Here is a 288,358-nt window from a genome sequence, read left to right as displayed (position 1 = left end):
CTCAACCATGGCATCATCTACTTTAACTAAGTGTGTAGGATGTTCTAATGGCCCAGTACTAATTTGAAAAGTTACAGTTTTCACCTGTGGTTGTGTCCATTTCTTGTAAGTATTATCCCTCTTATTACCTTTCGTTCTACAACATTTCGAAAAATGACCTCTTCTCCCACAATCATTGCAAATAGATTTCAATGCGGGACAGTTTGGTGAATTAGCTAAATGACCGGAGTTGCCACATCTGTAACAAGAAAATTTGTTAGACATATTAAAATTTGGATTGAATCTGTTCGTCACATTGTCATTTTTTCCACCGTCTACTTTATCTTCTTTTTGAACTTGGCAAACTACTTCTTCCACTTTTGATTCCGTTTTCTTTTCCGGTTCAATCATCTTCTCTTTTTCGCCTTTCAGTTCATCTACACATTTGGTCATGTGTTCTACCTGTTTTGCTATTACGAGCACTTCCTCTAAGGGTGGTTCATCCTTTAGCCATAGTTCTTTTCGAATACTGTCATGAGAACACTTTAAAATAAACTGGTCTCTTATTCTTTCCTCTAATGTTTGTCCAAGTTTACACGAAGAGGCCAACTTTCTTAATGCTGATACGTAGTCTTCTACAGACTCATCCCTTTTTTGACCTCTTAGACCAAAATGGTATCTCTCCATTATTGTGCTCAACCTTGGGAGATAATGACGATCTAATTGTTCTATAGCTATTTCGTATTCGTTTAAGTTTCTCTGTTCCGCCGCGGTGAGTTCTGGCAAGTATTCTAATACATCTTGGCCTTCACCTCCTAAACAGTGTAACAATAAAGAATGTTTCCTTTCTGCACATAAGTTTGTGCCGCAAACCCTCGCATAATTTGCAAAAATTTTCTTCCATTTCTGCCATTTTACATTTGGCTCACCTGGGCTTATTAAAAAGAAAGCAGGTTGAGTTACATTTTGCATCTTCTTCCTCTTTTTCTTTTTTTATTATTCACTCTTTTTTTTTTAATATATATTCTATCTTTTCTTTTAGATTCTCTTTTATTTTGTGATTTCCCTTTAAAGAACTCTCATTGTAAAATATGTTGTAGTAATATAATGATGTGTTAACTTCTTTTCTCTTTGTTTCACCTTTTTACTAGTCTTTGTTTCAGCAATTATGAAGTCAGCCTTGTGAGATCACTCTTTTTGTTTGTTCCTGTTAACAATGCCACATTCTAATCTTGTTAAAGGAACATTTTTCCTTTTGGATTGAGAACACGATTAAACAACAATAGTACGTTCTGATCTTATTAAAAGAATGTTTTTGTTTCCTTCGTTCTTTTGATTTATGACGCGCTTGAACAGAGTTCGTTCGTTTTAGCTTGTGCGCGATTGATCATTGGAACGCACAGAGGCTTGAAACGCATAAACACTTCCTTTTGACGCTAGCGTGACGCGTCATTGAAACGCTCAAAGCTTTTCCTTGGAACGCACTGCCAACCGGATCGCGTAACAACACGCGAGCAGCACGAGCACCTCTAACGGCTTAAGCTTTTAGTCAAAGCGCGCTATTTGATTTCTCTTTTCTTTTAAAGTCCCCTTTTATTTTAATTAACCTCCCGCCTTGCTCCTCACCGCATCAAGGAGTTTTTTATCTTCTTTTTCCGTCGTCGGATCTGCCGCTGGGAAGGCTACGCTTCCTTTCAGTAATACAGCCGCTGGGGAGGAAATTCAAAGTGGAGACAGCTGTGTGTTGAGGCTTACGAGAGGTAGGATCGTCGCCAATAATAATGTAGTGTTTCTCAAAATGAAGTAGTCAAGAAACGGAGAGAGGTTCAGGAGTCCGGTTTATTAGCCTCATCCACAAACAGCTTCAGGTCGTAACTGACCTGGAATACTAAACACATTCTTATTCTAAGAACTGAGGAGCATTCTTATTCTAAGCAGGGTCCAGGAAAGTGTGATAAGAACCTAACAGGAGAGAGATGCATGGTAAATAACACAACATAACATCTAGACTCTCGAATTTGTATTTTTATTGTACCCTGTTTGTCTCAAAATTGTTGTAACATTGCTGTAAAGTGCTCTGATATCCCTCAGGTTTTGCCAGCAGTACATATAACTCCTCAATAAATCAAAAATGTAAGAAATTCAGTGCTCACAGTACATGCTGGCTTTACTATCTCTCAGCTTCAGACCTTTATCTCAATTTGTGGCAATTCCATTCTATCTTGCAATGAAGATGTTTGCTTTACCTGTCACAATTATATTTCCATCCAATATTAGCAATTGTGCGGGTGACCCTGCGTGTGTTAATGGAACACCGAGAACTCTTTCTATTGCAAGAGAATATTTGTCACAGAACAAGAACAATCAATCACAACTCATTGACGATGCCACATTAACCTAACAAAGAAACACACATATTCGAATTACGGACAGCACTGATCCACAAGCTGAAGCAGACTCTGCTCTGCAGTGGAAACCTCTGAATCGTTCGTCGATTATGCAAAACACTGCAATGTCATCCCAAAGCAGGTTGTGCAGAGTTACTTTTCAGCCCTCTCGAGGCCCCGCGCGCCGAGATTGGCATCAGACGTTTTTACACTGAAGTGTTGCAAAAGGCAAGAGCGCCCCATGCCCTGAGCAGCTCTCACTTCTCGTTGAAGCAAATAGAACTGATGCGAGAAGTCTGCAGGAGGACCACAGGAGATGCTATCTGCCCGGTTAATTGGAAACAACTGACGTAATTCCCGAAAGTAGCAAGTCACCTGTCGCATAGAAATCAGCGTTCCGTTGCCAACTTTACTTTGCCCCTCAGTTTTCAATGAATATCAGGGGTTATGACTGTTAAAAGTCAGTCGCACAAGTGGTCCATGTTTGTTCGCTTTGCTTCCACCTTCCCAACACATTAATCAAAGAAAAATGATGCCGCAACACGCACACGTATATGCAAGTCACTTTCTAAAATACTGGAACACCAGCGTGACATATTGTTATATTATTTATTCATATATTCTGTTGATTTGATATTTATTTACTTAAGGGGGTTTTAAACTGGGGGGGGTGGGATTTTTTTTGATCTCTTCTCTAATCACTCTTGATCTAAATCCCTGTTCAGGTCGACTGAATCTTTGTTGCCTGTCATTGAGTAAACAGGTGGTCCACTACTAGGTTAATCAAACCAATAATTGCACGACTCTGAAGAACCACTTACCACGGATCAATTTTAAAGTTTTATTGTAAAGCCAAAGTTAGTTGAAGGTACAAACATCTCAATATCAGATTCAAAAGGTACACTGGCATCAACAGGAACATGAATTCTCTGAAGGATCTTAAACGACAGAAAAATACCACCAATGCTAATTCAAGGATTAATAGATTTGCCAATATAGACACAAGCTGAAGCTTGCGAGACATTTACAGAATGAAAAAATATCAGGTTAGACTGTCCCTACACTGGACTAGGTGACATCCCTACTTAGCAGAATCTTCCTAAAAAGGTGTCAGCCGTGGTGACTCCCAAAGAAGATCACGCACTTCTCTTAGTCTTAGATGAAAACCTATGCATTGCAGTCATGCCCTCTCTGCCTACCCATCCGCTCTCTTAAGGTCCTCAAGCCATCTGCACTAACCCCACCCCAGGGTGCTGTCCCTAATACAAAATCACAGTCGAAATTTGGAACGCCCCTCTCAGACGCCCCTCACGTGGTTTCAGTTCTGGTTTCTTCCATGATGGCTCTCCTCTGGGCCTCTCGTTAGCGTTGACCTTGCTTCCCAGGCTCTTTCTCCAGCTCGCCGGTACCCCCCAGAACATTCCAATACACTCCTCCAGGCCTGTGCCTGGCTCCTCGGACAGAGCTCTATTCATCACCCCCTTGATTGGAACCCCCTCGCACCTGCAAACAGACACCCATGAATAGGGCCCCAAATTCCACTCTCTGGTTATCTATCTCCGGCCATAAGCTTTACAAAGGAATGACAATTTATGCTCTAACGAGACTCGATTCTAACTAACACGTGCAGATCAAAGAAGCCACTTTATCTTTCAGGCCTACTAAATTATCTTGCAAGCGGCCTGCACTCTATGAACCTTTATTTCTAAAACTAAAACAATTCTTGTTAATACACTTTGGTTATATAAAACACTTCTATAAAACACGAATATATAAAACACTCTTATAAAGCATGATTATTAACATGTGAGCATCAATTACTGAAAACTAGTAGATCCATGTTATGTGAAAAATGTAAATGCACCTTTTCGGTTTTCATACGTTTCCATGAGGCCTGCACATTTCTACGTTTTGCAGCCATACATTCTCTTCAGTAGCAGCTACATAACATGGATTCTAATTAGCACTTCTAACCAATTTGGTAATTACAAACGTTTCTACGTTAGTCTCACACTCTATATGATTCTCTATATTAACTAAACAACATTCAGATACATATGTGATTATATGATTTTACTTTAAATGCTTTTAGCTGAGTTCGTGCATCAAGGTTGTAAATATGGTGCACTTATACGTTTTCTCAGTTTTGCGCTCTCTCAGTTCCCCCTTTGATGACCTCTAGTGGTCATCACCAATAATACATCGATCTTGGCTCATCAAACAGAACTTATTGCAAGGTTTCCTCTCTTTATCGTTTCCAGAGCCCTCAGACTCCTGTACTGGTTATCTTGCATAGCAGCTAGTCTCTGTTCCTGTTCTCTCATGGATCTTTGCAACTTGTTTGCTCTGTACCATTGATACAGCCTCACTAATCCCCACAATATGAGTATGCAAATTATTATTATGAGGATGGGCTTTAAAATGTACCAAAAAAAACTCTTCCCTATGTTGGCAAACCAACCTCCAACTTTACCCATTCCATGACCCACTTTTTCCCACACGTTTATTTTTGTCAGATCTTCAATTTCTTGATGTATCTCAGTTATATTTTGTATACCTTTCTCAAGAGGTTTTGAATTGTCTGGAATGTAAGTGCAACATTCCTGGACCTTCAAAGCCTTACAGACTCCGCCCTCTTTGGCTAACAGAACGTCTAAAGCAAGACGGTTCTGAAGAACCATTGCCCTTATCGATTGCATCTCTCCTTCCACCAGCATTAATGATCTTGCAGTACTGGCAGATAATCTGTCTACAACTGTAGCCAGTCTCCTGATCTTGACATCATTAAGTATCAATCCTAAAAGAGGGAACATAGCGCCAAATACATCTCCAACTACCTCAGCATCGCCTACGTCTCTTCTCCCCCTTGCTGAAGCTTTTCCCTCTATGATCTCTACATCTTTGGCATGATATATTTTGGGGAAGACAATTGCCAAATAACATGAACCGTACCAGTTGTCAGGTAGTTTCACGTAGGCATTTCTTCCACATACAAAATATACATTAGGAATCACTTGCATTCCCTTTAAGAAATCCTTCGTGTAGTATTCTAATCGAAAAGCATGTTCACAACTGACTTCACCTACAAACACGTTCTCATAGTACGTTTTACTTCTGTGTAGGCATAACTTCCCTTTCTGTGTTCGATCTAAAGCTATTGGACCATTACTACCCTTCCTTTTGTGTGCCTTTTCCTCCTCAGTCCAATCTGATTTCCACTGTCCGGACATTTTCAGAATCTTTTGCCTCCTGTAACGGTCATCAACTTGCCCTATACATTTCTTCTCAATCTCTGACACTTTGCAAGTTAGATTGTTTCTACGTGCATATGAAGTATCTAGTGTATCCCAAGGAATGAAGAATTTCGCCAGTCTATCTTCCTTCTTGTAATAGTCCCATTTGTTCGTCTGCTTGTAGTTCGGGACTTCTGGTAACACTGAGTCATAATTTGAAAAGTAATATTCAAAACTATCTCGTCCGATAAATATGCTAAGCAATAAACTACATGTAAGACCATAAGTCAATGGAAGATGATGATATCTAATGCCTTCATCCACAGAAGCAGGCAATTGCATGCAGATATAGCAATCCTTGGCCTCCATGGCATCAATATATTCATATAACAGTTTGGCATGAGCGTTGGCTTTAAAGTTGTCCTGCGACTCGTCTACATGTAACCTACGAGCCTCTGCTGTCAGCAACACTTTCTCTTGAATTGCATTGTCCTCCTTTTTACCAGCAGCAGCAGGTTTCGATGTCACTACAGGCTTTGCATCTGTTGCTTTTGTTACACTCGCATGTCCCACTATATATGATACAGTAACTACTATAACTATAAGAAGAATCACTCCTGCTAATTGTGTGCCTACTATGCATTTTGCCTTGCGGTTCGGGTTACCGGCCTCCATGTTCTCAAATAGTATTTTCTTCTGAAAAGTCTCTTTTCGTTTATCTCTTCAATCAGTTCTCTTTGCTTACTCAGTCAGTTTCTTACTTGGAAGCTGATAAACCCCTTTTGCAAACATAGTCTCTTATTTTTCATCAACAGACAACCCTAGCCCTTCTCCGTCAACTAGATGAAACGTCCCTAAGTTTTCTCTTCTTCCACTAGGCGCTAGGTTATCTTCTCTCTCTGGCTTATTTACAAAGTCTTTAGGTATCTACGATGATTCGGGTTCCAGCGGCTCTAATAGCATATTCCAACAATTCTAAACGAAGGGTGGTTTCCTCTTGTTCTGGTACTGGATGACCCAAGGTCGGAAATTCCAATCTGTGCAGTACCAGGTCTTTAATCCTGCTCAAATACGGAGGGATGGGGAGAGTGAATGTTAGCAACCCTTCAGTCTCGACTCCAGGTGCCAACAGCCTCACTTCCACCGTTATGATTGGTTCCAGGCTGATCACCTTCACTTCCCTCACCCTCCCGGATCTCTGTCCCCAAGACATCTGCTGCCAGGTAGGTCCACTCAGGAGTAGCGTATCTTCTGCAGGGCACACGCACCCTCCTTGACCTTCTTAGACTCTCTGCTTCTGAGCCCAATGCACCTTCGTCCAAGTCTGAGTCTTCGGATATCGGAGCGAGGGTACTCTCTGAAGCTGTTCTTAGGCTTGGCCTTCTCCTTCTTTCCGGCCAGCTAGCCTCTCCACGCCTTTCCTTTCTGCTCCTTGTCCTTGCACTCGACTCTTGATCACTTACAGCTTGATCAGTGTCTGTTTCGTATTCACAGCTATTTTCTCCTTCTGTGGCAACGTCAGTTTCGCTGGTGTACTGTCCGTCTTCGGCTTGGTCAGACACACTCCCAGCTTCCTCTGGCACCCCCACAGCTTGGCTGGTCCCCTCTGTGGCTTCTCCGTTCACAACTGGATTCTCATCCGAGAGAGGAGCTGTTCCTTCCAGGGGTGCTGGAACTCTCCGAGTATGCGAGGCGTGTATCCAGTTGGGCAGACCTCCACACTTGACTGCAGTGTTTGTTACCAGTATGACCTGGTAGGGTCCACGCCAGCGCACGTCTAAGCAATTCTTCCTGACGTGTTTCTTCACCACGACCCAATCCCCAAGGCACCGGTCGTGGCACAAGTCTTGAGACGATGGAATTTCCGCAGCCTGCACCTGAAGAGACACAGAATGAATGGCGTCAGATAGTCCCTTGCAATAGTCCAGGATAAGATCATCTGTGATATTTAACAGTGCGGCAGTAGGAACTGATGGCAGTCTCATTGCCCTCCCCATTAGTACTTCGTGCGGGGAGAGTCCTGTCCTTCTGTCTGGTGTACTACGTATGCTCATCAGGACTAGTGGCAAGGCATCAGGCCAACTTAAGGATGTTGAAGAACAAACTTTAGCAATCCGGGATTTTATTGTGCCATTGATCTATTCCACAATTCCCGAAGCTTCTGGTCGATAGCTACAGTGCAACTTCTGGTCTATATCCAGAGCTGAGCAAAGCATTTTCACAATTTCGCTGTTGAAATGTGTTCCCCTATCTGATTCCAAAGAGGTCGGTACCCCGAAACGCGGTATCAACTCCCTAAGCAATAACTTTGCTACTGTGAGTGTGTCACACCTGCGTGTAGGGTAAGCTTCGACCCATCTAGAAAATATGCAAACAACCACCAAAACGTATTAAAGGCGATTGCATCTTGGCATTTCAATGAAATCCAACTGCATCCTATTGAAAGGGCCACCGGACCTTCCAATGTGACTCAGTGTAACTGGTGTTCTTTTCCCTATATTCAAATGCTGACAGGTGATGCATCGTTGGCACACTGCTTCTCGGCCACTCTAAACTTGGGGTTATACCAGGTTTGTCTGAATATCCGCAACATGGCTTCTCTACCTAGATGTGCTGGACTGTGTATTCTCCTTGCCATTGGACTAACTAATTCATTTGGCAGTACTGCTCTCCCATCTGCGGAAACCCAAAACCCCATTTCACTTTTCACACAACCTGCGGTTTCCCATGTCTGTCTCTCAATGTCAGGTGCTTTTTCTTGCATGCTTTTTAGCTCATCCCAGGTGTCTACAGTTTCCAACACCATAGTTAATTCTGTCCTTTCCTGTATCCCACTCACTTCCACCTCTGTGAAGGAATATCCCTGCTCTGCACAGTAGCGTGCAACTTCGTCTGCATACCTATTACCTTGTGACACAAAATCAGTGTTTTTTGTATGAGCTGTACATTTGACAACGGCAATTGCTGCCGGACCTTGTAATGCTTCCAACAATAAACGTACAAATTCCCCATTTCGGATAGGTGAGCCTGAAGAGGTCATGTAACCTCTTTGAGACCACAATTGCCCGTAGTCGTGAACTACCCCGAAACCATATTGGCTATCGGTGTAAATGGTGACTCGAATTTTGTGGCAATGCAATGATTTCGGCTACCTGAGCAGAGTGTACTCCTTCCAGGCAATCGGCTTCCACAACTCCAGTAATGGTGCAAACAGCATAAGCTGCTCTCAACTGACCAACATTGTCCCTTACACATGAGCCATCAACAAAGTAAATTTCATCGGGGTCAGTCAATGGCTCATCCTCGATGTCTGGTCTTGGTTTGGTGCATAGTTCAGTCACATCAAGGCAATCGTGATCTTCACATTCATCATCTTCTATATCATTTGGAAGTGGCATTAAAGTGGCAGGATTCAAAACAGAGCATCTCTTAAGGGTCACGTTCTCTGCAGCAAGAATGACTTGCTCATAGCGCGTGAGCCTACTATTCGTCAGATGCTGTGTCTTGGTCCTGGTCATTAACAGTTCAACAGAATGCGGTACATACACCACTATCTGATGTCCCATAACGATGTTTTCACACCTCTCAATGCTGACACCCGTTGCAGCAACGGATTTGAGACATCCGGGCAACGCTGCGGCTACTGGGTCTAATGTAGCCGAGAAGTATGCAACTGGTCTACGGGCATTTCCATGGATTTGGACCAAAACTGACAAGGCACACCCTTCTCTTTCACAGCAGTACAGTAAGAATGGCTTTTCGTAATCCGGCATTCCTAGAGCAGGGGCACGACATAAGTCCTCCCTCAACTGCAAGAATGCCATCAAACAATCTTTGTCCCATGGTACCGGATCACTCACCTCCTTGTGCGTCAGTTTTTGTAACGGTTTTGCTTTCAGTGAAAAGTTAGCTATCCACTGTCGGCAATAACCAACCATTCCTAAAAACATCCTGACTTCTCTCTGTGTCGTGGGCGGATTCATTTTCATGATCGCCTCTATCCTGTCTGGTGACACCTTCGATTTCCCTTTTTCAATTCGGTGACCCAAGTACTGCACTTCTGTCAGACAGTACTGTAACTTGCTCGGGGACACCTTGTGCCTGTTCTCAGCTAGGTGATTCAGTAAGGTGATGGTGTCTATTTTACAATCTTCCTCAGTTTCTGACGCAACAAGTAGGTCGTCTATGTACTGGACTAGAACCGAGTTCCGTGGCAGTACTAGACTTTCGAGATTTTTCTTCAGCAGCTGGTTAAAAATCGATGGGCTTTCTGTATACCCCTGTGGGATACGACACCATGTTAATACTCGATTTTCTATTTTAAAAGCGAAAAGAAATTGGCTCTCCTCATCTAAAGGGATCGAGAAGAAGGCTTGGCAAAGATCTATCACTGTGAACCACTCGGCTTGAAATGGTATCTGAAATAATATCACTGATGGATTCGGTACCACTGGACAACATGAAACAACTATGTTATTAATCTTTCGAAGGTCCTGCACTATTCTGAATTTCCCACTAGGTTTCTGCAAACCCATAATCGGGGAGTTACATGGACTACCCACGATTTCTTTCAGTATTCCCTGCTTAATCATGGATTCGATCCCGGGTTTTATTCCTGCAATCATCTCCGGGGTCAATTTGTATTGTGGCGTTCTTGGATATTCGACATTTGGTTTTACCATGATTTTCACTGGTTCTACTCCCTTGATCAGTCCTATCTCTTCCCCAGTGAAATCCCACACTTCAGATGATACCGCACCTCTTAAGTCCCATGGAAGCTCTTCCACCGTCAAGGTGGGATACAGCTCCACGCATACCTGTGAGTTTGCAACCTTAAAATCGGCATCATCATCGTTAGTCTGCACTTCCACTCCTTGAGGTGTGCAATATATAGTACAATTTAGTTTGCATAACAAGTCTCTTCCCAACAGACACACAGGGCTGGAGTCGCAGACCACAAACTGATGTTCATCTCTGTATTTCCCTATTTTCACTGATACTGGCTCAGTCAAAGAACTGGTAATTCTTCTGTTTGCGACTCCTACCACTTGAATGGTTTCCCCTGACATGGGCAAATCCGGGACTACCGCTGATCTTATAGTAGATCGAGTGGCTCCTGTGTCTACCAGGAAGGTTGTAGGACACCCTGCAACTTCAGCCTCTACATACGGTCCCCTTTGGTCCACTTCCAGAACTGCCCCAAGGGTACAGTCCTCCATATTACTCACACGCTGTCCAGTCAATGGATCAACGTAATAGCATTCCTCTCCTCCTACGAAAAGCGGCATTTGTCTATAGGTTTTTCCTCCTGTCGCTATTCTGGGTGGTTGAGGGAACTGGGCTCGAGGAGCTGGGGTCCCCCCTTTGACCACCTTTCCATTTTGCATCGCTGTCCCTTTTACCAGATTGCTCTGGTCTTCTTCCTCCGGTCCTAGTTCTCCAATCTCAATATTATAGGGACACTCGCGTTTCCAATGCCCCACCTCGTTACACTGGTGACATCTAGTCGTCTTTTTCAATGTCGCAATGTCTAACCTAGGTCTCGAATTAGAATTTTCCTCATTGCTTTTATTCTGGTTATTTTGTCTCCGACCCATGGTCCCTGTTCCCTGTTGCTGCTGTCCACCCTTTCCGGCTGTCTGCATCTGTACCAACACCAGTTTCTCCTTAAGCTTCTTTGCTTTGGAATCTATCTCATCACTACAATACCTTGCATATCTCAAAATTTCATCTAATGGTTTGTTTTGCCAACAAATCAAATGTTGCTGAATCATCAAGCAAATATCAGGTCTCAATCCCAAGACAAATTTCGATACGAACTGTCCTATGTCTTTTGGATCCATTACATCTAGTCCGCTGTATTGTTTGAACGCTTTCAGCAATCTTTCGTAATATTCATGAACTGTCTCTTTAGGTTCCTGCCTGGTCCGATCTATTTTGACCCAATCTATATCCTGCAATGGCACTTTCTCTTTCAGCCATGTCATTACCCTTTCGTACTTTTCCATAACTTTTGGAGATGGTCCGTTTGTATGAGTATCCCTCTCCGGTTCAGACGTGGGCCATTCGACACTAAACTTACATGCCGTCCACAAGTCCCCTGGTACTACGATGTCAAACAGGGTGTTCAGGTCAACCCACAGTACCTTAGAGATCTTTACGAACCTTTCTACCTGCTTGTACCACTCCACTGGATTCTCCCTCAGCTTAGGGAAAGAATTGGTAAATGCAGCTAGGTCTCCCCTACTCCAGGGTACGTGCACATAGCCCCCATTCGCGATTTCTCGCAAAGGGTATGCTTCCATCCTCTGTAGCCCTCCCTCTGGGGACATCCCAATGGTGCTCCTCCTGACGGTCCCCTTCTTGGACCATCTTTCTTCCCACTTATCCAGATCTCTCCATGTCCTTATCCCTGCTATCAGTTCTCTGATGTGTGTTTTTAATCCTATTGTTCTCCTCTCTTCAAGGTCCTGATCTGAATAATGCAACCTATGGTTCCCCTGTAGTGCCTTTGTTCTCGACAAGTCTACCATGTACTTGTCTGCTAATTCAGATAACTTCTCATGTACGGCTCTCGCCTTTCGTGTAATATCCTTTGCTATAAACAGTACCTCATCTTGCTCATACATGTCAATCCTCTCTAATGGCAAAGTACCATCTATTATTTCATCTAAATCCGATTTTAGACTGGTCACATCAAGTCTCCTAGCTTTTATGTCAGCTCTCAATACATCATTCCTACAGGGTCCATTGACCTCTCTCCCGTCCCAGCTCCGAGTCCTACGCCTAGGCTCAGGTGAGTTATGGGGAGTCTTCCCATGTTCCCATCTTTCTAGATCCCATGCCTTTCCGTCTTCTCTTGGCGTGTGGTTAAACAATGCTCTGTTTCCTACCGTCTCGTACTGTCTATTCTGCTTGACTTCCTTAGACACATGGTAGGGCCCTTCACCGTTACCCATGATTTCCCGGTTCCCTTGCTGTCTGGTGTCGCTCAGCACAAGATCCCTCACAACTCCCCATGTTCCCGCGATCCCGTTCCTGTCCGTGATCGCTGGACACATGGCGTGACACCTCGTGGCTCTCCATGCTCCCGCAACTCCAGTGTGGCCTACTGTCGCCAGGTGCATGGTGAGTGCACTTAAAGCTATCTCTATACTCCTGCGTTCTTCGGTCTCCCTCGCTGTGAATGGGGCGAAGCACCCCTCCACATCCTGTATTTCTATCTTCCTGTACTCGTCTGCTTCCACCACTGGTATGGCGGGTATCTCCTTTACCTTCCTGACTCTTCCCGTCCCACTCTGGACCGCTTTCGCCAGCCCCGCAGTGAGACAAGGTTCTGCTGTCTTGGCTTCCCCATTCGGCTTCCGCTCCTATCCTGCTATTCTGAATCTCTACGGCAGCATCCCATTCCTTCAAATACTCCCTTAACTCTTTAAAGGATTTCGGTCGTGGTCCCCTCAGATCCGTCAGTCCTCTCTGACCCTCTTGGTCTATTATGGGATCCCCTGCTTGGTTTAACGGAGTGCTCCAATCTCTTAGACCTGATAACTGCCTTTGGGAATTAATCTTGTTGTTCCTATTCTCCATTTCTGCTCTCCCCCTGTCTAACCGCACCTGTTCCTCCTCTTGTTCTTTCTCTGGGTTGTAAATCGATACTACGGGACCTATGGTAACAGGTACTTGGAGGGCGTCCGGCAGTTGGTAGGACTTAGCTCGCTCTGCTTCTGGCACCTTTTGTACCACAAACCTTCCGACCACTGTCTGTACTGGACTAGGTTGAGGTGTTTCCTCACCTTTGTTGGGTTCCCAATCTGTTATAGGGAGAGGTCTATATTCCCCTTTGCCAGCCCCATCCCCCTTCTGGAGCTCGGCGCCTTCCATCTCTCTATTGTACGGAGGGGGTCTATCCAGCAATAACCTATTTACCAGGCTGTCTTCTGTGTCACTCTCCTCGTCCTCCATTAGTGGTTTCTTTTCTCCTGTGACTTCTATTACTGGGTACAGTTTATCTACTTCAATTCTCTGTATTCTCCACCTTTTTGCTTCTTCATCCCATTTAGCATCCTGCACTGCTCTTACCGATCGTTTTACTCTTTCCTGACGCCTGTTCAAGCTCCGATCGTATGCCGCCCTAAACCATGCATTAAGGGCTTCAAACTGTGTTGGTCTGGGTAGAGGTCTCGTCGCGAGCATTACTGCTTTCAACTGGTTCAATGCTTCTAACTTAAACGTTCCGTATCTCGGGAACGCCAATTCCTCGTTCCCTTCTGTCCTTTTACTCCACTCAGAGATCCACAGTATAGTATGCAACCCAACATTCGTAGCCATGTAATGAGCTGGTGTACCCTCCGGCGGGGCCTCTTCCCCGTCTACCGATTCTCTATCGTCTCTCTTAAAAGCCGCTCTCAAGCGCCTAAAGCATTTCATGATCAATTCACAATTTTCCTACTTCGTTACGTTTGTTTACTTCCTGATGACAATCCACCAATCCTAGCGCGGTTCTTACTAGCTGACCTATCACAGCGCGGCTCTTGACAACCGGCCTATCCCAGCGCGGTCTTACACCAATCGGCCTATCACAGCGCGGCTCTCTCTGACGTCACTCGTCTCCCCTTCGCAGCAGTTCCCCTCCTTTCTCAGCTCGTCTCCCGGTCATGCATGCGTCCCATTCATACTCTGAAAAATGATTACTTCCGACCAAGCGATCACTTTTCTTGACTGTACGCCCACAGTCTAACTGTAATTGTCACCTCAACTGACAAAACGTCTTCCGTAAAACGTTCAGACGATCGCCTTAACTGATAGGTTACTTACACACAGTAAACGTCCGTCCAGCGTCCGTTACTCATACACTCACTCTTACATTCCCCCTATCATGGTCCTGCGGGCGATCAATGGTACCTCATGACCCCCTTCTCAACGGTTGACAATTACTCTGGATGTCCGAGACACCCGAACCACTTAAGCTCTTCTCTGAACTTAAGATTTTCACCAGGTTGCGCGCGCTCACAACCGTCTCACAATCACACTACAGGCATTCAACTCCGCTTGACATTACAACACAGGTACAACACAAAACACCGCAATCTGACAACGCATGACCCTTTATACTCACTCTCGACCGTCTCTGCTGCTTTTTCTCTCTCGCACCGTCAGCACCTTCTTCGGCAGGCGATTCTTCTGCTGGTCATCTCTCGATCTCTAGGGGCCTCTGGGTAATCTTAACCTAGTCTAGATCACCTTCCTCAAGAAGGCAACCATCCTCTATAGCTACCAACTGGGGGGGGGGGGGTGGGATTTTTTTTGATCTCTTCTCTAATCACTCTTGATCTAAATCCCTGTTCAGGTCGACTGAATCTTTGTTGCCTGCCATTGAGTAAACAGGTGGTCCACTACTAGGTTAATCAAACCAATAATTGCACGACTCTGAAGAACCACTTACCACGGATCAATTTTAAAGTTTTATTGTAAAGCCAAAGTTAGTTGAAGGTACAAACATCTCAATATCCGATTCAAAAGGTACACTGGCATCAACAGGAACATGAATTCTCTGAAGGATCTTAAACGACAGAAAAATACCACCAATGCTAATTCAAGGATTAATAGATTTGCCAATATAGACACAAGCTGAAGCTTGCGAGACATTTACAGAATGAAAAAATATCAGGTTAGACTGTCCCTACACTGGACTAGGTGACATCCCTACTTAGCAGAATCTTCCTAAAAAGGTGTCAGCCGTGGTGACTCCCAAAGAAGATCACGCACTTCTCTTAGTCTTGGATGAAAACCTATGCATTGCAGTCATGTCCTCTCTGCCTACCCATCCGCTCTCTTAAGGTCCTCAAGCCATCTGCACTAACCCCACCCCAGGGTGCTGTCCCTAATACAAAATCACAGTCGAAATTTGGAACGCCCCTCTGAGACGCCCCTCACGTGGTTTCAGTTCTGGTTTCTTCCATGATGGCTCTCCTCTGGGCCTCTCGTTAGCGCTGACCTTGCTTCCCAGGCTCTTTCTCCAGCTCGCCGGTACCCCCCAGAACATTCCAATACACTCCTCCAGGCCTGTGCCTGGCTCCTCGGACAGAGCTCTATTCATCACCCCCTTGATTGGAACCCCCTCGCACCTGCAAACAGACACCCATGAATAGGGCACCAAATTCCACTCTCTGGTTATCTATCTCCGGCCATAAGCTTTACAAAGGAATGACAATTTATGCTCTAACGAGACTCGATTCTAACTAACACGTGCAGATCAAAGAAGCCACTTTATCTTTCAGGCCTACTAAATTATCTTGCAAGCGGCCTGCACTCTATGAACCTTTATTTCTAAAACTAAAACAATTCTTGTTAATACACTTTGGTTATATAAAACACTTCTATAAAACACGAATATATAAAACACTCTTATAAAGCATGATTATTAACATGTGAGCATCAATTACTGAAAACTAGTAGATCCATGTTATGTGAAAAATGTAAATGCACCTTTTCGGTTTTCATACGTTTCCATGAGGCCTGCACATTTCTACGTTTTGCAGCCATACATTCTCTTCAGTAGCAGCTACACAACATGGATTCTAATTAGCACTTCTAACCAATTTGGTAATTACACACGTTTCTACGTTAGTCTCACACTCTATATGATTCTCTATATTAACTAAACAACATTCAGATACATATGTGATTATATGATTTTATTTTAAATGCTTTTAGCTGAGTTCGTGCATCAAGTTTGTAAATATGGTGCACTTATACGTTTTCTCAGTTTTGCGCTCTCTCAAAACCATGAAAACCTTGCACCACTTCAAGGCGTTATATTGGACTCATCCCAGTTCCTCGCCGGCATCTCAAGCAGGCGCATCCTTTAGCCGCAGCGTCGGCAGAAATAAAAACAATCCCCCGAGCGCCCCTCTTAGGGATGGAATCCGAGGGCCTCTTGACCTTGACAACAAGCATTGTGGGGGAGAGGTCGGCGGCAGTGAAGGTGCCTGCGAGAGGCTCATTTGGCGTCGCAAAAGTGAAAGCATGGGGGAGCGCGATAACAGACACTGCTGACGCCGCCGTACACGCTCACAGCTCATGCCAGCAGCAAACGCGCACTCACAAGGACAAATCTGACACTGAAAAAGCGCGCGTCCGACTCGTGTCCACATATTCAAGTAAGCAAATAGGTATACTAAAGTATACAAGAGGTCTCGAATGCTCGATCTAATAAGTGCTGGTCCGCAAAAATCAATCCGGGTGGGCTAGGCATGCGTACTCCGACTCAAATTAACCACTACATATAGATCTCTGATGTCCAGGGAAGATGATGTGTGGCCTAACGGTCAGAGCTAGTGGTTTTGAAGCTGGGTATCAAGTTCAGGTTTCGGTGTAGGCTCAACATGTGAGATACGTGGTAAATCTCTAATGGTCAGATGCATCAAAGGGTTTTGCCCATTCTGTGTCTATGGGAAAATGTGTATGACCCTCATACACGTGTATATTGGTAGTCTCTCTTCAGCGGTATATACTGTGTCCCCGCTTTTCTACACGTGCGTGCGTAATCATTGAGTCATTTTTTGTCTTGTGCACCCTCCACCAGGAGGTTTTGCCTTAGGTTTAAGGCAGTAGTGATCGTGGAAAGTGGGGGGTCTAGTGGTGGTGTTGTTATTAAAAAATCCGGACAGTAGTTCCGGGTGATGACAGGCAGAGTCAGCACATGCTGCCAGGACCGAGCAAGAAGGCACTAAGTAAGGCCTCTCTCGATCAGCCTAAATCCCCGAGGGAGAAATTTCCAGAACTAAATAAGGTGCAATGAAACCTTAAGTCACGAAGATTCAGGTCAATAACCCTTTATTCTTCTCACAGTTTTTCACTATTCACTCACCCCTATTGGTCCTGACGAAAGCCTATAGATCCTCTGACTACCAAAGGCTGAAACATGTTGACCTCTTTTTAAAAAATCTTACATAGTGCACTCGAATCCCTTATCAATTTGCAAAGTGCACCAGAAATTTTAATTGCAGTCCGAATCCAGACTTATTAAATTGTTTTTGTCTGGCTGTCCGGATTTTTTAATAACAACACCACCACTAGACCCCCCACTTTCCACGATCACTACTGCCTTAAACCTAAGGCAAAACCTCCTGGTGGAGGGTGCACAAGACAAAAAATGACTCAATGATTACGCACGCACGTGTAGAAAAGCAGGGACACAGTATATACCGCTGAAGAGAGACTACCAATATACACGTGTATGAGGGTCATATATGTTTGGGAGATACCAGTTCCTCGACTTGTGAACCCAAGGTTTAAGCAGGACAAGTGATCCTTTCCCCCTTCTGATTATGAAAGTTAACTACGGAGACTGAAAGGATTCTCACTCTGCCTCCCCCATCCCCATGATTATACATATGGGAAAATGTGTTCATGCATATGGCCCTAAATCTCCCCGTGCCTGCAAAAAATAAACGCGTCCTTCAGCAATGTAACTAACATTCAAGTGAAGAGCTCCAATACTGCCGAGTCTCCCTATTAAACTGCAAAATAAACGTTTCTTTGTTCAAAGTGAGCAAACCCTGTTTAATATTGAAGGGTCATTTAGCCATGTAGTACCTACTGTAACACTAGGTGGCAGCAAAGTTCAATTCTTTTTATCTTCAGGATAAACAAGATCGATGTATGTTTTTTCCGCCGATGCATTTTAAAACTCTACTTAAAATCCACTTTCCAGTGGTCACAGAGAGATGTCATCCCTGATTTAAGGCACTGCAGCATAGCAGGGCGGGCGCAAACATTTATTTTCCGAGAAACACCTCCACGTTGGCATTTGATGATTCCTAGGGAAATATCTTTATTAAGTAAGACAAAGAGTCGACGATATCACCACTGTAATGACAGTAGGGAATAAACCATACAATGCCTCTCCTAAAGTGAAATATCTTCCCTCGAACTCCCACATCACCCTCATGGAGGTCTTCAGGCCAATGTTACTGGAACAATTTTCAGAGGGGGGATGCTCTAGTTAATGTTAGTAAGTGTGTCACACAAAAACAAATATAGCAACCGTACTACGCCTATTCAGCAGGAGAGTTGTACGGGTGTGGTATGTAACCAGTGGTGCATTTTGGAGCATTGGTGAAGTAGCGCATTATCATTTATGCACAGCACATTTTCCATTGAAATGGCTCTAAATTAGTATAAAAATGTAAATAAGGTATGCAGTTCATAGTGAAAGAGGACTGAGGCAAATGATATATAGTTTTACCAGTAACACTGGTGTCTTTACGAATTTAGATATATAAAGAGGGGAAACCAGGAGCGATAAAGGTCCAGCATACGTGCTCTTTATTATAATCAAAATATAAATAAGCATCCATTGCTTGCATGCAGCAACACCCTGAAGCACCGTCCCAACCGTTCGTGACGACAACAGGATCTTTGCGCTACAGCGACGACCGCCTGTGACACCTGGCCTGCTCTTCTCGCTACAACTAGGAGCGTCCGCAAAGCTTCCTCACAGCTCCGTCCACCGTGAACGGGACTCTTGGTGCTGGACTAAGAAGGTAACTCTTCAGCAAGACTAATCTGGTCCCTGTATCTGACCCACGAGTGGTATCCTTACACCTTTGTACCTCTGTAATATCTGAAATTACATCATCTGCTGGAATGTCATGTTAGTTGCTAGGATGTGATTTGTACAGTTGAAGGTTCCAGATCAGTTACCAGCTGGTGATTGCTGTGGCTGTCTGGGGTCTCTGATATCTGTAACTAATTAAGTCTCTCGCCTCATTTTGATGAGTCTCAGAGGCTTTCTTCCACAAGCGGAACTTCACACCGCGCTCCATCATGGTTGGCCTGAACTTGTGACTTTCTCCCAGTCTCACACAACCAGATAACCGTGGTTGGTGCTTTGCGCTCACTGGCGCTGTTTCACACTTCAATTTTTTTAAATTCATAACCCCGGTTCTACTCATTGAAGTTTTATTGTTTTGGTCTTGTTTTATTTACTACATTTTGCTCTATTTTTCTAGACTGGTGTGGGGTGTGTTTATGGTGTGTTTTCACTGTGTTACTGTTTGAAGTGTTGCACAAATACTTTGCACATTGCCTCCGAGTTAAGCCTGACTACTTTGTGACAAGCTGCCTGAGGGTTGAGCACAGGTTAACTTAGGGTTTGCTTGTGACTTCACTTTGAGAAGAATTGTAGTTGCTGTTTTACCAGGGTTCACGCCCCAATCAACCAACAACTCCATCCATCCATCCATACATCCATCCATCCATCCATCCATCCATCTGTCTGTCTGTCTGTCTGTCTGTCTGTCTGTGTATTTCGTTCTGTTGACCCATTTATCCTTCTGTCTGCCTATCCATGGAGTGATCCAGTGTCACCATGTCTAAAAGATTCTACTCGAGCCCTGTCTCCATACCAGAGAGATTCTCTGGACATTGCTGACTTTAAACTCTCAGAAGGCAAGCTTACATTTGAAGCTCTGTGTCTCAAAATGGTAGCCAAACTCAACAAGTCCCTGGTTAATAATTCAGCAGACAATTTTTCCACTCTGTGTGCCCCTGGGAGGAGGATACATGCAAATTATCTGAAGTGGTTTAGAGAGATGCCCTTATACAAATATATATACAATACAAGTGGCCATCTAGACTATGTACCTCTTAACCCGGATCAAAACTTAAAATGGATATATTATAACTAAAAGGACTACAGATGATGAGAACAGGCTCCCGTCCCGTGTGTCTGAGACATCAGTCTGACATGGGTCAATTCTTCACACACGTTGAGAATACAAACATGTTCAAAAGTTTTTTATGGAGTATTTTTGGAAAATTTGAAGATTTCACAGATGTCCTGTTGTGCTCTACCAGATGTTGGCACTGCCACATATAAAGGAAGCCTTGGAGGCGAACTGATATGATCAAGTCTTAATACATTTAGAGCTAGTACACCAGCCTTACCCCGTCCCTGAGGAAATGGATGAGAGGCTTTAGCAGGTGTCTTGTTTTAGAGAAACCTATAAATGAAGCTTGAGGGTGTTCACTGACAAACCAGAAGATAGGGTAACTCTGGCAGCAATACTTTCAATCACGTTAGGCAGATGGTATAAGGGATGGCAGCTATACAGAACTGACTTTCAACTCTATCCTCCAACCCTTAAAATTGTCTTCTTCCACGTTCTACCAGACCGCGTTACACCTGTGGCAACTCGTCGGTATGTGTCTGATGATACCTAATTTAAAGTTGTGCCTGCTAGATTGTTGATTTTTAAAAATGCATGTACAATTTTTTACGAAAAATCTACTCAGCGGATTTTCTTTAACATGCTCATTAATTTCTAAACCTTTCTCGTCTCTGTTGGGGTTTATTAAACACACATTAAAAAGCCACACTATGACCTTTACATTCCAATCCAGCAAACCTGACCTGTGGTGTTCTACAATGGTTCCTCCTTCTTACATAATGTTTCCAGGCAAGACCACTATTCACTCTTCTCCCCCTCCAGCATTTCTCTGTTGATCACCACCCTTATGTCTATACGAATGAGATTTACCACTCACTGTCCACCAATTTACGGTCATTCACTGGCTCCTCCTGTTCATGCAGACCAGAGATGTAATAAGGTATTGCCAAAGGGGAAGTTGCCAAGGGCCACCACCTTCCAACTAACCCCTGGTAAAGTGATGCATACAGTGAAACAATGATTCAGCTCAACTTTCTTCATCTCAGCTATGTCTGCCTCAATTCTCCCTCCATATACCCACTCTGTGGCGCTAGAGGGCGCACAGCAAGATGGCTGCGCCTTAGTGCAGCTCCGCCCGGCTGATCATCAATCTGCCAAATATCTGCTAGAAACAGGGGCAGCCTGGCGTCAAACTTCATGGACTTGCAATAACTATCATTCCTGCATGAAAAGAAGGTACCTTTATAGATGAACAGCACCACTGCATTCGCCCTACTCCCGGTTGAGGCTGATATTGACGCAGAGGGAACAAAATGGCGGCGGCAGGAGCACTGCGGTGAGCTGGCCCATAATAACGACTCGGCTAGACACAGGAGAGGACTGCGCTTGTGGAGACCGCTGCTGGTCCATGTACCACTGGATGCAGACAGACGGGCGGCAAGAGACGAGGCGTGCAAAAAAGTTAAGTGAAGCACCCGGCGAGCAGCAGGCCTGTAACTTGTTGAAGCAAAAATCCTTAGGAGCTGAGACGCAGCGCGGTCGCTAGCAAGGGGCCGGGAGAGAGGCTGTGGACCATCGCACTGCAATCGGCATCTGGTGCTGGGGGCGGTAAGTGGAGCACGGTCTGGCCTGGGTCGGCAGCTGCGACGGCGGGTGTGGACCCGGGAGCTGGGCCGGGTTCTACGAGCCGCGGCCGGATGCAATACGCGGGCGCTGCTGGGGCCTGGCTGTGACAATGACTGGCGTTGCATGGAATCACCAGGCAACCAACCCTGGCATCACCCCGGTCTGGCCTAATATTTGAAGACTCAGGGCATTGAGGGGGAGGCCCTCCTGGGTGCCCCCACCCACCGCTTGTAACATTGTGGGCGGAGGACGCTTGGCAGTGTAGCATTGGAGAGAGAACTGCTGCTGTGGATCGAGTGGACCGCGGGGCCCTGCATCCTATCTGTCCCCCTAAGGGAGCTCCAGTGTACCCCCAATTGTGACTGTACAGCCTGGGCCTGGCTGTTGGACCCCTGAGTGAGCCCCCATATCCTACGCTTGTTGATTTAGTGCACCATTGGTCTGTGGAGTGCGGTGCAACAGTCCGTCCTGAGGGGCGCGCAAGGCACTTGCGACAGTATATGTCCACTGTGCCCTGTTGCAGACTGACTTGTAGCAGATTCCATGCAGTACACAGCCATAGGGGAGGTGGTCCCTTAAATGACATTAGTCAGTGGACATCCAGTGTTAAACAGCCCGGGCTATTACTTGGACACATAACGACAGAATCTTAGGCGCTGCAGGAACTGCACGCGAGATGCCAATCTTTGTTGCAGCGCACATAACCAGACTGAAGACATGCGCCTCACTCGACTGCTGGTGTCCACATACTGTATCTGCTTGGAGGGGATTGGAATTCTCACTTACATTGCTCCACGACCACAATGGGGAGGCCAGACAGAACTCAGCCTCGCCTCACATTCGAGGCGTGAAAAACTGCCAAGACGCAAAAGGCAGCATCCGACTCCGATGCTGACGCACAGGGGGAAGGCCCGTCCACAATAGAACTGACACTACTGGCCATGCAGCCATAGAAGGCAATATGTCTACCATAGACTTGACCATATGTCCTCCCAACTCGAGAAAGAAAACAAAAGAATGGGGGAGGTGGAACAGCGGGTTGCCACTGTGGAGGAGAGTTGAGTGAAGTGGCAGATTAAACTCTCAACATGAAGAAGGTGTTGGCACTTATCCAAGCAAAGAATGAGGATTTAGAGGCCCAGTCTCGCCAAAATAACATCAGGATCACGAGTCTGCCCGAGTCCCACAACCGTGGGAAAATGCAGACCTTCATTGAGACCCTCCTCAAAAACAGGTTTGGCCCAGAGAGCTTCTTTAACATGTTTATCATAGGGCCTGACTCATCGTTCTCTGGCAGCGAGACCAGCGCTGGGCACTCCTCCTCGCCCTATAATTGCCAGATTACTTAATTACAGGGACCGTGTTACTATTTTAAGGTTGGCCAGAGAAAAGGGAGACATTAACCATCAAGGAAACTCACTTTCCTTTTTTCCAGACTTTACTGTTGCGGTTCAGGCAGTGAGGCGAGAGTTTGGCAATGTAAAGAAATTCCTACAATCTGAGGGCATTCCCTATGCCATGCTGTACCCTGCCCGCCTACGTATGATCCAAGGGGGGGACTTTAAAATCTTCACCACACCAGCAGACGGCAATGGAGCATGGAAAAAAAATAAAAGCAGCGGAGGCGAGAGGCCCCGAATGATCCGGATGCGTAAGAACAATGACCAAGAGTGTAATGCTGAGACTTGGTTCTGATTGATGTGACATACAAAAGATGTGTCTAGATTTATAGCTCTGAGGAGACACGATTCACTGCCTCTGAAATGGTGTAGCAGGGCAGGTTCATACTGAACGGTTAATTTGGATGCAATCTATATTGCCCATACTGTTTCCTTTTCTAGGACAGATACCTAGACCTGATATGCCACCTCCTACTCTGTGGGAGGCAAGTAACTCTCTGGAAGCCCCACATGGGAGTACCCCACATGCTGCACCCAGTTAGAGTTGAATGTTGGGGAACGTTTAAACAGGGCAGGGTTGGCTTTGGCATGTTGGGGTTGCTGAAGTGGGTGGTGGGGACGAGGGAGGTGGTGAGGGGGAACTAGTTGGCACTAAGCTCTTACACTGACTTGGAACCCCGGTGTCTTAACGCTGCAACTAGGCATTGCAGACATATGTATATTGTTGCAGCGACATGGCATGGGGGTAATATCAAGTTCCTTACGTCGAATGTGCGAGGTTTAAACAGCCCCAAGAAAATCCACAAAGTGCTGGCCTACTTAGACAGGCTTGATGTTCAAGTAGCATTCCTACAAGAAATACATCATGCTCCACAGTCAGAGAAATGTAGGCGCATGCTGGGACCAGAATTGCTTCCTCATACTCCTCCTATTCCCGTGGGGTGTTGATCCTGATTAAGAAGGGTGTCCCTCTCACAGTCATCAGCTCAGAGACAGAGGATCAAGGCAGATTGGCCCTTGTGCATGGTAAGCTTGGAGTCATTGAGGTACTCTTGGTGAATATATATGGTCCAAATGTTGATGATCACCCTTTCTTTACAGATGTGTGGCGGCGCATCTCCCAGTTCCCTCCTGACGAGATCCTTTGGGGAGGTGACTTCAACACTTGCCTGGATATTGACAGATTGGGGAGCGGGGTCCCTCGACATAAACTAGAGGCAGATGTACTGGGGGCCTGTTGGAGGCTGGGAACGTATATGGTGTGTGGCGTATGTGACACCCTGAGGCTAGAGAAAGCACATTTATATCCACAGCACATGGCACATGGTCTCGCCTGGACTACTGGCTAGTATCAGAAACTGCATGCACATGGGTGACTAATGTTAGGCACCTGGCGAAGACGCTTTCAGATCACTCCCCGGTACTGCTCGAAATGTGTGTCCCCGACTGTGGTAGACCTCCATTCACCTGGCGACTGCAACAGGCTTCATTGACTGACCAGGTTTTCAGATACACAGTGGGGAAAGCGATCAGCCATTTTTTTAAGGAGAAAGAGTGCACGGTCGATATTACTGGTGTGCTGTGGGAAGCATTTAAGGTCACGATAAGGGAGGTGTATATAGGTGCTCAACTGTGGTTCTAAAAGATATACATCGTAGGATTAGCAAACTAGCGGCGGATATCTCCAATCTGGAGCACGAGTATGAGGGGAAGCCTGTCCCAGAAACGCTGGCTGCGATGCGACCTAGTGACAGAGCATAACAAAACCATAGACCAGGAGATGGCACATAGATCGCGCTGTAGCATGGCACGTTACTACGGGGAGGATGGAAGACCTAGTCGGTCTCTTGCGCAGAAATTGGCGGCACCCCAGAGTCAAGCACACATCACTGTATTGCAAGACAAGGAGGGCGAGGCACATTACGTCACACCAGAGATCAGTAATATAGTACTTGCCTTCTACTCCGATCTGTATGGGAAACAGGCGCATGCCCGAGAAGGGGAGAACTCGTATTTGGAAGATATCGCGCTGGGATGGCTGTCGGAAGGCCAGCGGGATTTTCTTACACAGCCATTTGACCCTGAGGACGTCAAACTCGCTGTATTGTCTCTCCCAACAGGTAAAGCTGTGGGTCTAGATGGACTCCCGAGCGAGTTCTATAAAGCATATATCGAGGACTTGGCCCCACAGCTGTTGGAGGTGTTCGCAGAGGCGTACGAGACTGGCACTCTCCCACCCACACTTAGAGAGGCACTAATCGTAATGCTCCTGAAGCCCGGTAAAGAAGCAGATGTATGTGACTCCTATAGGCTTCTTTCTATGATTAATATAGATGCCAAAATACTGGCAAAGATGATTGCCAGCAGGTTCCTAGCCTCGTGCTCCCGGATCAGTCAGAGTTTGTGCCCGTTAGATCGACTATGCACAACTTAGGGGGCGTGGCCAACAGCATGGCCGGTTAGGACGTGCCACAGCGGAGCTCCTGCCGAGCTGCCTCAGGATCCGACAAAATTCCTAATCTGTACCGTCCCCAAAACGACGGCTGGGATGCTGCAGGTGTCCTACACCAGCGGAGGGCAAGAAACGAGTAATATATTGGCGCTCAGAGCGGAAAAATCACTCCAAAATCATCCGCTCGTGCGCCCGACTGCATCAAGATGGCGGCCGCCGGCGCTCGAGCGAGCCGAGCGAAGTAAAGGCTGGATCTTGGCCCCACTGCTCGGACCTGCGGAAGGTGGGTGGCGATACTGTGAGCCTGTACACACCGGACTGGCGCTTGCATCAGCCTCCCATTCCCGGCGGAGAGAAGTCACCACGGAGAGACCTACACCAAGATGGTGCCCGGAGTAGTGAGGGATCGCCGGCGGCGCTGAGAGCCGCGATCCAGTCCCCCGACTTCCTGGCACAAGGAGATTGACTCCGGAGGTGGACCCGGTGGGGCGCTGCAGCAGTCTGGGGGCCGCGTTGTGAGCCGCCCTTTCACCGACGGCGGGAACACCCGAGGACTGGCCCCGCCCACGACATTGAGACCCGGCCTGCAGGACGGTGGGGAGCTGTCGAGTCGCACCGTGGTTTGGACCCCTGTGGAGGGGCAAGGTACGTGCAGAGGCACGGCAGGTGCCGTTTCGCCTGCGTTGACACTCCAGCCACTGTGAGGGAGACCGGCGGGGCCCCAGAACCCCCACAAACCACGTGAGATTCAGGCGGGCATCCCTCTGTGATTCCAGGGCAGAGGGGACTGTGATGGGGTGCGAGATGCGGCGCAGAGACATCAGGGGATAAACAACCCGGTGAATCCGATAGGGTACGGGGGCTTGTGGCCCTCCACCGGCCGAGCTGCCTAGGGACTGCGGCGGCGACCTCCGCTGGGCGAGACAGAGCCGAAATATACACGCTAAAAGGCGTGTAAATCCGCCGAATATCGGAGCACAGAGGGGATTACCGGCACAGCAATCATATAGAGGTGCGGAGTGACAGAGGCGCACCCACAGAACTAAAGCCCTGCCTCGCGCGCGGAGCGGACCGAGGAGACCCCTGTGCCGCTCAGTGACTCGGGCGGGGTAGCCGACGCCACGGTGTACAGCGGGGGACCACAGGAACCGAACCCGAGGAAGAGACGACAGGAGAGGTGGGGTGGGCGATCCCACTCGGCCATTCGAGGCGACAACCGGGCCGGCATTCTCGGAGACTTTGGACTAGGGAGGCCCTGAGAAGCAGGAGCTCGCCTTCAGATCGCGTCTGACGACCCAGTGGAGGGGGAAGGCCTGCATACGGAGCACTCAAGACGCGACGCCCCCGTGGATCATGGGGAAGAGGGATATCCCACCAAAAGGACCCAAACAGGGCCCAATGGACAACTTTGGCGCGCCACGCGAGGTGGTGGAAGGCCTTCCTGCGGCTCTGGGCCCACGCTCTGACACCGACCTCCTGATGGGGGCCATCCAGGCTTCACGTGCGGATATTCAGGAGTCGAGGGCGGCCCTGGAGGTCAAGATAGGCGAGGTGGGTTCGGAAGTGACGCTCCTCCGACAGGATTTCCGAAATTTGTCCGACAGGGTCACCTCCGCAGAGACACGGATGGGCGAGGCTGAAGATTCCATCTCGACCCTACGCAAGGACATGGCGGAAATCCAGGCCTCTCATCGCCAGCTTTTATGGAAAGTGGACGACGCCGAGAACCGGGCCCGGCGCAACAACCTACGCTTTGTCGGTTTTAGAGAAGGGATTGAGAAGACGGATATGGTATCCTTCCTGCATGCGTGGTTGCTGGAAACGTTCCCAACGATACAATTCTCGACGTGTTTCATAATAGAAAGGGCGCATAGGGCTCTCCTCGCGAAACCGCCTGAGGGAGCAAGGCCGCGTCCGGTGATTGCACGTTTTCTAAACTTTGCCGACAGAGACTTGATACTGAGAGAGGCGAGGAAGATGGGAGAGATCCTGCTGGAAAACTCACACATCATGGTATTCCCAGATTACAACCAGGAGGTACAAAAGCAGAGACGATCATTTGATGCGGTGAAGGCAAAATTAAGGGACTTAAAAATTGTATACATGCTACTGTTCCCAGCGCAACTCAAGGTGATATACAATGGCCAGACACTCTTTTTCGCACACCCGGAGGACGCCTGGCAATGGCTGGAGGAGCGGCCGATCCTAAACAGTAGAGAGATCGCCAGACTTGATGTATTGGACAGATCCCTTAAGGATGCATCCCGTTGGGAATTTCCGAAGGCCCAGAGGCTGAAATCCAGGAGATCCAAGAGGCAAACCCCAGCGACGCCGTATAGAGACAGAGGGGCTGGGATGGCTGGGAGGAGTCGCTCCTCCTCGGCGTGCCCGGAAGGTGAAGATGAGGAAGCTCTCGATAGCCGCACGTCCGGTGGGGAGGAGGAAGAGCAAGACAGACGATCTGATCACCCGCTGGTGCGTGAGATCCGTGTGTTGGAACAGGACCTGTCAGGGCAACACAGTGCGCCAGAATCTGAGACGCAGGACTCCAGCTCCTAATGGATAAGGGCCCATACGCACAGAACCAGTTGCGCTTCCTGGTGCATGGATGGGGGAATAGCAACACTGAAAGTTGATGGACTTGCAGAACTGGAGTGGCAGCCCGGTACAGGGAAGCACGCAAGTTGACACCTCCTTTTGTTTTGCTTTACTTGTTTGTAAGGTTTTTTGGTGTTTATTAGGGAGGGTTTGGTGGGTTGGCGACAGGCCTACTCCTTCGGAAAGCCATGTCCTGTTTTGGGACACATCTGGAAGGGGAGGGAGGTGGGGTGGGGATGAGGGGTTTCCAAGTTTGTTGGGGGAAGGGTTCGGGTGGGAAGGGATGGGGGTTGAAGAAGACTCAGGTAAAAGATCAGTTACACATGCTGCGCCTCCACATCACCTCCACTTTCAGAGGCTGGGACTCACATAGACACAGATTCCACCAATGGCAGGTACCGTAGACGCAGACAAGGGTAAAGGCAGGAGGTTGGATATCCTGACCTGGAACGTTAATGGATTGGGCTCTAAGGTCAAGAGGGGCCTACAGGAAACACACCTCAGGGTTACACAATGTGCCTTCATCGCCAGAGGTCAATTCAGGTTATTGGTGCATGCGGGGTACACTTCTGACTCCAGGGGAGCAGCAGTCATTGTCAATAAATCCCCACCCTTCTCCATTATCAGCACATGGCTTGACCCGCAGGGTACATACGCTGGAGTACAGGGTACGTGGAACAGACGCACATACACCCTGATCTCGATCTACGCTCCCCCAAAATTACAGGCACGCACGAACTCTGCTCTTGCGAACATACTCATAGACACAACAGACACTATTCAAGTGGTGGGGGGGATTTTAATGACGTTATGAACTTACACCTCGATAGGTCTGGCACCATGGTTGGGGAGGAGCACAGAACTGCGTTATACCACCAGATGACCACCTTAGGACTGACGGACGTATGGCGATGGCTCCACCCGGGACAGCGCACCTATTCGTACTACTCCGGGGCTCACAAGATGTTCTCGCGCCTTGATTATGTGTTTATGTCCCGGCAGTATGTGAGAATGGGAGATGCCGCAGATTACAGGGCCAGAGGGATATCTGACCATTCCCCATTGTATGTGAGAGTGGGACGTAGCAGGGGCAGAGACCTGGGGTCTTGGAGCCTTGCGGCCTGGGATCTCCAAAACACAACACTCCTGAAGGGCGTGAGGGCGGACATAAAGGTATATGTCGCGGACAATGAAGGTTCGGTGGACTCGAGTGTCACACTATGGGAAGCCCTAAAACCGGTCCTACGTGACAAAATCGGATCTCGATTGGGTGAGGAAAGGCGGAGACTTCAGGCCGAGGTAGCGGCCCTGGAACAGGCCATTCTTGGGCTGGAGGGAGAATACTTAACCCATAAAACTGGAAAAGCCCTGCGACGGCTGCTTGACGCTCAGAAACAGTATAGGGAACAGGTAACCAACGAGGCCAGGACCCAATCCTTAGCCACCCTCTATACGATGTGGGAGACAAGTCAGGGAAGCTCCTGGCATGGCTTAGCAAAAAAGAGCGAGCGGCGAGATGGATAGACAGTCTTGAAACGGCGGGAGGAACTATGGTCACCACAAATGAAGGGATAGCGGAGGCCTTTGCTACCCACTATGAATCCTTCTACGCAGCCCGGGACCTAGCCCCCCAGGCAGTGGCCCTGTAATACCTAGATGATACCACCCTACCGGTCCTCCCTGTAGAGGACGTGGAGGTCCTAGAAGCAGACATATCGTCTGATGACATTACGGAGGCCATCGCCAAGCTCCGACCGGGCAAAACACCAGGCCCAAACGGATTCCCAGCAGAGTTTTTTAAGCGTACAGCGGATTTACTGACCCGCCATCTTAAGGGCCTCTTTACTAGTATTTTCGAGGAAGGAGAGCTCCCACCGGATCTCGCTATGGCCACGATAATCGCACTATTCAAGGAGGGCAAACCCCGAGAGAATTGTGCCTCGTACCGGCCGATATCCCTCATCAATACGGAAGTGAAATTGCTGGCAACAATTTTGGCTACCCGCTTGCGGGCAGTCATCGAGGGCCTTGTCCACATGGACCAATCGGGCTTCTTGCCTGACCGAGCGACGAAACTGAATCTCAGGAGGGACCACAATTGGCTCCAGGAGGTGAGGGGGAGAAACGATCCACACTGGTTCCTCTCTTTGGACGCTGAAAAGGCGTTTGACGCGGTCCATTGGCCCTTTCTGTTTGCAGTGCTTCAGAGGTTTGGATTCGGGCCGAAGTTTATTCAATGGATCCGACTGTTATATACGGGCCCGAGGGCCAGAGTGAGAGTAAATGGGATACTCTCTTGTGAGTTCCCGATCCAGAGAGGCACTAGACAGGGATGTCCCCTGTCTCCTCTCCTCTTCACGCTCGTCATTGAGGTGCTTGCGGCTAGGATCAGACACAACGAAGACATTCAAGGTTTTACCACGGATGACAAGACACTGCACTCGGAGAAGGTCTCGCTATACGCGGACGATGTCTTGCTCTACATCACCGAACCGGAGATCACGGTGCCGGAGCTCTTCCGTGAACTAGAACGGTACGGCGAGATGGCGGGCCACAAAACAAATTGGCATAAATCAGTGCTCTATGACCCGGGGGGTCGCGGCCAGTGGGGGAGGCTGCCAGAGGAACTGATGACAACCGATGAGGGCTTCCAGTACCTTGGAATTCATATAACGGCAGATGCGACCCTCTCGTTCCACAGAAATCTGGAACGAATCATCACTAATGCAGTTGCGGACATGGGCCGCTGGAGGCAGCTCCCATTGACGCTTTTGGGCAGGGCGGCCATGTACAAAATGGTCATACTGCCGAAACTTCTGTACGCCCTACAAAATGAATATTACCCTCTACCAGTGGCGGTCTTCAACAGGATACACGCAGACCTGAGGTCCTTCCTTTGGCTGGGTAAACAGAATTAATAGTTGGCCCCTAGGGGACCTCTGGATTGAAGAGGAATTAATTCCCCAACTTAAAACGCGCCACAGGGCTTGTTTGCACACATATCACCTCAAGCCCCTGCTCCCTACCTTCACCACTGTGCAAACATGCCCGTAGCGCGTTTTAAAATGGGGGATTAAGTCCCCTTGCATACTGGTGTTCCCTGGGGGCCAACTAGCCCACCAGGAACCTCCAGTATGCGCCAGGGGCCTGCGTTGCAGAGAGGTGTAAAAAGGGGCGTGGCCTCATTACACCTCTCTGCAACGCAGCCCCCTGGCGCATTTCCAGAGTGTGGAACTAAATCCCCTTGAATACTGGGAGTACCTGGGGGCCAACTAGCCCACCAGGAACCTCCAGTATGCGCCAGGGGGCTGCGTTGCAGAGAAGTGTAAAAAGGGGCATGGCCTCATTACACCTCTCTGCAACGCAGCCCCCTGGCGCGTTTCCAGAGTGAGAACTAAATCCCCTTGAATACTGGGGGTCCCTGGGGCCAACTAGCCCACCAGGAACCTCCGGTATGCACCAGGGGGCTGCGTGGCAGAGAGGTGTAAAAAGGGGCATGGCCCCATTACACCTCTCTGCAACGCAGCACCCTGGCGCGTTTCCAGAGGGGAACTAAATCCCCTTGAATACTGGGGGTCCCTGGGGCCAACTAGCCCACCAGGAACCTCCAGTATGCGCCAGGGGGCTGTGTTGCAGAGAGGTGTGAAAAGGGGCGTGGCCTCATTACACCTCTCTGCAACGCAGCCCCCTGGCACATACTGGAGGTTCCTGGTGGGCTACTTGGCCCCCAGGGACCCCCAGTATTCAAGGGGAATTACTTCCCACTCTGCATACTTGCCAGGGGGCTCGTTTGCAGAGTGGTGCAGGGAGGGAGCATGGCCTCCTCCCCGATTTTTTTAAAGAAGGGGGCTGTGTAGCCCCCATTCTTTTTCTTTTTTGTGAGCCCTGGGGACCCCATCCCCCAGGGCCTGACCCCCAAATATTTCTTTTTTAATTTTTTTAACGGGATGGGGCCGCGTGGCCCCCCTCCCATGGCTAATTCCAGGCCCCAGAGACCCCATCCCCCAGGGCATAGCCACATTTTTTTTAAGGAGGGGTGCTGCAGCCCCCCTGCTCAGGCCACTTAAGGCCCCCATCCCCCAGGGCTGGCCTGCCTCCGTTTAAAAAAAAAAGTTTTTAATTATTTGGGGAGGGGGGCCACGTAGCCCCCCCTCCCGGGCCACTTCTGGTCCTGGGGACCCCATTCCCCTGGGCCTGGCCCTCTCCGTTGGGGACAGAGGGGGGATCCCCAAGCCCCCCACAGTCCCTGACGGCTCCCCGCATCCTGCTAAAACCGGCCTTTTTATTCTGCATGGGGAGCAGCTAACATGCTGCTCTCCAGGCAGAAAAGCAATCGGCTTTGGTTTTTGGAAGAGAGAGCAGGTTTCCTGCTCGCTCTTTCAAAATCCAAAGCAGTTTGCTATGGTAGGGCGGGAGCCGCGAGGCTCCTGCCCTACCATAGCACACTACAGTGTCCCGGGGGAGGACATCCCGGGACACTGCAGGAGCCGGCCCTGGGAGGTGGCGGTCCCCAGGGCCACCACAAGGTTCCAGGAGGGGGCCCCCCTCTCAACATTTGAAAAGACCCGAGGGTGTGGTCCCCAGGGCTGGGGGGGTCCGTCACGGACCCCCCAATTTAAATATGTAGTGCCCCGTGGAGGTTGCGGTCCTCGGGGCATGTGGGGGGCTTGAGCTCCCCACACAAGTTTTTAATTTTTTTTATTCTAAAAAGAAGCCAAGGGGGGTGGCGGTCCACAGGGCATGGGAGGCCTTAGAGGCCTCCCATCATTATACAGTTAAGCCCCGGGGGGTCCCAGGGCTGCGGGGGGCTGTGTGCCTCCGCTATAATACATACTTTGCCCCGGGGGTTGCGGTCCCGGGGGCAGTGTGAGGGGGGATTGGGCCCCCCATACTTCATTTATATATAGCCCCCAGGATTTGGCCCCACTGGGGGCTAAATAACGTTAAAGCGCGGGAGCCGTTCTTCGTTTTTTTGGGGGGATCAGCAGGGTACGCATACCCTATGCGCATCCCGCAATTAAAAAAAATAATAATAATTGGGGGGCCTTGGGGGTCCTTGTGGGTCCCCCTAAGCAGGCCTAGGGGGTCAGGGTGTTTCTACCCTGTCCCTTTTCTTGGTTTTCGCATTTCTTTTTCTGTTTTCTTGTGCCTCGGTTCCTTTTTCTCAGGATCTACTGAACGGATATACACCATTTAACAAAAAGCGTAATCTGCGAACCAAACTCTACCTCTTTGCCAAATTTAGTGTAATTCCTTTCAACAGTTCAGGATGTAGCCGTGTCTGAAGATCCCTATGGAAAATTGCATGGGGAAAACACGTTTTGGGACCCCCCTTATTTTTCGGCCCCTGCTTGATGAATCACCCCGAAACTTTCAGGATAGGAGCGGGGCGGAACGCCCCATCTTCTTGGAGAATTACGCGAAGATTCGTCAACCGGTGCCAAAGTTATTCAAAATATGATTCGGATTTGCTATGGAAACTAGGTCCTAACTATAACTACCTACTGGTGACCGAAACGCGTCGAGGAAAGCACTTGCTTTGCACTTTTGCATTAAATTTTCCACTGCCTTTATCTGATGGTGTGATGGCTTTTTACTTTTGAGCCTAATCTATTCAACTGAGAAGAGGTCTGCACCTGCTGGGTTACCCCTTCGAAAGCGGTCAGGAGTGCTGTTTGACATATATATGTATGTATATATATGTATGTATATATATATTCAATGAAAAAACCATAGGTTATAGACCATATATAGTTAGGAATTCGCATTTACAAAACCTTATTTTACTCGCATAAAACCATTGAAATTCCATATATAGTTAGTTGCGCTAACTATATATCGCGCACCCGCAATCCACTGCTGATGATGTCACATATTACATCATTCATGACATGGTCAGTGACATCACTGATGACATCACTGATGACATCTCAAATGACATCACTGATGACATCACTGATGACATCTCATTTGACATTACTGATCACATCACTGATGATATCATTCATGTGATAATACGATGAACCTCTTCAGACTCTAATATAACCTTAGATACAATCAGTGTAAACAGACACTCACAGACTGTCACTCATCCATGGAGTTACTCACACACCTAGTCAGTCATGCAAAGAATCAATCACACCTCCATTTCCTCAACTATACAGTTATACAAACTTTACTTATTCAAACATATACTAACACATATTTACTCTCTTATACAATCCCTGATACAAGTTCACAATGATCCATACAGCCACTCACACATTCACTGGCTCTTATGCACAGTTATTTATATATGTCAACTCTCACATGTACTGTGTTTTACATATGTACTTACTTTGACATGTAGCACTGAGATATCCATTCACTCACCAATACACTCATGCACACAGTCAACCGCCCATACAGCTGTTACCACATGCACTTTTGAAACCATACCTCTAGTGAATCAACTGCTCACACATCTATGCACAGAGTCATACACCTCCCAGCCACCCACACACACACTCAGTCTCCCATACAAATACTAAGGTAACCAATCAATAACCCATATAGTTACTCATATAGCTACTTATCAACACATGCAACAGTTTACAGAACAACAGACATAATGATGCACAAATTAAGACAGTTTAGTCACTAACCCATGCACTCAGTGAGACACATTTAATCACTCACTCATACAGTCAGTCATGCACCTACTAAATCCTTCATCCAGACACTTATACATCCACTCATTCTTCAATATGTAAGACATATTTTAACTTCACAGAAACATACAGTCACTGGATGTTGTCATCAGTGATGTCATTTGAGATGTCATCAGTGATGTCATCAGTGATGTCACTGACCATGTCATGAATGATGTAATATGTGACATCATCAGCAGTGGATTGCGGGTGCGCGATATATAGTTAGCGCAACTAACTATATATGGAATTTCAATGGTTTTATGCGAGTAAAATAAGGTTTTGTAAATGCGAATTCCTAACTATATATGGTCTATAACCTATGGTTTTTTCATTGAATTTCAATGGTTTTTTAAATGCAAATTTCTAACTATATATGGTCTATAACCTATGGTTTTTTCAGTGAATTTCATTGGTTTTTTAAAAGCTAACATCTGTAGCTGTAAAATGTATTATTCTTTAAATCCCAAAATATATTTAGATGTTTATTGATAATTTTTTTTTTAATATTTTTTTTCTTCGCTTCTAGTTCGCGAACCGGGAAGCTTTCCGTTAGCTCATCTTGATGCCGCGATCTAGTCCGCGAACCGGTCAACGTTACGTTAGCGGAACAGTGACGCGCCGCGGAAGCGCGACGTATCACGTTATCGCGTAATGCGTCTAATGACGCGCCGCGTTAGCGCTCCCGGAAGTGCTCCGGACCGCGAACCGGAAGCGATCTGGGACGCGGCGCGCGCCGCGTAACGTAAGCGGAACAGGTCATGTGACTTGTTTATCAAACTTCTCATTGGTTCATTTCACTTTTGGTTTCCAAATGATGTATGACTAGGTCATGTGACCTAAAAATAACACTTTTCATTGGCTCAGAACTTTTGTTTTCCCCAAATCAAGTAAACCCCTCCTTATTTCCTCACTCTGACTTTCATCTTGGTGAGAGAAAGACCATTTATCTGAAGATCCACAATGGCTTCCATTGTTGCTGCAGCTGGTGCACCCCCACCACCACCTCCACCTCCCCATAAGAAGAGAGGACCACCCAGTCAAATTATGACTAACAGAGAGGAGGAAGATGAGGAAGAAGAAGAAGAGGAGAGAGAGGGACAACAATTTGTTGATGAGTTGCCCCGGGTTTCTAAACGAAAAACCAGTTTCATCTGGCAGTTTTTCACCATCCCTCCTGGAACCAAGAAAGTGAATGCAAAATATGCCACCTGCCTCATCTGTGACCACAGATTGTCGAGAGGCACAGAAAAGAAGTACAGTATGGGGAACTATACAATGCACCGTCACATGAGCAGGTGGCATCCCTTGAACTACAGCCGGGCTGAGTTGAGGGATCTTGAAGACAATCCGACGGCAACTCCTGTGGCAAGATCTACATCCACATTGTCTTTGACGGGAAGAGAGGCACAAGAGACTGTGCCAAACATCCAACGTAACTTCCAGCACATGAAGGTGTCTTGTATTTACTGTGGTGCTATGCTGTCATATGGCAACATGAGTGTCAACCTCATGAACATTGCATATGAAAATCATAAGTGCCCTAATGCACCCAAAAAGTAATTTTCTTTTTTTTTGCTCCAGTTGAGCCGTTTTGAAAGCCTGTTTTTTGTTGTCTCCCCTCCTTAAAAAACACAAAAAAAACATAAAACAGTTCTAAAAATACAAAAAAATCAAAAAATGTTCAAAAAATTACAAAAAAAACATAAAACAACAAAAACAAAAAAAAACAGTTCTTTTCAGAACTACCTCCCCTTTCAAACAAAATTGCTAGAATGTTTATCACTCTGGCAAGCTCTATTTCTTTTGGTTCGCTTCAAGTTCGCTGACCGGTTCGCGAACTTTAAGCGAACTAAAAAAAATATTTTTTTAAAAAAAAAGAAGAGTTAGTATAAGGGAAGTAAACAGAGAATAATGTAAAAAGAAAGACAGCTAGAGAGAGTAAATGAGAGATACTGTCAATGACATCATCAGCAGTGCATTGCGGGTAAAAAGAGTGGAAAACATTTACCTTATAATTCTTGTTACCTTTTTTAAATATTTTTTCATACTTTCAATCTGTAAAACAAAGAACAAACATTTCAAAAAATATTAAAACATGTATTTAAAAATTAGAAAAGACAAGGGAAAAGGTTCAAAAACAAACAGTTTTTCAACAACTTTGACATTTACAGAAGTCTCTGCTTCTCTACGTTCCCTACACAATCCTAAAGATATATATTCGAAAGAAACTGTATCTTGATATTGCTGAACTGAGGCCTATTTTGAAACATGATGTTTTTCTTGCACTGCTAATGTCTCACAATAGTGATGCAATAGCAGCGCAAAAAAGATGTAAAGTCATAATAAAATTGTGTCTAACATTGTAAATGATTGTTTTAGGATGCAAATAAGATGTGTGCTTTCAAGAGCTTTCTTTGAGGTGAGGCCTCTTTTTTTTATAAAAAAAAAACACTACCCAGAAGTACAGCACTCTAAGCATTAAAATTGATATTTACAGAACTCACCTTACCCATATGTACCACACATTTCTAAATGTATATCATAAGGACAAAAAGCATAACATTAATTATACATGTTAAATGGTTTATTTTTGCTGTTCTCAGAATGTATCAAATTTCACTTAAATCAGTGACTTGAAGGTATTCATCATGTAACAGCGGGGAAAAAAAAACACAATCAAAATGACTGTGTTTAAAAAACCCATACAACCTAAGAAATCTGATTTCAAAACTTCTTAAAATTAACTTACTTTCAATGACGTCGAAGGATCTCCTATAAACAGCATCCACTCTGTTGTGCTTTAAATATTTTCAGCCCGCCACTTTCTGAAAGAAAACCTCCATCGATACGTGAAATATGTTACATAGAAAAAAAACTTCTCTCATTATATCACATGTTTCCACTAGGCCAAATCATGTTGCCGCGATTCGCAAATCTTGTAATTCTTCCAATCAAATCCCGACATTTTCTATTTTCGCAACTTTCAAAAATAAAATATTTGAGATTATTTTCACAATCCTGGACTACTAATATCTTACTCTTCTTTGTCAGTCATGTTCTCCTTTTCCTATGACACTGATACTGCTTACTATGAAGCAGACTTACTTGCATTAGGTTTATATAGTTGAATTTTTAATCGAGACAGCATTGCAGACTTACATTCCCTCTACTTAAAATTTTGGTTTTAAAAACACCAGGTAAGAATTTTTAAGGTCAAACGGCAATTTTTTTTTGAACGTTACAACAGAATCATTACAGAATGACCAGCCGTTTCCAGACTTTAAGTAAGCTGTATAATGTCCTGATGTTGTTGATGGACCATCGTGATAGATAATTGCTACAGTAACAAAAGTCCTCCCTGATATTGACAGCTGAGAAGCCACAAAATTTTTTATTAAAGTTGACAATTTTGTTCCATCAGGCCTACATCGTTGCATCATTAAAATGACATACTGGCCATATCTACGTATAAATAATGTTGACATCATATCACATTTACATTGGCTACACTCCATGTTGTGATCCGCTGCATTTACTAGCTTATTAAAGGAGACTGATTTACTGTCTGGCAAAGTTAAATATATAAATCTTTCTGAGTCTACACTAGTAGTACTTGATACCATACAGTTCTCGCAGTCATGCTGCCATTGATAAGAAAGCCCAAACAGGTGATCTACATCTACACCCTCAACTTGCAATATATCAAGCATATACATTAAAAACTCCTGACAATCTTGCTGATTATTTTCAGAGAAGTCTGTTTGACCTGAACATTCATCTAACAGATAACGAACTTCAGACACACTTTCTACTTTTGTTCGATCACTGCTACATTTCTCGAAAACAGAATTCAACAAACAGCATAAAATTTGTTCAGAATTCAACAGAATCTGTTCTTTTAAACTCTCTAGTGAAAAGAGAACATTAACCACTACATTTGCATAGCAGTTGACACCAGAACTGTTTTCAAATTGAAAACCGACAACATCTTCAACAGAATCCACTTTCTTTCTGCTAACAATTTTCGGTTCATTGACTTTTAGTCTTTTTGCAACAACCTCCCTACTATTACTGCTATTTCTACGTTTGCGGCCTACCACACGTTTCTCAAACAAAGGATATTGAGGCAAATGTGGCGCATACTCTCTTCTTAACCTATTGTATTCCTTAACACAATCTAGATCCGCACAAATGTTTGTGACATCACAGTCAATCAAGTACAATCCCGATAAAGTTCTAACTCGTGACAATGCCACATATGCCATACCCTCCTTGAACACAGAACTGCCAATATTCACCAATGCACAGTCTACACTTAAACCTTGCGATTTATGGATTGTCACCGCATATGCCAAGCAAACAGGAAACTGTTTACGGCGAACATATAAATCTTTAACAAGCAAAAACCTAGCAGAACAACGACCAATTTGCTGTACTTCCTCAATGCCATCAAATTTAATTTTTAAAAATTCTATTCCATCTCTATTTCTGTATTTCTCAAAATCAACAACATTACCCATTGATCCATTTACCAGACCTCTTTCTACATGTAAATTCCTTCTCAAAATAATTCGGCAATTTAAACACACATTCAAAGTCTTTTCAAAACCCGCTGTTTTAGATATAGTCTTCTCTAATGAATCCAATTTTGATTTCAAATTGTCTGACAAAATAATTGTTGATCCCATATGCTCTAATTTGTCGATAGCTTCAAGTTTCACAATCTCTTGCTTTTCTAAATTCAACATTTTGTTGTTGAAGATGGCACATTCTGCAAGAGTTGGCATGAGACATATCCCGGATTTCTTCTCAGTAATTTTCTGAAAAATATTCTCAGGCACAATATCTTGTTTGGGATACAAATTTGACAGTAACCGTGCATTTAAAGCTTCTTTCCCATGCTCGGTCACTTTTCCAATTCTAATATCTTGTAGAATATTCTTGTAATCTTCATCCTTTGCCTGACGCATATTTTGATGCAGTTCTGCATAATTGAAGTTTAACCATATATTGACGTTGCCAATGCTCCCTAGGCACTTCCTGGTATCTTCATGCGTGAGTATTTTGAACACAGGTTGACCTTTTACTGGTGTCAGCTGTAGAAGATCTCCGAAAACAATAATGTGTTTCCCACCAAATAAGACATCATATTCAGTTTTAAGTACTTCTTGCATTCTCAAATGCACAAAGGCAAGCATGACATTGGAAACCATGCTTACTTCGTCAATGATAAGTAGTTTCATTTTCCTCAAAACTCTTGAAACTTCACAGCAAGCATCTCCAGATAACTTGTTGTATTGTAATTTGTTGTCATGCTCCACCGGCAGCATCAATAGACGATGCAAAGTAATACCTTTAATATTATGTGCTGCCAGTCCAGTAGGAGCGGTGACAACACAAGACAGCGATGACTCAGTCCTTTCCTGCAAATAACAAGAGATTGCTTTAATGAGGAAACTTTTTCCAGTTCCCGCTTCTCCACTCACGTACAGTCGGACAGGCTTCAACGACGTACACGAGCACTCTTTCTTCTCATGACTTAATCCGTGCTCAATTTCCTTGGTAACTTCATCATATATTTTCCTCTGCTCAACGTTGAGTTGTTTTTCCAAGTCTTGTAAGTTAACTGAATCCTCCTGAGCATGTGCCATGGCTCTTTCTACTTCATTCATAGCAGTGGCAGCTTCATTTTCGATAATAGGTCCTCCAAGTGGATCTTGACTCAATGAAACAGAACTCTGACTGTCCTGAGAACTGTCTCTGGCAATCTCGGCTGCAATCGTTGCTTCCTGCTCAATTTCCAAAGTTAGCATTTCTTGATATTTAGAAAAAGCAGGACATTCTATGGACTCCTTGGCTGCATTGAAAGAGTCTTCGTAACAGAGGAAATCTCCAAGCAGTTCCTCTTCTGCACGCCAAGGCTTGAAAAGTTGCAAAAGTGCTAAATAGAAAAACTCCTTTTTTTCTGGAGATTCGCCACTTAATTTTCGATGGTTTACTAATTGGCATTTTCTTTGCTTGACCAGGCATCCCTCACTTCCAATTACAGCATACACTCCTTTCTCAATATCTTCTTTGATGTTCCTCTTGAATATATAATTTTGGAGAACCTCATATAGACAAATATTCTCAAGGTGACTGCTTCGATTTGGATAATATGTATCCAACATGTTGGTCTTCAAAATGTCGGTACTGTTTGGTTCCTTTTCTGCCAAATACTCAATTTCCCGAACAGGTTTTAGAACTCGATTTCGCGTTGCAGCAAGACCAAGACTCGCCCAAACGAGACTCCTGGATTTGGCATAGAGACTTGCTGAAGACAATCGATCAGAACATTCGTAAGCTCCGATTTCTCGATGCGACAACATCTTCAGACTGAAACTGTACAACTTCTTGCTGAGGCTCTTTTCATGGGAAATGTCCTCCCACATATCCTTCAGTTCGGTCTTTTCTTTTTTGGTGATGTAAGATGTCACATACCGAGCCACAGCCATACAGTTGTCAGCCACAAACTGTATATCCATGTTGGCATTCCACATGGACAAAATCACTGGGTTGTAGTCATTGATGTACTTGGACTCTTCGTTCCTTTTCAAATTGTATGTATTCTTGGGTGATTTCCTCGTCACATTATGTCGCAGCGAAGACATCAAACTGTTCACTCTTCCTTTAGAAATCACCGGTCGTGGAAAGTTGAAACGACATTTGGTGTAGAACTTGTCCTTGTTTCTGAATTTACGACGACAGTACTTTCCACAACGATGGCTTTGGAAACGTAGAACTTGTTCTCTTAGACTTTTCTTCTCCGTTGCGTTTGGAACAGCACACGTAGAATACTGTTCGATGAAATTCATCACTAAGTCATCCGGATCTGTTCCAAATTTAGGTGCATCCTTGATCCACAGCAACATATGTATATGAGGGGCACCTCTTGCTTGGTACTCCTTTCTCCAGAAGAAATCCAACACCTCTCCAAGAGGTGGATTCTTTTTATTTGTGATGAAAGACATCATAGCTTCAAATCTATGATTGAAGTACCTGCATACATTCACAGGATCCAAAGAACACAGTTCTCCAGGTGTCTTGAATTCAATGTTTTCAATATTTCCATTTGCCTCTCGTAGAAATTCAAGTAAGTCATCCCAGCCATACTCGGCACAGCTCAGAGTGAGGAACCATGTCGGAGTTCCTAAGTTCCTCAGCATACATTTTAAGTCACCATGACGACGGTACCAGTACTCATTAGTACCACGCTGACACGCCATGAGATTAATTAAGTGAGAATCCAAAATACTGTCTTGGACATTGACTTTATGCATAAAGTCACTTGCCGAGATGTTTCGCATCTGTATACCACTTTTTAAGATGTGGTTCACTGCATATGACAGTCCAGACAGATCGCTTTCAAACAGGAGATGAAACAAATAGGGAATGCATTGCCGAAACCTAGGATCTTCTGCATACAATCGTAAAGTCCGGTATTCAGACGCAGGAATTTCACGAGGTCGCTCATCATATCTTCCTCCTTGACCTGTGGGAAATAGCTGTGGGAAACACCGAGCTTCCAAACTTTCCTCCCAAACACTAATGGGACTCCCTTTGGCTTGTTTCATTTGAAACAACTCAATAGCATTCCCCATCACTTCCTTGGAATGCAAAGGATGAACACTATAATGTTCATATATTTCTTCACTTTTAGAGGCCTCTACTTTCTCAATTTGGCCAGCACACAAATCGCTATCCTCTTCATCACTTACTTCCTCTTCTGCAACATATACATTCTTATAGTACTTATTATTTTTCTTCAAATACACTGTTGCCTTTTTGACTTTCCTAACATCCACTAAATCTTGCCATATTTTCTTATTCTTTGTCGGAACCCCATTAACCAAGATAACCAGAGGTTCCTCTTCCACTTTTTCTATTCCAATTGTGTTAATGTTTTTGTTCAAATCTAGAGGCAAATAAACAACTCTTCCCTTTAATCCTCTCTGTAAATCTGCTGGAGGCAATTTCCTGTCTTTGGCTCCATTCTTACAATAGCCTGAAAGGGATGGATACTTTGAATCAAAATAGATTCATAAGTATTTAAATCCTTCAATTCAGAAGGAATCTCAACCAATTCCAGATTATTATGAACTGCCCTAGCAGGCATCTGGTTTTGGTTTAATTTATTACAACAATAAGTACACACACGTTGATCCGATCCCAAATCAAAATAATTTTCTACCATCAAGTATGTGGCTAAATCCTTCCATTCACTATTATTTTCCCTTTCACTTTTTGCATATAAATCCACTACCTTAGTCTGATTCTTATAATAAGTGCGTCGACAACATACACAAGTGAAATTAGGCCTCTCACTTGATTTCATCTGAAACGTGGCAATTTCCTTCTGAAAATTATCTGTACTGGAAACCTGTACATTATCTTCCACATTACCCTCTACTTCAGGGTCAATTTGAACATTCTCATCTTTACTACCAAAGTAACAAAACTCAATTTCTTCACAAAGATTCTTCACATCTATTTCAGAACCATGCAAAAGAGCAGCACATAACTGTTTAAGCATAATTGCTGGACTCTTAGCATAATACAACATTCTCACTAATTTTCTCACTTTATTATGATGCACTGCTAGCATCCTGAAATGATGAAAAACACTCTGGCATACTCTCCTGGAAAGACAAGCCAGTGAATGACCACGCAAACCTGTCATTTGTCTCACTCTGCAAGGATCTAAATCTTGCAACAACTTCATTTTCTGCTTCAAACTTTTCTTATTAAATGTCCGTATAAAATCACATAGCAAATTGATGGAAACCTGTCGCACACTGCAAATAGAACTACACTTCCAAATGTACACAGGACCCTTAGGACGTCTTCCTAAAACCTCATCACTTAGCGCCTCTTCTGTCTCTGTTGTCACAAGTAGTTCTTTTTCAACTGGACAACCATCCTTCACTTCATAAGCTCGACCACTGATGTCAACTGCATGCACCAAATCATTATCCTGAAAATAAGTCTCCTCATTAAAAAATGCCTCAGAACTTGAACTATGCATCCATTCTCCAGAAAAAACTTCACAAAAGTTAGTACGATTTACTACTCTCTTCCATCTACTTTTTGTTTTGAAATCAGAAATTACCTTGCTTAGTTTCCTAATTCTATTGATTACCAAAATAAACAACTTTCGCTTGATTTCAAAAGCATGATCAATAATTTTCTCTACATTTTTCTTCTTCCTATAAAATGCCGCTTTCTGTTGGCCTTTCTTTTTAATATTTTTCAATAAATTAACTAATATCCTATTACGGAACATTCGTTGTCGAATGTCCCTAAACTGTTGTTTCCTTCTACTATCATGCACAGAGTTATCTCTTCCTCTACCAGTAACATTTGTGATGGGTCTCTCCTTTCCATTTAAATTACTTCTCTTTTTGTTAAGAGACACATTTTTTTGAGCAAAATTTTTTTTACTACAAATATTTCTTAAGAATGATTTCGTGCTCTTACCCGGACCTTTCTTGGTGTTTTGACAAGTATTTGGGGAAGAGGACTGCTGCAATAAAACATCATCCTGCTGTCTTTGACGTTTTCTAGCCTTTCGTATTCGACTTCTGGAAGGCATTTTCCAAACTATGAAAGAATCTGCAGTTGAATCTGTGAAAAAATATAATATAAAATGTTATTAACCACTATTACCAAACAGTAAATAAATAACAGTCATCTAAAACTTAATGCTGTACTAATTATTTAACATAGCAAATATTTTCCACCAGCACTGCATCACAAAAATGACACTCAATGGTACAAAACAGGCATACAACACTCATAAATCACTCCCTAATATTTTAAATCATTAATTCAGGATGACGATAAGATGTAGCCTATCTAAAGGTTTGTTTAGGCCCAGATCTTTGGACTGGGGTGAATGTGTGTCATTGATCCACATTCAGTCCATCACCTGTTTTGTTTATTTGAGGTGAGGCCAACACATGGTTGCAGATAAGATTTTCACTGAAAAAAAACCAAGGTAAAAAAACATGTGAAGGCCTACCAATGAAGTAAATCATTAAATGAAAACCAATACATTTCTGGAAATATGCACTACTAGTGCTTCATAAGATGTTTTGGATCATATTTATAAGTTATTTGAGTATCTAGTATGCTATTTTACATTCTTCATGGTGCAAATTTATTGTAAATACGCTCCCACCTGCGGTTGGCAAATTTAGATTTTGATTATGGGAGTTAGATAGGCATGTTAATAATTTCCCAAAAATGGTATATAACCCCAAACAACCTTTGAAGCAAATGCTCTTAGCCATGTTATCCACCTCCCATTGGATAACATGGCTAAGAAATGCTTGCAAATGTGATAAAAAAAGGCCTGCAATGCATGAATAACGCAGAAAAATCAGCGATATTCATGCATTTTCCAACAAATGCTCTTAGCCATGTTATCCACTTCCTATTAAATAACATGGCTAAGAACTGCTCAGGGCACCATGAGGAACGCTTTCCATTTAAAAAGGGAAAAATAACATCAAAGACACTAAAATGCCTTCTAAATATGAACCCAAACAACCTATGAAGCAATGTGAAAAAAAACTGCCGCAATGCATGAATATAGCAGAAAAATCAGCGATATTCATGCATTTTCCAGCAAATGCTCTTAGCCATGTTATCCACTTCCAATTAAATAACATGGCTAAGAACTGCTCAGGGCCCCATGAGGAACGCTTTCCATTTAAAAAGGGAAAAATAACATCAAAGACACTAAAATACCTTCTAAATATGAACCCAAACAACCTATGAAGCAATGTGAAAAAAACGGCCACAATGCATGAATATAGCAGAAAAATCAGCGATATTCATGCATTTTCCAGCAAATGCTCTTAGCCATGTGATCCACTTCCTATTAAATAACATGGCTAAGAACTGCTCAGGGCCCCATGAGGAACGCTTTCCATTTAAAAAGGGAAAAATAACATCAAAGACACTAAAATGCCTTCTAAATATGAACCCAAACAACCTATGAAGCAATGTGAAAAAAAACGGCCACAATGCATGAATATAGCAGAAAAATCAGCGATATTCATGCATTTCCCAGCAAATGCTCTTAGCCATGTTATCCACTTCCTATTAAATAACATGGCTAAGAACTGCTCAGGGCCCCATGAGGAACGCTTTCCATTTAAAAAGGGAAAAATAACTTCAAAGACACTAAAATGCCTTCTAAATATGACCCCAAACAACCTATGAAGCTCTAACAGTACATATCCTGAAATTTAATTCATTTCAAAATTCGTTTTTAAACACAGCATATAAATCAATTGTATACCTGCATTCATGAAGAAATGACTAAAAATGTCCTTGAGACACATGAAAGTGTTTTCTGGAATGCCCTAGCACCATTTTTGGGACACTATTAACATGGCTAGGTAACTCCCATAATCAAAATCTAAATTTGCCAAGCACAAGTGGGAGCGTATTTACAAGACACTTGTCCCATGAGGAACACTTTACATTTTAAAAGGCGAACACAACATCTTAGACACTCAAATACCTTATAAATATGGCCCAAAACAACCTATGAAGCTCTAGCAGTACATATCTAGAAATGTAATTGATTTCTTAAATCGTTTTTAAAAGCAACATATCTGTTTCAGCTTACATAACAGACCATGAAATGGCCTCCATGTATTACAATATCTTGTGTAACTGCATGCCAGAATGTTACACCAAATATGCAATTATAATTTCTCTTTGAAACTAATTCTATTAGTATATCACTAGAGACAAAACCACATTTTAAAAACACAGCTTTCTTCATCATTTTCTCCTTAAATCATACTATTCTCTATCTAAATTAAATAAATCTTTTCTCACCTTAGCAAATATTTTTTGAGTTTTGAAAACAGTCTCAGAAATACACCAAATTGTCTTCAGCAGAAGAAAAAGGATGCACTCCAAAGGCTGCAGCTATTGAAAGCACAGAAATACAGATATTCTTTTCACATATCTCTCATATTAGCCAATCATACCTCTTCCCTCACTTTTTTCAAATCAAAACCCTTCCCCCCTCTGCCCTGTCTGCCTTGTTTCCATAGCAACCACCTCCTGGAAGACCTCTCATGTTTGCAAATTCACACAACAATGTTTCAATTGAACTCTGAACTCTCAGTGCACCTGCGTATCCAGTGCAATCTTTCATTAAATGTTTCTTCCTTGACCATTCAAATTACATCTTTCAAAGAACACATCCATGCACCCTAACTTTCTGTTTTCAGAAATGGAAATGCACCAATCACTGCTAATGAATCATTAGCATTGTAAATCCACAGTTTTTTTTCTTTAGAAACTCCTACTGTTTCAACTGCCCTTTCATTACCACACTTCATCTGACTGCAGAACAACCTTCTTCCACCATGTTTAACGTCTGGATTGTTGGACATAGTTACATCCACTGGGCTCAAAGGTATGCTGAGAGCAGAAATTTACACAACCTCAATTTACAAGATGTGGAAATTAAGTGGTTGGGCCAAAGAGGATTAAAATGTCACCAATTGATACCATTGGTGAAAACCTTTATGCATTTGCCAAAACCTGACCTGTTAATAGTGCACTGTGGAGGTAATGATTTGGGCACTTTGACAGGGGTAGGTCTGGAAATGCTTTTAAAGGACACCTTGGAGCAATTAATGGCACTTTTTCCTCAAACTGCCTTGGTATATTCCAATATATGCCAAAGACAGAAATGGAGGTGGTCCAACCAATTTTGTCCACAAATTGAGAAAGCGAGGAAGCATGTAAACAAATCTGTTTCAGCTTACATGAGAGACCATGGAATGGGCTCTCTGTACAACAATAACTTGCGTTACTACATGCAAGATATCTACAGAGGAGATGGAGTTCACTTCTCAGATGAGGGCAACAGAATTTTCATTCTGAATTTAAGACTCTGCATTGGTACCTACTTATAAGTACCTAAATGTACCATAAACCCAAAAGCTCTTCTCAGAGCTACCCTACATCTGATCACTCACAATTATTATTTTTCTCTAACTTTTTTCACTAATTTTCCACAAAATTCGCTCCCCGGAGCGCTACCCGGTTCGCTAACCGAAAGCTAACCTCGCGGAATTTTTTTAAAAAAAAATTTTTTTCCGCACATATAAGCCTCCTCAGCCACGCTCAGAAAACCTAGGGGGTCAAGATAAGTCTACCATGACCCCTTCTACCCATTCTAAACATTATTTGCCCTCCATCTTGTATCTTAATGCGAACGAAACACAAAATGGTGGACTCCCGTGACGCTTAAGGTTCGCTAACCGGGCAGCTTCCCGGAAAGCGGTCCTAAAAAAAGGCGGGAAAGTAATTTACAGAATAACGACTAGAAACACTCTCACCAAATATAGATTAGCTCATACTACATAACAATCCCTTCCATTCTCACAAATTTCATTGAAATTCCATTTAGCCATTTAGCCTGTAGACCTCTCCAAGTACCGTGAGGTAAATTACTTCACAAAACACATCTGAATTGTTGGAATTGACAACCAATGAAAATGTTACTTTCATTTTCTACTTTTATTACCTGACATTTGATTGGTTATATACCTGTATATATATAAAGGGAGAGAAGGAAACACAGCCATTTTGACTACTACTTCTTGTTGTACCTCCTATTTCAAAAGCTTCAAAAAACTTCAACTTCTTTGTGAAGGTAAGTTATAATTTAATATATTGTGCACTATGACTTAATATAGTAGACTTTTTCTGCTACATATACACTATCCCTCTGTAGTAGTAGTGTCTTGGTTAAATCACATACACTTTTTTTTAGTCCTATTTCCACTCTCATACTATACACTGCCAAAAGATAAATTCACTGATAAAAACTGCCTATCTAAAATTAATCCCAACAGTGCCCTATCTCTACTAATATATATTTTTTTAATCCAAATTTCAGGCAAAATGGAAGGCGAGCAGCAAGTTTCATTTTCGATTGAACTGAAGGAGAGCAGCCAAGACAAACTTGATGACTTTATGGATGACAGTAGAGACCACGAACTTCTACAATGTGTTGAAGCAGTAGACAACTTGCTTCAAAATGAAAAACAATTACACCCTATAATAAATTATGACATTTCTGACAATGAAATGTTAGAAAATTTAATAAAGTATGAAACACAATCATAATAAAAAAAATAAATAAATAAAGAAAACAAAAAAAAACAAGAAAAACAACAAACAATTAACATACAGTATTAGAAAAGTCTTTCATTCTTTTATCCATAAAGTTCGCTGCCCAGAAAGCTATCCGGTTCGCGAACTTGGCGCTTACCACGCAAAAAAAAATTTTTTTTTTTGGACCCTCCTAGGCCCTTTTAAAACCTCCACATAAAACCTAGGGGGTCAACGAGGATCTACTATGCCCCCTTATGGTAATTTCCCCCTTTGTTTTGGCCTCCTCTTGTCTCTCGATCCTACCGAGAGACAAGATGGCGGCCGCTCCGGACTGTTTAGAATGTTGACAGACACCGGAGGGCCAATCAGCTTCTCATCGCAAAGTTCCGTTACGCGAAAGGTTCGCTAACCGGATAGCTGCCCGGAGCGCTGTTACAGATATATATCTTGATTTAAACGTTAATTTCTCAAAATCCACTGAAGCACATATATTGAGACCTAGCAAAGGCACATCGGGCTAACAGTCCCTACAATTTTGCCAAGTTTCGTGAAAATCCATTCAGCCGTTCGGGCTAAAAGTGAGTCCAACCGCCCTATGGAAATTAACATGGGAAAAAGGCGTTTTGGGACCCCCCTTTTTTCTCGGCCCCCCCTCCACAAAACCCCCCCAAATTTTCAAGGTCTGCTCAGAAACAAAATGTGCCATTTTCCTGAAAATTTCAGCCAATTCCGTCCACGAACGCAAAAGTTATTAGGCATAGAATTTTCAGAAATCCCATAGGGAAAAAATCCTAACTATATATACCTACTGGCGACCGCCAGTAGGTAATATATATATATATATATATATATATATATATATATATATATATATATATATATATATATATATATATATATATATATATATATATATATATATATATTCACTGAAAAAACCATAGGTTATAGACCATATATAGTTAGGGATTTGCATTTACAAAACCTTATTTTACTCGCATAAAACCATTGAAATTCCATATATAGTTAGTTGCGCTAACTATATATCGCGCACCCACAATCCACTGCTGATGATGTCACATATTACATCATTCATGACATGGTCAGTGACATCACTGATGACATCACTGATGACAACATCCAGTGACTGTATGTTTCTGTAAAATGTAAATATGTCTTACATATTGAAGAATGAGTGGATGTGTAAGTGTCTGGATGAAGGATTTAGTAGGTGCATGACTGACTGTATGAGTGAGTGATTAAATGTGTCTCACTGAGTGCATGGGTTAGTGACTAAACTGTCTTAATTTGTGCATTATTATGTCTGTTGTTCTGTAAACTGCTCCATGTGTTGATAAGTAGCTATATGAGTAACTATATGGGATATTCATTGGTTGCCCAAGTATTTGTATGGGAGACTGAGTGTGTGTGTGGGTGACTGGGAGGTGTATGACTCTGTGCATAGATGTGTGAGCAGTTGATTCACTAGATGTATGGGTTGAAAAGTGCATGTGGAAACAGCTGTATGGGCGGTTGACTGTGTGCATGAGTGTATTGGTGAGTGAATGGATATCTCAGTGCTACATGTCAAAGTAAGTACATATGTAAAACACAGTACATGTGAGAGTTGACATATATAAATAACTGTGCATAAGAGCCAGTGAATGTGTGAGTGGCTGTATGGATCATTGTGAACTTGTATCAGGGATTGTATAAGAGAGTAAATATGTGTTAGTATATGTTTGAATAAGTAAAGTTTGTATAACTGTATAGTTGAGGAAATGGAGGTGTGATTGATTCTTTGCATGACTGACTAGGTGTGTGAGTAACTCCATGGATGAGTGACAGTCTGTGAGTGTCTGTTTACACTGATTGTATCTAAGATTATATTAGAATCTGAAGAGGTTCATCGTATTATCACATGAATGATATCATCAGTGATGTGATCAGTAATATCAAATGAGATGTCATCAGTGATGTCATTTGAGATGTCATCAGTGATGTCATCAGTGACGTCATTTGAGATGTCATCAGTGATGTCATCAGTGATGTCACTGACCATGTCATGAATGATGTAATATGTGACATCATCAGCAGTGGATTGCGGGTGCGCGATATATAGTTAGCGCAACTAACTATATATGGAATTTCAATGGTTTTATGCGAGTAAAATAAGGTTTTGTAAATGCAAATCCCTAACTATATATGGTCTATAACCTATGGTTTTTTCAGTGAATTTCAATGGTTTTTTAAATGCAAATTCCTAACTATATATGGTCTATAACCTATGGTTTTTTCTGTGAATTTCATTGGTTTTTTAAAAGCTAACATTTGTAGCTGTAAAATGTATTCTTCTTTAAATCCCAAAATATATTTAGATGTTTATTGATAATTTTTTTTTAAATATTTTTTTTCTTCGCTTTCGGTTCGCGAACCGGGAAGCTTTCCGTTAGCTCATCTTAATGCCGCGATCTAGTCCGCGAACCGGTCAACGTTACGTTAGCGGAACTGTGACGCGTCGCGGAAGCGCGACGTATCACGTTATCGCGTAATGCGTCTAATGACGCGCCGCGTTAGCGCTCCCGGAAGTGCTCCGGACCGCGAACCGGAAGCGATCCGGGACGCGGCGCGCGCCGCGTAACGTAAGCGGAACAGGTCATGTGACTTGTTTATCAAACTTTTCATTGGTTCATTTCACTTTTGGTTTCCAAATGATGTATGACTAGGTCATGTGACCTAAAAATAACACTTTTCATTGGCTCAGAACTTTTGCTTTCCCCAAATCATGTAAACCCCTCCTTATTTCCTCACTCTGACTTTCATCTTGGTGAGAGAAAGACCATTTATCTAGAATTGAACAATGGCTTCTGTACTTGCTGCAGCTGGTGGACCCCCACCACCACCTCAACCTCCTCATAAGAAGAGAGGACCACCTAGTCAATTTATCTCTAACAGAGAGGAGGAAGAGGAGGAAGAAGAAGAAGAAGAGGACAGAGAGGAACAACAATTTATCCAAGAGTTGCCCCGGGTTTCAAAGAGAAAAACAAGTTTCATCTGGCAGTTTTTCTCCATCCCTCCTGGATCAAAGAAGGTGAATGCTAAATATGCCACCTGCCTCATCTGTGATTACAGATTGTCGAGAGGCACAGAGAAGAAATACAGTATGGGGAACTATACGATGCATCGACACATGAGCAGGTGGCATCCCTTAAACTACAGCCGGGCTGAGTTAAGGGATCTACAAGACAATCCCCCGACAACTCCTGTGGCCAGATCTACCTCCACAATGTCTTTGTCGGGAAGAGAGGCACAAGAAACTGTGCCAAACATTCAACCCAATTTTCAACATATGAAATTAACTTGTATATACTGTGGTGCTATGCTGTCCTATGGCAACATGAGCGTCAACCTGATTAATATGGCGTTCGAAAATCATAAATGCCCTAATGCACCCAAGAAGTAATTTTTTTTTTGCTCCTGTTGAGCCGTTTTCAATGCCTGTTTTTTGTTGTTTCCCCTCCATAAAAAACACAAAAAAAACATAAAACAGTTCTAAAAATACAAAAAAATCAAAAAATGTTCAAAAAAAAAAAAAAAATAATAAAACAACCAAAACAAAAAAAAACAGTTCTTTTCAGAACTACCTCCCCTTTCAAACAAAATTGCTAGAATGTTTATCACTCTGGCAAGCTCTATTTCTTTTGGTTCGCTTCAAGTTCGCTGACCGGTTCGCGAACTGGAAGCGAACCAAAAAAAATATTTTTTTTAAAAAAAGAAGAGTTAGTATAAGGGAAGTAAACAGAGAATAATGTAAAAAGAAAGACAGCTATAGAGAGTAAATGAGAGATAGTGTCAGTGACATCATCAGCAGTGCATTGCGGGTAAAAAGAGTAGAAATATATTTACCTTATAATTCTTGTTACCTTTTTAAAATATTTTTTCATACTTTCAATCTGTAAAACAAAGAACAAACATTTCCAAAAATATTAAAACATGTATTTAAAAATTAGAAAAGACAAGGGAAAAGGTTCAAAAACAAACAGTTTTTCAACAACTTTGACATTTACAGAAGTCTCTGCTTCTCTACGTCCCCTACACAATCCTATAGATATATATTTTAAAGAAACTGTATCTTGATGTTGATGAACTGAGGCCTATTTTGGAACATGGTGTTTTTCTTGCACTGCTAATGTCTCACAATAGTGATGCAATAGCAGCGCAAAAAAGATGTAAAGCCATCATAAAATTGTGTCTAACATTTTAAATGATTGTTTTAGGATGCAAATAAGATGTGTGCTTTCAAGAGCTTTCTTTGAGGTGAGGCCTCTTTTCTTTTTTTAAAAAAAACACTACCCAGAAGTACAGCACTGTAAGCATTAAAATTGATATTTACAGAACTCAGCTTACCCATATGTACCTCACATTTCTAAATGTATATCATAAGGACAAAAAGCATAACATTAATTATACATGTTAAATGGTTTATTTTTGCTGTTCTCAGAATGTATCAAATTTCACTTAAATCAGTGACTTGAAGGTATTCATCATGTAACAGCGGGGAAAAAAAACCACAATCAAAATGACTGTGTTTAAAAAACCCATACAACCTAAGAAATCTGATTTCAAAACTCCTTAAAATTAACTTACTTTCAATGACGTCGAACGATCTCCTATAAACAGCATCCACTCTGTTCTGCTATAAATATTTTCAGCCCGCCACTTTCTGAAAGAAAACCTCCATCGATACGTAAAATATGTTACATAGAAAAAAAACTTCTCTCATTATATCACATGTTTCCACTAGGCCAAATCATGTTGCCGCGATTCGCAAGTCTTGTAATTCTTCCAATCAAATCCCGACATTTTCTATTTTCGCAACTTTGAAAAATAAAATATTTGAGATTATTTTCACAATCCTGGACTACTAATATCTTACTCTTCTTTGTCACTCATGTTCTCCTTTTCCTATGACACTGATACTGCTTACTATGAAGCAGACTTACTTGCATCAGGTTTATATAGTTGGATTTTTAATCTAGACAGCATTGCAGACTTACATTCCCTCTACTTAAAATTTTGGTTTTAAAAACACCAGGTAAGAATTTTTAAGGTCAAACGGCAATTTTTTTTTGAAAGTTACAACGGAATCATTACAGAATGACCAGCCGTTTCCAGACTTTAAGTAAGCTGTATAATGTCCTGATGTTGTTGATGGACCATCATGATAGATAATTGCTACAGTAACAAAAGTCCTCCCTGATATTGACAGCTGTGAAGCCACAAATTTTTTTATTAAAGTTGACAATTTTGATCCATCAGGCCTACAACGTTGGATCATTAAAATGACATACTGGCTATATCTACGTATAAATAATGTTGACATCATATCACATTTACATTGGCTACACTCCATGTTGTGATCCGCTGCATTTACTAGCTTATTAAAGGACACTGATTTACTGTCTGGCAAAGTTAAATATATAAATCTTTCTGAGTCTACACTAGTAGTACTTGATACCATACAGTTCTCGCAGTCATGCTGCCATTGATAAGAAAGCCCAAACAGGTGATCTACATCTACACCCTCATCTTGCAATACATCAAGCATATACATTAAAAACTCCTGACAATCTTGCTGATTATTTTCAGAGAAGTCTGTTTGACCTGAACATTCATCTAACAGATAACGAACTTCAGACACACTTTCTACTTTTGTTCGATCAGTGCTACATTTCTCTAACACAGAATTCAACAAGCAGCATAAACTTTGTTCTGAATTCAACACAATCTGCTCTTTTAAACTCTCTAGTGAAAAGAGAACATTAACAACTACATTTGCATAGCAGTTGACACCAGAAGTGTTTTCAAATTGAAAACCAACAACATCTTCAACAGAATCCACTTTCTTTCTGCTAACAACTTTCGGTTCATTGACTTTTAGTCTTTTTGCAACAACCTCCCTACTATTACTGATATTTCTACGTTTCTGGCCTACCACACGTTTCTCAAACAAAGGATATTGAGGCTAAGCGTGGGCGGAAAATCCGTTCCGCTCGCGGATTTTGCGGATTTTCGGGAAATCCGCAATCCGTGAGATTTGCGGATTTCCCGCAAAATCCGCAAATTCGCACGCAGCGGATTTTTTTGGCGGCGCGCGGCGTTGGTGATACAATTTTTGCGGCGCGCGGCGTTTATCATCGTTTGCCGAGTTGTTTTTTTCGATAGTTTGCGAGTGCTGCGCCATTTTGGATCTTGCTGTGTGATCCCGCGGGAATTGGCGAGCGCGATTACGTCATCGCGGCTTGCCAGCGATAGTTTGTCAACGCGAGTACGACGAGATCACGTCTCGCGGTACTTCGCAATTGCGAGATTTGAGATGCGGTGCGCGAAAATATAAATTTGCAATTCTGCACAAGAAATCCACCAGCAAGCAGCATAAACCTTCTAGAAATGATGATTTTTATGTGAATAACTCCTTAGTTTGACATTTGCCTGCACTTTTTTAGCGAGGAGTCCATTTTGGGGAGGGGGGCAGGGGGGTGGGAGGAAGGAAGTGCCCCATAGTCTTCAACTTCCTGTTCGTGTTCAGCAGGCTCCTCCCAGTGCTTTGTCCATCTCCTGGTCACTTTTCATTCGGATGTGGACCTGGAAGGATTACCTTTTGTGGATGCTGCTGGATCTTTGGATTTGAGGCCTTTTTGACTTTCTTTGGATCACTGTTGGATTAGAAATTTTACAAGTAAGTTTGTTTGGGGCATTACAGTTGCTGCAACTAAAATTTTGGGATTTTCGATTTTTGGGCTGTTTTGGGGCCTTTTCCCAGGGGTACTCAGTGGTGGGTGGACTGATTCTTTCTGTGGGTTGTCTTGAACTTAAACATCATGGAGGCCATAGATGAATTGGGATTGTGCTGATTTTTCTGTGTTTTTCGATTTTTTTTTTTTGTAAAATTTTGTGTTTTTCGATTTTTGACCTGTTGTTGGGGCCTTGACCAGGGGTATTTGAGTCTAGCATGGGCCTAGTCTTTCTGTGGGCTGTCTTGAATTTAAACATCATGGAGGCCATGGATGGAATGGGATTGTGCTGATTTTGCAGTGTTTTTCGATTTTTGGGGGTGTTCATGGGGAGGGACATGCCATGTGGCTGGTGGCCATTTTGAGTGCAGCTACAGGCACTGGCCATGTGCTGGCAGGCAAGTGGCCATTTTGAATGCAGGCTTTGTTGTTAGGCCTCCAACCATTTTGCCTACTTTTCAACCTTTATTTATGCCAGGGGTAGTGAGTCTTGCATGGGCCTAGTATTTCTGTGGGTTGTCTTGAATTTAAACATCATGGAGGCCATGGATTGAATGGGATTGTGATGATTTTGCAGTGTTTTTCGATTTTTGGGCCTGTACTTGTGGCCTTTTCACCAGGGGTATTTGAGTCTAGCATGGGCCTAGTCTTTCTGTGGGCTGTCTTGAATTTAAACATCATGGAGAGGCCATGGATGGAATGGGATTGTGCTGATTTTGCAGTGTTTTTCGATTTTTGGGCCTGTACTTGTGGCCTTTTCACCAGGGGTATTTGAGTCTAGCATGGGCCTAGTCTTTCTGTGGGCTGTCTTGAATTTAAACATCATGGAGGCCATGGATGGAATGGGATTGTGCTGATTTTGCAGTGTTTTTCGATTTTTGGGCCTGTACTTGTGGCCTTTTCACCAGGGGTATTTGAGTCTAGCATGGGCCTAGTCTTTCTGTGGGCTGTCTTGAATTTAAACATCATGGAGAGGCCATGGATGGAATGGGATTGTGCTGATTTTGCAGTGTTTTTCGATTTTTGGGCCTGTACTTGTGGCCTTTTCACCAGGGGTATTTGAGTCTAGCATGGGCCTAGTCTTTCTGTGGGCTGTCTTGAATTTAAACATCATGGAGGCCATGGATGGAATGGGATTGTGCTGATTTTGCAGTGTTTTTCGATTTTTGGGCCTGTACTTGTGGCCTTTTCACCAGGGGTATTTGAGTCTAGCATGGGCCTAGTCTTTCTGTGGGCTGTCTTGAATTTAAACATCATGGAGGCCATGGATGGAATGGGATTGTGCTGATTTTGCAGTGTTTTTCGATTTTTGGGGGTGTTCATGGGGAGGGACATGCCATGTGGCTGGTGGCCATTTTGAGTGCAGCTACAGGCACTGGCCATGTGCTGGCAGGCAAGTGGCCATTTTGAATGCAGGCTTTGTTGTTAGGCCTCCAACCATTTTGCCTACTTTTCAACCTTTATTTATGCCAGGGGTAGTGAGTCTTGCATGGGCCTAGTATTTCTGTGGGTTGTCTTGAATTTAAACATCATGGAGGCCATGGATTGAATGGGATTGTGATGATTTTGCAGTGTTTTTCGATTTTTGGGCCTGTACTTGTGGCCTTTTCACCAGGGGTATTTGAGTCTAGCATGGGCCTAGTCTTTCTGTGGGCTGTCTTGAATTTAAACATCATGGAGAGGCCATGGATGGAATGGGATTGTGCTGATTTTGCAGTGTTTTTCGATTTTTGGGCCTGTACTTGTGGCCTTTTCACCAGGGGTATTTGAGTCTAGCATGGGCCTAGTCTTTCTGTGGGCTGTCTTGAATTTAAACATCATGGAGGCCATGGATGGAATGGGATTGTGCTGATTTTGCAGTGTTTTTCGATTTTTGGGGGTGTTCATGGGGAGGGACATGCCATGTGGCTGGTGGCCATTTTGAGTGCAGCTACAGGCACTGGCCATGTGCTGGCAGGCAAGTGGCCATTTTGAATGCAGGCTTTGTTGTTAGGCCTCCAACCATTTTGCCTACTTTTCAACCTTTATTTATGCCAGGGGTAGTGAGTCTTGCATGGGCCTAGTATTTCTGTGGGTTGTCTTGAATTTAAACATCATGGAGGCCATGGATTGAATGGGATTGTGATGATTTTGCAGTGTTTTTCGATTTTTGGGCCTGTACTTGTGGCCTTTTCACCAGGGGTATTTGAGTCTAGCATGGGCCTAGTCTTTCTGTGGGCTGTCTTGAATTTAAACATCATGGAGAGGCCATGGATGGAATGGGATTGTGCTGATTTTGCAGTGTTTTTCGATTTTTGGGCCTGTACTTGTGGCCTTTTCACCAGGGGTATTTGAGTCTAGCATGGGCCTAGTCTTTCTGTGGGCTGTCTTGAATTTAAACATCATGGAGGCCATGGATGGAATGGGATTGTGCTGATTTTGCAGTGTTTTTCGATTTTTGGGGGTGTTCATGGGGAGGGACATGCCATGTGGCTGGTGGCCATTTTGAGTGCAGCTACAGGCACTGGCCATGTGCTGGCAGGCAAGTGGCCATTTTGAATGCAGGCTTTGTTGTTAGGCCTCCAACCATTTTGCCTACTTTTCAACCTTTATTTATGCCAGGGGTAGTGAGTCTTGCATGGGCCTAGTATTTCTGTGGGTTGTCTTGAATTTAAACATCATGGAGGCCATGGATTGAATGGGATTGTGATGATTTTGCAGTGTTTTTCGATTTTTGGGCCTGTACTTGTGGCCTTTTCACCAGGGGTATTTGAGTCTAGCATGGGCCTAGTCTTTCTGTGGGCTGTCTTGAATTTAAACATCATGGAGAGGCCATGGATGGAATGGGATTGTGCTGATTTTGCAGTGTTTTTCGATTTTTGGGCCTGTACGTGTGGCCTTTTCACCAGGGGTATTTGAGTCTAGCATGGGCCTAGTCTTTCTGTGGGCTGTCTTGAATTTAAACATCATGGAGAGGCCATGGATGGAATGGGATTGTGCTGATTTTGCAGTGTTTTTCGATTTTTGGGCCTGTACTTGTGGCCTTTTCACCAGGGGTATTTGAGTCTAGCATGGGCCTAGTCTTTCTGTGGGCTGTCTTGAATTTAAACATCATGGAGGCCATGGATGGAATGGGATTGTGCTGATTTTGCAGTGTTTTTCGATTTTTGGGCCTGTACTTGTGGCCTTTTCACCAGGGGTATTTGAGTCTAGCATGGGCCTAGTCTTTCTGTGGGCTGTCTTGAATTTAAACATCATGGAGGCCATGGATGGAATGGGATTGTGCTGATTTTGCAGTGTTTTTCGATTTTTGGGGGTGTTCATGGGGAGGGACATGCCATGTGGCTGGTGGCCATTTTGAGTGCAGCTACAGGCACTGGCCATGTGCTGGCAGGCAAGTGGCCATTTTGAATGCAGGCTTTGTTGTTAGGCCTCCAACCATTTTGCCTACTTTTCAACCTTTATTTATGCCAGGGGTAGTGAGTCTTGCATGGGCCTAGTATTTCTGTGGGTTGTCTTGAATTTAAACATCATGGAGGCCATGGATTGAATGGGATTGTGATGATTTTGCAGTGTTTTTCGATTTTTGGGCCTGTACTTGTGGCCTTTTCACCAGGGGTATTTGAGTCTAGCATGGGCCTAGTCTTTCTGTGGGCTGTCTTGAATTTAAACATCATGGAGAGGCCATGGATGGAATGGGATTGTGCTGATTTTGCAGTGTTTTTCGATTTTTGGGCCTGTACTTGTGGCCTTTTCACCAGGGGTATTTGAGTCTAGCATGGGCCTAGTCTTTCTGTGGGCTGTCTTGAATTTAAACATCATGGAGGCCATGGATGGAATGGCATTGTGCTGATTTTGCAGTGTTTTTCGATTTTTGGGGTTGTTCATGGGGAGGGACATGCCATGTGGCCGGTGGCCATTTTGAGTGCAGCTACAGGCACTGGCCATGTGCTGGCAGGCAAGTGGCCATTTTAAATGCAGGCTTTGTTGTTAGGCCTCCAACCATTTTGCCTACTTTTCAACCTTTATTTATGCCCAGGGGTAGTGAGTCTTGCATGGGCCTAGTCTTTCTGTGGGTTGTCTTGAATTTAAACATTATGGAGGGCATGGATGGATTGGGATTGTGCTGATTTTGCAGTGTTTTTCGATTTTTTTGTGCTCTATAACTGAACTGATGTTCCTCTGTCTTCCATTTTTTTTAGGTGCACAAGACTCAAGAGAACCACCAGTGCCAGGAAGAAGTCCTGCAGCGGTGTGTGTGTGCAGCATAACGTCACGCGACGTCACGTCTGGCCTCAGACAACTCTACAATTCGTGCAACTGCGGCCTGCTGTCTGACCTGCTCTGAAGAAGATGGCCCCAAAGAAAGTTCTCCGTAGCTCCTCTAGCAAGAAAGTTGCTAGTAAGGAGCAGAAGAAGCAAGTTACCAAGGAGGCTGGTGTGCCACCCGCCACTTTTTTTGGGAGCAAAAAAAAAAGTACGCCTGCAGCAGCAGGATCTGCTGGGGACCAAGCTGAGAGCAGCACCCCTGCTCCATTGGGTTCAGTGCCTCCACCACCACGCCAACTTAAGTCAAAGCCCTTGAGTGCTTCAGAGGCAGTCAGTGTACTTCTCCAATCACCATCGACCAGTGATGTTGGCTCATCGCAAGAAAGTAGCAGCAATGTCCCTGAATCAACACAGGTTGTTGTAACTCATCTGACAAGTGTTGAACAACCACAGCCGCAACAACACCATGTGCAAGTACACGCCCAAGTACATGTGGAAGGAGAGGCAGCAAAAGGAGATGCGCAAGCAAAGGTGCATGGAGGTTCACAAGTGCCCACAATAGTTGTTCCTCCCGAAGTAGGGGCACATTTGGAAATCGACATTGAAGCTGAGGTATCATTGGAAGCCACTCCTCCTGATGATCATTCATTGTCTTCCACATCCCTAGCAAGGAAAAGATCAAGGGGGGTGTCTACATCTTCTTCAAGCCCACCTCGTTCTGGTGCAAGTGATCTGTCTTGGGAACCACAACTGCGGTCTGACAGTGAGGCAGAGGCACACCATGATCTGACACCGGCACCTAAGCGTAAAAGGAAGGTCGTCCAAAAACTCAAACCTATGGAGTGTGATGAGGCTCAACAAGAAGTGACAGATACTGCTGGTGATGAAGCCTCTCACGATGACGACGAGCCAGTCATCACAAAGGTCACTGCAGCCCCACCGGGCATGCAGCAAAGAGACATTTTGACCCTATCCCGAGAAGCTGCTGAGCGTGATGATGATGTCGGCGAGGAGGCAATGGAAATGGAATCATTAGATTTGGAGTTAAGTAGTACACCAAAACCTACCGCTTCCATATTTCTTCGCAAGAAGGTACCCACCTCGTCCTCGACCTCAATTCGTGGTGGTGAAAGTGCAAAACGTACTGAAGTTCGGCAATCCACATCCTCCACTTCATCTGTCATTAGCAGCAGGACCACCACCACCAGTATCGCCGCCTCCTCCGGCCCCCGAAGACATTTCAAGTCTCCAGTTTGGGACTTCTTTAGTGTTTGCCCAAAAAAGGAAAACGTAGCCATTTGTAGCCTTTGTAAGCTTCGATTTAGTCGTGGTAAGCTTGGTTCTAACTATGGTACCGGAGGCCAGAGAGGTCATCTTGAGAGAAGGCACCCTGTCCAATGGTTTCCGCACCTAGAGGCGATCAAGAAAGCCGGAATTGCACGTAATGAAAACGTTGATTTGTCATCTGCTGATGACGAGGAGGTAGAAGAAGACGATTCAAACACTTCACTTACACCCAGTTCCCATGTCAGCAGCACACCCCATGGGAGCCACACTAAGAGTGTGGGAGAGAGTGAGACATCAATGCGGAAAAGTTCATCAGCGAGCGTAACTGGGTCGAAGAGATCATCATCATCCCGTAAATCATTGGTCCAGGGCAACATTAAAAAGATGTTGTTTACAGAAGCGCAATATGAACGCAACCACCCAATGACCCGTCTGTATAACACTAAGCTGGCTAAAATGCTAGCTCTGGACCTTCTCCCTTTTTCTTTTGTAGAAGGGGTTGGTTTTCTAGAATTAGTGACAGCGCTCTGCCCTAAATGGAAGGTTCCTAGCCGGTTCTATTTTGCCCGAGTTGCGGTTCCAGCACTACATGAAGATGTTCTGAAGGTGATTGGGGCAGCTTTGCAGAAGAGTGCTGTTCACACTATACATCTGACAACAGACATGTGGACCAGTGGCGCAGGCGCTGATTACATGTGCATCACTGCACACTGGGTCTCTTTTTCAGGGGCTAAAGCAAAGCTAAACTCAGGTGTTGACACTAACATTGTTTTTAAAGGTGCTCGGAAACATGCAACACTAGCCATGTTTGGTTTGGAGAAACGTCACACAGCAGAAAACATTTTGGATGTCTTTAACACAAAGGTCCTTAACTGTCTGTCCCCACTAAAACGCAAGGTTGGTTATGTTTCCACGGACAATGGCTCCAATATAGTTAAGGCCATGAGGGACGGTTACTATTTCAGAGTGCCGTGTTTGGCGCACTGTATAAACCTGGTTGTCCAAAAATTCTTGGGTAATAAAAGCAGTGCAGCGTACAGTGTATTGGAGAACTGCCGAAAAATTTGCAAGCATTTCAGGCATTCTTTTAAGGCCCGCAAGCAGCTGAGGAGCATGCTATATCAATGTCAAATGCCAGTGAAAGCACTCATCCAGGAGGTGGTAACACGTTGGAACTCAACCTTCTACATGCTTGAGCGTCTGTATGAGCAGTATACGCAACTCAATCAATATTTCTTGAAAGAGGGTATAGAGGAGCTGAGGATGGGTGGGCCGCAATGGAACATAGTTGAAAGCCTAACACGCATGCTTCGTCCTTTTGAGGTCTTCACGCGTGCAGTCAGCAAGGAGGACTCTAATTTGGGAAAAGCTATCCCATTGTTGTACATGCTGGAGGACCAACTGAAGGAGGTGTGTTCTGTGTTTCGAAAAGATGACAAAAAGAAAGACTCTTTGCTTCTGGCTGAGCAATTATTAGAGCTCCTACAAGGTGATGAACGTCTTCAAAAGATCCACTCAGAACAGCATTACATTTGTGCTACTATTCTGGATCCACGCTACAAAAAGGCGCTGGCAGGCAGAGCATTCTTTCCTTTTGGTGATGAAGATGTTACAAAGTACAAACGTTGGCTAGCCTTGTCAGCCAAGAAGTTTGAAACAGAACGGCTGGAAATTGAAGGAAATGGCAGTACATCAGCAGGCCATCCCCAGTCAAAACAATCCACTTCTGCACCTGTGGCTGTGGCACAAGTGACCTCTCAGCCGTTAAAGACACCGGCAACCGGATCATCTGCACGAAAGACAACAGAAACATTGGAGGCTGAAGAGGATTGGCTAGCTCTGCGTGGGTTTGGTTCTCAAAAGGTCAGAGGCACAGCAAGAGCTACGCAAAGTGGAGGAACCTTGGAGGAGGACCTTGAGTCGATGGTGAAGGACTATCTGAATGACTCCACAGAGGTCTATGTTAATTCTGACCCATTGGCGTATTGGCATGGGAAAAAAGAATTGTGGCCACAGCTCACCAACCTGGCTATAAACTACTTGTCTTGCCCACTCGCAAGTGTGTCTTCTGAACGGGTTTTCAGTGCAGCTGGTGGGATTGTAACTCCCAAACGGAGCCGCCTCTCGCCCAAAAATGTGGAGAGGTTAACAATGATCAAGATGAATCAGCACCTCATACCACCAGATATAAGAGTACGAGAGAGCGTGCCGGATGAAGAGGAGGTGGCCAGCACCATAGATGAGGGAATTTCTACTCTGTCAGGTGGCACTGACCTCACCCGGGCTGAATTCGCAGAGTATGATGACGAAGCCTTATTCTTATTCCTGGACCGTGATACCGACTTCGAGCCCTGAAAATGAGACAACGAATCAATAACTTTCTTTTTCATCCTTATTCACTTTTATTCCTGTGTGTCTGTCTTTCTTTGTTGTGCACAGTTAATATAATTCAAACTTTAATCAGATAATCACAAAGACAAGCCCATCAGCAGAACTGTCTTCACTTGTTTGCTAATTTATTTGAAGGTGCCGCAGTCTGCATTCCTCAGGTTCACAAGTTCAGAAGAACATGCTCCTCTATCCTCCTCCTCCAGACTCCTATTTCCATCAAAGCAGAGGGCTGGTTTACGCCCAATGAAGAAAGACTCAGCACTTGTGGGGGTGTTGTTCTACCTCTTTGCAGGTGAGTTGACGGGTCTGGGGCCATTGCTGGGAAGCACTAAAAGTGGTTTGTGCCAAATCCGAGGCGGAAATTTTTTTGTGTTTTTGATGACTTGCTTGCCTTTGAGGTGCTCTTAGGGGGGCTTCCTGGTGTTTGTGGGTGAGTTTCGTGGTCTGAGAGCATTGCTGGGACACTCTAATCTTGATTGCATTTGCTTTTCAGGAAATCCGTCGTGCCAACCCCGACTTATGGCCTAGCTACGCAGCGCGTTTGGACCGAAGGCCCAGAAATATTGCAAGTATGAGATTTTGCTTTTGGCCTGTTTGGGGGTGTTATGCTTCTTGGCGGGTGGGTTGCCGGGTCTTGGGGCATTCCTGGGAAGGTCTAATACCGGGTAGAAGTGGTTGGGACAAAATCCAGGCCGATTTTTTTTTGGGCTATTTCAGACATTTTGCTCTATGTAGCGTTTTCGGGGGCCTGTTTGGGGGGCTTCCTGGTGTTTGTGGGTGAGTTTCGTGGTCTGGGAGCACTGCTGGGACACTCTAATCTTGATTGCATTTGCTTTTCAGGAAATCCGTCGTGCCAACCCCGACTTATGGCCTAGCTACGCAGCGCGTTTGGACCGAAGGCCCAGAAATATTGCAAGTATGAGATTTTGCTTTTGGCCTGTTTGGGGGTGTTATGCTTCTTGGCGGGTGGGTTGCCGGGTCTTGGGGCATTCCTGGGAAGGTCTAATACCGGGTAGAAGTGGTTGGGACAAAATCCAGGCCGATTTTTTTTTGGGCTATTTCAGACATTTTGCTCTATGTAGCGTTTTCGGGGGCCTGTTTGGGGGGCTTCCTGGTGTTTGTGGGTGAGTTTCGTGGTCTGGGAGCACTGCTGGGACACTCTAATCTTGATTGCATTTGCTTTTCAGGAAATCCGTCGTGCCAACCCCGACTTATGGCCTAGCTACGCAGCGCGTTTGGACCGAAGGCCCAGAAATATTGCAAGTATGAGATTTTGCTTTTGGCCTGTTTGGGGGTGTTATGCTTCTTGGCGGGTGGGTTGCCGGGTCTTGGGGCATTCCTGGGAAGGTCTAATACCGGGTAGAAGTGGTTGGGACAAAATCCAGGCCGATTTTTTTTTGGGCTATTTCAGACATTTTGCTCTATGTAGCGTTTTCGGGGGCCTGTTTGGGGGGCTTCCTGGTGTTTGTGGGTGAGTTTCGTGGTCTGGGAGCACTGCTGGGACACTCTAATCTTGATTGCATTTGCTTTTCAGGAAATCCGTCGTGCCAACCCCGACTTATGGCCTAGCTACGCAGCGCGTTTGGACCGAAGGCCCAGAAATATTGCAAGTATGAGATTTTGCTTTTGGCCTGTTTGGGGGTGTTATGCTTCTTGGCGGGTGGGTTGCCGGGTCTTGGGGCATTCCTGGGAAGGTCTAATACCGGGTAGAAGTGGTTGGGACAAAATCCAGGCCGATTTTTTTTTGGGCTATTTCAGACATTTTGCTCTATGTAGCGTTTTCGGGGGCCTGTTTGGGGGGCTTCCTGGTGTTTGTGGGTGAGTTTCGTGGTCTGGGAGCACTGCTGGGACACTCTAATCTTGATTGCATTTGCTTTTCAGGAAATCCGTCGTGCCAACCCCGACTTATGGCCTAGCTACGCAGCGCGTTTGGACCGAAGGCCCAGAAATATTGCAAGTATGAGATTTTGCTTTTGGCCTGTTTGGGGGTGTTATGCTTCTTGGCGGGTGGGTTGCCGGGTCTTGGGGCATTCCTGGGAAGGTCTAATACCGGGTAGAAGTGGTTGGGACAAAATCCAGGCCGATTTTTTTTTGGGCTATTTCAGACATTTTGCTCTATGTAGCGTTTTCGGGGGCCTGTTTGGGGGGCTTCCTGGTGTTTGTGGGTGAGTTTCGTGGTCTGGGAGCACTGCTGGGACACTCTAATCTTGATTGCATTTGCTTTTCAGGAAATCCGTCGTGCCAACCCCGACTTATGGCCTAGCTACGCAGCGCGTTTGGACCGAAGGCCCAGAAATATTGCAAGTATGAGATTTTGCTTTTGGCCTGTTTGGGGGTGTTATGCTTCTTGGCGGGTGGGTTGCCGGGTCTTGGGGCATTCCTGGGAAGGTCTAATACCGGGTAGAAGTGGTTGGGACAAAATCCAGGCCGATTTTTTTTTGGGCTATTTCAGACATTTTGCTCTATGTAGCGTTTTCGGGGGCCTGTTTGGGGGGCTTCCTGGTGTTTGTGGGTGAGTTTTGTGGTCTGGGAGCACTGCTGGGACACTCTAATCTTGATTGCATTTGCTTTTCAGGAAATCCGTCGTGCCAACCCCGACTTATGGCCTAGCTACGCAGCGCGTTTGGACCGAAGGCCCAGAAATATTGCAAGTATGAGATTTTGCTTTTGGCCTGTTTGGGGGTGTTATGCTTCTTGGCGGGTGGGTTGCCGGGTCTTGGGGCATTCCTGGGAAGGTCTAATACCGGGTAGAAGTGGTTGGGACAAAATCCAGGCCGATTTTTTTTTGGGCTATTTCAGACATTTTGCTCTATGTAGCGTTTTCGGGGGCCTGTTTGGGGGGCTTCCTGGTGTTTGCGGGTGAGTTTCGTGGTGTGGGAGCACTGCTGGCTATATATACTTTACTTTGCAAGAGGTTTGAAGCAAATCCATGGTGGCTGAGGGGACTTAGGGCCTAGCTGCAGAGCGCGCGCGGAGTGATTTGGGAAATTTGTGAAAAAGTGACTAAGTCCCCATTTTTGTACTTTTGCTCTTTGGCTGTTTGGGGGTCTTCTACTCGTTTTCTCCTGGGTTGACGGCTCTGGGGCCATTGCTGGGAAGCTCTAATACCGGATAAAAATGTTTTGGACCAAATCCCAGGCGGAATTTTTTTTGTGTTTTTGATGACTTGCTTGCCTTTGAGGTGCTCTTAGGGGGGGTTCCGTCTGTTTGCGGGTGAGTTTCGTGATCTGGGAGCACTGCTGGGACACTCTAATCTTGATTGCATTTGCTTTTCAGGAAATCCGTCGTGCCAACCCCGACTTATGGCCTAGCTACGCAGCGCGTTTGGACCGAAGGCCCAGAAATATTGCAAGTATGAGATTTTGCTTTTGGCCTGTTTGGGGGTGTTACGCTTCTTGGCGGGTGGGTTGCCGGGTCTTGGGGCATTCCTGGGAAGGTCTAATACCGGGTAGAAGTGGTTGGGACAAAATCCGCGTGGAAAAGCCTTTAGTTTTGGCACTTTTTGTAACTTAGGGTTCGTTAGGGTTAGCCCTAGCAGCAGGATTGCATGTGTTTCGGGGTGTTCTAGATTTTTCAAACTGAGTTCTGGGGTCTTAGAGCACTCGTGAGAATGTGTAATTTTGGTTGCAAGTCATTTGAAGAAAATCCATGGTGGGAAAGGGGGGATTTGGCATAGTTAAAGAAAGCCTTTGCCACTATTCTTAACTTAGGGTTCGTTAGGGTTAGCAGTATTTCTATTGCATGTGTTTGAGTGGGGGGGATTTCGAGTCTTGGAGCGATGCTGGCTATGGCTACTTTTGCTTGGTTGCTTGCAAGTGGTTTGAATGCAATCCACGGTGGGTAATGGGTAATTAGGGTACTTCGGCCTAATTTTACTTTCAAAGTAAGTTTTGTCACCAGTTTTCTGCTAGGCCTCGTTTTTTGAGATTTGATTGGGGGTCTTCTACATTTTTGCGACTGGCTTTAGTAAGGGTCTGGGTGGGAGCACTGCTAGGAAGATCTAATTTTGTTCTAAAACACAGTTTACAGTACACCTAGCTTGAGGGGCAAGATCCGATACATTAATTTGCCCATACATCCTTCAAAAGGTGACTCAGAGTACGCACTTTCAAAAACATTGTACTGTCTACTAGGAAAAACAAATTGTGACTTTTTGCACTCCACAGCCTACATGCCTTATATTTATTTATCAGTGGTGTTGTAATATTATATCACTTCCTGTTTTTCGTTGAATAATTACAGGCCGGGTTTCAGTCTCTGCAATGGGGAAAAAAGGATGGAGTCAGGCTTCACAGTAGCGAGCCACAATTCAGCATCAGGCAGGCAGTGGACAGGGTGTCTTCTGGTGACCAACATCGATGGACGAAGCGTCGGCTGCAATGGAGGAGTGCCGCTAATAGGAGGATTTTTTTTCTGCGGGCAACTTACTTACCACTTCCAACAGGACCACTACAACCACATAGATACAGTATCCCTTGCCTTTTTCTCTGACTGTGACTGCATTTCTTGGCTCTCTCTCTGCTTCTACATTGATCCCTTAACACATCACTTAGTCCACTCCACTATCACATCTGCACCACACATAGTCATTTGTAAGTGCTCCTACGTAATTCGCAAGTCGCAGCACGCCCCAGGCCGTAGAGGACTGGGATGGCCCCAATGATGAAGCATGTCACCAAGGGGCAACCCTGGTGAGTGAGGGGACACCTAGAAAAAAAGCAATTTCTCCTTTTCTATCTACTATACCTTCTTCTTGTATGTTAGGACAGCACTTCACTGATGCCTGTCTTGTCTTCTGTTACAGGTATCCTTTCCCTGCTGACCCTACCTTTACCCATCCCACATTTTTTATTTTAGTTTGTTATTTTTCTCCCCCGCCTAATGCCTCGAACACCCTGTGTTTACACTTCTGGGTGTTGGTGACATTTGGAAGTGGAACCATATTTGCATCGACTGGATCACGGGGAGTAAACCGGACACCTTCCAGACCAACCCCATTGAGTGTTGTTGTGAATGGATTTATAGTGACCAGCAAGGCTCTCGGGTATCTGGCTACAGAGACCTTATGTTGAATATCGTTATCAATAATTCCACACAGGCCCTGTACTGTCGCATTCTTTCTTTCCACAGTTGTCGATGATATATTCTTACTCAGCTTGACAAAGAACCATTGCTAATGTGAAAGAACTTCAACCGAATTAGTAGTTATACTTTACCATTTGTTAGGCTACAATGTGGCACTGCTCTACTGTACTTCTGTCAAAAGCTATATTCTCAGTTGTACCGTTGAATTGCTCAGGAGGACAAACCAGATTTCATTTTCTTTTTTTTCATAGGCATGCAACTGCCACTGTGTCACAACAATAGTACCACCGCTATGAGGAAATTTTATCCGACCAAGATTGCCAACGTTATTCGGTGTTTCCCGTGGAGCCAGCCCTGGGTCTAGCCCTACTTTCAAACACAAATTACAGGTAAGATAAGCGTTTGGTGGTTTGGGGGTATAATGGAGTATTAGTACGAGAGACGAGAGACTGAAGGTAGTACTACTAAAGTCCTAGGACTCTTGGATTCACTTCACTGAGTCTGTGAGAGGCACTTAGTGTTGAAAACATTTGGGCATTTACACTTAAAGGAAGAAAATGGAACTAAACTTTCAGGAAAACAGTCAACGTTAAACCCCCACCCACCAGGCAAGCAGTAAAAAACAGGTATGCTCAGATAAAGTTTGAAAAAGTATATTTATATCCCTAACAAAATAATCTCCCGCAAGACCCTCCCTAACCCCAACGATTGTCCTTCAAAAGTCCCCAAAAACCCAACTCCCAATTCCCACCCCCCAAAAGTCTCTAAAAAAGGGGCAAGGGACACTATGGGTGGATGCTGTTCACTTTTTGGGCCAGGGCATCATGCTCCTCGCGGAGCAAGGCGAGCTCCTGCTGAAGGCGGGACACCATCAGGGTGGTGCGGCGCAGGCGTGCCTTCACTGCCTTGCAGGTGCAATGCCTGTGAGAGGCAGCTGTTGGCCTTGCTGCTCGGTGGTGGCGTTTGCCTTTGGCAGCCCGGCTCAGTCTGGGTGGACCACTGTGCTGGGTGGCAGCCCGTGGGGCCACGGAGGCCGATGCAGACGACGTTGTTGTAGTTGTCGACTGCACACTTTCCACGTCCTCCAGGGCCACCAGCCGCCGATATTCCGCAACAGTGGCCTCGATCCTCCGTTGCCGGGCCGCTCTAGCCAGCTCCTTCCTCCTTGTCCGTTTGGAAGGAGAACCTATATGAAGAAAGAAAGACATAGTCTGTAACCAATGCTCTTTTAGATTAACTCAATCATTCAGCAGAAATTTGTGTTGCAGTACAACTAGCAACTTGCAAGCGCATTACATAACTATTGAGGCCAGTATCTATCTAACCTCACACTTCTTCATCCTTGCTCTAACATTAGTGGGAGTTTAAGGAACAAAGTCTACGAGCACTGTGGACTTCCATTGGAGTCGACTATGAAAGTACACCAGTCTTATTCTTCTTCTTATCTCTTGTTTTGGAAAATTGGTACGTTATTTTCTGCAAGCCGGCATAATGCCAGCGCGGTAAACTTGCACCCGAGAAAAAGAGACGCACGCCATGAGGAGTGACCTAGACTTGCGTTGCCGTTGCGTTACTGTACCCGTCCAGTACATGCAGGTGGTGAATCTCTTACTTTTCTAGTACGGGTGGCACTGAGAATACTCTGTTACAACTCAAGGGCTACTGCTTAATTAATTTAACTTTCACCCTACAGTGGAAATGAGTACTAGAAATGGAAAATTGAAGAAGATAAATAATCTGATTATCTATCACTTCACATGGGATGTTTTTGCTTATATATGGGATGACTTTAGGTGCTTTGCTTTTTATTGAGTGACCAGTGATACATCCACACATGAATGACTGAGTACTACTAAACTTATTAAGAGAGGTAGGGAGTGGCCACCATAATAACCGGATCTATGCAGTGCTTGCAATACAAACTACTGCTACTATTTATGGTAGTATTTGGACAAAATTAAAAGTTCTTTTCCTTGCCTTTCCTACACTGGAACGGACGTGCGGGTGCAGTGTTAGTGTTACATGCTCTTCAAAGTTACACTTAGTTCATCCACTGACCGTCTACTCTCTCTAGATCATGGGTACTCACAAACTTTCTCTCAGGGGCTACATTTACAGTGTAGTTTGGGGCCGAGGGCCGCACTGGTGGGGGCGGAGTCAGAGGGGGCGGGGCTAAAGCAAAACGATAACTTGTGACCATGAGGTTGCACACAGGTCCCTGCAGCAGATGCCCTCATCCACTGAGCCACCAGACCCAGCATTTACATACATCTCTCTCCCTCCTGCTCTCCCTCCTGCCCTCCCTCCATCTCTCTCTCCCTCCTGCCCTCCCTCTCCCTCCCCCTCTGTCATCTCACTGTGTGTGTGTCTATCTGTGTCAGCCTTCAGCCCGGGTTGAGACCGCTTCCTCAACGCGCACACACAGACAACAACACCAAAGTACTTAACAGGTCTTTAAAAGACCATTAACATATTATTGAGGCTTTGTTTGTTTTAGCGCCCCTGCTTCTCCACCCTGGCAATCACTGCTTGCCCGGCCCCACAGAGCAGAGGCTTAGTTCTATTTCACCTCTTTGTGGCCTTGCATCTCCACTCTGCTCTGTGGGGGCCGGGGGAGCAGTGATTGTCAGAGTGGAGATGCAGGGGCGCTAACAGGTGAAATACAAAAAAGCCTCTGCTCTGTGGGGGCCGGGGGAGCAGTGATTGTCTGCAAGGTCAGCGCACCGCCAACGAAGGCTTGCCGGGCCACCACCGGCCCGCGGGCCGTACTAGGAGTACCCCTGCTCTAGATACACATATGCTATCTAAGAGTCAGATAGTAGCATGATCCAGGTATATGGACACATACAGTTTCTGTGTCACCCACCCAGGCTGTTGTCCTTCCACCCATCATTGCTTCATCATTCACCCAGCCATGCATCTCATATTCTTGCCTTCCCAGCTAGTCTTCAATCTCAATAAGTAAGGAATATATAAGAGCTTACCTCTGGCCGCCACCACCACCGTCTCAACTCTCACAGCTGCCGCCGCCGCCTCCTCCCCTGAAGCATCGCCCGGTTCGCCCTCCGCCTCGGTGTCGAGCACCACCACCTCCACACTGGCCCCGCCACCAGATGTTCCACCTACAAAGTACATTTAAGAATGTTAGAATAAAGCAGTCACTAGTATTTGGTCTAGGAATGAAGACATGTGAAAACAATGTAATTTGTGACTGTCGTTAAAGTTAAAAAAAAATGTCCCTTTTTCCAGGGAAGGTTGTCTTGCTGCACTTTTTGGCACAACTGATGAAGGCTGTTTTTTTAACACGCACCATTTTTCTCCACACAGACAGAAGATGGACTTCTAACAACAAGATCAAGTTGAAACCAGGTGAGAGCTCGGCTCGACCACAAGAAATGTCTTCAATTAATCGTCAGCACTAACCACTTTTCCATTATCAGTTAAACGTTTAGTTTTATTATGACTTCATTTTAATAAATGTGTTTACTTTTAATAAAGCTTTTAAACTTAAATACAATCTGTGTTTTTTGGTCCAGACTAGAGTGACTGAGCGAAAGGTTTTGCAATTTTTGCAAGCATGAGTCCAGATAGAACACTTCAAAAGACATTATGGACAATCCCAGAGGACTGCACTAAGTTGATAGAGCTATTGCTGACTAGAATCATGGGAGTTTCGCCAACCGTGCAATCTTAGTTAGCTACACAGACAGACTAATAAGAATAATCTAGTAATACCACAGGGAGTCATAGTAGAGGCAGGATAAGAATTTAGATACAGTCTACAAGAAGAGCAAAGACAATTTTGAAAAAAGTCAAATGAGGAACGCTAGGAAAAATAGGTACTAGTCTAAAATGAAAACTTACTGGGGCCAGCAGAGGAGCCCTCGCCTGCCCGATCCTGGCCCTGTTGATGAACAGCATCCGCCGCCTGCTGCTCCTGTGTCCTCCTCTCGCCCCTGGGGGGAGCTGACGTACAACATGAAAGAAAGAACAGAAAACATGGATGATTGTTGCTTGTCAATGTCAACCAAATCAAACATTTCAAAAGAACAATAACAAAATATTTCTGCGAAATTATATTGATTATGGTTACTTTTCATTTATATGCGGACCTGTGACTTCGAAAGTCACGTAACTCACTAAACAAAGTACTGAAACGTTCACCTAGGACTGGCAGGCAGCAGTCCGCAGGCAAGACGCAAAGTGACAGACAAACTCCATTGTGATTTCAGTCAGATCAGTGACAACACTAACAGTTGCCTGCTACATTACCAGTCATTTAAATAGTCAAACTATCAATCCACCGCCACTATTTTTCTTATTGTCAGGGTTACAAAGGAAGGGGCAGATTTAAGCCCTTGCGGCTCTTTTGCGCCGTTCTTGCGTGACTTTTGTGACGCAGCAGCTAAACAAAAAAGGGCGCCATGGTGCGGCGTATAATATTATAACAACGTGACGCATTTGGGAGATGCATCCCGTTATAAAGCCCTGCGCCATCAGGGGGCGTTCCGGCGCAAGGGAGGGCATTCCTGCGCTGGAACACATCCTAATAGTGGCTGAGGGAAATCTACAAAATATCAATCAGTCACCTTTAGGACAATGATGCGTCACACAAACCCTGCACCTGCTTGAAGCAGACGTACGGCTTGACCCAGCATTGGGGAGATAGGGTACCCCAGAGCATTGATGGAGCTGCGCCATCGTTGCGACGCAACTCCAGCAGTAAAGCTTCGGTGACGTTTTGGGCCCATGGGGCGCCGCATTGCAAATACGGCGCACCATGTTTGGTGGTGGTAGCGGGCCGCACAATTAATGGCGCATCCCTGCTACTTTGCAGGGATGCAACGGTAATTGCAATTCTGCCCCTTAGGGGCATACTTACTTACGCGTTCTGGCGCATCTCCAGAGATGCGCCAGATCAAATGCGTCACGCAAAACTACCCTTGCGACACGGCAGATGTGCCTCATTTACAATGCGGCGCGCCCTGGCGCAAGGGTAGGCACTTGCGTGACGCATCTCGTCACGTAAGAGCGGCGCATCGCTGGAGTCACGTCGCCAACGCAATGCAACTCCAGTAATGCTCAGGGCCACCCAATACTTTACATGCTGTGTCAGTCCTTTCGCCTGCTTCGAGCAGACATAAGGAATTGAATTGACGTAGCAGCGTCGCAGAAGTGCCTGCGTTAAATCTTGTAGATTTCACGCAGGCAATTTTGCGAGGCGCACAGCAGCTGGACCGCCCACCCTGCGTACTAGGAACGCACCCATTGTGGTGCAGGCCCATGGCTTTATAACGTGACGCATCTCCCTAGATGCGTCATGCTGTAAATGACTTGCAGGGATGCGGCACGTTTACGCCGCTGTTGCGTCACGCAAGGCAACGTAAACGTGGCGCAAGGGGCTTGTAAATGTAATCTGCCCCCTAGTGTCTAGCATTACGCAGTTCTGTTAAGTACACTCATACATAATAGTTACTCAGGCCAATGAGACCACGAAATAGAAAACAAATAAGCATAGTAGCAACCCCACTGAGAAGGAGAGCAGTGCACCTGAAATGCACAGAAGATTTTGAAATATAATTTAACTACAATGTAATCGTCATCAGCGGCATTATTGGCTTGCTCCATGTAAAAAACAAATATTTGCAATACAACAACACAGAGCAGGAGAAAACATCATAGTAGTGAGTGATTAAATGCCAATGGCTACTACTACTCACCAAGCCCGGGGATCTCCAAGCCGAGCTGGTCCAGCAGGTCGCGCTCGCGGTCCAGGAGGTCCGTCCAGCGATGGGTGACCTGGCTGTAGGTGCGCTGGACCCCGTAGAGGTGGGATATGGCCCAGCACACCTTCTCCCACCGCTTCCGGCGCTCCCGCATGTTGTAGCCGCCGGCCGCGATCCTGCCGCCTCCCGCGATGGTCCTGGGCAGGCGGCGCTGGACGAAGTAGACCAGCGCGCCCACTTCCTCCGGGCTGAATATCTCCCGGCGCGTCACCTGCTCCCCCCTCGATCTCACGCCTGCTGTCCTGCCACTGGGTCCAGCACTACTCCCCGCCGCCGCTGCGGCCCTCAAGTGCCTGGGCAGCTTCACGGCGCCTGGCTTGACCATGGTCTGGGCAGGTAAGGTAGGAAGAAGTAGAAAATTAAGAAAGAATAGGATAGGGAAGAAGAAAAGAAAAGAGTTTACAAAAGTAGTTTAAAAGTAAAGAAAAATAGCAGAAAAGACAAAAATATACAGCTAGGAAAAGAGAGGGATAGATAAGAAGCAAAATCGTAAAAAAAAAACTGAAAACAAGCAAAGGATGGGAAAGATATCAAGAGGATTAAACACCATGCCCAGACACAGGAAATGAATGAAAAACAAGATGGCCGGCGCCCGTTTCCGAGCGCGAAAGTCAGTTCGCGCGAGATTTTCCTCGCGATCTCGTGCAAACCTCTAGATTTCCCGCGCGATCTCGTGCGAACCTCTACTCGCAATGCGCTTACTGCGCGAGATTATACATAGCGGGCGGAAACGGAAATACGTCACGCAAACAAAATGGCCGCGCCCGTACTCGACCTTGGGGTAAATTCGCGTGTTGCGCTGCAAGCGGCTCGCGAATACTGCAAAAAAACTCGCGAAACAACAAGCCGCAAAAAAATAAAATGCTCATTCGCACGAATTGGCGGCTTCCGCGGTCGGTTTCGCACGACGCCGCGCCCCGCGAATAGCGCGAAAAAAACCGCAAAACGATTTCAGCAAAAGCAAAAGCAATGAGCAGGTGCAAAAGGTCAACCTCATGATTTGTAACGATTCTTTGTATTGCTTCCTGAGGGGGCCCTCCAGAATTCGGTTGCCTGCTTGCAACTATTGTGTGACCCTGCTCTGACCTTAACTGTATGCCACAAAGGTCCTGATTTACAGCTAAAGGAGCAGACAAGCAGGTGCCAGGCTGGAACTTTAAATTCTTTCAGTGACACATTAATTAGCCCCTAATTCATTATTGTCAGTTGGGGCAGGGCAGGTGTTGTAACTAATTTTGCAACTATGAAAGCACTTAGCAAGTGCAAAAGATCACTAATCAGGGCGCACTAAGGAAGCAGGTGCCAGCTAAAAAAATATTCTGTGACACATTAATCAGCCCCAAATTAATTCAGGTCACTTGAGGCAGGGAAGGTGTGCTTTGCTTTGCCGAAAATAATGTACACTGGACAACCAGAGGGTGTGGTGATGAAACAGAGGGTGGCATGGGTGGGCCAGAGGGTGGCATGAGTAGTCAGAGAGTGGCAGTGGTGACAGAGAGTGGCAGTGATGAAGAAGAGTGTCCCAAACAGGCTGGACATGTAGAAACAACAAGTTCGCAAAACTTGCGACCCGACAGGTAAGTTCGCAAATTGCGAAATTGTAAAAACCCTCGCGAACTGGCAGAAACACGGGCGAACACAAAAAAAAAAAAATCCGCAAATTCGCGGGAATTCGCGGATTTTGCGGATTGCGAATCCGCAAATCCGCAAAATTCGCGAACGCGAGATCCGCAAAATTCGCCCATGCTTAATTGAGGCAAATGTGGCGCATACTCTCTTCTTAACCTATTGTATTCCTTAACACAATCTAGATCCGCACAAATGTTTGTGACATCACAGTCAATCAAATACAATCCCGATAAAGTTCTAACTCGTGACAATGCCACATATGCCATACCCTCCTTGAACACAGAACTGCCAATATTCACCAATGCACAGTCTACACTTAAACCTTGCGATTTATGGATTGTCACCGCATATGCCAAGCAAACAGGAAACTGTTTACGGCGAACATATAAGTCTTTAACAAGCAAAAACCTAGCAGAACAACGACCAATTTGCTGTACTTCCTCAATGCCATCAAATTTAATTCTTAAAAATTCTATTCCATCTCTATTTTTGTATTTCTCAAAATCAACAACATTACCCATTGATCCATTTACCAGACCTCTTTCTACATGTAAATTCCTTCTCAAAATGATTCGGCAATTTAAACACACATTCAAAGTCTTTTCAAAACCCGCTGTCTTAGATATAGTCTTCTCTAATGAATCCAATTTTGATTTCAAATTGTCTGACAAAATAATTGTTGATCCCATATGCTCTAATTTGTCGATAGCTTCAAGTTTCACAATCTCTTGCTTTTCTAAATTCAACATTTTGTTGTTGAAGATGGCACATTCTGCAAGAGTTGGCATGAGACATATCCCGGATTTCTTCTCAGTAATTTTCTGAAAAATATTCTCAGGCACAATCTCTTGTTTGGGATATAAATTTGACAGTAATCGTGCATTTAAAGCTTCTTTCCCATGCTCGGTCACTTTTCCAATTCTAATATCTTGTAGAATATTCTTGTAATCTTCATCCTTTGCCTGACGCATATTTTGATGCAGTTCTGCATAATTGAAGTTTAACCATATATTGACGTTGCCAATGCTCCCTAGGCACTTCCTGGTATCTTCATGCGTGAGTATTTTGAACACAGGTTGACCTTTTACTGGTGTCAGCTGCAGAAGATCTCCGAAAACAATGATGTGTTTCCCACCAAATAAGACATCATATTCAGTTTTAAGTACTTCTTGCATTCTCAAATGCACAAAGGCAAGCATGACATTGGAAACCATGCTTACTTCGTCAATGATAAGTAGTTTCATTTTCCTCAAGACTCTTGAAACTTCACAGCAAGCATCTCCAGATAACTTGTTGTATTGTAATTTGTTGTCATGCTCCACCGGCAGCATCAGTAGACGATGCAAAGTAATACCTTTAATGTTATGTGCTGCCAGTCCAGTAGGAGCGGTGACAACACAAGACAGCGATGACTCAGTCCTTTCCTGCAAATAACAAGAGATTGCTTTAATGAGGAAACTTTTTCCAGTTCCCGCTTCTCCACTCACGTACAGTCGGACAGGCTTCAACGATGTACATGAGCACTTGTTCTTCTCATGACTTAATCCGTGCTCAATTTCCTTGGTAACTTCATCATATATTTTCCTCTGCTCAACGTTGAGTTGTTTTTCCAAGTCTTCTAAGTTAACTGAATCCTCCTGAGCATGTGCCATGGCTCTTTCTACTTCATTCATAGCAGTGGCAGCTTCATTTTCGATAATAGGTCCTCCAAGTGGATCTTGACTCAATGAAACAGAACTCTGACTGTCCTGAGAACTGTCTCTGGCAATCTCGGCTGCAATCGTTGCTTCCTGCTCAATTTCCAAAGTTAGCATTTCTTGATATTTAGAAAAAGCAGGACATTCTATGGACTCCTTGGCTGCATTGAAAGAGTCTTCGTAACAGAGGAAATCTCCAAGCAGTTCCTCTTCTGCACGCCAAGGCTTGAAAAGTTGCAAAAGTGCTAAATAGAAAAACTCCTTTTTTTCTGGAGATTCGCCACTCAATTTTCGATGGTTTACTAATTGGCATTTTCTTTGCTTGACCAGGCATCCCTCACTTCCAATTACAGCATACACTCCTTTCTCAATATCTTCTTTGATGTTCCTCTTGAATATATAATTTTGGAGAACCTCATATAGACAAATATTCTCAAGGTGACTGCTTCGATTTGGATAATATGTATCCAACATGTTGGTCTTCAAAATGTCGGTACTGTTTGGTTCCTTTTCTGCCAAATACTCAATTTCCCGGACAGGTTTTAGAACTCGATTTCGCGTTGCAGCAAGACCAAGACTCGCCCAAACGAGACTCCTGGATTTGGCATAGAGACTTGCTGAAGACAATCGATCAGAACATTCGTAAGCTCCGATTTCTCGATGCGACAACATCTTCAGACTGAAACTGTACAACTTCTTGCTGAGGCTCTTTTCATGGGAAATGTCCTCCCACATATCCTTCAGTTCGGTCTTTTCTTTTTTGGTGATGTAAGATGTCACATACCGAGCCACAGCCATACAGTTGTCAGCCACAAACTGTATATCCATGTTGGCATTCCACATGGACAAAATCACTGGGTTGTAGTCATTGATGTACTTGGACTCTTCATTCCTTTTCAAATTGTATGTATTCTTGGGTGATTTCCTCGTCACATTATGTCGCAGCGAAGACATCAAACTGTTCACTCTTCCTTTAGAAATCACCGGTCGTGGAAAGTTGAAACGACATTTGGTGTAGAACTTGTCCTTGTTTCTGAATTTACGACGACAGTACTTTCCACAACGATGGCTTTGGAAACGTAGAACTTGTTCTCTAAGACTTTTCTTCTCCGTTGCGTTTGGAACAGCACACGTAGAATACTGTTCGATGAAATTCATCACTAAGTCATCCGGATCTGTTCCAAATTTAGGTGCATCCTTGATCCACAGCAACATATGTATATGAGGGGCACCTCTTGCTTGGTACTCCTTTCTCCAGAAGAAATCCAACACCTCTCCAAGAGGTGGATTCTTTTTATTTGTGATGAAAGACATCATAGCTTCAAATCTATGATTGAAGTACCTGCATACATTCACTGGATCCAAAGAACACAGTTCTCCAGGTGTCTTGAATTCAATGTTTTCAATATTCCCATTTGCCTCTCGTAGAAATTCAAGTAAGTCTTCCCAGCCATACTCGGCACAGCTCAGAGTGAGGAACCATGTTGGAGTTCCTAAGTTCCTCAGCATACATTTTAAATCACCATGACGACGGTACCAGTACTCATTAGTACCACGCTGACACGCCATGAGATTAATTAAGTGAGAATCCAAAATACTGTCTTGGACATTGACTTTATGCATAAAGTCACTTGCCGAGATGTTTCGCATCTGTATACCACTTTTTAAGATGTGGTTCACTGCATATGACAGTCCAGACAGATCGCTTTCAAACAGGAGATGAAACAAATAGGGAATGCATTGCCGAAACCTAGGATCTTCTGCATACAATCGTAAAGTCCGGTATTCAGACGCAGGAATTTGATGAGGTCGCTCATCATATCTTCCTCCTTGACCTGTGGGAAATAGCTGTGGGAAACACCGAGCTTCCAAACTTTCCTCCCAAACACTAATGGGACTCCCTTTGGCTTGTTTCATTTGAAACAACTCAATAGCATTCCCCATGACTTCCTTGGAATGCAAAGGATGAACACTATAATGTTCATATATTTCTTCACTTTTAGAGGCCTCTACTTTCTCAATTTGGCCAGCACACAAATCGCTATCCTCTTCATCACTTACTTCCTCTTCTGCAACATATACATTCTTATAGTACTTATTATTTTTCTTCAAATACACTGTTGCCTTTTTGACTTTCCTAACATCCACTAAATCTTGCCATATTTTCTTATTCTTTGTCGGAACACCATTAACCAAGATAACCAGAGGTTCCTCTTCCACTTTTTCTATTCCAATTGTGTTAATGTTTTTCTTCAAATCTAGAGGCAAATAAACAACTCTTCCCTTTAATCCTCTCTGTAAATCTGCTGGAGGCAACTTCCCTGTCTTTGGCTCCATTCTTACAATAGCCTGAAAGGGATGGATACTTTGAATCAAAATAGATTCATAAGTATTTAAATCCTTCAATTCAGAAGGAATCTCAACCAATTCCAGATTATTATGAACTGCCCTAGCAGGCATCTGGTTTTGGTTTAATTTATTACAACAATAAGTACACACACGTTGATCCGATCCCAAATCAAAATAATTTTCTACCATCAAGTATGTGGCAAAATCCTTCCATTCACTATTATTTTCCCTTTCACTTTTTGCATATAAATCCACTACCTTAGTCTGATTCTTATAATAAGTGCGTCGACAACATACACAAGTGAAATTAGGCCTCTCACTTGATTTCATCTGAAACGTGGCAATTTCCTTCTGAAAATTATCTGTACTGGAAACCTGTACATTATCTTCCACATTACCCTCTACTTCAGGGCCAATTTGAACATTCTCATCTTTACTACCAAAGTAACAAAACTCAATTTCTTCACAAATATTCTTCACATCTATTTCAGAACCATGCAAAAGAGCAGCACATAATTGTTTAAGCATAATTGCTGGACTCTTAGCATAATACAACATTCTCACTAATTTTCTCACTTTATTATGATGCACTGCTAGCATCCTGAAATGATGAAAAACACTCTGGCATACTCTCCTGGAAAGACAAGCCAGTGAATGACCACGCAAACCTGTCATTTGTCTCACTCTGCAAGGATCTAAATCTTGCAACAACTTCATTTTCTGCTTCAAACTTTTCTTATTAAATGTCCGTATAAAATCACAAAGCAAATTGATGGAAACCTGTCGCACACTGCAAATAGAACTACACTTCCAAATGTACACAGGACCCTTAGGACATCTTCCTAAAACCTCATCACTTAGCGCCTCTTCTGTCTCTGTTGTCACAAGTTGTTCTTTTTCAACTGGACAACCATCCTTCACTTCATAAGCTCGACCACTGATGTCAACTGCATGCACCAAATCATTATCCTGAAAATAAGTCTCCTCATTAAAAAATGCCTCAGAACTTGAACTATGCATCCATTCTCCGGAAAAAACTTCACAAAAGTTAGTACGATTTACTACTCTCTTCCATCTACTTTTTGTTTTGAAATCAGAAATTACCTTGCTTAGTTTCCTAATTCTATTGATTACCAAAATAAACAACTTCCGCTTAATTTCAAAAGCATGATCAATAATTTTCTCTACATTTTTCTTCTTCTTATAAAATGCCGCTTTCTGTTGGCCTTTCTTTTTAATATTTTTCAACAAATTAACTAATATCCTATTACGGAACATTCGATTTCGAATGTCCCTAAACTGTTGTTTCCTTCTACTATCATGCACAGAGTTATCTCTTCCTCTACCAGTAACATTTGTGATGGGTCTCTCCTTTCCATTTAAATTACTTTTCTTTTTGTGAACTGAAACATTTTTTTGAGCAAAACTTTTTTTACTACAAATATTTCTTAAGAATGATTTCGTGCTCTTACCCGGACCTTTCTTGGTGTTTTGACAAGTATTTGGGGAAGAGGACTGCTGCAATAAAACATCATCCTGCTGTCTTTGACGTTTTCTAGCCTTTCGTATTCTACTTTTGGAAGGCATTTTCCAAACTATGAAAGAATCTGCAGTTGAATCTGTGGATAAATATAATATAAAATGTTATTAACCACAATTACCAAACAGTAAATAAATAACAGTCATCTAAAACTTAATGCCATACTAATTATTTAACATAGCAAATATTTTCCACCAGCACTGCATCACAAAAATGACACTCAATGGTACAAAACAAGCATACAACACTCATAAATCACTCCCTAATATTTTAAATCATTAATTCAGGATGACGATAAGATGTAGCCTATCTAAAGATTTGTTTAGGCCCTGATCTTTAGACTGGGGTAAATGTGTGTCATTGATCCACATTCAGTCCATCCCCTGTTTTGTTTATTTGAGGTGAGGCCAACACATGGTTGCAGATAAGATTTTCACTGAAAAAGACCAAGGTAAAAAAACATGTGAAGCCCTACCAATGAAGTAAATCATTAAATGAAAACCAATACATTTCTGCAAATATGCACTACTAGTGCTTCATAAGATGTTTTGGGTCATATTTATAAGGCATTTGAGTATCTAGTATGCTATTTTACGTTCTTCATGGTGCAAATTTATTGTAAATACGCTCCCACCTGCGGTTGGCAAATTTAGATTTTGATTATGGGAGTTAGATAGGCATGTTAATAATTTCCCAAAAATGGTGTATAACCCCAAACAACCTTTAAAGCAAATGCTCTTAGCCATGTTATCCACCTCCCATTGGATAACATGGCTAAGAAGTGCTTGCAAATGTGAAAAAAACCGGCCGCAATGCATGAATATGGCAGAAAAATCAGCGATATTCATGCATTTTCCAGCAAATGCTCTTAGCCATGTTATCCACTTCCTATTAAATAACATGGCTAAGAACTGCTCAGGGCCCCATGAGGAACGCTTTCCATTTAAAAAGGGAAAAATAACATCAAAGACACTAAAATGCCTTCTAAATATGAACCCAAACAACCTATGAAGCAATGTGAAAAAAAACGGCCGCAATGCATGAATATAGCAGAAAAATCAGCGATATTCATGCACTTTCCAGCAAATGCTCTTAGCCATGTTATCCACTTCCTATTAAATAACATGGCTAAGAACTGCTCAGGGCCCCATGAGGAACGCTTTCCATTTAAAAAGGGAAAAATAACATCAAAGACACTAAAATGCCTTCTAAATATGACCCCAAACAACCTATGAAGCAATGTGAAAAAAAACGGCCGCAATGCATGAATATAGCAGAAAAATCTGCGATATTCATGCATTTTCCAGCAAATGCTCTTAGCCATGTTATCCACTTCCTATTAAATAACATGGCTAAGAACTGCTCAGGGCCCCATGAGGAACGCTTTCCATTTAAAAAGGGAAAAATAACATCAAAGACTCTAAAATGCCTTCTAAATATGACCCCAAACAACCTATGAAGCAATGTGAAAAAAAACGGCCGCAATGCATGAATATAGCAGAAAAATCAGCGATATTCATGCATTTTCCAGCAAATGCTCTTAGCCATGTTATCCACTTCCTATTAAATAACATGGCTAAGAACTGCTCAGGGCCCCATGAGGAACGCTTTCCATTTAAAAAGGGAAAAATAACATCAAAGACACTAAAATGCCTTCTAAATATGACCCCAAACAACCTATGAAGCTCTAACAGTACATATCCTGAAATTTAATTCATTTCAAAATTCGTTTTTAAACACAGCATATAAATCAATTGTATACCTGCATTCATGAAGAAATGACTAAAAATGTCCTTGAGACACATGAAAGTGTTTTCTGGAATGCCCTAGCACCATTTTTGGGACACTATTAACATGGCTAGGTAACTCCCATAATCAAAATCTAAATTTGCCAAGCACAAGTGGGAGCGTATTTACAAGACACTTGCCCCATGAGGAACACTTTACATTTTAAGAGGTAAACATAACATCGCAGAAAAGTCAGCGATATTCATGCATTTTCCAGCAAATGCTCTTAGCCATGTTATCCACTTCCTATTAAATAACATGGCTAAGAACTGCTCAGGGCCCCATGAGGAACGCTTTCCATTTAAAAAGGGAAAAATAACATCAAAGACACTAAAATGCCTTCTAAATATGACCCCAAACAACCTATGAAGCTCTAACAGTACATATCCTGAAATTTAATTCATTTCAAAATTCGTTTTTAAACACAGCATATAAATCAATTGTATACCTGCATTCATGAAGAAATGACTAAAAATGTCCTTGAGACACATGAAAGTGTTTTCTGCAATTCCCTAGCACCATTTTTGGGACACTATTAACATGGCTAGGTAACTCCCATAATCAAAATCTGAATTTGCCAAGCACAAGTGGGAGCGTATTTACAAGACACTTGCCCCATGAGGAACACTTTACATTTTAAGAGGTAAACATAACATCACAGAAAAGTCAGCGATATTCATGCATTTTCCAGCAAATGCTCTTAGCCATGTTATCCACTTCCTATTAAATAACATGGCTAAGAACTGCTCAGGGCCCCATGAGGAACGCTTTCCATTTAAAAAGGGAAAAATAACATCAAAGACACTAAAATGCCTTCTAAATATGACCCCAAACAACCTATGAAGCTCTAACAGTACATATCCTGAAATTTAATTCATTTCAAAATTCGTTTTTAAACACAGCATATAAATCAATTGTATACCTGCATTCATGAAGAAATGACTAAAAATGTCCTTGAGACACATGAAAGTGTTTTCTGCAATTCCCTAGCACCATTTTTGGGACACTATTAACATGGCTAGGTAACTCCCATAATCAAAATCTGAATTTGCCAAGCACAAGTGGGAGCGTATTTACAAGACACTTGCCCCATGAGGAACACTTTACATTTTAAAAGGAAAACATAATATCTTAGACACTCAAATACCTTATAAATATGGCTCAAAACAACCTATGAAGCTCTAGCAGTACATATCCAGAAATGTAATTGATTTCTTAAATCGTTTTTAAAAGCAACATATCTGTTTCAGCTTACATAACAGACCATGGAATGGGCTCCATATATCACAATATCTTGTGTTACTGCATGCCAGAATGTTACACCAAATATGCAATTACAATTTCTCTATGAAACTAATTCTATTACTATATCACTAGAGACAAAACCACATTTTAAAAACACAGCTTTCTTCATCATTTTCTCCTTAAATCATACTATTCTCTATCTAAATTAAATAAATCTTTTCTCACCTTAGCAAATATTTTTTGAGTTTTGAAAACAGTCTCAGAAATACACCAAATTGTCTTCAGCAGAAGAAAAAGGATGCACTCCAAAGGCTGCAGCTATTGAAAGCACAGAAATACAGATATTCTTTTCACATATCTCTCATATTAGCCAATCATACCTCTTCCCTCACTTTTTTCAAATCAAAACCCTTCCCCCCTCTGCCCTATCTGCCTTGTTTCCATAGCAACCACCTCCTGGAAGACCTCTCATGTTTGCAAATTCACACAACAATGTTTCAATTGAACTGTGAACTCTCAGTGCACCTGCGTATCCAGTGCAATCTTTCATTAAATGTTTCTTCCTTGACCATTCAAATGACATGTTTCAAAGAACACATCCATGCACCCTAACTTTCTGTTTTCAGAAATGGAAATGCACCAATCACTGCTAATGAATCATTAGCATTGTAAATCCACAGTTTTTTTTCTTTAGAAACTCCTACTGTTTCAACTGCCCTTTCATTACCACACTTCATCTGACTGCAGAACAACCTTCTCCCACCATGTTTAAGGTCTGGATTGTTGGACATAGTTACATCCACTGGGCTCAAAGGTATGCTGAGAACAGAAATTTACCTAACCTCAATTTACAAGATGTGGAAATTAAGTGGTTGGGCCAAAGAGGATTAAAATGTCACCAATTGATACCATTGGTGAAAACCTTTATGCATTTGCCAAAACCTGACCTGTTAATAGTGCACTGTGGAGGTAATGATTTGGGCACTTTGACAGGGGTAGGTCTGGAAATGCTTTTAAAGGACACCTTTGAGCAATTAATGGCACTTTTTCCTCAAACTGCCTTGGTATACTCCAATATATGCCAAAGACAGAAATGGAAGTGGTCCAACCAATTTTGTCCACAAATTGAGAAAGCGAGGAAGCATGTAAACAAATCTGTTTCAGCTTTCATGAGAGACCATGGAATGGGCTCTCTGTACAACAATAACTTGCGTTACTACATGCAAGATATCTACAGAGGAGATGGAGTTCACTTCTCAGATGAGGGCAACAGAATTTTCATTCTGAATTTAAGACTGTGCATTGGTACCTACTTATAAGTACCTAAATGTACCATAAACCCAAAAGCTCTTCTCAGAGCTACCCTTCATCTGATCACTCACAATTATTATGTTTTTCTAATTTTTTTCATTATTTTTCCACAAAATTCGCTCCCCGGGGCGCTACCCGGTTCGCGAACCGAAAGCTAACCTCGCGGAATTTTTTAAAAAAATGTTTTTTTCCGCACATATAAGCCTCCTCAGCCACCCTCAGAAAACCTAGAGGGTCAAGATAAGTCTACCATGACCCCTTCTACCCATTCTAAACATTATTTGCCCTCCATCTTGTATCTTAATGCGCCCGAAACACAAAATGGTGGACTCCCGTGACGCTTAAGGTTCGCGAACCGGGCCGCTTCCCGGAAAGCGGTCCAAAAAAAAAGGTGGGAAAGTAATTTACAGAAAAACGACTAGAGACACTCTCACCAAATATAGATTAGCTCATACTACATAACAATCCCTTCCATTCTCACAAATTTCATTGAAATTTCATTTAGCCATTTAGCCTGTAGACCTCTCCAAGTACCATGAGGTAAATTACTTCACAAAACACATCTGAAGTGTTGGAATTGACAACCAATGAAAATGTTACTTACATTTTCTACTTTTATTACCTGACATTTGATTGGTTATATACCTGAATATATATAAAGGAAGAGAAGGAAACACAGCCATTTTGACTACTACTTGTTGTTGTATATATCATTTAGAATACCACTAATAACATCAACTTGTTTCTAAAGGTAAGTTGTTATTTTTAAAACTGAAGTATATTGTGCACTATAAGTAAATATGGTAAACTTTTTCAGATAGTTATATACTATCCCTCTGTAAGAGTTAGACATTGAGAAAGGCTTCTTTATTATAATTATGGACTGATTTAGGTTTCCGTGGTATAATTATGAATTTACTTAGGCTTCTTCACAGGCACTTTTTAATAGTACTACTTCACGCCTGAAACCATACAGTGCCCATAGATTACTTCTCTGTTATAAACTCACAAGTGCCTGTCTGAACTTAAACCCAACAGTGCCCTATCTCTACTGATATATTTATTTTTTATGCAAATTACAGCAATAAAATGGAAGGTGAGCAGAATGTTTCCTTCGAAATTGTTCTGGAGAACAACACAGAAAAAGTTAATGAGGACAATGATGACTCAGATTTCATGGATGAATCACGGGACCATGAATTAGTTCAATGTGTAGAATCTGTGGATCATTTACTTTATTATGATGACGGACAAATGTTGGAACTTATGTTCACTGAACAAGAACACATATCAGACAGTGAAATGCTAGACGTTGTATTAAATTTTGAAAAACAATCCGAAAAATAAAATTGTATGTAATATTAAAAAATTGTTTGAGTCTTTAATCATTTTTATATGTAATTCATAAACTAGTTAAATGTTAGAAATGTTATTAAATTTTGAAACACAATCACAATAATAAATAATTGCTTAAAAAAATAAAAAAATTAAAAAATAATCAACAAAGCCAACAAATAATTAACATACAGTATTAGAAAAGTCTTTCATTCTTTTATCCATAAAGTTCGCTGCCCAGAACGCTTTCTGGTTCGCGAACTTGGCGCTTACCACGCAAAAAAAATTTTTTTTTTTTTTTTTGGACCCTCCTAGGCCCTTTTAAAACCTCCACATAAAACCTAGGGGGTCAACGAGGATCTACTATGCCCCCTTATGGTAATTTCCCCCTTTGTTTTGGCCTCCTCTTGTCTCTCGATCCTACCGAGAGACAAGATGGCGGCCGCTCCGGACTGTTTAGAATGTTGACAGACACCAGAGGGCCAATCAGCTTCGCATCGCAAAGTTCCGATACGCGAAAGGTTCGCTAACCGGATCGCTGCCCGGAGCGCTGTTACAGATATATATCTTGATTTAAACGTTAATTTCTCAAAATCCACTGAAGCACATATATTGAGACCTAGCAAAGGCACATCGGGCTAACAGTCCCTACAATTTTGCCAAGTTTCGTGAAAATCCATTCAGCCGTTCGGGCTAAAAGTGAGTCCAACCGCCCTATGGAAAACTCAATGCAAAAAACGCGTTTTGGGACCCCCCTTTTTTCTCGGCCCCCCCTTGCCGAACACCCCCCAAATTTTCAGGGGCTGCTCAGAAACAAAATGTGCCATTTTCCTGAAAATTTCAGCCGATTCCGTCCACAAACGCCAAAGTTATTAGACATAGAATTTTCAGAAATCCCATAGGGAAAAAATCCTAACTATATATACCTACTGGCGACCGCCAGTAGGTAATATATATATATATATATATATATATATATATATATATATACATACCTATACCTATCTGACGAAGGTATAATCCGAAATGCATCATGCCATTACCGATTAAAGCTGCTGCCTGAAACAATCCTGCGTGTGTGCCCGGTTCTTCTTTTGTGAGGGACCATGGACTGTGTATTACGGTGCGTTGCCACTACGCACCTGGGCGCCCCATCTTACAAGTTGTGCTGCAGTACAAGTGGCAAACAAACTTGGTCTCTCTAACGGACTTGGAATACTGCAGCGCCGCCGCTCTCCGGCAACTGAATGCTCCATCTCAGGTTTTCCAGGGAGCTAGGAGGCGGCGAGATGACGGATTGTGGAGGGCAACAGAAATGCCTGGACGAGGATGTGAGTGGTAGGAGTGAGAGGACCTCCCACTTGGGGGATGGTACTTACCTTGTCCCGGATCTCCGCCATGAACACCTGAAGTTTTCAGCCCATCGTAGCAGAGCAGACATTCAAATCGGATTCCAGCAGCAACTATAAACTGGGAGGGCATCTGACGAAGGTATAATCCGAAATGCATCATGCCATTACCGATTAAAGCTGCTGCCTGAAACAATCCTGCGTGTGTGCCCGGTTCTTCTTTTGTGAGGGACCATGGACTGTGTATTACGGTGCGTTGCCACTACGCACCTGGGCGCCCCATCTTACAAGTTGTGCTGCAGTACAAGTGGCAAACAAACTTGGACTCTCTAACGGACTTGGAATACTGCAGCGCCGCCGCTCTCCGGCAACTGAATGCTCCATCTCAAGTTTTCCAGGGAGCTAGGAGGCGGCGAGATGACGGATTGTGGAGGGCAACAGAAATGCCTGGACGAGGATGTGAGTGGTAGGAGTGAGAGGACCTCCCACTTGGGGGAGGGTACTTACCTTGTCCCGGATCTCCGCCATGAACACCTGAAGTTTTCTGCCCATCGTAGCAGAGCAGACATTCAAATCGGATTCCAGCAGCAACTATAAACTGGGAGGGCATCTGACGAAGGTATAATCCGAAATGCATCATGCCATTACCGATTAAAGCTGCTGCCTGAAACAATCCTGCGTGTGTGCCCGGTTCTTCTTTTGTGAGGGACCATGGACTGTGTATTACGGTGCGTTGCCACTACGCACCTGGGCGCCCCATCTTACAAGTTGTGCTGCAGTACAAGTGGCAAACAAACTTGGTCTCTCTAACGGACTTGGAATACTGCAGCGCCGCCGCTCTCCGGCAACTGAATGCTCCATCTCAGGTTATCCAGGGAGCTAGGAGGCGGCGAGATGACGGATTGTGGAGGGCAACAGAAATGCCTGGACGAGGATGTGAGTGGTAGGAGTGAGAGGACCTCCCACTTGGGGGAGGGTACATACCTTGTCCCGGATCTCCGCCATGAACACCTGAAGTTTTCTGCCCATCGTAGCAGAGCAGAGAATCAAATCGGATTCCAGCAGCAACTATAAACTGGGAGGGCATCTGACGAAGGTATAATCTGAAATGCATCATGCCATTACCGATTAAAGCTGCTGCCTGAAACAATCCTGCGTGTGTGCCCGGTTCTTCTTTTGTGAGGGACCATGGACTGTGTATTACGGTGCGTTGCCACTACGCACCTGGGCGCCCCATCTTACAAGTTGTGCTGCAGTACAAGTGGCAAACAAACTTGGTCTCTCTAACGGACTTGGAATACTGCAGCGCCGCCGCTCTCCGGCAACTGAATGCTCCATCTCAGGTTTTCCAGGGAGCTAGGAGGCGGCGAGATGATGGATTGTGGAGGGCAACAGAAATGCCTGGACGAAGATGTGAGTGGTAGGAGTGAGAGGACCTCCCACTTGGGGGATGGTACTTACCTTGTCCCGGATCTCCGCCATGAACACCTGAAGTTTTCAGCCCATCGTAGCAGAGCAGACATTCAAATCGGATTCCAGCAGCAACTATAAACTGGGAGGGCATCTGACGAAGGTATAATCCGAAATGCATCATGCCATTACCGATTAAAGCTGCTGCCTGAAACAATCCTGCGTGTGTGCCCGGTTCTTCTTTTGTGAGGGACCATGGACTGTGTATTACGGTGCGTTGCCACTACGCACCTGGGCGCCCCATCTTACAAGTTGTGCTGCAGTACAAGTGGCAAACAAACTTGGACTCTCTAACGGACTTGGAATACTGCAGCGCCGCCGCTCTCCGGCAACTGAATGCTCCATCTCAGGTTTTCCAGGGAGCTAGGAGGCGGCGAGATGACGGATTGTGGAGGGCAACAGAAATGCCTGGACGAGGATGTGAGTGGTAGGAGTGAGAGGACCTCCCACTTGGGGGAGGGTACTTACCTTGTCCCGGATCTCCGCCATGAACACCTGAAGTTTTCTGCCCATCGTAGCAGAGCAGACATTCAAATCGGATTCCAGCAGCAACTATAAACTGGGAGGGCATCTGACGAAGGTATAATCCGAAATGCATCATGCCATTACCGATTAAAGCTGCTGCCTGAAACAATCCTGCGTGTGTGCCCGGTTCTTCTTTTGTGAGGGACCATGGACTGTGTATTACGGTGCGTTGCCACTACGCACCTGGGGGCCCCATCTTACAAGTTGTGCTGCAGTACAAGTGGCAAACAAACTTGGACTCTCTAACGGACTTGGAATACTGCAGCGCCGCCGCTCTCCGGCAACTGAATGCTCCATCTCAGGTTTTCCAGGGAGCTAGGAGGCGGCGAGATGACGGATTGTGGAGGGCAACAGAAATGCCTGGACGAGGATGTGAGTGGTAGGAGTGAGAGGACCTCCCACTTGGGGGAGGGTACATACCTTGTCCCGGATCTCCGCCATGAAAACCTGAAGTTTTCTGCCCATCGTAGCAGAGCAGACAATCAAATCGGATTCCAGCAGCAACTATAAACTGGGAGGGCATCTGACGAAGGTATAATCTGAAATGCATCATGCCATTACCGATTAAAGCTGCTGCCTGAAACAATCCTGCGTGTGTGCCCGGTTCTTCTTTTGTGAGGGACCATGGACTGTGAATTACGGTGCGTTGCCACTACGCACCTGGGCGCCCCATCTTACAAGTTGTGCTGCAGTACAAGTGGCAAACAAACTTGGACTCTCTAACGGACTTGGAATACTGCAGCGCCGCCGCTCTCCGGCAACTGAATGCTCCATCTCAGGTTTTCCAGGGAGCTAGGAGGTGGCAAGATTACGGATTGTGGAGGGCAACAGAAATGCCTGGACGAGGATGTGAGTGGTAGGAGTGAGAGGACCTCCCACTTGGGGGAGGGTACTTACCTTGTCCCAGATCTCCGCCATGAACACCTGAAGTTATCTGCCCATCGTTGCAGAGCAGACATTCAAATCGGATTCCAGCAGCAACTATAAACTGGGAGGGTATCTGACAAAGGTATAATCCGAAATGCATCATGCCATTGCCGATTAAAGCTGCTGCCTGAAACAATCCTGAGTGTGTGCCCGGTTCTTCTTTTGTGAGGGACCATGGACTGTGTATTACGGTGCGTTGCCACTACGCACCTGGGCGCCCCATCTTACAAGTTGTGCTGCAGTACAAGTGGCAAACAAACTTGGACTCTCTAACGGACTTGGAATACTGCAGCGCCGCCGCTCTCCGGCAACTGAATGCTCCATCTCAGGTTTTCCAGGGAGCTAGGAGGCGGCGAGATGACGGATTGTGGAGGGCAACAGAAATGCCTGGACGAGGATGTGAGTGGTAGGAGTGAGAGGACCTCCCACTTGGGGGAGAGTACTTACCTTGTCCCGGATCTCCGCCATGAACGCCTGAAGTTTTCTGCCCATCGTAGCAGAGCAGACATTCAATATATATATATATATATATATATATATATATATATATATATATATATATATATATATATATATATATATATATATATATATATATATATACACCCACTCTGTTAGACTTGTCAGCCTGAGGGCGGTCTTTCCATATAAATGTTATTCTTCTCCCTTTCTGTGTTGCTTTTTTTTGTTTGTTTGTTGTTTTTGTCCTCATATCACCATGGCATTCTGCAAGTCTTGGTCTGTTTTTGGTGCCCTTATTCGTCTCATGGTCCGTTGCATTCTCTTGCCCGAGCCTCCAAAGCTCTTCTCACCTCCAGGGAGGAATAATTTCCCAAGCTACCATGATCCATCATAGGACTATGGAAAGATGTGTTATATTCCGACACATCCCTACTTTGTACCACAGTGCTACCTTGCCCATTTTATAAAGTCCTGCCAAATTTCCCCGGACCTTCGTGGATACTATTCGATATCCATTTTGCTAGTCGACTTAACCATTTTTAATCATTCTGTAGAATATGGGGGCACAGGGTCTATCCAGTGTTTACATATCTCTTGTCTGGCCAGTAGCAATAGATAGAATATCCGACCCCTTTGCTTACTGTTTAATGTAATATGCATTATCTACCCCTAGGAGTACTAAAGCCTCTGTCAAGATTATGGGTTCCCTTAAAATGTATCTTATAGTAGTTTCTACAGCCTTCCAGTATTCTTTTATTGTGGGGCATGTAAAAAAGATATGTACATCATTGGCTTTTGGAAGATTGCATCTGTTACATCTGGGGACAGGCTGTAACACAAACTTAGCCACTCTTTGAGGAGTCCAATACAACCTATTTATTACAAAAACGTGATGTCTTTTAAGATTTGCAAGTGTAACTATTGAGTATAATAATTTTAATGAGTCCGTCCAAAGTAGTTGTAGATTTTCTTCCTGGAATGTGTCCCACCAGATTGCATGAGGAGTCTCCAGTTTCTTTTCCTCTGCTTACAGGACATGCATCAAACAAAAATCAGGTCGCAAAAATTGCGAATCGCAAAATATGACTGTTTCCGATTGCAATTCACTGTAATCTAGTGCATGAACCCACAATGTACGACAACACCAAAAATTGCAAAAATAAGGATTGGCAAATAATTCTGAGACATAATTTGTGAATCCTTATTTGCGATTCCATTATTAGAGAATCCCAATTAGAGATTCTCAAATAATGAATCGCAATCATATGCATGAAAAGTCGCAAATAGCGTTTTTACAGAAATTCGCTATTTAGCAAGTGCAGTTTAAGAAGGATCCCAACCAGGTGATAACCATGGGTGAAAATACCATACAACTGAAATTCAACTGAAACCTACTTAAACACACCCAGAATGCCTCAGAGCCATTCGCAATGGCAGCGCTTTACCTGATGGCGAGGAGGATGAGGCTCCAGGCAGCAACACACAGAAGGAAGAGAATACAGGAGCGCATCCTCAGAGTCCGCATTACATTGCTAGGACAAACAGATGTGAAAATATACGACAAGTATAGGCTGAATGGTGCCATGATCCTTGACTTAATTGAAGAACTGGATCCCATATTGCTGCGTCAGAATCATAGGACCAATGCAATATCCACTCATGTGCAGGTCCTATGTTGCCTGCACCTACTTGCGTCCGGCAGTTTCCAGGGGGTAGTAGCAGTAGCTGAAGGGGTGTCACAAAGCGCCCTTTCACGCTTCTTCAAATCATTCCTTCATGTCATGATGTCAAGGATCAATTACCACATTAGCTTCCCCACAACCACACATGAACTGAATAAGACCAAACAGGAATTCTATCAGCTAGCCCGCTTCCCACATGTATTAGGTTGCATTGATTGTACCCATGTAGCAATCTGTCCACCAGCAATTAATGAATATATATTTAGGAATCGGAAATGCTTTCATTCGCTAAACATACTGGTAGTCTGCAATGCAAAATATATCATTACTGACATTGTGCTCAATACCTGGGAAGCGCCCATGATTCCCACATATTTCGCCAGAGTGGCATACACACTCGTCTGCTCAGGGGTGAATCGGAGAGGGACATCTGCTTGGTAAACATGTGTAATGATCTCACACAGACATTGTACGTATGCCAATGCATTACTGTCACTAACCCTTTGCTTACTTCACTGTAGGTGACAGTACATATGCCGTGCATAACTACATCATCACGCCATACCTCAATCCAACAACCCCCAATGAGCAGTGGTACAATGCTGCGCACATCTCCACCTGGAACATCATTGAGCGCACCTTTGGGCTGTTAAAGAGCCACTTCAGATGCCTACACAAGACAGGAGGAGCATTACAGTACAAACCTGACCAATGCTGCAGGATTGTGGCTGCATGTACCATGTTACACAACATTGCCACAAGGAGAGGCATTCCCATTGAGGTGTCTGACAGCGAGTCTGACGACAACAACCAGGAAGGGGCACAACAATGTGCAGCACATGGGGCAAGCGCATCAGAAGGGCGCAGGAGATGTACAGAAATCACACGTAATTATTTCTGATGTGAGTAATGACAAGACAATACACAGCTGTTTTGACTTAACTATATTGTGCGCAAATTAAATTTCTTGTAGTGTTGAAGCACACATATCAGGTGCACATTAGCATATGGATAGCATTACTAACATATTATACAAAGACATACACATTTGACTTGAAAGTCAGTCACTGGTGATGTCCCTGGCAATAGTTACCTCACCATTGTTGAATGTCTCTGGACATGCCAGTCTGTCTCCTCCTCACACACACACCCTGACGCCTCTTGCTTGCTTTCTCTCCATCCCTCATGTAGGATACAGAGAGTGTTGTGCTGCAGCTTCCTCCTCTCACAGCAACTGAGCACTGAATGAAGCATGAGCTGGCTGACTTCCTGGTAGTGATGTCATCATTATGCATCAAAAAGCGACCTTGCTATTTGCAAATTCGCTATTAGCGTTTTTGCTATTAGTGATTTCGCAATTTTCTATATCACTATTAGGTTTTCTTTATTTGCGGGTGGATAAGGTAATATCGATTTTTTGCAAATCACTGATTTATCACAAATTTGTTCATGCATGAGAATTAGCGATTCCTTATTTGTGATTCCTTAAATTTCACAAATAAGGAATCGCAAATTTAGAGTTTGATGCATGTGCCTGTAACCTTCTGGAGGGTAACCTCAAAGTCTCATAACCCATCTGTCTCCTGGAAGGTTGTTGAAAACCATGACATGAGCTGGACATTTTAAATCTAGACAGTCTATTGCTAGTTGTTATGCTCAGCACCTCCCAAGGCAGCAATTCACCTGCTGATATCAGGTCGCCCCACTTGAACAGCCCTGCTTGCTTCAAAGGAAGAGTCAATCCATCCTTCAGACATTCCGGTGTCCCTGGGGAATCCCAAATTGGTGCGAATTCCGAATAGTACCCTATATTTAACATCTTCCTTACTGCACTCCAAAGAGTTATTGCAGCTTTTAGGACCTTCAACCTTACATTTTTTAAAGTACATTTGGTCACCAGACTTGTATAAAAAGGATGCTGTCCCAAACTCATTAGTCATTTCCCCTAATAAAACTCATCAAGTCGAAGAATCGGGCTCCCCAATAAGCATTCGAAGGTTTTTACATTGAAATACCATACACTATCGCTGGAGGTCTGGCAAGGCCAAACCGCCCTTCTGAAGACGACGCCTGAGCTTTTCCAGGCGAGCCGTACTCCACGGGAAGCCCAAATAAAACAAGTTATTTTTCCATGTATTTTGTTGATTATTTCCTTGGGGAATTTGAGTGGAATACAATTAAATAAATATGTCAGCTTAGGGAGAATAGACATTTTTACAAAATTAACCCTCCCATAGATAGTTAATGGAAGGTTCTTCCACCTGGACAATGACAGATCTGCCTCCTTGGCCACCCTCTTTAAATTTTGCAATAGAATCTCGGCAATTTCGTTGACTATGATAATCCCTAGATATTTTATCTCAGCACACACTCTACCTCCCCAACCCTCCAGTTTCCAACTCATCACCTCTGTCTTAGAGATATACACTGAATATCCAGATAACTCCCCGAATTCTTTTGTTAGCTGCTCCATGCTAGGTAGTGTTCAGGTCAGATATGAGCTGTAAATAATCAAGTCATCCGCATATAATGCTATTTTAATGCGAGAGGGGGGTGAGTAAATAGGGATTATTGGATCATCTATCCTCAAGAGATGCACCAGAGTATCAATGTAAATGTCGAACAGGAGGGGAGACAAAGGGCAACCCTTCCTCGTACCACTATAGATATTAAAATTCTTTGTCAGGGAGCCATTTAGAAGGATTTTAGCCGTAGCGCATTTATATCATTTTTTAAGAGCCATAATATAACTTGTGCCAAATCCCATTGAATCCAAAATAGCCCAGAGGAATGCCCAACTAACATGACCGAATACCTTGGTGGCGTCAATAGTGATTACTGTCAAGATGATCGAGCGCCCAATTGCTAAATCTATAGTCCAAATCACTGATAGTGTTAGTTCTTGAATTTGTCTTTTCGGAACATACCCCTTCGGATCTGTGTGTATCAGTTGAGGGGCCACCTTTGCCATTCTCCCTGCCAAAATGCGGTATAGATTTTATAATCTACATTAACAGGGAGATAGGCCGATATGAATCGGCTCTTCTCTGGTACTTTGCGGGTTTTAAAATCAATGGGCCCGATTCACAGAACTAACTTTAGACAAAATCCTAAACTTACTTACTTTTTGGTATTCATAGAAGGCACTTACTCATTTTGGTATTCATAGAAGGCACTTACTCATTTTGGTATTCACAGAAGTTAGGAGTCCTAACTTCCTTTTTTGAAATCTCACCCTGAGGGTTAATGAAACAATTTTGTGACCTCTTGGCCCTTGCCTTCCATGCTAACAATGCTCCAGCCTTTTCTCCACATTCGAATTGTTGTATGCATCCCGCTGCCTACCTCTCATAGCACTTTGCCTCTAAATTAATCTTGTAATGTAATCTTGCTTCCTCCAGCTGTTTCGTTATATTCGCAATATCCAGGATGGACCCTGTCATTTGCTGTGATTTGACCAGTAACATCCCCACTTTTTCCTCCGAGCTGCTTAATTCAGCTCTGCCGAGCTTGTTTAATGAGTGGCCTGGCTTCGTAAAACCCCTTGTGTATATACCTTGAAGGTATCCCAAATTACTTTGAAGGTATTCCAAATTACTCCAATGGAGGCTGAGTGGGCATTATCCAGGAAGAACTCCCTTATTCTTTTTTTCAGGAGGGTAGACACACTAGGTCTAATAAGATAGACCTTTTCAAAGTCCATCTCACGTTATGACTTGCTCTTAACCTCGTTAATGTTACACAGACCACAGCCTGATCTGAGATATGCCCTGGCAGTATATTAACCTCTTTTAATCTCCCGGCCCAAACTCTATTCACTAATAGGTAATCTAGCATCAAAAAATGGTTATATTTAATGCTGTGGAAGATGTATCCCTGCTTTTGCCCCCTTAAATATCTCCATGTGTTGACCAAGCCCAATTTCATATAACATATGTTTCAAAGCCTGTCTTGTCCTTGGTGCTTGGGCTTGGCCTACCCTCCTACTAGTATATCTAATGGGGTGAAAAGTTGGATCTAGTAGGGTGTTAAAATCGCCCCCAATAATTATGGGGGTAGTTATCCCTACAAGTGTCAGTTATAAATCTACAGTGTACTGGGGGTCGTCCACATTGGGGCCATATAAAGCCGCACAGACAAACTCTGTACCGGAACCCGTAAGAGTAGCTAAAACCCACCTCCCAGAGCTATCTGTTTTAGAGGAGATAAGCTCGACTCCCGATCCCCTCCTAATTAATATCGCCACCCTTTTACAGTATTCTGCTTTATCAGAGGCTGCCTAACTCTCGACCCATCCTAATTTTGTATAGAATTCTCTGCTTTCACTTGCAGTTAAATGGGTTTCTTGTAAGATGACTACCTGGGCTTTAGAATCATCTAAATATTTCATCATAAATCTCTGCCTGCTTTTTGGCCTAAGACAATTAACATTCCAAGTCAGAACTTGTAACATATTGTTATCTCCTCCCATCTCCCCATCTCTATAGTACATTTTTTCAGTGAAGGCCCAAGACCGCAAAGATATTAATACAAATACTGAGGACTTATTTGTTTTATTTTTTTTACCACTGCTCCCCAACCTGTGCCCTACCGCCCACCTCTGTCCACTCTCTCCCACCCATGGGAACCCTCCCTTGACTTTCAGGCATATACATGCCTATGAGACGAACAGAGAGGAGGAGAACTCTCCCTAAGCTATAACAATAACAGTGCTTTCCCTTCCCCCTCTCCCCCACCACTCATCCCTATGTTCCTGTGATTCTTTAACCTATAAGCTATAACCTATATCTTCATACCTTAATTCGGGCACTATACCCCACAAGATACTCCACTCTTCTTTATAATGTCAAATAAACTGTCCGCTTCTTTCACTATCTGGAAATTACGCATCTGGTTGTCCAACATGACACAAAGCATCGCCGGGAATTTCAATTGGGCGCTAGCTCCAAACTTACTTAACTCCTCCATCATTTTACCTAGCTCCCATTGTTGCTGATCTGTTGCACGACACACATCTAACCTGATAGAGAAAGTAAAGTTTTGAGCAGTGCATGGTCCATTCCTCAGAGCCAATGTCAAAATTGTTTCTTTGACCATATATGAGAGAAAGTTTACAAGAATTTTCCTTGGCTTCTGTCTCTGCATATTATGTTTGAAAGGGTCCCGATGAACTTGTTGTATCTCATAATCCAAGTTGATGTCTGGCCTATCTTTCAAGGTGGTCTCCTTTAACAATTTATTTATAAAAGCCTTAATGTTGGTCCCGTCTTCTGCTTCCAGAATATTTAAGACTCTCAAGTTGTTTCTCCTGGAATGGTTCTCGATTCTTTCCAAATCTTACCTGAGTCGTATGTTTTCCTTGACCAGTGCTCCCAGTCATCAGTATTTTTAGTGATGTCCTCCCTCATCAGCCCTACTTCTTTCTCTAATGCGCCTGTCCATGCCGCAACATCATTTTGTTTCTGTGCCAGAGTTGTGCAGGAGGCTTGTATGTCTGCTTGGTTAGCTTCCGATGTTTTAAACCTACTTCTGATCTCCTCTTTTAAATCCAGAAGAATAGAGGCCACCGGGTTTCAGGGTGCAGATTCAGTCCCCCTGTCTCCGCTACAGGATGGTTTTCATGTATAGGCTTTCCCTCACCATCGACCTCATCTCTTACTTCCAAAGAGCAAAACCTATTCTGATAAATGGAATGTTCCCCCAGCCGCTTCTCCACATCCACTAGACGCCTTAACACCCCTGTGACCTCCCGGGCTGTGTTAGCCTTCCCCATCTCGGTCCCTTAAAACATTTCTAAGGCCTGCCCTTGGAGCCTGTGCACATTTCTAAACTGTCAATTCAACCTGGCAAAATAAACCCATTGCCAGGCCTAAAAGGCGGGCCCTAAATAGCCCATAAGGCTATTTAGCCTTTAGTACAGTGTACTTAAAAAGTTGGGCATGTACTTTTAAAGTGTACATATTTTGGTAGTGAGAATCTCACAAATTCGTATTTTACTACTGTGAGCCCCACCTCTCCTAAGGATAACATTGGATTCATTTTTGTATGGGATCAGGTAGAAATATCGGGGCAGATTTATGTTGGGAATGCGCCACGTTTGCGTCACGCAACTGCGGTGTGAACGTGGCGCATCCCTACGACCCATTTACAACGTGATGCATCTAGGCAGATGCGTCACGTTGTAAAGTCCTGCGCCACTTGTGGGCGTTCCGGCGCAGGGTGGGCGTTCCGGGGCAGGTGCGCCTCGCAGAAGTGGCTGAGTGAAATCTATAAGATTTCACTCAATCACTTTCAGGCCAATGCTGCGTCCAAACCCTGCGCCTGCCTGAAGCAGGCTTAGGTCTTGACACAGCATTGTAAAGATGGGGCACCCCCGAGCCTTGCTGGAGCTGCGTCGCGCTTGCGACGCAACTCCAGCAATGCGGCACCTTTACGGCACAGATGCGTCACGCATCTGTGCCATTTTTCCCCCATGGTGCGCCGCATTGTAAATGCGGCGCACCATGGGTGGCGGAGCAGCGGCGCAAAATAACTGGCGCATCCCTGGGGATGCGCCAGTTATCATAAATCTGCCCCATCATGTCTGGTGTCTGAAGAATTTTACTTTAAAGACCTTTTTAACAGTAAAGTCAGATTTTAAGGCACAATTTTGAAAATGCCGCTTTTAGAAAGTTGTGATTTTCTTGTCATAACAATTTGATGCCTGCGGTCTGCTCCTGGGTCACATGACTAGGCCGTAGTGTATTCCTGCCAGACAGCCGCACAATAAAGGGACTGGGTGTTGCCACAATAGAGGGACTGAGTGTTGGCATGATGGGCTATTCTGGCTGAATAGGGGGGCAGAGCTGTCTACAGCCCCACTTGGACTTCAAGCAGCTGCCTCAGGCCACACGCAAAGATCTTCACACTAGCCCTTTCTGCTACCAGACATCCTGTGATCAGACCAGGGAGGGAAGACATTCCAGACACTACTGTGGTGGAAAACTCCAGAAGTTTCTTCTACTTCAAAGCTGGCACCAGGTATAAAATTAGAACCCTCAGACCCACCCTTTGGTTCATTTCTGACACTGCAGAGGACTCTCGGAGGACTGTCCTGCTGCCTATGGACTGCTGTGTACTCCAGAAGACTGCCCAGCGGTAGGAAGAGTACTGCCCCGCTGCCTGAAGCCTGCCTTGTGCTCTCAGAGGACTGTTATGCTGCTTAAGACCTGCTTTTCTGCATGAACTCAGGACTTCCAGAGGAACTCCAAGGGCTAGTTGGTTGGCCTCTTGATCAGAGCCTCAGGAACAGAAAAGCCTTTGACCATCTTTAAGCCGCACCTAGTCCCAGCATAAGTGAGTCTTGACCGCCCAAGTGGCGCCTCTCTCTTCGAAGTGATGCTTAAGGTGCCCAGATAGCCCAAATTTAAAATATAGGGCATAATCAATTTTCAGCCAAAAAGTGCCTTAAGACGAGACCTGTACCTACTTGCTCGCTGATCCTTCCAAGGTACACCGCTGGCCGGCCTGACTTCACAGTAGCTCATGCAGCATTCTTCTCAACAGCAGCAAATCCTGTTTATCAGCTCCTTGCAGAAGGGTTATCCCTCCTTGTGAAGCCTTCACCAACTACATCCTGCAGCTTTGTCCTACTGGAGATTTTCAATTTCCAAAAAAGAGACTACGTTTGAACGTAGAAATCTTCATGGCAACTTTGTCCAGCAGTTCCTCAACAACGACACCTCCTCCTTGGACACATTCTGCTGCCTTGCCTCACTGGGCTTTACCTTCTTAGACATTTTTCATCCCAATTTGTTCTAAGTCCAAAGATAAGCAAAGACCAGGCCCAGTCTACTTCTTGTATTTGAACCGCGTTCCTTTATTCGATTTTCTAAATTGCTGTGGGATTTTCCTTGTGTTGTGTTTTCACTTTATTACTGTTTCAATACTGCATAAATACATTACACATTTCCTCTAAGTTAGGCCTGACTGCTTGTGGGTCAAGCTACCAGAGGCTTAACCACAGCAATATTTAGTGACTTTCTGTGGTTCACCCTGACAAGCATTGTGGCTGTTGCTTAAAAAAGGCTTACACAACCAACAACCCAATTTCTCACATCCTGCCTCTCTGCTCCTTCCATCTACCTCTACTCTCTAACTCAACTCGCACTGTTTACCCAACTTCTCTGCTGTCATCTTATATCCCTCTATCTCACCTCAGTGTACACCACTCTCCTACATCGTCTTCCTTTGCCCTTTGCCTTACCTCTCATTCGCCATCTTTCTTAACTAGTCTGCCATCTACATTTTGCTGAATTCTCTATCTTTATTTCACCACTCTCTCCCTCATTGCTCTCTATCCCTCACATCTTTCACAATACCTAATCTCTTTCTACCCTACTATTATCTCGCTATCTAACCTCTCAATTTACCTTGCCACTCATTTCCTACCTCGATTCTCCATATGCGTTCTCTCGTTCTACTTCAGTTCCCTTTACCTCACCTCTCACACTATCTTCTTTCTCTCTACCTCTTTTTGTCTATCTCAATCTTTGTGGTTTATCATTAACTCATTTCTCTGTGTCGCTCTCTCTCATACATCTTTTCCTGCGCCTCCTTCTCTATTTCAATGTACTCCATCTACCTCAGTTCACTTTCTTAGCTCTCTTTATATTCTTTATACAAATAAAATGAATAATATGACATCTACTCACAACATTCTCTCTAACTCACCCTCTTTCTCACTCTACCTTTAAATCAACCTCACTTCTCTTTCTCTACATCATCGCTGTCTCTAGTCCAATTTTCGCTCCACACCTCAATTCTCTTTCTACATTTCACATGTCTCTCATTTGACCTCTCACTCTAGCTTACATAACTCTATGTTTCTCTCACTAACTCAAGTCTGTCTGCCTTTGAACCTCTACTTATTTCTGCATTTACCTCTATTTGGATCATATCTAATTCTACATCAACTCCCGCTTTAGTTAACCCTACTGTGTCCCCACTCCTCTCTCTCCATATTTGCTTCTCCCAATCTCCTGCTTCCTCTGCCCCAATCTAAATGCTACTCTAACTCTCTTCCTCAACCCACCTCTTACTCTTTCTTCCACTCTGTATCCATTCTTCTGGTTTCCTCTCTCTCTCTGTCTATCTCTCTCTTCACCTTACGCCTCTTCCCCATTTCACCCGTCGCTCAACTACATTTCCATCTCTACTTCCCACCCCCCACTGCTTCACCTCTCTTTCAGTGTTCTGTTTACCTTTCTTTCTTTCTTCTGGATTGCAAACCCTTCCATTTTTTTACTTTTTGTTTGGAGGTAACTGTCCAGCCAGAGAAGTGCACAAATGCAGGAGAAAAGGGTCAAGACATGAGACATCAGAGAAAGATACAAATCACCAGATTTCACAGAAGGAAAGTTGAAAACTCTGCAATTCTAATAATAACAGCAAAAAAAAAAAAATAATAATAATAACAACAATATTGCATTTGTACCTCGTTTTTATGTATCTTCAAAGTGCTTTATAAAGGCCGTGTGGGTGTCCTCAATTGTGATTAGTCTCATGGTACTCTGTATTACAAAATACAGCAGTGAGTATCCTTGTTCATATAAACATAAGGCTAAAAGTCCATTCTTTTTTTTCTCACATTTATAAAATCCTTCCGTCACGTTGAACGGATTATGCTTGGCCATTTTGTTGCACAGCAGGAACTAATCCAAGACTCTGCAGGGTGACTGAAATCTCTTACTGTTGTTAACCCTGCCCTGAGGCGCCAGTGCCAGCCGTGCCAGCGATCATAGTACCATACAGTACACTCTCAGACATGCTACACTTCAGTTGCAAATCCTAATATACAGTTAAGGCAGTGACATCATGTAAAACAAGCATTGGCTAAACCATACGGTTTTCCGATATATTTTATCAATGTTGTACACCAACGTTGCTGTTGTCTAGCGTGGCTAAAAGTTCGTCTGGCAAAGGAGAGTGGCCTGGACTGAAGTGTTGTAAAGTGGAGTATAGTGGAGTGTTATGAATTGTCATAGAGTGGCATGGAGTGGTGTACAGTAGAGTTGAGTGTCGTGGAGGGGAGTGGAGTGGAGTCTCATGGAGTAGTATACAGTGTTGTGGAGTGTCGAGGAGAGAATAGAGTTGAGTGGTGTAGAGTGGAGCACAGTGTCAGAGTTGAGTAGAGAGGAGTGGCATAGAGTGCCTCGGATGGAATGGCATAGAGGGTGTTGCATAAAGTGGAGTAGAGTGTTGTAGATTAGAGTGCTGTACAGCGCAGTAGCCCGTTATACAGTGGAGTGGCGTGGAGTGGAGTAGTGTGTCATAGAATAGAGTGGAGCAAAGTGGCAAGGACTGGCATGGAGGGAGTTGCATAGAGCATCATAGAGTGGAGTAGTGTTGTAGAATGGCATAGAGTGGAGTAGAGTGCTGTAGAGTGGAGGGGCATAGAGCACTGCCGGCTCCTCCGCTAAGGCAGAGGAGTGTCGCCCCACTGGACAAAAGGAAAAATAAAATGATATGTTAGTATCATTTTATTTTTCCAATAGCAGTCAGTGGTGGGGTGGGACTGACCAGAGCAGGGGGAGGAGTGGTTTGCACTCCCTAAGTGTTCATGACTGTTTCGCTGGCCTCTTGGGCAGGCGAAACAGTGTGTGCACTTTGCATGTTCCCCACCATGCTGCATTACACAGCCTGGTGAGTAAAAGGCACATGCTTCCTGTCCCGTCTGAGCACTGAATCACAATGCTTCAATGTGATGTTGTGATTGGCTCAGGGGAACCTGTGCGCCCGGATGTTCCTGCTGCGGGCTGGGGCTGGAGCCAGGAAAAAGGAAGCTGAAGAAGACTAGGATGAAGTAGATGTAGCGGCCGGCCATTCCAGGTAAGTCCTTTTCTTTTTTTTTTTCTTTTTATCCGGGACATGCCTCCCCCCCCTGCCCCCCCCCCCCCCACTCCCCAATCTGGCAGCAGCTGCTATGGCATAACATGGAGTACAGTGTCAGTGCAGCAGAGTTTAATGGAGTAGAGCATCATAGAGTGGAATATCGTGAAGTAGAGTACCGTAGAGTGTAGTGTAGTAGAGTGGCCTAGAGTGAAGCGGCATAAGGTACAGAGTAGATCGGCATAGAATACAGTGGCATAGAATGTGGTGATTTTGAGTAAAGTGGTGTGGCATAGAGTGCAGTGACGTAGAGTAGGCAAAGTACAATGGCAATGAATAGAGCAGTGCAGAGTAAATTGCAGTAGAATAGAGTGCACTGGCATAGAGTGGAGTGGCGAGGGGCAGAGTGGAGTAGAGTGGAGTACAGTGGCGTAGAGTGAAGTGGCATAGAGTGGAGTTGTGCAGGGTAGATACAAAATGTGAAGAGTAGAGTGTCAGAGAGTGCAATGGTGTAAAGTGCTGTGGCATAGTTTGCAGTGGCATAGAGTGTAGTGGTGTAGTGGGCACTAGAGTGGTGTAGCGTTGAGTGGTGCAAAGTGAAGTGCAGTGGCACAGAGTGCAGGGTCTTAGAGTGTTGCAGAGTAGAGTGGTGCAGAGTAGAGTGATGCAGGGTAGACTGGTGCAGAGAGCACTGATGTAGACTACAGTGGTACAAAGTAGATTGGCATTGAGTGCATTGGCGTAAAATGTATTGCTTTTTAAGAAAGTGGTGTAGAGTGCATTGGGATAGTTTGCAGTGGTATAGAGTGCAGTGTCCTGGAATGACGTGGTGTGGTGTGGTGTAGAGTGACATGATATGGTGTGGACTAGAGTGGCACAGAGTGCAATAGAGTGGGGTAGACTGCAGTGCCATATTAGATTGCTTCAGAGTCGAATGAAGTGGAGCAGAGTGCAGTGGTACAGATGAAAGTGTCATGGTGTGCAGTGGTGCAGAGTAGATTAGAGTGTCTTAGAGTGGATTGGCATAGAGTTCAGTGACTTAGAGTTCAGTGGCTTAGAGTGTCATAAAGTAGAGTGGTAGAGAGTGCAGTCTTGCAGAGTATGCTGTCGTAGAGTACAGTGATGTATAGTAGACTGGTGTGGAGTGCAGTGGTGCAGAGTGCAGTGGCACAGAGTAAAATGGCTTAGAGTGCAGTGGTGTAGAGTAGAGTGGCAGAGAGTGCAATGATGCAGAGTAGAATAGATTAGCATAGACTGCTGTGACACAGAGTAGAATAGAGTGGAGTAGAGTGCAGTGGCATAGAGTGATTTGGTGCAGAGTAGATTGGTGTAAAGTGCATTGGTTTTGAGTGAAGTGGTGCAGAGTACAGTGGCATAGAGCGCAGTGCTTCTGAGTAGGGTGGCATAGAGTAGAGTGGCATGGAGTGGTGTAGAGTGCAGTGGTGTATGGTTGAGCAGTGTGGGGTAGAGTGCATTGCATAGAGTAGAGTGGGGTGGTGTAGAGTAGAGAGGTGCGGAGTAGAGTGGTCGAGAAGAGAGTGCAGTGACGTAGATTGGATTGGAGTGGCATAGTGTGGAGTGAAGTGGTGCAGAGTAGAGTGCAGTAGTTCAGAGTAGAGTGGATTGGGGTAACGTGGAGTATGCATGGTATGGTAGCATACTGCCATTACAGACAACACATCTTCAATTGAAATCACCATCACACATACACTCACATGTAGTTTTACTGATAAAAGTATACAGTGCACAAACGATAATGTGTGCAAATGTCATTACCCATTGTATTGATTTGATCGTCAGCACAGTTCATTTACATACATTTACATTTTGTTGGGTGGTAGAAAAAAAATTACATCTGTACAGTCGTCCTAAAGCATACCCCCCACTAGCCAGAATGATTAGCACATAAATCCTCTCACTTTGAAGTCAGAGAAAGATAAATAAACACCAAGCTCCCATGAAGACACAGTCTGACACCTGACCTCTGCCTTTGAATGTAAAGCAAATGTAACAAGACAAGAGCAAGATTTAAAGGCCTGTTCACAGAAAGTGAGGTCATGAAAGAATACAGTAAACAAGTCTCGGTCAACGGGAGGAACAAACTCGAGATTGACATCCTACAGCAAATAATGCCAGCAAATAAAAAGCCAGAAAATGTGAGTTGCAAACCCCAAAGCCAATGGTAGGAAAGGGGCGGAATGCATTCCTTGGTCAACTTTCCGAATGTCCCCCAAGATGTCTTCAGCAAACCAGTAGGCTGGGATCAATGATGGGATCCTCCTGCAGAATATGAAGCGAGGCCCCTCAGTCTCCCATATCTCACAAATATTCATTAGCATTGGGCGAAAAGGGGAGCCCCTGAAGGGTTGTTGGCCCCCCTATGTGCCACAGTGGCTGCAGGTATTTGTGTTACGCCCATGAATTAAGGTTAATTTATCCAGGACAAGGAAATATCCGTTTTGCTTTCTTTTCATTAATAGTTCACCAGCTTCAAACACATGGCAGATATTCGGGACATCCAAATGGGATAAATTTACATACAGTGAATCTGAATGAGAATCATTTATATAGTCAGGGTTTTTTTCCTGAATCTCTGTCATGGGCCCAGCCCTCTAGGAGCAATTTTTGTTGTGCTGCCAACACGTTTTCTCCCTTTACCCCTTGTTGATTAGTCCATCAAGTAAATATGCTCGAGTAGGATGGAAGGCTGAGAATGGGCTACACTGTCAGTACCAGTGAGTGTTTGGTGTTGTATGGAAAAAGCTGCAACCTCTGGAAATGAGTAAGAAAGAGTTGAATCCTCTCTGAATTGATATAATTGTAGTTTTGCCTCACCTTTCTCCTTCTCTTTCTTTTTTTTATTTTTTTATTAGCATCATGAGTAACATCAAATACAAATAACTCCAAAGAGCTCAAAATAGTAGGGATATACAAAGGCATCAAACAAAGCATAAGAGATACAGCATCACTCCGAGCAGTATTGAAAATCAATGTATCAGTTAAAACATTAAGACATAATTGACCCCCAAATTTTTTCTACTTTTCGTTTTTTCCCCTGTCCCCTAGTTATCGCCAAAGAGCTTTCCATATTATAAATGTCTTTAACCAAGAGCCACCATTCCATAACCGTGGGAGGATGTTTTTGAATCCAAACCCTGGCAATAGCTAATCTGGCGCACGTCAAAAGTATATTCATCAGGTCCCGAAATATGTTGTTTTCCCCAGCGACCCCGATCATAATATCAAGTTGCGTGAGTACAATTGGCCTAGCCATTTTAGCCGAAATAACACTAACTACATCCTTCCAAAAAATAGATAAATCAGGGCATAAAAAAAACATATGAACAATATCTGCCCCTTTAAGTGCACATTTAGGACATTTTGTACGGTCACTCACATCATTATCACAAGCCCATTTTAGTATCCTGTCTGGAGAATAGTACAGTTGAAATAAGGTTCTAAACAGCTGTAGTTTCAGACTTGACGATTGAACTGCATTATTTAGACTATTCAGTGAGGAGGTTATCATATCAGGGGTCACATTCAACTCTAACTTTATACTCCACTTTTCTGCCACCTTACTGATATCATCCTTGTGTAAAGCAGAAAAAGTCCTATATCCATAACTGATTAATGCTTTGTCAGAGTCTCTATACATACAACTCCAGACTTCGGATTCGGCTATACTGTTAAGGCCTAATCTACGAGTAAAATAATCCTTGATCTGATTGTATTTAAACCAAGCCCCTTCTGGTAAATTATACGTTATCTTTAGCTTTTCAAAAGTAGAAAATCCAATGTGATCATACAAGTCTCCGAGATTACTTATGCCATGATCCGAGAACATAGTGTTAGCTGAATCATGAAACACTCCTGGCAGACCTGGGTTAAACCAGAGGGGCGTTTTGGCATGGAATAAAGATATATTGTTCCTATTAAGAATGGAGCGCCAAAGATTAACCGTGTCGCGCATCGTCTTAAACCGTACTCGTTTAAAGTAGTTAGGGTCATTAAGTCTATACAAAAACATAATAGCCTCCCCCCCTAATATGAATCTATGGAAATAAAGACATTTGTCAGGGACAAGCAAGCTGCGGAAACGAGCTAGAAAAGCAGACCAATAGTACAATTTAAAGTCTGGTAACCCAAGTCCACCATGATCATAGGGGAGTTTAAGCAGAGATAAAGCCCGTCGTGCTTTCTTATACCCCCATATGAAACTGCTGATGATACCCTCCAATCTACTAAAATATGTATTACACACTCTTTTTTTTAAGTTCAAATAAAATTTTTATTAGGGTAAACAAAATTGTCATTACAAAAAGTAATATGCAATACAACAGTAGCGATAGGAATAATAAGCTAGGATAACATCATTAAGTTACATCAAAATAAAAAGTGAAGGGGAAAAAGAGGAAAAGGGTAAACAAAAAATAGTAAATGAGGCTTGGGATGAAAGGTGTACACTCGATGAGGCTTTATACTTCAGGAGACAATGCAAATATAAGCGAGAAGCTAAGTATTAAAGAAAAAGAGGGAACAAAAGGCAATTCATGGGGGTTTCGAGACCTCTTGCTGCGATGGGGGAAGGTGAGATGAGCGTTTGGCGCAAACATCCAAGTAAAGGGTAACAGGAAGCCACAACGCATGTCTCTTCGGGGCCAGGGTGATGGGATAAATAAATGCAGTATCTAATCTATGATTAAAACATACATTGAACCACCAAGCTTTAAACGTAATACCCTCAGAATTCTTCCAGTTAACAGTAATCTGTTGAAACGCAACAGCTAATAGCAAATCAATAATATGAATATTCATTTCAACTTCAGACCAGGAAGAGGACAATGAACCGAGGAATATGTCAGTGATAGAGAAAGGGATAGAGGTGTGAAAGATAGAATTGATTTGATCCCATACTCTGATCCAGAATGCCTGCGTGAGAGGGCAGAGGAAAAGCATGTGAAAAAGCGTGGCATTGGGGGCGGAGCAAGACCAACAAAGGTCCGGGGTTGTAGGGAACCTTTTGTGAAGAAGAGAAGGCGTGTAAAGGAGTCGATTATAAAGAAAGAAAAGTGTTTGTGTAAGAGAAGCAGCTCTGGAAGACTTGCGGAGCTTAATCCAAATTTTATCCCATAAAGTAGTAGGCCAAGAGACTTCGAGTTCAGATTCCCATTGCGCCTCCACCGTAGTTTTAGGCCGGGGTAATGGAGGGTTGTGGAAGGTGTGGTAAATGGAAGACGCTGAGGGGTTTGAGCGCAATTGAGAGTGTAAAGAGGAAGCCAGTGAAGTAGAATTCGTAATTGGAGGAGAATGAGAGAGGGAATCGTATGCGGACATGACCGCAGTCTTGAGTAATATATATTTGTGGGCAAAAGAGGATGGGAGAGAGAAAGTTCGGCTTAGAATAGGGAACGGTGTGAAGATAGAACCAGTAAAAAGTTGGGAAACCCATATTAAACCACGTTGCCTCCAAGATTTCCAGTAGAAGGGTTTGAATTTGATAAGAATACTGCTGTTATACCAAATCGTAGAGGTGAGAAGGTCAGCGATAGAAGAGGGAGGAGGTGGGGTGATGGCTAAAAGTAGTTTTGCGGTGTATTTGTGGATTGGAGTGGATACAAATTGGGGTTTGCGAGAAAAGGAGAGATATTCGGCAAAGGAGAAGGGAGAAAGAGAAAGGTGCTCAAGGTTAGCCCAAAGGGGAAGAGGTTCGATATTCTATTCTATTGTTTTGGTAGAGCGCAAACAGCTGCCCCAGCAATGAGGCGTCCCGGCGCTAGGAACCACAGAAACCTGGCCTGAGCGGGAAAGGTGGGAGGAAATTAGGGGAGAGGGAATAGGTACGTTTTAATTGCTTTCCGGAACGCCGGTAGGCTTTCTATGGAGCGGATGTATTGTGGCAGACTGTTCCAAAGTTTAGCTCCAAGGAACCTAAAAGAGCGGCCGCCCATGCGGCAGAGTTTTATGCGTGGAACGCATAGGAGATTTTGGTTTGAGGATCTCAGGTTACGTGGCGGCACGTAGGGGGTGAGGAGTGGTCGAAGCAGTGGGGGGGTATCCAGTTTGATGATTTTGAAGGACATGATAAGGGCCTTGAACTTAATTCTGGAGTCGACGGGTAGCCAGTGTAATTTTTGTATGGTCGCTCTGGCTGAACATCTGCGGGGGAGGCCGACTAGAGTTCTAGCCGCAGAGTTTTGCACGCGTTGGAATCGTGCTACCTCACTTTTGTTGGCGCCAAGAAGGAGAACATTGGCGTAGTCAAGACGCGAAAGGATGGTAGCTTGAATGATAAGTTGGCGAGTCTTGGCATTGAAGAAGCCTAGTATGTGGCTAAGACTCCTCAGCAGGCCGATACAGGTGCCAGCAACTTTTTTGGTGTGGGCCTGAAAATTGAGTGAGGCATCCATCCAGACTCCTAGGTTTTTCACTAGGGGTTTGGGAGATGGGAAGGTGCCTAGGGAGGACGGCCACCAATGCTCATTCCAGAGGCTGGTGTTTTTGCCAAGGAGTAACACCTCTGTTTTGCCAGCATTAAGCTGTAGACAGTTATTTGTCATCCATTGAGCAACCGCGGAAAGGCCGTTTTTGAAACTGGAGGATGAAATGGAAGGGGCTTCTGTAAGTGCGATGGCCAGCTGAGTGTCGTCGGCGTACGACACTAATGTCAGGCCCCACTCTTTGGCCACTGCCGCCAAAGGCTTGACGTAAAGATTAAAGAGGGATGGGCTCAACGCAGAGCCCTGCGGAACTCCCTGTGCAATAGGGTGGGGTTTGGATAGAAAGGGGGGAGCAGAGACCCGAAAGGATCTGTCTTTGAGAAAAGATCGGAACCACTCCAAAGCATGGCCAGACACTCCAAATGTTTCCAAACGATTGAGGAGGATGTCATGAGATACCGTATCAAAGGCCGCGCTGAGGTCGAGAAGAATCAGCGCAGCACTTTGACCGGCATCTAAAATCGTTCGAAGGTGCTCTGTGGTGGCCAGAAGAGCAGACTCAGTACTATGGCCTGGTCTGAACCCATTTTGGGATGGGTCCAGGATGTTATTATTGACCAAGTGCTGAGATAGAGTGCTGTTCACATGTGCCTCAGCGAGCTTAGACAGCCATGGAAGCAGGGAGATTGGTCGAAAATTCTCCGGTTTCGATGGATCGAGGGTGGGTTTTTTGATGATGGGTGAAACCCACGCTTGTTTCCAGGCGGATGGTAGGCTCGCTGAGGTAAAGGAGAGGTTCAGCATAGAGGTAAGTGGGGGTAAAAAGAAGTTGAGAGATTCTACGAATTGAGCCGGGCGCATGGGGTCAGCCGGTGAACCAGATTTAACTTTTTGGCAAAGTTTAATGAGGTTATCATCGGAAATTTCCGGGATGTGAGTCAAGGTAGAATAGTTAGAAGAAGGAGAAAGGCTATTGGTAGGGCTCGGGGAATGCTGAGGAAAAGAAGTATATATTTTCTGTACCTTGTCGACAAAGAACCTAGCAAGATCTTCGCATTGTTGTGCGGAGGAGATATTAGGGAGGGGGGATTTGCCGCTCTGAAGTTCTTGAACAAGTTTAAAAACTTCCTTGGCAGGGGTGGGACTAGATTCAATTTTGTCAGCATAGAAGGTAGTTCGCGCAGCACGGATGGCTTTGTGGTACGTTTTTTGTTTTAGTAGATAGTTGGATTTATCTTCGTTGTTATAGTCCCTTCTCCAAAGGCGCTCCGCTCTTTTGCAGTCTTTGCGCATGCTTTTGAGGGTGTCATTATACCAAGGGTTGGATGGGGAGTTGCGTCCTATCGACCATTTTGCTGGAATGAGGGCATCTAGCCCTCCCGTGATCCAATCATGAAACGCGCTGTAGTTAGCGTTGATGTCAGAATTGGTGTCATGTTGGAATTCTCCAAGGGTGGTATGGAGGTTACTGTGGGACAGTTTATGCCATGGTCTTTTTAGACGACGGGTCGATGCTGTTTTGTGCCTGCTTTTATTGACTAGTATGGACAATTTTATGAGGTAGTGATCTGTCCATGCCATCGGAACGGGTATATCTGATGCAAGTTTCTCCATGTTTGTGAATACTGGGTCTAAAATGTGACCAGCTAGGTGCGTTGGAGTAAGAATAAGAGAGTTGAGTTGCAGTGCGGAAAGATCAGCAAGAAGATTTCTGATCGTAGTGTCGTTAAGCAGGTCAAAGTGCAGGTTGAGATCGCCTAGGATGGTAAAGTTTGAGTTTTTTGTTATGAGAGAGGTTGCTGTCTCAAGGAGAGCCTCAATAAATTTTGAAGCGGGGCCAGGTGGGCGATAGATGTAAAGGCCCGACACAGTGAAGTTCGCATTTATAGTGATTTTAAAGTGGGCGCTTTCACAGTCGGGCAGTTCTTCCTTGACGAAAGAGCAAGAGAACAACTTCTTATAGATTATGGCGATGCCACCTCCTCTTCCATCCCTATTGATGGTTGACATAAGGTAGTCGTCTGGAAGTGTAAGGTTGGGTATGGCAGAGGTGCCATCCCGTAGCCAGGTTTCACAGAGGAAGAGAATGTCAGGATTTTCGTCCAGAATGAGGGTATTGACCTCAAGGTGGTGTTTAGGTAGTGACCTAACGTTGAGATGGAGAAACGTAATGGGGTTGGTATTGACAGGTTCTAGTAGCTGTCGAATGGTGTAGGGGTTAGTGGTAGTAAAATCACAATTTTGACATTGGAGGCAAGTGAGACCAGGCGTACCTGTAATGTTTGTGCAGGACCGTCCGGGGTTCCAGGCAAGTAATTGCTCCCTGTTGTAATGAAGGGGTGTTGATGGAATAAGGCCAGGGGGACTGGCGAGAGGCGATGACTTGGCAATGACGGGCGCAGACAGGCTTGCCTTAGGCGCGCCTTCGGCGCGCAAACGGCGCGCCCGCTGCGCCCGTCCGCTGCGCGTACGGTGAAAGCACATGTTTATCAAGAGGCTGGAGTGGTGGTGGGCGTGGCCTCGAAGTGGGCGTGGTCACGCGGCTCGCCGGCGATGGCGGCGGCAAATGTTTGGAGGTTTGGGTCGGCAATCAGCCTTCAATCGGCTGTGCGCTATGCTCAGAGGACAGGTCCAGGGGTCCTAATGAGCGAGTCAGTGCTTAAAAAAACCAAGTAAATAAGTGACAATAAGTTTTTTTTTCAGCAGGAAAGGGTGCCTGCACACTGCAGTGATGTGACAGGGAAGGTGAGTGATTTTAAAAGCAGAGTGAAATTTTTCAGTTTTAAAACAAAGTTATGCTCAGTTTTCCTTGCTACTCCCGGCTGTGCCTCAGGAGGGTTCAAAAGTTATCTAAGGCGCTAGTAGTCAGTGCTGCTTTTATAACTTTGAAGAGGGGGGGCGTGGCCTCAAAGTGGGCTTGTCCCAGTCAGGGAGAGGGGAATGAGGTTGGCGGGAAAACGGCGATTTTGCCCTTACCAGTGCTCGTTTTTCAGCAGGAAAGGGTGCCTGCACACTGCAGTGATGTGACAGGGAAGGTGAGTGATTTTAAAAGCAGAGTGAAATTTTTCAGTTTTAAAACAAAGTTATGCTCAGTTTTCCTTGCTACTCCCGGCTGTGCCTCAGGAGGGTTCAAAAGTTATCTAAGGCGCTAGTAGTCAGTGCTGCTTTTATAACTTTGAAGAGGGGGGGCGTGGCCTCAAAGTGGGCTTGTCCCAGTCAGGGAGAGGGGAATGAGGTTGGCGGGAAAACGGCGATTTTGCCCTTACCAGTGCTCGTTTTTCAGCAGGAAAGGGTGCCTGCACACTGCAGTGATGTGACAGGGAAGGTGAGTGATTTTAAAAGCAGAGTGAAATTTTTCAGTTTTAAAACAAAGTTATGCTCAGTTTTCCTTGCTACTCCCGGCTGTGCCTCAGGAGGGTTCAAAAGTTATCCCTTTCAAAAGGATCTTTAAGCCAGATAGCGGCCTGTTTTAGAAGGAAGGCTTTATGATAAGCAGGAAAGTTTGGAAAATTAACCCCGCCTTCCACTTTGGGGAGGCGCAATCTTGATAAGGACATGCGCGGTTTTTTCCCCGACCATAAAAAGGAGGATAAGGTGGTGTTGATTTTGGCAAAAAATTTGGCAGGAATGGAAACGGGGATATTCGAAATGGTGTAAAGGACAATTGGGGAGAGCATCATCTTAATAGTCTCAAGTCGGCCCCACCAGGAAAGGTATAAGGGATGCCACCTGGAAGTGAGGTCGGATAACTTCTGAGTGCATTTAGTAAGACATAAGGAGATAGTATCCGAGACAGAAGGGGTAATATGTAAACCGAGGTATTTTATATGGGATGGGCTCCATTTGAAGTTAGAAGCCGCAAAATCAGGTTTAAAGGTAAATTTGGTGAGGGGTAGAATTTCGCATTTGTCGTTGTTCAATTTATAACCGGAAAGGTGAGAATATACATTAACTTCAGCAAGAAAAGCTGGGATGGAAACCGATGGGTTCGAAATGAAAAGTAAAATGTCATCAGCATAGGCAGCTAACTTGATTTGCGAATGGGATAGGGGGAAGCCGTGAATGTTTGGATTTTGACGTAATTTAGATAGGAAAGGTTCGAGAGCAAGGTTGAAAAGAAAGGGGGATAGGGGGCATCCCTGTCGTACTCCTCTGCCAAGGTTGAAAAAGGAGGAAATTAAACCATTAGCACAGACCGCTGCTCTAGGGTTTGCATAAAGAAAAGAGATGAGGGAAATAAAATTAGGGCCAAACCCAAACCATTTTAATGCGGAGAACAGGAATGACCACTCTACTCTATCAAACGCCTTCTCGGCGTCAAGAGCAATTGCGGCTAGGGAATTACTGAAGCGTGATGATTTAGATAATACATTAAAAAGGAGTCTAGTGTTGTCTGATATGAAGCGTCCTTTAACAAATCCAGATTGTTCAGGGCCTAGGAGTTCTGGGAGGAAGGAGTCCAATCTGATGGCTAAAGATTTGGCATATATCTTGTAGTCAATGTTGACCAATGATATCGGTCTGTAATTCTTACAGTGTTGAGTGTCTTTCCCCTCTTTTGGTATAATACAGATATAAGCGTCAGAAAAAGTGCCTGAAGAGGCTCCGTTAGTTTTAAAAGACTCCAGAAGGTGAAATAATTTGGGCAGCAGAAGGGTAGCAAAATGTTGATAAAATTCGACAGTGAAACCATCAGGACCTGGGGCTTTGTCTTTCTTAAGAGATTGAAGTGCTGTGTGTAATTCTCGAACGGTGAGGGGAGTTTCAAGGGAGGTGAGGTCAACGGGAAAGTTAGAGGGAGGTTGAATGCTTGTGAAGAAAGTGGAAAGAGAGTGCTCAGAAGGTTGCGTGCCAGAAGAGTAAAGTGTGGAGTAAAAACGGGAAAATTCCTCTAAAATATCCGCATCTTTGTGTTGCAGAACTAAATTAGCATCAAAAACAGATTCAATATTCAACTTATTTTGTTTAACCTTCAAATAGTTAGCGAGAACTTTCCCCGCCTTATTCTTCCCACCATAAAATTTCGAGCTGGATTTCAATAAGTACAATGATGCATCATCAGTAGACTGTTTGTTATAGTTCATTTTCGCATTAATAAGAGCTGTCAAACTTTCCTGTGTGTGGGAGGTATAAAAGGCATGTTCCAGAACTTTGATCTGAGATAAAAGATCAGTGGTGCGTTTACGGGCAAGACTACGCTTAGTAGCAACATGTCTGAGAATAAAGTCTCTGGCTGCAGCTTTATAAGCGTCCCATATAGTGTGGGTAGCTAAGGTAGGGGTGTCATTTATAACAAAAAATTCGGTGGTAAACTCAATAAAGGAGGCCGTAAATTTGGGGTCAAGAAGGAGGGTATTATTGAAACGCCACCGTTTGGAACCAGTGGATTTGGGTAATATGTCAATGTTAATCAGAACCGGGGCATGATCCGAAAACACAATGGGGCCTATTTCAGCTTGGGTGAGGGATTGGGATAAGTGGTGAGAGAGAAAAATATAATCAATACGTGACTGGGATTGGTGAACAGGGGAATAGAATGTAAATTCTTTGCTGGTTGGGTTGCAGAGTCGCCAGGCATCTATTAGTTTGTGCTGAGAAATGACATGTGTGAAGAGCTTATTGGATTTATTAGGGACAAAAAAAACTTTGGAGTTCCTGTCTAAGAAGGGATCGAACGGCAGGTTGCAATCACCTGCTAGAATAAAGTTGTCTTCAATGCATTGAGTAATGCGAGAGGCAAACGCATTCCAAAAAGTAGGGTTTCCACCTGTGGGGGCATAAACATTAAGCAAGGATAAAGGGACACCTTTAGAGGAAAGTTTGACATGTAACCATCTACCATCGGGATCAGATTCAGAATGCAATACAGAGTGAGAAAAGGACTTTCGAACTAGCAAAACAACACCATTTCTTTTGCCATCCCCGGGAGCTGAAAAAACCTTTCCCACCCAACCTCTTTGAAGCTTAGCAGCGTCAGTATCAGATAAATGGGTTTCTTGAAGAAAGGCTATATCTACATTCAGTTTAGCTAAATGGGAAAGGATTTTTTGTCTCTTGATAGGTGAGTTTAAACCTTTAACGTTCCAAGAAACAATGCGTACTGACATTAAGAGTAATTAGAGAGAGGGAGTGCAAATACGAAATGGAAGAGAGCCTCAGATAAATCGAGAGAGGAGGAGTATGAGAAAAAAGAAGAAGAAAGTCTGAAAAAGAGAAGGACAGATATAAGAGAATGGGAGAGGACAGTGGAGAAGAGGGGCGCTAGGAAATGAAAAGAAAATCGTGATGAGAGGAAAAGAGTCAGCTGAGCAGAAAAGAATATAAGGCAAGAAGAGAAGTAGGCCATAAATTTTGGAAAAAGAAGATAATTTGGAAAGAACCATGGAATGTTACACAAGAGTAAAGAGGGTGTGGCAGAGGGCTGCAGAATGAAACTATAAAAAGGGAAGAGATGTAGAGTAACAATAAGAGAATGGAGTATTAGGATCAAAAAGAAGAAGAAGAATGGTTTGTAAGAGAGCGATGTTAAAGGATGAAACAGTAGCCATGTAAAAATCAAGACAAGAACATGTAAAACAATAGGAAGCATGCTAACAATGGAAGAGGGAGAAAAAATAGGTCGATACTTACAAGGGATCTTGGGAAGTGGATACGTTCAGAGGACTGAACACAAGGGGAAAAATGGAGATGAGAGGAGGGGGGGAAGACCAACCAACGGTGGGTAGGTAGACAGGGCCACAAGACGTCCAACCGGAGAGACGTGACGGAACATAGGGAGGTGTTCTGCGAAAGGAAAACAATAATATTAGAACCAGGTGAACAACGTATTTCCAGGTGCATAAGGAAAAGGGAACAAGGAAAAGACAAGATTAAACATTTGAGTAACGGGAGCGAACCAACACAGGCAATGAACATGAAAGGTATGCGGTAGCTTAGGAACCTGTGGAAAAAAAAAGAACATCGTAATATATTAAGAACTAGGAACCATAAGTTGCAAGGTAATCCAAAAATTTCAACGATAAGTTGCAAGGTAATCCAAAAATTTCAATGACGAGAGTCAAGGTGGAAATGAAGAGGAAGGGCCAGAAAACTCCATGTCAGCTGTACCACAGGAATTCAGAAAACTTCGAAGTCGGAGAGGATCCTCAAAAGTCATAGTCTTGTTGTTATGTGTGACTTTGAATAAGCAGGGATGGAAAAGTCCATATCTGGCTCCAATGGAACGCAGTTCCGGTCTCATGTCGAGAAATGCTTTGCGGCGTGAAGCAGTAGCCTTGGCATAATCTTGGGCGAAGAATAAAGTGGAGTCCGACCATTTGATGTGAGGTATAGCTTTAGCCGCTAATAGAACCTTCAGCAAATCTGTGTATTCAAGAAAATACATAATAACACCTCTAGGCTTTGTCGTAGGAGAGATGGTGGAAGGCGCTCGACCTAGCCTATGTGCTCGTTGAATGTTAAGAGAAGTGCCTTCAGGAAGGTGCAGAAGTTTGGGCAAGAAGGATGTGAAGAAGGCAATGGCGTCGGTTCCCTCGCAACCTTCCTTCAGGCCGTAGAGGCGTAGGTTATTGCGCCTATTTCTGTTTTCAAGGTCCTCCACCTGCTTCTGGAGTGACGAGACTTGCGTTTCCATGTGGACAACTTTGGTGGTAGCTTCCTGGAAGGATGAGACAGATTTTTCCACCTTGGAGACCCTAGTATCCATTAGGGACCAATTGTCAGTCAGGGTTTGCAATTTGGAATTTGTCTCCTCCATGAATGGGCGCAATGCCCTTATTTCCTCGAGGAGTAATTCTATAGAAATAGCTGATGTTGGCTTTGGGGGAGAGGGCGGATTTTGTTTCAGTCTCTTGATGGTATTTTTCGACCCTGGTTGCGGGGGTGCATCCATGGTAAGAGATGGTTCACCAGTGGAGGACTCTGCAGAAGCGTCCAAATTAGCCAATGCAGTGAAAAGCTTTGAATTTTTGATGAAGTTCCGTTTAGGGTTTTTACCAGGGCCCTCCGCCATGAGAACACTTAAGATAAAGTTTCAGCAATAAAGTGCGGGCTGGTGAGCACTGCAATTGTTTGGGATGCACAACAGTCAATAGGAGGAGGAGCAAGCGCCAAATGCAACAGATATTCGAAGGAGTCAATGAATTATGGCTGTAAAACTGAGGAAAGTCAAGTTGCAGTAGAGGCGACTCACAGCTGGGGGAGCAGGGAGCCTAAAATGGCTGCCAAGCCAGTGCTAGTGAGAAGGCAAGACTCCGAGGAAAAATAAACGAAAAAACGGTTCCAAGAAAAAAGAATAAAGTCACCTGTGAGAGTTCTGGTGGTTTGTCCTTATTTCCCGTTGAATTGCGGCATTTTCGGTGAAGCGCTGATGTCAGGAGGCTGTCACAGTCGCAGACTCGCTCCTCAGACGAGCGCCGTCTGAAATGACAAAATGGCGGCCGCGGCTGAAGGAAAGCCGCGACCGAAGGAAAACGGGAGCTGCTGTGCGAGGCTGAGGGAGCCTGGAAGCGGTAGACAGGTTAGTAGGAAGACGGGGCGTTCCGACGTCGTTCGATGTGCATCATTTCCTTCTGGGAAGGGTAGAACCGCCACAAAACTCCGGTTTAGACGGAGCTCTACCCCGGGACCTCCATCCGCGTCGGGCGCTAAGCCACGCCCCCCTGTATTACACACTCTTAAAGGTATAGACCGAAAAAGGTATACAAATCTAGGCAAGATCTTCATTTTTATTAAATTAATTCGACCCAGAATCCCCAGCGGAAGTTTATGCCATTTCTTAAGGAGGATAGAAGTTTCTTTTAATAGGGGTTCGTAGTTAAGTGCTATTATTGATTCGGGATTAGAAGAGATTTTTACCCCGAGATATGTTGCCACATTACATACTAAGCAACAATCGGTGTACAGAGTTCCCCAAGGAGAGCTAAGAATTTAAGCTCAGCCAATACTCTCTCTCACTCAGTTAGACAAGGGGTGATGTGAGGGTCTAGAATGCATGATGTAGACCCATATTCCAGAATGTAGGGATACCTCACACAGGCTACCGGCAGGACTACAACTGTAGCCCCAGCCGATGGTCGTCCAGCGTCATCATCGGTATCCTGCTCCTTCGGCAGGCTGGCGGTGCAATGCCTGTCGGGCAGCGATGGACGCCGCACTTTAGTGGAGATCTTCTATTCTGGGCCAGCGGGTGTGTGAGTGTGAGGGGCCTAAGGGAGTGCAATCGTGAGCATGGTGGTGTAGTTAAAAAAAGTCAGTAAAGTCCTGTTGGTAATTATTTTAATAGTCAGGCTTACTGCTTTGTTTAAAAGTTACAGGGGTATTAAGGGGTGGTAAGCAATGAGACCAACCCTTACTCAACCCTTAAAGTGAAAAAAACGGTCTACATGTTTCACGCCCTAAGGGCGATTCATCAGGACCTCGGTGCTCATAAATTGCTCGGATCCTCTAAGTTAGGAGGACACCAATATACGACCTGTGAGAGTGTCGTACAGAAATGGTTCCACGCAGGGGACTTCCTGGGAACTGAAAGAGAATAAAAACAGACAACAAAACAGGCACAGATGATGGCACCATTAATCTAACTGTAGATACATCTTAATTGTGCCTATGAACATGCGTGCCCAGTGGGTGCCCCTGTCTTAGAAGTGACAGCATCAAGTGCTATTGTGAGAGAGAGAATTAGATTTCAATCAGTTAAGTGCGTGTGAGTGGTTCGCACTGTGTTATGCTGCTGTTCTGGTTCGCTATAACTTGCATGCCTAAAACATGCCGTTATCTCGGCTCCGCAGCATACATGGTGGATGTGGTCATCACGTGGCAAGAGCGGTGTCAATCATACACCTCAGGGTAATCAGGCGACGTGTGACTGCAATTTGCAAAAGTAGTGGTCTCAAATTTTAAGCCATAGACAGTAAAAGCGCCACACAGAACAAACCAAAAATCGTAGTTTGACATTCTGTAAAAATGTAACTTCGTACGCTGGTGAGATGATCGTATAAACCAGCGCGCATAGGGGGTGCATGTGTATCCGACTCCGATAACGAGGGAGGCGGGGAACCGAACGCAGCCACCCTTTACAGCCTTGTAGAGTGGGTGGAAAAATTATACAAAGCGGCGGTGCACTTACCCTTACTGTTTCCTCACGGAAGCCTCACGCGCTGTCCAGGTGGGGCCAGCAGCGATTGAGGAGGTCCTGAGGGGAAAGAAGAGGAGAGCAGCCAGCGGGAGATTAAGGGGAAAGTGAAGCCAACTGGGCTGCCGCGATCAGAGTTTGAGGAAGACTGCGTGTAATGGCAGTTCGCGAGCGGAGTTACGGCCCAACACCTTACCTCACAAGTCGCTGCAGGCAGGCTTCTCTGCACCTACCCCTCCCACTAGAAACCAGATATCTGGACAGCCGGCACGGTCGTCAGGCCATCTCCGGATTAAATCAGGGAAAGGCGCGCGCACTGCGAGGGTGTGTCCGTCAAGTTGCTAGGTGACGGCGCGCTAAGGTAAACAGAGAAGAGGGGTCTGCTTAAAGACAGCGCAGGCCGGGCATCGTAAGGCGGGCGCCATCTTAGAATGGAATAAGGTGTCTTAATAAGGCATACACAGGCATGTGAAAGTGGACAACGTGTCCAGAATCATGACTATCTGGCGAGTGTAGTCCAGGGCACCCCATCATTTAATCCCAACGTATCGCACTGCAATCGGTGTATCCATCTCTGTTCATGCTTGAAGAGTGCTTGTTGGTTGAGGTGTGGTAGTGACTCAATAACAGTCCATTGAATGCTCTCTGGGGGGTGCTTCTTATCCTTGCAATGGTCATACAGTTTGGTGTGTGATTTACGACACCGAATGTTGCTGTTATGCTCCATGATCCTTTGCTTGACGGGGCGCATGGTCATACCGATGTATAACAATGCACAAGGGCAGATCAAAACATAAATGCACCTGGAGCTATTGCAGTTCGTATGTTTGCTAAAGGTCCATGTGAAATTGTTATTAAGTACAATGGTCTTGCCCTGGATGGTCTGTGGGCATACGACGCAAGTACCACAACGATAATGACCAGTTACTGGAGGCAAGTCCCAAAGTGTATTGACAGCTTGAACGGAGGTTTTCTTGGGACGGGTATGGATAAGGGTGTCTTTAAGGTTTGCCGTCCTTTTGAAAGCAAAACGTGGACGTGGTAACTCCATCCCTGCGGAGTTGAGGATGCCCCAGTGAGTGTTGACGGTTTTTTTGATAAATGAGGAGTTTCTGGTAAATGAGGTAACACAGGTGATCTTGTCGTCTGGTACCTTGGGATGCACCTCAAGTAGGGCCTCTCTGTTGTTATTGAGGGCTCTTTTTGTAGAATCTTTCAAAAGGCGGGTGGGATACCCCCGGTCCAGGAGTTTGGTTTGTAGGGAACGTGCTTGTCGTTTGTAGTCATTGGTTGAACTACAATTTCTCCGGAGGCGGAGAAATTGACCGAATGGTAGATTGTCCCTCAGGGATCTCGTATGGTGGCTATTGTAAGGTAACAAACTGTTCCTGTCAGTCTCCTTTTTATAGAGGGTGGTGCTAATCGTGGTGGGTTCCAGTACTATGGTAAGGTCCAAATACGGGATGGATTCACTGGAGATAGTGCCCGTGAATTTGAGAAACTGGTCTTGTTGGTTTATCCAGGTGCAGAACGCCTCACAGGTCATCCGATCCCCCTTCCAAAAAACCAAAATATCGTCAATGTATCGACGCCAGCACGTGAGATTCTCACGGAACGGATTGTGTTCTGGGGGGTAGATGCATCTTTCCTCAAATGATGCCATGTAGATGCAGGCCAGGCTCGGCGCAAAGGTCGAGCCCATAGATGTCCCGCGAATCTGGTGGTACAAGTTCGACTCGTATTTGAAAAATTTTTCGGTGAGCGCAATATGTGCCAATTCCATAATGAAGGAAACCGGAGTAGGGGACGACCACTCCTCTTGTCGGAGGAGTGATTCCACAGATTCAAGCGTTGCCTGTTGGGGTATATTCGTGTACAACGCTTCCACGTCGAGTGTTAGGAGGAAATCGATGTCCTCTCTCCCGTCCATGTCGTTGATAAGACGAAGCACATCTCTGGTGTCCTGTAGGTAGGACGGGATGAGTTTGACCAGAGGTTGCAGGAAGGCATCACAGAATTGGGAGAGGGGTTCTAAGATAGAACCGATGCCAGACACGATGGGTCTTCCTGGGACTGGGGTGATGCCCTTGTGTATTTTAGGCAAAATGTAGAAGTACGGTATGACAGGGTCTGTTGTTACCAGAAATTCTGCCTCTTTTTTGGTCAGCCATCCGTTGGTCTCTGCTTCAATAACCAGGGACATCACGGTAGTCGTCAGACGGTTAGTAGGATCCTCTGTCAATAATCTGTAATGGTTTGAATTTGACAGTTGACGTCTGCATTCCAGATCGTAATCGTCGTAATCAAGAATGACAGTGGCGCCCCCCTTGTCAGCTTGCTTGATGACTATGGAGGTATCCTTGCCAAGCGAGGAAGCTGCCTGTCTCTCAGCATTGGATAAATTGTTGAATGGTTTGGATGATGGTATGTTCCTCATGGTTCTCAGAACTGCTCTTTCGAACGTCAGGACCTCTGGGGGGACCATCCCATCAGTGGGAGTAAATGTGGATGGTTTCCTGAGGCCCGTGTCTTCATAGGGAATGTCCGGTTGATTGTCAAAAAATGCCCGGAGACGTACCTTCCTGAAGAATTGCTTCAGTTCTATCATTTCCTGAAATGAGTCGGGGGTCGGTGTGGGGACAAACCCAAGCCCTTTTTCCAGGACCGTCTTCTCTGCAGTAGTGAGGGTTCTTTTGGAGAGATTCACGATCAGGCTCTTCTCCCTCTGGACGTCGTGCTCCTGGTCTCCACCCCCGTCGGTTCTGGCGTCTGGTCTTGCCATTGAACACCCTTGTTCCCGCCTCGCTTTCGCCCTCTTCCTCTGCCCCAACCTCTGCCTTGAAAAGGAGGCGGATTAAGGGGGTAGAATTGCGGGGGGCCCTGAGGGTAAAATGGATATTGCCATGGTGGGGGTACATTCGGGGGGCCATGGTACATTGGTCCTTGATGGTATCCTTGCTGCCATGGACGTGTAGGTCTTGCATTTCTCGCCGGGTAACCTCCGCTGGAGTCGCTGCTCGAGGAGCCACGCCTGGTGTCTGTGTTTGAACTTTCATCCGAGGAATAGTTGTTCTTTTTCCCTCTGAAGCCTTCTTTGAGGTAGGGGTATACCTTTTCCTTTGCGAATTTAGCTATGTCTTTCTCCAGTTTAGTGGTCTTTTGTTTGAGCAAGAAATCATAGTGTTCAGTCATCTCCTGGTTGATCTCAGTGAGTTTAGTTGTGAATGCTGTCTTGTTGTTTTTGGAGGTGGCATTTTTCATGGTCGCTTCTAAGGCAGAGATCTTTTCCTGAAGTGCCTCGGATAATCGTTTCGCAGTCTGGCTAATCAGGAACAGCAGGTCCTTGGTACATTTCCAGGAGACCTGGCACCAGTCTACCTTAAAACGATTGTCATCCAGAAACAGCCTAGGGACGATGTTTACAATTAGGCCCTGTGGTGCAATATTGCTCCTTAGGTACTCAGTCATCATTAGCCCGTGGATCGTTATCCTGATTAGTTCTTTTTTCATCTCACTCAAAGTGGACCACTCATTAGATGATGCTCCAGATGCTCCGGGTACAGCGGCAGGAGGATTATTGAGTAGGGAAGGCGTGTTCCTTAGTGTTTCAGCTATCGTGTCTTCATTAAAGCTGAGGCCTGGGACATCCTCCATGTTGGGGTATAGTGTGGACGGGGTGCCCTGAACTCGTGAGCCAGGGCAGAGTGTCAAAAAACAGCCCTAAAAAGGGTGGATTAAGGGTTCACTGTGTGGCTTGGTCCAGCGGACGAGAATTACTCGCCCCTGGTAACCCAATACAAAAATTCCCGTGCAAAAAGCACGCTGAAACTGATTTCAAAAAGGGGGAAGAAGGGAGGACGATTTTTTAGTGGGGTCCAATGTACTTGTCCTGGAACACAGTAAGCAACAATCGGTGTACAGAGTTCCCCAAGGAGAGCTAAGAATTTAAGCTCAGCCAATACTCTCTCTCACTCAGTTAGACAAGGGGTGATGTGAGGGTCTAGAATGCATGATGTAGACCCATATTCCAGAATGTAGGGATACCTCACACAGGCTACCGGCAGGACTACAACTGTAGCCCCAGCCGATGGTCGTCCAGCGTCATCATCGGTATCCTGCTCCTTCGGCAGGCTGGCGGTGCAATGCCTGTCGGGCAGCGATGGACGCCGCACTTTAGTGGAGATCTTCTATTCTGGGCCAGCGGGTGTGTGAGTGTGAGGGGCCTAAGGGAGTGCAATCGTGAGCATGGTGGTGTAGTTAAAAAAAGTCAGTAAAGTCCTGTTGGTAATTATTTTAATAGTCAGGCTTACTGCTTTGTTTAAAAGTTACAGGGGTATTAAGGGGTGGTAAGCAATGAGACCAACCCTTACTCAACCCTTAAAGTGAAAAAAACGGTCGACATGTTTCACGCCCTAAGGGCGATTCATCAGGACCTCGGTGCTCATAAATTGCTCGGATCCTCTAAGTTAGGAGGACACCAATATACGACCTGTGAGAGTGTCGTACAGAAATGGTTCCACGCAGGGGACTTCCTGGGAACTGAAAGAGAATAAAAACAGACAACAAAACAGGCACAGATGATGGCACCATTAATCTAACTGTAGATACATCTTAATTGTGCCTATGAACATGCGTGCCCAGTGGGTGCCCCTGTCTTAGAAGTGACAGCATCAAGTGCTATTGTGAGAGAGAGAATTAGATTTCAATCAGTTAAGTGCGTGTGAGTGGTTCGCACTGTGTTATGCTGCTGTTCTGGTTCGCTATAACTTGCATGCCTAAAACATGCCGTTATCTCGGCTCCGCAGCATACATGGTGGATGTGGTCATCACGTGGCAGGAGCGGTGTCAATCATACACCTCAGGGTAATCAGGCGACGTGTGACTGCAATTTGCAAAAGTAGTGGTCTCAAATTTTAAGCCATAGACAGTAAAAGCGCCACACAGAACAAACCAAAAATCGTAGTTTGACATTCTGTAAAAATGTAACTTCGTACGCTGGTGAGATGATCGTATAAACCAGCGCGCATAGGGGGTGCATGTGTATCCGACTCCGATAACGAGGGAGGCGGGGAACCGAACGCAGCCACCCTTTACAGCCTTGTAGAGTGGGTGGAAAAATTATACAAAGCGGCGGTGCACTTACCCTTACTGTTTCCTCACAGAAGCCTCACGCGCTGTCCAGGTGGGGCCAGCAGCGATTGAGGAGGTCCTGAGGGGAAAGAAGAGGAGAGCAGCCAGCGGGAGATTAAGGGGAAAGTGAAGCCAACTGGGCTGCCGCGATCAGAGTTTGAGGAAGACTGCGTGTAATGGCAGTTCGCGAGCGGAGTTACGGCCCAACACCTTACCTCACAAGTCGCTGCAGGCAGGCTTCTCTGCACCTACCCCTCCCACTAGAAACCAGATATCTGGACAGCCGGCACGGTCGTCAGGCCATCTCCGGATTAAATCAGGGAAAGGCGCGCGCACTGCGAGGGTGTGTCCGTCAAGTTGCTAGGTGACGGCGCGCTAAGGTAAACAGAGAAGAGGGGTCTGCTTAAAGACAGCGCAGGCCGGGCATCGTAAGGCGGGCGCCATCTTAGAATGGAATAAGGTGTCTTAATAAGGCATACACAGGCATGTGAAAGTGGACAACGTGTCCAGAATCATGACTATCTGGCGAGTGTAGTCCAGGGCACCCCATCATTTAATCCCAACGTATCGCACTGCAATCGGTGTATCCATCTCTGTTCATGCTTGAAGAGTGCTTGTTGGTTGAGGTGTGGTAGTGACTCAATAACAGTCCATTGAATGCTCTCTGGGGGGTGCTTCTTATCCTTGCAATGGTCATACAGTTTGGTGTGTGATTTACGACACCGAATGTTGCTGTTATGCTCCATGATCCTTTGCTTGACGGGGCGCATGGTCATACCGATGTATAACAATGCACAAGGGCAGATCAAAACATAAATGCACCTGGAGCTATTGCAGTTCGTATGTTTGCTAAAGGTCCATGTGAAATTGTTATTAAGTACAATGGTCTTGCCCTGGATGGTCTGTGGGCATACGACGCAAGTACCACAACGATAATGACCAGTTACTGGAGGCAAGTCCCAAAGTGTATTGACAGCTTGAACGGAGGTTTTCTTGGGACGGGTATGGATAAGGGTGTCTTTAAGGTTTGCCGTCCTTTTGAAAGCAAAACGTGGACGTGGTAACTCCATCCCTGCGGAGTTGAGGATGCCCCAGTGAGTGTTGACGGTTTTTTTGATAAATGAGGAGTTTCTGGTAAATGAGGTAACACAGGTGATCTTGTCGTCTGGTACCTTGGGATGCACCTCAAGTAGGGCCTCTCTGTTGTTATTGAGGGCTCTTTTTGTAGAATCTTTCAAAAGGCGGGTGGGATACCCCCGGTCCAGGAGTTTGGTTTGTAGGGAACGTGCTTGTCGTTTGTAGTCATTGGTTGAACTACAATTTCTCCGGAGGCGGAGAAATTGACCGAATGGTAGATTGTCCCTCAGGGATCTCGTATGGTGGCTATTGTAAGGTAACAAACTGTTCCTGTCAGTCTCCTTTTTATAGAGGGTGGTGCTAATCGTGGTGGGTTCCAGTACTATGGTAAGGTCCAAATACGGGATGGATTCACTGGAGATAGTGCCCGTGAATTTGAGAAACTGGTCTTGTTGGTTTATCCAGGTGCAGAACGCCTCACAGGTCATCCGATCCCCCTTCCAAAAAACCAAAATATCGTCAATGTATCGACGCCAGCACGTGAGATTCTCACGGAACGGATTGTGTTCTGGGGGGTAGATGCATCTTTCCTCAAATGATGCCATGTAGATGCAGGCCAGGCTCGGCGCAAAGGTCGAGCCCATAGATGTCCCGCGAATCTGGTGGTACAAGTTCGACTCGTATTTGAAAAAATTTTCGGTGAGCGCAATATGTGCCAATTCCATAATGAAGGAAACCGGAGTAGGGGACGACCACTCCTCTTGTCGGAGGAGTGATTCCACAGATTCAAGCGTTGCCTGTTGGGGTATATTCGTGTACAACGCTTCCACGTCGAGTGTTAGGAGGAAATCGATGTCCTCTCTCCCGTCCATGTCGTTGATAAGACGAAGCACATCTCTGGTGTCCTGTAGGTAGGACGGGATGAGTTTGACCAGAGGTTGCAGGAAGGCATCACAGAATTGGGAGAGGGGTTCTAAGATAGAACCGATGCCAGACACGATGGGTCTTCCTGGGACTGGGGTGATGCCCTTGTGTATTTTAGGCAAAATGTAGAAGTACGGTATGACAGGGTCTGTTGTTACCAGAAATTCTGCCTCTTTTTTGGTCAGCCATCCGTTGGTCTCTGCTTCAATAACCAGGGACATCACGGTAGTCGTCAGACGGTTAGTAGGATCCTCTGTCAATAATCTGTAATGGTTTGAATTTGACAGTTGACGTCTGCATTCCAGATCGTAATCGTCGTAATCAAGAATGACAGTGGCGCCCCCCTTGTCAGCTTGCTTGATGACTATGGAGGTATCCTTGCCAAGCGAGGAAGCTGCCTGTCTCTCAGCATTGGATAAATTGTTGAATGGTTTGGATGATGGTATGTTCCTCATGGTTCTCAGAACTGCTCTTTCGAACGTCAGGACCTCTGGGGGGACCATCCCATCAGTGGGAGTAAATGTGGATGGTTTCCTGAGGCCCGTGTCTTCATAGGGAATGTCCAGTTGATTGTCAAAAAATGCCCGGAGACGTACCTTCCTGAAGAATTGCTTCAGTTCTATCATTTCCTGAAATGAGTCGGGGGTCGGTGTGGGGACAAACCCAAGCCCTTTTTCCAGGACCGTCTTCTCTGCAGTAGTGAGGGTTCTTTTGGAGAGATTCACGATCAGGCTCTTCTCCCTCTGGACGTCGTGCTCCTGGTCTCCACCCCCGTCGGTTCTGGCGTCTGGTCTTGCCATTGAACACCCTTGTTCCCGCCTCGCTTTCGCCCTCTTCCTCTGCCCCAACCTCTGCCTTGAAAAGGAGGCGGATTAAGGGGGTAGAATTGCGGGGGGCCCTGAGGGTAAAATGGATATTGCCATGGTGGGGGTACATTCGGGGGGCCATGGTACATTGGTCCTTGATGGTATCCTTGCTGCCATGGACGTGTAGGTCTTGCATTTCTCGCCGGGTAACCTCCGCTGGAGTCGCTGCTCGAGGAGCCACGCCTGGTGTCTGTGTTTGAACTTTCATCCGAGGAATAGTTGTTCTTTTTCCCTCTGAAGCCTTCTTTGAGGTAGGGGTATACCTTTTCCTTTGCGAATTTAGCTATGTCTTTCTCCAGTTTAGTGGTCTTTTGTTTGAGCAAGAAATCATAGTGTTCAGTCATCTCCTGGTTGATCTCAGTGAGTTTAGTTGTGAATGCTGTCTTGTTGTTTTTGGAGGTGGCATTTTTCATGGTCGCTTCTAAGGCAGAGATCTTTTCCTGAAGTGCCTCGGATAATCGTTTCGCAGTCTGGCTAATCAGGAACAGCAGGTCCTTGGTACATTTCCAGGAGACCTGGCACCAGTCTACCTTAAAACGATTGTCATCCAGAAACAGCCTAGGGACGATGTTTACAATTAGGCCCTGTGGTGCAATATTGCTCCTTAGGTACTCAGTCATCATTAGCCCGTGGATCGTTATCCTGATTAGTTATTTTTTCATCTCACTCAAAGTGGACCACTCATTAGATGATGCTCCAGATGCTCCGGGTACAGCGGCAGGAGGATTATTGAGTAGGGAAGGCGTGTTCCTTAGTGTTTCAGCTATCGTGTCTTCATTAAAGCTGAGGCCTGGGACATCCTCCATGTTGGGGTATAGTGTGGACGGGGTGCCCTGAACTCGTGAGCCAGGGCAGAGTGTCAAAAAACAGCCCTAAAAAGGGTGGATTAAGGGTTCACTGTGTGGCTTGGTCCAGCGGACGAGAATTACTCGCCCCTGGTAACCCAATACAAAAATTCCCGTGCAAAAAGCACGCTGAAACTGATTTCAAAAAGGGGGAAGAAGGGAGGACGATTTTTTAGTGGGGTCCAATGTACTTGTCCTGGAACACAGTAAGCAACAATCGGTGTACAGAGTTCCCCAAGGAGAGCTAAGAATTTAAGCTCAGCCAATACTCTCTCTCACTCAGTTAGACAAGGGGTGATGTGAGGGTCTAGAATGCATGATGTAGACCCATATTCCAGAATGTAGGGATACCTCACACAGGCTACCGGCAGGACTACAACTGTAGCCCCAGCCGATGGTCGTCCAGCGTCATCATCGGTATCCTGCTCCTTCGGCAGGCTGGCGGTGCAATGCCTGTCGGGCAGCGATGGACGCCGCACTTTAGTGGAGATCTTCTATTCTGGGCCAGCGGGTGTGTGAGTGTGAGGGGCCTAAGGGAGTGCAATCGTGAGCATGGTGGTGTAGTTAAAAAAAGTCAGTAAAGTCCTGTTGGTAATTATTTTAATAGTCAGGCTTACTGCTTTGTTTAAAAGTTACAGGGGTATTAAGGGGTGGTAAGCAATGAGACCAACCCTTACTCAACCCTTAAAGTGAAAAAAACGGTCGACATGTTTCACGCCCTAAGGGCGATTCATCAGGACCTCGGTGCTCATAAATTGCTCGGATCCTCTAAGTTAGGAGGACACCAATATACGACCTGTGAGAGTGTCGTACAGAAATGGTTCCACGCAGGGGACTTCCTGGGAACTGAAAGAGAATAAAAACAGACAACAAAACAGGCACAGATGATGGCACCATTAATCTAACTGTAGATACATCTTAATTGTGCCTATGAACATGCGTGCCCAGTGGGTGCCCCTGTCTTAGAAGTGACAGCATCAAGTGCTATTGTGAGAGAGAGAATTAGATTTCAATCAGTTAAGTGCGTGTGAGTGGTTCGCACTGTGTTATGCTGCTGTTCTGGTTCGCTATAACTTGCATGCCTAAAACATGCCGTTATCTCGGCTCCGCAGCATACATGGTGGATGTGGTCATCACGTGGCAAGAGCGGTGTCAATCATACACCTCAGGGTAATCAGGCGACGTGTGACTGCAATTACATTACATACCCCAACTATTGGTGTGATTGAAGGAGAATTTATGATTACTTGCGTTTTGTTAATATTTAATCGATACCCTGATACTAAACCATATTTCTCTGCTTCGATACCTATACCTAGTATCGCATCAGGGACATTTGTAGAGAAAACCGCTACATCGTCTGCATAAGCAGTTATTTTTAGTAGATTAAGACCATTTTTAAACGGGATAATCATCTCTTGCTTATGCAGTGCAATCAAAAAAGGTTCTATTACTAAAGCAAATAACAAAGGAGATAAAGGACACCCCTGTCGTGTACCACGTTCGATTGGAAAGGTAGGTGAGCATAGTCCTGAATAACATACCTCACCCCCTTGGTTGATTGTACAGGGATTTAACCCATTTCAAATACTGGCCTTTTATGCCGAATGCGGCCAGTACTGCCCAAAGAAAGTCCCACCCCACGCGATCAAATGCCTTTTCTGCATCTAAAAGGATCATACCGAGCGGGGTGGGACACGTCCTAGCAACATCAAATGCTGCTATAGCAGTATTAATATGGGCAGTAGTATCCCGTTTAGGGATAAACCCATGTTGAAATGGTGAAACCAACTGTGGCATTAGTGGCGCAAACCTTGTTGCTAGAGTTTGTGCAAATATCTTTGCGTCAGCATTAATTAATTGCTTTCTTTTCATTAATAGTTCACCAGCCTCAAACACATGGCAGATATTCGGGACATCCAAATGGGATAAATTTACATACAGTGAATCTGAATGAGAATCATTTATATAGTCAGGGTTTTTTTTCCTGAATCTCTGTCATGGGCCCAGCCCTCTAGGAGCAATTTTTGTTGCGCTGCCAACACGTTTTCTCCCTTTACCCCTTGTTGATTAGTCCATCAAGTAAATATGCTCGAGTAGGATGGAAGGCTGAGAATGGGCTACACTGTCAGTACCAGTGAGTGTTTGGTGTTGTATGGAAAAAGCTGCAACCTCTGGAAATGAGTAAGAAAGAGTTGAATCCTCTCTGAATTGATATAATTGTAGTTTTGCCTAACCTTTCTCCTTCTCTTTCTTAATCCATGACTGGAAAAAACCTCTGGATTTCCCACAGTGGGATGGTCTGTCCGCTCTGTGAGATGACTGAGTAGATGAAAACAAGAGGAAGTGGCTGTACACATTTGCAGCAGCACAGCTTGTTGCCCCACCACCACCGCCCCACAAATTGGCAAGTCATCACTTTACCTCCTAAATGGACAAAAGTATATGTGCTCTGAGTACCTGAAAATAGGTGTAAGAAGCTACACATCTGCAGCATGGGCAGAATGTGTTCCACTACTCTGTACGCAATGGAGGATGGCTCAGTGCCTCTCATAGCTTGAGGTGTAGCCTGTTGTATTACACTGTGTCCAATATATTATGCTGTTCGTGCTTCCAACCGGCTGATTCAGAAAAGAAGATGTTCCGGTAAGCGGTATGGTGGGTGATGTAGCACAGGAATACCCCCTCTTCACTGCCCGTAAAAGGACTTTCTGAACAACCTGTATTCGGTGAGATTTTAAAAACATGGCAATCAATTGGGCAGAAATCACTGAATCGAAGCAGTACCCTCCACAGATTTGTTCCTGAAATATCTTTGTAGCAAAGTAGATGCTGAACATTGGTGACATATTCGAAAATGGCAGAATAGATTCTACATATTTTGGCCTATTTCGTTGATATACTGAACTATTATAAAGACGTGCTCTCACAACAAAAGAGCAAAAACAACAGTTGTCATACATTCACCCCAGTACAGAGATCTGGGCCTAAATCCATCTTTTTTTTGCTCACCTTGCCATTCCAGTTTGAACCCAGCCATATGCAAATCAGTCTTGACCCTGTGCCCCATGGGAACAGTCCAGCCCGAACTGCCAAGCCAGGTCCTCCCTGGACTGGAAACAAGCATCCTGGGACCGGTTTCAGGCTTTCAGCCCTCATCAGCCAGGATAGCTTGATTTCAGTGGCATGGAGAGCACGAGACTCATGTCTGAGCATACCCGTCCCACTCGGGGTGACAAATGCAAAAACAACAGTTGATGGACAGAATGCAGAACAATGTCATACATTCACCCCAGTACAGAGATCTGGGCCTAAATCCATCTTTTTTTTGCTCACCATGCCATTCCAGTTTGAACCCAGCCATATGCAAATCATTGTTGACCCTGTGCCCCATGGGAACAGCCCAGCCCGAACTGCCAAGCCAGGTCCTCCATGGACAGAAAACAAGCATCCTAGGACCGGTTTTGGGCTTTCAGCCCTCATCAGCCAGGATAGCTTGATTCCAGTGGCATGGAGAGCACGGGACTCACGTCTGAGCATACCAATCCCACTCTGGGTGAAAAATGCAAAAACAACAGTTGATGGACAGAATGCAAAACAATGTCATACATTCACCCCAGTAAAGAGATGCTAGACTGTTCCCATGAGGCAGGGTCAGACTGATTTGCCTAAGGCCATGTCTGAACTGGGGTGGTGGAGTGAGCTAAAGAATGATGATGGACTAAACCCAGATCAGTTGACTTGGGGTGAGTGTTTGATTTGCTCCAACGCTCTGTCCATCATCCCCTTTGGTATTGCTTTGTTCGCCCTAAGTTGGCAGGGTATGCTCAGACGTGGGTCCCTTGCTCACTTTTCCACTGGATTCAAGCTAGCCTGGCTGATGATGGCTGATTAGCCAGAGACCGGTCCCAGGATGCTTTTTTCTGGTCCAGGGAAGACATGGCTTGGCAGTTTGGGCTGGGCTGTTCTCATGAGGCACAGGGTCATACTGATTTGCATATGGCCAAGTCTGAACTGGGGTGGTGAAGTGAGCTAAAAAATGATAATGGATTAAACCCAGATCAGTTGACTGGGGGTGAGTGTTTGATTTGCTCCAACGCTCCGTCCATCATCCCCTTTGGTATCGCTCACAACAAAAGAGAGCATCTTCGAATCAGAGTGTAATTAGCTGGTACCCAATGTAGCTGTTGGATTCCATGTGTATATGATCTCTGCTTTTAGTTTGTAATAAAGAGTCAGACTGCTCCAGATGTTTCAGCCAAGTGCTGCTGTCTGCTGATCTTCCACTGGAGGACTGCGTAGAAATGATTACTAAAAGTTACCAGTGGTCCTTTCAGAGAGATTTTTCAGTTGTCAGTAAAGTGTGCCATTAAGGAATGAGCTGGTAACTGCAAGTTTCAAACTCTGCAAAACATTTCTTTAAAAAAGGAACATGCCTAGATTCCATCTCTGATGGATTGTAAGGATATTAGGTTTAGTTGAACCTCATAGGAAAAATGCTGCAAGGGGATCGAAGCTGTTTCTCCTATTATATCTACAGCAGAGCAGGAAACAGTACTTCATAAACGGCATACATATCACAAACTGGGCTAACGCAAGTTCACCAATAATTCCTAAATACACAAGAGCAACCAAAAAGCCTGTGGACTGTTTGTCCTACATTGCCAAGCCCACTTCCAAAACTGGATACATCCTAACTTGCTATGCCTGTAGAGGTAGCTGAGTGGATCAAATGACCCCTCATGATTCTTTTTGTCAAAGTAAAGACTGTTCTAGAAATTTTCTTTGGTCTCCAAGTGCTAACATAGTTCATGGTGTACACTGTCACAAGTCAAGCAAGAACAGTTCTGCTGCTCTCCCCCAATCCAACCAGTTTAGAAACTAAAATCTCCAGCAATGTGGATCGTAGGCCTTTTACCAACCAAGATCAAGACTGGAGATCAGCAAGTAGATCATATGTCACAGGATGAATTTAGAGTTGACCATGACATCCATCTGCAGTAGTGTTTGTCTAAAAGGATATCAACAATATACCTATTTTTGTATTGGAAAGTGTTTGACCTTTGTCTTTTGTAGAAAAGGCTTTAAAAGCAACTAGTTGCAAAGAACACCACAATAGGTCTGAAAGGTACCATTCCCACTGCACCCTTTTTCCTTTCCCAGCAGTATCTGACGCAAATGAAAAAGGTAATGCAGAGTTATCTTTACTTTCCTATCCATCTGCTAAAGTATTAAAGGAACGTGGAACATTGTTGATTGTTCCATCTTTAGGTTGCTATATTAAGTTGCATAGAATAGACTCCTATAAAGTTCTGTCTTCTACTGTACACTCTAAAACTATCCTTAATATATTACAAATTCCCATGCCACATGTCTTCCACTCATCCAGACAGTTGTGATGCTATCTTCAACTAGATATACATCTCTTGTATAATCTCTTACCCTAGCAGTCATCGGGAAAGTCTACAGATCTTGTGGATCAGTGTAATGATAAATCCACTTATGCAACATGTGATTAACCATGTAACCCCCCTGTTGAAAATCATGGAAGGTCCACGTAGCCTTTCACCAATCTAAGGTTGATAAAATGAGTACCATCAAGTTGGGCAACAAGAAACATCTGTGATTTATTTATAAAAGATTTATAATGCGCATGGCTGCCTCAGCAACGATGCTTCCCAACGCAACCAGAAACCCAAGGAGAGACCCAGAAGCGACTAAACCTCAGACAGTAAGAAACAGTCAGGTTTTTAGCGACTTACGGAACGTCAGAAGATGAGGGATATCACAGATATGCTCTGGAAGAGAGTTCCACAGTTTGGCCGCCAGGAGGCCGAACGAACGGCCCCCAGCCCTCGCTCTCCAGACTCGGGGGACACAAACAAGCCCACGATTGGCAGATCTCAAAGCACGCCTGGGCATATAGTGCGTCAATAAACCAGATAGCCCTGTAGGTGCTTGGTGCATCAAGATTTAATGAGAGATGCACAGCACCTTCAACTGAATGCGTTCTTCAATGGGCAGCCAGTGTAGCCTAGGAAGCAGATCTTGGTAGAGCCACTAACATATGTGCTGCCGCGTTCTGAACCCTCTGCAGGCGTTTAATACTAGCTTTGTTGGCACCCAGATATAAGGAATTACCATAATCGAGCCTAGCAAGAATGGAGGCCTGCACGATGGTTTGGCGCACTCTAGGAGGAAAAAAGCCAAGCAAGGGCCTCAATCCTCTCAAGAGCCCAAAGCAGACAGCGGCAACAACTCTTGTCTGTTTCTCAAAAGTCAGTCCAGCATCCAGTAAACACCCAAGTTCTTTACAGCCTCCTTGGGTGAGGGGGCGGGTTTAAGATGGCCGGGCCACCATTGTTCGGACCAGAGCTCCTGGTCCTTGCCGAACAATAGGATCTCGGACTTGCTGGCATTTAATTGAAGACAATTAGCCTTCATCCAGTTTGAGATGACCGACATATCCTCCTTAACACCATCGATGCTGATGGTATTCCCATCCTGTGCTGATATTTCTTGATTCCCATTCTTCATGACGAGCTCAGCTCGTCATGAGTGTACGAGAGGTGTACCTCATGACGAGCTGAGCTCGTCATGAGCTTCGATGGGGTTAAACTTCTCCTGATTGGTACAACAGTTTTTGGAGTAGACGATCACCAGCTGGGTGTCGTCTGCATACGACACCAAGGACAACCCCTGCCTCTAGCCACCTCCACCAAGGGACTCACAAAGGTTAAATAGCAGCGGGCTCAAGATAGAGCCTTGAGGCACCCCATGGCGCACGGCATGGTCCTGAGAGTGGAAAGGTGGCACTAAGACTTGGAAGGGTCGCCCTGCCAAGAAGGAACGTACCCAGTCCAAAGCACCGCCCCTGATCCAGCCACCCAAAGGCGATCGAGGAGAATCGCATGGGACACCGTATCAAAAGCGGCGCTTAGGTCCAGTAGGACCAAGGCCACAGATTCTCCCATATCCAGCCTGCTCCGGATGGACTCCGTTACAACCAGGAGAGCTGACTCAGTGCTGTGACGAGGGCGAAACCCATGTTGGGAAGAGTCAAAGATGTTACGCTCGTCAATGTATTTAGACTGGATGGAATTCACATGCGCCTCCACGCCTCCACCAACTTAGCCATAAAAGGCAGCTGGGATATGGGGCGATAATTACCAGGGTCTTCCGGATCTAATGATGGCTTTTTTATCAGTGGGATGACTTTTGCATGCTTCCACGCCCTGGGGACGGAAGCTAATTTCAGAGACAAATTGGCCAATTCTAGACCCACCGGGGCAATAAGTGGCTGGAGCTGGCGAAAGTGGGTTGATGACAACGGGTCAGCTGGAGAACCCGACTTAATTTTAAGGCATAAAACCTCAAATTCCTGGGGCGACAGCAGAGGAAATACTTACAAATAGTTGTCCACCATGATGTCCGGCCCTGTAAGCACAACGTTCTCAGCAGGGATAGTCCCTTTGGAGAGGTCCTGATAGATCAACTCCACTTTATTCACAAAGTGGAGTGCTAAAGCCTCGCATTGCTGGTTCGAGGCTACGGGGGAGGCACTAATCACGCCAGCACTCCTCATATTTTTAAGCAAAGAGAAAATGGTCTTGGCGGGATTATAGCTGGCCAAGATATTATTGGCTACAAACTCAGCCCACATTTTGCGAATGAGCATATGATATTCCTTGACTGCCGCTCTACATACTACTTTCGGTACAAAAGGGGGTGGTGATGGACGGAGCATCTGAATCAATCAAACACTCACACCCAGTCAAAAGATCTGGGTTTAATCCATCACCGTTCTTTAGCCCACTCTGCCACCCCAGTTCAGACATGGCTATATGCAAATCAGTCTGACCTTGTGCCTCATGGGAACAGTCCAGCCCGAACTGCCAAGCCATGTCTTCCCTGGACCGTAAACAGGCTTCCGAGGACCGGTTTCTGGCATTCCAGCCGTCTTCAGCCCGGCTTGCTTGAATCCAGTGGCAAAGTGAGCAAGGGACTCACGTCTGAGCATACCCTGCCACACTTATGGCGGCCAAAAGCGGTACAAAAGGGGGTGGTGATGGACGGAGCATCTGAATCAATCAAACACTTACACCAAGTCAAAAGATCTGGGTTTAATCCATCACCGTTCTTTAGCCCACTCTGCCACCCCAGTTCAGACATGGCTATATGCAAATCAGTCTGATCCTGGGCCTCATGGGAACAGTCCAGCCCGAACTGCAAAGCCATGTCTTTCCTGGACCGGAAACAAGCTTCCGAGGACCGGTTTCTGGCATTCCAGCCGTCTTCAGCCCGGCGTGCTTGAATCCAGTGGCAAAGTGAGCAAGGGACTCACGTCTGAGCATACCCTGCCACACTTATGGCGGGCAAAAGCGGTACAAAAGGGGGTGGTGATGGACGGAGCATCTGAATCAATCAAACACTCACACCCAGGCAAAAGATCTGGGTTTAATCCATCACCGTTCTTTAGCCCACTCTGCCACCCCAGTTCAGACATGGCTATATGCAAATCAGTCTGACCCTGTGCCTCATGGGAACAGTCCAGCCTGAACTGCCAAGCCATGTCTTCCCTGGACCGCAAACAAGCTTCCGAGGACCGGTTTCTGGCATTCCAGCCGTCTTCAGCCCGGCTTGCTTGAATCCAGTGTCAAAGTGAGCAAGGGACTCACGTCTGAGCATACCCTACCACACTTTTGGCGGCCAAAAGCAGTACAAAAGGGGGTGGTGATGGACGGAGCAACTGAATCAATCAAACACTCACACCCATTCAAAAGATCTGGGTTTAATTCATCACCGTTCTTTAGCCCACTCTGCCACCCCAGTTCAGACATGGCTATATGCAAATCAGTCTGACCCTGTGCCTCATGGGAACAGTCCAGCCCGAACTGCCAAGCCATGTCTTCCCTGGACCAGAAACAAGCTTCCGAGGACCGGTTTCTGGCATTCCAGCCATCTTCGGCCCGGCTTGCTTGAATCCAGTGGCAAAGGTAGCAAGGGACTCACGTCTGAGCATACCCTGCCACACTTATGGCGGCCAAAAGCGGTACAAAAGGGGGTGGTGATGGACGGAGCATCTGAATCAATCAAACACTCTCACCCAGTTAAAAGATCTGGGTTTAATCCATCACCGTTCTTTAGCCCACTCTGCCACCCCAGTTCAGACAATGCTATATGCAAATCAGTCTGACCCTGTGCCTCATGGGAACAGTCCAGACCGAACTGCCAATCCATGTCTTCCCTGGACCGGAAACAAGCTTCAGAGGACCGATTTCTGGCATTCCAGCCGTTTTCAGCCCGGCTTGCTTGAATCCAGTGGCAAAGTGAACAAGGGACTCACGTCTGAGCATACCCTGCCACACTTATGGCGGCCAAAAGCGGTACAAAAGGGGGTGGTGATGGACGGAGCATCTGAATCAATCAAACACTCACACCCAGTCAAAAGATCTGGGTTTAATCCATCACCGTTCTTTAGCCCACTCTGCCACCCCAGTTCAGACATGGCTATATGCAAACCAGTCTGACCCTGTGCCTCATGGGAACAGTCCAGCCCGAACTGCCAAGCCATGTCTTTCCTGGACCGGAAACAAGCTTCAGAGGACCGGTTTCTGGCATTCCAGCCGTCTTCAGCCCGGCTTGCTTGAATCCAGTGGCAAAGTGAGCAAGGGACCCACGTCTGAGCATACCCTGCCACACTTATGGCGGCCAAAAGTGGTACAAAAGGGGGTGGTGATGGACGGAGCATCTGAATCAATCAAACACTCACACCCAGTCAAAAGATCTGGGTTTAATCCATCACCGTTCTTTAGCCCACTCTGCCACCCCAGTTCAGACATGGCTATATGCAAATCAGTCTGACCCTGTGCCTCATGGGAACAGTCCAGCCCGAACTGCCAAACCATGTCTTTCCTGGACCGGAAACAAGCTTCCGAGGACCGGTTTCTGGCATTCCAGCCGTCTTCAGCCCGGCTTGCTTGAATCCAGTGGCAAAGTGAGCAAGGGACTCACGTCTGAGCATACCCTGCCACACTTATGGCGGCCAAAAGCGGTACAAAAGGGGGTGGTGATGGACGGAGCATCTGAATCAATCAAACACTCACACCCAGTCAAAAGATCTGGGTTTAATCCATCACCGTTCTTTAGCCCACTCTGCCACCCCAGTTCAGACATGGCTATATGCAAATCAGTCTGACCCTGTTCCTCATGGGAACAGTCCAGCCCGAACTGCCAAGCCATGTCTTCCCTGGACCGGAAACAAGCTTCCGAGGACCGGTTTCTGGCATTCCAGCCGTCTTCAGCCCGGCTTGATTGAATCCAGTGGCAAAGTGAGCAAGGGACTCACGTCTGAGCATACCTTGCCACACTTATGGCGGCCAAAAGCGGTACAAAAGGGGGTGGTGATGGACGGAGCATCTGAATCAATCAAACACTCACACCCAGTCAAAAGATCTGGCTTTAATCCATCACCGTTCTTTAGCCCACTCTGGCAGGGTATGCTCAGACGTGAGTCCCTTGCTCACTTTGCCACTGGATTCAAGCAAGCCGGGCTGATGACGGCTGGAATGCCAGAAACCGGTCCTCAGAAGCTTGTTTCCGGTCCAGAGAAGAGGCTAAAGAACGGTGATGGATTAAACCCAGATCTTTTTACTGGGTGTGAGTGTTTGATTGATTCAGATGCTCCGTCCATCACCCCCAGTCATGCAACCCATGCACATTAGGATATGCCCAAAAGCATTGTGGGACATGTAGTCTGCCCACAATGTACAAAAAGTCCAATGCAGCCAGACATGTCCCAAAGTACGCAATGCCACAGCCAGTCAGGGAATGTCAGCCAGCATGCATGTAACAACTGCACATGTGAAAGATACATGCAATTAATCTACGTCCACTTTCTCTCACAGGTGGCGTGACAACAACAGCATCGACAGCGATAGGCTGCTGATAGACGAGGCACCAGAGGATGCAGAGGAGGTTCTAACAGCCACACATCCAGCTCCATCAGGCGCTGTTCCATTGCCTGCTGCTAGAGCACCACCATCTGCGCCAGCTCCATCAAGCGCTGCTCCATTGCCTGCTGCTAGAGCACCACCAGCTGCGCCAGCTCCATCAGGCGCTGCTCCATTGCCTGCTGCTAGAGCACCACCATCTGCGCCAACTCCATCAGGCGCTGCTCCAATCCCTGCTGCTAGACCACCACCATCAGCGCCAGCTCCATCAGGCGCTGCTCTAATCCCTGCTGCTAGACCACCACCATCAGCGCCAGCCCCATCAGGAGCTGCACCATTGGCAACCGCAACACCACCACCAGCGGCACCCTCAACATCTGGTGCTGCTAGAGCGGCGACAGTGCGCACACCCACTGTGGCCAGCCAGCATAGCAGGCATGGCAGGGAGCGTCAGCAGAGCACAGCACGCAGCAGCAGGGGGGGATGGCTGTGCGTGTGCCAGGGCTCAGCATAGAGCGCCGGATGCTGCGCATCCATCAATTGCAGGCAAGACGCCAAGGGGCAATCCAACTCCAGCTCCACAACAATGTAGCAAATGTGTCGGATAGGATAGAGCGGATGACAACTGCCATGGAGGCTAACACTGCGGCCATCATCTCGCAGCACAACATTGCCCGCCGCCGCCACCGCCAGCTACTTACGCGCCTATCTGCCTACACGCGCTCGAACTACGTAATTGGTAATGCCACCTCCCAGCTGTCACGTCGGTCCCTGGCTATGCAGCAGCAGATGGTGTAATGCTGCGAGGATGTGGCGCGTGTACTGGAGCAGGTCACCAGTGCCGTACTGGCATTACATCCAACTGGCCCCGCCAATGGTGGTGGGGACGACACTAGTGAGGGGACCTCCAGTGTCAGCAGCCTGTCTGCCTCACAGGTCGGTGTCCTACACCGCAGCAGCAGGCCCACTGCGGGTTCACGTGCCGTCCCTGAGAATGAGCCTGAGAGGCGATTGGGTGCCGCGTGCCGGAGGCGCACTTGACTGTACTGTCCATTGGCAGGGACATGCTGATGATAGAAGCATGTCCTGTGTATGATTTAGAGCAGTATGGCGCAATACTACTCACATGTAAATAATTGCAAAATGTCATTATTATTGTGCCTTCAACAATAATATTTATTCTAGCATCGTACATCGGCCTCCTGTCATTATTTCCATTGGCATGCATTTGTGAATTGTTGGGTGAGGGGAGTGGGTGCACTAGAAACTGTTCATTGTGATGTGGTTGCGGCGTCTGTGTCCTTCAGCTGGATTCTCCCCGCGTGCATGACGCACATGTGCAGGTGGCCGGTCGTCCCCTTCTGACTCACTGCCAGAGATCTCTACAGGTATCTGGCGCTTGGTAGCAATGTTGTGTAGTATAGCACACACAGCCACAATGCGGCAGCACACATCAGGACTGTAGTACATGGCCCCACCAGTCTTGTGCAGTATGCGGAATCTGCTCTTCAGTAGCCCCAATGTCCTCTCAATGCAATTCCTTGTGCGTATGTGTGCTACATTGTAACGCCGTTGCTGTGGTGTTGCAGGGTTGAGATATGGGGTGAGGAGGTATTCACGGAGGGCGTAGCCACTGTCACCTGAATGAGAGGAGCAGAGGGTCAGTGCCTGTGCAGCGCAGCTACTTCATCACAGTGTTACATTGTGGGCCAAGTGTACTTACCAAGTAGGTGTCCTTCACCAAAGTCTCCCCTGGCCAGTCCTGTGTGGAGGCCGCAGTGCGGGAATATGAAGGAGTCATGTGTGCTCCCCGGGTACTGTGCCACTATGTCCGTGATGTATGTCTTAGCATTGCACACCATGTGGATGTTGAGGGAGTGGTAGGACTTGCGGTTGCGGTACATGTACTTCATTTCAGCTTGTGGGCAGATGTGGATGTGGGTACAGTCAATGCATCCTATCACATGTGAGAATTGCGCAACATTGTAGAATTGATGCTTGGTCTCATCCAACCCCTGTTGGCTGGTGGGAAATTTGATGTGGTGGTGTAGCTGGGTCAGCATTGCATCTAGGAAACTCCTTAGGCAGTGGGACATGGTGGGCTGGGATATCCCCCCAGCAGCGGCAACTATCCCCTGGAAGCTCCCGGAGGCCAGAAGGTGCAGGCTGCACAATACCTGGACATGTGTGGGCACGGCATTGGTCCTTCCTGTTGGGTGCTGCATCAGGGGGTCAAGGTCCTGAATTAGCTGGATGATCATTGGCCCATTCAGGCGGTACTTTGCGTATATTTGCTCTCTGGTTTGGCCCAGCGGGGTGACCCGCTGGCGGAATATCCTCTCCTGGATCCTACGTCTCATCCGTGCTGCTCGCTGTAGCCTTCGCCGCCTGACCACCATGTAGAGTCCTGGCATTGTGAGACTCCTATGCTGCTGCTGCATCTCCTTAAGTGTGTTTGGTCAGGCCAGTACCTGTTACTGATTGGGAAACGGTTTTTCAAATCTTTTTTTCCTTGGCTTTGATGGTTACCACCTGCTTTGGGTTGTCCTTAAATTGCGCCTCGCAAAAAGCGATTTACGTTTTTTTCGCAAATTGCGATTTTTCTTGAATAGCGATTGCGATTGTATTGCGATTTCGCAATTTTATTCGCAGAATCCGTAGTTTCTCGTAATTTCCGATTCGCTATTGGGCTACTGCCGGGATTCTGCGAATAATTTAGCGATTTTGCTATTCTGAGTTTGCGAATTCGCTTTTTTCACGAGAATACCGTTTTTGACAATTGCGCTCGCAATAGCTTTTTCGCAGCTATTGCAATCGCAATTTAGCTTCATGAATCTGGCAGTTAATGCTGTGTTTGGCCCAGCGGGGTGACCCGCTGGCGGAATATCCTCTCCTGGATCCTACGTCTCATCCGTGCTGCTCGCTGTAGCCTTCGCCGCCTGACCACCATGTAGAGTCCTGGCATTGTGAGACTCCTATGCTGCTGCTGCATCTCCTTAAGTGTGTTTGGTCAGGCCAGTGCCTGTTACTGATTGGGAAACGGTTTTTCAAATCTTTTTTTCCTTGGCTTTGATGGTTACCACCTGCTTTGGGTTGTCCTTAAATTGCGCCTCGCAAAAAGCGATTTACGTTTTTTTCGCAAATTGCGATTTTTCTTGAATAGCGATTGTATTGCGATTTCGCAATTTTATTCGCAGAATCCGTGGTTTCTCGTAATTTCCGATTCGCTATTGGGCTACTGCCGGGATTCTGCGAATAATTTAGCGATTTCGCTATTCTGAGTTTGCGAATTCGCTTTTTTCACGAGAATACCGTTTTTGACAATTGCGCTCGCAACAGCTTTTTCGCAGCTATTGCAATCGCAATTTAGCTTCATGAATCTGGCAGTTAATGCTGTGTTGGCTCTCAAATCGTTTAGCACATCATCAGCAGTGTTTTCAACAGACCTGCTCAGATGATCAGCTATTCATTCCAGCATGTGTAAAGGTTTGGTATTCCTCTGTGCGTCAGTTGCACCCTAGTAGATGTTCTTACTACCCATGTCTACTATTGCTATGCACCCTACTGATATCTGCCACCAGCGCTGCACACAAGCAAAAGCAAATTATGAAAGTTGAAGATCCATCCGTGGAATGTCATAAAGACATGACTATGGTGTGGTACCAGAATATCATGGCTTAAAATCCTAAATATTGCTTACAAAGATATTGCATCATTGGAGTTAATAACAGAAAATCTATGTCCAAAGGAGCTGCATTTTAAAAACTATATTTAGGCCACAATATTTCTGCCTGATTATATTTTTGTTACAGATATTCTGGCATACAACCTATTGGTGCTCTAATTAACTTACTAAGTGGGTAGAGGTTCAAGATTGGGAGTGTATGGCTGTGTAAGACTTAGTGAGTGTTTGTAAGACTTAGTCTAAGGCTAATAAACAAACCTGTTCATGACAAAATTCAAGGCTAAAATCTCATGTATTTATTCAAAAATATGATCATTACAGAAAGAAAAAGTAATTGGTTAATGTATCAAAGTATAATTCTGCAGAGGACTAACATTGGTTCAGCCTCTGAAGAAAGCCAAAGAAAAGCCTAGGTAAAAATTAGTAAACGGACTGATTTAGAATCTGTTCCATGGAAAGGCCAAAATTTTATAAATCTAATAGACAGCCTGACATACAGTCTGTTCTCAAAGAAGGCCCAGAAAAGAACAGTCTCTTCTCCAAAATAAAGCAGCTTTATCAGTGCTTCAGGGGATAGAGGCCACACGCATTTCATGGTATAAAATGACACAGCAAGGTCGGTTTAACAATGTTGCATACATATAAATCAATCAATATTCTGATAAACAAGATACTTCCAGAGACACACACTTCCTAAGGCATTTTATTTGTTAGGTTATGCATAGTTCGTTAAGGAAACAAATTGAAATTGTATGTAATGCATCAAAACAATAGGTTGTTCGGCTAATGAATGGCATACACAGAATATCAGCAGCCAACCTTGTAAAGTTTCAAAAGAAACAAACAACCTGAGCATTGCTTCCTCAACAGAACACACATATTACATTCTGTCTTTGTACAGAGATCACATTTGAGGCTAAATTTTAGATGATTTTCCTGGAACGGAAAAAAACACACAAGCATAAAGAGCGAGAGATAGAAAGGCTTGCTTTCTAAATATAAATGTGCAGTTTTATTCTGCAAATATGAATAGCTTTCAATGCAAGCTGACTGCAGTTTAGTCATGTTAACTGAAACCCGTTTAAATTAGTCATTATTTTCCAACATGTAAAAACACACCTACAATTCCATGAGTATAGCCTGCCAGCTGATACAACTACTTTTGCTTTTTTTCCCATAATCTTTAAGTCTACATTTTAAAACATTCCCTCATTTGTGTTTTTTCCTGCACTTTCCCTCTTTATCCATGGTATGTTGTTTTGATCTTCATACTACGCACAAAGATGAATCATAAATGTCCCCTAGATTCCACAACTAAATTTTCTTCCTGCCAGATTGTGCCTTCTTGATTAATCATCGGTACAGAAAAACAATGGTCCAAGACTATTATTTATAATTCATAATACTCTATCATTCACGTCGTCTAATTATCAAGGCACGTAAGATCATAGGCATACAAAGGAAAAGTAGAGAAACCACTTCCAAGAGGTGGACTGATATTTTTAGTTTATTCAGACACACAAAACAATATTTTGTTGATGTAATGTACAATACTTTTCACGGTTATCATCAGAGTGCTCAGGTGAAGGAGTAAAGAAAAAGGAGAGAAAGCTCTATTCAGGAGATTCAAATATTTACATAAAACACAAAAGGGGACGCACACTGGTTGAGAATAGTCTCCCTTAGAGTTCACGGCCTACCCCTATACGTACAATTCCGTATGTATGTAATTAAATGTGAAGTTTCTTAGTCAACAGAGTAATTTCATTGGTGGGTCAGGAGTAGGGGCAGAGGTTCAGATCCGTCGACGTTTCGACCCTATTGCGTAAGGGTGGATGTGTTCCTCAGCAGCGGGTCTTCTTCAGGACTGGGGTGGGGGTATCTGGAAATAACCGGGGAATTAATCTCAAGTGCCTAGATCATGAACAAACAGTGCCTCAACATGAAATTCAAGTGATATGCTCACCCCGGTATTGAGTCCGGTGGGGACCACGGGTTATGGCCTAATGGAGTGTTAAGTATACAATCCTGTAGGTTCATCACGTAACGGGAGCATGTCCCAACACTACAACAAATACCAAAAATATATATATAAGAGGGCGCACAAGGATGCGTGTGACTGTTAGAACCTGCATATGTGGCGCTGACTCACCCGCTACATGAAGATGCGGCGTGTGTGTTCTCGAGTTAAAGAAAGATTTCAAATGATCGTGATTCTGTTGATGATAAAAAGAGGGGGGCCAAGCCACCGTCACAAATGAGCGGGACAGGCGCAGATGGGCAGTTTGTGCTTAAGGGAACGTGAAGCCGAGCTCGGGTGGAGAGTTTACCTTATCTGCGAGCGTCGCTCCGTAAGTCTAGTAGCTCTGTGTAACGTCTGCCGAAAGCAGCGTGCCATATCCTTCGTGCACGCAGAGTACGAACGGCGGTCAAAGCCGTGCTAAATAGTCGGCGTGTACGTTGGCAGAGCTTTAACGGCAAATAAAAAGTGAAAAGACTACCCATGTCTTACTGGAGAATGAGTGATGTGTGTATAGGCCACGGAAAACGAAATACACTAAATTGGGCCCTCAGTAATTGAGGTCGGGTGAGCACGATTCCATCATGTGCAATGATATCAAAACACAATTCGAAATATACAATTGTCGGAAAAGGCAGAATATAGTACATGGATAAATACATAGACAATTTACAAAAATAAAATGCACACATGTGAAAACATGAGAAAACAGACACTTAAAAACAGACATTTGAAAAATATAGGTACCAGCTCTAAAGGATATACTGGAGAAAATGCACAGAAGCCTAAGGTCATATCATAAGCCTAAGTTTTAAAGCCGTAACATCACATAAGGCTGTCTGGTAGAAAGGACAATGCCGGGCAGCCCTGGAGACCAGATAGAGCGTGCTTATGGCCAAAGCTGATCTATATGGGGCCCCATATAGTGCCATGGTGTCCTGGTGTGGTGTAGTGGTGCAACTAGCCATTATTAAGGGTACCTATCTGTCTCGAGATTTCCTCATGTTCATTGAGGCCCCTACTCACAGTGTCAAAAATGTGGATCCATTTGCATTCACGGACATTCATGACATTTGCAAAATTGCCGCCACGTGGGTTGGGCTGTACCTTCTCTATCACCCAGCACCTAAGACTCTCGGCAGAGTGTCCAAAAGAGGTAAAATGGTCCACCAACTGAGCGCCTTGTGTGACGTACCTAATTCTGCTGTAATGTTACAGAATGTGACATTTTACTTTCTGTACTGTTTTTCCTATATATAGGAAATCACAAGGGCAGACTATGGCGTAGATGACCCCAGCTGAGTTGCAATTATACCTTAACAATGCCCAACCCAGAATGCCAACAATATACACGCTCCCCAAGGTGCACAAACGATTGAATAAAATACCCGGGCGACCCATCATCTCCGGTTGTGGATCAGTTTTAAATCCCCTTTGTAAATATTTAGATGTCTTCCTCAAGCCGATTGCTTAAAAAAACAACGGATTACATACGAGACGCAACCCAAGTCATACAATTGGTGGACGCGTGCCCATTTAACCCTACAGACGATATCCTAGTAACCATGGATATAACATCCCTTTACACGAGTATTCCACAGCTGGCAGCACTTGACACCATCAGAGCAGCGCTAGACGAACGTCCCAGACCATGGCAGGTCCCAACCGAATTTTTGATTCAGTTACTGGAGATCGCCATGACAAAGAATTTTTTCTATTTTGATGGAGAACATTATGTACAGACAAAAGGTGTAGAGATGGGGGCCAGTTTCACCCCAGACCTGGCCATTATATATATGGACAGGTTTGAATATACATATGTCTTCAGCGAAACTAATCCCCACAGAGACAAGGTCTCATTTTGGCTCCGGTATATCGACGACGTTTTAATGATATGGAAGGGCGATGAACAACAGTTGTCCGATTTCCATACATGGCTGAATGATCGATCACAGGACATCCAGTTATCCCTAGAGTCAGATAAAACTCTTATTAATTTCCTGAATATATCCATCAAGGAGGAGGGGGGCAAACTCCACACTACCCTCTACAGGAAACCCAGTGAGAGGAATACTCTCCTGCGCTACACAAGCCACCCTCCACGCAACCTTAGGGACAATCTACCGTTTGGTCAATTCCTAAGGTTGTGTAGGAACTGTAGCAAGAAGGAGGATTTCTTTCGGGAATCAGCTGACCTGAAGGAATGCCTCAGCGAGAGAGGATATCCTAGGAATCTTCTGAAGAAGGCACAAAAACGCCTGGTTCTGCCATCGGGAGTTCCTCTTGGAGCCTAGATCACATGATGAATCTACCAAAGAGAGGATTGTCTGTGCCACCACATTCTGCACCAAAACTCCAAAAGCAGTGATGTCAAGAAGATTGTCAATCGACATTGGCACCTGGTGGCATACGAGATTGACATAGTGATCCTCCTATGCATGCCTTTAAGAAAGGCAAAAATGTGAGGGATTACGTAGTAAAATCGCTATTACCTAGAAAGCCCAGAGAGAACCAAACAAATCTATGGTATATTCCCACTATCCAGGGTCACTATAAGTGTGGGACATGTAAGGCCTGCCCGCTGACAAAGGAAATCAGGACCTGTACTTACAACACTTTCACCCATACTATGAGACAACATACAATTGCAGCTCAGCTGGGGTCATCTACGCGATAGTCTGCTCTTGTGATTTCCTATATATAGGACAAACAGTACAGCAAGTAAAATGTCGCATTCTGCAACATTGCAGAAGAATTAGGTGCACCACACAAGGTGCTCCGTTGGTGGACCATATTACCTCTTTTGGACACTCTGTCAAGAGTCTTAGGTGGTGGGTGATAGAGAAGGTACAGCCCAACCCACGTGGCGGCAATTTGGAAACGTCATGAATTTCCGTGAATGCAAATGGATCCACATTTTTGACACTGCGAGTAGGGGCCTCAATGAACATGAGGAAATCACGAGACAGATAGTTACCCATAATAATGGCTAGTTGCACCACTACACCACACCAGGACACCATGGCACTATATGGGGCCCCATATAGATCAGCTTTGGCCATAAGCACGCTCTATCTGGTCTCCGGCGCTGCCTGGCATTGTCCTTTCTACCAGACAGCCTTATGTGATGTTATGACTTTAAAACTTAGGCTTATGATATGACCTTGAGGCTTCTGTGCATGTTCTCCGGTATATCCTTTAGATCTGGTACCTATATTTTGTAAATGTCTGTTTTTAAGTGTCTGTTTTCTCATGTTTTCCCATGTGTGCATTTTATTTTTGTAAATTGTCCTTGTATTTATCCATGTACTATATTCTGCCTTTTCCGAAAATTGTATATTTCGAATTGTGTTTTGATCTCATTGCACATGATGGAATTGTGCTCACCCGACCTCAATTACGGAGGGCACAATTTAGTGTATTTATTTTTCCTTGGCCTAGTGCACACATCACACATCCTCCAGTAAGACATGGGTAGTCTTTTCACTCTTTATTTGCCGTTACGGCTCTGCCAACGTACACGTCGACTATTTAGTACGGCTTTGACCGCCGTTCGTCCTCTGCGTGCACGAGCGGTATGGCGCGATGCTTTCGGCAGACGTTACACAGAGCTACTAGAAACACGGAGTGATGCTCGCAGATAAGGTAATCTCTCTACCCGAGCTCAGGCTTCACATTCCCTTAAGCACGAACTGCCCATCTGTGCCTGTTACGCTCATTCCTGACTGTGACTTGGCCCCCCCTTTTTATCTTCTACAGAATCACGATCGTTTGAAATCTTTCTTCAACTCGAGAACACACACGCCGCATCTTCATGTAGCGGATGAGTCAGCGCCACATATACAGGTTCTAACAGTCACACACATCCTTATGCGCCCTCTTATATATATATTTTTGGTATTTGTTGTAGTGTTGGGACATGCTCCCGTTACCTGATGAACCTACAGGACTGTATACTTAACTCTCCATGAGGCCATAGCCCGTGGTCCCCATCGGACTCAATACCGGGGTGAGCCTACCACTTTAATTTCATGTTGAGGCACTGTTTGTTCATAATCTAGGCACTTGAGATTAATATCCCGGATATTTCCAGATACCCCCACTCCGTCCTGAATAAGACCCGCTGCTGAGGAACACACCCACCCTTACGCAATAGGGTCGAAAAGTCGACGCATCTGAATTGGCCTACATCCTACCTCTGCCCCTACTCCTGAACCACCGAAGAAATTACTCTGTTGATTAGGAAACTTCACATTTAATTACATACATACGGAATTGTACATATAGGGGTTGGCCGTGAACTCTAAGGGAGACTATTCTCAACCAGTGTGGGTCACCTTTTGTGTCTTTTGTAAATATTTGAATCTCCTAAATACAGCTTCCTCTCCCTTTTCTTTACTCCTTCACCTGAGCACCAACTCCTCACGTACTTCTTTTCTCTCTGATGATAATTGTGAAAAGTATTGTACATTACATCAACGAAATATTGTTTTGTGTGACTGAATAAACTAAAAATATCAGACCACCTCTTGGAAGTGGTTTCTCTACTCTTCCTTTGTATGCCTATGATCTTATGTGCCTTGATAATTATACAACGTCAATGATAGAGTATTTTGAATTATAAATAATAGTCTTGGACCATTGTTTTTCTGTACCGAACGATACCCAGGTGCCTTTGACTTTACGGGTAACGCCATTTTTAGGTCTCGACTATTCTATCCCGCAAGGGATAAATAGACGAGAGTATAGTAGGCAAAATAAGCTCTCAAACCATTGCAGATTTCAAACAGTTCATGTGAACACAATCACGCGCATTTCCCCCACTGGCTTTTTTTTCAAGAGCTTACAAGAGCTTTCATTGGCTCTTCACTTTGTGCATGCTCCATTCAGCTGCTCACTCCTCCCACCCTCTCCCTGTCCAGTGCGCGCCTCTCGCTCATCACACCCCCTCCCTCTCCGGCATGCCAACACTCAGCCGTGCACGCCTCTCTCACATTGTGCAATCTCCCCCCCGTCTTTTTCTTTTCTAATCACTTTCATTGTCTCTTCATTTTGTCCACGCAGCATTCATCTGCCTAGCACGCCCCCAGCACGCCAACACGCAACCCACAGCTTCTGTCTTCTTGCACATTCTCCCTACGGGCATTTTATTTTAAAGAGCTTTCATTGGCTCTTCACTTTGTGCAGCAAAAACAAACCCCTCACTAAGAAATATTTTAAACTAGGTGGTACATCCTAGATACATATGCCAAAGAACATTGTCCCACAAACAGAAGTTATTCAAAAAATGTTGTCACTTTTTATTTACACATTTTTCTGATACTTTAGAACATAGTATGAATTAATATTCGTCATCACAATATACAACAAGTAATCTATATATACATATTTATATTATATACACACAGAGGCACCCCCATAAACCAGAAACACAGGCAAACAAACCCAGTCAGTCAGAACCACTCAAACACTTATCTAAACAGACAGTTTCAACACAATCACGAACTCACTACACATAATAAGAAAAAATAGCAATCCATTTCAATCAATAATACACAAACATAAGAGAAGACAAAACACAAAAAGAAGCGCCGACGCGTGTTTCGGAAAAGGAACAAGTGGATCCTAAACTCCTTCGTCAGGGCGCAAATACATCATAGGTTCCATATAAATGTTTTCTATTCTGGATATTGAGATAAAAAATCCACGTAAATGGTTATGCGGGGGTACACTCCTCATTCATAGGAGTAACCTGAATTCAGATCCAAAAACGGAATCGATGGAGCACAGTGTCGATATCACAAAAAGTCGAAACCACCGGATCGGCTCTAGCGTCCCACAATATCCACTTCACGGGGTCAGAGTTATTTCATCCACATCCGCTAACGTGTCGGATAAATTCAAGGCTGAGTACGGCGAACCCGGCGAACACGGTCCATCACCGGCGAGGTCAGCTGACCAGTTCCCCCACCCTCTCCCTGTCCGGCGCGAGCTTCTCGCTCATCACACCCCCTCCCTCTCCAGCAGGCCAACACGCAGACAACAGCCTCTCTCCTATTCAGCTGCCCGTTCATCCCCCCTCCCTCTCATGCGCGCTCCTCGCTCTCCATTTGTTGGTTGTCAAACCCCAAAACTAAGACCACAGACTTTCTCCCCAACTCGTGCGCCTTTCTTTGTTTTCCAAGTGACACAAGACCTACTTACTATGGGCTTTGTTACAGTTGCAGGCAGTCCACACCCTCGCTCTCCATTTGTTTACACAAGCCACCACTCAGCACACAGACTGGCTCCCCAGCACGCGCCATTGTTTGTTGCCACGTGACACAAGCCCTCCTCCCTATGTTATTTGTTTTTACAGTAGCAGGCATTCCACCCCCCTCCTTCCTATGCAGTGCGCGCCTCGCTCTCCACAACATCAGTGCACACATTTCTACCAGGCACACACACTTGTTGTCACGGTGCACAAGCCCTCCTCTATGTTCTTTGTTACAGTTGCAAGCAGTCCACCCCTCTCGCCACGCCAGCATCACTCTGCACCACCACAGCACCATCCCAAAATCACACAGCACCACCTCAGCACCACTCATTAATTAGCTTTTGCCTTGCGACACTATACCTACAAAGTAAGCCCCAAAATAATGTAACACCCCAAAAATGTAACTGCTTTGTACTTTGAAGCAATGTATAAACATATTTTAAGAATAATGGGATTTTACAAAAGGCTTGAAGTTATTTAGCAAATTATAAATATATTTTACAAAAGCTGGCATTTTGAAAAGGCTTACAGTTATTTAGAAGCCTTAACATTTTGATCAAAGACTAACACAATAAGTCTGCAATTGTGTTGAACATCACTTTTTTTGGCTTTAAACCGTTTGGGGACAAAACCACAAAAGGACACTGGAGTGCTTTAAGCGCCGTCGTAAAGATTCTAATCTGTTGGCGGGCAGCCACTGTGAAATGCAAATCCGAGCTAAAGGAAACGAAACTCGTCTTCCAAAAACAAACAAGTGAACCAACTGCAGAAAGAAGGGCTAAAACACAAATTCCCCTTCACAAACTATTACATGCACGTTAAATGTTATTTGTTTGTCTGCGTTAAGGCAAATGTGTTTGTTTAAACCATGAAGACACACCACCAGCCATCATAAGTTTGCAATTGTGTTGAAAATCACTTTTTTTTGGCTTTAAACCATTTGGGGACGAAACCATACCAGGATACTGGAGTGCTTTAAGCGCCGTCGTAAAGATTCTAATCTGTTGGCGGGCAGCCGCTGTGAAATGCAAATCCGAGCTAAAGTAAACGAAACTCGTCTTCCAAAAAAAGGGAAAATCAAGTGAACCAACTGCAGAAAGAAGGGCTAAAACACAAATGCCCCTTCACAAACTATTACATGCACGTTAAATGTTATTCGTTTGTCTGCGTTAAGGCAAATGCGTTTGTTTAAACAATGAAGACACACCACCAGCCATCATGCACACACACCAACAACTCTAAGGTCATGTTTTCACCAACACACACATCACTAGCCGGCAGTGCATGTTTTTGCACCAGGGAAACACACAGCAACAGCCATCAGTGCACACATTTACACCAGGCACACACAGCAACTTCTGTTAGTGCACACTCACCCACCAGGCACACACAACATCAGCCGTCAGTACATGCTTCGACCAGGCGCACACACCAACAGCCGCCAGTGCATGCTTTCACCAGGCACGCACACCACCAACAGACAGAGCATACTTTTACACCATGCACACACACACACACACACTGCTCTTCACACACACAATGACCCTAATTACATAAAACACACACACACTCTGACATTGTCACAAGAAACTACACACTGTCCCCCTTGCACACACACCAGACACACTCGTCAAGTTACAAGCAACACACAACATTCGTTCACTACCACACACATCAGCAGCCTGCAGTATATGTTTTTGGCACCAGGAACACACACCAACAGCCATCAGTGCACACACAATTATCACTCAGCACCACCACAGCATCACTCATCACCTCTACAGCATCACTCAGCACCATCCCAGCACCACTCAGCACCACCACAGCATCACTTTGCACCACCACAGCATCACTCAGCACCAAGACATCATCACTCAGCGCTACCCCAGCATCACTCAACACCACCACATTATCCCTCAGCAACACCACATTATCACTTAGCACACACACAACCAGGCTGTCAGTACATGCTTACACCAGGCACACATACCACCAGACGTTAGTGCATGCTTCAACCACGCACACACAACACCAACCCCAGCATCACTTACCACCCCCGCAGCACGACTCAGCATCACCACATCATCACTCAGCTCTACCCCAGCATCACTCAGCACCACCACATTATCACTTAGCACCACCACAGCACCACTCAGCACCACCCCATGATCACTCAGCGCTACCCCAGCATCACTCAGCACCACCACATTATCACTTAGCACCACCACAGCACCACTCAGCACCACCCCAGAATCACACAGCCCTCTCTCTACCACTATACCGCCCTCACTCACTCTACCGCCCTCACTCACTCTAACACCTTCTATAATTCCATGTTCACTTCTCTTCTCCCGTACTGATATGCTGCTCTCTTCCACCCGCCTCCTTCTTTAACTCCATGTTCTATTTTTCTGTGCTGATCTGCTGCTCTCTTCCACCCGCCTCCTTCTTTAACTCCCTGTTCTCTTCTTTTCTCCCTCTGCTGATCTGCTGCTCTCTTCCACCCCACCTCCTTCTTTAACTCCCTGGTCACTTCTCTTCTCCTGTGCTGAACTGCTGTTCTCTTCCACCTGCCTCCTTCTTTAACTCCATGTTACCTTCTCCTGTGCTGACCTGCTGCTCTCGTCCACCCCAACTCCTTCTTTAACTCCGTTCGCTTCTCTTCTCCTGTGCTGATCTGCTGTTCTCTTTCACCCGCTTCATTCCTTAACTCCCTGTTCTCTTCACCTGTGCTAATATGTTGTTCTCTTCCACCCGCTTCATTCCTTAACTCCCTGTTCTCTTCACCTGTGCTGATCTGCTGCTCTCTTCCACCCTGCCTCCTTCTTTAACTCTGTTTTTTCTCCTGTGCTGATCTGCTGCTCCCTACCACCACCTCCTTCTCTAACTCCCTGTTCTCTTCTCCCATGCTGATCTGCTGCTCTCTTCCACCCCACTTCCTTCTTTAACTCCCTGTTCTCTTCTCTTCTCCTGTGCTGATCTGCTGCTCTCTTCCACCCGCCTCCTTCATTAACTCCCTGGTCTGTTCTCCCATGCTGATCTGCGGCTCTCTTCCACCCGCCCTCTTCTCCAACTCCCTGTTCTCTTCTCCCGTGCTGATCTGCTGTTCCCTTCCACGCCTCCTTCTCTAACTCCCTGTTTTCTTCTCCTGTGCTGATCTGCTGCTCTCTTCCACCTACCTCTTTCTCTAACTCCCTGTTTTCTTCTCCTGTGCTGGCCTACTGCTCTCTTCCACCCGCCTCCTTCTTTAACTCCCTGTTCTCTTCTGCTGTGCTGATCTGCTGCTCCACATACATCCTTCTCTAACCGCTCACACACATACAACCACGCACACACACACATACAACCACACACACAACCACACAAACACACACAATCACACCACACACACAATCTCACACAGAACCACACCCAACCACACACACAACCACATGCACAACTACACACACAACCACACACACACACACCCAACCACAAACCCAACCACACACCCAACCACAACCACACACACAGCCACACATACAACCACACACACACAACTATACACACACACAAACACACCAAACCACACACACAACCACACACCCAACCACACACGCACAACCACACACGCACAACCACACAAACATACACAACCACACCACACACACAATCTCACACACAACCACACACACAACTACACCCAACAACACACAACCACACACACAACCACACACACACAACCACACACACAACCACAAACACAACTACACACAACCACACACACATCTACACACACAACCCCACACACAACCCCACACACAACCCCACACACCCCACCACACACACAACCACAACCATACACACATACAAACACTCACACATACAACCACTCACACATACAACTACACACACAACCACACACGCACAACCACCCACACACACAACCACACACACACACAACCACACACATCTATCGCCCTCACTCTATCTATCGCCCTCACTCTATCTATCGCCCTCACTCTATCTATCTGTCACCTTCACTCTATCTATCTGTCGCCCTCACTCTATCTATCTATTCCCCTCACTCTATCTATTGCCCTCACTCTCTATCTCTCTATCGCCCTCACTCTCTATCTATCTATCAATCTATCTATCTGCCTCACTCTAGCTATCTATCTGCCTCACTCTATCTATCTGCCTCACTCTATCTATCGCTCTCACTCTATCTATCGCCCTCACTCTATCTATCGCCCTCACTCTATCTATCACCCTCACTCTATCTATCAAGTTCAAGTTCAAAAGCTTTATTCGGTCATTTAGAAATAATCATAAAAGCACATAAAAAATTTGCAGAATACAATCCATAGGAATTGAGTTATAATACAGTTATCATTAAAAAGGAACAAGTTTAGAAACAACATGATTAAAAATGCAGACATAGTACAAATCCCTGTGACTGCTGGTACTCAGAAAATTTCATAGGACCATGCTTCTCCTAGCTGCCATTGATTTCAAGAGGTACATAGCTGTAAAAAAACATATATCTGTCTCTTTTAAAGAGAAAAGCAACCTCATGGCAGATTTTACGGTCATTACTGCATATTTTTTAAACACAGGTTTAAGATAAGCAATGCGAAAATGCATATACAGATCACAAATATATAAAAAATGCACAGTACTCTGTTTAGTGAACCCGTCACAGGGGCAAGGTATAGAAGGGTGTTTTTTAATATGTGGGAACGCCACCAAGTGGTGTACAATTCCAAGTCTTAATCTCTTGAGAACAAACCGATGGGGTGGCCTGGTGACAACCGTTAAATAGTTTTGAAAGCCAGTAGTAGCCATGTTAGAGTAGTAGAACTGAGGAATTGTTAACAGCATGTTAGTGTTTTTACGTGCTTGGGCTTTCTTTCTCACAAAGGTGCGCTTAAGCTCTTTCTTGGAGATATCTGTTAAACTATCAGGATTATCTGTGATGTTCACATTAAAAAAATCCCTAACGGTTGTTACAACATAGTTAATCCACGGAATCGATTGGCATTTATCTAAGCGTAGGCAGTCGCTAATAATGCTTCTAGTGAAGCTAGTTTAAGCCTTCTGCCAAATTGCTCTCCATGACATTAAAGGTCTTAGGCTGATTAGGTCAGACAAATATTCCAGCCCAACTTCCTGGTGAGTTATCTCAGTGGAGGCTCACATGGGCAAGGAGAGCAATTTTTTTAAGAAACAGTTTTCTTCAGCTTGCAAGGCCCCATGACGGCAGTACCCCCAAACACCAGATCCATAAAGTGCAATTGAGACACATCTGTGACGATATATATGCAACATGTCATAAATGCGACGATCACCTAACTTGGTCGCAAATTTGAGAGCAGAATCGGAATGGCTTTGCCATCCGCTTGTGGGGCGTCGGAGTTGACCAGCTTGAGCTCTGCGTCGATGGCGATGGCGATAATAAAAAGGGAAAAGAGAAGGGCTGCGAGGACACAGCCCTGTCTTATGCCTAGATTGACCCTAATACTATCGGTACATTCTCCTGCTTGACCATACCTTATACGTGCAGATAATTTGGAATATAGTCTGGCCAGGAAGTGGTTGATCCCGGCAGGGGCACCTAGTTCTAGTAGCGTTCACCATAATAGGGCAGGATCGACTAAATCAAACGCGCTGCTTAAGTCAGCGAAGCAGAGAAAGAGCGAACCCTGCTTAGCGCGTGTATACTTCCCTATTATTAGATCTAGGTTTATACACTGTTCGATGGTCCCGAGACCCTTTCGGAACCCATATTGGGAACTTGCGAGGATTCCGCTGTCCTCTGCCCACTCCTCTAGCCTAGACAACAACACCCTGCTGATGGTCTTGAGGGAAGAATCCAGAAGGGAAATAGGTCGATAGTTTTTGCATCTGACCTATCTCCCTTTTTAAATATAGGAATAATTATTGATTTCCCCCATGTACATGGGGTACTTTCCATTACTGCCGCATTAAAAACTTTGGTCAAGACAGGGCCCCATAGTATCATATCCGCCTTAAATAGGTCAATAGGGATCCCGTCTGGGCCGGGCGCTTTCCCTCCCTTGCTACTCTTAATTGCATTCTCTACCTCTTGCACTGTAATATTTAGGGAGATTGTTGACCATGGGTCTCCTTTCTCGGTAGATAAATTAGCCTCTCCTTAGAGTAAAAAATACTGCTAAACTGGGAAACCCAACAATCCTCGATAACATGGGCAGTTAAAGCTGGGGTGTCATCACTCTTCAGGAAGGGACAGTTAACCGTATCCCAAAAGAGTTTACTATTTGACAATTCTACAGACCTGGTCAGATTACTCCAGGCTTCCTCCTGTAGTTCGCGCTTCCTTCTCTTCAGCTGCTCTAAATATAAGACCCTAAGTTTTGTAATAGCCAGCCTATCCCTAGGTCTACTAGATAGAGCCTTTTTAAGTGTCTGCAATGACTCAGTGCATGCGGAGTCAAACCATCCTATCATTACTTTCTTATTACTACACTTGGAAGTAGTCAAGATGTTGTCGATTAGGATGCTGATCTTTTTAAAACTCGCTAAAATTCCCACTGGTTCAATATCGTTGTCCAGGCAATTAGACCGCTCGGGCAAACAGACCACCACGATTTCAAACAAAAAAAATTCAGAATTGTCTCCTCGCCACTTAATCCTTTGGCCATTTGCTCTACATGGGACAATATCATTAACAACAGTTTTAACTGCCGATACCTTGTTACCCCAAATGAATAGTGCCAGCGTGATACAATTATGGTCACTGACCGAAAAATCCAAAACAACCGGGGTATCACAATATAAAATAATATCCTCTGAGATCAGCAGATGGTCAATAACAGTGGCTGCGTTTCTACCAGTAAAAGTTGGGACAGAATTCCCCTCCAGGTCTTTGGCAGTCTGCAGTATAACAAGATAATATTTTGCTATAACAGAGTTCAATGATTCACCATAAATACTGTGTATGAAATGAATGCAGCCTTCTCCATTATCACCATTGACCCCACATGCCTTAGTTAATGATAGAGGGCACGTTGGAATATTGAAGTCTCCCCCCCAGATAAATGCAAAATTAACACGGTCTTCAAGACAGATCATGTCAAGGACCTTCTCTAGTTCATTAACTGCTGCAGATGATCGCAAGGAATCAAACAAATTATTGTAATGATTAATCAACAAAACGTCACAGCCATTAATATGTCGTAGCCATAAGACTTGGGAATGGCAGCCAACCGTTTCGTGTTTTATAACTTGCACTGGAAGATTGACTGAAAGTTGAATGAGAAGTCCGCCTTTGGCTCTACCCATAGTCGATCCTTGTGCTGGTAAGTTAAAGGAAACAAATCCCTCATAGTTGATATCTTCCTTCTTCCATGTCTCTTGTAGGCATAATAGATCATATTTATTAACCAAATCGCCCCACCCAAGAGAGTCAACTTTGCTGTTCCAGCCAGCGATATTCCAACTAGCAAGATTATACCATCGCAGGTTCTGGAAGCGCTCCTATACCCTCTACCTTAGCTATACAATTCCCTACTTCCTGAATTGGGAGGGACAGTCAATCTACTGCCTCTAGGCAGCTATAGCGGTTGGAACTATAAAATGCACCTGGGATGTACAAAGGACCTGGTCTGCCCCAATTCCCCCTATTCCCTCCCCTCCTTTCTATTCTTGACCATTCATCAGACCTCCCCCTATATTACCCCGTACAATACGGTGGATAAAAGGAGGATAACGACAGTGACTGGATAGTGGTTTCCGGCGCTTGATTAATCCATGTGCATATATGGGAGACAGATCTAGGGTCTCTAAAGGTCACCACTACGCAGCCCCGTGTACTAGTTGAAAAATTATAGGGCATGTAAGGGTAAAAGTCATACAGATCCCAAATAGAAATAAGACCATCTTCATTTTGAGGTAGCCATGTCTGCAAGTATGGCACAATGTGTCTGCTCCTAAATCGAATCAGGATCAAATCCCCCAAGATGTCTTTTTTAAGGGGTCCAAGCCATCCCACCCTCCGGACACTTATTATGCGGCCATCAAGATGGTAAGGCAGAGGTCTGTTTTTTGATAACCAGAACTTGACCTTGTTCATAAGTTCATTGTGACTCTCAGTTTTGCCTTTTGTTAGTTCAGGGACTCCCGATAGAACTATTACAAAAGGCGCTGCTTCTGGCGGTAAATGTATATGGGTGGTTCGCACATGTTTAGGTGGGATGTGGCGTGGTGTTGTCACTTTCAGGGGGCCTTTGGGTTTGCTGGGCAACAAGGAAGTGGTGGTTGAGAGTTGAATAGGCGCCGCCTCATAAGGAGTAATCGGGTTAGATAGATTTGTAAGTGCGGTTGTCGGCGAGCAATCAGTTGTAACGACGTGGGCTGATGGTTTCAGGAAAGATTCAATGGAGTTCTCCAGCCCAGTGAGCTTATTCTCTAGCGTATTGATTTTATCCATCAAGGGGTGTAATAAAGATTTCAGCAATTGCTCGATCATGGTCAGAAGGGCCTGATGGGGAGATGGGGAGAAATCGTCCAGATGAGCAACAGGTGGCACAGTAGAAGGAAAATTAATTGAAGGTGGAATTGCACTTACAGAAAGTTTATCAGATGTTTGAGATTTAGTAAGACTCCCATTCTCTTTGTCCCCCTCGATCTTCCTTTTGGCAGGGGTAACCCTGAAAGGTATAGATTTCAGCTCCCTTGTAGGTGATAGTGAGCTGCTACGTTTTCGCGTGGGGGAGAGTGCTGCTGGAACATATTTGACCTTGTACAAACTATTTAGGTCCTCCAGCCATGGGAAGTTAGATGGTGAATGTGCGAATATATCATCTGGGATTGTATTGGGCATTTCCCCTGCTTTGGGCTTGGTCATGTGGTTATAAAATACAAGTTGGTAAATTACCTCAACAAACAGCCAAAAGGAGTGGCCCGTCCCCGTCCTCCAATGTCTGATGAGGGCCGTAGAGGGCCCGCCCTTTGCCCGGGCTTCGCCCGGCGCTCCCGCGCGCTCCCGCGAGGCGGGACTGTTGGGGGACTTTGTAGCGCCTCCTGGCGCGGAAGTGGGATCCCGCGGCTTCCTGCCGCAAAGCAGGCTGGGGATTGTAGTCTCCCCCGCACGGCTGCCGCAGCGCGATGTCAGGGGCTGCGGCGGCGGGGGGAGACAGCTGGCAGGGTCCCGCTAAAGTTAAAGGTAGGTGCTCTGAGCCACACAGGGCTTCACAGGTCCATTGTCAAGTGGCCACCCGCTCCCCTGGGACTGCTGGGGGACTTTGTAGCGCCTCCTGGCGCGGAAGTGGGATCCCGCGGCTTCCTGCCGCAAAGCAGGCTGGGGATTGTAGTCTCCCCCGCACGGCTGCCGCAGCGCGATGTCAGGGGCTGCGGCGGCGGGGGGAGACAGCTGGCAGGGTCCCGCTAAAGTTAAAGGTAGGTGCTCCGAGCCACACAGGGCTTCACAGGTCCGTTGTCAAGTGGCCGCCCGCTCCCCTGGGACTGCTGGGGGACTTTGTAGCGCCTCCTGGCGCGGAAGTGGGATCCCGAGGCTTCCTGCCGCAAAGCAGGCTGGGGATTGTAGTCTCCCCCGCACGGCTGCCACAGCACGATGTCAGGGGCTGCGGCGGCGGGGGGAGACAGTTGGCAGGGTCCCGCTAAAGTTAAAGGTAGGTGCTCCGAGCCACACAGGGCTTCACAGGTCCGTTGTCAAGTGGCCGCCCCTCTGCTCAAATATTCCGGAACCTGCAGCAGCAAGTATTGGTTTTGGTGTATTCTCTCGAATGTTCTAAGTTCCCATTGGTCTTCCATTAATTGATGTGTATTTAGGAATTATTGGTGCAAAAATGTAAAGGAAATCCACATCAAAGTTGTATAAGGCTTCCAAGTGACTTTATTTTTAGGATCTTATACCAGGGCTCTGGCAGACTCCTAGCCCGCTACGTATTGAATTAGAATGTTGGACGCCAAGAAGTACATACAATAGTAGAGAACTTAGAACCCAACAGGGATTCTAGGAACAATAAATGCACGATAACCCTTCAAATGATGAACCCCAGCGGGTAATCCCTTTTGTCAGTTTTCAACCTCTCCCTCAATTCTCACAATTTCCACCTCTCCATAGTGCACCATTGTTTTGTAACTATACAAATCCCACCTCCAAAATGTCTTATTAGAATTTTCATGTTGTAAGTGGCTTTAGCACAGTACCCCGTCCTTCACCACCTCCTTCACTTATGGCAACACACTGCCCAGCAACTTTTTTCTTAATTATGGGCAGGACATACAACACAGGAAATGTACAAGTGTCAGAAACCACAGCGGCCAGTTTAATTTATAACATGCTCGTTAATTCAACGCAGGGTAGATGGTGAGGTTTGTTTTGCCAGCTATGCCACCTTGAAACTCCTTTAGAATAGACAAAAACGCATACTTGACTTGCTCAATGTGACAGGAAGGCACAAAAGATAAAATCGTGCTCTCAGTCAACCTATTTTTTTTAAGAAAGGATGAGTTTCATTGTACTGTGTACTATTCAGAGCAAATATAACTCCATCTCCCTTCAAAATATCCATTCTCTCAAACATATTTAAATAAAAAATGAAATTATTATGTTTCGTAAAAATAAAAGAAAAGGCTCAGGGTTTGAATTTTCCGAGGCCCACTAGTGAAACTCTTCTTTTTAATTGCAGATCTTCGTTCTGGAACAACTGAAAACAAACAAGCCGGCAAAACTGCTTTTACATTTGCAATATGAACTGTTTGATGCTTATCTACAAGGAAGTGCAGCTCAAGCGTGTATTAATAGCGTTCCCTTTTAAGTGTGACTTGACTTTACCAAGAGTAGTTGAATAGCATAATTTATATTCGTGTTTTTGCCCGGAGTGTAACTTCAGAAGGCTCAGATGATAGTTTTTGAAGTCATTTTGCATATTTTGTGTTTGCTTATGTTTGTATTTTATTCAGGAAAGTTAAAAAGATTACAAGAAGAGAAAGTCACGGTGGCTGGTGATGCAGAGATTTGCACTGTGCAGATTGTTGGTGCAAACTAAGGAACAAGCTGCAATCGAGCTGCTGAAACTTTTCTTCACGACTCAGGTGTGACTCAGAAAATCAAATACATCAATTACAGTGAAGCACATTAGGCGCCATAATGATATTTGAGAGTAATCGTTTTTCAAAACATAAATATTAACAGATTAGCCAAGTTACAACTCAAATAATTCAATTTTGATGAAAATCAGTGATCAATACGTAAGTCACACCAGGCCGAGAGCAGGCCGTCTGCGCTCTGGATGAGGCTGGGGTGAGCTGGGCGCATACATTTTTTGCCGGGATTGTGAGCGGTCATGGGAAACAGAAAGCAGGGGTCCTCAAACTGGAGGGCAGGCCCCCCTACAGCGGCCTCAAGTGATCGCAGGGGGAGAGGACAGGGTGTTCAGTTTCTGTCCAAAAGAAGCATTATGCTGATAACAGTGCAGTAAGCCACTCTGTAATGGGCCATCACTGACATCTTTTGTCATTTATATCCTGGCTGGAAGAAGGTGTCAAAATGGAAGAGACTCAAAATATTCTTCCAACCTCCCCACCCCCATTTGTAATAACCACACTAGAGATACTTTCACAAGTTAGCAAGGCCTGCCTGACCAGAATAGCATGTTTGGAAATCAAATATTTGATTGCATTTTTGAAACAGTAACAGAACTTAATTGCAATACATCTAGACATATTTAAACATTGCCTACTGAAGAGAATAATTGTGAAAAATTTGGAGAGAGGTCCTGATGATTTTTTTTTATGGGGTGGAGTCCATTGGCGTAAAGCCATGTCTAACTCTAAAAGCAATCCGGATAGGAGCGTTTTAGGGGGATATCGGTTTAGGGGCTGAAAGGAGGGTGATGCGAGATGTAGGAACTAGCATGAATGGTTTTGAGTCTGTTGGTTCTAATAGTGTCACGCATCCTGGCGGGGCTCAGCCAATGCTTGAGTGGGTTCTGACCCAGTTATACAGCAAGGTGAAAGAACTTGTTAAAACCTTGTTTGATACACTTTTAGTTAGGTTCTCTGGCACAGAACATAAATTGACTAGCTTAGACTCTGCTCTGGTAAGTGCACCCCATCTTACCATTCCTGCATTAATAACCCCTCTCCCACTCCCTAATTCACAATTTAGTCAGCTCGAAGAAACAAAGCGAGTAGGTGATTTGGAAGCCTCTCCCTTACAAGCACCACTTGCGTGCCCAGCAAGTGCCTGTTTGAACAAGGGTTTGTCTGCGGGTCAGAACAATGAGCTTGTCAAGCATCCATAAGCCGCCCCACGGCCTGGTATCCCTACTCTTCTTATACCCCAGTTCCCGCTATGACCGTTGGTCCTATTCTGGTTGGAGGTAGGAACAGGCAATTCACAGAGAGCGGTAATTGCATCAAGTGTTGTACACTTACTAATGTTTTAGATCTTCTCCCTGATGTTTCCCCTTACATTATGATCCTTACGTATGTACCACCTTTGAGGGTTGGAGTTTCCAAAAGTGTCGATCAGCTTAGAGATAAAGTGGACCATTGGTGTAGTGGCTAAATCGATGTTGGGTCTATTCTATTTAAGGACATCATTATGGTGGAGAGGGATGGTTGGGTTGGCCAGGGTGAGAAAAATGTGACTGAATGATTGTGTGGCTGCAGTGCTTAATTTGAGCTAGTGGTTTGTGGTGCTCTGCACAAGCACTTAATTGGCTGTACCGGCGCTTGTGACAGTTTGCCACAAGGTGGCGCTGTCTAGCTAATTTAGAGATGACCACAACAACAGTTAAATATGAATTCAATATACATTAGAAACAACTATTACCTGCTGCCCAGGCCATTCTTACAGCTTATGGGGTCTGAAATATTCCGAATTGACACACTTGTAGGAGGAGTGTGATGGTTGGTAGTTATGTTGTTACTAGCATTGACAGCATAGCAGGGGCAATCTGTGGTGCAAGCTGCAGTGGCCTCCTGATGAGAGCCCTGACACACATTTGTTTGCAAATTAGCACTGCGTTAATTTTGATGCCCTGGAGCTTTCTGGTAGGTTCACTTACAGCTCACTCAAACCTTTATAGGTGTGTAAAGGATCCAGGCCCTTCCATTGGTTTTTCTCTATACCTCTGCAACTGAATGTTTTGCAGGTAAAGTGCCTTCCTTACTCCCACAGACTAACAGGAGCACTGAGAGGTAGCTTTTCTGTGCCAGCATCCAACAGGATTTGAGGCCTGACAATGCCAGATAGTAAGGATTGAACTACTCTGTCTTCTTGTTGTTCTTGTCTAAATGACATTCCTGGTCTAGGTTAATCACCCAATGGATCTACTATGTGCGTTGGGCTTTTAAGTTGGAACATAGCAAGTTTATGTGATAAATTGAATGATTCCCTTTTGAAAAAGTTCATACCAAGCCTTAGAATCGTCTTCTGCCAAGAAATTTTAGATTTATCTAACTCCCTTTGTATTGATGACTGTAGCTCTTTTTTAGGGTTGAGCCTGCAAGAGCTCGCGCTAGGTATGTGTCTCGCATACGAGACCCTCTTGTATCCAAAAAGGGCTTGAAGCCCACCCATTGCTTACCTATTTTTTGGCTTGTGTGGCACTCTTCTTAACAACCTTGTAATTCATCACTGCAGGTCTAACATCCTTACCATTCCTCTCTGTAGAGCAGGGACCAAGTACTGATTGATTCAATTTAATCAGTGCCCGTCCGCTTCTCCCGACGCGATTGAGGTACTATTTTATTCTTTTTAGCTTCCAGTGCCCTGGAAACAGAGTGGGTGTGACTGTTGAAAACGTACCCAGCAGGACAAACAAAATTGCAGAGTTTTAGTTTCTACAGTTAACTTTCTTTTATTCTGCCAAGTCTTATTTTTCTCACTTTGAAGTCATGTTTTCTTATGATTTTGATCTTGGCACTGTTCTCAAAAGATGACGATTATCTTCTTGCAAAGAAACATTGTTTCTTTCCTATGTGTAATTTCTGAAATTATGCTTTAACACATAATCATACAGTACACCCAAACCCACCCCACTTCAATCCTCCTCACTCTAGTCCACACCAATCCACCCCACCCCACACCAATCCGTCCCACTTAATCCAATCAACCCCAGAACAAGCCAATCTAAAGCACTCACCCCAATCCACTCAAATACTCCCAACCCACCGCAATCTTTGCAACCCACCCTACTCCAATCAGCTCAACTCCTCCAATTTGCGCCACTCCAATCCAAAACAATATGCCCCACCCCAAAGCAATCTGCCCCACTCTAATCCAAAACAATCTGCCCCACACCAATCCAATACAATCTGGCCCACTCCAATCTAAAACAATCTCACCCACTCCATTCCAAAACAATCTGTCCCATTCCAATACAAAATAATCTGCCCCACTCCAGTCCAAAAGAATCTGCCCGACTCCAGCATGCTCACTTCAATCCAAAACATCTGCTCCACTCCAATCCCAAACAATCTGCCCCACTCCAAACCACGCTCTCTAACCCAATCCACCTCACCCCAAACCAATCGAATCCACCTCACCCCTTTTCAAACCACCCCACTCCAATTAACCTCATCCATTCCACCCACTTCAATCCACCCCACTCAATTCCACCCACTCTACCCAAATCCAATCCCCCAATCTACTCCAATGCAATCCACTTCAACACCTCAATCCACCACAACCCACTCAACCTTATCCCATCCCACTCCATTCTACCTCCCTCCACTCTATGCTACTCTACTCTATGACACTGAAATCTATGGCACTCTCTGCCACTGAACCACTAAACTATAATCCCCTCTACTCCACCCTACGATACTCTACTCCCCGTACTCTACTCTACGACACTCTACTCTAACAAATCCGGTCTACGACACTCTACTCCCCCCACTTTCCCCAAGAAAACTCCACGCCACTAACTTTTACCCATGCTGGACAACGGCCACACTGGTGTACAACATGGCAGAAACACTTTTCCAAAGCCAAGAGCTCTTGTATAGGCGAGAGCTATTGGCTTTGCCAATACATGTTTTCACCTGCCATTCCAACAAATGCAGGTAGGGCTAAGGGTGGTTCAGCCACCCTTGTGTCACATCATTTGGGTTGTGAGACAAGTCCTTTTGATGCAGGTTCCCTGTATTTGCCGGATTTTTATACTGAATTTGTATTACCATAATGTGTCCCTTAGGACCTTTGCTCAATTTACAGCCCAGGATTAAATTATTTTTTACCGGTGTTGCTCTTAGGAGATTTTAACCTACACTTATGTGATGAAAATTGTCTTCGGGTGGTTCAAGCATGGTAGAAGAATCGGATTGCATTTGTCATTTTGAGCATAGTCCCCAGGGAGAGATGCTGAATTACATTTTTGTAATTTTAACTTGGTTTTTGGTTAGAGCGGATTAGGTGCCAGGCCTAATAAGTCTCCTATCCCATATTTTACAGGAAAAAGGGTACACTACCACTATTGCCTATGTTTCCCTGTCTGGTCCCCTAATCCCCCTTATTACTAAATATCTAATTACTAATCATGCCTGTAGCGATCAGAATCCAATCAATGTTTCTATGCTTTAGGATCACCCAAAGGCTTTGATTTGTTTCCCACATCTGAATGGCACCAGCCTGGCGATGGCTGCCTAAGGGCGAAAGATGAATTGGAAGAGTGTTTGCTCTGAGTCCTTCCTAAAAGAGTTGATTAGGTCCTGTGTTAGGGACTTTGAGGTCTGTCCTTCAGTAGACTTTTCTAATGAAGTAGTTGTGGCTTCATATATAAACACCTGTAAGGTCATTAATATCATGTTAACTCGGCAGGGTGTTCGGGTCTCCGATACGCAGTCTACTTGGTTTGACCCCGCTTGTTCAAAGGGTTCATCGTGACCTGGTTCAGGCTCTCAATATCAAACCAAGATCGTGACATAGTAGTCGAATGCAGGTGGATTTATTAAGCCGCTATTAAAAACTGAAAATTGAAAGCATGAGGCTTACTTGGAACTGGCTAATACTTGTTCTCAACTCTACAGGAAGATTTGGGGAAATTGTCGCCTGGTTTTTGCTATTAACAATTCTCCAACTCTGTGTGCGCATATTGCCACTGGTAACTGGATGCCTCATTTTGGAGGTATTTGTGGTTCTTAAGAATACTTACGCAGGGAGCAGAGCCTTTAACTGAGCTGGGTCCCGCAAATCTCTTTTTTCATTTAGAGCAAGTCATTCTCATACTATAATTGAAAAGACTCTGTATATTGAGCCTCATTTAATTTTCATCAGTAACAATTATCATCATTATCTTTGAATTAGATTGAGGCCTGACCTGATAAATCACTTGATGGCAGTTCCTCAAGGATGGTCCCAGGTCAAAGATCTTGAACCTTGCAGATGTGACATGTTTTCATGTTACTCATGTTCTGTTTTGTAAAATCTTGTGTAGTGAATTTACTATACCCATGCTTAAAGGCATGAATTTTACTCAAGTGAGGCCAGGCCTTACCTAAGTGCAGATTCTACCCACTGACTGTCTGTCTGAATGTTGTGAGGTTTTTAAAGGGAGATATACAGAAAAGGTTAAGTATGGGTAATTAATTATCTTTAAGATTGACGCCTCATGATATGTTTGACAGATGGTATAATTTTCTTCATTGTGTCACCATATATTTGTGGTTTTTAATGACTATTTTGTATTAACTGTGTACATGTTTGTTTTGTGTCTCAAGTTTTATGAAACTTGCTTTCTGAAATAAACATTTTATGATGATGATGATAAATTGATCAGTTAGTATAATTCAAATAATTTCAAGATAGCAAATCCAAAGACAAACTGGTGACTGTACTAGATCTTTTAACTCGGGCAGGGGCGTCCGGCAGGGATGCATTCTAGCGCCCCTGCTTTTTACTCTTTATATTAACGATCTGGACAAATCACTTGTGGAGTCAGCTCTGGATATTCCGCATGTGGGAGACTGCCCAATCCCTGTTCTCCTATACGTGGACGATGCTGTACTTTTAGCCCATACTGCGGTGGGCTTTCAGCGGCTTTTAGATGCCTTTGGGGCATACATGCACTCACTGGACTTGATTGTGAACAATGGAAAGTCACTGTGGTTCTGAAATTCTGGACCCTGCCATAATACGGTACCAAGGCCCAACCCCCGTGTCACAAAATATCATCGTACCATGGCGAATTCGGTGTCTACAGACCGGTAATGATTAGGACATTATCCCTATACATTTGCGTCCTGATTGAGTGATGCTTTCACCTTTAAATCATGGTTTCCGTCTCCAACCCTCGGACCCCATTTTGCGAACGGCATCCATCTTGTGTCTTGCCCTCATATAGTCAATTGACTAAGGCCGAGGTTGACCTGAAAGGACACGTCCACCTTAGCTGACTTCCCCATGACCTGGCCGAGCTGACTCCACTGCCTCCAGCCAAACCTGTTCGGGCAGTCCCTCGCCCAGTGGCCGAGTAAGATAGCATCAAGGCACAACATGCCATAAACCATTCACTACATACAAACCATGTTATCCACACACATACACCTGTCCATGTCTCTTGTTTATGGCCGGTTTTACGATGAGGAGGTGCCCGAGTTTATTGGGGTTTCATCGATATCTGATGGTGGTTCTGGGCCGGGCTGGGTCATCCGTCACAAACTGGACATCTAGAATGTGGGTTTATCATCATGACTGTGCTTTTCCATTATTGTGGAAATATGTATATGACCGTATCGTAAACTGAAGAATTCTTGCCTACAGCTGTTATTTTTGTATAAAAGGAGAAGGCTGGTTCTGTAAAAACGAACAGTCTCCTGAGAACTTACATCCCGTGCTGTTGTACTTCTAGGACACTTGTTACTTGGTTGCAGCCAATAAAACTCGATCTCTGACTTCACCTAGAAGACTCTTTGTTTCTGTGGTCCGGAACAGGGAGAACTCAGAGGTCTTCGGGTGTTATCCCCTGGCACCACGGGTTCCTAAAAACCCGGCACCTCAGTTGGCGCCCAACGTGCGGCAGTATCAAGCGGTATCGGTCCAAGCCAGATGTTCGTGAGGAGCTTCGTGTGAAAATTCCAGAGGACGGCCAGCCACTTCAGCGACCCCTGTATGTTGACGTGGTTCCGCAGGTCTTTGCTGCGAGGTTCCCCGCGTCCCGACGGCTACGAAGGACTGCTGCCCAGACTATCGCCCTGTTTTGGACCCAGTGATCCTTGGTAGAGCGAAACGATAGACGAGTCTTCTAGTGACGTCATCGATCTTCAATACTTCAGTTAAGTATAAGTGGAGCGTCTCCCAGTCCTTAGTTTGATTCTTAGTTTTGGTATCCTTGAGATACACCTTGTTTGGAACTTGCAAGCGCCAAAACCAAGGGATTCGTGTATTCACGAAAATATCGTATTTGATAATCCTTTGAAGTTTGAAGCTAGACTAGTGAGCGAAGATGCCTGGTCTTAGCAGACTTGGAAGCTTGTTTTGTCTTGGTTGTAGTAAGGACTCCCGATTAGAGGATTTGTGTCCGGTTCCTCCGATTGGAACTCCAACATATGAGCTCTATATAAAGCACGGAGTAGGTCCTATCACATATAATGAAGTATGGATAAAATACACCAGAAAGGATGGTGTTTTAAAATGTCCCCAATATGGTAGCTTTGACGCGGGAATTTTAGATAATCTCGAGGTCAAATTGTTCAAGAAGAAAGCCCGGCCGGCGATGTTTGACTCTTTTCGCCTATGGCGCAAAGAAGCCAAACAGAAAGAAATGAAAATAGCTAAGAAAAAAAAGAGGTATGTCAATGGTGCAAGCCGCCGTTGCATACAGGGACAATGAGGAAGAGCAAGAAAGTGAACAAATGCTCAGAAGCAAGAAGTTAGCAATAAGTAAATGCTACCCAATGTTGCCACATGAAGGACAAGGTTCAAAAGAGACATCAGAGAAGGATCCATTAATGTCCCATTTACTGAATTCGCCACCACCATATACCTCGAGCATTACTGCACCCCCAAAGCGCTTTGTTATACCGCGCCCCAGCGCACGAAAAACAGTTCTCGTACAAGCACCAGCTCCTCTTCAGCTGGTTCCTACTTCTCCGGCGCAGCCCTCTCAAGGGCCGCCGCCTTTGCTACATACTCCATCTACTTTTCCTACGACTTTGCCTACCGCTCCAACTGTTTATCATGATACTACTTCTGCTACTGCCTTGACTTCCTCTGCCACTGCCTCGACTTCCTCTTTACATCAGCCTGTCTTTTCTGGCACGTCTGCCTCTCCACAAGCTTCTCCTTCTGTTCGACAGAGAGTGGCAAGTACCGTCACTGGTCTGTTTTCACCTTTCTTTGGGTCGCCTAAGTCGACCCTTAAAACAGAACGTAGACAGTTGCGTAGTCAACTGCCTGATTATCAGGAAAGAGAAGTGCTGAATGAGTTAGCACGTAAATGGGTTACTGATACTGTAAAATATGATGTTCAGTCTGTTATGGAAGTCTTCCGTCAGTGGGATGCACCCACTCAGAGATATGTATTCGAAGAGATGTGTGTATATCTTTGCGAAGATTTGGAGACAAATGATCCAAAACGCAAAATGAAGGAATTATTCCGTATGCGTTTCAAGTTTTATGAAGGCATGATTGTAGGTGCAGATGTTGAAAGAGCAATAGATTTGTTGTTGTCCTATAGGAGTAAGGGAAACGTCTCTAGATCACTATATGAGGATGACATGTCATGTAGGAAAAAGGCGCGACAGTACCCCATGAGAGAGGTTCCTCCAGTTTGGAGGGAAGGTGATGCGAATGCAAATCCACCAATTCTGCCGCATTTCCAGCGTGTATGGGTACATGTCCCCTGGAAAAGATCTGAAGTTTTAGCACTCAAGCAGACATTACCTGATCCCCGTAAAATTCCTGCGGGGTATTATAAGGAGTTGTCACAGACTGCCAGCTCATGTATAATGAATTTAGCAGATGTAGACATGTTGTTTGGGAATTTTGTTCCACAGCCTTTATGGAGTAAGATTCGTCATACAGATCATGATCAAGAATTAGGTGACACATGGGCTAATATCACTACTGCTGATGCTAGACAAATTGGCGGCTCTAAGCCTGAGCCTCTAGTAGCTGAACTTCCTGGTCGAATTATTACCTATATGAAAACTTTAATGCCTGAATTGCGTGTGAATTGGGACAAGTTGTCTGCGTGCAAGCAGAAGAAAGATGAGAATGTGTCTGACTTTTTCACGAGGTTTGAAGAGACTTTTGTCGATCATAGTGGTCAGGATATGGCTACCGAGGGTGGCCAAAGATTGTTTGTAGACAAATTAGTGCATAATCTGCTTCCCGAACTATGTAATAAATTGAAAGATTCAGAGAGTGCTTGGGCTGTTTGAGGATAATAATTGTTAGGACAGCCATGGACCAAGAGAGGGAGTTGTTTCAGTTCCAGTAGATCAGAATGGACCTTATGTTGAGGTGATTACATCAGGTGTGTCAGAAACTTTTCTGCTGGATACTGGTGCTACAAAAAGTTCTATTATGCACTCAAAACTTCCTGGCGCACATTTGTCTGGCGAAACGAACGTCTCAGTAGGTTTTTCTGGCGCCCCGGTTAGAAACCCAATTTCTAGTCCTATGCCCCTTTCTGTTGGCCCATATGAATTAGAAGCACCCCTCATTCTTACAACAGGTTGTGGCGAAAACTTGTTAGGCTTGGATTTGTTAAAGAGATTATATGCTACTTTGTACTGTTCTCCTTCGGGAGTACAACTCACACTAGGTAAGAAAGTGATTTCCCCAATGTATTTGTCAAAGGAGAATATTCCAACTGAATTGTCATCTCTCCCAGATATACTTTGGGCTACTGGTTCCAACGACGTGGGTCTTTTGGAGATAGCGCCATATGTCATAACATTGCGAGCTAATGTTAGGTTGCCACGTATTCCCCAATGCAAGATCTCTAGCGAATGTGAAAAGGCTTTGTTAGCGATCATTTGCGATCTGATTGAGAAAGATGTCATTGAAGAGACGACGGGTAACATTTGTAACAGTCCTATTTTGCCTGTTTTAAAGCGTACTGATCCTTCACAACCACCTGTGTACAGATTTGTGATTGATCTCAGAGAAGTGAACAAAATTGTTGTGCCACAGTTTCCAGTTGTGCCCGACATTACTGCCCTATTGACAATGGTTCCAGCTTCAGCCACTTGGTTCTCGGTGATTGATCTGAAGAACGCTTTCTTCAGCATCCCGATTGCTGAGGAGAGCAGAGATATTTTTGGCTTCAATTTAGGAGGACGAAGCTTCCGCTTCAAACGCGCTCCTCAGGGCTACTGTGAAAGTCCATCTATATTCAGTCAGGCTCTGAAATCACAACTTAACACGATTGTTCTACCTGATGAGGCGACTCTCATTCAGTACGTAGACGATCTGCTGATCGCTGCGGATACTGAAGAGATTTGCAAGGAAGCCACATTGTCGTTGTTGCGTCATTTATGCGACATGAAGCACAAAGTCTCTCTTTCAAAACTGCAATTTTGTCGACAAGAAGTGACCTACTTAGGTCACATCTTATCGAAGGAGGGAAGGAGACTGACCCCCGAGAGAATACAGGCAATTACAAAATTGGGGGTCCCAAGGACACAGAGAGAAGTGCGTGCTTTCTTGGGCATTACATCATATTGCAGGCAATGGATACCAAATTTCTCATTGTTAGCCAAACCTTTGCTGGCACTAATCTGTAAGGATACATCCAATCCTGTGCCTTGGTCTGAAGATTGTCAGAAGAGTTTTCACGAGTTGCGTGATGCATTGTGTTCGGCTCCTGTGTTGGGTAACCCCGACTACAGTAAGCCTTTCACATTATATGTCCATGAGAGGGAAGGTTGCGCATTATCAGTCCTGACACAATCCTTTGGGGACAAACAGCGTCCATGCGCGTATTTCTCAGCGACTCTAGATCCTGTAGCTAAGGCATTACCAAGTTGCTTGAGGGCCACTGCTGCAGCAACTGTTTTTATTCTACAGTCTGCTGGACTAGTAATGAATAATACACTGATCGTGATGGTCCCACATGCAGTAGACATTTTGCTAAACAGAACGAAGACACAGCACTTAACTAGTGCTCGACTGTCAAGTTATGAGCTGACACTGTTAGCGAGTCACATTCACATAAAGAGGTGCGATACACTCAACCTAGCCACGTTATTGCCCATTCCAACAAAGACAGATGAGGTCGAAATGCATGATTGCTGTTTTAGGACAGAAGAAGAGACAAAAGGGAGAGTAGACTTATTGGACACTCCCCTTCCTGAATGTAATGATGCGCTATGGGTTGATGGTTCATGCTTCAAGTTGCCGAATGGTGATACGACTGCAGCATATGCGGTGACAACATTGTACACGATTGTAGAAACTGCGCGCATTCCCCATAATTCTGCGCAAGCAGCCGAGTTAATTGCACTTACAAGAGCATGTGTGTTGGCAAAAGGAAAGCGAGTGAATGTGTATACTGATTGCCAACACGCCTTTGGCGTGGCTCACAGTTTTGTACGATTGTGGCGTGAACGTGGGTTCCTGACGTCGCATGGTGCCAAGATACAGCATGGTCAGCTAGTTAACGAGCTTCTCGAGTCACTGACCCTGCCACTACAAGTTGCGATTGTGAAATGCAGTGTACACAGAAAGATTCAAGATGATGTTGTTTGTGGGAATGCATTTGCAGATGAAGTCGCAAAAGAGACTGCAAGGAACACAATGAGTCGAATGTATGTTGCAGGCCCGGCGAGATGGATTGCCGATGTTGGCATGTGTGAGGACACTATTGAAAGTGTGAAGTCTATGCAGTCCGAGGCCACTGAGAAAGAGGTGAATAAATGGAGAGAAAGCAAGGGTAGCTTGGATGCGAATGGTTGTTGGGTCGAATTGTCTGAACATCAAAGATGGCTGTTACCCGATGCGTATGTGCTTGCAGTGGTGACGATGGCTCATGGGATGGCTCACATCAGTGTGAAAGGAATCTGTAAGTTGTTGGCCCCGGTATGGCAGAATAGTGGCATCCCAAAATGTGCAGAGAATTTGGTCAAGAACTGTATGGTGTGTCTGAAGTACAATCCCGGCAAGGGAACTCCAACTCCAGCTGGTCATTTTGCGCCTCCAACGAATCCGTTCGAGGTTTTGCAGCTTGATTTCATCCACATAGAAAGATGCAACAATCTGAAATACGTGCTTGTTGTTGTTTGCGCCTTCTCCAGGTGGGTGGAAGCATATCCCCTTAAAGACAACACTGCCTTGTCAACTGCCAAAGCCCTGGTCAAAGAATTCTTCCCTAGGTATGGTATGCCTAGAATTGTCTGGAGTGATAATGGAAGTGAATTCGTGGGACGAGTGATGAAGAGAGTGTGTGAATGTCTAGGCATACACCAGAAGTTCCACGCTGCAAATCACCCCCAATCAGCCTGATTAGTAGAGTGCTATAACGGCGCGTTAAAACTAAAATTGGCCAAGATACAAGCCAGCACAGGTCTTAAATGGCCTGACGCCCTGCCTTTAGTACTCCTATCTACCAGAACGACTGTCCATTCTAGACTGGTACTTAGCCCTCACGAGATAGTGTTCGGCCGCCCAGCTAATATATGGGGCGTGCCAAGGCCCAAGAAACTCAGCGAGATAGAGCACCCTGTACTGATTGACTATTTGCACGATTTGACAACTAAATTGCGTGTTTTACACCAACAGGTCCACAGCTCCTCTCCGCCAGCGTCTGATGATCCAGGCCACGCCATTCAACCTGGTTCCTGGGTCCTAGTCCGGAACGTCAGGCGAACCAAGAACGAGGAGCCTCGCTGGACCGGACCCTTCCAAGTCCTACTGACGACCCGCTCTACAGTACGTGTCCACGTAAAAAAACGTTGGGTGCACGGAGCCCATTGCAAACGGGTCCCGTTGCCCCTTCCATATGACCGATGGGTCCAGGAGGGAATTGCTGACTCAGAGACTGAGTCTGTGCCTCGTTTCGTGCCTTTCAGTGATGCACGTTTGAAAGGAACTGGTACGGAAAAGGAGAGCGACCGAGTCCTACAAGGATTTGTGCCACCGTCAATGCAGTTGGACATTACCAAACCTGAAACTTTGTTTAAAGACAGCACCATACCTGGGAAACAACAAGAAAAACGAACTAATAAAAACAAACAAATAAGATTTTTCTTAACCCCAAGAACTATTTTTTGATTTTACAGCTCTCTCGCCCAGGGAACTTGCTCGTTTTTGATTTTCGAACCGCCATCCGGTTCTGCTGCTAGGGTCGCGGTTGACAGTCTGGGGAGTGCAGCTGGAGACGTTTAGGTCAACGGTTCTGGTTGGTCTAAGGGAATCACCCTGGGCTGAACAGAAAGCACTCCTTGGCAGAATCCATCTCCCACCGCGGGCAGCAACTAGAGGATGGAGTTTCCAAGGGTAGAGAGACCTGCTAGATCTACGAACGTTGAAAAGAGAGTTTGCGCTGTGATGTCAAAACAACGATTTTTAGTAATATGCATTTTAATGTTGTGTAGCATAATAATGTTTTTAGTTGGCTATGGTCTGTTCATCTTTCGAGTTACCTTTGCACACAACACTCAGCCCACACCTCCTCCTACTATCTCCCCACATTCTTTCCACCCTCTGCCTGAACACGAGTCTGCCAGAAGATTAGAATTTACAAATAATTCATTCGTCCAGCTCCTACACCAGCACCAATCTGTAATTAACACCACAAACTGTTGGGTATGTGGACTTATGCCACACACGACAGATAGGGTTATCCCGTATTTTGTCCTGCCATTTGGTTACCGTGGTTCTCTGGGCATTTAGAGCAATGTTCCCGTTCGCCCTCGAACCGTATGTTCCAGGGAAAAACTCAAGCAACAAGGCACTAGTGGCGGGAATTAGGAATATGAGTAGGGATGTCGACACATACAAAACGATCCCCAGAGATGAATTGATGCCTTACAGCAGATGGAATATAACGCAAAATGGAATTTCTCTGGCTGAGAGTCTGAAAGCAAAGAAATCCTCCCCAGTCTGGATAATACCCCACCAAGGTCACCTATGTCTGCAGGGAAATGGCAAAAACCCTAGAGCTCAGTTGGGAAAGAGTGTCTGCACTGAGACTTATGTTTTCTCGCCTCAGACCTCCCCTTCATTGCTAGCAGCTAAGGGTACTTACTTCGTCTGCCACGATAGAGCGTATACATGGTTGCCCCCTGACTTCTCGGGCACATGTTTCATCTTGTTTCTGCTGCCACCCACCTACACGGCCGAGGCAGATTACCATCGGACAAGGACAGTTAGGGGTGTCGTGAGTAAAGACGACACTGCGGGTCAAGAGTTTGGGGACTTCGCAAAGGGTTTTCTGCCGTTTTGGGGCCCTATGGTGAACAGCAGGAACATTTGCCAGTTGACGAGGGTGGTTGAATCCGCCGTGACCGAAACGGCCGGTGCCCTTAGTAACTTGACCGCTGAGCTCCAGTCGGATCGACTTATGACTCTCCAAAATAGGGTTGCCCTAGATGTCATACTTGCAGACCGTGGAGGTGTATGTAGAGTGATCCAATCCAGTTGCTGCATTTTCATCCCTGATAATGCTCCGACAGTGTACCAGGCCATCTCCAAACTGCACAAGATCTCGGATTCCATTCATGTGGAAAAAGGGGACTGGTCCTTGCTAGGGTGGTTCTGGGAACTGATATCTGCCTGGGGATGGAAGACATTGATATTCGTTGGGATGATCCTAGCCATTCTGTTCCTGTTTTGCCTATTTGTGCACTGCGCTCCTGCAATATGTGGCCTCTGTGCTACATCATTTGTAAGGAAGCCTGTGTCAAGGGACGAATTGAGCAACAGGATGATGCTACAGCAGCATCTCCATGACTTCATTAATACAGATTTGGACTCAGATTAGCATGAGTTATTGCCTAATATGAGGGCAAAAGGAGGACCTGTGGTTCTGAAATTCTGGACCCTGCCATAATACGGTACCAAGGCCCAACCCCCGTGTCACAAAATATCATCGTACCATGGCGAATTCGGTGTCTACAGACCGGTAACGATTAGGACATTATCCCTATACATTTGCTTCCTGGTTGAGTGATGCTTTCACCTTTAAATCATGGTTTCCGTCTCCAACCCTCGGACCCCATTTTGCGAACGGCATCCATCTTGTGTCTTGCCCTCATATAGTCAATTGACTAAGGCCGAGGTTGATCTGAAAGGACACGTCCACCTTAGCTGACTTCCCCATGACCTGGCCGAGCTGACTCCACTGCCTCCAGCCAAACCTGTTCGGGCAGTCCCTCGCCCAGTGGCCGAGTAAGATAGCATCAAGGCACAACATGCCATAAACCATTCACTACATACAAACCATGTTATCCACACACATACACCTGTCCATGTCTCTTGTTTATGGCCGGTTTTACGATGAGGAGGTGCCCGAGTTTATTGGGGTTTCATCGATATCTGATGGTGGTTCTGGGCCGGGCTGGGTCATCCGTCACAAACTGGACATCTAGAATGTGGGTTTATCATCATGACTGTGCTTTTCCATTATTGTGGAAATATGTATATGACCGTATCGTAAACTGAAGAATTCTTGCCTACAGCTGTTATTTTTGTATAAAAGGAGAAGGCTGGTTCTGTAAAAACGAACAGTCTCCTGAGAACTTACATCCCGTGCTGTTGTACTTCTAGGACACTTGTTACTTGGTTGCAGCCAATAAAACTCGATCTCTGACTTCACCTAGAAGACTCTTTGTTTCTGTGGTCCGGAACAGGGAGAACTCAGAGGTCTTCGGGTGTTATCCCCTGGCACCACTGGGTTCCTAAAAACCCAGCACCTCATCACACACTATGAAAGTAGGTCACAGGGCTAGAAAAAACTTCTAAGTTAGGTAAATCATCTAAAATTAAATGGCTGTCATATGTTAAAAGCGTGTTATTCAAAATAGGCCGCCAGAACTTTATGAGGAGCCTGATAAGATTCGTAAGGAGGAAGGGTGGGTTAAATTGAATTATAAGAATTTTTTTATGCTGGGGCGAGAAGAACAGGAGCTATGTAACCCTTTAGTTAGGACCCATTACCTGTTAAAAACATCTATTAATATGGAACCTTACTTGTCAATTGTTAACAAGCCTTACCATTGTTAGCTCCTAACTAGGCTTCATTTTAATCTGATTCATCTCACATTGGGGGATTATCAGTGATGGTGTAATCCTGATGATGCCGAACCCTGCCAATGCGACAATTTCTCATCCCAGGATACTTTACATTTTATGATGTCCTGTGACTTTTATTCCAATATTCGCATAATATTTCTCGTACCTATCCTGAGAGGAAGGGGTTTCTCTCAGGTTAGACCAGTGTTAGTTTTTCTACGGTCTTTATGCAACCCTGGTGATATTTTTAATATCGCATCTTTTCTTGTAGTGGCAGTGAGGCTAAAGAATAAGAGAAATTTGATGATGATTTCTTCTTAAGTAAGAGTTTAAGGTCCATTGCTATTTTAATTAGGACAAGGGGTCTGATCTGGTGATAGTGTTTTCCAAATGAATTGAAGTATTGTCTATGAATTTTAATTATTATGTTAAATGATTTGTAATATTATCTAAGTTTGTGGCTTGTTTTTGTACTTTTATGATTTTAATTAATCAAGCAACCTCAGCTTTCCATGAAGGGAAGTTCCCTAATATGCTAAGTTTGAGGAATCTGGAAATTTGTGAGAAGTCCGGCAGAAGGTGTCAGCAATCAGAGCCTCTGAATTCTAGCACAAATGAAGATGCCATCAGGTAAGTGGGGAATGGGTTTGCCCAGGAGTCTTAACTCTTTCAGGCAGGAGGAAAGGTAGTGTCTCCTCTGAAGAAAGTGGCATCTGTTCTAACCAACTCAGCAACGCACAACTAAATGGTACAGATCTTTACAATAAAAAGCAACTCCCTATGGTTTCCATGAAGAGAACCTATCAGGATCGAACATTTCATCACAACCCAGTTTCGGCCTTCAACCCAGCTACCACACAAAGGAATCTATGCTGAATTACCTTCAGTTGGTATCTTGGTCAGCGTATTATTCTCACAGGTGCAAAGTACATTACTCAGCTCTCCCAGGACCATACACATATAAACATTCACACAGAAACCAAAACAATACGATACATTTCAATTAACGTGGACTGGTGTAGATTGGCTCCTGTAAAACTACACGGCAGACATTAAAGCATTACAATTTAACAAAAGTCATTTAAACTGAGAACTACATGGACAACTTTAACGTGCAAATCACAACCTGTATATGTTGCAAATTAGTGTAAGAGTTTGTGCAAAGTATAAAATAATGAAAAATGTTCCTTCACTGGTGGGGAAGAACAAGCAATCAATGGCAAACCCAATAGTTCTGGCTTGGATTTCCTGTTACAAGCCAGGCAAATTTGATTTGCCAATACTTTCTGTGGTGACTGTTTATTGTAATTATATGTCTTTGCGTGCACTGTTGGTGGTCTTGGGACAGCAGCGGGTGTTCCTGTTCCTGTCTCCTAAGTACTTCTCGGCAAGACATCAGCACATTACCCCAGCTTGGCATGTTCTAAAATATATTAGTACATGATGAGCATGATGGCTGAATGACATGCAGTGGTGAAGTGCACCTCAGATGCTGCTTAACTCTGCCTTTGCACGAGCCATTGATAAAGCAGTCGGCAAAGGAAGAGGACAGCGTGCGAAGCTTATGAAGGAGTAGAGCATCCTGGCATAAGAAAAAGGGTAGTGGGGAAAGCATGAGATCTTTTCTGGGTGCTTGTGGGCCAGAAGAGTGGACGGGAAAAGGAAAGGGACAGCTGGGAAGGTTGAGGGCTCTGTCAGGTGTTGACTCACAAGAGAATGTCCTAGTAGAGGATGGGGTGAACAGCAGGGAAGACAGGACTTGTCCACCAGCCACTCAGGGATTAATTGAGGGGCAGTGTAATGAAGGAGCAGCAAAAAAACTCAACATGGGGGCGTGGCCGAGACAGCGATGTGACCTGACGTGTCTCGAGCGAGCTCCGTCGCCCCGCTGCACTAATCAGCCTGTTCCAGCGTAGTTCTTGGGGGGCATCCGCTCCTGGGGACCCCCTGTGCTGTCCTGACCCTGCTGGTGCTCTTTCTGGCGACGATCAGCGGCTGCAAGCACGCCCGCGGCCCCTGCTCCGAGCTCCGGGGCTCCCGGGCTCAACTGTTGGCCGCCATCTTTCAGCAGGGCCCTCTGCCGAGCCGCCTGACCTGCCCGCCACGAGAGGGATCACTGCTGCGGACTGGGTGAGGCTCTGCATCGCTCCTACCCCTCCGGCGGCTGCACCCCATCGGCGGACCGCGGCTGCAAGCACACCCGAGGCCCCTGCTCCGAGCTCCGGGGCTCCTGTGCTCGACTGTTGGCCGCCATCTTTAAGCAGGGCCCTTTGCCGAGCCGCCTGACCTGCCCGCCACGAGAGGGACCACTGCGGCGGGCTGGGTGAGGCACCGAATCGCTCCTACCCCTCCGGCGGCTGCACCCCATCGGCGGAGCCTGCTTGACGCCGGCGGAGCCGCGCCGGAGCTGCCGGGGTTGGGCGATCGCCAGCGGGACACACATCATCAGCGGCCTGGGCACCGCACCTACGCGAGCCCCCGGCTTTGGAGGCGACGACAGGCCCCGACCGGAGGGGTTGCTGGAGATCCCCCCGCCCGCGAGCCTGGACCACGGCTCCCCCGCCCATCGCTGGACACCCCGGTGTGCTGAGGTGAGACGCCCCCCCTCCCCTGCCGCCTCTCTGCGGGGCCCGGCGCCTGCGGGGCCTGACTACTGACCTGCCCGCCATTTTGCCTTTCTGGTGGGGGGCCGGCTCCCGCGCTTTGGCGGCCCCTGCTTGAGCACTCCCTGCAGCCTGGGGCGCGCGGGCGGAGACCTGGGGAGAGAACCTGAAGCTGCGTGTGGGTCGGTCTTGCACCCTGGGGGCCCTGACTTTGCTGGACACATCCCCTGGCCACCCCGCCACTCCGCCCGACCCTGGTGAACTGCAGCCTTGACGATCCGGCTGAGCGCCTACGAGGACACTAGGGGTCCCCGCCTTCTGCCTCCCCTGGCCCTGGGCTCTTCGCTGCTGGACGACCCGGGGGGACCCTCCTGGACACGGCCGCCTGGACATCGCGCTGGGGGTGGGTCCTAGCCCAGGCGGGACCACGAGACTGTGCCAGGCCGCGGCCCTTCGGGGGCCCTTCGCTTGTGGAACCTGCACCCGACCTGCCGTGGAGCACCCGCGGCCGTCACCTCCTTGACGCCTCCCCGACCTACGCGCCACCTTGTCCTCCAGGCTGAGCCGCCTGCCTCCGCTCCAGTGACCCCATTACGGCCCGGACTACTGCTGGACAATTATTGCTTGCACGCGCCCCGTGCTCTGTCGGCGAGCGCACCGCCAACCCCAGCCCTGTGGTCTTGTGCTCCTGACCATGGAACCCGGGCTTGATCGCCGAGGCGCCAGCGCACCCTCCCCTGGACTATCCTACGCCGCCGACCAGGAGTTGTGCACAGCGGCCGACGCAGGCCCCCGCTGCCCTTCGACGCCCTGAGTGGACCATGACCCGCGGCAAGGGGAACAAGCCGGACCCCCCCACCCACGACGACCAGGGGGGCGTCGGTGGCCTCCATGTGGGGCAAGGCGGGCTCGCCATCATCCTCCGGGGGCCCCCGTCGACATCCGGGGGGAAACCCCCACCACAGGCTGACTCCCCGCCGGTGACGCAGGCCTTCATGTCCTCCTTCATGGCTGATCTGAAAACTGAGATTGGGTCCCTCAGGACGGAGGTCCATACATGCGTCAAAGAGCTACGCAGAGAAGTCACCGACCTTGGCGACCGAGTCGACGGCCTGGAAAAAACGGTAGATTCCCGCACCGAGGACCTGGAGCAGATCTGGCAGAGAGTGGCGACCCTTGAAGAGCAGCACATCCAGCTCCAGATCAAGCAGGAGGACTTGGAAAACAGAGGACGCCGCAACAACCTCCGCATTCGGGGTGTGCCACTCGGAGAAGAGGGGACTAATACCATGGCCTACGTGGCCCTGCTCCTGCAAGAGGTATGGGGCGAGGAGGACGCCCCCCCGCCGCGCCTTGACCGCGCGCACCGAGTCTTTGGAGCGGGAGGGAAAGCGGGCCTCCTTCCCGACATCGTCACCAGACTGCATTACTTTACTGAGAAAGAGGCCATTTTGAAGGCAGCTAGAGACAACCCTGATTTGCAGTATGAGGGTCACAAGATCCAGATTTTCCAGGATTTGGCCCCCACCACACTCCACAGGCGGAGGGTCTTCGGTCCGATCACAGAGAAGCTCCGGACCCTGAACATCTCGTACCAGTGGGGCCACCCCTTCGCGCTCATCTTCAGGTGGGAGGGTGGAGATCGCCCCTCGACCCCGGACGGCTGCTGACCTTTACCGCTGGGACTCAGGCTGCCCTGCATGCACGCTGGCCCTCTGGGCACTTCGACCCGTCCCCACGCACCAAAGTAACTCGCCCCACTGTTCTCGGGGATGGGGTCCTCCCCACCCTCATTGGCGGGGGTCAGAGAGACTGGACAACGCCCTTTGCCTGTGCCAGGCCTTGTGCCGCGTCACGGAGCCCCAGTGCCATACAGACACTTGCGTGGACTAAGTGGACCCCACAGATCGACACACCCCCGGACTACCTGGAGGCAGCGGGGTGGGCGAACTCCGAGACAACCTGACTCCAATTTTTCTACCAGACTCTCTGCTCCCTCCCTTTGTCCCGTAGGAAGTGACATTCCTGAGTCCATCCAAACCCTCGGGTAGAGGATGTCCGGTACCTGGGACATTGTACACCGGCCTTGTTGGCCTGTTTTGGTTTTGTTTTTTCTCTGCTCCTCTTCTCCTCTTCCTCTCTTTCCTCTTCCTACTTTTCTCTCACGCTTTCCTCTCTGCCTACTCCTTCCCTGCGCTCGCGGAGGGGTGGCGTGGTGGGCCTGGCGGGGGTTGGTGCGCCGGCGGCTAGACGAGGCTGCCACTGTCCTTCCTGTGGGGGGGTCTGCTGCGCTGGGTCCTGCGCGACTCCCATCCCCCTTAGTGCTATGACAGCGAACATCCCTGCGCCCCTGAAGGTCCTCTCCCTCAACGTTAAAGGGCTCAACTCCCCTAACAAGCGGAGGCAAGTATGGCGCTACCTCCTGCATCACTCCCCTGACATTATCTTCCTCCAGGAGACGCACCTTCTCAGGGGGGACACCACACGCATGGCACACCCTAGATACCCCACACAATACTGGGCATCCTCTGACACCAAGACAGCGGGGGTGGCAATCCTTTGCAGGGCTGGCATTAGGCGGGGACCCGTGAAACCCTTCAAGAGCGCGGATGGGCGATTCCTCCGCGCCACGGTGCAGATGGGCGGTACACGGCTCACTCTAGGATGTGTGTATGCACCCAACCAGTCGCAGGACAAATACCTCCAGGCGCTTATTCGGGATCAGCTCCCACCGGGCGACGCCAACGTGATCCTGGGCGGCGACTTCAATCTTGTTTGGGACCCCGAGTTAGATCGTGCGGGAGCCCCCTTCAATGGTGCGGGAGCAATGTCCTCTACCCTTAGAGCGCAACTTACTGACCTGGGGCTTGTGGATATGTGGCGTTACCACAACCCGGGGACCCGAGACTACTCCTTCTACTCGCATTCCCATCGAACATACTCCCGGATCGACTATCTTTTCGCCTCCCTTGAACTGGCCCGAGACTCCTTAGCTGCCGCCATGTCCGACATTTCCCTGTCGGACCACGCTCACGTGGAGCTCTTACTGCAGGATCCCCTGTCCCGCGCCCCTCGTGAACGCAGGTGGGCGCTCCCGCCGAGGATCCTTCGGGACCCGGATGACGTTGCCAGCATCCGCGACGCCATAGACTCGTATTTTGCTGTCAATGACACCCCTGACGTGCCCTTCCACACGGTCTGGGATGCCTTCAAGGCCACCATTAGGGGCCACATCACCTCCCTGGCGGCGGCGCGGAGGAAGGAAGCGTTCAAGATGGAAGCCGACCTGGCGGCTGAAATCAAATTAGCGGAGGCCCGCGACCGGGACTCCCCTTCGAGAGCGTCAAAGAGGACTCTTGCCACTCTAAGGGGACAACTCCGCACTCTGCGAACTAACAAGGCGGAACACTCCCTGCTGGCGCTAAAACAGCGGTATTACGAGGGGGGAGACAAGGTTGGCCGCCTGCTGGCCGGCAGGCTGCGGGCACGCGCCGCTAGGGCCCACATCGCCACTGTTAAGAGGCAGGATGGCACCAGTGCCACCGCTGAAAAGGCCAAGCAGGCTGCGTTCGTCGATTATTACACCTCCCTATACACCGAAGAGCCTACCTCTGCAGAGGCACGGGAGGCCGTCCTCGCGGATTTTGAGGGATCCCCACTGTCCCGGCGTGTGCTGCCGCGTTGGAGGGCCCGCTGCTGGAAGAGGAAGTGACGGAGGCTGTCAAAGACCTCCCCGTGGGGAAAACCCCGGGGCCGGACGGCCTGCCGTTGGCCTTCTATCGCCTGTTCCTGACCCAGCTTCGCCCGCACCTGCTGCGGCTCTATAGCTCCTTCTCCGATACCACTGGCCCGTCCCCCGATATGGGTCTGGCGGAAATCGCCCTGATCCCCAAGCCAGGGAAGGCTCCTGACCTCTGTGCCTCATATCGCCCCATCGCCCTTCTTAATACCGATCTCAAGATCTACACTAAAATCCTGGCCAAACGGCTGGATCCGCTCATGCCGGGATTGGTGAACCCGGACCAGGTGGGCTTTATACGGGATCGCCAGGGGGGCTGACAATGTTCGCAGACTGGCACACCTCGTGGGGAAAGTGCACCACTGGAAAATCCCGGCCTGCCTCCTCTCACTGGACGCGGAAAAGGCCTTCGACCGAGTCGATTGGACCTTCCTCCGTGCGGTTCTTAAGAAACTTGGTCTTGGTCCTAACATGATATCCAGGTGCATGGCCCCCTACCTCGGGCCGCAGGCCAGAATTCGAGTCAACGGCCAACTGACGTCGCCGCTTTCCATCCACAGGGGCACGCGGCAGGGGTGCCCGCTCTCGCCGCTCCTGTTCGCCTTGGCGGTTGAGCCGCTGGCGGAGCTGATTAGGCGCGCCCCTGACGTTCACGGTATCCCCCATGGGGGACGCTCCAACAAGGTGGCGCTGTTCACGGACGATTTGATTCTTACACTCACGAACCCTCGGGTCTCCCTCCCAGCGGTGCACAAAGCCCTCACACTGTTTGAGCAGGCGTCCGGCCTTAAAATTAACCACACCAAATCTTGGGCCCTCAACCTCACCATCCCTGAAGAGGAAGTCACCTTTCTGAAGGGGGTCACGCCCTACCGCTGGGCGGATGACCACATTAGATACCTGGGTCTGGACATTACACCCCACCTTGACTCGTGGTCCTCCAGAAACTGGGCCTCTTGCCGCAAAGAAGTCCTGGCAGACCTGCGGAAATGGAAGCCCTTGATGATATCCTGGCTGGGGCGGCTCAACGCGGTCAAGATGTCGATCCTCCCCCGTATCCTCTATGTCTTCCAGTGCCTCCCCACTCCGATCCCGATCCACTGCATCAGGACCCTTCAACGCGACCTCACGTCCTTCATATGGGGGGGTAAGCGACCCCGGTTCTCGCAGAAAGTCCTCATGGAACCGAGAGACAGGGGTGGTCTCGCCTGCCCGAATCTCCTCCACTACTACTGGGCGGCACACCTAAGGTTTGCGATCGAGTGGGGTGCGCGCGAGAGCGACAAACACTGGTTCCATATGGACCGAGTGGTTACGGGGCGCACCATATGGGACCTGCCTTGGTTACCGCGGGTGGCGCGTTCCAGAAGCGCATACATGGCAGTCCCCACGAGGACGGTGCTTGAGGTATGGGACCGAGTGGCAGTGTCTAAGGGATTAACCACGTTCCCCTCTCCGCATACCCCCATTGCGGGCAACCCACACTTTCCCCCGGCTGCCCAGACCCGCGCCTTTGAGAACTGGACGCAAGGAGACTGCAGGGGACCTCTTTCTCAGTGGGTCACCTAAGTCCTGGACGGACTGCAGGGAAGAATTTGACCTCCCTTTAACCGCTAGCTTACAGTATGCACAGCTGCGCCACTGGCTCTCGGGAGACGACATGTACCAAGCTGCTTCCAGGGCCTTTACCCCTTTTGAAAAGTTGGCACGCTCCCTAGGGGGTCTGAAACGACTCATCTCCCAAATCTACGACATCTTGCAGCATCCCTCCACTCCGCCCGCACATCCGTACCAGAGGCAGTGGCAGGCGGCGACTGGCACCGACATCACGCCCTCCCAGTGGACTAGGCTCTGGAACGACATCCCCAAAACATACCGCAGCATCCCACAGAGGGAAAACGCGTATAAGCTGCTGACGCAATGGTACTACACCCCCCTGCGGCTTAGCAAAATGTTCCCCGCTTCCTCGCCGCTGTGTTGGAGATGTGGTACTGCGACTGGCGACTTCATACATATCTGGTGGGCGTGTCCTGCCCTGACTGTCTTTTGGAAGGAGGTCCTCAGCCACATTAGGAAGGTGTTGGGTTTCCCCATCCCCGAAGAGGCTTGCACACTCCTGCTGGGCATTCGACCCCCCACACTTCGAGCCCTCACGCGCAGCGACTGGATCCTCACCCTTCACATGCTAGGAGCCGCCAAGCAACTCATTGCTCTATATTGGAAGCGGGCTGAGGCTCCGCCGATAGCTTCCTGGTTCGTGCGCCTCTGGCAGGTCCTGACCATGGAGCTGCTCACAGCGCGGATACAGTTGAGGGGGGTACGCTTCAAGGCGGTGTGGGAACCTCTTGTACGTCACCTGTGCTCCATTACCTATGCCCGCCAAATGCCCCCCAGGCTCTGCGCTCTGCAGTTGTTCGAGGACGCCCTCCTCCCTGCGGATCCAAGCAGACTAGGCTCTTAATCGCTTCCCCCGGTGCTACCCTGCGTTTTGACCCCCCTGTAGGCATCCTCAGACGCTTCTTCCTGGCCCCTCTCCGCCTCGCCCTTGCTCCTTCTTCTCCGACTTTTTCTACTTTCCTACTTGCCACTCTGGCTTTCGCCCCTTTTTGGGACAGTTCGGTCCCTGTTGGACCTTTGAAAATGTGACACCACTACTCCCTTTCCCCTGCGCGCCTCCCCCGTACAGCGACACATTGTCAGCATATGGCCTCCTCTTGCTATATCTTTCCCCTAAACCACGCAGCCGGCCCCCTCCGGGGGTTGTGGGCAGTACGCTGTGTTAAAGACTCCATCTCCCCTAGTTGCCTATGCCTGCTGACTTTTTTTTTCTGCGCGGGCGGCCCCGATCAGGGGTTGTAGGCTTATCGCTGTGTTCACAATAAAAACAGATTTGAACAAAAAAAAAAAACTCAACATTACAATATGCTACAATAAATAAATATAAATCTGCTTTTTCCTTCACAGCTTCAAGTGTCAATTGCACACAAAGGTGCACATCCTTGAATCACTGTGCAATAGGCAATTTTTAAAGAAACATACCTTGAGGTCCAATAGTCTTAATATGGGCTATGGTCTGGTTGCCCGATTCAAGTAGGAGAAAATAAAGTTTTAAGGGTCTTCCTGGGAGTCCCACAAAGTGTACCCTATGAAATTGACCACGAAGAACTGGGATTAGATTACATTATTGACAAGCTCCGACTTTGCCCCTTAAAACAGGCTGTTTCACATGGGTGTAGCATATATAACATTCTAGAAGTCATTTGAAGTTGACAAGTGTTGGACCTGACCCTCTTTGCAGGGTTATCCCCAAACTCTTTGCCTTTTTCTTCCTATTTTACTGACCCCCTGTTTGTTGGCTTTAGGACTCTGAGCACTTTACCACTGCTAATCATTGCTAAAGTGCATGTGTGCTCTCCTTTAAACACGGTATGATTGGTTTACACCTGTTTGGCATATTTGATTTACATGTAAGTCGCTTGTAAAGTGGTATACCATATACCCAGGGCCTGTAAATTAAATGCTAATGGTAAGTCTGCAGCGCTGCTTGCGCCACCCACAGAAGTAGCTTTTTCAAACTTGTCTCAGGTCTGCTACTGCAGGGCCAGCGTGCACAGTTTACTGCCAAATTGGCTTGCCGTTTAATACTGCTTACCAAGCCTTAAAGACCCCTTTTACTACATTTGGTCACCCATAAGGTAGGTCCTAGGTAGCCCTAGGGCAGGGTGCTTGCCATAAGGCACCTATCAGGATCTCAGATGATTCCAATGGTGCAGCAACGCTAGTTCCTGAATTCTCCTGAGACTTGCCCTCGGTTTACAGGAACTTCACTACTCCGGTGGCAAATCCCAAGGGGAAGGGGTTTTGGATGGAGAGAGCGTGTAGAGTCAAAGATGCTGCGACTCGTCTACTCAACAGCAACACTGCCGCAGGCAGTCACACCAGTCTGATGAATGATACCAGCAGATATGGTACCTATAAACAAACAATAAGGCTTTAGTCCTCACAAAAGCTTTTCAAATCTCAACCAACCCTTAGTTGTGTTGTTATTTAGTTTTCATTTAGATTTTTGTTGAGGCTCCTTTTACCAAAATTTTAAAAACTGTAGTGACTGTGACTTCAGCACCAAAACCACAAGGAACTTTGGATGGGGTTAACTTCACCCATGTCCTCTCTGGCAGAGCTGTGCCAACAGTTATGTACAAGTTGAACCAAAACAATGATTACCTTTGCTTGCAGCACAATGTTGCAACTGAGCTCAGTACTTAGTAAAATCAAGTCTGTTAATGCTTCTCTTCCTTTCTTCGTGTTCTTTTTTCCATCCAGGTGCAAGACTAATGCAGGACATTCTGTACGTTGAGGTCAAAGTGGGAGGATCATGTGAGCTGACAAGACAAAGTCATGGAAGCCGGGAAACAGGTAAGTGGCAGGTGAGGAGGCTAAGTGAAGGGGAGTAGTGTGGACGGTCTTTAAATAAGTCTGCTTTAGAATGTTCATAAAGGCCACATTCTAATTGTTTGTAACAAGGAACAGGTGCAGATAATTAACTTTATGAAGCTACCTTCTAGAAGGTGTTTTAGAATGTGCACAAAGGTTGCGTTCTAATTGCTTATAGCAAGGAACAGATGCAGGGGATTTTTGCTTGATGCTCATTCTGGTAGATTTTCTGGATGTTTCCGTGGTGCCTGAAACCTGCCCTTGCATATGCATGGTAAAACATTTGTAAAAGCTATGAAACCTTTTTAAACAAACTGGGGAACAGCAGCTGCAGCTGGCTATTAGTACCAACAGCTAATAAGGTCAAACACCAGGATTCAACTTTTGTTTATTCATAAGTGTTGAGAGGAATGATATGAGTCATGCTGGTATATTGTGATAGGCAAGAGAGGTGAGCTGTGGCAGGAATCCTGACAGTCGCCCCTCCCAAAGGCAGTCTTACAGGTTGTGGTTTGGTGGGATGGGGGCACATGAAATCATCTTACCAGATGGGGTGCATGAACCAAGGAGGCCAGTTCCCAGGAATGCTCTATAAGGTAATATAGTTTTCCCTGAGATAGTTTAGTCCATGATACGGTGATCTTCGTACTCTTGTTGGCCATTAATCAGAATGGGTGGGTGGGGTATGTTTTAGTGTGGTGGGTGGGATGACTTGATCAGTGAAACGTGAAACAGTGGGTGGATACTGTATTCAAGGGAAAGCTTGACGGTGACTGGATTAATTATATTGATAATGTCATAAGGACCTATTAACTGTGGTAAAAGTTTCCATGGGCCTTCTAGTTGTAGGTGTTGTGTTAATAATCATACAATGTCTCCTTCCTTGTATGTAGGTGCTGGGTTCTATTATTGTCAGCTTGTACCTTCATGACCAATTTGGCTTTTGCTAAACTTCTCCTGGCGTGTTTTTTTAATCTCATACAGTTGTTCTAATCGTTCTGTGACTGAAGGTAATAAAGTAGAAACTCCTGATATATCAATGGGAAGGGCCCAAGGATGTTGTCCTGACATAAAGAAGAAGGGTGTATCGTTTGTGGCTGAGTAGGTGCTGTTATTATAAGTGAATCTAGCTAGGGGTAAGGCCTGATCCCATTATCCGGTGTGCATGGATAATGAGCATCTTATTGTAGCTTCTAGGGACTAGTTGGCCCATTCAGTTTGCCTGTTGGTGTGTGGGTGGAAGGCAGATGACAAGGCAACCTCTATTCCTAACTTATCACAGAGTGTTCTTCAAAATTTAGATGTGAACTGAACTCTGAGATCTGAGATGATTTTAGTCGGTAGACAATGCATTCTTGCCATATGATCAATGAATATTTGACTAAATTCTGTGTCTATGGGTATCTTTTTGATGGGGTGCAAATGTGCCATTTTTAATAACATGCCAACAACTACTAAAATGGTAGTGAAGGTATTGCTTGTAGAAGATTAGTAATAAACTCCAAACTAATGGTGTGCCAAGGAACTGGGGTTATAGACAGAGGCTGTAATAAGCCTGCAGGCATAGTGTTAGTGTTTTTTTTTCGTGCACAAGTTGGACAACCAGATACGTATTATTGTATATCCTTCCGCATGTTGTTCCACCAGAAAGTTTTTGGACTATTTATGGGGTTTTTGTTATACCTGGGTGCCCAGCTAATGCTGTGTCGTGATTTCATTGAATTACCAGATGTCTTAATTCTATAGTAGGGATGTACAGTTTCTGAGCGTGAAGGAACAGCCTGTCTGTGATAGTAAGTTTAGGTATTTTGATCCACTCTATAGTCTTTAGTTTCGATATCTTTTTCATGTAAGCCTTCCATAAACGTGTCATCTTCGCTGAATACGACTATCTTTCGGTGGAATGATAGTAGGGGAGTCTGATGTAGATTGGGAAGAGTGAGGAAATCCCAATCTAGAAAGAACATTAGACTGTAACTGCTTGGTGTCTGGGTGATAGGTGATGATGAAATCGTACCCACTGAAGAAACACAACCATCACATTTGATGGGGGTGAGAGCCCTAACGGAGCTAAAGAATTGTACATTTTTATGATCTGAGAATATTGTGACTGTATGTTTATCCCCCTGTAGGTAATGCCTCAATTCAGGGAAAACTTTTTTGATGGCCAGAAGTACTCTTTCAGCCTCAGTACAGTTTTTCTCCACTGGTAGACTTTTTTTTAAATAAAAGGCTATGGGATGCATGTGTCCAGTTCTTATGAGATAAAATTCCTCCTATAGCTACCTGCAAAGCATCGGCTCAGCATAATAGGTATGGTATGGATTGGGATGCTGAAGAATGGGTGCAGTGGTGAATTTAGTTTGTAACAGTTGCACCACCTAATTGGCTTCTGGAGACCACACAAATAATTGCCCCTTTTTTAGCAGCTGTGTTATGGGGGAGCTACTATCTCTGAAAAGTATGGGATGAAATGACGATAAAAATTTAAGGAGCCAAGTATCTCTTGAATTTCCTTGACATTTGTTGGAGTTAGCCAATTATTAATGGCTTCTACCTTTTTGGTGTCTATAGTGATGTCTGTCAGAGATAAGTGATAACCCAGAAATGCCAAAGCATTACATAGCCTGAAGGGCATAACATTATACTCAAAGAGCCTAAACTTAGTCCTATAGGCAGTTTTCCATTCATTGCCATCTCATACAGGGATTAAGTGGTAAGCTCCCCGTAAATCTAGTTTCATGTAAATGGTGGAATTTATGACCTGATCAAGTAGTACAGGAATTAACTGGCGAGGATAGCGGTTCTTAATAGTTACCATATTGACCGCCCTAAAATCCAACTCCCATTTCCTCTTGGGTACAAAGAGTGGGGAAGGCACAGGTGAAGTAGAGTGGTGTACAAAACTTATCTCTAGTAGTCCATCCAGATATTTGCATAGATATTGAGTTTCTGGTTCTGTCAACGTGTAAACTCTACTGCAGGGCAGTGTTCGGCCCGGGAGGAGATCTATGAGGCAATCAAAGGCTCTGTGTGGTGGCACTTGGGTGGCTGACACTGAGTCAAAAATATCTTGAAAGTGCTGGAATTCTTGAGCAGGTTAAGGTTTTCTTTTTCTTGGACCAAGGAGCAATGCATAGGTATTCCAATCACTGGAGCCTCTTGTTAGAGGTAGTAGTGCAGAATGGTGAGTCCAAGGTTACGGTGCTGTGTACCCAATCGATTTTTGGATTATGGTGTTCTACTCAAAGTTCGACCTAAATTAGCCCAAAGTTGGGAGTGTCTATTAGATCAAAGACAACTCATTCAGTATGCCCCACCCACATAAGTGAGTTACCATTTCTATTGATGACCTGGTAGAACGCTGTGTGGTAGGAAATTTGTGTCAGCACGGTGATCCCACAACTTTCCTGTACCGAAATGTGAGGAAAATTTGATTTATTTAGCTAAATGTGAGGTTTACAGGGGATTCTGGGTAAGAAAATGTTGGGGGATCCACGCAAACCACACCTCCCTGTACTCCCACAGGTGTCTAGTTTTCAGAACTGTCTGGGTTTGGTAGGTTTTCCCTAGATGGCCGCCAAGCCCAGGACCAGAAATGCAGGTGACCCACTTGCAAAACCAGGTCCTTTTGTAACTGATAATTTTGATTTCTCCACAATATGTTTTGAGCCTTTTCCTGTCACTGGCACTAGGTCTACCCACACAAGTGAGGTACCATTTTTATCGGGAGACTTAGAGGAATGCTGGGTGGACAGACGTTTTGTGAGAGCCACACAAGTCAGCTGACCATAGATTCCCCTCAGTGTCTAGTTTTCAAAAATGTACAGGGTTCCTAGGTTTCCCTAGAGGCCAGCTGAGTTTGGGCACAAAATCTACAGCTAGGCATATTGCAAAAAAGGGGTCAGTTTTCAGTGGAAAATTGTGACTTGTCCACATTGTGTTTTGGGACTTTTCCTGTCACAGGCACTAGGCCTACCCAAACCAGTGAGGTACCATTATTGTTAAGGCTCCCTTTTTTCAGTTTTTACTGATTTTTACAGATAAATACAGACCAAAAAACATTAATTTTCTTGTTTGTATATTTATTTTTAAATGTTGATAAAATAGGAAATTGGGTTTCTTTTTGAGCAATTCTAAATACTGTCTGCCATGACTGCCAGGCCATTAGATGTGTGGATTGATAGATAAGGGGGTTAAAAAAGAAAGGAATTTTAGTAAAGAGGCTTTAACAGCAGTAGATATGGACAAGGTTGATACTGAAATGTGCATATTTCCTTATAAGTCACTGATTTATCTTCTGCGGGTGTTCACAGCATTGAAACCTGGCAGACATTCAAGCATAAGTGCATATTTATTGGTTAAATAAATTTGGAAATATACTGATTTCAGCCTAATTTATCCACACAACCCAAAGTAAATATGGATAAATACAGATAAAATTTGCAAAAATTAAATATGGATAAATACAGACGGAAATGGCAAAAAATAAATACTATAAAACCCGGGAGCCCTAATTATTATCAGGAGACATGGGGAAGTGTTTGGCTCCTCACAGATTCCAGAAATTTCAGTCACAAAAATGTGAGGATAGGGTGTTGTTTTAGACACATTTTGAGGTTTGCAATGGATTCTGGGTAGAAAAACGTGGAGAGAGCCACAAAAGTCAGCACCTCCTGGATTACACTGGGTGTCTAGGTTTCGAAAATGTACAGGTTTGCTAGGTTTTCCTAGTTGTCGGCTGAGCTAGGGCTCTAAATCCACAGCCAGGCACATTGGAAAAAAGGGTTAGTTTCCAGTGGAAAAATGTGATGTGTCCACAGTGTGTTTTGTGCAGTTTCCTGTTGCAGGCACTAAACCTACCCACACAAGTGAGGTGCCAATTTTATTGGGATACTTGGAGGAATGCTGGGTGGTAGGAATTTGTGGCTCCCCTCAGAATCCAGAAATGTCCATCACAGGAATGTGAGGGATATGTGTATTTTTTTCATCTGTTACTTTCTATAGGAAACTCTTGAAGGATCTACACAAATGACCCCTTGCTGAATTTAGAATAGTGTCTACTTTTCAGAAATGTATAGCTTTCCGGGATCCACCATTGGTTTCATACCCATTTCTACCACTAGCTAGAAGAAGGTTGAAAGCACAAAAATAGGAAAAATAGGGTATGTCCCAGTAAAATGCCAAAACTAGGTTGAAAAATGTGTTTTTCTGACAAACGTCTGTCTGTTCCTGAAAGCTCGGGAGATGATTATTTTAGCACCACAAACCCTTTATTGACACCATTTTCAGGGGAAAAAATAGGTGCTTTCTTCTGCAGCACTTTTTTCCCATTTAAAAAAGAAAGAAACATGTTGCTGTATTTTAGCTAATTTCTCAGTCCCCTCCAGGGAAATTCACAAACCCTCAGTACCTTTGGAATCCCCATGAATGCTGGAAATAATTATGCAAATTTGGCGTGAAGACCTTATGTGGGCAAAACGTTATGTGGGGCTAAGCGCGAACAACCCCAAATAGCCCAAAAAAAGGCTTGACATGGGGGAACGGCCTGGCAGCGAAGGGATTAAACTGTCATAGTCTGAATTGGCTGTGTTGCTGTCAGTCAGAGTAGTGAATGGTGTGGCAATTCTACTTTTACAGGCGGTAAGATACTGTATTTAATACATGCTTGATGGGTGGTAGCCCTGTCCACCCTTGATGTGGGGTGGGTTTTGGGGAAACAATTGTTGATGATGGTGTACATGTGTTTTGGATACTAGCCCAGGTGACAGAGAGTGTTCAGAATGTTCTTTTAGAGTGTTCACAGGACGCCTGCATGTTCACACTTGGTGACTGTGTGGCTGACGGGGATAGGTTTGGATGGGCATATAATGGCATGATGTGTTTTTACTATTTGATGAATAGTTGTTTCGGTGGGGGAGAACAGCTGACAATGGTATGATTGTTCATAAGGCACTGTTTATTTGGTGTTTCTTAATTTTTTATCTATTAGGCTAATACTAAAATAAAATATAATGGAATTGGAGTGTTTTTTGGCTGCATCGATACATTGTGGGACATGTTGTGGTAGATTCTCTATGCAAGAAGATAAACTGGAACGCATATAGGAACGTGATGAGGTTTGGTAATATATGTGTTTGATTTTCGGATAGTTTGATATATTCACATCAAGGTTCCATAAAGCAGGGAATATTGGAACTTGGAATGACAACACCGCAAGAGTGATATTAGAATAATTGATGCGAGTAAGATTTATTTTATTGAACTATAGCCTTTTTTGTATGCATGAGGGTTATGGTGTATACTTGTCTCTTAAGTTTAAAAATGGTTTGCATGCTGTATATCACACATACCCTACGACCAGTTGAGCAGATTACTGACTTGGATTCATGTCATGTTTAGTTTGTTCCTCCTTCTTATAACATAATATTTCCATATTAAACATGGTTACTTTTTCTATATTTTTTATTGTTAAGTATTCAATATTGACCATGTGGGTTGGAATTGCAGTAATACTTATTAGCTTATATAAGTTTAGTCTATTCGGGTTATTTGACACTTTACTGATATGATTTGCACATTTGGGGGTCCTAGATTCTTGTGATATGTTTTGAATGTTTTTAATTGTAAATAGTGTGTGTAAATGTCTCTTTATAGCTCTGATGAAGTCCTATTGTAGGGCTGAAACGTGTTGGCTGGGCTGAGCACATGTTTTAATGCACTGCTAAGAAGATTGAAGAATAAATGGAACCTACAATGAAATGGTCTCCTTGAACATATTAATGGACTGAATGTGGAATAAGTAGCTATTGGTATTGAGAAACTTGATACAACTGCAATACTTTGATTGAAGAGAATGTGGATCTTACGCCATACATTTTTTAGTGCTCCTCTCCTTTTTAGGTCTCGCCTATGCGCTGCATAGGCAAAATGACCTATTGCTGTCGCCATGGCTTTTCAGCCAAACACGTGCACGAGTTCCATTGCCTTCAATGGCAACGCTTGCATGTGAGGAGATTCACTTGCCGGAGCGAGCGCCACCACAAGTGAATCACGCAGGCCCCCCTCCTCCCCCTGCTGCCACGCGAGGTGCGTGTGCGCTCCTCCCCCTGCTGCCGGCAGCCTGCCTCGCGCTCCTCTCTCTGCTGCCCCGCGAGCTTGTTCTTCTCACCAAGTCCAGAGGCAGTGTGTAGCTCTGTGTAGCACCGTGTGGGAGCTGAACGACCTCCAGGCGCTGTTCGCCCGCTCTCTTACACTCGAGCCCCGTTCCCATCCACCTTTCCCTCCGTCCCACTCCCCACCCTCCGCCCAGACACAGACGGTGAGCCGGGCCCTGCCGCCCTGTAATCTCCAAGGCGGCTGCTCATCTCTCCACACCCCCTTGCAGTGGTTGTCTGCGCTCCCCGGGCTCCTGGCACCTCCTGGCACGCCCGGGCGAGCTCCCACAGGCCGGTCAGCCACTCGCTCCCTTCAGCAGCGGACTGGATGCCACCCAGGCCCTGGTTTAACATTGTTTGCAGTGATGGTTATGAATGCTCCAAGTAAGTGGTTTTCTGTCGGAGCAATGGTATTTTAAGAGGTACTCGACAGAGTTGTTGCACGATGTCTCCCACGTCACCTTCTACATAATGCACAGAAAAAACAAACAGCTGCAAATTAAAAAGGGGGTCTTGTAGGAGAAACTGTTATGATCTTTGACACTGTAGTAGCAATGAAAAATTATAAATCAAAGATAAGAAACAATTTTTATTTTTTTAAATTTAGCAACAACACCCATTTTCCACAATGGTCTCCCGCCAAGAACCAGTCTTTAGTGGAAGGTACTCAGTGGAATTGTGAATACCTCCACCCTTGCTGCATTTGCCAGAGTAGGGCAGGCGGTAGGCAGTCTCTTGTCCTGCTTGGCCCCGGCCCACAAAGACTACACGAGACAGTTTTGTGCTCCAACTTTTCTGTATTCTTTTGCATGGTTGAAGTGCATGGGGGCACTACCATATGTTTACTGAACCAATACCCATCCCCCTTCCCTGTTGGGAATCGTGTCCGGTGGCTAGTTCCCTCCCCTTGTGTCCGGTGCAGGGTCCTAGTGCCCCCTGCACATTGCTCCTACATCTCCCCCTTTTATGGAAAAACAATGATGAGAAGAAACTAAAGAAGAATAAGACAATGAGAAGCAAACGAAAAAGAAAACAAGCTTTGGCATAGCCAATAGGTCTCTCTTTTGGCTTTCTAAGTGTTTAGCCATGCAGCACATTATCCTGGGTGAAATGCCAATAGGTCTAAGCAACCTGAGAGGTGTAGGTTCAGAATAGAAGACGAGTGAGCAGGCTGCTGAGCAAGCTCAGGTAGGGGGAACCAGCAATACTGACAAGAGTTAGCTGCTGAAATGTGTGTCCTCCATCACCAGTAACAACAAAGTAAAATGTTTTTGTATGAGTTCAGCAACCACTCACATCACCTGTGTGGAATTCTGACCCTCTGCTCCTTATAAAATTGCTTGGGCTCAGTGATCTTTGACTGTGGTTTTTTTTTTTGGACAGCTCCTGCCACCACATCTCAACGGGCTGAGTTTTGTACTTTAGACGTTAGTCCAAAATCCTGATTCTTTTGTTTTCAGCCATGAACTTATAGATTTAAAAATGCACATTGGATCCTTGTCACGTGGCATGATACACTTTTGGTTGAGCTTTGGCAGTTGGAGGACGGTCTAATTTTCCTTTAGCATGTAGTGGGTATAGTGAGGAATTCATACTGTACTTAATGACTATGAGGGATTCGGCACCTGCTGCTGCAAAGGTGACCCAAATCATCACCCCTTCGATATCATGCTTGATGGCAGATATGAGATTCTTGTCGTAATTTGCAATGTTTGTTCTTCACCAATCATGTCGTTGTGCAATGCTATCCGTCCACATTGCTTCATTTGCTTTGGACTTTGTGTGGGTGCTATTAAAAAAAACAAGCATTGGCATAGACAATAGGTCTCGCCTTTGGGACCTTTTAAGTGTTTAGCCACGCAGCAGTTGATTTTGTTGCACCAAGGATATTGTGCTGCAGAACTAAGTACTTATGAGGTCCCAAAGGTGAGACCTATTGGCATACCTGTTTTATAAAAATGTGTGGCTATGCAAAGATTAATACTTTTGTATGATATACTATTACAAGTTTAACAGAAAAGTTTTGGCAATAATAACCCAGTAATTATTTCTGTACCTAGTAACAATAAAAATCAGCAAATGTGGCTAGCTACTTTCAAGTAATTACTAAGCATCTTAAGAAGTATGTTTTAGACCTGGTGTGAAGCTTTACAGTCATTCATTTCCAGTAGTTTACATAATGTTTACGTGCTAATAAAACACACATATGCAAGTTATGATGGGGAGAGCAATGTTTTATAGGTATGCTAACGTTACAAAGCCAACACTCCGATTATCCAGGAGTTCCAGCTCCCATGCAACAATGCTCGCTCTGCCCTCAGACAAAAGAAAAAAAAAGCATTTGCATATGCGAGTTTAAGCTATTGCATTGCAAATGACAATATCTTTTATTTATGTTTTATAAACCAAAACCAAAATAAAAGCCACAGCTATTTAGAATGCCAATAGCTCATACTCGCATAACTGCGAGACCTATTGCATTGCAAATGCTTGTTGAATTTGTTCATGTGTATATTATATATGGTTTAGAGGACCTCAGTGAGCATGCACCAGAGCCAAAAACTTTGGCGGACCTTTAACCAGTGCAGTGGAACATAACCGCTACTGATTTGCTTAGTGTTGTTTTACATACGGATGTGGTGCTACTTTGATTCCTATGTCTTTGGTGTTGTATGTGTGGCACTTGATCCTGTGTGTCTGGGGGGCATGGCTAAAGTATATAGAGATTGGATCATACATATGTCAGTAATTGGTGTCACAAGGGGATGGTGTTAGCACCCTGTGGCTGTGACAACCTGTCTCCACAGGACTTGCTTCACTTCATGTTCTTTTGTAAATACTATGAATTCCCCCGGGCTTTTTATCTTAAACCTATTTTAAAAAGGATTAATTTTGCGCAAGCTCGTCCTGCGGTATTTTATTTACAAATGTTGAACTCAAAAAGCATACCTCATGTGGCTGGTTTTTTAAAATGTAGTATGAAGTATAGGAAATGTTTGGATATGTAAGACTGTTAAGAGTAAAACACTGTATCGTCTGCTCCCTCCGATTGTGCAACAGCCGAATATTTAACGATATGAATAGTTGGATTTTATAAACTGTAACTTGTCTTGTGTATTTTTATCTGCAAGCTTGGATTGCTAGTTTTAATGTTATGTGAACTTTTATGGTTTTGTACAAAAAAAAACGAATAAAGTACTTTTTGACTTGACTTGACTTGCAGTAATTGGTGTCAAGTGAGAATCTTACCTGGCACTGTGACTTTTGCCTCTGCTGCAACATTCAAACCTTTCAGCTGCTGGTGGAGCATTATGTTGAACACTGCTGCTTGGGAAGAGTGTGAAGTGTGGCCTGAGTTTGCCACCAGGAATGACAACTAATATTTCTATCCTGATAAATGAATCCTCCCTCCCTACTACTTAATTTTTCTCGTCCTCACAGTAAGTATTTGCAACTCAGTGAATTCTTGTTACACGACCTGTTCCTCTGATCCACTCAAAGTGTGTGAAAACAAAACAGACCTTGACATTCCCAACGGTGGTCCGTAGTAAGGGTAATGTCTTCCTCCTTCTCAGTGAAGTTCCTCTTCCTTTACAGTGGAATGGTCTGCATATTGGCAGTCTTTCTCTGTGCTTCTGTGAGGCACAAATAAAAGACTTTCCCCCAGATTCATCAAGAACACATTTTGCGATTCCTTAATAGCGAAAAATACTGATTTGCTATTAAGGAATAGCAAAATGCTATTCATCAAGAAATCACTTAAAAAATAGTGATTTCTAATAATTCCTTAATTCCCCCTTAGGGCATGTGTGTGCGCAACATGAAACTTTGAAAAATGCACTTTAGTGCATTTTTCAATTTTTTTTCTATTTACCACGTAGTTTGACTTTGCGGTAAATAGCGGCCCCAGATTGCGAATTCGCAATTTAAAAATGGTTCATGAATTACATTTAAGGATTCTCAAAATGAGATTCCTTAAATGCAATGAATCGCAATTTAGCGATTTCTAGAATTGCGATTTTTGCATTTGGGATGATTAATCCCAAATGCAAAAATAGTGCTCGCAAAGGGCCAGATTCTCAGAATCTGGCCCTTTGCGAGCCGATTTTAGTTTCATGAATCTGGCTGTATCAGCCAGACCCTGCAGGATTTTGCGATTTACCTCGAAACCGGCACTTAAAAGTGCCCGCGAAATTGAAGGAATGCCCGTTAAAGTTGCTGCCTGTAGGTGGCTGCAATTGGAGTGCTTGACTGAGTGATGATCTCTTATTGTTGCTGTGACAAAAACTGTTAATATGAAAGGCACGACTTTTGTATTTCTTTTTGTGAATTATTTTTGCAGTAAAACATGTGAAGAAGAAACGCCCCTTCCAGGCGCTATAACCCTTGATCCGCACAGGGCCACGCGCAACAGAAGAGCCTCTCCCGTCATGTAGCACGGGCGCTGCTCCTGTCAATGCCCAAGTGAGGGCTCTCTGCTAAACTGTGAACCTATCCATTACTGAGTGTCATTTCTAGAAGACAGAGTCCTGGCTGGACACCGATTTATTACTGATCGATCGATGACTGTGAATGCTGAGTGCCCAACCCTCCTCCAGCTGCATGAGTGACCCTCAGCCTTTCCACGCCCTACCCTGAGACTCAGCAGCTACAGAGTGGTTGAGCTTTGGCAGTTGGAGGACAGTCTAATTTTCCGTTAGCAAGTAGTGGTATAGTGAGGAATTCATACTGTACTTAATGACTGTGAGGGATTCGGCACCTGCTGCTGCAAAGGTGACCCAAATCATCACCCCTTCGATATCATGCTTGATGGCAGATATGAGATTCTTGTCGTAATTTGCAATGTTTGTTCTTCACCAAACATGTTGTGGGGCAATGCTATCCGTCCACATTGCTTCAGTTGCTTTGGACTTTGTGTGGGTGCTATTAAAAAAACAAGCATTAGCATAACCAATAGGTCTCGCCTTTGGGACCTTATAAGTGTGTAGCCATGCAGCAGTTGACTTTGTTGCACCAAAGATATTGTGCTGCAGAACTAAGTACTTATGAGGTCCCAAAGGTGAGACCTATTGGCATACCTGTTTTTTTTTAAAGTGTGTGGCTATGCAAAGATGTATACTTTTGTATGATATACTATTACAAGTTTAACAGGAAAGTTTTGGCAATAATAACCCAGTAATTATTTCTGTACCTAGTAACAATAAAAATCAGCAAATGTGGCTTGCTACTTTCAAGTAATTACTTAGCATCTCAGGAAGTATGTTTTAGTGCAGGTGTGAAGCTTTACAGCCATTAATTTCCAGTAGTTTACATAATGTTTACGTGCTAATAAAACACACATATGCAAGTTATGATGGGGAGAGCAATGTTTTATAGGTATGCTAACGTTACAAAGCCAACACTCCGATTATCCAGGAGTTCCAACTCCCATGCAACAATGCTCGCTCTGCCCTCAGACAAAAGAAAAAAAAAGCATTTGCATATGCGAGTTTAAGCTATTGCATTGCAAATGACAATATCTTTTATTTATGTTTTATAAACCAAAACCAAAATAAAAGCCACAGCTATTTAGAATGCCAATAGCTCATACTCGCATAACTGCGAGACCTATTGCATTGCAAATGCTTGTTGAATTTGTTCATGTGTATATTATATATGGTTTAGAGGACCTCAGTGAGCATGCACCAGAGCCAAAAACTTTGGCGGACCTTTAACCAGTGCAGTGGAACATAACCGCTACTGATTTGCTTAGTGTTGTTTTACATACGGATGTGGTGCTACTTTGATTCCTATGTCTTTGGTGTTGTATGTGTGGCACTTGATCCTGTGTGTCTGGGGGGCATGACTAAAGTATATAGGGATTGGATCATACATATGTCAGTAATTGGTGTCACAAGGGGATGGTGTTAGCACCCTGTGGCTGTGACAACCTGTCTCCACAGGACTTGCTTCACTTCATGTTCTTTTGTAAATACTATGAATTCTCCCGGGCTTTTTATCTTAAACCTATTTTAAAAAGGATTAATTTTGCGCAAGCTCGTCCTGCGGTATTTTATTTACAAATGTTGAACTCAAAAAGCATACCTCATGTGGCTGGTTTTTTTAAAATGTAGTATGAAGTATAGGAAATGTTTGGATATGTAAGACTGTTAAGAGTAAAACACTGTATCGTCTGCTCCCTCCGATTGTGCAACAGCCGAATATTTAACGATATGAATAGTTGGATTTTATAAACTGTAACTTGTCTTGTGTATTTTTATCTGCAAGCTTGGATTGCTAGTTTTAATGTTATGTGAACTTTTATGGTTTTGTACAAAAAAAACGAATAAAGTACTTTTTGACTTGACTTGACTTGCAGTAATTGGTGTCAAGTGAGAATCTTACCTGGCACTGTGACTTTTGCCTCTGCTGCAACATTCAAACCTTTCAGCTGCTGGTGGAGCATTATGTTGAACACTGCTGCTTGGGAAGAGTGTGAAGTGTGGCCTGAGTTTGCCACCAGGAATGACAACTAATATTTCTATCCTGATAAATGAATCCTCCCTCCCTACTACTTAATTTTTCTCGTCCTCACAGTAAGTATTTGCAACTCAGTGAATTCTTGTTACACGACCTGTTCCTCTGATCCACTCAAAGTGTGTGAAAACAAAACAGACCTTGACATTCCCAACGGTGGTCCGTAGTAAGGGTAATGTCTTCCTCCTTCTCAGTGAAGTTCCTCTTCCTTTACAGTGGAATGGTCTGCATATTGGCAGTCTTTCTCTGTGCTTCTGTGAGGCACAAATAAAAGACTTTCCCCCAGATTCATCAAGAACACATTTTGCGATTCCTTAATAGCGAAAAATACTGATTTACTATTAAGGAATAGCAAAATGCTATTCATCAAGAAATCACTTAAAAAATAGTGATTTCTAATAATTCCTTAATTCCCCCTTAGGGCATGTGTGTGCGCAACATGAAACTTTGAAAAATGCACTTTAGTGCATTTTTCAATTTTTTTTCTATTTACCACGTAGTTTGACTTTGCGGTAAATAGCGGCCCCAGATTGCGAATTCGCAATTTAAAAATGGTTCATGAATTACATTTAAGGATTCTCAAAATGAGATTCCTTAAATGCAATGAATCGCAATTTAGCGATTTCTAGAATTGCGATTTTTGCATTTGGGATGATTAATCCCAAATGCAAAAATAGTGCTTGCAAAGGGCCAGATTCTCAGAATCTGGCCCTTTGCGAGCCGATTTTAGTTTCATGAATCTGGCTGTATCAGCCAGACCCTGCAGGATTTTGCGATTTACCTCGAAACCGGCACTTAAAAGTGCCCGCGAAATTGAAGGAATGCCCGTTAAAGTTGCTGCCTGTAGGTGGCTGCAATTGGAGTGCTTGACTGAGTGATGATCTCTTATTGTTGCTGTGACAAAAACTGTTAATATGAAAGGCACGACTTTTGTATTTCTTTTTGTGAATTATTTTTGCAATAAAACATGTGAAGAAGAAACGCCCCTTCCAGGCGCTATAACCCTTGATCCGCACAGGGCCACGCGCAACAGAAGAGCCTCTCCCGTCATGTAGCACGGGCGCTGCTCCTGTCAATGCCCAAGTGAGGGCTCTCTGCTAAACTGTGAACCTATCCATTACTGAGTGTCATTTCTAGAAGACAGAGTCCTGGCTGGACACCGATTTATTACTGATCGATCGATGACTGTGAATGCTGAGTGCCCAACCCTCCTCCAGCTGCATGAGTGACCCTCAGCCTTTCCACGCCCTACCCTGAGACTCAGCAGCTACAGAGTGCGGCTGTTGGTGAGTTTTAGGTCTAAAAGTGGGACTGTTACTCTGGTAACAGCTGCACCCTACAAACCCTAAATGAAAAGTAACCTTGGGGGATCTCTGGTAAGTGACTCTGGTGATAGTCAGAAGCCAGTGACCCCCACTGGCCACAGCAACTCCTGGGGCCCTTCCTGCAACAAAGCTCAAGGAAAAAACAAAGAAAAACAAAGGAATACAAATATTATATTCTACTAATATATGGTCCATATAATGGCTGGGATATAAACAGATGTATACACAGCAGCAGCAAAGGAGTGATAGAGCAGCAGCTGGAAGCACAGGAGTAGAGGGTAAGTCTGAAGGAATGTACTCAAGGTAGAAGACCAACAGAGGACAGACAGCCTATAGACAGACAGACACACAGAGAGTCGACATATAGATAGACAGACCGCCAGAAAAACAGACACACAGTGAGATAGATAGATAGATAGATAGATAGATAGATAGATAGATAGATAGATAGATAGATAGACAGACAGCTGATAGATAGATAGATAGATAGATAGATAGATAGATAGATAGATAGATAGATAGATAGATAGAGAGATAGACAGACAGCAGATAGATAGATAGATAGATAGATAGATAGATAGATAGATAGATAGATAGATAGATAGATAGATAGATAGATAGACAGACAGCTGATAGACAGATAGATAGATAGATAGAAAGATAGAGAGATGGACAGACAGCAGATAGATAGATAGATAGATAGATAGATAGATAGATAGATAGATAGATAGATAGATAGATAGATAGATAGATAGATAGATAGATAGATAGATAGATAGTGGTCAGGTCACCCACTGTGCTCCATCTTTATCTGGAATAAAAATCTAAGAAGGTTTACACAGTGATGAGAGCAAAGGAGATGTCTGTGAGGTGCTAATTCTTGTGTGTGCAGGAAGCGTGCACTACTGATGCTCATTCAGTACCTCTTCTTTTTGCGTTGGGAATAGTACATACATGGGCCCTAGAACATCCCAGGGAGAAATGCAGCTCCCTCCCATGAGGTTAGGACTGGAGCTGTGCTTCCTTAGAGCTGCAGACGCTTTAAACATGCCTATTTCAAAGTGGAATACTCTGCTAAAACAGTTTCCATTGATTTCAGGCTGAAAATGAATGATTATGAGTAAAATAAAGTGCCACAAAAATGGCACTAAATTTCCATATTTGTGCCGCTAAATTTGCTAATCCATGCTGCAATATCCTGGGGAGTCTGATCAGTTACCAGCCACCATATCTTTTGCAGAAAGCTCAAAACTTTCATATTTCGTAGATTTTCGCTCCGCTTTTACTCTCTATACAGGGATATCTTAATGATTTTGGGGGCCCTGGGCCAAAGGTATTTAACGGCCCCTGTTAGGAACAAGCTTTGAGTTTATGATCCAATTTCAGCTTTTTCATTTTGTCTTTGGCTAGGCCACTGACAGTTCACAGGCACACTATTCTAAATCCTAAATGTGTTTCCATCTAACATTCTGGGATATTGATGAGTGTTTTCAATATTTTAATATGGCAGCAGCGCACTAAATTTGTTGCAAATAATCTCTATGAACAACTGCCATTTCTGTGAGGTCCTGTTTCGAACTTCAAGGAATTTGTTTTGTGGATGTGGCATGGCTGAAAAACATAAAGGCAACATTTCAAAAGACTCCCACACATCACCTGTATTAAAATCAACTAAAAGAAAGTGGTATTTAAACAATCTATGTTTCAGAATCATTTAGGGTCATGGGGCAATGCTGTGTGGAGAACAGACCTGGCTCTATCAGGAGGCCCCTTTAAAAAGGCTGGCGCCCTGGGTCAGAGCTCACTTTGCCCATTCCTTAAAACGTCTCTGTCTCCACACTTGCTTCAGTACTGGAGTGTTTCCCTGCCCCTGTGTCCTTGTGTTCTGATGGGCTAGAAGTTGTAACACCACATCAGGATGCCTGCTGGCAGGTGGGCAACTAGTGCCAAATTTGGGGGCGGGCTGACAAAGATTTCAGGGGGGGGCGGTTAATTCTTCCAGCCATAGGCAGAGTGACTCTAAGAAGGGGTGAAAACACAACAAAAGCCTCATTAACAAATACATGGTCTTTTAAAGACCTGTGAAGTACTCAGGTGTGGCTGCAATTAGATGTTTGCCAGCTCGCAAAGCTGTCTCAGCCTGGACTGACACACACGAGGGGGGGGCTGAAGCCCGGTGAGCCCAATGGTGTTGCGCGCTTGCCTGCTGGTGACAGTTTTCGACCTGTAAATCGCGTGTGAGCCCTTCTGTCTTGGACCTGCGTTGGGCTCCGGTGCTCTGTTAGTACTGCACCTGCTGAAGCCAGGCGCTGAAACCTCTTGGGATTCCATACCCAGGAAAACTACCACGCGGTGACGGAAACAGGAAAAAAGGCTTCCCCCTCAGGAGTCAATAAATATTTAATTTCACAGAAAACAACAAAACAGCAGATGTTCATCTGCTTCAAAGCGTGGAGACATCTCTGCGCCTCCAGCCTCTGAAGGGAATTAATAAGGATGTTTTGGGAGCATGGCCATGCAGCTTGCCATGTAGTAAGCCGAGCAGTGGACACCACACCTTGCAAGCTCCGCCAATCAGCTGCGTGCGACGTTCGACAGTAGGTGAGCAGCCGAGCCACATTCCTAGCGGGATAGTTATTAACCTGATTAGCCACATTCCGGCAGGAGCGAGGAGAAACTGCTGTACAAACAGTGCGAGGCAGTGTGCTAAGCGCCGTTCATTTCTACAGGGGAGGTGGTTAACCCTGTCCTTTCCGGCTAAAATCTGGTATCGCACAATAACTCTGAAGAAGGGCCGTGCAGAGTGCATGTGCGTCCACAGAAATGTTTCCAGGGGGGGGCAAAATCTTAACTTAATCATCATTCTCCGACATGATTGAGCACAAGTATTAAATACATTTAAAAACAATCTAATAAGATAAAGAGCTAAAAAAACAAAGAAACAAATAGGGGGGAGAGAAAAATCTTGAGGCGCCACAGCAGACGACCTGGCAACTACAATAAAACAGAGGGAAAAACTAAAAATGGCTGGAAAAAAACAAAAAAATTCTAAATCAGGTTGATGTGGTTCTAGAGCATGGGTACTCACAAACTTTCTCTTGGGGGCCAGATTTACAGTGTGGTTTGTGGCCGAGGGCCACACCGGTGGGGGTGGGGTCAGTGGGTGAAGGGGGTGGGGCTAGAGCAACAAAAAAAACTATGACCATGAGGTTGAACACATGCCCCTGCAGAGGACGCCTTCGTCCACTGAGCCACCAGACCACCCGGCATACACACATCTATCTCTCTCTCTCTCTCTCTCTCTCTCTCTCTCTCTCTCCTCTGTCCCCCTCCCTATGTCTCCCTCCCTCTCTGTCTCCCTTCCTCTGTCTCCCTTCCTCTGTCTCCCTTCCTCTGTCTCCCTTCCTCTGTCTCCCTTCCTCTGTCTCCCTCTATTTCTCCCTCTCTGTCTCCCTGCCTCTGTCTGTCTCCCTCAGTCTGTCCCCTCTGTCTGTCCCCCTCTGTCTGTCCCCCTCGGTCTGTCCCCCTCAGTCTCCCTCCCTCTGTATCCCTCTCACTCCCTCTCTATGTCTCCCTCTGTCTCCCTCTCTCTGTCTCCCTCTGTCTCCCTCTCTCTCTCTCTCTCTGTCTCCCTCCCTCTGTCACCCTCCCTCTCTCTCTCTCTCTCTCCATCTTTCTCCCTCTCCGTCTCCCTCTCTGTCTCTGTTTGTATTAGTCTCTGCCTCTATCTGTCTGTCCCTGTCTCTGCTTCTATCTGTCTGTCTGCCCCTGTCTCTATCTGTCCCTGTCTGTCCCTGTTTCCCTCCCTCTGTCTCCCTCTCCGTCCCTCTGTCTGTCTCTGCCTGTCTGCCCCTGTCTCTGCCTCCATCTGTCTCTGTCTGTATCTATCTCTATCTGTCTCTGTCTCCCTACCTCCCTCTCTCTCCCTCCCTCTCTGTCTCTCTCTCTCCCCCTCTCTCTCTCACTCTGTCTCCCTCTGTCTCACTCACTCTGTCCGTCTCCCTCTCTCTCTGTCCCCCTCTCTCTGTCTCCCTCCCTTTCTTTCCCTATGCCTCCCTCTGTATGTCTCCCTCCCTCTCTCTCTGACTCCCTCCCTCTCTGTCTCCCTCTCTCTCTCTCACTCTGTCCCCCTCTGTCTCCCTCTGTCTCACTCACTCTGTCCGTCTCCTTCTCTCTCTCTCTGTCTCCCTCCCTCTGCCTCCGTCCCTCTGTCTCCCTCCCTCTGCCTCCCTCCCTCCGTCTCCCTCCCTCTCCCTCCCTCTCTGTCTCCCTCCCTCTCTGTCTTCCTCTCTCTGTCTCCCTCTCCCCCCCTCTGTCTCCCTCCCTCCCTCTGTTTCCCTCCCTCCCTCTGTCTTCATCTCTCTCTGTCTCCCTCCCTCTGTCTGTCTCCCTCCCTCTGTATGTCTCCCTCCCTCTGTCGCCCCCTTCCTCTGTCTGTCACCCTCTGTCTGTCTCCCTCTCTTGTCGCCCCCCTCCCTCAGACTGTCAACCTCTGTCTCCCTCTGTCTCCCGCCCTATCTGTCTCCCTTTCTCTCTGTCTCTATCTCCCTCCCTCGGTCTCCCTCCCTCTGTCTCCCTCCCTGTCTCCCTCCCTGTCTCCCTCCCTCTGTTTCCCTCCCTCAGTCTCCCTCTCTCTGTTCCCCTCCCTCTGTCACCTTCCCTCTGTCTCCCTATCTCTCTGTCTCCCTCTGCCTCCCTCTGTCTCCCTCATTCTGTTTCCCTCTCTCTCGGTCTCCCTCCCTCTGACTCTGTCTGTCTCCCTCCCTCTATCTCCCTCTATCTGTCTCCCTGTCTGTCTGTCTCCCTCCCTCTGGCACCCCCTTCCATCTGTCTCCCTCTGTCTGTCGCCCTCTGTCTCCCTCCCTCTGTCTCTCTCCCTCTCTCTCTCCGTTTGTCTCCCCCCTACCTGTCTCCTGCCCTACCTGTCTCCCTCTCTCTCCATCTCCCTCTGTCTTCCGCCCTATCTGTCTCCCTCTCTCTCTGTCTCCCTCTGCCTGTCTCTATCTCCCTCCCTCGATCTCCTTCCCTGTCTCCCTCCCTCATTTTCCCTCCCTCTGTCTCCCCTCTGTGTCCCTTCCTCTGTATTCCTCCCTCTGACACCCTCTGTCTGGCACCCTCTGTCTACTTCACAGGTCTTTAAAAGACCATTTACTTGTTAATGAGGCTTTGTTGTGAATCACCCGGCTTCCATAGAGCAGAGTGTCTGGCTGCGCTGATGCGGCAGTGGTGTTTGCTGACCCTCTTTAATTTTTTTTTTTAAAACACAGGTAGGATGTCTGCAAGGCATGTTAAAGGCAGACGGCCCATTGTCATTCTTTATGTGATGATCAGCAGCAAACAGAATGACAGTGGGCCTGTCTACAGTCTGCTCGAGGTCGGGGAGGGGCAGCTGCAGCCTCTAGAGTTCAAAGAAAAGTGTGAGAGGCCCCAAGTGAGAGAACATTTAAACTCCTGGGGCTTCTCGCAGGGGAACAGCACAGCCTGCTGTAATTGTGAAAATTAAGGGGACAAAAGGCATCCGTAAACGGAATGTTGTCGGCCTCCCTGCTCAGAACACATGGGCATCTGCTACAGCAACGTGTGCTACCTGAGTGATAATTACACATTGTCACTGGGCCAGCACCCGATGGACCGGCGATCCAGGGGGGCAAGCGCCCCCCTTTGCCCCCCCTGTGGACGCCCGCATGGCACAGTGGCCAGTCTCCTCCAATCATGTCACAGCAAAGTGCATCATTGTTAAAGTGCACTCTAGCATGAGAGAGAGTTTGGTAACAGTAACACCTGTTTTTCCAGTTATCCAAGCAAATTCACTTCTTGTTGTCATTAACACAAGTGCTTTAAATGGGGGGAAAATAGTGCAGGTACTCCTTTAAATGTGGCGAGTGGGCGGGGGGCGGGTCTTGGAAGTCATGCTGTTACTTCTTGGCTTCTATACTACTTGCAGCACATACCAAAACACATGAGAAATGTCTTTCAATAAACAAGGAAGGTTTCTCTACTCATTACTCAACGAAAGCCAAACTTGGTGATATATTAACGTTTCCTTGTTTTTAATATTTTCAACATCAATACTGTTAATTGCTGTTGCTTGGCACAATACTATATATTCTTGAGGCGAGGGACACCGAAAACAAGCAGACGTGCACACACAAGCATTCCACACATTTCCTTTAATATACCTTCCAAGAGTGTCTTTATTCTCTCCCCCTTTCTCTCGTATTTCTCACACAAAAATAATCACTGGCAAGCACACAGGCAAGCAGACACACATAAGCAGACACTTACACAAAACAATGAGATGGGATAAAAGCCATTTTAACCTGGTTACCTCCCACGGCTTTCTTAATAGCGCTGTCACCAGGCTGCCTCAATTTCTGTGTTTGCAACACAGCTTGATGGTGAACACCCCGACGGAATTCAGATGAGTCCAAGTTGAATAGTACAGCAGGGGCTCGGCTCAGGTCTACAGAAGTCCCTTAGCTGTAAGTTAGCTGTCAGAGACAGGCCGCCAGCACCAGCGTTTAATAAGTACTGGTACTCTCCTCTGCACCTGAGAAGTGCCGGTACTCAAAGAGATAAAACTAAGAAGTGCCGGTGCTCAGTACCTGTGAGTACCAGCCCATTTAAAGCAGCGATTAACACCGAAGCAAATGCCGCAGTGTTACGCGAAATTATCCACCCTCTCCCCCCAGCAGAACGGGAATAGGGGCCCCTGAGTCTCCCATAACTCACAGAAGTTCATTGGTCTTAGGCTAAATTGGAGGATGTATGTTGTTACAACGCATGCTTTTACCACGCATGCCTTTACAACGCAGGTTCTTCAACGCAAGTCGTTACAACGACTTGCGTTGAGGGGTGCTGGATAGTGAATAGTTTAATTTACTATTCCAACTCCAGTCCCTGTGGATAGTAGGGAAGGTGTTGGATAGTAAATTAAACTATTACCTATCCTAGAGCGTCCTCCAGTGCAAGTCGTTGTAATGATTTGCGTTGAAAAACCTGCGTTGTAAAGGCTCTGTGTGGTAAAAGTTGCGTCGTAAAGGATGTTTCCCAAATTGGAGGGCACCCTTAATGGCTGAGGGGCCCCTGGAGAGTTGGAGCCTCTATTGCCCAGGGGCTGAATGGAGGTAGGGGCCTTTATTATGCCCCTGAGCAAATGAAAGAACGCTGTGTTCAAAGGAGATCAACAATGAGGTGCCTGCCCCGCTCCCATAGTGGTCCATCAGGACCTGGGCCTGGAGAGTCTTAAGGCCTGCTTCGGTGCCCCGCTGCCCAGTTCGAAGTGACTCTACCTACTGTACCGGGGATTGCCTTTATGTGCCCTAGAGCTCTCCTGTGGGCAGGGGTCCTTGCTTCTTGGAGCTGCGCTGTATCCTATTTTCTTCTCCCCATTACTGCTATATGTTGTCTGGGGTAGCTTCTTACCCCACCAGAGTGGTGCCGTCTCCTCTGGTGTGGCGTGACTGCAGTGTTCCCGGCGATTTGCTGGCCTGGTGATCTTGACAGGGGAAGGGGGGCCCCAGCCTGGTGCCACAGAGTGACTCTGGCTGAGGGTGAATCCAGCGACTCCAGTGGTTCTGAGGAGTGTGCGATCCTCCCCCAGGTCTCACTCTCTTCATGGGTAAGGACAAACAAGCTTGCTCTCACTCAGCGAACACTATCACTCTATATACTACTCCGTGTCACCCTACTCAAAGAATAATGAGGCAGACAGCCGAGCTGGATACTGGAGATGTGTGGGACGGCGAAGCAGAACCAACCAGGGATGAGGTGTTGGAGGCAATACAAGGTTCTCGGACTGCGCTGGAGCCTAAAATTGAAACGGTGTAAAGTGATGTTAACCTCCTCCGCGCCGATCTAAGGAAAGTGGCTCAGAAGGTTACAACTGTTGAGGGCAGTATTGCTGAGCTGCAGGGGAAGTGTTTGCCCTTAAGCGTCAAATGGCCCAAATGTCCACTACCACAAGGGAATTGAAACGGTGTGCAGAAAACAGAAGGCCGGTCCAGGTGCAGCAACATCTATGTCGTGGGGTTCCCTGAAAGTGCGGCGGGGGTTCCACTGAAAGGTTCCTGGAGGAATAGGTGAGACAGAGCTCAAACCATGAGGACTGTCTGATTTTTTTTGTTGTGGAGAGGGCACGCCGAACCTTGGTGCCCCCCCTTCGCCCCCAGGGGTTCAGCCGAGAATCATCATAGCCAAAATCCTCAAAACATTCGCGACATGGACTGCGTCCTTCGGGTGGCCTACGAACGGACACCACCCCTCTTCGTAAATAGTAGGCTAGCTATCTACCCTGATTACATGAAGCAGGTCCAGGAGCAGCGTAAATCCTTTCTCTGCGTGAAGCAAAAAATGAGAACTCTGCAGCTCCAATATACGGTACTATACCTAGCAAAATTGAAAGTCATTTCACAGGGGAAGTCTTTTCTTTCAATTCCATGGAAGAGGTGTGGGGATGGCTGGAAATCAGAGGTGACTTGGTGCTGCCCCATTAGGTACATAACTCACAGCAGAACTGGGGGTTCTCGTCCCCAAGGAGGCTGTGCTCCGCAGCGCAGGTAGAAATGACCCTAGCGCTACCCCGCTGGGCCCCTGCAGGGTCAAGGTCACCGAGGATGGTACCACACAGCTTAGCACAGCTGCATCACACCATGTGTGGCGGGGTGGTGATATACAACCATCGGCAGATGGACCAGGGACTGGGGCCTCGAGCCCCACATTAAACTTTGTGCCAGATACAATACTTGCTTTGGAGGTGGAGTCAGTTGACAATTGAATGAGAGACTTACTATCTGTCCTCGTCTGGTTAAGTGGCTGGGACTGGCTAAGCCAGAACTCATTGGAGTCGTGAGTTCACTTGGAATGTCTGTACAGAGGGACCATGTGCTCAGTTGTACATTGGCATGTTAGAGCCTCATTTGCACTGTCTCTGAGGACTAGTACGCAAAGAAACAGGCGGGCTAATTGAGAGCAAATGTAGACTAGTGAACGCCATGATGTTCGGACTAGTTATTTCAACGAAATGTCTGGTTGGTTGGGATGTTGGTTGGAGACAAAGGGTAGCCGGTCCCAGTTGGATCAGTTAGAATGCTATGCAGGTCCTGGCACACACATGGGGTGGGCATAGATAGTTGACTGGTTGCACTATGTTTGTCCATGGATGGGAGGGTGGTTATTGCTTGAGCAGTTTGTATTGTTTTGTATTGCCGGCAGCAGGACACGGATGCATGGATGAGATGGAGGTACCCACTATTACCCCAGATCTGGGATGGGATGTGACTACAGGCTTTTAACCTGGAACGTCCGGGGATTGGGCACTTACATCAAATGCCACAGAGCGCTTGCCTTCCTCAAACATCACAACATTGACATAGCATGCCTGCAAGAAACACATATAGATGATGCAGGTGCCTCTAGATTGTCCAAGAAATGCCAGGGCCTTATCTTCTACCATTCATCCTACTCTACTTATGTTAGAGGTGTACTGATACGGGTTGCTACTGGGTTCCCTTTCCTCTAACATATTTGGAGTCACATGTTGGGGTAGGTATGTCCTAATATAGGGCACCCTAGATGGACGAGACTTGAAGATTTAGGACAAATACGCCACCAATACCAATGACCCTACATTCTTCTACACTGTGGAAGACTTGATCACAATAGAGGTGCATGTCCCCCTACTGTGGTTTGGGGGACTTCAATTGCATATTGGACCTGGTCCTAGATAGTACCCCCGGTAGGGCCGGAGCAAAACCTCGAATGACGACCGCGCTCTGGGATGTTATGACGAACTTAGGACTGGAGGATGCATGGCGCCAACCACACCTGACGCAGAGAGTATATACTTGCCATTCGGTATTACAACACATATCGCAGACTGGAGAGTGTGTTGGCGGCAGGGTTCTCTAGACCGGAAGACATCGAGATAACTCATCTGGCGCATTTCTTGTCAGATCATTCTCATGTTAGCTGCACTATGGCGATGATTGGCCGGTCAGAAAGACTCTGGTCCTGGCGGTTGCCAGCGGATCTCTTTGAAGATCCAGTGGGGAACAAGGCACTCTCGCAGCCCTTGGCTGGCTACTTTGAAATGAACTGGGGCTCCGCTGGGAGTAGATCCATGGAGTGGGAGCACCCTTAAAGCAGTTTTGTGGGGTACTTACATGGGATTGACATGCGGTGTAAGGTGACACCTGCGAGTTAAATTGACTAGAGAGGAATCAGTCCTGGCAGAGATACTGACAGCGCTCTCATTCACAGTGGACACATTCAGGGAGGATCATATGGTTTGTGGGTGCATAACGGATATCTGGAACCATCTAGATAAGTACACCTTGAAACAATATTTGCAACAATTGCATAGGGAGGGTGATACGTTTGGGTGGCTTCTGGCTTGGATCCACCATCGAGAACATTCACTACCACTCAATGCATGACTGGTCACCCTTGGAGGTGGCTTTGTCTTCACCACAGCATGTATTGTGGACTCGTTTTGCACACATTTACAATAAGTCCACACCGGAGCCCCAACTACAGTCCCACATACATACTTCCCATTCCTCGAAGATTTAGACCTCCCTAGGCTGGGGCCGGTCGCGATAAATGCCTTGGATGAGCCACTAGCTCTGGAAGAGGTCAGAATGTCAATGACATACCTCTCGCGGTCTAAGACACCTGGGAGTGATGGATTCCTGGTGGAATTCTATCAGGCATACTCATCCCCTCTAATGCAGGGCTTCCTGGACGTTTTTTGGAGGCCATGAGGTAGGGATACTGCCCCGACCATGGAAAAGGACAAACTATGCATGCTACTTAAATTGGGGGAGCCGCGAACAACCATACTGCTTATAGGCCTCTCACGAAGATTAATTCTGATGTGAAGGTACTTTGCAAGTCACTGGCCCACCGCTTACCACCCCATATGGCCCAGCTGGTCCATGAGGACCAGTTCAACTTCATCCCAGGTTGCAGCATTGGCATGAACCTTGGACAACTGACTCATCTTGCACAAGCTTGAACATCAAGGCGCGGAGAAAGCACTGATTGTGATCAATCTGGATAAATCCTTCTACACGGAGGACTGGGGCTACCTGCTGGAGATGCTGAGACTCTTGGAATTTGACCCACTGATTTGTGGCTGAACCTGCTTGCTTTTCAAGGAACTGACTGCAAGGGTGTGGATGGAGGCTAGGCAGTGGAACACAGCAGGGCTTTCCATTATTGCCCCTTTTATTTGATCTCACAATGGAGCCCTTGGCAATTTGGGTGCGTTCGGTACTGCAGGACTATGGGCTACTAATAGTGGCATGCCACATGTCCTCTTGCTCTATGCTGAGGTTGGCCTGATCTATCTCTCCTCACCCCGTTACGCTATGTCGAGACTGTTGCAGATTTTGGATGACTGAGAAGATTTCGGATCTCCCGCTTAACCATGACAAATCCCTGTTGTGTTCCATTGCCTCACTAGTGGGTATCCTGATAAAACACTTATCTGTGCTGGGGCTTCAGTGAGAGGTGACGCAGTTCGGGTAATTTGAGATTCAAGTAGTGCCCACACGAAAGTCCCAGCTACAATTAAACGTAGACAGGGTCTTGGATGCATTAATGTCATCCGTGAACTTATTGAACACACTGCCGCTCTCCTTGATGGGGGGGATGGCCATTACAAAAATGGTTCACCTCCGCCAATTCCTGTTTGTGCTGCAGAACTCTCTCTGCACCCTCCCCTCTAGGGTTTTTAAGCAGTTAGACTTCAGTCTTATCTCGCTATTGTGGGCAGGCTGATGCATTAGAGTGATTTTGGCGATAATGACTAGACAGTACAAAGATGGGGGGCTGAAGGTCCAGCTTCTTGATGTGTATTACTGTGCTGCCCATCTCCAGTATGCGGCCTGCTGGTTGGAAACGGGCGAGAATTGCAGTTGAACAGTTACCAGAGGGTGCTGGACTCCCAGCTGACATTCCTTACATAACCAGGCAGATGGCAACACTATGTCATCGATTTGCTTAGGGTGTCCTGAGGTGGGCCCCATTCCATAGAAAACGTACAGTTTGGGCATTGACACCTGTCCGGTAGATGATGGAGGGAATGTCCTCCAGGGCATGGCAGGATGGAAAGTGCACCTATTTGGGGGATCTATATCCAGGGGAGACTTTTATCTCCTTTGAGGACGCCTGCTAAAATTTCTCTCTCTGGCCTGGCAAATTTTTGCACCATGCCAGCCTTGCTGAAATCCCCAGAGGAACCAGGGGGCATATTATCAAGGGGGGAGATAATTCTATCGCCCTATTAGCAAGCTGTCGCTAACAGCAGTTAGCGACAGCTTCTAGGCGATAGTGAGCGGTTTGGGGCCCGCTTTGCATGTCCACGATATTTTCCACTACTTACATGCAAAGTGGGCGTACCCAACCTGTGAGCGACTGAAAGCAGTCGCTAACATCGCTATCGCCTATTACCAACACAGGCGTAGCGATGGAAATATTCGCGCTAAGCGCGAATATCTCCAAAAACTAACACCTGCTCAGACCAGTTCTTAGCCATTATATCCAATTGGAGGTGGATATAATGGCTAAGACCCTGTTAGCGATAATGCGTGAATATCGCTGTATTCTCAGCGATATTCACGGATTTTGCCGCTATCACCGGGAATTTTATCGCTTTTGAGATAAACGTTGCTAATAGCACGTTATCTCAGCGATAAAATCCGGTGATACGCGGCAATAAAAAAATTGACGCTAAGCCTACTTAGCGATAAATATCGCTATTTGTTGATAAAATGCCCCCATGTCTTGCTACCTTGGAGTGCCTGCACCTACACGAACCCTGGGAATCCTTCTATCATGTGGTTCAGGCCACCTTTTGATCACGCAGTTACACAGAGCCATGCACATGGATGCGGAGGTGTCTCCTCCGCAGGCCCGCATGGGTTGGGACATTGATCCAGCTGTCCCCTTGGGAACCGGGGAATGGTCACGAGTTAATGAGCTTACACACACTGTTTCACGTAATTTCCACTTTCCATTGATACATTATAATTTCCTTCACAGGACATATTTAACACCCAAGGACCTGCACTGCATATTCCCAACCCGTGCTCATAGTTGTCCCTGCTGCGGCACAGGAGATGCAGATTTTCTACATTTAGCTTGGCAGTGCATGCTGGTGCAGGATTTCTGGACTCAGGTGATCGCTGACATAACTAAGGTTACACATCTCCACATAACATGCACTCCACATTGTTGCCTGACCTTTAAGTTCCTGCAGTTGGTGTTAGTCAGAGGATGTAGCCTTCAGGTTAGAGCAGTCGGCGTCGAAGCTGGGGATCTGGGTTCGAGGCTCGGCAGGGGCGCTCAACATCCTGTGATTCTGGGCAAAGCACTAAGGGGCAGATTTACAAAAACTGGCGCATCTCCAGGGATGCGTCAGTTATTGTGCGCCGCAGCTCCGCCACCCATGGTGCGCCGCATTTACAATGCGGCGCACCATGGGGCAAAAACGGAACAGATGCGTGACGCAACTGTGCCGTAAAGGTGGCGCATTGCTGGAGTTGCGTCGCAAGCGCGACGCAGCTCCAGCAAGGCTCAGGGGTGCCCTATCTGTCCAATGCTGCATCAAGCCTTACGCCTGCTTCAAGCAGGTGCAGGGTTTTGATGCAGCATTGGCCTAAAAGTGACTGAGTGAAATCTTGTAGATTTCACTCAGCCACTTTTGCGAGGCGCACCTGCCCCGGAACACCCACCCTGCGCCGGAACGCCCACATATGGCGCAGGGCTTTACAACGTGACGCATCTGCCTAGATGCGTCACATTGTAAATGGGTCGCAGGGATGCGCCACGTTTACGCCTCCGTTGCGTGACTCAACGGCGGCGCAAATCCGACATACATCTGCCCCTTAATCTCCCGTGCCTAACAAAAATGAATGTGTCCATCTGTAAGGAAACTGGTGCTAAAGCGATGGCACGAACAAATGACTGCTGCGAGGTTTGGGATTGCATAGAGGGTTCGGATTGTGGGGGCACTGTCACAAGAGTGTGATGCCTGATCGCCCCAGGCTGGGGGCTGCGCAGGCGCGGTGCGTCCATTGGGGCGTAGGGGCGTAGCCCCACTAAGCCCCATGGACCTACTGCGTCGTCACTAAAAGCCAAATACAAATATTTTAAAAAATCGCGCTATCTGCCGGCCGGGAAACCGGGAGACACCCGACTTTCCCGGAGTGCGCAGAGGAGGGGGAGGGGGGGAGGATGGGCCTGCTGCAGCTGCGCAAGTGTATTTTTGGGCACAAACATGCCCGGGCATGCGCAGATCGTTTTCCTGTGAATTCCCCCTTAGAGAGAGGACCAGGGGGCGGGCCGCAGCCCCCGGGGTTACACAGGGCGACTGGGCGAGGAGTCATGGTGCCCCCCCAGCCAATCCTGGCATACAGCGCCAGGATTGGCTGGTCAGTCAACTCCTGTCACTTCAACCACTCTGCTGCCAATGGCGTAGGGCACACGTGCCGTGTTTCATGTGGAAATGTGTTTGTGGCAAATATACTGAAAAGGTGGTTCAAAAAAGGCATTGAGTTATTACCACGGCGAGGTGGGGTGAGAGGGGAACACAAGTCCGGGAGCTCCGGCCGCGCTCCTGAGCACTGTCTCTATCAGACACATTGCGCTGATCCTGACTGTTAGTGTCTCAGAGCCAGGAGGCCCACTACATAGAAACCGAGAAATACGCACAGCGCCAGCAGCGTCTCAGCTCAGACCTCCTGCGGCGTTGAGCACAACAGCGCATACCTCGCCTGAGTTCACGCAGGATGGGGAACCCACTGCTAAAAAAAAGTGTGTTGAAGTCAACCTGGAGACGGGTGATTATCAGTTTTCGCAAATTTTGAAAGGAAGCTGTGATTGTAATACAAGCTTCCATTGTCTGTGGGTAGCCTGTGCGCTTGTATACACTATATAAATACATCTAAGCAGATGCTGAAAGGCTAGGTGGAAGTGAGCAGCCTCTGTGAGGCGAATCCACAAGTTATGCCAGGAGGAGGCCCCATATAACAATTGTGGCCTTATATTACTGTGTAGAAAACCCGCCCGCACTTCCCAGAACACAGAGATAAGAAGCCCCAGGCAGATGACAAAAAGATTTCACTTAGAACAGAGGAAGACAGTCTGTAAAAGTATGAAAACCGAAATAAACATACATTTTCCGGTGCAGAAAACGTTTTTCACTAAACTCTTAAACACACTGAATGAAGTAACAATGCAGTCATTTGACAGGTGTAATGATAACATAAGATCCCCTCTACTAATTCTAATTCCAATATTGTCGTTTATTAAGTAATTTATACCCACAACATATCGGTATGCCCTCATGCATGAATGAATGATGGATGCAGGATGGATGCAGGATGGATGGGTGGGTGGATGCATGAATAAATGATGGATGCAGGATGGATGGGTGGATGGATGGGTGGGTGCATGAATGAATGATGGATGCAGGATGGATGGGTGGATGGATGGGTGCATGAATGAATGATGGATGCAGGATGGATGGGTGGATGGATGGGTGGGTGGATGGATGGGTGGATGGATGGATGGGTGGATGCATGAATGAATGATGGATGCAGGATGGATGGATGGGTGGATGGATGGATGGATGGATGGATGGATGGATGGATGCATGAATGAATGATGGATGCAGTATGGATGCAGAATTGGTGGATGGATGGGTGGATGGATGGGTGGATGCATGAATGAATGATGGATGCGGGATGGATGGGTGGGTGGATGGATGGGTGGATGCATGAATGGATGCAGGATGGATGATGGATGGGTGGATGGATGGGTGGATGGATGGATGGGTAGATACATGAATGAATGATGTATGGATGCAGGATGGGTGGGTGGGTGGATGGATGGGTGGATTAATGAATGATGTATGGATGGATGCAAGGTGGTTCGGGCTTGCTCGCTGCGCTCGCTCGCTGCGGTGCAATATGCAAATTAGTTTACGCCCCCACCACTTTCAAATGTCACCAGCCGCCCCTGGGGCTGCGGACAGAGTGCATGTCTCCTACTCTGTCGTAAGATCATATTACATAACATATGTGCAGTCTTCTACCATGCATATCACTGACTGCTGCTTTGTTTAAGTGTTGTTTTCTAAAACTGAAAAATAAAGGTTTAAAAAAAAGAAGACAAGAATACTTGTGTCACACGAGCGAAGCAAGTGAAACTTGCTCTCCCAAGGAGAGTTAGAGAGTGCCCCAACAAAATTAAAATAATAGCGTCAAATGGGGCTTTTTACTCTCATTTGTCAGTAGATGATGACGAAATCCTATATTTTATTTAGAAGCATTTCTGGAGTCACGCTCTGCAGTTGAAAACAGAGGTGCTTTGCCGAAGCCTAGTTATACGTCAGTTGTGGGCTATGTACATTTCGGGGCCTGCAAAGCGCTTGTGACTTCCTGTCAGTTTGTTTTCAGTGCCTCAGACCATTCATTTTCCAGACACTTGTGTTCATTCTTCAGTGAAGGAAGCAACACTTGTGGTATTTTTACGTGCAACGTGTTAGCACAGTTATGGATTTTTGCAGCAGCGTTAAAGTGCTCACTGCAATGGCTGCAATCTACAGGGCACAGCTCATACCCCAGTCAGAAATCTGAGCTGGTCCATGCAGATATTGTAGGGATACTTGTATAACTGTTGGGGGTGCAAGGTCTAAATTTAAGAAATAGTTCACTGGGTTATGCGCCTGCTTCAAACATCTGCAAGATATCGGAGACGGGTAGCTTAAGTTTGAATCTTTGTGGGAATTCTGCAGATGTTAATCAAATAAAAGTCATTGAGTTGGCAATACTATTATTTAATATCAAAAAGTATGTAACCTGAATCAGCTCTACAACACTCCCTGCCATCTCTTACCAATAAAGACTTTTTGAATGCTGAAGTTTATTTTTTTTAACACAGTCCAACCAATCCTACTTACTAATCAGCTGCTGTGCTTGATTTGTGCAGATGGTGGAAATAAGCACCCCGATTTCGGGGCTATAATTTCCTTTTTTTTTTGTTATCTGACTTTGACCCAGAGGAAGAGAGAGAAAGCGAGAAAGAAGCAAGAAAAGAAAGGTAGCAAAACAGTGTCAATGGAAGAGAGCAAGCTTGAAAAAGCATTGTCATATTGCTGTGTGTCCACCACAAATCCAGGGGAATGTTCATCCCAGAATGTTTGGATAAACATTGACTGTGAAGATTCATTGGGCCTCTTTTATGAAAAGTGTGACATCGCTGCGGTAAAACAGTGATGCAACACTTTTCAGTGTGCCCTCTTTGCAACACCATGGATGCGCCATACTTACTGTCCGGCGCTCCATGTCGTAAGGATTGACAGATACGCCCAGAATCCTGACGTATCAGTAGGTGTAAAAATAGTGCATTGCTGGAGTGTGTCTGGGAACATATGCAACTCCAGCAGTGTGTCATTTCATATGGGGCAAGCCCCATGTGAAAAGGCCTGCATCACCCCTTATGCTTGATTCAAGCAGGCATAAGGATTTGATGCAGTAATGCAGCAGAAGTGTCACTGAGAAATCTCATAGATTTCACTGCAACACTTCTACGAGCCTGTTCTGCACCGGAACGCCCACCCTGCATACATTATACCTGATTCAGGTATAATGTAGTGTAGGGGTTTACAAAGTGAAGCATCTGCCTAGATGCATTACTATGTAAATATGGCGCAGTGTGGCAAATTTTTACACCGCCGCAGCATCACAATGAGTGTCGTAATAGCGGTGTCTGAACCTCATAAATAAGGCCCATTGTATGTAAATGTATCTTCAGTGGATATGCTGAAAACCTGGAATGAATCCTACCATCATGGACCTATCTTGGATATCATTGCCTTCTTTTAGCTGCTACAAATACCCACTGCAACCTTCTGCCTTGTGCATGTGCTATGAACCTAAAGTTTCTACTACTCATATTTAAATGTTGAACAGGGTTTTGTGAGGGGGTAATGTGTATCCCGGTCTGCCAACTATTGGTTCATATAGTACATATAGGCCAATTTTCAGATATCTACTTGCATTGAATCTACAAGAAATGCTTATGATATGAGTAACGTGTGCAATCAATGGTTATCATGGAAACCTGGCGTTGTTACCCGCAGGGGTAGTCAGTCAAAGACTCCGTCCCTGTGCTGGCTGGCGGTTTCCCTGCCCAGTTTTCTTTGTGACATAATTGCAGTTTATATTTGATGAATGTGTTATTTCAGGAACAATAGTCTTCTCAAAGCACTTAGCAACAGTTTTGCTTGCAGATAATTGCCTAGTTGCTAAGGAACTGTTGTTAGCATAAAAAGTAGCATTCTTTAAAAAGGTGCAATGGCCACAATATTATTTCTAAAGATAACCTTCTACATAAACCATAGGGGTGCACATTCTCGCAGGGACATCTTAAGGATTTTGGGGGCCTTGGGCCAAATGTATTTTGGGGGCACTTGTTTGGAACAGCTTTGAATTTATGATCCAGTTTCAGCTCTTTCATGCCCTCTTTGGCGAGGTCACTTACAGTACACAGGTACCATTGTCCAAATTCCAAATGTATTTCCAATATTCAGGGATAGTGACGTCAGCAGCTCAAAAATATTACTGCAATAATCTCTGTGACCCCCTCACATTTCTCATATGTGAGGGCCTGTTTTGATCTAAAATAATATGACTATGGAGATTTTTACACTTAACACTGTCTTACACCGGGCATAACCGACGCAAGTGTAAGTTACACGATGTTTCAAATGATCAACAGTTAGCCAAGCCAGGGTCTTACAAGCATGTAAAGGCCATGCATGCACTGGTGTTCAGGCTGGAGTATGAAATCATTTTTTAATTCACTCCTTGATTTAAACAAAGGATATCACCAACTCAAACTGGAAGAAAATTGCAGGTACACTACCACCTTTTCAACTCATGTTGGTTTATTTAGATAGAAAGGGCTACATTTTGAAGTGTGATCAGCTGCAGAACTCTTTCAGGAAGTCATTCATTGCATAATGCAGCCAATCACAAATGCTTTCAATTACAATGATCACATGCCAGTTTTTGGAGCCACACAAAAGGAATATGATAAAGCTCCTACACAAGTGTGTCATACACTTGCTAATGACAGTCTCACTTTAAATGCGATAAAGTGTTAGTTTCATAAAACTAAACTCAAGTTCTTTGGTCCTATATTTTCTGATGGGGAGTGACTCTGGATCCAAATAAAGTACAAGCCTTGTCATCCACTTCTCCCCCACACGAAGTAACTATGCTGCGATCCTTCCTGGGTATGGCCAGTTACTGCACAAGGTATATAGATGACATTGCCACTAGAAGTGCCCCATTGAGAGACTAAACAAAACAAAATGTTTCATTTCAATGGTCATGGGAATGTAAACAAAGCTTCAAGAAAATCAAGCATGCAATTGATAACGCCACTGAAATGGTATACTTTGATCCAAAATTGCAGAAAGAGGTTGATGTTGATGCAAGCCCAGTGGAGTTGGGTGTCGTTCTTGCCCAGCACACATCACTTCCAATGCCCCAAGACTCATTGTGGCTTATGCCAGCCCGAGTTTGTCATCGATGGAACGTGCCTATTCACAACCTGAAAGTAAAGCCTAACTGTGGTGTGGACTTGTGAACATTAAGGTAAAATGAAAGTGGGCACGGCGCACTACTTGAGTTCTGGTGTGGTTTTCAAGAATAAAGGTAGTTGAAGATAATGAATTTCAAGGTGCTCCTACAGGTGACGCAACTGTTCCGGTGCGTCTGTGGATATCAGGAAATGTGCGTGCGCTACTGGAGTGTAGGCGCATCCCTGTGATGGGCACACTTATTCTGGTTCTATGTGATGGTGACACAATAGATTCCAATAGATTTTCAATAAGAAGTTCCAATGATGAAGTTCTGATTTTTATTGAAAGTTTTTCATTTCATAGGTTTACTTTGTCATTTCAAACATGATCATCAAATAATCGATTCATTCAACGTTAGGTTGGCTCCGATGCATTTTGGACTAACCAAGTCCTTTATCAAGGAGCACTGCAACAGAAGATATAAAATAACCCGAATCAATGAGGTGAAGTACCTTACATAAGTCAAAAACATAAGTGAATGGATAGTACAACCGCATGCTGCCCAATAAGATCTCTTATTGAGAAAGCGTGACCTTTTCATTTCAGCCAACACTTCCAACGCGAAATACTTTAAGTAAGCCTCGTGTTCCGAGGATTCGTTTATCATCTTTGTTACCTCAGTTACTTTCCCTCTCTGTTACTTTTCCTCCCAGCCTTAGTTATCCCAAACGGGTCAGCTTTTCTTTTTTAGCACTAATCCTTACGTTTTTTTTCTTTTTTAGCACTAATCCTTACGTTTTTATTCCACCCGTTTTTTGGTTTCACCCGTCTACTATTCTCCTCACCTTCCACTTTATCTCCGTACACACATTTCGGAATTTTCACGCTTTCTCAATAAGAGATCTTAGTGGGCAGCATGCGGTTGTACTATCCATTCACTTATGTTTTTGACTTATGCAAGGTACTTCACCTCATTGATTCGGGTTATTTTATATCTTCTGTTGCAGTGCTCCTTGATAAAGGACTTGGTTAGTCCGAAATGCATCGGAGCCAACCTAACGTTGAATGAATCGATTATTTGATGATCATGTTTGAAATGACAAAGTAAACCTATGAAATGAAAAACTTTCAATAAAAATCAGAACTTCATCATTGGAACTTCTTATTGAAAATCTATTGGAATCTATTGTGTCACCCTCACATAGAACCAGAATAAGTGTGCCCATCACAGGGATGCGCCTACACTCCAGTAGCGCACGCACATTTCCTGACTTGTGAACATTGTCACGTGTTCCTAAATGGAAAGCATTTAATAGTTGTCACCAACCACCAAGCATTGCTCACTATTTTCAGTAATTCTAAAGCCAAGGTGCCCCCTCGCATTGAGAGGTGGGGGGTTGCGATTGCAGGAGTATGATTACTCGATTGTGCATCAGCCAGGAAATTATCAAACCCCTGCTGGCTACTTCTCACGTGTACCAATACATTGTCCTGACACTACATCTAAAGCAGCTGATGCTTATGTTAACTTCATTGTGAAATCCAGTACCACTGCTGCCCTATTGGTGTAACAAATCATTGCTGCCACAAGAACTGACAGAGATTTGCTAATACAAAAAGACATTTTTGCACATCAATAAAGCGAAAACATACTCAACCTCTTCATGATGACCTTGAATACCAGAAATTCAAAATATGCAGAAAGAACTTTCAGTTATCCAGAGGGCATCATCTTACAAGGGTTGAGAATTGTCATACCGGAGAGTCTGAGACAAGTTATGGAACTGGCCTATGAGGGACATTTTGGAATTGTTTCTACTAAACGAGCTCTACGGGACCGGGTTTGGTTCCCTTGTCCTGATAAAAGAGTTGAAAATGAATCAAGGACATGACATTTGCACAGCTGCTTGTCATCCAAAACACCGCTGCATCAGTTAAACATGTCTGATCTTCCAAAGCATGAATGGAAAAGATTGCAATTGACTTCTTTGGACACCTTGACAATGGACATCATCTGTTAGTAATTGTTGATGAATATTCCCATTTTCCCCTTGTGGAAGATCTGTCATCAAATACTCATGACAGCGTCATTGAGAGATTGGAAAATATTTGTGCAACATGGTCCATCTTTCAATAGTCGATAATTTAAAGATTTTCTCACTCATCTAAATGTCAAGCATCAGAAAAGCACACCTCTCTGGCCACAGGCGAATGATGTTGTCAAGAGATTTATGAGCACCCTCAAGAAGACCGCTCAACACGCTGCCCTGGAAAACCTTGAATTCATATCAGTTAGTTAGTCTACGCTTCATGCATACAGGTCAACTCCCCACTCAACCAATGGTGAAAGCCCTGCCACCTTAATGTTTTTTTGAGAGCCATAGGAACCAAATTGCCACAATGGACCACTAAAAGATCTATTGGCGTTTGTAAACTTTGCACCACTGATTAGTTCCACAAACGCAAAATGAAGACCTATGCAGCAAGACACCTCTGTACTCAAAGCACTGTGTTCAAAAGAGGAGACCAATTTACTGTCAAGCAGAAATTAAAATGCAAGTCTGATGCTCTGTTTGATGCTGACCCAATGAGGGTTGTAACTAGTAAAGGACACATGGTGACAGCTCGCCGCCTGTAAAGTCCATTACACAAGATTCTTTGCATTTCAAGCGCCTGCCTCAACATTCGCCAACTCCAGATGCCAGAAGTTAGACTTATCCACCTGAGAATCCGGAGTGCTCAATGACTGTACCAATGTCTCTTTCAACAGTGCCAGTCATTTACACTTCTTCGGAATGTCTGCAGCCTCAAATGGCCAGATATGGGTGACTGATTTGAGCACCAAAATGACTTTATGTGATGTGTATATGTATTATTTGTACTTTTTATTTAACAAATTTAGAGATGTAGTGTCTTGTGAGTTAGTGATGATAGGACCCTTTTGGTTCCTGATGGTCTCCATAGAACTGTGACATAAGTGCATGGGTGTGGGTGATAGAATTCATGATGTAGAATGTTCAGGTAACTGTTACACACTGAAGACTAAAGATATGTAATGCCAAGCTTCGTGTGTGGAGTAATCCTTTGCATGTAGTTGGGCTGCGGAGGGCGCTACAACCATGATCAAATCAACATAGATACACCATGCATTTCATAATATAATGGTCTATTTGGAAATTCAAGACCATTTTTTTAATGAGCAATTGTTATCATTCCCAATTCTTGTTTGCCATATTAATATTTCCTACAGGAACACAATTTATAATATCCACTAGTTTCTGTTTCAGTTTTTTTATATTTTCTATTTACCTCAAATTATTTTCTGTTTGACAGCTTGCAGAAATATCTAATAGAATTTTACCATTGATTCAGATTTTAATGTAATTTGAGCTATTTTAGTGGGTTAAAAATGTCAAAATGAATGTGCATTTTTCACAAATACATATTTTCATTTTGACTCCTGGGTAATTTATACATGTGAAAAAAGATTTTAGAATAAAGCTTCAGCACCTAAGATCAGATATTGACTCTTTTGGGCGCTCCATCAGATTGGTACAGAGCAACAGATGATCTCCAAAAATAGATTTTTTAGGTAAAATGTCCCCTATAATATTATTGCAAAAATACTCCTTGACTAAGACCTTATTGTAGGAAGTCATATAGCATTAGACCTTGACTGCTCCACTGAAGAATCAGAGTAACAGCTAGCTATAATCAGTGGAATAGGCCTGCAGCTGTCTTTACAGTGTCCTAATATTCGGCCTCTCCCGCTCCCCTGCCTCTCCACGGTATGTGGATTGTGAATGAGGAAAGCAGAGGCTACTGATGAGGGCCAGTTGTGACAAGGGCACACATCAAGCCTGTGTGGAATTTTTCTTAGCTCCTGCATAGCCATGTAAAATTAAAAAATACAATTTGGCAAAGCCGAGAAAGATTCAGGGGCTGCCTTTAACATTCTTTCACAACTCTTGCAGTGTTTGTGCACACATACTATCTACTGTCAGGCACACACAGCAGGAGCTCTAAAAGGAACTGAGGATTTAGAGGTGCAAGAGGGTTTTAAACCCACTGAGTCTTCCATACAGCTGCTTTTCTTTATTTTCGACATCTGGCCTTCATTTGTGGAATGTTCTAGTAGCCCAATAACTGTTCGATATTAAAGTCCCAGTCCTTCTCAAAAGCTCGAGCCAAAACTCCGGAGAGTGTCTTTAATGGCCACTATAGCCCTCTAGAGTGGGCTATAATGCTATATCATGGCATGCTGCTGTGGACTTTAATGATTGTTGAAGGCCCTGATCAGGTCAGGTCCTATGTCATGGTTGAGGGCCTTTAACAACTGATATAGTTCAAGGAAGAAATGCTATAATACTATTGGAATATTCCACCCACTAAGGAATTGTTGCACATGGCCCCTTCTGCAGGGTCACCCTCAGATGTTTTTAGGTCTCAACCTGCCAATGTGCTTGCGCATTGAGCTCAAGACATATAGAGGTGCATCAGGAAAGCTTACCAAGAGGGCTTTGGCAGGCGGATTACGCACAGTGCATGTGCTCCGTGCACGCGCTTGCCATTTGCTCCCTGAGCCTCGGCAGACCCGCCACAGCAATGCCGAGAGCTTCAGATTGCAAAGGATTGCTCTCCCCCGCCCCCCTCTGCGCAATGCCAGAGCTTGCCACTTCACACGCTCCGCAGAATCAGCCCTCCTCCGAAGACTTGTTTACAGTGCTGCCAGCCTATCGCGTGCCCGCTGCATCAGACTTCAATGAAAGGCTGCCGCTCCCCTGCCTGCCGCACTCGGACCGAACATATTTCAGCACGGCGACCTATTTGCTCCTATTAAATACTTGCTTTTTGTGTATGCTTGCATCGTTAAATTAACCAGAGTCCTTCACTCGGACCAAAAATATTTCATCACGGCGACCTATTTGCTCCTATTAAATACTTGTTTTTTCTGTGCGCTTGCATCTTTAAATTAGCCAGACTCCTTCACTCGGACCAAACATATTTCAGCCCGGCGACCTATTTGCTCCTATTAAATACTTGTTTTTTGTGTGCGCTTGCATCTTTAAATTAACCAGACTCCTTCACTTGGACCAAACATATTTCAGCACAGCGACCTATTTTCTCATATTAAATACTTGTTTTTTTCTGTGCGCTTGCATCTTTAAATTAACCACACTCCTTCCCTCGGACCAAACATATTTAAGCACAGCAACCTATTTGCTCCTATTAAATACTTGTTTTTTGTGTGCGCCTGCATCGTTAAATTAACCAGACTCCTTCACTCGGACCAAAACAGAGGAAAGTGAACTGCCACTAAGCAGCCTCCCACCCTACCTTACCCCGACACCCCTCATTCAGTCTCACATTCATTCATAAACATCAAAGCCATTTGCCAGCATCCAGTTCACGCACTCCGCAGGTCATAAACAGGACCATCTGCTCGTGCCCAGCCCCCCTCCCAGCGCTGCCTTTCCTCTGCTCAGGCTTCAACTGGTGCCCGACATCGCACCGCTGCTGCCCCGCGAGGCTTGTTCTCTTTCCCTTCCACTCTGTGTTCTCCTGTTTGTTCATCATTTTCCTTTCTCGCTTTCCATTCTTTGTCTGCGCCCACACCTCTTTGTCCTGGTATTTCGTATTTATTTATGAAGTAAAGGGCATAGGTAAGTATAGGGGTTCTACTGCACAAAAAAATGCAAAATCGGCTCGAACAGACGAACCTCGCCCCAGGGGGATGTCGTCGCTCTTGACAAGCGCAGCCGAAGAGTCGTGGTTTGTGTCTCTGCTGTTCCTCAACCGCAGGTGATTTTCCGCAGGTCTCTCTTGATTGAAGGGCACATTTAAAATAAAACTGGTGTTCAGGATTAATTTGACGCATAGCTGCGTCATTTAACATGTTATGTTTTGATGCACTATGAATGCTACGCTTTCGTTTCTGTATTGTGTGGTCCATGCTAATCCTTCAGCAAAGCTCACCTCCATACAATAAGGATATTTATACCCTACATTACACTGAAAACGTAATCTTTACTTCTCACCACAACAGTCTCTTTTCAATACTTGTGTCTGTAGAACGTTCTGCTCCCCTCAATAACATTGACCATCATCCTTTTACTTCTGGGGAAATAATTTCTTGGCATCGTGAGTGAACACAATACAATGAGTAGCTCCAAACGTCAAAGAGCGGCAGTAATGGAACACACCCATGATTTCCACACAATCACAGGATGCTTGAGCCAACGCCAAATTCGAACTTGGTTCCCCAGCTTCAAGGTCGGACGCTTTGACTGTTACGCCACATCTGGTCGCTGCTCCCTCCTCTCCTGTTCCTCCCTCTTTCCTCCTCCTTATGTAGTCACTCAATCTAGGCACACCTCCATCATCATTTGTCAATGCTTGTTATGTATGCATTTTTATGTGTATATTTGCTTGCTCATTTAAATAGTAAGCATAGTTTGTTGCGTACTTTTCAATAGTATTATATTGCTTTACAGGAAAACACATATATTATGTCCGTGCACTTAACTTTTCAACTGCTTCTGTCATAATGCAACACGTGCTTCTTTGCTAAACATATGTTAATTCTGTCGTTAAAATCCAGTACTCCAGTGTATTATATACGTATTTGTTGTATGTGTTTACCTATTACATTCAGTTTGCAGTGGTTTGTTTTTTAGGTGCAAAATCTGTGCCTCTGTAGTATACCTCTGCCGTGCCTTCCATTAAACTACAATTACATGCATCACCTCTGTGCTCGTGCAGCCTCTCAAAAACCTTTTCATCAATTTAAAAGTTAGTACCTCCAACTCCACCATCCAACTCCACCCTCCAACCTCCAACTCCACCCTCCAACTCCACCCTCCAATTCCAAACTCCACCCTCCAACTCCACCCTCCAACCTCCAACTCTACCCTCCAACTCCACGCAGTGGTTTGTTTTTCAGGCACAAGATTTGTGCCCCTGTAGTCTACATCTGCCATGCCTTCCATTAAACTACAATTACATGCGTCACCTCTGCGCTCGTGCAGCCTCTCATAAACCTTTTCATCAATTTAAAAGTTAGTACCTTCAACTCCACCCTCAAACTCCAAACTCCACCCTCCAACTCCACCCTCCAACTCCACCCTCCAACCTCCAACTCCACCCTCCAGCTCCACCCTCCAACTCCACTCTCCAACTCCAACTCAACCCTCCAACTCCACCCTCCAACTCCACCCTCCAACTCCAACTCCAACTCCACCCTCCAACTCAAACTCCACCCTCCCACTCCACCCTCCAACTCCAACTCCACCCTCCAACTCCAAATCCACCTTCCAACTCCACCCTCCAACTCCAACTCCACCTCCACCCTCCAATTCCACCCTCCAACTCCACCCTCCAACTCCAACTCCACCCTCCAACCTCCAACTCCACCCTCAAACTCAACCCTCCAACTCCACCCTCCAAACCCAACTCCACCCTCCAACTCCATCCTCCACCCTCCAACTCCAACTCCACCCTCCAACTCCAACTCCAACCCCAACTCCACCCTCTAACTCCACCCTCCAACTCCACCCTCCAACTCCACACTCCAACTCCAAGTCCACCTTCCAACTCCACCCTCCAACTCAAACTCCACCTTCCAACTCCCAACTCCACCCTCCAACTCCACCTTCCAACTCCACCCTCTAACTCCAACTCCACCCTCCAACTCCACCCTCCAACTGCACCCTCCAACTCCACCCTCCACCCTCCAACTCTACCCTCCAACCCCAACTCCACCCTCCAACTCTAACTTCACCCTCCAACTCCACCCTCCAACTCCCCTCCAACTCCCAACTCCACCCTCCAACTCCACCCTCCAACTCCAACTCCACCCTCCAACTCCACCCTCCAACTCCACCATCCAAATCCTAACATGAAAAACTAAATCCACCTTCCAAAACCAAATATACCCTCTAAATCCAGCCCACACTCCATCTATCGCCCACACTCTATCTATCGCCCACACCCTATCTATCGCCCACACTCTATCTATCGCCCACACTCTATCTATCGCCCTCACTCTATCTGTCTGTCTATCTATCTCCCTCACTCTATCTATCTATCTCCCTCACTCTATCTATCTATCGTCGTCACTCTATTTATCTATCTATCTATCGCCCTCACTCTATTTATCTATCGATCGCTCTCACTCTATCTATCGTTTGCCCTGCCTCTAGCTATCTATCGCCTTCACTCTATCTATCTATCGCACAACTACAGCATCACTCATGGGCACCACAGCATCACTCAGGGGCACCACAACATCACTATGCGCTACCACAGCATCACTGAACGCTACAGCATCACTCCTCGCCACCACATCACTCCGCACCACCACACCATCAATCTGTGCAACCATTCAACAACAACTGGTTCAAATTTTTTCTCTCAATGTTTCAAACTTTATTACAAATGTCACAAAAAGATGTTAATATTTCACTTCTGTTCTTGGATTTTTTTTCTTTCCTCCTCCTATTTGTTTTCCTGAATTCCTTTGGCTGGCCTTAGGTCTCACTGCACTTTACCACTGCTAACCAGTGCTAAAGGGCTTCTGCACGCTCCTCTAAACAGGGTAGAATTGGCTTAAGCACAATTGATATCTAATTTACCTACAAGTCCAGAGTAAAGTGGTATTACTTGTACCCAGGGCAGGTAAATTAAATGCTACTAGTAGGCCTGTAGCACTGGTTGTGCCACCCACTTAAGTAGCCCTTTCAAACCTATCTCATGCCTGTCATTGCAGCCTGTGTGTACAGTTTTAAGCTGCCATTTCGATCTGGTAAAATAGACCTTTTGCCAGGCCCAAACCTTCCTTTTTAGGTCTTGGCCTGCCAATGCGCTTGCGCATTGCTGGCGGAGATTATAGTAAGGGCAAAGATCAGTCTACCAACGGCGGATTAGACACAGTTCATGTGAGCTATGCGCGTGCACAAACCAGCCACATCACACCACCATTTGTCTGTGCCCCCATCAGACTTCAAAGGATCCCCTCACCCGCCCCCGCATCAGACTTCAAAGGAATGCGCTCCCGCTTCTCTCCCCCGCCCCCCGCCACAGCAATGCCAAGAGCTTGTTGTTGTTTGTTCACCCCCATGGATCACCATGATTACTTGTGGCATACAAACTTCTCCCCATATAAGCTCAGCATGCAAGTGTTCCTGTTTCCCTTCCCTTAATCAGCGCAGCACCTCTTCATTGCCGCCCATTTCATCTTTCACACCAGACCACTTACATTTTTTATCGTATTTCCTGATTAGTGCCCACATAGGTACATGCGACAATGCGCTAGTCCTTCCATCTTAAACTTGGTTTTCCTTGCATTACAACAGAAATAAACACAGCGACAACAGAGGAATTTCTATTGTAGAGAGCTGACTCTGCTCTGATGCTCCACGACGTGCTGCCACTCTGCACCACACATTAACTGTGGCCACTGCACGGTGTCTGCAACAAAAGGCAGAACCACTCCTCCTATAAACGTAGCACGTCTGTGCTGCTTCTTCAACCATGGCCTGGGCTTTAATCAACATGCAAGCATTCCCATAATGTACGAATTCACCTTTATTTAGTTTCAGCTACAGCCCCCTACCCTCCCGGCCCCCAGTAACAGATTTGCTTTCGGCATCATCACTCTGGGACACCACCACATCACTCTGGGACACCACCACATCACTCAGGAGCACCACCACATCACTCAGGGGCACCGCCAAATCACTCAGGGGCACCACCACATCACTCAGGGGCATCACTCGGGGGCACCACCACATCACTCAGGGACACCACCACATCACTCTGGGACACCACCACATCACTCTGGGACACCACCGCATCACTCTGGGACACCACCACATCACTCAGGGGCATCACTCAGGGGCACCACCACATCACCCAGGGACACCACCACATCACTCAGGGACACCACCACATCACTCACAGACACCACCACATCACTCACGGAACACCATCACATCACTCACGGAACACCACCACATCACTCACGGAACACCACCACATCACTCACGGAACACCACTACATAACTCAGGGAACACCACTACATAACTCTGGGGCATCACTCAGGGGCATCACCACATCACTCAGAGACACCACCACATCACTCACAGACACCACCACATCACTCAGACACCAACACATCACTCACAGACACCACCACATCACTCAGGAACACCACCACATCACTCTGGGACACCACCACATCACTCTGGGACACCACCACATCACTCTGGGACACCACCACATCACTCTGGGACACCACCACATAACTCTGGGACACCACCACATCACTCTAATAAACCACCACATCACTCAGCCCAACCACAGCAGCATCACTCAGCACCACAACAGCATCACTCAGCACCACAGCAGCACTGTCCTCGCTTGCTACCAACAAGCATTGCCATAGCCAATAGGACTTGCATTAGAAAAGTGTGAGCTATTAGCTTTGTGAATAACAATGCTATTAATGTATATATTTTCAAAGCCAACACATATTTTAAAAAATTGTCATTTACAATACCAATAGCTCACACTTTTTCAAAACTGTGGCTCATAATACGCTGCCCAGGATCACCAGATGTTGTTGACCCACGCCAAGATCTAAACATTATTCCACCGCTCCAACGACGGCAGTTTTGAACACAGGGCCCCTCCGCTCCTGCATCCAACCACCAAATGCATTACTACCAAGCCGAGGCTCCCGCAGCAGCCCCCACCACTTCACCACTACCCGCCGGCACCTACCCTCTAGAACCAACATAGCATGCCCAACCACGCTCCAAGCCCGTCACAAAGCGCCACAACACCCATCTTCCATCCCCAGGAAGTGCACCTCCCCACACAAATCTCCTGCAATCCTGTCTCTCCCTCCGTGCCCAGCAGGCCAACCACGAATCACAAACCATCTGAATACCAGTGCACCACAGTACCCTTTCTGCCTACCACTAAATCAGTTATTGAAGCCCCTGCCCATACAATTTTTAGCCTCGGTGCCAGGACTGCTGTTTTAAAAAATCGCAACCAGAATAAGCTCATTTAATCCTAAACTCTCACCCCCATCCTCTTTTTTTAGGTCTCGACTATTCTATCCCGCAGGGATAGATAGGCGAGAATTATAGTAAGCACTTCAAAAACTCTACCAAATTTCCGTATCACGCACAGTTCATGTGAGCTATGCGCGTGCACGCCATCGCCAGCCACGTCACACCACCATTTGTCTGTTCCTCGCATCAGACTTCAAAGGCTGCCGCTCCCCCGCCCCCGTGTGCACATCGCGCACCACCATTTGTCTGTGCCTCGGCATCAGACTTCAAAGGCTGCCGCTACCCCGTCCCACCTGCACATCGCGCACCACCATTTGCCTGCTACCTGCCTTCTTTGCTGCTTTCGATGTCCCACCCATGTCCCACGCTCTCTGTTGGTTCTCTTCCCACGTCCGATTCTGCCTTCACGGTTCGCCCTTTCCTCTCATCCCCTTTGTCTCTGTGCATCTCTCTCCTGTCTCTGTTCCTCTGCAGACGTTTCTTCCACCCCCTTAGCTCACTCTCTCCCGCTGTTTCCTCTCCTTTTAACTGATATCCAAGCGGGAGTTTTCTCTTTTTCTCCTTTTCCGCCCTCTCCCTCTGCCCCCATTGTTCCATCCTCTTAAATCTCCTTCTACCCGAGTGACTCTCTTCCTGTCCACGCCTCGCCGCCTGCTGCCCCACCCCCTTCTCGCCTCACCTCCATCTCACGCTTCCGTCCCCTTCTCCTGTGCTGAACTGCTACTCTCTGCCACCCCACCTCCTTCTTTAACTCTCTGTTCTCTTTTGCTGTGCTGATCTGCTGCTCTCTTCCACCCCACCTCCTTCTTTAACTCCCAGTTCTCTTCTCCTGTGCTGATCTGCTGCTCTGTTCCACCTGCCTCCTTCTTTAACTCCCTGTTCTTTTCTCCCGTGCTGATCTGCTGCTCTCTTCCACCGCTTGCTTCTTTAACTCCCTGTTCTCTTCTCCTGTGCTGATCTGCTGCTCTCTTCCACCCCACCACCTTCTTTAACTCCCTGTTCTCTTCTCTTCTCCTGTGCTGATCTGCTGCTCTCTTCCACCCGCCTCCTTCTTTAACTCCCTGTTCTGTTCTCCCATGCTGATCTGCTTCTCTCTTCCACCCCGCCCCTTCTCCAACTCCCTGTTTTCTTCTCCCGTGCTGATCTATCTATCTATCTATCTATCTATCTATCTATCTATCTATCTATCTATCTATCGCCCTCACTTTATCTATCTATCGCCCTCACTTTATCTATCTATCGTCCTCACTTTATCTATCTATCGTCCTCACTCTATCTATCTAACGCCCTCACTCTATCTACCTATCGCCCTCACTCTATCTATCTATCGCCCTCACTCTATCTATCTTTCGCCCTCCCTCTAGCTATCTATCGCCCTGACTCTATCTATCTATCGCACCACCACAGCATCTCTCAGGGGCACCCCAGCATCACTCAGGGGCACCACAACATCACTATGCGCTACCACTGCATCACTGAATGCCACAGCATCACTCGTCGCCACCACAACATCACTCAGCGCCACCACAGTATCAATCTGTGCAGCCATTCAACAACAACTGGTTCAAATATGTTCTCTCAATGTTTCAAGCTTTATTACAAATGTCACAAAAATATGTTAATATTTCACTTCTGTTCTTGGATTTTCGTCACAATAAAATACACTGAACATAATCTTCACAAAAGTTATTTACAAAAGTTTAAGCTATTGCCATTGTAAATTACAATAACTTTTATTTAAGTATTAATTATTTAAAAAAATTAAAAGCCATTGTTATTTGTAATATCAATACATCTAAGTCACGTAAATACCAAACATGTTGCATTACAAATGCTATAGATGTCACATTTACAAAAGATAAAAGTATTGGTATTGTAAATGACAAAGCTATTAATTTCGCTATTTTCAAAACCAACACATAAATAAAAAATGTGTCATTTACAAGACCAATAGCTCCAACTTTCCTAATGCGAGACCTATTGCTTTGCAAATGCTTGTTGATACTTATAAGTCACCCCTAGGGCAGGCCCTGACCAGCCAGAGGGCAGGGTGCAGTGTATTAAAAAAGTTGTACATTTACTTTTAAGTTTTAGATGTTCTATTAGTGAGAATCTCTTAATTATGTTTTTCACTACTGCAGGGCCTACCTCTTTTATAGGATAACATTAAAGTTACCTTATTACATTTAATAAGGCATCATTTCTAAATGGGAGCAGGTAACCAGTTCATGATTGGTTTCTTTTGAATTGTAATGAAAAATCCTAACTTGTGGTGAAGTCAGATTTTAAATTGTAATTTTGAAAATGTCACCTTCTCCTTTACTATTCATTTTGCTGTTGTGCACTCTCTGTGCTTAATTTATGACTCCATCAGGTACGATAACATTCAGCAGCCATTATGGCTTAATGTTGTTGATACTCCAAATACAAAGTAGTCACTCCATGTATTGTTTACCTACAGGTGTCGCCAATAGCCTTTGGTCCTGATGAGACCCCATATTACAAAGGGGGTCGAAACATCGTAAACATACTCAAATGAACCATTTATCCAACACCTCTGATTGTCAAAAGTGCTCACTTGTGATTGATCATTTATCCATTTGGTTGTTTGCTGGAGTTTGGAAACTTGTACTTTCTTTTTTGTATTGTTTGTATAATTGTACTGTCTTTTATGGTTTGTTTTTTGGTTCCGTTTCAGTTGGGACACTATGCACGTTACACATTTGCGCCTATGAAAAACAGTTTATAGGCCTGAGTACGGTTGAACAATGCCTCAATCTGCACCTGGTCATAGGCAAATACACTTTAGCTAAGCCGGGCTCCCTTTTTTTAGGGTTTATGGACCTGACATCTGCCTTTGACTGGGTGCTGAGAGGAAAGCTCTTGGAAAAGATGTTGGTGATGGGCATAGAACCATCAATCGTGCATTTCATAGCTGCTATGCATCGGGAGGTCACCGGAAGGGTTCGATATGGAACAGGTGGGGAACTTACTGCCCCATTTAAAATGAGCCGTGGAGCCTGCCAGGGCTGTGTGCTTGCCACATTTATATTTTGTCTGTATATAAATGATCTGGAAATTTCTATTATAAATGGGCACGTGGATGCTCCCCAGATAGGCTGAAGGTTATTACCGGCTTTATTATATGCAGACGACTGTAAGCAAAGTCAAGCGCACACAACCTTAGTTAGTTCCTAGGTTAGGTTTTGTATCATTAGATGAAAGGATAATATCAAACTCCAACTTTTTTGTTCGTGTTTTTATTTTTCTGGTGAGTATTTGTTTCACAAAAAAAAGAAGCTGACACGTGTTTTGTCAATAACAGGGTAGACCCGTGACTCTTCAGGGCTGTGAAGTAAGGCTGAGGGCTGTATCGTGGGACCGGTGATAGTTCCAACCCGGTCCTGATCGGGTGTCAGTATTGAAAGACGCGAGAAGGGAGTGCTTTCAATGCGTCAAAACAACTGTAAGGTAGCAAGGTCCGCCGCCGGGTATGCGGTCGGTCATAGAAGGCAAGCCAATCGCTTGTCCTTGTTTGTAGTACATATGAAACAGGGGGTCCCCGCAAGAAGATATATAGTACTGGGTTTGCAAAATTCAAAAATCCAATCAATTGCACGTATTCATGAGACTTAGCACAGTATTGTGATTTATTAACAACACTGAACACCTCAAATGATAACAATTACTGAATATAAATTGAGCAATTAAGAAGCCCCAAGAGGGGGAGAAAGGAAAAGGAAAAAGGGGGTGCTTAAAGGAGTGAAGTACAAAAAGATTTAGTCATATTAAGTCAGATAAATCAAATAATGACATACAAAAATTAAGCATTTCAGATGCAACAACCGAAATTTATGGACAAAATTGATGCAACTTTTAAGAAAGACATTCTACGGTAACAACCATATCAATGGAATTGTCAGGGACTTGAACCGGATGTCAAGAGAACACAAGCCGTCGACGTTTCGACCCCTGTATTGTAGGTCAAGTTAGGTCCTTAGACGGGGTTTTCATCTGGACAAAAACGGGAAGGAGGTGATGGGGCAACAATATCTGGAATTTAGAAAAAGGGGGGGGGAAGTTAGACATTCACAAAGGGGTACAACTACTGTGACAGATAAGCTTAAGACGTCGTGACAACGGCGTCAAGGTGGTTATTATTGACAAATTACCATGGGCAACAGGCCTCAAAAGGGCTCTGCTGCAGGAACTCGGGTACACTACTCAATCGTAGGGGAATATCCGCAGCGGAACCAAATTCGCAAACTATAGAGGAATTAAAATCAGAGGAGAAAGATCATATTAGACACACTGTGGTCTTTCAAGATGTACAGCTCAATAAATCTGGTCATCAAGGGCTTCCTCTTGCATCAGATAGTTATAGTTATCTAATGGCGTGGGGGCCTATGGTCATTCAAGAAAAATGGGATTCAACATCTCCACTTAAGGTGGTTCCCATTGTCGTAGTAAAAAGGTGACTCATGATCAATGCCGGATAGAGAGGTATGGCTAGATAAAACGTGGTGAGATAATTCAGACCGGCACACAAATGTCCGTGATGCTCACCTTAGTTAAAAGCACAGAAAGCCTGGGATATCTACAAAAACAAACTGTAGAAACGGATAGCCAATATCCTAAACGTGGTCCTCAGGGGTTATATTGAACCAATGACTACATCCATTTACCAGGCGATATCAGTTGGAGCGAAACCGCTGTGGGCAAAAGATAGTGAAACTAGTCAGTGGATTGGTGTGCTAGGGTAACGTACCACACCTTATATTCTGAAAGTTATCGGCACTTACTACTATGAATTGGGAAGGATGGGAACCAAAGATGCACTGGTTTCAGGAAGTTGCATGCGGTACTGCAAAACAGGATAAAGAGGTCACTTATTAGGCTGGCTCATTCGGAAAAAAGGGTCTACAATGGACCGCAAAATAAAACAGGAAACCACTTACTTAATCCTAAACGTAAACAGGACCGGGCGGGGCAAGGCTGCTTGACATGTCTCGAACGTTAGTCGCTATGCGGAGAGACAAAAGCGAAAAGCAGATCCGTTATTCATTACCAGGATCGGCTTCTAAAAACAGACCAGACCAATCTTCCTAATCAGCATGGGAGGGGGAAGACGGAACTATATCGGTTCTTCAGGAAAATAAGACTCAAGTTCTTCTTCCGTAATCAAACTACTCGACAGCCTGGTTCCACTACTGGATTACGGGAACCCTCCACTTTCTTCCCCCCTACCTACGCGATGAGCCATAAAATATTGGCTTTTGAAGAGATTGTGACCTCTGCAGTGGAAAAAACTTTGGACATGCACAAATGTTCTAAATTTAATTTAAGCCAAGGGGAGAAAAGGGCCCTAACCGGACTTGGTACTAACAAAGAGGTTGTCATCAAACCCGCCGATAAGGGCGGGGCAATTGTTATTCAAAATCTCACCCAATACAAACAGGAGATATACAAACAATTGACTGACGGAGTCAGCTATCGCAAACTCACCAGTGATCCTTCCCGTGATCTTGCCAATAATATTTTATCTATCACACAGAAAGGTCTGGAGTCCGGTCTCTTGAGCGAACAAGAATTTAGATTTCTGAACCAGAAATTTCCCAGACTAGCGACGATATATACACTTCCAAAAGTACATAAAAACCTAGCCAATCCCCCAGGTAGGCCAATCGTCTCAGGCTGTGGATCAATGCTCGAACCGTTGTGCAAGTATGTTGACTTCTTTTTAAAGCCGATTGCACTCCAAACTAGAACGTACCTACGGGATACCACTCAAACCATTAACCTCATTGATGAGAGACCTTTCGATCCCACAAAAGAACTTTTGGTAACGTGCGATATAGTGTCACTGTGCACCAGCATACCGCAAATGGACGCATTAGAAGTCATGCGGTTAGCCTTGGACAAAAGACCAGCGCCGGTTGCGGTGCCCACGGACTTCATCATTGAACTATTGAGCATTGCTATGATGAAATTTTTTTTCATTTTTCAGGATGAATTCTTCTTACAAACAAAGGGAGTGGCGATGGGGGCCACTTTTGCCCCGAATCTGGCAATTATCTTCATGGACCACTTTGAGCAACAATTTATTTTTGCCAGTAATAACCCATTCCAGAAGAATCTTACCCTTTGGGTAAGATATATTGACGACGTCCTGTGTATCTGGGATGGTAACAAAGAACAGTTGTGTGCTTTCCATACATGGTTGAATTTGTGCAACCCCAACATCCAGTTCACCCTGGAATCCAGCAATGTGAGTATCCCCTACTTAGACATCACTATATATGTCAATGATGATCGATTACAGACAACTCTGTACAGGAAGCCCACTGAGCGAAATTCTCTACTGCAATATGGTAGCCACCACCCTAGGGGCCTAAAAGACAATTTACCTATTGGCCAATTCCTCAGGGTCAGGAGAAATTGTTCGACTAGAAGCAACTACATCCAAGAATCTGAGGTGTTGTGTGATCGCCTTATCACTCACGGATACCCTGCTCGGATGGTCAAACGAGCCAGAAAACGTGCCTGGTACAACCCACGCGATATCCTGCTGAACCCAGAAGTAACCAACAAAGGGGAGATGGATCGCATAGTCTGCGTCACGACCTTCTCCACCCGCAGTAATGAGATTAAGCAAATCATCAATAGGAACTGGCATCTTGTGGCAGAAGAAATTGAACACTTGAACCCACCTCTCCATTCTTTCAAAAGGGCCAAGAACATACGAGATATGGTAGTTCACTCCTATTTGGAACCTGCAAGTCAACCCACCATTACTACCTTATGGAACTTACCCGATCTGGTAGGGCACTATAGATGTGGGACGTGCACCGCCTGTGAGACAACCATTCCGACAAAAGGTTTTGAAAATGGACAACGCACATTTCACCTCAAACATTACACCAATTGCAATACGGCCTGTGTAATTTACATCATTCTGTGCCCTTGTAAACAGATATATGTCGGCCAGACTCAGCAAAAGGTGAAAGCGAGGATCTCATCCCACAGCAGTAGAATAAGATGTAAGGTGACAGGGGCACCTTTGGTGGACCACTGGCAAAGAAGTGGCCACCAAGTAAGTGATTTGAGATGGTTGGTTGTTGAAAAAGTAACCCTAGGCAGAAGAGGGGGCAATGTAATGACCATATTGAACACACGGGAAGCTAAATGGATGTCACTTTTGGATACCATTAAAAATGGCCTTAATGAACAAGACAGTAGCCTGTCTCAATTGGCAGCACTTGGCTAATAATCATTTCTGTAGTATCTTCATTTGAGATTACTATGTATGAACTACGATACTGTTCCTCGGCTTCACTCTCGTGCCAGAGAAGTGCCCGAGTATGTGTTCGACTTTTTCACCCAACAGGTCATCCACTGTCTTCTAATAAGTAATTGATGTGTACTCATCTCTTGTCACCTGCAAGATATCCTGTGCTAATGTAATTCACGCTTTGGATATAATCCGTCTACAATCTCATGCTTTGAGAATTGCACGGTCCTTCCAAAAATTTGATGTTTATTTACATGGAGTACTGGATGGGCTTTAACTGGATGTATAAAATACTGTTACGTATACATACTGTGTAAACCTGACTACATTTGTGCATAACCTAAATCGTCTACAACCTCGTGACTGAGTGTTGCACGATTATGGCTTGAATTAGGATTTATCCCAACTTTCCTTTTTTAATTAGGTTGGACAATATCTCTTTTTCCAGTTAATATTCAAATTAATATTAAAAATCCGAAAATCCAAGGTGCATTCCATTGATAATATATGATCGCTGGGAAGGGTTAAGTATCTCTTCACTCTCTATGGTATGTCGGACACGTGATCCAACAATCCAAAACTACACGTAGTGTCAAAGGAACTCCGCCCTCGTTCCCGCTACTCCGCTGGACGGCGTCTCCGAGTTCGACTAACCGTGAGTTGTTTTCTCCCCCTCCCTTGCTGATTAGGAAGATTGGTCTGGTCTGTTTTTAGAAGCCGATCCTGGTAATGAATAACATATCTGCTTTTCGCTTTTGTCTCTCCGCATAGCGACTAACGTTCGAGACATGTCAAGCAGCCTTGCCCCGTCCGGTCCTGTTTACGTTTAGGATTAAGTAAGTGGTTTCCTGTTTTATTTTGCGGTCCATTGTAGACCCTTTTTTCCGAATGAGCCAGCCTAATAAGTGACCTCTTTATCCTGTTTTGCAGTACCGCACGTAACTTCCTGAAACCAGTGCATCTTTGGTTCCCATCCTTCCCAATTCATAGTAGTAAGTGCTGATAACTTTCAGAATATAAGGTGTGGTACGTTACCCTAGCACACCAATCCACTGACTAGTTTCACTATCTTTTGCCCACAGCGGTTTCGCTCCAACTGATATCGCCTGGTAAATTGATGTAGTCATTGGTTCAATATAACCCCTGAGGACCACGTTTAGGATATTGGCTATCCGTTTCTACAGTTTGTTTCTGTAGATATCCCAGGCTTTCTGTGCTTTTAACTAAGGTGAGCATCACGGACATTTGTGTGCCGGTCTGAATTATCTCACCACGTTTTATCTAGCCTTACCTCTCTATCCGGCATTGATCATGAGTCACCTTTTTACTACGACGATGGGAACCACCTTAAGTGGAGATGTTGAATCCCATTTTTCTCGAATGACCAAAGGCCCCCACGCCATTAGATAACTATAACTATCTGATGCAAGAGGGAGCCCTCGATGACCAGATTTATTGAGCTGTACATCTTGAAAGACCACAGTGTGTCTAATAATGATCTTTCTCCTCTGATTTTAATTCCTCTATAGTTTGCGAATTTGGTTCCGCTGCGGATATTCCCCTACGATTGAGTGGTGTACCCGAGTTCCTACAGCAGAGCCCTTTTGAGGCCTGTTGCCCATGGTAGTTTGTCAATAATAACCACCTTGACGCCGTTGTCACGACGTCTTAAGCTTATCTGTAACAGTAGTTGTACCCCTTTGTGAATGTCTAACTTCCCCCCCTTTTTCTAAATTCCAGATATTGTTGCCCCATCACCTCCTTCCCATTTTTGTCCTGATGAAGACCCCGTCTAAGGACCTAACTTGACCTACAATACAGGGGTGGAAATGTCGACGGCTTGTGTTCTCTTGACATCCGGTTCAAGTTCCTGAGAATTCCATTGATATGGTTGTTACCGTAGAATGTCTTTCTTAAAAGTTGCATCAATTTTGTCCATAAATTTCGGTTGTTGCATCTGAAATGCTTAATTTTTGTATGTCATTATTTGATTTATCTGACTTAATATGACTAAATCTTTTTGTACTTCACTCCTTTAAGCACCCCCTTTTTCCTTTTCCTTTCTCCCCCTCTTGGGGCTTCTTAATTGCTCAATTTATATTCAGTAATTGTTATCATTTGAGGTGTTCAGTGTTGTTAATAAATCACAATACTGTGCTAAGTCTCATGAAATGTGAATGAAATGTATTTGAGCTTATATAGCGCACAGCTACCCGCAGTGGGTTTCCCGGCGCTTGCTTAGGGAACCCGTCCTGGTATTTCCCTGTGAGATAACCCCGGAGGGTATCCACAAGGTGAAAGCCAGGCATCCCGCCGCGAGGGGCCGTTGTGGAGATTAAGCAAGCTATTGCCCAGAGTCGCAGAGTGTGAACCCGTGAGTCGGGAAGGCACCGGAGCGAGAATTATCGAGTCCGTGGAATTTTTAGCCCAAGACCCGCCAAGGCGGGGGATTGAACCCTGGTCCAGGGCCGATCTCAGCTTCCGGGTCTGCCGCCTCTAACCCCTGAGCCACACTTCTCCATACGTGCAATTGATTGGATTTTTGAATTCTGCAAACCCAGTACTATATATCTTCTTGCGGGGACCCCCTGTTTCATATGTACCACATAGCGCCCAGGTCCCCGTGACTGCATGGGTAAAACCCCCTTTTGTGTAATGTATTCTGAGCAGGTGCTGACCTGCGAGGTTTTTCAGTTGAATTAAGTTCTATTGTACCATGGCGGAACAAGAACTATTATCATATACAGAGGAATATATTAACCAGTTGACCAAAGATCTATCCACAACCTTTTTATCCACCTCTGTCCCAACCATTGATTTTTCCCTTAATGACAAGATATCCAGATTAGAGAGATTAGAGAAGAAATTAATCAGGACACGTTTGCATGGACACCTTTTCACAAGGTATCTTCATGAAAACATCATACCGGTTGGTCTGCAAATTAAGATAGAACCCGCTATTTTTGTAGACGTCCCGAAATTCAAAGAGGGGTTCAGCTACGTGGCCAATAATTGCTCCCGGCACTGGATGGTGCTGGGGGTCGAGACTGCTGCGGAACAAGTTGTCACTCTCAGCAAGGAAATTACAGGTCTCAAAGCAGAAATCTTGGGAGATAGCACCCTCACTAAAGCCAAAGAGGCCTTGGATACTCTGGAAGCCACGATAAAAGACTTCGATCTCACAGCCCGAACAAAAAAATTGGAGAAACTAGCCAGGGATTTGAGAAACTTTGATAAAAAGAGTGTATAACAGAGGGCGTGGCCAAGATGGCGGCTTGAGAAGACGTGGATCGCGAGGCTCCCCGGCCCTGTGCCCCAATCACACATTTTTCTGGCTGCCACCCCCTAGTGCACCTGCCCGAATCTAGTGCTTGACCCCCTGCTTACTTGGGAAACCTCCGGCTGGGTCTCTCTGGCTGAGGATCGCCTGTGCCCCGCTTCTTCGGCCGCCGGAGAGGACCGTGTGATGGCGACGAAGGTTTGAGCCCTTCCGCCGCACGTCCACTCTACAGCGGCTGCAGGCGCTGGACTGGCGCATAGCGGAGCACGGAGAGGCGGCTTTGGTAACCGGCGGCGGATAGCCGGGAAGAATAGTGCGCCCTGCCCCCTCCGGACATAGCACACCCCGCCGGAGGACCACCGGCAACTCCAGGCCCCGGCGTGGGCCTACCAAGCGGCAGTGCGGGTCTCATCCTAGCGGTCCTGCAGCGGCTTGCATCGCGCGGGGCACCGGCTGCTGGCCCCGCGCGCCCCACTGGCCCTTCTCCACCTCTTCAGCTGCCGCCGGAGGTAACGCGCCGGTGTCGGAGCCGGCGGTTCTGCCCCTTCGAGACCTTGGGCGCCCCGTCGGAGGACCTCCGAACACTTTAGGCCCCGGCGTGGGCCTACCCAGTGGTGGAACAGGACCTACTCCGCCGATTCAGCGGTGACCTGCACCGGGCGGAGCAGTGCCCGCCCGCTCCCCACGACCCACCGGAACCTCCCCCGCACCTCTGGCCACCAGCGGGGGAGACGCACCTGCATCGAGGCCTGCCCACCCCAGCCCTCCCGATTGCTGTGTGCCCTGCCGGAGACCGCCAGCTACTCTACGCCCCGGCGTGGGCCTGCTGGACGGTCGGAGTGATCCCCGCCTATTGAATCCACTGCGGCGGACATCGAGCGGGGCAACATCGGCCCGCCACCCGGCACCCCCTGGAGCCTTTCTGCCCCCTCAACTGCTAGCAGAGGAGACGCACCGACGACGTGGGCTTCCCCCCTGCCGCAGCTCCACGCTTCGACGGCGGCCTCGTGGACGGACGGCGTTCTGGGGGAGCACATTGAGACACGAGGTGAGCTGAGCCCTGCGGATTGCGGCGGGTGGTTGGGAACAACTAAGCAACCCTCCCCCCCCCCCGGTCCCTGCACTCCCTGTTGGGTGACCCTCGGCTGCTGTGGACACTGACGCAGGCCGGCCAGGACCTTGACCGGGCCTTCACCCATCGGGGCCATTGATGCCAGCTACCTGCCAGCTGCCAGCTACCTACAACCCACCGGGGCCCCCCACTCCACCACATGGGACATTTGTAGACCTCCACGCGCCTGTGGTTCCTGCGCCACTACCCAGATTGCAAGGCCCTCCTCCTGCTGACACCTGAGCACTGTTCCTCCGCCTGTCGCATGGGTGCTCTTTCTGGGCCCGCGTTGCTCCTCCTGCCTCACGCACCCCCTGCCACGCGGTGAGAACTTCTCTCGTCATAGCACGCTGGCCCTGGCCCGGTATAACCTAGCCACTCCTGCCAACGCAGCCTCCCTCGCCGCCACGCACACCGGGTACGACCTTCGGGGCTCCCCACAGGGGGCTTCTGCCTCAGCTCCCCGCCCCTGGAACGGCCTGCGGATCCTCCTCACGGGACAACGAGCCTGACCCTCCGCACTCACTCCGTGACGGCTCTACGTCACCCGCTGCCCCTTACGGTCGGCCTCTCCCCCGCAGCTGGACAGTCACTCGAAAATCCCCGACGACACCCAACGGCCAGGCCTCATACCCTGTCTTGGACATCATGACGCACTTTAATCGCAAGGGGACCCTGAACGTTATAGACCTCATGCATAAGGCAGCGCCGAAAGGGGACAAGACCCAACCACTGTCGTCCCCGAAACCCCCCGCGAGCCCTCAGACGCCGGACGAGGACTCCGCTCCCATTACTAAAGCCTTCCTGGCCTCCCTCTTCAACACATTACGAGAGGACTTTCAGACTCTGAAACAGGACCTGGCGGGGGAGCAGGGTGAACTCCGTCGTGACATTGATGGCCTGGGAGAGCGGGTTGCCTCCCTGGAGGGTGCTGATCAATCTCGCAGCATGGAGGTGGAGAGACTACAGCAGGAAATCCTGCGACTTCGGGATCAGCAGGTGGACTTACAATCGCATTCCGAAGACTTGGAGAACCGCTCCAGGCGGAATAATATACGGGTCAGGGGCGTCATGTGACCGAATACCTCCAGGACCTCTTCAGAGACATCCTGGGTGAGCCGTGTGACTTTGAAATCTGAATCGACAGAGCTCACAGGGTTGGCATGGCACGCCGAGCACCTGCACCACCTCCGGACATCCTGGCATTCCTCCCAGACTTTCCTCTGAAGGAACGCATCCTTAGAGAAGCCAGGAAAGCGCAGCCCGTCAGATTTCGAGATACCCCTATAGCCCTTTTTCAGGATCTCTCTAACATCACCCTACTAAAGCGTAAGTCTTTCAGGCCTGCAACGGCCTTCCTGCGGGATGCCGGGATACCCTACTCCTGGGGTCACCCGTTCCGCCTGATCTTTAAATGGAATGGCTCCCTTCATCAGCTCAGGTCGCTACGTGATACCTGCTCCCTGCTAGGGATCGACATGCCAGAAAGCTCAGCCTCCAGAGACGCCTCTCCTACCCGATCGCAGGATGACCCATCTCGTCCTACAAGAGACGGCTGGCAGACAGTACGTGGGAGGAGAACTCCGAGATCTATCCCGAAACCGGACCCGGTCACGGTCGCCCAGGAACGTGAAGCGGCTGTACAGGAAGTGGCAGATAGCACAGCACCCGATCTGTAGAACATTGACCTTTTGGGGGTGTTCTTTTACTTGCACTTAGCTTAACTGGGGATTGGGCCGGGGAGCCGCCAATTGGGCTGCAGCCAGGGTACCCCTTTCATTGACTTTCTACGGACCTGTGCCTTGCACGATTAGGCCCGAGACTTTCACCAGTTTCAGTTGGGGGGGTTGTTCTTGGGGGGGTTGTTCCGGGAGGGGGAGGGGGAATCAGGGGAGGGGGGTCCAGGACTCGAGGGGAGTTGGGCGGGTTCACTTTGTTGGGGTTAGGGTGGCCTTGGGGGGGAGGGAACGGAGGGTGGGGACCAGTACGCCATGGGACCTTTACAAGCATCAGGGATTGCCTACATTCTCCGCTACCATGCAGCACACTGCACTACTAAGCCCGACTGCTTCCACATGCCTTAGTGATGGCTGATACACTTAAAATCCTGTCTCTTAATGTCAAGGGCCTCAACAACCCGATCAAGCGCAGGGCTATCATCACCTACTTGGAGAACTCTGAAGCCGACATCTGCCTGCTGCAAGAAACCCACCTCTTAGCTAAAGATTGGCACCGGCTGCGCTCCCGCGCCTTCCCACAGCAATACTTCTTCTCTTTCCCGTCAAAGAAAGCTGGGGTGGCTATACTTGTATCGCGGCGCTTCAAGGGCAAGGTAGGTGCCAAGATAGGGGAAATTAGGGGGCGCCTTCTGGCCCATACTTTCCAAATAGGCGCTACCACATACGCGATAGGTTCCATCTACTCCCCCAACACGGGTCAGGAACCCTTCTTGCAGACCGCAATCTCAGAAGCGCTTCAGGCACCTCATGCCCACATGCTCGTAGGGGGGGACCTCAACCTCGTCATGGACACCAACAAAGATAGATCGGGGCACCGTTATGGAGACACCGGGGCACTTTCGCAAAAGGGCATGACCTGGTTGCATGACAGAGACATCTCAGATCTTTGGAGGAAGACACATCCCACCGCAACACAGTACTCGTTTTACTCTCACGTACACCACACTTATGCACGCCTAGACCACTTCCTGGGCTCATCGGGCCTTATTCCTCAGATCGCCACGGTGTCAATAGTCCCGGGAGCCCTCTCCGACCATGATGCGTTGGAACTGACGCTTACTATACCCAAATCGCCACGCACCCCGGGCTCGTGAAGACTTAACGAAACCCTCTTACAGAAGCCGGCAGTTACCCACCAGCTTCACAAATGCATCTCGGATTACTTGGCCACCAACGACACCCCATCTGTATCGGTGTCGTCCTTATGGGGGGCCTTAAAGGCTGTTGTGAGGGGGGAGCTGATAGCAATATCGGCCGCGGACGCCAAACTTCGTAAAGAAAAACGGGAGGACCTCTCCAACAAAGTTGCGGAGTTGGAGAAAGTACACAGCCGCACATGTGCCCCGAGAATATGGCGCCAACTTAAAGCCGCCCGGGCTCAATTGGCCAGCCTCGACACTGGCAGGGCAGAATTTGCTGCTCTTCGCCTCCGTCACACGTACTACGTGGGGGGCAATCGCACCGGCCGACTCCTGGCCAGCGCCTTGAAAGCCAAACTCCAGCGCTCCAAAATCACGACGCTAATGGACGACTCCGGAAAAAGCTATTGCTGGGGACGCACAGATAGCCTCCGCCTTCCGCTCCTTCTATGCCTCTCTATACAGCGCGGATATGGCATCACCGACAGCCCATCTCCTTACTCAATCTGGACTTGAAGCTGTTTACGGGGGTGCTTGCGGCTCGTCTGGGTCCCTGCCTCCCGGGCATCCTCGAGCCGGACCAATCGGGCTTTGTCCCGAACCGCCAATGCAGCGACAACACCAAGAGGCTCCTACACCTCGTGGACAAGGCTCATTTTCAGGTCTCAGACTCTGCTCTACTGGCCATAGATGCGGAGAAAGCTTTCGACCGTGTCGACTGGACCTATCTTCGGGCTGTACTGCGGCGCTACCACCTGGGCGACCGGTTTCAGGCCTGGATTGCGAGCTGCTATCACCGTCCCTTGGCTCGTGTCCGACTGGGTGGCCTCAAGTCAGACCCCTTCGAGATACAGAGGGGCACCCGCCAAGGATGCCCTCTCTCACCCCTCTTATTTGCTCTCTACGTGGAACCTCTGGCACAGAAAATCCGCGACAACCCTCACATCACGGGAATGTCTTTCGGCCATGAACCCCACACGGTGAGATTGTACGCAGATGACATAATCGCTGCTCTGGACCGCCCGTCCAGCTCAATACCGGCGTTCCTGGTGGAGCTGGAGAATTTTGGCGCGGTGTCAGGTTTCAAGGTTAACCAGGGAAAATCCCTTATACTGCCTCTGGGCAGTCATGCTCTTCCTAACAGCCCGCCGCTTAATTTCGGATGCAACCTGCAGTCCACCGCCAGGCTTCCATACCTGGGGATCACCTTGACATCTTCCACGACCTCGACGGTCAATCACAATTACTCTACTTTATCTTCCCAGATCCGGACCGACCTCGCGCGTTGGTCAAAGCAACCCCTCTCCCTGCTTGGCAGGATAGCGGCGGTAAAGATGTCGGTCTTACCCAAAATATTATACATCTTCCAGACTCTCCCGGTATCACCACCACCGGGGGTGTTAGCTGACCTCCAACACGACATTCACCAGTTTGTGTGGGAGAGGAAACGCGCCAGGTTACATAAGCAAGTAGCGTACAGAACTGTGGACGAGGGTGGCCTCGGGATCCCGAATCTGTTGCAATATTTCCAGGCCTCGCAAATCCGATATCTGGTGGAGTGGTACCGACCCGAATCCGAGAAGAGATGGCTCTTCCAGGATAGAGCAATGGCTCAGACCTCCTTGTGGAAGATACCGTTTCTTGCCCGCCAGCACAGACCGCGTTATCTCCTCCGCTCTCCTATCACCCGAACCACTATGGCAGCCTGGGACATGGTGGCGGTCAAAAGGGGCCTCACGACCTTCCCATCCCCACTTACCCCTCTCTTTGACAACCCTGCGTTCCCGCCCGGCACGGACGCTCGAGCTTTCCTGCAATGGCGCGACACACCTTGCCAATCGGCTGGACACCTCTTTGATTTAGAGGGGTTTCTCTCACTCGCCGACATCGCCCGAGACTATGGAGTGGATAAGCCTCACATTTTTCAATATTTCCAAATTCGCCACTGGCTCTTGCAGCCGGACATCGCCCCTCTGGTCAGCCGGCAAATGACGCCGTTCGAACGCTGGCTTGTGTCCAAGGACTCAGATAAGCACCTTATCTCAGACCTTTATCGGATGCTCTCCCCTGCTGCCGACCCGGATAAAACTGCTGGTCAGTGACGATGGGAAGCCGAGCTCGGACGAACTCTCTCCTCAATAGAATGGAACCACATACACTACGGAGCCGCCCACACTACGCGCAACACCAAGGCTAGGGAAACGGCGATAAAACTAGCTATCTATTGGCACCTTACCCCAGCGAGACTCAATCAAGGTAACCCGACTCGGAGCGCGCTGTGTTGGAGGGGATGTGGCGACCGGGGCACTCTGACTCACCTTCTGTGGGAATGTCCCGCCTTGCAGGAGTACTGGAGGGCTGTCTTGGACGACATTGATTCCACGTTTGACACTGAGGTCCCGCGCTTCCCAGCTTACACGCTCCTAGGGCTCCCCAACGCGCTTACATTCCCCTTGAGGTCAGCTCGCGGCAAACAGATGGGCATCGCTATGCAGGCAGCGTCACAACACATCCTATCACTATGGGGCTCTACTATCTCACCCACCCACACAGGCTGGCTACACAAACTATGGTTCACGCTAGGCATGGAACGAATCCAGGCCACGCTCACACATACCTCTGACTCATTCCGAACTACCTGGCAACCGCTCTTGACGCTGCTATCCAGGGAATTCCATGAAATCACATGCCCGAAGTACCTTCGCATCCTACGTCTCACAGACAGTATGGTGGATCACACACGGCCCGAGGCACCTTGACACACTCTGGCTAGCTATGGCTCACATGACCACTACGGAAAAATGGCGTACTGGTAAGGGTGGGGGGAGGGCGTTAGAGTTGGGAGTTGGGGGGTGGGGCGGGTTTTCAGAGTTGTCTTCTTCACATGCTGCTCCGACTAGGGGCTTGTCTCGATCTCCAGGCACCGCCTTTCCATCTGGGCATGTTCAACCTGCTTTCCTGACGCTTATTAGAGAAGACATGCTTGTCTGTCTCGCTTGCCAATTTTGCCTGCTGATTGTCTATTGCTATACCCTGCCTGTTTCTTCTGCTTTGACACTCAATAAAAATACTTTGAAATTAAAAGAGTGTATAACAATACCTGCAGCCTGATTATTATAAACAAGACAATCAGGGCCGTTTCATCAACCGCAATCGCGGGGGCTATCGCGACAGACGAAATTTTACGACCTTCTCAGATTCTTCATATAGCTCAGGCAGTGAGAGTGAACCTGGACCTAGCTCATCTTACAATTATCCACCACAAGAACCTGCTTACCAACAGTATCCTCCACAATACCCACCTCATTTTTTAGAACAGGGCCGCGGTCAATGGCGGCCTCTCCGAGGACGAGGCAATTGGACCAGAGGACAAACCAGGGGACAGCAACAGAATCCCGGAGGCTGGGAGGGCAACAGAGGGAAGTCCCAGAAACGGGTGACATTCCGTCCCGAAGCGCACGGAGAGATTTCAACCCGCAGGAACACCTACAGATGGTGAACCCCTTTGCCATCCCACAAACAATCCCAGGACCAGATGTACAACACCCCAACTTGCCCGTAACCAACCCTGTAATTAACATCTCCAACTATGACCTAAAAGAAGAGGAAGAGAAAGTCCTGGGCAGAGGCCTTTCTTTTTGTCCCGACAGCTCCAGTCAACAAATTCTTACTGAAGACGGAACTATATCGGTTCTTCATGAAAATAAGACTCAAGTTCTTCTTCCGTAATCAAACAACTCGACAGCCTGGTTCCACTACTGGATTACGGGAACCCTCCACTTTCTTCCCCCCTACCTACGCGATGAGCCATAAAATATTGGCTTTTGAAGAGATTGTGACCTCTGCAGTGGAAAAAACTTTCGACCTGCACACATTTTCTAAATTTAATTTAAGCCAAGGGGAGAAAAGGGCCCTAACCGGACTTGGTACTAACAAAGAGGTTGTCATCAAACCCGCCGATAAGGGCGGGGCAATTGTTATTCAAAATCTCACCCAATACAAACAGGAGATATACAAACAATTGACTGACGGAGTCAGCTATCGCAAACTCACCAGTGATCCTTCCCGTGATCTTGCCAATAATATCTTATCTATCACACAGAAAGGTCTGGAGTCCGGTTTCTTGAGCGAACAAGAATTTAGATTTCTGAACCAGAAATTTCCCAGACTAGCGACGATATATACACTTCCAAAAGTACATAAAAACCTAGTCAATCCCCCAGGTAGGCCAATCGTCTCAGGCTGTGGATCAATGCTCGAACCGCTGTGTATGTTGACTTCTTTTTAAAGCCGATTGCACTCCAAACTAGAACGTACCTACGGGATACCACTCAAACCATTAACCTCATTGATGAGAGACCTTTCGATCCCACAAAAGAACTTTTGGTAACGTGCGACATAGTTTTGCTGTACACCAGCATACCGCAAATGGACGCATTAGAAGTCATGCGGTTAGCCTTGGACAAAAGACCAGCGCCGGTTGCGGTGCCCACGGACTTCATCATTGAACTATTGAGCATTGCTATGATAAAAAAAAAATTCATTTTTCAGGATGAATTCTTCTTACAAACAAAGGGAGTGGCGATGGGGGCCACTTTTGCCCCGAATCTGGCAATTATCTTCATGGACCACTTTGAGCAACAATTTATTTTTGCCAGTAATAACCCATTCCAGAAGAATCTTACCCTTTGGGTAAGATATATTGACGACGTCCTGTGTATCTGGGATGGTAACAAAGAACAGTTGTGTGCTTTCCATACATGGTTGAATTTGTGCAACCCCAACATCCAGTTCACCCTGGAATCCAGCAATGTGAGTATCCCCTACTTAGACATCACTATATATGTCAATGATGATCGATTACAGACAACTCTGTACAGGAAGCCCACTGAGCGAAATTCTCTACTGCAATATGGTAGCCACCACCCTAGGGGCCTAAAAGACAATTTACCTATTGGCCAATTCCTCAGGGTCAGGAGAAATTGTTCGACTAGAAGCAACTACATCCAAGAATCTGAGGTGTTGTGTGATCGCCTTATCACTCGCGGATACCCTGCTCGGATGGTCAAACGAGCCAGAAAACGTGCCTGGTACAACCCACGCGATATCCTGCAGAACCCAGAAGTAAACAACAAAGGGGAGATGGATTGCATAGTCTGCGTCACGACCTTCTCCACCCGCAGTAATGAGATTAAGCAAATCATCAATAGGAACTGGCATCTTGTGGCAGAAGAAATTGAACACTTGAACCCACCTCTCCATTCTTTCAAAAGGACCAAGAACATACGAGATATGGTAGTTCACTCCTATTTGGAACCTGCAAGTCAACCCACCATTACTACCTTATGGAACTTACCCGATCTGGTAGGGCACTTTAGATGTGGGACGTGCACCGCCTGTGAGACAACCATTCAGACAAAAAGTTTTGAACATGGACAACGCACATTTCACCTCAAACATTTCACCAATTGCAATACGGCCTGTGTAATTTACATCATTCTGTGCCCTTGTGAACAGATATATGTCGGCCAGACTCAGCAAAAGGTGAAAGCGAGGATCTCATCCCACAGCAGTAGAATAAGATGTAAGGTGACAGGGGCACCTTTGGTGGACCACTGGCAAAGAAGTGGCCACCAAGTAAGTGATTTGAGGTGGTTGGTTGTTGAAAAAGTAACCCTAGGCAGAAGAGGGGGCAATGTAATGACCATATTGAACACATGCGAAGCTAAATGGATGTCACTTTTGGATACCATTAAAAATGGCCTTAATGAACAAGACAGTAGCCTGTCTCAATTGGCAGCACTTGGCTAATAATCATTTCTGTAGTATCTTCATTTGAGATTACTATGTATGAACTAAGATACTGTTCCTCGGCTTCACTCTCGTGCCAGAGAAGTGCCCGAGTTTATGTTCGACTTTTTCACCCAACAGGTCATCCACTGTCTTCTAATAAGTAATTGATGTTTACTCATCCCTTGTCACCTGCAAGATATCCTGTGCTAATGTAATCCACGTTTTGGATATAATCCGTCTACAATCTCATGCTTTGAGAATTGCACGGTCCTTCCAAAAATGTTTCGTTTAAAGTGCTCGGATTCCATTTGATGTTGATTTACATGTAGTACCGTGATGGGCTTTAACTGGATGTATAAAATACTGTTACGTATACATACTGTGTAAACCTGACTACATTTGTGCATAACCTAAATCGTCTACAACCTCGTGACTGAGTGTTGCACGATTATGGCTTGAATTAGGATTTATCCCAACTTTCCTTTTTTAATTAGGTTGGACAATATCTCTTTTTCCAGTTAATATTCAAATTAATATTAAAAATCCGAAAATCCAAGGTGCATACCATTGATAATATATGATCGCTGTGAAGGGTTAAGTATCTCTTCACTCTCTGTGGTATGTCGGACATGTGATCCAACAATCCAAAACTATGCGTAGTGTCAAAGGAACTCCACCCTCGTTCCCGCTACTCCGCTGGACGGCGTCTCCGAGTTCGACTAACCGTGAGTTGTTTTCTCCCCCTCCCTTGCTGATTAGGAAGATTGGTCTGGTCTGTTTTTAGAAGCCGATCCTGGTAATGGAATGAATAACGGATCTGCTTTTCACTTTTGTCTCTCCGCATAGCGACTAACGTTCGAGACATGTCAAGCAGCCTTGCCCCGTCCGGTCCTGTTTACGTTTAGGATTAAGTAAGTGGTTTCCTGTTTTATTTTGCGGTCCATTGTAGACCCTTTCTTCCGAATGAGCCAGCCTAATAAGTGACCTCTTTATCCTGTTTTGCAGTACCGCACGCAACTTCCTGAAACCATTGCATCTTTGGTTCCCATCCTTCCCAATTCATAGTAGTAAGTGCTGATAACTTTCAGAATATAAGGTGTGGTACGTTACCCTAGCACACCAATCCACTGACTAGTTTCACTATCTTTTGCCCACAGCGGTTTCGCTCCAACTGATATCGCCTGGTAAATTGATGTAGTCATTGGTTCAATATAACCCCTGAGGACCACGTTTAGGATATTGGCTATCCATTTCTACAGTTTGTTTCTGTAGATATCCCAGGCTTTCTGTGCTTTTAACTAAGGTGAGCATCACGGACATTTGTGTGCCGGTCTGAATGATCTCACCACGTTTTATCTAGCCTTACCTCTCTATCCGGCATTGATCATGAGTCACCTTTTTACTACGACGATGGGAACCACCTTAAGTGGAGATGTTGAATCCCATTTTTCTTGAGTGAACATAGGCCCCCACGCCATTAGATAACTATAACTATCTGATGCAAGAGGGAGCCCTCGATGACCAGATTTATTGAGCTGTACATCTTGAAAGACCACAGTGTGTCTAATAATGATCTTTCTCCTCTGATTTTAATTCCTCTATAGTTTGCGAATTTGGTTCCGCTGCGGATATTCCCCTACGATTGAGTGGTGTACCCGAGTTCCTACAGCAGAGCCCTTTTGAGGCCTGTTGCCCATGGTAATTTGTCAATAATAACCACCTTGATGCCGTTGTCACGACGTCTTAAGCTTATCTGTAACAGTAGTTGTACCCCTTTGTGAATGTCTAACTTCCCCCCCTTTTTCTAAATTCCAGATATTGTTGCCCCATCACCTCCTTCCCGTTTTTGTCCTGATGAAGACCCCGTCTAAGGACCTAACTTGACCTACAATACAGGGGTCGAAACGTCGACGGCTTGTGTTCTCTTGACATTGGGTTCAAGTCCCTGACAATTCCATTGATATGGCTGTTACCGTAGAATGTCTTTCTTAAAAGTTGCATCAATTTTGTCCATAAATTTCGGTTGTTGCATCTGAAATGCTTAATTTTTGTATGTCATTATTTGATTTATCTGACTTAATATGACTAAATCTTTTTGTACTTCACTCCTTTAAGCACCTCCTTTTTCCTTTTCCTTTCTCCCCCTCTTGGGGCTTCTTAATTGCTTAATTTATATTCAGTAATTGTTTTCATTTGAGGTGTTCAGTGTTGTTAATAAATCACAATACTGTGCTAAGTCTCATGAATACGTGCAATTGATTGGATTTTTAAATTCTGCAAACCCAGTACTATATATCTTCTTGCGGGGACCCCCTGTTTCATATGTACCACATAGCGCCCAGGTCCCCGTGACTGCATGGGTAAAACCCCCTTTGTGTAATGTGTCCTTGTTTGTAGGCTTAATGCCGTGTTACGGGGAGGGGAATTAATCTGTGGGTTCTCCGGGTTTGTGAGGAGACTAATGTTGCAAAATCTCAGATCATGGTGCTGGGTAAACATCCTTCCACTGTAAAGACATTTTTTATAGGCAGTGAGAAACTACTCTACGTGCCCACTTTTTCTTATTTAGGATTTCTTTTTGACTCAAAAAGCACATGGCTGCAGTTAATGGAGACAAGGATTAGGGGTTTTAATCAAAATCTGGAGGCCATTTTTAGATTTGCTAAACAATTAGGCTCACGCCCTTTAAATGTAATAATTGAGATCTACAAGGCTCGCACGCGCCTTACCACTCTATATGCGGTTGGAGTCTGGGGCTCATGCAATACTGTATGCCTTCAGCGAGCGAAAAAAATATGTTTTTGAAACGCCTGCTGACCCTTCCACAAAGTATCCCAGCCACCATGTGTCACAATAAACTTGGCGTGATTCCCCTATCCTTTCGAATACAACTAGCACCTCTTTTACTGTGGTATAATATCTGGGAAAAAGAAGAAACAACTTTGAACCGTGCTGTCATCACAGATTGTTTAAAACTAGAGTGGGCAAGCACAATCCCCTGGCTTTCCTATGTGAAAGCCCAATTGAGGTACCTGAGTGTGTTAGATTGTTTTGACAACTCAGTAAATATTGCTTAAATACCAAGGGCCAAGTTAAAGAAAGAATATATGGCGTACTGCCAGGGCTGTGTGCTTGCCCCATTTATATTTTGTCTGTATATAAATGATCTGGAAATTTCTATTATAAATGGGCACGTGGATGCTCCCCAGATAGGATAAAGGTTATTAACGGCTTTATTATATGCAGACGACTGTGTTTTAATGTCTCGAACCGGAGTGGAGTTGCAACTGCTTTTGATTGGTCTGAACACCTTTATGATTGACCTTCACCTCAAGACTAATGATGCAAAATCTCAGATCATGGGGCTGGGTAAACATCCTTCCGCTGTAAAGACATTTTTTATAGGCAATGAGAAACTGCTTTACATGCCCACTTTTTCCTATTTAGGAGTTCTTTTTGACTCAAAAAGCACATGGCTGCAGTTAATGGAGATAAGGATTAGGGGTTTTAATCAAAATCTGGAGGCCATTTTTAGATTTGCTAAAAAATTAGGCTCACACCCTTTAAATGTAATATTTGAGATCTGCAATTCTTGCACGTGCCTTGCAACTCTATATGCGGTTGGAGTCTGGGGCTCATGCAATACTTTAGGCCTTCAGCGTGTGGAAAATATGTTTTTGAAACGCCTGCTGACCCTTCCACAAAGTATCCCAGCCACCATATGTCACAATGAACTTAGTGTGATTCCCCTATCATTTCGAATACAACTAGCACCTCTTTTACTGTGGTATAATATCTGGGAAAAAGAAGAAACAACTTTGAACCGTGCTGTCATCACAGATTGTTTAAAACTAGAGTGGGCAAGCACAATCCCTTGGCTTTCCTATGTTAAAGCCCAATTGAGGTACCTGAGTGTGTTAGATTGTTTTGACAACCCAGTATATATTGCTTAAATACCAAGGGCCAAGTTAAAGAAAGAATATATGGCGTACTCGGATCTAAAAAGAGATACGCAGGAGATGGGAAAAAAAGGATTTTTGACCACTCACTTATGGTTTGTTCAATAGGGGCTGAGCCTTACCTTTCTTTTTACTTTAGCCATGCTAAATGATATTACCTTATAAGGTTTAGGTTTGGAACCTCACATTTACTGGTTTCATATCCACTAAATGTATATACAGATGCCGGATTGGATGTATGTCCATGTGATTCACAATCGAAGCACAACACGTTGCACTTTATGTTCTTTTGCAATCTTTATATCAACCCAAGGCTTGCCTTTTTAATACCACTTTTACAATTCTTAAAAATGAGAAGGTGCCAGGCAGGTTTGCACTATCTCCAGCTTTTAAAGGATGAATTTATTTGTCTGATGATTTATAGCTAAATCTCCTCTACAGTTTGACTCAGGAATATTGTTGGGAAATGAGCTCGTGTTACACATTATTATTTCATTATATATTTATTGATGTTTAAAAAAATTGCCATGAGGCAGTATGAATGTAGATTTTTCATTTCAATTTAATTATTGTTGTGTCTAGGGCATGATATGAATTTCATGAGTTTTTCACCTGGACATTTGTAAATTGCTTTTTTTTTCCTTTTTAAGAAATATCTATTATATTGACTATTTTTCTAAATAAGAAATTCTTTGTTTTTTATGATGTATTCTTTTATGGCTTGGAATATAGCCGAATAAAGATTTCTGACTGACTGGCTGTTTTATGATATGTTTTAAATGCCCTGGCTCTTATTCCGTTTGGTTGCCTTTGTATTTTGTTAGAATCCTTAAAGAGGTGGCTGCATCACAAGGGCGTACATTTTTCTAGATGTTGTCCTTTCCCTTTACTCTTACAGGGTTTTCCTCACACTGTTCATGTTAGGATGTTGGATAGGGATGTTCCCCTCTATACAGATGAGTACATTGCTAAAATAACCAGTGGCCCATCACTTTTTTCATCACAAACAATCAGATTAATTAATCCAAAACAGGAACTCATTGAAAAGCTTGAGAAAGGTAATAAGAAGCATGTAAGAACTGAGTTGCAGACATGCATGCTGACAGAATATCTTAAAGCCATTATCATACCCCAAGTAGTACATGTTAGGAACATTCACAAAATTTTTTGTGAGGACAACAAATTCAGAGGCGGGTTTAGCCATATCTCCAACACTTGCTCACACCATTGAATGGTGCTTGGGGTTGAAATAATACTGGAACACACAAAAGAGGAACCGAAAGAAATAGAGGCCAGAGAGAAAGAGCTCCTGGGTACAACGGTATAGCGGAGTCCAAATAACTACTCGACAACTTAAAAAGCATATAAAGTTACCAAAGATATTGAAAACATTACAAAACAAAAAGCATACCCCTACCTACGGGACGAATACTATACTACAGCATCTACACAAGACAGACAAGACACCTGTGACCATCCCTGAATCCTTCGCAGGATCAAATGGCTTTTACCCCCAGGAGGGCCCAGTCACACCAACACACATCCAGGTCAGCCATTTTTAGTTCAAGGTCACATAACAAACCATGGCATCAGGACCAGGAGAGCGCCAAACCAGGAGGAAACAGAACCGATGGGGCCCTCACAGACCTTAGCTAGACTAACACTACCTGACAATGACAACCCCCTATAGAGTTCAATTTTTCATCTGCCACATTACATTCTCTACTCCACAGAGATCACATTACTGAGCAAGGGCTTATCATATGTTAATACTGAGAGAAATTATTGTTTTGCCTTGAAAACTGTTGCAATTCTTCTGCAAGATCAGACTCAAGCTGACAGGAATGGCCCCATCACTGACTCTGTTACAGGACTAAACCTTCCTCCAATTATTATCCACCCAACTTACTCATGCCACCGGAGCTACTCACTTTTGAGAGATTAGTTCTAAAAGGACTTGGGGGCATATTATGAAGCCTGTGCGCTAAAATTATCGCCGCTTTATCGGCCGAAAACGGCCGATAAAGCGGCGATAATGGGCTTGATAATATGCTCTGTGGAATTCCAATCGAAGCACATGTTAGATGTGAAGACATCTAACATGGGCTTCGATTGGAATTCCACAGAGCATATTATCAAGCCCATAATCGCCGCTTTATCGGCCGTTTTCGGCCGATAAAGCGGCGATAATTTTAGCGCACAGGCTTGATAATATGCCCCTTGATGCCCTGAAAGTAACATAGGGGCATATTATCAAGGGGGTTTATCTCCGCTTTTTTGGCTTTAAAAGCCAAGAAAGCGGAGATAAAATTATCTCCCTATTACCAAGCTGGCGCTAACACCAGTTAGTGACAGCTAAAAGGAGATAGCGACCATCTTGGGCCCCGCTTTGCATGTCAGTGATATTTATCACTAATGACATGCAAAGTGGGCGTGCCAAGATGTTAGAGACTGGAAACAGTCCCTAACATCGCTATCTCCTATTACCAACTTTTGGAGATATTCTCGCTAAGCGTGAATATCTCCAAAAGATAACACCTGCCCTGAGCAGTTCTTAGCCATGTTATCCAATGGGAGGTGGATAACATGGCTTTCAGCGATATTCATGCATTGCGGCCGTTTTTTATCGCATTTGCGATAAACCTTGCTAATAGCAAGGTTTATCTGCGATAAAAATCGCCGATGTGCGGCGATAATTTTTGTCTCTAAACAAGTTAGAGACAAAAATTATCGCTAGTTGTTGGTAATATGCCCCATAGAACTTTATTCTGTACAACATTTCCCTTACTAAAAGGCAGGCACTGTTAGCGCTCAAGAATGACAACTCCATCATAGTCAAGACAGCTGGAAAAGGGGGAAGGATTGTTTTGCAAGACCACACTAACTATGACACAGAACTTAGAAGGCAGATCTCAGATATAAAACACTACAAACATCTTGTGGCCAATCCACTAGAGACAATCAGAAGTGAGAAATTAAGGGCCATGGCATGAGGCCAGGAACAATGTTTATTCTCAGACGAAAAATTACATTTTCTAAACACTGAGAATTCTGCCATCCTAGTTCTATATACTTTACCCAAGGTGCACAAAGACATCATCCACCCACCTGGACGGTATATTTTGTTAGACAACAGCTTTATTTTGGGTCCCTTGGACCAGTACATAAACATCTTTATCAAAGACTATCTACCAATAAAAGAAACGTATGTAAGGGATAGCACCTCAATGGTGAACCTCATCAAAGTCATGCCCTTTGATGTTGAAACAGATCTGTTGGCCACACTAAACATAGCCTCCTTATACACCAACATACCCCAAGAGGTGAGCATCAATATAATTGAGCACTTACTAACTACACACAAACAACTCAGGCAATTCCCCACAGACTTTGTTGTATCACCCTGCAGCATAATTACTTCAAATACCACAACCATTTTTTCTAGCTTTGCTCAGGCACATCAATGGGAGAAGTTTTTGCTCCCAACCTGGCTAACATCTATGTTGACATTCTGGAACAAAGATTTGTATTCACGGGGTGTGTGGCTAACTGCCAAACAAGATGGCTGTACACTGAGACAGCTCTGTAACTGCCAGTAAGTGATTTCCTCACCATCCAATCAGAATCCGACCCGTGCCAGCAGATTTATGGTCTGAGACTGTCCAGACCCCCTCGAAGTGTGATGACAAAAATCCCAGACTTTCATGGCGCCGTTGAGTGGCAGAAATCGACTAGTGTCTGGGAGCAGAGGCCTAACCCGAGGCCGGGAAGCCCGAGGCTGGGGTCTCATTATATCGATGATATATTCATTATCTGGAAAGGAGACTATGACCAGGCAGTCAAATTAATTTCTGATTTGAATGATAACACACATAATTTGAAATTTGAGGGTCACATCAGAGATACCCCGGAAGAATGTTTGGATACCCAAATATCTATGGTTAACAACAAAATTACATCCATCCTACATTGTAAAGATGCAGCAGGGAATACCTTACTACATACTGAGAGTATCCATCCTAAGAATTCAATCAATAGCATCACCTATGGGGAGTTTCTATGAGCCCACAGTAACAGCAGCTCGGAAAAGAGTTTTCATGATGAATGCAGGGTGATGAGAGCACTCTTTAAAAAAAGAGGTTACAGGGACTCCATTCTTAACAATGTCCTGGCTAAAGTAAAGGAAGTTAGTAGAGAGGTAGCGCTGGCACCCATTACCAAATCTGAGACAACTAATATAACAACTATGAGATTCATTACAACATATAATAATAAAGCGATGGATGTTAGGAGAAGTCTGAGCAAACATTGGGACATCCTCAAAACAGAGGTCACACTTAACGATGTGATAGAAGTTTGTGCAAATTAACTTTTAGGAAGGGCTCTTCCCTAAGTGACAAATTATGCAGGAGGGAGATTAGTGACTGCAGTCCTACTCAGAGCAATGTGAATGGATTATACGCATTCACTTCCAGCAAAGCGTGTAAATACAGCAACAATATAAAGAAAGTGTTTTCAGCCATAACTAAAACATACAGAACTATAGATAAACATTGATCATGAATTTTTGACTACTGTGTCTATGTATTAATGTGCCCATGAAAAAACTCCTATGTAGGCAGCACAATGTTTCCAGTTAAAAAGAGAGTACTGGGACACATGAGAGCCATACAAAATAAAGACAAAATATATCTGGTGGCACCCCACTTTGAAGAAAAACATGACAGCAACAAGAATTTGCCATGATTTTTTGCCATAGGTCATAACCCAAATCTAGAAGAGGGGGGCGATAGGGTATGGACACTACACCAACTAAAATCTCGATGTATATTAGAACTTGATACCATGGCACCTATTGGTTTGAACTCAGATGAAGAGATGTCAGTACATCTAGGAGAATGATTATATATTTCCCTGACCACTCTTTTTCTCTCTTCTCATTTCCCTGAACTATGATGCACTGGGCTTTCTAGTCTTTTCATTTGTTTTCCCATTCCTGTTCTCCTCAACTTTTAGTTTTCTTTATTTTTTTCTTCTTTTTCTGTCCTATCCATCTCTTCTTATCTTTCTTCTTTTTCTTTTTCTCGTCTTTTTTCCTCTTTAACTTTCCATTTCTATCTTTTCATGCCCCCCGCATTTTAATTTGGAAGTAAGCCAGCATCTGTGGATCCAGCAGAACAGATGCATCTTCTCTGCTGCGAAGTGCAACCCCGTACAGAACCGACTCATCGCCATTACTGCAGGGAATCGGAACTGCAACAAAGACCCGCAATCCATCGCAGTCCATTGCCTCATTGCAAACCCAATTGTGCAATGCATCTCGGCCCAGGGCCTCGCATCTCTTGTTGATGACAGTCTTGATGACGACACCAAACACGGTATCGCACCTTGCAGCTCCTCTGAACCGATGCGTTTCCCCAGCTGTGCAGCGCATCCTTGCCACCAGACTTAGTTTGCAAGCCCTCATTGATGGAATCATTGATGATGATGCAGGACCTCACACCACAGCTTCACAGCATCTCAGAACATGCATTGATTCGACTGGCAAACACATCTTTGATGCAACACTATGCAAATCATAATTTAAGGTACTCTTTCAGCAGGCCTACTGGGTCCCTGTAGCCGACCCATGCTCCATTGTGGTTGGCCTGAACTTGTGACTTTATCCTGGTCTGGCATGACCAGATACCCACAGTTGGCACTTTATGCCTTTTGGTACTATTTTTCTTAAATCTTTAAATTTGTAAATCTCATTTTCCACTGATTGGATGCTTGTCAATTTTTTCTTGTTTTATTTATTAAAAATGACACAGTATTTCTAAACCTGATGTGTGATCCTTTTGTGCTTTGTTTTCAAAGTATTACTGTGTGAAGTGTTGCTCAAATACTTTGCACATTGCTTATGAGATAAGCCTGACTGCTCTGTGCCAAGCTACCCGAGGGTTGAATCACTTCAAAAGGGGGTAAATGTGGTTCTCTAGAGCTCACTTGAGTATCACACCTCTCTAGTATATTCTGATCAGTAATACGGTGCACCACAAAGGAGGGATGCCCACCCAACATCCACAATCAGAACCTACAAGTTCTATATAGATATCTATACAGCCTTACAGCACACGCAATTTGTAATTCAATCTTCAATCATTGTGTTGAATCTTGCTGTTTTTGAGTGCTTTTTATTCCATTTTGAATTAGCCAACACGTGTTTCGTCGTAACCATGACTTCAATAGGGCTAAAATTACCAAAAACACAACAGTCATAATCTGAACACATGACTTAAATAACAAATAAATTCACCCCTGATCAAGTTGTTATTACGACCAAACACGTGTTGGATAATGCAAAGTGGAATAAAAAGCACCCAAAAAGAGCAAGATTAAACATAGCAACTGAAGATTGAATTATTAAAATTTGGGTGTGTGATAAGGCTGTATAGCTAGCCGAGAGCTGAGCACAGGTTAATTTAGGGGTGGCTTGTGCCTCACCCTGACAAGGATTGTGGTTGCTGCTTGAACATGGATCACACCCCAGTCAACCAACAACCCAATTCCTTACAGTGGTGTTCAGCAGTGAGGATCTGGACTTGTGTTTGTATAGTGTCATACAGTAATTTTGTGTTACATTATCCCCCCACATAAATAATCTAAGACCATTTCAAGTTTTCCCTGATTGGCTACTTTTTGTTTTTTTCCAATCTACCCTCATTCCTACTGGATCGCCTGACACTATACGTGTAGCAATGGAGTTTGAACTGGCCAACTTAGAAAGCTACACTGTGGCTGAGCTTAAACAGTTCTGCAAGGAAAGGGGACTATAGATGAAGAAGGGCACTAAAACGTTGGAGCTGCAGATAGCTCTTAGGTCCTGGACAGAGGTTCACCAGTTCATGAGAGCCACCAGGGAGCAGGAGGATGAGGGGATGAGCAGAATCAGGATCTGGACATCAGCCCAGTCTCCAGGAAACAGGAAGGGCTCGTCCCATGAATTGGAATTCCCTGCCAGACCAGGAAGCAGTGTCTAATCGTATGGCCTGTCCCCAGAGGAGCAAGAGGGGAGGTTCTTTTTTTACAACAGGACTACCTGGCTATTGATCTCTGATCTTCTTGCTGCTAACCCACAGCAGAGTGCAAGTCTGTCTACGCTAGGGGAGGACTGCAGGTGCTGCGGAGGCAACTGAGTTAGCTCTCAGTGCAGTTGTGGCCCTGCACCTCCCTGGGAAAAACTGCCACCGACAGCCATCATCCCCCGCCTGCATAGTAGCAAGTCTATCCTCTGCGAACCCGCGCCTGCACCTGGACTCGGATGCTTGATTGCTGGCTCTTAATTTCCCCGTAGCATGCTTTTTGGGGGGCCAGGTGGATATTCTTAAGCTACCACCAGTTAAGACTGTCATTTGCCAAGTCTGCAATACTTAACTCCCTTTGATCCTACGATTCAGCTCAACTGGCACACCTGAGATTTGCTGCTCTATGCCTACCTCCAATCATGTACCAGAAGTGAAGACAAAGACGCAGATCCTGAATATCCCCCTATTCTCCTGCTCTTTGCATGTTTCCACCTGAGTACCCCTGCAAGCCCCAGTCCTTTTGGGGCGGAGCCATTTGACTGGCTGTATCAAGGCACAGTCGTCAGCCAGCAAGTATGCAGTGTGAAGGTGTAGCAACCGTGCCTCGAGTCCATGACTATGTTCTTGGCACTGGCTTTGGGTCTGTGTTGAAACCCGGTTGTGGTGCTGTGAGCCTCCTCAATAAGATTTGAGTAGGCTCCTTTACCCTAGTCACAAGACACAAAACACAAGAAAAGACGCAAGATAAGACCAAATACAACTGGGGACTATGCCCAGAAGGAAGTAGGCAACTCGCAAAAAAGACTTAGTGGGTGTAATGCCTTTTCCGACCTCACCTCTCGTGTCCCCCACATCCGAGATGGATGAACTCGAGGGTAAAGGAGGTACTTAAGTAGAACGAAATCATCAACACCAAATGGAACGATAAGGCAGTTCTTTTATAAAACAATTGATATTGCACAGTCACTAATCCAATAATGAATACAATGAATGACCCCTACCAGTCCTCATACTAGTCCTCATACTAGTCCTCATATTTCTATACATGAGGCTCAGCCAACATCCTGTCTAAAAGTCCGCAAGTCACAGCCATGGCCGAGGCTGAGTTCAGAGCAGTCTACAATTGTGTTACTGTCCGATCTCATCCATCATCAAAAACAGAAGAAATCCTCAAGATAGAAAGTGTACCGGTGAAGGAACCATGGGCCAGCACCACTCCACCGACTATTCTGAATCTTAGAGGTGTACCAGCGGTAGCAGCAGTTAAGCGAAACACTCTGATGGTAGTAGCTCAAGTCCATCCAAGTCCGAGTTGGCTGCTGGCACTGACACAGGAGTGCACAGGTATATCGTTCCCCATCATGAAAACACCCATGACTGCTAGGAGGGAGGGCATAAGGGACCAACAATTGGTCAATCTTTCGGACCGCTTTCTTTTCATAATCGAGGCCCAAACAGATGAGACACTTGGTCAAACTCCAAAACTGGCAAGGGGCCACGTGGACAGGGTCAATAGCCATGCTCAGGTCACGCCATCCTCTGCCACTAGCCCCTCACTGGCCTCCATTATTGCCTTGAAGTACACAACTGCCAGGGTGCTTCTCTGGCAATCAAATAAAATGGAGCTTCAGATTGATTTAATGCAATCAATGGCAACTCATCTGGCCGATCTTGGGGTCCAAACTAAGTAACTTGGAGGGGCAATTGAGGGCAATAAGGAAGGAGAAACCGTGCTCTTTTCCCTCCATAATATACAAACTAAGGGGCAGTTGTACAAGCCCCTTGCGTCACTTTTGCGCCGCCGTTGCATCACTTTTGTGACGCAGCAGCAGCGTAAACAATGCGGCCAATTTACAACGTGACGCATCTAGGGAGATGAGTCACCTTGTAAAGCCCTGCGTCACAGTATACCTGCGTCAGTATAATGTATGCAGGGTGGGCGTTCCCACACAGAAAAGTATCGCAGAAGTGGCGCAGTGAAATCTACAAGATTTCACTGCGCCATTTCTTGGATGCCACTACATCAAAACCCTACGCCTGCTTGAAGCAGGCGTAAGGAGTGACGCAGTGCAATAAGAATAGGCCTCCCTCATGCATTGCTTGCGACACGACTCCAGCAATGCGTGACTTTTACAGCAAAAGATGCGTCTGAATTTCAGACGCATCTGTAAATCTTTGTGCCATGGTGCGCCGTATTGTAAATACGGCGCATCCATGGTGGCACAAGAGTTTCACAGACTGGCGAAGGGAATCTGAAGCATCTCTACTGATGCGTCAGTTTCTTGTAAATCTGCCCCTAAGTACTTTACCAGAGATCCTAGGGACTTTAGTTTAATAGCGCAAATGCCACTGCACCATGGGATGCAACAATCTCTAATACCCATGTGACACTCACTTCGTCTAACTGTTCAATAGGCACTGTTTAATCATTAGTATTAGTGTTGAGATTAACTTCCTCCCAGTAACCAATGATCATTCTGCAGAGAAAGAGCCTATTCTGAGCCAGGTTATTTTCCACTCATCTGGAATCAATGTAGTGTATGAGGTTTCTGAAAAACTGGTTCTACCTGTCCCCCCATCAGTCGCTAATCTATCAAGGAGAGCAAAAATGAGACTGAGGAAGCAGACAAAAAAATGCTTATCTAAACGGAGATCGTCGCTGTTTGTGGTATCCAACACAACCAAAGTCCTGGCGGGACTCAGCCCAATACATTTTTTTCCCATATTTGCCCTACAACCTAGACAACCAATTCGTATCCTTTGAGACGGCCCAAAAAGATAAGAAATGAATGCTTAATCCAACCAACTTAATGAGGCAATTGAGAATAAGGCTGCAGAAGCAGGCACACAGTCGAAAACTACCTAAGGTCAGTATGTCCGAGCCCCAACAACCAATAATCAACATGGGCAAGTAGTGAGGTGGCCGCTGTCGAACCCAGCTATTATCGGGGCTCCGGCTGACAGCCTAACACTTTTACTAGGAGCTGGAAAATGTGTTGTTGAAATGGGCACTCAGTCGGGCTGCTTTAATTTAGACTTACCAACCAGGCGCCAATATGGTCAAGAGGAAAGGGGACCGCCATTGAACCCAATCGCTCTCATTTCAACATCACAAGGTAGTGGGGAAGTACCAATTGCAAAAAACACAGTTGATGGACAGAATGCAGAACAATGTCTTATATTCACCCCAGTACAAAGATCTGGGCCCAAATCCATCGTTTTTTTGCACTCCACACCACCCTAGGTCAGGCAATGGTTACATGCAAATCAGCCTTGACCCTGTGCATCATGGGAACAGTCTAGCCCGAACTACCAAGCCATGTCTTTCCTAGACCGGAATCAAGCATCCAAGGACCGGTTTCTGGCTATCAGCCTTCTTCAGCCTGGATAGCTTGACTCCAGTGATGTGGAGAGCCTGGGACTCACGTCTGAGCATACCCAGCCCACTTGGGGTGAAAATTGCAAAAAACACAGTTGATGGACAGAATGCAGAACAATGTCTTACATTCACCCCAGTACAAAGAGCTGGGCCTAAATCCATAATTTTTTTTGCACTCCACACCACCCTAGGTCAGACAATGGCTATAGGCAAATCAGCCTTGACCCTGTGCCTCATGGGAACAGTCCAGCCCGAACTACCAAGCCATGCCTTTCCTAGACCGGAATCAAGCATCCAAGGACCGGTTTTTGGCTATCAGCCTTCTTCAGCCTGGATAGCTTGACTCCAGTGATGTGGAGAGCCTGGGACTCACGTCTGAGCATACCCAGCCAACTCGGGGTGAAAATTGCAAAAAAAACAGTTGATGGACAGAATGCTGAACAATGTCTTACATTCACCCCAGTACAAAGATCTGGGCCTAAATCCATCGTTTTTTTGCACGCCACACCACCCTTCGTCAGACAATGGCTATATGCAAATCAGCCTTGACCCAGTGACTCACGGGAACAGTCCTGCCCGAACTACCAAGCCATGTATTTCCTAGACCGGAATCAAGCATCCAAGGACCGGTTCCTGGCTATCAGCCTGGATAGCTTGATTCCAGTGATGTGAAGAGCCTGGGACTCACGTCTGAGCATACCCAGCCCACTCGGGGTGAAAATTGCAAAAAACACAGTTGATGGACAGAATGCAGAACAATGTCTTACATTCACCCCACTACAAAGATCTGGGCCTAAATCCATAATTTTTTTGCACTCCACACCACCCTAGGTCGGACAATGGCTATATGCAAATCAGCCTTGACCAAATAGCGATTTTTTAGAAATCGCTATTTGGGAATTGCAAATTGGGATGTATGTAGAAATTCGCTATTTTTTAGCGATTTCTTAAAATTCCTTTATTGCGATTAGCAAATTGCTAATCGCAATTAAGGAATAATTTCCCATTCATTTCTATGGGCCAGGAGGCCCATAGGAATGAATGGGAAGTTATTCTCAATTTGCGATTCACAATTTGCTAATCGCAAATTGAGAATAATTCCAAGGGTGCAGGGGTGTCCAAAGGACACCGTGTTGCATCCCTGAAATATGCATGGGTGCACATGTGGCGCACATACATGCCCTACGGGCATGTATGTGCATCACATGGCACTTTAAAAAATGCAAAAATTTGCATTTTTCAAGGAATTTGCAACTTACCATCAACTAGAAGTTGGTGGTAATTTGCGATTCCTTAATGGCCTTTTGCTAATTTTTTTTGCTACATACATTGCATTTAAGGAATCACAAAATTTGCGATTCCTTAAATGCAATTGCAAAATAAGGAATCGCAAATTTTGCGATTCCTTATTTTGCACCAGATTTTGCTTCATACATTCCATTTAGCAAATTCGCATTGGCAAAGGCCGAAATTCTATTAATTTCGGCCTTTGCGAATACAAATTTGCATGATACATCTGGCCCTTAGTCATTGCATGCTCTTCTCATTATTATGTATTTAACATTTTTCGTAATGAGAACCAGTGCTCACACATAGGTGAAAAGAAGTGCAGTGATAAGTGAGAAAAGGTAAAAAAACATGCATCACACATAAAAAGACATGAATCCTTTAAATAATTGTTGACATTTTGGGAAATGGAGTCTATATAGGTCTATTGTCGATGGCGTTTTGACCTCTGCCAATGTGAAGCACCCGTTATCTGGAATTAAAACATACAATTAGGATGTGGGGAGAGGAAGAATGTGCCTATCTAAGGTAATATCAAGCTTAAAAAGGGGGACTTGCCTCGGGTAACAGAAGGGCGGAAGTTAATCCTGTACTAATGTGATAGGAGAAAGAATCCTAGGGCATCCACGATTGCCCTAGAATAAGGGAGAGAATTGTGAGGAGGTATGCATTTAGGTTACAGCTAGAGCGTACCTCCAATGATGATTTAAAAGAGATTAAAACTCACCTATCGGACAGCAGTTTTAAGGTGGCTAATCTGGTGACCTGCTGCTCTGAGGAATGGAGTCCAAACACTTTTGGCTCGTACAGGCAGGTTCTGTATAATTGAAGAGAACCAGAATCGATTAAATGCCCGGGCCCCAAACAAAGTACGGATCCAGTGGGGGTGAGGAAACTCACCTATGCCGAAGCAATGGCTTGCAACTGAAGTGGCCCGTCGAGCGTGCCAGTGAATGGCGTGCTGGTAAAAGATGGAAGAAGTGAAGTAATTTACTGACCTGTGGGCATGTACCCTGCTGTTTCTCCACCAGTGGAAGCATGTAGGAGCTCTATCTTGTGCCCTATGTATAAGAAGGGGATCGGACCAAAGCTTCAAACTACAACCTAATAGCTCTCTTGGACTTAGAGGCTAAAGCTTATGGCTTGGTTATTTTCAAACAATTGGAGGTCTGAGTTTTAGATCATGAAGTCCCGCCTTTCTTTCAGTCAGGATTCCAGGCTGCAATATTACAGCATTATCTTTTTTGAGAAATCGAGCTGCACAAAGAAATCAGCTGCCACTTTTCTGCTGTTTCATAGATTATAGCTATGCTATCCTGTTTTAGATTAAAACCTATATTAACTGATAAAACACCACCGAAAGGGAAATGGTCCTCACTAGTGTAAACATATAAAGATTGAAAAAACACCTGCACACGTAGACTGCAGCTATAAAAAGTTGTTACCAAGTTTAACACAGATTGGAGTGATATTGTTTGTATTTGCAGTGATTCAGCTACATATATGAAAAATGTGTGTGATGACTTGTAAAAATCGATACCTGAGCTGAAGTGCTTCCCTGTAAGAGATCCTTGCCACTTGTTAGCTGGTATGAAGTTAATGAAGAATTCTATTGACTTTTTTATCCATTCTGGTGCACTATTTTGTTATGTGCAGGAACCTAAACATAAATATTTCTAATTTTGTGCTTTGTTTGACATCATAGAAAGAGTCATCCCAACTGTGTCACTTAGCTGGTGGTTCTCAGTCCTAGAGCCTGTGAGTGCTATATTATTCATGTGGACCCCGTTAACACAATGTTTGCTGAGTGATGATGCCAAAGGCAAGAAATGTGAAGATCTCCTGTCACATATTGATAGTGATGTGAAAAAAAGTAAACTCTACCACATTCTTAGATTTTAACAGCAGGAAAACATGACTGCTGTAGTGAACATATTAAAAAACTAGATTTTGAAAACACCCTTGTCTACCAAGTGTTCAGCATAATTGGTGTAGATGTGAGTAGGCTGGGCAACACTTTTAGTGACCTTGGCACTGCAGCATGTTCCATGTTAGAGTGCTTGCCACTTCGTGTTAGAAATCGGATTTTTGGTAGGCTAGGGCATGTGCCAAAGCCAGGCAGAAACCACCATTCTAGTCAGGATAAGAGAGTTACACTCCTAAAATAACCCCTGCTCACCCACTTGGTAGCTTGGCACGAGCAGTCAGGCTTATCTTAGAGGCAGTGTGTAAAGCATTTGCACATAACCAACTATAATACAGTGTAAGCACTACAAAAGGACACCGCAGAAGTTTAGAAAAATAACCAATATTTTTACATACTTAAGACAAGACCAAAAATGATAAAAATCCACAATACAGTACTTAAAAAATCTTCAGTTATCAAAATATGCTTGAAAAACAGTTCCTTAACTGACGCTGGCCTACACGGACGACTTTGTGGTTTTAACCAGCAATGTCGGTCCTGCCTTTGCAGCACTAAAGACCCTTGCTGAGCAATTTGGATTACTATCAAGGTATAAGCTAAATGTTTCTAAAACTCCGGTTATTCAATCAGCCGCCATGTGTCCCTCTGATATCCCGGTCGTCACGGAAGCAGTATATTTGAGGGGCAAAATCATGGCCTCAGTAGCCAACATTCCCGATTTGAACACCCTTCCAGAGTTTGAATCAGTTAATGCTAAGCTGGAAAGATTAGACCATTTGCATCTTTCATTACATGGCCGTTGCAATGTACTTAAAATGCTGGTCCTCCCAAAGTTTTTGTATTTATTCAGAACTATCCCGCTAGAGTTTTCGCAAGTGAGTTTGGTTAGGGCCGAGAAGATCTGTTACAGATTCCTCTGGGGATATCGTCGGTCACGCTGGGCGGCTAAGTGGATGTGTCTTCCTAGGGACCATGTGGGTTGGGCGGTCCCTAATGTCTTATTGTATTATTGGTCAGCCATGTTGCAACACTTTGGGCTACTGCTGGTAGGAGATAGGGCAGAGGTTCCGTTGTCCAATAGACCGACTATTTATGGGTTTAGGAGAGGCGGCAAAGGGTATTCTAATGCAGATACTCGAATCGAGTTACTTAAAAAAACAAGGTTCAAAGTCATCGGGCTGTGTTTTCGATCTAGCAGAAAATGTGCCACAAATGGGCAATTTCAAATGTTAATATTTACAGGCCCTTTAAGGCTGCTGGTGTCTTGCCATCCATTTTCCAGGATCAGGTTATTCTTAGATGGCAGCTATCGGGTTTGAAGGATATAGGTGACCTATGTTTGGGCGAGCAAAAGGCTTCCTTTTCCTTTTTAAGGGAAAAGTTTCATCTAAATATTCACAATTTTTTTAAATATCTCCAGATCAGAAGCTTTATTGATAAATACCATCATGATACCCCCACAATGTTTGAAAAGGTTATTGTAATTGAATTAGTTCAAAGGAGGGCTAGAATCGGTACAGTCTATCAACATCTGCTATCTGGCCTTCCGGATGATATCGACATGCAGAACATCAAGTGGGAGGGAACATTTGTCAAGAATGGGGTTGATATAAGGCCCGCACTGGAACTAGCAAGCCATGTCTTAGTCTCCGGTAGCTTACGGACTCAAAGCTGCATGGCAATGTTTGATTTATACTATACACCGGCAAAGATCGCACAGTGGAGGAGCCATAGGGGGTATTGCTGTGGTAGGTGTGGGCTCCAAGCAGCCGATGCTATACACATGTTTTACTCGTGTCCAAACGTAGGGGAATTCCTCCGTGAAGTTGAGTACTTTATAAATATGGTGCTGGATATCACAGTTGTAATCTCCCCAGAGCTGGTGATAATGGGGTGCGAGGACACTGGGATGGTTGAAATATCTAGGTATGTCGTCGCTTTCCTGTTCGTAGCAATGGCTATGATTCGGCTGTGTATCACGTCTCAATGGTTAAGTCCGGAAGCCGCCACTTTCTTTAATTGGAGAGCTAAGATGTTAGCATTGTATAACTTTGAGTCCTCAGTGTTCTACTAAGGGGGAGAAGGAGGCGGGAGTTGGCCTCTAGGATATGGGCCCTGTTAAAGGAATGGTCTAAGCATTGATTTTCATCATGGAGAAGGGCCAAATGTAATTTCTATGTATAGATTTCTCTCTCTGTCTCTCTGCCTGTATCCTGTCTGTCTGTATCCTGCCCATTAGGTCTCATAATGGATTTTTAATTTGATGTTCTGTCTTTTTGCTTTTTCTCCTTTTTGTTTTTTCATTGCTTGTTTATGCAGGACAATTCTCTGTAGTATTGTCACTCAAGAATTCTGTTTTTTTTTTCTGTTTTGCATATCTCTGTATATCGTGCCTGTCACGACTTGTGTTGTCATTCAAATAAAGAAAATAAAGTAAAAAAAAAAAATTAAAAAAAACAGTTCCTTGATGTCGATAGCTCCATCCGGGGCTATCACAGCGTTGTGAACAAACAAATCCAAACAGTGGCGGCCCTGGGCAGGGAGCGTAGGGGGCCCTGGAAGAGGGGGTCTGGGCGGGGCGGAGCACGGAGGCCAGTGAAGGGGAGGTCAGGGTGTTTGGAAGTGGAACAGAGCTGGAGGCCGCCAAATCACTGCCAGGGGCCGCCACGCAAATATGTATCCATCCTCAGAGGATTATTATATTAAGGGTATATATTGGCATGGTGGCCCCTGGGGTTTGGTGGCCCTGTGCAGGTGCACAGCTTGCACATGCCTAAGGCCGCCCCTGCTGAAGCGCTGTTGTTGGATGACAAACCGGAGTCAATGGCGCCGGCGCCGGTAGGCCAAGGCCGCGGTGCGGGATGAGGGCGGTGCGTGGTGTAACTTTACGAGGGTGCCCTCAAACCACAGTGCAAGCAGCTGTGTAGATTTTGGCGTGGAGCGGCAGCGACAGGGATACCAAGGCGTTGTCGTGAAGCAAGGCGGTGCGGAGTGCGGTGCCCACAGATCGCGGTGTGAGCAGCGGCTCGGTGGTGGCATCAGCAGGTGTCGTCGTTGAGACCAGGCTCACGGTGCGGCAGTGCCCTCTGCGGTGCCTTCAGGACACGGAGTCGTCAGCAGCGTCGTCAACGCCGTTGGATTGCTTCTTCTTATGTTGCAGCACAAAACACATAGTCTCCAGTGTTGAGGGCAGAAGAGCTTGAAGTCTTTGCTGTTCCTGAGACTTCTTGTACAGGGGACAAGCTCTACCTCAAGTCCTTGGAGAAACTCACAAAAGCAGATTACAGAAAGTTCAGTCCAGTCCTTTCACTGTCCAAGACAGAAGCAGCCACTGCAGGCCAACACAGCAAAGTGGTAGTTCCTCCTCACAGCTTCTCCAGCTCTTCTTCTTGGCAGTCTTCTTGGTCCAAAAGAGTTCTAAAAGTCAGGGGTCTGGATCCCAATATTTATATCCCAAAATCCTTTGATCTCTTAGGCAGAGAGTGTTTGTGCCCAGCCAGAACCAGTTTTGCCTTGGCTAGTGTGAATTCCTGGCAGGAGGTGGAAACAGAATGGTCAGAGGCAGACTTTGAGGTGCAAGGAAATCTCCACCCCCTTCCCCAATTGCAGCCCAGGTCTATTTAGCCCTTTCCTGACCCACCTAGACGATCTGGAGCCACTCCTGCTCCCTAGCCTTGTCATCCAAACACCAGACAGGCAATCCACATTCCAGCAGAAGCACACTGGATTACTGAGCAAGAAAATACCTACTTTCTAAAAGTGGTGTACACAGAATGTAAAAATCACCTTCACTACAAGATGCATCTTTAGATTCTGAGTTCAGGTATACTTTTCTTACCTAATTCCCTGGGTCAGTTATGTTTATAAGATGTTATAAACAAACTCCCCATTCTGTCCTATGGGGAACAGGAAGCCTTGCAATAGTGAAAAACGAAATTGGCCATAATTCACTATCAGGACATGCCACACACACCAGGGCATGTCCTACCTTTCACATACACTGCACCCTGCCCAAAGGGGTACCTTTTGTCTACCTTAGGGGTGGCTGACATGTAAGAAAAGGGAAGATTAGGGACTGGCAAGTGTGTGTACTGGCCAAGTCGACATGTCAGTTACAAACTGCATGCAGACTCTGAGATGGCAGGTCTGAGTTACCATTTCCGGGCTACTCACATGGGTGGCACAATCAATCAAATATCCAATCATAGAAACACCAATCCATAACACAATTTACCACAGGAGCACCTGCACTTTACCACTAATCAGCAGTGAGAAAAGTGCACAGAAACACTACGCCAGCAAAAGCAGTCAAAACCGGGAGGTCAGAAAGCAAATACTCAGGGAAAGCTCGCCAAAAGATGCAAAGTCTTACACTTGGTAAGCAAAGAAATGTTGAGGAGCCATTCAGGAACTTTTATTTTACAACATATGAGAAATGGCTTCTTATGATGCATTGAAATGCCCCTTCACCAGTCATGGCATTTGAAGTCAGTGAAGCTTCACTGTGGTACTCTGCATAAGTTCTAGATCCCTCCCATAAAGTGGAATTTTCTCCAGACTTTCAAAAGTGCTGCTTCATTTTTGACTGCTTCAATAACTCTGACACGTGTCGGTTTTTGGATGCTCAGCTGGTTTCTTATATTCCACTCTCACTTCTTATTGGTTTCTTCGTTGCTCTTAGCCATGAATACAGGACCTTTTCCAACTTGTATACAGTGTTGTTTTCTGAGCACAAATTCTGGCTCTCTTGATATGATATGCCACATATGTATTGACTGCAATGTACACTGATGTACACATTATCTTTTTGTAGATTCCCCTGACGAAGGGCTGACTATTAAGCCCAAAATGCATTGGGAAATACCTTGAAAATCATGTATATGAAAAATGCGTAATTTTGTGATGACACAACAATTTTACCTGCATAAGAATTAAATAACCTTTGGACAACAGTCTACCAACGACATCCTGTGAAGATTCATTTGAATTGTTAATTTTTGTTTATGTATGATGAACTTTAATTTCTAATGAGTAACCTATTAAAAATGTATAAATTGTGATCACCTACACTCCATGGAGTGAATAGCGCAGTGCATTAGGCTCCTGAGGAGCTCTCAGGAAACTTTTTCCTCTTTCAATAACTCTGAGGGCATATGCGCCCAGTTCAATGCATATGTTGCAGAACCTGTCCCAGAGAATTGTAATCTTCAGGTGCACCAGTATTGGCATGGAAAGCTTTGTCAGTAGCCAGAGTTAGAAAATTGGGTTCTGGCTGTTTTGCCGTTGCCTGTCTCAAGTGCCAATAGTGAGAGGGTCTTTTCACAGATAACAGTTTACATGTGAAGGAAAGAGTGAGTATGCATGACCAAAGACTCACTGAAGAAGTACTGTACGGTGTACTACAATTAGCTTGATTTGTAAAAATGTATTTGGACCTCATAGACACTGTACGCACACTGTCTATATACCATGTAATAACAAACATTCCTGGGATCAACCAACTGAAATCGAAAATTAGCAGTTCGTCAGCTGCCCCCATACTTATGGTCATGAATGCAAATCAAAAGAAACAAGAGGGGGAGAGTAGAGGTGTTTTAGATAGAATCTACCTCCTGTACAGATATGTATATGAGATTCTATCAATTTTTTAGTTTTTAAAAAAATAAATAAATGGTGAAAAAACGGTGGGGCAATCCGCCCGGCATCCTTCCCTGAATTCCCCCTGCCATATTACAATGGCGGGGGGACCGCAGCGGAGTAAAACCGCCCGCCACTTTTCCGCCCCAGTCGCCTATCAGACACCGCCAGCCATATTATGAAGTACTATACCCTACTTGGTCAATTCCAAGTAGGGTATAGTAAATATCCCTACCACAACCCCACTTTAACATTCTCAGCTAGACAAGTGAATACATTGTTTTTCCTACTACCCAGGGAATTTTTAAACATCTCAATTCTTTCACATATCTTCACCCCTAACACTCACTTTTTTCACAACACACATAGCCTGACTCCATAAACAACAAGTGCTCCCGCGTAGTTCGCAGGTAGAAGCACGCCCCGCCCTGTAGAGGGACGGGAAGACCCCCATGATGAAGCATGACACTATGAGATTCATAGTGTGTGAGGGGTATTTTAAAAACACATAGGGGCATATTATCAAGCCTGGGCGATAAAATTATCGCCACTTTATCGGCAGGAAACTGCAGCTAAAGTTGAGATGATGGGCTTGATAATATATGCTCTATGGAATTCCAATCGAAGATGTTAGATGTGAAGGACATCTAACATGAGCTTCGATTGGAATTCCATAGAGCATATTATCAAGCCCATTATCGCCGCTTTATCAGCAGTTGTCTGCCGATAAAGCGGCGATAATTTTATCGCCCAGGCTTGCTAATATGCCCCATAGTGCTTTCCCTTGTCATCAACAAGGTTTAGCAACACCACCGTTTTTTCACCATGAATGCCAATCTCCTGCCAGCTTAGCAGCATGGGCATCAAACCTATCCATGAACCTTCGTTTCTGTCTTAAATCGTATTCACTGTACTGTATACAGGAAAATAGTTCTGCAGCCTTGATACAATAACTTGACGGAAGCAGACAAAATAAGTCACGTCTCTTCCTATCAATCCTAATGATCACATGTTGGCGGCGTTAATTAAATTGCATTCCTTGAACTCTTGTACTTTCTTCTCCAAACGGGTGGTGGAGATCGAATGAATTTCATTCTTGATTCAGACCACAATTGTCAGGTGTGGTTCTCCATTTGCAGCACTCATTTGGATCCTACACCATTCATTTCATAGGATTCACATCATTAATACGTTTGTCAACTTTTGCTCATCTACCACCTGTCCTGATGAAGACTCGCCCTTGATGCATAATAGGCTGCGCTAATTCCTAGGGTCGAAGCGTCAAAGTTTCAGTCACACTAGTCCACCCAGTTACTCAGGCCCCAACACAAAGTCATTTTTTGGGCTTATATTCATGCATTGAGAAGATTGGACAGTACAACATTACTGCTTTTATGTGTTACCTTTTTGTATAATACATGTATAGCGCTTTTTCACTTATCACCACAAAGTCACTTTTTGCACATTAATCACTTTATTACCCTGCGTTATATTGTTTGATGGACAGCCATGTTCATTAATTTGTGTACATAATATCCATATAATACAAAGAGACATTTTTTACCAAAAAATAATTGTCCTTGTAGTGTGTTCAAACATTATGGTTTGGTTCTCTAAATAGTGACGTTGAACCTTTCTCAAAATTGTATATGTTCTTCTCAAAAATTGAATGTTGTGAATACATTGATTTCATTGAACAAAGCAATCGACTTTTTCCCAACAGAACCGCTTCTTTATATATTATATATACCCAGGTTCTGAGGGACACAGGGTCAACCCATTTTGTCTAATGGTTGATACATTCGACAGGCAAGATTAAGCCTGGAATTTGAATTGGTGCAACAATCCTTAGACATCAAAGCCTCCCTACTAATTTACTATGTTAGGACCATGGAGGCCCCCATCAATACACTAAAGGCACACATGAAATTTGTCTTTGAGACCCCAGAGAATCCATCTTACCATCATCTGCAGGGCGCAATAGCATCCCTCCAAAGAGAGGAAATGGCTTTACATTCCAGAAAATAGCAATATACAGGCAACTGAGGGAAATCTCAAGGGATCAGGATCTATGGTTACTAGATAACTTGGTTCCAGGTCATACTCTAAACAGCTCTTATCTGGTGGGAAAGCTGCAACCGTTCCTTTTGGGAGCTATAAATGTGCAGACCCATCGAAGAGTTTAGATGTGAAGGACATCTAACATGAGCTTCGATTGGAATTCCATAGAGCATATTATCAAGCCCATTATCGCCGCTTTATCAGCAGTTGTCTGCTGATAAAGCGGCGATAATTTTATCGCCCAGGCTTGATAATATGCCCCATAGTGCTTCCCCTTGTCATCAACAAGTTTTAGCAACACCACCGTTTTTTCACCATGAATGACAATCTCCTGCCAGCTTTGCAGCATGGGCATCAAACCTATCCATGAACCTTCGTTTCTGTCTTAAATCGTATTCACTGTACTGTATACAGGAAAATATTTCTGCAGCCTTGATACAATAACTTGACGGAAGCAGACGGAATAGGTCACGTCTCTTCTTCTCCATCCTAATGATCACCTGTTGGCGGCGTTAATTAAATTACATTCCTTGAACTCTTGTATTTTCTTCTCCAACCGGCTGGTGGAGATCGAATGAATTTCATTCTTGATTCAGACCACAACTGTCAGGTGTGGTTCTCCATGTGCAGAACTCATTTGGATCCTACACCATTCATTTAATAGGATTCACATCATTAATACGTTTGTCAACTTTTGCTCATCTACCTCCTGTCCTGATGAAGACTCGCCCTTGATGCATAATAGGCTGCGCTAATTCCTAGGGTTGAAGCGTCAAAGTTGCAGTCACACTAGTCCACCCAGTTTCTCAGGCCCCAACACAAAGTCATTTTTTGGGCTTGTATTCATGCATTGAGAAGATTGGACAGTACAACATTACTGATTTTATGTGTTACCTTTTTGTATAATTCATGTATAGCACTTTTTCACTTATCACCACAAAGTCACTTTTTGCACTTTAATCACTTTATTACCCTGCGTTATATTGTTTGATGGACAGCCATGCTCATTAATTTGTGTACATAATATCCATGTAATACAAAGAGACATTTTTTACCAAAAAATAATTGTCCTTGTAGTGTGTTCAAACATTATGGTTTGGTTCTCTAAATAGTGACGTTGAACCTTTCTCAAAATTGTATATGTTCTTCGCAAAAATTGAATGTTGTGAATACATTGATTTCATTGAACAAAGCAATTGACTTTTTCCCAACAGAACCACTTCTTTGTATATTATATATACCCAGGTTCTGAGGGCCACAGGGTCACCCCATTTTGTCTAATGGTTGATACATTCAACAGGCAAGATTAAGCCTGGAATTTGAATTGGTGCAACAATCCTTAGACAGCAAAGCCTCCCTACTAAAATACTATGTTAGGACCATGAAGGCCCCCATCAATAAACTAAAGGCACACCTGAAATTTGTCTTTGAGACCCCAGAGAATCCATTGTACCATCATCTGCAGGGCGCAATAGCATCCCTCCAAAGAGAGGAAATGGCTTTACATTCCAGAAAATAGCAATATACAGGCAACTGAGGGAAATCTCAAGGGATCAGGATCTATGGTTACTAGATAACTTGGTTCCAGTTCATACTCTAGACAGCTCTTATCTGGTGGGGAAGCGGCAACCGTTCCTTTTGGAAGCTATAAATGTGTAAACCCATAGAAAGATCATGTACATACAACTTTTAAGACTACTGGTGAAAGACTGGCCAAGGAGAATCCAGGGAATGTAGGTTGTGCAGTTACAGACACGAATCGCGGCTGCACCTACTGTGCTGTTGCCCCAAATTAGCACACACAGGAGGCTAATGTTGAAACCGGTGTTTCTGGCTTAACCGGTTTGCACATGTCAGAAAGCTTTCACGCTCTGTTTTACTCATTCTGCACCATGGGTTCTGTCGAGATGTGGGATATTTGTTGATGAACTCAGGTCCCAGCTCAGTCTGCAACTCGAAGACATGCCCTGCCACAAGGAAGTCCAAAACTGATGAGTCTGGCAGCTGGGCACAACACGCATAATCTACTGTGCATTGGTATAGGAACAGCCAGTGCGGCTGCTAGCCCTGACGCATAAAGAAAATGCAATATCAATGCTATCCCACTTAGCTCAAGGCTTATGGCTAGCTGAATGCTACCTTTAGTTTGGAAAATTACTAGTTTTAGATGGTTTATGGTGATTGGATCAAATTTAGTACAAACCTCGGTTAAATATAATTGTGCTATACTTCCGCAAAGTTGGCATGGCCCTGTTTGCTGTGCCCATTGTCACACGACCTTAAGTCCTGAACCTTCAATAGAGACACCCACAGACGCTATTCTAGTGCGGGGTGGTTTAATTAAGGCACGCTCCTTAGCGAAAAATGCTCAGAACATTTATGATCTCATCACTGAATCACATCTGGACTGGCTTTTGGTCACAGAAACGTGGCTAAAACCGTGGTCTAATCCTGCCCTGGCCATAGCCCTGCCTCATAACTTCCTTATCCAGCGTTTGGATAGACATGGACAACGGGGAGGAGGTCTTGCAATTATTTATCGAAATACCTTTAAATGTTCCACTCAAGAACTGACGGAAATAAAAGAGGCAGAAGCACTAGTATTCTCCTTGGAAATCCATGATTATTTTGTTTTCTCTGGGGTCCTTATCTATCGCCCCCGGGCCCTCCTTCAAAATTTTTGGATACTGTAGGCGATGCGCTGAGTGACTTAACACTCAGGTTCTCCAATTTTTCTGTACTGGGTGACCTTAACTTGCATCTTGAGTCCCCAAACGATCCTGGGGTTAGCTGTTTTATGGATACAATTGAAGTGCTGGGCCTTACTCTTGTGAACCGTGAACCCACCCACCAGGCAGGACATCTATTAGATTGCTTCTGTTCCAATTACCCTAGCCTGACAGCTAAATCCCCTTGTCCTCAGGTATGGACAGATCATTTTTTAATCCCTTTTAACATAGCTGGGATTTTGAAACCCACTATAAACCCTTCAAAGTGTAATGATAAACTTCATACTAAAACCATCCCGGATTGGAAGTCACTAGCCAGCAGACCTGACATTATTGAGAAACTTAATAATAGTATGCCAGTCCTAGTCGATCTTACCTCGACAGACAATCAGACCTTCTGTGACTGGATTGCTGGAGCGGGTACTTTGCTAAAATCATCCAGAAATGAGAACCTTAAACCCAGGAAGACTAAAAAGAATGCCCCTTGGTTTTCAACAACCCTAAAGCTTGAACTAGGCGAAGTTAAAACACTGGAACGGAGGTGGCGTCGAAATTACGACACCGCTGCACGTAACATCTATATAGCAGCGAGACGGAAGTACCATACAGGAATAAAATCAGCAAAAAAAACACACTATCTACAGGCCATGTCTACGGCAGGCCAGGAACAAAAAGCAATCTTTAAGATTGTTAAGGATTTCATGAATCCTTCAGCTCTATCGCAAGAGATTCCTCCATCGCAAGATCTCTGTAACGCGATATCTGATTATTTCGATAATAAAATCCGGGCTATCACGAAGACCTTTCCATCAGGAGCCACTGCAACGATGGATGTTGAAGAGATAGTAGAGACGATATCTTCCCCCTGCTTTGATGATTTCGCCCCAGTATCCTTGGAGGAAACTGCTAAAGCGATCTTAGCCAGCAAATCGGGATCCCCTTTCGATCCCTGTCCCCCTCCGGTGTTGCATCTTCTAATAGAGATGGTTAATCCAATGATTAACAAGATCATTAATTCCTCTCTAACCACGGCAAGTATCCCTAATGATTGGAAACTTGCAGCTGTTAAGCCTCTCCAAAAAAAGTCCCTTGCCGATCCTACTACCCTCTCCAACCTGCGCCCGATTTCCTTTTTACCCATTCTATTCAAGCTGACTGAAAAGTTTGTCAATAGTCAACTGACTAACTTTTTGGAGAAGAATAACGTTCTCCATCCTAATCAGTCAGGATTCCGGTCAGAACATTCTACGGAATCAGCCTTACTCTACACTGCAGAAACATTAAGGACTGTCTTGCAGCAACTTTTAAATGGATGACGAACAACCATTTAAAGTGCAATGCCGGAAAAACCGAAATCCTACCCATAGGGAATCACAATCTTTTTTCCCCAACAGTGTGCTGGCCAGCGGATGCCGAAGTGCCCCCCAATACAATTGCATCCGCCCGCAATTTGGGCATTAAATTCGACAACCACTTATCTTTTAAACCCCAGGCTGTAGCAGTAGCAGGCATGTGCTTTCAGATCATAAAAGCACTAAGGAAGTTCTTTGATCTTCTCCCACTATCGGCGAGGAAAACAGTCGCAGTGGCCTTAATAAGTTCTAGGCTGGACTATTGTAATGGACTATACGTTGGAGCTAACAAAACCGTTCTCCACAAATTACAGATGGTCCAGCCTGCCTTGTACTGCGTCTGTCCCGTAAGTCATCAGCCTCAGCAGCTTTAAACACCTTTCATTGGCTGCCAATAGGTAAAAGAATCTTGTTTAAACTTCTTTTAATCACCTTTAGGGCATTTCACCAACGAGGCCCAACCTATTTATGCAACGGGTTTAAAAGATACCATCCAACGCGCTGTCTGAGATCTGCAAGCCAGAACTTACTTACTCACCCTCACTTCAAGCTGGCCACAAAGGGTGGCAAATCCCTTTTTGTATTGGGAACTAAAGCCTGGAACAAACTTCCTCTTTTCTTGCGGTCTTTTTCTCAAGAAGCCCCCTTCAGGAAGGCTTTAAAAAAATTGGATTTTCTCTTTGCCTGACGCCACCTGTAGGACCTTAGTGTAATGTTTGTGTAGAACTCAGGACACCCCTTTCCCTTCCAACTCCTCCATCTGAGTTGTGTGAGCGCCAAGATACTCCTTGCAGTGAAAGTCGCGCTGTAGAAATGTCCCTTACATTACATTACATATAAAGCAAAAACAACAGTTGATGGACAGAATGCAGAACAATGTCATACATTCACCCCAGTACAGGGATCTGGGCCTAAATCCATTGTTGTTTTGCTCACCACACCACCCCGGTTCAGAGCAAAAAAACGATGGATTTAGGCCCAGCTCTCTACTGGGGTGAATGTATGACATTGTTCTGTATTCTGTCTATCAACTGTTGTTTTTGCATTTGTCACCCCGAGTGGGACGGGTATGCTCAGACGTGAGTCCCGTGCTCTCCACGCCACTGGAGTCAAGCTATCCTGGCTGAAGACGGCTGATAGCCAGAAACCGGTCCTAGGATGCTTGATTCCAGTACAGAGAAGACATGGCTTGGCAGTTCGGGCTGGACTGTTCCCATAAGGCACAGGGTCAAGGCTGATTTGCATATGGCCATGTCTGAACTGGGGTGGTGTGGTGAGCAAAAAAACGATAGATTTAGGCCCAGATCTATGTACTGGGGTGAATGTATGACATTGTTCTGCATTCTGTCCATCAACTGTGGTTTTTGCATTTGTCACCCCGAGTGGGACGGGTATGCTCAGACGTGAGTCCCGTGCTCTCCACGCCACTGGAGTCAAGCTATCCTGGCTGAAGATGGCTGATAGCCAAAAACCGGTCCTAGGATGCTTGATTCCGATCCAGAGAAGACATGGCTTCGGTAGTTCGGGCCAGACTGTTCCCATGAGGCACAGGGTCTAGGCTGATTTGCATATGGCCATGTCTGAACTGGGGTGGTGTAGTGAGGAAAAACATGATGGATTTAGGCCCAGATCTCTGTACTGG

This window comes from Lissotriton vulgaris, chromosome 2_1 (assembly GCF_964263255.1).
Source record: "Lissotriton vulgaris chromosome 2_1, aLisVul1.2, whole genome shotgun sequence".
Lineage (NCBI taxonomy): Eukaryota > Metazoa > Chordata > Amphibia > Caudata > Salamandridae > Lissotriton > Lissotriton vulgaris.
Note: the sequence above shows the minus strand (reverse complement) of the source record.